The 239,945-nt window shown below is 40.0% G+C and overlaps 5 protein-coding genes and 1 pseudogene across 15 annotated transcripts in view; 4 read left to right on the top strand and 2 right to left on the bottom strand.

Moving 5' to 3' along the window:
• Positions 1 to 5,261: 5,261 nt before the first annotated feature.
• Positions 5,262 to 52,551, top strand: NADK2 (NAD kinase 2, mitochondrial). Of its 4 annotated transcripts, none has more exons than XM_029217570.1 (13): positions 5,262 to 5,675; positions 20,772 to 20,860; positions 21,768 to 21,856; positions 22,936 to 23,017; positions 28,269 to 28,352; positions 30,148 to 30,284; positions 35,163 to 35,241; positions 38,204 to 38,269; positions 39,620 to 39,715; positions 44,580 to 44,635; positions 44,765 to 44,818; positions 46,903 to 47,026; positions 49,225 to 52,551. In XM_029217570.1, the coding sequence occupies exons 1-13, from the start codon at positions 5,376 to 5,378 to the stop codon at positions 49,361 to 49,363; spliced, it is 1,395 nt and encodes a 464-aa protein (XP_029073403.1). In that variant the 5' UTR covers positions 5,262 to 5,375; the 3' UTR covers positions 49,364 to 52,551. The 4 variants fall into 4 exon arrangements, with proteins under 4 accessions (XP_029073403.1, XP_029073404.1, XP_029073405.1 ...); XM_029217572.1 differs by having other exon boundaries at positions 5,538 to 6,014; XM_029217571.1 differs by lacking the exon at positions 38,204 to 38,269 and having other exon boundaries at positions 49,225 to 49,693.
• A 5,058-nt stretch (positions 52,552 to 57,609) lies between these two features.
• Positions 57,610 to 89,714, bottom strand: SKP2 (S-phase kinase associated protein 2). Of its 2 annotated transcripts, XM_029217574.1 has the most exons (10): positions 89,537 to 89,714; positions 88,757 to 89,028; positions 78,009 to 78,120; positions 75,747 to 75,890; positions 74,646 to 74,780; positions 73,072 to 73,170; positions 71,745 to 71,875; positions 65,565 to 65,616; positions 65,285 to 65,392; positions 57,610 to 59,514 (listed from the first exon to the last, which is right to left on the bottom strand). In XM_029217574.1, exons 1-10 carry the CDS (start codon positions 89,578 to 89,580, stop codon positions 59,301 to 59,303), a joined length of 1,311 nt encoding a protein of 436 aa, XP_029073407.1. In that variant the 5' UTR covers positions 89,581 to 89,714; the 3' UTR covers positions 57,610 to 59,300. The 2 variants fall into 2 exon arrangements, with proteins under 2 accessions (XP_029073407.1, XP_029073408.1); XM_029217575.1 differs by lacking the exons at positions 78,009 to 78,120; positions 88,757 to 89,028; positions 89,537 to 89,714 and adding an exon at positions 76,900 to 76,970.
• A 259-nt stretch (positions 89,715 to 89,973) lies between these two features.
• On the top strand, positions 89,974 to 142,953 carry LMBRD2 (LMBR1 domain containing 2). Of its 3 annotated transcripts, none has more exons than XM_029218096.1 (18): positions 89,974 to 90,576; positions 99,820 to 100,056; positions 100,314 to 100,411; positions 101,921 to 102,016; positions 104,902 to 105,069; positions 105,989 to 106,199; positions 112,319 to 112,393; positions 115,043 to 115,156; positions 115,522 to 115,705; positions 118,867 to 119,048; positions 119,608 to 119,741; positions 121,119 to 121,224; positions 121,886 to 121,983; positions 124,832 to 124,935; positions 126,155 to 126,201; positions 134,619 to 134,724; positions 139,099 to 139,225; positions 140,157 to 142,953. In XM_029218096.1, the coding sequence occupies exons 2-18, from the start codon at positions 99,883 to 99,885 to the stop codon at positions 140,215 to 140,217; spliced, it is 2,085 nt and encodes a 694-aa protein (XP_029073929.1). In that variant the 5' UTR covers positions 89,974 to 90,576; positions 99,820 to 99,882; the 3' UTR covers positions 140,218 to 142,953. The 3 variants fall into 3 exon arrangements, with proteins under 3 accessions (XP_029073929.1, XP_029073927.1, XP_029073930.1); XM_029218094.1 differs by having other exon boundaries at positions 90,423 to 90,576; positions 139,096 to 139,225; positions 140,157 to 140,691; XM_029218097.1 differs by lacking the exons at positions 89,974 to 90,576; positions 100,314 to 100,411 and having other exon boundaries at positions 99,966 to 100,056; positions 139,096 to 139,225.
• Positions 142,954 to 155,878: 12,925 nt separating this feature from the next.
• LOC114892066 lies at positions 155,879 to 183,448 on the top strand (annotated as a pseudogene).
• Positions 183,449 to 189,361: 5,913 nt separating this feature from the next.
• Positions 189,362 to 212,543, top strand: CAPSL (calcyphosine like). The gene is made up of 5 exons (XM_029218896.1): positions 189,362 to 189,431; positions 204,830 to 204,966; positions 208,070 to 208,247; positions 208,537 to 208,746; positions 212,215 to 212,543. The coding sequence occupies exons 2-5, from the start codon at positions 204,860 to 204,862 to the stop codon at positions 212,314 to 212,316; spliced, it is 597 nt and encodes a 198-aa protein (XP_029074729.1). The 5' UTR covers positions 189,362 to 189,431; positions 204,830 to 204,859; the 3' UTR covers positions 212,317 to 212,543.
• A 13,252-nt stretch (positions 212,544 to 225,795) lies between these two features.
• Positions 225,796 to 239,945, bottom strand: part of IL7R (interleukin 7 receptor) — a 44,842-nt gene continuing 30,692 nt past the window's right edge. For 2 of the 5 annotated variants that reach the window (XM_029218534.1, XM_029218532.1), the window contains exons 4-8: positions 239,849 to 239,945; positions 238,676 to 238,865; positions 237,113 to 237,206; positions 236,094 to 236,169; positions 232,561 to 235,681 (exon numbers count right to left, since the gene is read on the bottom strand). The exon at positions 239,849 to 239,945 is cut by the window's right edge and continues 61 nt beyond it. In XM_029218534.1, the coding sequence (XP_029074367.1) occupies positions 235,178 to 235,681; positions 236,094 to 236,169; positions 237,113 to 237,206; positions 238,676 to 238,865; positions 239,849 to 239,945 (961 nt within the window). In that variant the 3' untranslated portion in view covers positions 232,561 to 235,177. Of the gene's footprint in view, positions 225,934 to 232,560; positions 235,682 to 236,004; positions 236,170 to 237,112; positions 237,207 to 238,675; positions 238,866 to 239,848 lie in introns of those variants that run through there. The other 3 variants (XR_003792812.1, XM_029218533.1, XM_029218535.1) reach the window with 3 other exon arrangements.

Raw genomic sequence — 239,945 nt, 5'->3', positions numbered from 1 at the left:
GGCCAGGCCTCAAACTCGTGTCCCCTGCATTGGCAGGCGGATTCTTAACCACTGTGCCACCAGGGAAGTCCCAGAAGCTGCTTTTATTAAAAGTTACTTAGATAAATATTCCCCAAATACACAAGATATATTTAGTATGATATCCGATTATATATTATGATAATCTAAACATTCTTTTCTATCAACAGTACTTTTATACCAAGTTATTCAGCTTAATTGTAAACCAGCAAAATGTTCTCTCTTAAAATATTTTACATCCATTACTGCCAAAGCCAGGAACCCTTAGTTGTCAGGGCCTAATATCCTATACAGGCCTTAGAGCACGTGCATGTCATTTTTTAAAAAGCCAGGGAGGGTGGGGCTTCCCGGTCCGGGAAGATCCCACATGCCGCGGAGCGGCTGGTCCCGTGAGCCATGGCCGTTGAGCCTGCGCGTCTGGAGCCTGTGCTCCGCAACGGGAGAGGCCACAACAGTGAGAGGCCCGCGTACCGAAAAAAAAAAAAAAAAAAAGCCAGGGGCTGGTCGTATATATCTTTCAGAATCAGAATGTACATGAAGTGAGCTGGAGGGGGTTATAGGGATTGGGAAGGATAGATCGTAACCTTTGTAAATCTTCAAGTTGTGAATATCACAGTGATATATAATTTCTTCCCCATAAAATGTTGAGAACAATTAAGCTTGCTTGAGATGTGGCTACTTGGTAGGCTTGTTCACTAGAAAAGAACACCAGCCTTGTCATAGGCGGGGTTTGAGTCTGAAATTCAATAATACTACAGATTGGGGGCTTCCCTGGTGGCGCAGTGGTTGAGAATCCGCCTGCCATTGCAGGGGACACGGGTTCGAGCCCTGGTCTGGGAAGATCCCACATGCCGCGAAGCAACTAGGCCCGTGAGCCACAACTACTGAGCCTGCGCGTCTGAAGCCTGTGCTCCGCGACAAGAGAGGCCACGACAGTGAGAGGCCCGCGCACCGCGATGAAGAGTGGCCGCTGCTTGCCACAACTAGAGAAAGCCCTCGCACAGAAACGAAGACCCAACACAGCCAAAAATAAAAATAAATATAAAATTAAAAAAATAATAATACTACAGATTATTTTAGTTGTTTGAGGGTAGTTGAAACTGATATTAAATCCATGAATGCTAACACTTTGGATTGTTTCGCAATGGCCAGATTATACCCACAGTACTAATTTTTTTTTTTTTAATTTTTATTTATTTATTTATTTATGGCTGCATTTGGTCCTCGTCGCGGTGCATGGGCTTCTCATTGCAGTGGCCTCTCTTGTTGTGGAGCACAGGCCCTAGGCGCACAGGCTTCAGTAGTTGTGGCACATGGGACTAGCCGCTCCGCGGCATGTGGGATCTTCCCGGACCAGGGCTCGAACCTGTGTCTCCTGCATTGGCAGGTGGACTCTCAACCACTGCACCACCAGGGAAGTCCCTACTGAGTAATTTTTGACATCATACTTGGAATTGACTAACTCGAATACTTGAACATAGTTGAAATTTCTAAGATGATATTTGGAAACTATGGCATTGGAGGAGTTATTGAAATAACTGGCAAATGTTTAGCCTAATAAATACTTGATGATATAATAATTTTCAAACAATTAGAGGATTACCAATATTTCTTAATTTCTGCCAATCTAGTGGATGTAAAAGACTACTTCACTATTAGCTTAATTTGTATTTTTCTGATTTCTAATAAGGTTGAGGATCTTTTAGATATGTATTCACTGCTTGTGTTTCTTCTAAGAAATTTCTGTTCATAATTTTTGCAAAGCTAACCATGTCATTCTCCTTTCAGTGGCTTCCTAGCATATATAGGATAAAAGCCAAGTTCCTAAGCATGGATATAACACTTCATGTCTTTCCCCCTGTCAACCTCTCTAGCCTCACCTCCCACTGTTGCCTGCCTCTCTCTAAATGTTCTAGGATTTCAGAACTGCTATTTTATTACTCCATATCTTTGCTCATACTGTTTCCTCTGTGGAATTCCTTTCTTACTCTTGCTGATTCTGGCTAATACCTAACTCATTCTTTAAGGTTTAGCTTGAGACATTTCCAGAAAGCTTTCCCTAGCTCCACTTAGGCTGAATGAAGATTTGTTCCTCCAAATTCCTATAGCACTCTGTGAATAATTTTATCATTGCACAGACTGTATGTTCTTCAAGGGGAGAGACTACTTATTTATTTCCCATTTTATCTCCAACACCTAGCAGGGTGCTTCGCCCACAGCAGGCAATCAAATATAATTTGATCTCCATTGACGTGTTGTATACATAAGACTCAAGAGGTGTTATCCAACAGGAAGCTAGAAATAAGGATGTAAATCTCCGGAGACAGTCTGGGCTAAAGATACTGGTAGTAGCTGAAGTCAGGGAAGGGGAAAGGGGCTAATATTTGCCAAGTGTATACTTTGTAATGGGCATGTGGCTAGGCATTTGTACATATATTTACAGCTTTACAAGTAAGCTATTACATTTTGTAAATGAAGAAGTAGGCTCAGAAAGATTAAGGGAACAGTCCAAGGTTGACAAAGGTAATAAATGGTAAAGCTGGGATTTGAACCAAGGTCTTTTTAAATCCCAAACCCAAGCTCTTTTCATTACACAAGAGTAGATAAGCTCATGCAGAAGAATGCAGAGAGAAAGAGCCAGAGAGAGAGAGAGAGCCAGAGAGAGAGACACACACAGAGAGAAAGAGAGAGAGAGAGACAGAGAGACAGAGAGAAGGGACGTCAAGGATAGGGAAGGACAGATCCCAAATATGAGCTTAGGAAGAATCCAGAAAAGGGACAGAAAGATGGGAGGACCACCATTAGGGACTGGTGTGCTGTGAACCAGAGTAAAAAATTTCAAAAGGAAATGATAACCATTTCAAATGCTGCAGGAAGACCAAGTCAGTTAAGGGCTGATAAATGTCTTCTGAGTTTACAATCACATCCTTGGTCACCATGGAAATAGCAGTAATTAGTAAAGTAGCACGGAGAAACTAGATTACAACAGGCTGACAGATGAATGGGCAGCAGGGATGTTGACCAATGATGAACCAACTACTCTTTCAAGAATCTTAGCTGTAAAGAGAAAACAAGCAATATATAAAAGCTAGGGCATAAAAGTTTTTTTTTTTTAATTTAAAGATGTCATAGACATGAGCATGTTTAAACAGTGAAGAGGAAAGTCCAATAGAGAGGGATAATTAAAGGTATATTAAAGGCGATAACCTGACGGAGCAATATTTCTGAGCAGGTGGAAGGAGATGGGATCCCAAAATAACAATGGACAAAGAGATATACCAAATGAGAAGATGTCAGTGTAGACAAGTTTGTAGCTGGAAACGGGGGAGATCCAAAAATTTGAGTACTTATCTGTGAAATGGGAAGAAAAGGGGTCTGAAATTTTGCATATGCATAACAGAATTCATAGACTTTGATCCAGAACAGGTTTTCTAAATTCATTTTTTCTGTCAAATGGATCAACTGACATTCTCCTAGTCACCAAGCTTCAAAGCTCAGTGTCATCTGTGACTTCTCCATTTTCTTCCTTCCTAGTATCTAAGGAATTATAAAGTGTTGAGCTAGTAAGACTAGAAAGGACCTTGAGGATGTTCAAAGTTACAAATGAGTAACTCACATCTCACAGAAGTTAAGAGGTGTGCTTTAGGGTGCACTACGAGTCACTGTTAGCAGCTCCTGTGAGGCAAAGTTCCTGGCCAGAAGGGGTCAGTGACCTACTAAAAGCAAACATCTATCAGACTGCACTGTGTATTTCCCAGTCTAATATACTACCTGGCACATAGTAGGGACTCAGTAAATATTCAGTGAACCCAAGAGTGAATGCTGGCGTTGGTGGCTAGCTGAAAAGTAAGTCACAGATTTGGAATCAATTTGGGCTTGGCAGAACCCTGGAATCACTCTAGTTCAACTCCCTCACTTTATAGATGAGGAATCTGAGGCCCAGAAAGATGAAGCAACCTGCCCAAAGTCCAAAAGCTAGTTATTGATAGTGCTAGGACTACAAAGAAGCAAAGAGAGTGCCAAAGCAAAAGGATCTAAAGAGCAGGAGGGATAAACATTAGGATGTGCACTGCCATTTGATTCTCCTCTTGTAACAGGAGTATTTTCTTCCATTTCCATTACTTTTACTCTAGCTTCGATCCAAGAGTAACTATTCCAACAGCGCCCAAGTCTCCCTTCCTCCTCCTGCCTCCCAATTTGTTCCACATTCGAAAACCAGATCAAGTCATCAAACATTGCTCTCAGGACTCATTTCATTCCAGTTAAAAGCCTTCAAAAGGCTAACTACTGCCTACAGGATAAGGTCCAAATTATTAACATTCTCAACCCTTCACTCTTTTCCTATCTACTTTTTCAACCATAGCTTCCCATCTAGAAATTTTCCACTTGGCCAGACTCGTCTATCCATCATCCTCTAACTTTCTCAAAGGCTAACACCTCCCCTCCACCCCAATAGTTTTTTGGAGGTTAGCAGATGTACCACCTGCGCAATCCCACAGGGTACCATGCTTAAATGAGCCCGGTGCTCGGCTTACTGCTGTCTATCCCTCTTGCAATTCTTAGCAATTTCTGAACAAAGGACTGCGTTTTCATTTTGCACTAGGCCCCGCAAATTGTGCAGCTGGTCCTGAGTCCGTCTCCTCAAACCCTGGCCCAGAGCTGGACATACCAGCCATCCAATACAAGGTGGCTGAATGAACGAACGAAGGGTCTAGTCTTATGTGCAATAATAAAAGAGTCTAGTCTTATGTGCAATAACGAAAAAAGGGACTGACCCCGAGCAAGAAGCTGCGGCCTCACGCACGTTCCCGCCAAGCCCTTAAAACCGCACTCGCAGGGCCGGCGCAGCCTCAGACCAGTTCCAGCTGGGTTTAGCTCCAACACCAAATAGAATTCCAGCCCTTCCCCCGGCCGCAGCCAATCCCTGAAGCTCCTCAGCCTCCGAAACCGCTGCGGGTTCTGATTGGCTGGAAGAGGTGGCCTGGGGGAGGGTGGAGACCGCGGGGGGAAAGGGGTGGAGCTGGAGGTCGGTCCCCGGGCGGGGGGAAGCGGCTACTGCGCAGGCGTCGATGGAAAAGGCTCCACAAACAAACAGAACCCACCACCTGGAGGCCTCCAGCTTTTCCCCGCCCACCTTTCCCTCTCGAGGGCTCTCCCGGCTCCCAATCTCCCGGCTTTCCCCGCCCCCGTCAACGTCTGGGCACGTCCCCTTTGCGGCGCCGGCCACGCACGGCTGCGCACTTAACCTCTGCCCGCCCGGCTGCAACGTAGAGGCCGGGGCGGCGCGAGCGGCGCGCACTGCTGGCGGCTGGAAGCGGAGGCGGGATCCCGGGCCTGCAGCTGCTGCCGGGCCGACGATGACTTGTTACCGAGGCTTCCTGCTGGGCAGCTGTCGTCGCGTGGCGGGCGGCCGGGCAGCGGCGCTGAGGGGGCCAGGGGCGGGAGGCCCCGCCGCGCGGCCGCGGCTCGGCGGTGACGGCGGCGGCCGGCGGCACCTGGGGCAGGGGCAGTCGCGCGAGCTGGCGGGCTGTGGCAGCCGCCCCGACGGCGGCTTCCGCCCGTCCCGGGTGGTGGTGGTGGCCAAAACCACCCGGTACGAGTTCGAGCAGCAGCGGTACCGTTACGCGGAGCTCTCTGAGGAGGACCTGAAGCAGTTGGTGGGTCCCGGCGGCCCCCGCTCTTGTGCCTCGGCGCGGCGCTGGTTCGCTCACTGGCTCGGCCGTGACTTTGGGGGTGCGGTTCTGGGAATCGCTCCGCAGGCCGCCCCGGGGGAAAGGGAGACCCTGGGCGCCGCTATGGGCAGCGGAAAAGAAGCTATGGTACCGCAGACACACCCCCTTTTAGTGGGCAGGACTGCCAGGCCTGGGCACTCCGGGGAGCCGGTCTGGTTGAGCCTTTTCCGCGCTGGAACGTGATTCTCAGACAAGGTTCCAGGAGTTTGTATCAAAAGCTCACGTGTCTCCAGTGCTGGGCAGAGCAGCGGGGAAGATTTGAATGTATGTTGTTAAGTAGCAAGGTCCAGACAAAAGGCAGGTAAACAGGGTAATTATGAAATACGGCGTCTAGATCTATATAATATAGTAGTGCCTCCACAACAGACTATATTTGGTATAGATATTTACTAATATCTTTGCAAAGTATATGAATACACCTAAGGGGGGAAAAACCCCTGAATATTATCTGCCTTCACTCTTATTCTTGGAACTTCTGATCCCATGTCCCCACCCACTTTAAGGAAACGAGTGATGATGTTACCATGAGCAGTATGTCCAGAAAAATCTCCATTGGAAATCTCTGATTGTTGACACTGCACCAAAAGGCTTTGGAATAAATTGCCTGTAACCATAATCCTGTAGAATTCTGTGCAAGAGTAGACAGCCTGTTCTGAGCTTCTGGTTCGTAATCATCAGCAATCTTCTGGTAATATTTTGTGGAGGTATCAGAATGAAGTTGTAAATCATCCTTGTTTAAGTACTGACTGTTTTCAGCATTTAACTTCTTGACTGTTTAATGAGTTAATTGAGGAGGGCCCCTGTATTCATCGGGTGGCCATGCTAGGTGCAGATTTCTCTCCTTTTCCCTAGTGTTTGAAGGTAGCAATTTATAGAAAACATTTGCATCATTTAAAGAGTAAATCAGCAAACAGTTGGAGCAGGAGGTCGGAGTAGTTGAGTTTGTGTTAGGGAGTGAAGTTGAGGGTGATGTAGGGAATAAAATTGAAGCAAGCGTTTCTGATTTGGGAAAGAGGTGTGCCATATGGGTTGTACTCCTAATTTTGCAGACCTGCTTTTTAGAAGTTGTCGGATGCCATATACCCATAAATATGTTCTTCATACAATTTTATGGAAGCCTCTCACGACAAGTAAAAATAGTATACTTGATTGGCATGTTCAGAGTGTGGGATTCGGGGTCAGGAGCTTGGAGCCAGGCCCAGGTTCTCTGTGGTTAACTTCCTTTTAACTTCCGTGGGCCTCCTTGGTGCCAGCGATACTTTTTGTGTTGTGCTGTCGTTTTCAAAGTGCTTTCACCTAGTTCAGTGTGTGAAATACTAGGATTGGACTAGGTAGCCTCCAAGGCCCTTTCTGGTATTTTAAAACTGAAGAACTTTTACAAGGCCTCAAGAATATGAGTGGCATCTGAATTAGATTAATTCTTGGACCTCTGAACTAGATTGACACTAATCAAAACTTTTTAAATGTAAGGCAAATCAAGTCTTTAAAAATCAAACCACCTAGTACACCCACTCTGAGTATCTGAAGAGAAATCTGTAATAGGTAAATATTTGCCTATTGCTAAGTATGCTGTTTGGAGTAAGAAAACTTTTGAAGTAAAACTTCTGGACTGTAGAACACAGTTTTGAAATAGTTGTTGTTGCTATCATTTCAATTAAATTTTACTGGATTTGTTTCTTACTGATTTGAGTTTTATCATTTATGTTAAGGCCAGTATTCAGAATGGCATAGTATTAGGTGGAGCCCGGACCAGAGATCAGGAACAGACCAAATAATACTAGACTGTGTGAAGTTCTAAAATAGGATTCTGTAAGAGGAATGACACGATGATTAATACTGTTTGCTGTTTTCCTAGGGTAAAAGATACTAAGGTATATGAATCATGTGAATTGGATATAAAAGAAAGTGGCCAAGTGCTTACTTGAGTCTTCTGGCACCGTGGCTGGCTATGTCTGTGGTGTCCTGGTAACCTGAAGTTTTGTACCAGAGGGTTCTCTTTTGCTGTGGTGGTGGTGATTGTTTTGTGGCAAAATAGATCTCTATTAGGTCACTTGTTAAAATGCAAATGGAAGAAGAGGGATGAAGTGCTAGTATAATTTCATACCCTGAAGCCTTGTGGTTCTCTAACTTTGTAGAAACTTAAACAATTAGAGGAAATACTTCTTAGCTGATAAAGCATGTACAGACTGGATGAAAGTTTGACTTTCATTTGCTCTTTCATATTGGTTTTACATTGGTTTATTTTTAATTCTTGCATTTCCCTTCTGCCTAACCTGTCAGTGACTTTTCTTGTGAATAGAGGATTTCTACTCAGTGATCTTACATCTACTGGCTCAAGACTTGGCAAGGGCTAATTGAACGATTATTACAATTTACTTGCATCATAAGTGATGTAGCTGTTGGTGGATGTGGAGCTTATATTAACAGAGTTGATGACACTCACAAACTAGACCTTTAGGTGAATCAAAGCTGATTGGAAAGGGTTTTGACGTCATTAAACATGCCTTATTGGCCAAAGAGAATGTTTCATTTCAAAATATTTTAATATATACCAAATAAAAAATGAGCAGTTTCCACCCTTCTCTGCCCTGACTCCAAGTCTTACAACCCCAGAAGCAACTCCCTTTAATGGTTTCCATTTTCAGTTTTTTAAAAAAAATTAATTTCCTGGGCTTCCCTGGTGGCGCAGTGGTTGGGAGTCCGCCTGCCGATGCAGGGGACATGGGTTCGTGCCCCGGTGCGGGAAGATCCCACGTGCCGCGGAGCCTGCACGTCGGGAGGCTGTGCTCCGCAATGGGAGAGGCCACAACAGTGAGAGGCCCGCGTACCACCAAAAAAAAAAAAAAAAAAAAAAATTAATTTCCTAATGGGATGGAATAATTTCATTTAGTGGTCCCTCTATTATTGGTTTACATTCTGCCTAGGTATTGTCTTCTTAGCAGATTTGGGAGTTGCTGTGCCTTGGATTTTGTTTCCATTACTCAGTTTCCTTAAAACACTGGTGTAGCTTAGGTTATAGTTCTTGGGTAGATAATATTTTTGCCACATGTGCAATGAGTGTAGCGTATGCAATATGAGTATTTATCAAATTAAAGAGCATGATCTGGAGTACTGCCAGAGAGCCTTCTAACGGAGCCTCACTCCTTTCAAATCTTCCAGACACAGGAACCAGAATGGTCTATCCAAAGTGAACATCTGGCCACTTTACTCCTCTGCTTAGAACCCCTCAGAAGCTCCCTATAACCTAGAGAGTCACCCAGGGAATTTTTTAGAATGCAGGTACCTGAACCTTATTCTCATCCCCCTCAATATAAAGATTCAGTTTGTGGAGAACTCCCAGACTCTGCCTCTTTGAACTATACCCTTAAGCTTGCTGATGCTTTGTCCAGGGCTTTGCATTTTTAACAAGCTCTCCACGTTTGCAAGTGGTCCCCAGATCAGACTTCGAGAAACATTATTGTAGGTGAACCTTTATTATCCTTAGTGTGCTAGAACAAGGCCTTTCATGAATTGACCCCTGTCCACCTCTTGAGCTTCATTTCTAATCAGTTCTTGTCTAGAACTTCATTTTCCATTGATTTCAAACTGCTTTAATTTCCATGAGATGTTGTGCTTATTCAATTAACTTATTTATGGATCATTAGCACGTTAAAATGGTTTAAAATGTAAACGATACAGAATTGTATGCAATGAAAAGTCTTTTTCTTATTCCTGTCACCGGGCACTCAGTTTTTGTCCCTGGAAGTAACCAATGCTAATCAATTTCTTGTTTTTCTTTCCAGAAATAATATATACATACAAATCAACAGAGGGAAATATTCTTTTTCTTTATCCCATCCCTTTTTACTCAATGATAACATATTATTTAAGCTATCCTTCACCTTGTTCTTTTTTTAATAGTATGTATATAGTACTTATTGTGTGCAGGTGCTTTAGTTTATTAAAATACACTGTGTAATGAATAATATTTGTGTTAATGAATCAAACACTAAAATATTAAAACTGGACTTGCTGAGTCAGGAAGTATATAGATTTGAAATTTTAATAGGTATTGCCAAATTGCTTCCCTTAGAGGCTGTGCCAGGGTATACCTTCACCAGCAATATATGAAGGTGCTTGTTTTTTCATAAACAGTTTAGCATACTTTGGAGTCTTTGCCAACCTGGTAGGTGAAAAATGGTATTTCAGGGTAGTTTGATTTGCATCCATCACTGTCTTTACCTTTGTAGCCCCTTTTGCTTTGAATGCTCCTCCATCCTTTAGCCAATTCCTGTTCTTGCTGTGAGGTGAAGCTTACACATTACTCTCACGGGAAGCCATCCTTGGTAACCTTGCTGGGCCTCTCTCTGGCCACCAAGGTTATGTTAGGTATTCTTCACTGTATTTTCATAATATGTTTTTGAGCTTTCCATTTTAGTATATTATCTGTGGTTATTTTCTTCTCTGGAGTTGAGGGCAAGGACTGTATCTTACACATCATCCTCTCTGCCTTTCCATCCCCACTAGTTAAAGGTGGTGAAATGTTTCTGAATTTAAAAAAAAAAACATTTTTAGTTCTTTCACCCTGAGGCTGCCAGTCCAGGGCCTTATTTCCAGCTGTCAGGCTTCCAAAAGATGTTAGTTGCTAAAAACTTAAGGTAGAGATTACTGATGTGAGTGCCCTGAAAGAGATTAAATATGTTTGATAAACATGAGCCTAAACAGAAGATGATTTTTATTTGACTATGAATTTTTTGGGGGGTGGTGCATAAAATGTTTTTAATTCTGTGGAACACAACTTGGAAAATAGAGGCTTAAGGTATACTCCCATAAATATTTGCAGTTAAATAGGAGACTCATAAAGATGTAAAAGGACTGAATATCACAGTAGATGGAATTAACCATTAACAGAATCATTGATCAATATGTTTTAGAGCCCTGATTTTCAGCCTGCACTATGTATCAGGCTTACCTGGGGGAGCCTGTAGCCAGCCATGAAATTGTAAATAACATGATTTATTTTTACGGTGATCACTTTTTCTATATTTTTAATTATATGGCTTAAGCTCTGAGTTAAGATATTATGCACATTAATATCTTCTCAGCTAGTAAAGTATAAGTTGACTTTATTTTAATATTGTTTTGTGTCTTTAAAAAGTTACATCAGTAATATCATATTCTTTAGAATGTGTCTATTTTTTAGAAATTTTCTTATTCACTATTGGTTTTGAAATTTATCTGTGTTGATATATGTTAATTCATTTTAACTGCTGTATAGTATTCCATTGTTTGGATAATTAGGTTGTTTCCAGTTTTTCCACTATTAAAAAAAATGCTGCAATTAAAAATACAAATAATTTTTCCATAAGCATTGAATAATTCCCTGATTCCCAGTGTTCTCATGGGCACTTGGTAGACTTTAACATTTTTGCCAATGTGATGAGGGTGAAATTGTATCTTTTAATTTTAAGATACTTAAATATTAAAGAATAAGGAAGAATTTATAGGTGAAGGAGAGAGAGAACAGTACTAGTAAGACAGTGGGAAAGGTCATCTTTTTGCCAGTAAAAAGAAGTCAAACATTGGTGACTTTAATTCACAGTCAGAAAAATCTTACATCATGATGTACTCATATTTGAAATAGAAGGTAACATGAAGCAGTTTACCCTTGTTACATGTAGTATAGTTTATTTATAATGCTGGTTGTGATCAGTGGGTTGGTATGGTACCCATTCTAAGGGCAATTTGAAAATCATTGCTCAAGAGGAAGTAATATTGAGGCTAAACAGGTAAGTGGGCCTTATAAAGTTGTTAAATGCCATGGTTTTATCTCCTAGTGGTTTTCAGTCTTTTAGCAGCAGAACACAACTCTTGCTCAGCCCTACTCTCTTCCCCACAGGAGTGGAGGGATGGGTCAGTTTTCTGAGACGTCACCATTCTGGGACTAGTATGAAAGCAGGCTTCGGGTGGGAGTGGTTAGATGACGAGGGGAATAGGAAATACTTTTTAAGGAAGAAACTCATTTAGAAATTCCAGAGGCAAGCTGTTGCATGAGACCAGATAAGAGTTGATGTTGCCCAGAACTCAAGCAGTGGCAGCATGAACGTAAAGGACAGATTGGAGAAACAGTTTACAGGTATAATTTTTGGACTTCACCACTGGCCGGCTATGGAGATTGAGTGTGAAGGGAGAATTAAAGGTGAAACCTGGGGTTTACTTTGTTGACTAGGTAAATGGAAGTATTATTAACTGTTATATGGGATTCAGAAAAGCAAATTAGAACGGGGAATATATAATCAGATTTAGATGGTTTTGGGGAGAGGTACTTGATCTACATGTGGGTGAATATAAAGGTAGGCATTTGAAAATTTGAGCCTGTAGCTCAAGAAACAACTTGCCCTAAAGTTTAATTTCATAGGTACTGGTGTATACTTGGTAGATCAAGTCCCTAGAGTGGGGAGAAAATGAAAATGAAGTGAGAACGGATAAGAGTGCCAAGGAAGGTAACTTGAGCAATCCCAACATATAAGGGAGTAAGTAAACAGAATTCAGGGGAATGCAGAAGTAGGAATAAAACAGTGGGGAAAGTAAAGGTGAGAGTCTGAGATAAAGAATAAATGGAATAGAAATGATCCAAGATAAATACCAAATATAGCTGAAGAAATATTTAGGGTTCCCTGCACCTGGCCTGATCATACTAGGTAAGTAGTTTACTTTAGCTGGCAATTAGGTACCACTAATCCTTTTAAGGCAATTTTGAATGGTGCTTCGTGTACCATTTAGTTAAGTGTATTCTTCTAAGAGTGCTTAAATTATGCCTAGTGAGTTTACATACCAAACTGTCATTGTCTCACGAGTTGGTGAGACAGTGTGTTAAATTTAAAAAGACATATTTCCTTCCCTTACTGGAGTACAAAATATTAACACTCAGCTGACTAGTAAAACAAGTTTAAAAAATTTGTAATAGATTCAGTTTGGGTCAAGTAAAAATGTCTGTGATACTTTAATAAAAGTGTTTGGGCCGTTTAGAAAATAGCCTATCACCTCTGACTTTAAGGTGTGGTGAATTTCTGTCCCTTCAGAACCCTCTTTTTTTTCCTTTCATGCTGTGTTGTGTTTTAACCTCTGAGCCGCATGGGGAGAAGTGATGTTGGCTTTTGGAGATTTTATAAGAAAATTCTTTTGCTAATACTGAGTGTGTCTGCCTGTAGAGCTTTTAGATTCACATTGCTTTTTCCAAGTATCCTAGTGAATAATCATAAAAGAAAGTTTTGTTGTTTTTTTTTTAATGCCGATGGGAACTAACAAGCTTTTGGGGAAAAAAAGGAAGAAAATATTAAGAACTTTGTTACTAATACCTAAGGTGTAGCATTGCATAATTGAGAATGTATTCTAAATTTCAGTAATTTCTCTAATCTCTTAATTGTAAGACATTTTTCATGTGTTCTTGTTTTTGTCTGATTGAAGTATGTTTTTAAATCTTTGAAGTGTTGTTATTTTCTGAGGGGGTAGCTAGAAATTCTTACTAGCCTTTGAATATTAAAAAAAAACTTTAAAAAATATGAGCCAGTTGAATAGTGATTTAAGACCTTCTAATTGATGCTTTTTATTAGTGATTTTTTAAAATGCCTCATCTCTTAGCTGCCTAGTTAGCCAGTACATGTTAATGCAGCTTACTAGCCCAACCAGCTAGATTGTTTATGAAAATAATTAAAGAACTTGTATTCTCTAAATAAATGTATCGAGCATAAGTTGTTAAATAATTAGTTCACAAGAAGAAATGTGAGTGGGAATAAGAATTTATGAAGTGACATTTCTGCTCCAATATTAAGTATTCTAATGCTAAATGAACTTTGTCTTTAGATTTGGAACTTCAGTGTTGCTAGCAAAACATATTAAAATCATGGAAAACTTAGTTTTCTATTAGTTCTCTATAATTTTTCCCCTGCAAATTCAGACCTCCTTCACCATGTCAAATTGAAGTTTCATAAAACTCAGCTGCTGAGTAATCTTAATTTTCTGGAGTTTTCTGAGAGCCAGGAAGTAAGCACCAAAGCTCCTGAACCACCAGATTAGAATTAATAGTACCGATATGTAGGATTTATGTCCTTTATTCCTGGGTATGTGTTCTATATTGTGGAAGCCAAAAATGGGAACATAAGATAAAAATCTGGACAGTGAATTGAACTCTGAAGGCCAGTTACCCTTAAGTTTTATTTATAGCAGGTTAGAAGCAGTAAATTTGATGAAAATATTTTAATAGACTTTTCTACCTTTGAATGGGTTCTCACTGAGTTTTCAGTGCTGCATTTAATGCATTTGATTGAGCTCAGCTAATGTTTAACTGAACACAGTAGTAGGCACTCACATATCTGAATGAATAAATTCAATTTTTTAAAGCTTAATTTCTAGCTATTCAGTGTTTACTCTTGAAATGGCTTCATGAGAGGTAATTATTGTAAAAAAATAATATAGCGTGGTAACTTATCTGCTAGAAAATCAGGGGCTTGATATTGAAGCAGGTTAGTTTGAGATGCCTGTTAGATATCCAGAGAAAGATGTCAGAGACTCAGTTGGGTACCTTCACCTGGAGCCCTAAAGATAGGCCAGGATTAGAGATTGCAATTAGGAGTCATCAGCATCAGCATACAAGATCTCTTTTAACGCCTTGAAACTAGAGATCCCCAGGGAGAGAGCAGAGAAGAAAATCACTGTGATCCATATTTACTGAAAGGTGGTTAGTGCAGTTTTAGTTAATCTGTGGTTGGGTAATGGAAGTAATAATCTGAATATTAATGCTATGTTCATCCATATTTAGAAATGATACTCTTAGAATAGTTTTTCAACCCTTATTTACAATGATTTGTTGATCAAAGTAAATGAACGATTATCTAATTATTACCTTGCTTGCTGCTTTCCTTTAGAGAAAATATTCTTAACATTGGTTTGCTCTGTCTAATTATAATGAGGTTTATATCTAGGCATTAAACTGTTGTACAGGCTGTCTCATTTAGTATATGCGAGTTAACATCTATGGATTAATTTTTTTTTCTGTGTGGAATTCAGTTTATTTTTATTTTCCCTTTTTAAAATTTGTATTGACGTATAGTTGATTTACAATGTGTTAATTTCAGGTGTACAGCTAAGTGATTCAGTTATATATATATACACACACATATTTATATACATATATATATAAAACATTTTTAGATTCTTTTCCATTATAGGTTATTACAAGATATTTTGAGTATAGTTCCCTGTGCTGTACAGTAGGTCCTTGTTGGTTATCTGTTTTAGATATAGTATTGTGTATATTTTAATTCCAACCTCCTAATTTATCCCTCCCCACCCCTTTCCCCTTTGGTAACTATAAGTTTGTCTTCTGTGTCTGAGAGTTATTTCTATTTCATAAATAAGTTCACTTGTATCATTTTAATTTTAGATTCCACATATAAGTGACATCATATATTTGTCTTCCTCTGTCTGACTTAGTTCACTTAGGTCCATCCATGTTGCTGCAAATGGCATTATTTCATTCCTTTTTATGGCTGAGTAATCTTCCACTGTGTATATGTACCACATCTCCCTTATCCATTCATCTGTTGATGGACACTTAGGTTGCTTCCATGTCTTGGCTGCTGTAGATAGTGCTGCTATGAACATTGGAGTGCATTTATCTTTTCAAATTATAGTTTTCTCTGCATATATGTCCAGGAGTGGAATTGCTGGTTCATATGATAACTCTATTTTTAGTTTTTTAAGGAACCTCCATACCGTTCTCTATAGTGGCTGCCCCAATTTATGTTCCCACCAACAGTGTAGGAGGATTCCCTTTTCTCCACACCGTCTCCAGCATTTATTATTTGTAGATGGACTAATTTTCAAATAGCCAAATATGTCCTCAGCTTCTCTTCTGAAAAGCATATGTTTCCCTGTAGATTATAGAGTGAGGACAACACTATTTTAAGTCTTAACCCGGGCTTCCCTGGTGGCGCAGCGGTTGAGAGTCCACCTGCTGAAGCAGGGGACACGGGTTCGTGCCCCGGTCCGGGAAGATCCCACATGCCGCGGAGCGGCTGGGCCCTTGAGCCATGGCCGCTGAGCCTGCGTGTCCGGAGCCTGTGCTCCGCAATGGGAGAGGCCACAACAGTGAGAGGCCCGCGTACCGCAAAAAAAAAAAAAAAAAAAAAAGTCTTAACCCATTATTCATAAACAAGATTGGGAAGGTAGGTATCAAAATATTAACACTAATTATCCCAAGGTAATAAGATTATATGTAGTTTAAATTTTTCATGACTGTATCTTCCATGTTGTGTTGTTTTTATAACCTTTTTAAAAAGAAAAATACATATTATTAAAATACTATCTAAAATTGGTTTTACTTTATAATTCAGTAAGTAATGATTTAAAACAAAAGAATATAAGATTGTATTTTGGACAGGTACTTGAAAAACAGATTTTGTATCATAAAGAGGCAAGGCGTAAGGGAATTTGGAAAAGGAAAGAATAACATCCTTTTTTTTTTCTTCCAGTTTTATTGAGATGTAATTAATACACAGCACTGAATAAGTTTAAGGTGTACAGCATTAATGATTTGACATACATACATCATGAAATGATTATCACAATAAGTTTAGTGAACATCTGTCATCTCATATAGACATAAAATTAAGGAAATAGAAAATTTTTTTTTCTTGTGATGAGACCTCTTAGGATTTGCTCTCTTAACAACTTTCATATATAACATAGAGCAGTGCTAATTATAATTACCATGTTGTCCATTACATTTCTAATACTTATTTATCTTAAAACTTTGTACATTTTGACTGCCTTCATCCAACTCCACGTCCCTCCATCCCCTGCTTCTAGTAACCACAAATCTTACCTCATTTTCTATGAGTGAGTTTGTTTTTGAAGTATAATTGATCTACAATGCTATGTTAGTTCCTGTTACAGAACACAGTGATTGGTATTTCTGTACATTTCAAAATGATCACCACGTGATCATTTCATACCTGTGACCCATTTATTTTGCAACTGTAAGTTTGTACCTCTTAATCTCCCTCACCTATTCTTTCCTTTCCCCACCCCTCTACCCTTTGGCAATCACCTGTTTGTTCTCTATCTATAACTGTTTCTGTTTTGTTATGTTCTTTTTTTTTTTTTTGATACCGCATATAAGTAAAATATAGTATTTGTCTTTCTCTGTCTGACTTAATTGGCTTAGCATAATAATACCCTCTAGGTTCATCCATGCTGTCGCAAATGGCAAGATTTCATTCTTTTTTTTTCAAGGCTGGGTAGTATTCCATTGTGTATATATAGGCAGCATAGATATGGGTCTTGTTTTTGTATCCATTCAGCCACTCTGTGTCTTTTGATTGGAGCATTTAGTCCACATTTAAAACAATTATGGATAGGTGTGTACTTACTGCCATTTTGTTAATTTGGGGGGGTTGTTCTGTAGTTCTTTTTTATTCTTTTCCTTTGTGATTTGATGACTATCTTTAGTATTATCTTTGGATTCCTTTCTGTTTTGTTCATGTGAATCTATTGTTGATTTTTGGTTTGTGTTTACTGTGAGGTTTATATCTTGCAATCTGTATATACATGTGACTGTTTTAAGTTCCTGATCTCTTAAGTTCAAACTCATTTTTGCTCCTTCCTCTCATGTTTACTGTTGGGCATCATGTTTTACATCGTTTTGCATATCTCTTACCTACTTATTATGGATATAGATGATTTTACTATTTTTGTCTTTTAACCTTTTTACTAGCTTTGTACGTGGTTGATTTACTACTTATACTGTATATTTGCTTTTACCAATGAGCTTTTTCCTTTTGTAATTTTCATATTTCTAGTTGTGGCCTCTTTTTTCCCCTCTGCTTTGAGAAGCCCCTTTAACATTTGTTGTAAAACTGTCTTAGAGGTGCTGGATTCTTTTAGCTTTTGCTTGTCTGTAAAACTTTTGATCTCTCCATCAAATCTGAACGAAAGCCCTCCTGTGTAGAGTATTTTTGGTTGTGGGTTTTCCCTTTCTTAACTTTAAATATATCATGCCACTCCCTTCTGGCCCACAGAGTATCTGCTGAAAAGTCAGCTGATAGCCTTATGGGAGTTCCCTTGTTCGTAACTTGTTGTTTTTCCTCTGCTGCTTTTAATATTCTCTCTTTATCTTTAATTTTTTCCATTTTAATTACTGTGTGTCTTGGTGTGGTTCTCTTTGGGTTAATCCTGTTTGGGACTCTGTGCTTCCTGGACCCGGATGTCTATCCTTTCCCATGTTAGGGAAGTTTTTAGCTGTTATGTCTACAAATATGTTCTCTGCCCCTTTCTCTCTCTTTTCTTTCTGGGACCCCTATAATGTGAATGTTAGTATGCTTGATGTTGTCCCAGAGGTCTCTTAAACTATCCTCATTTCTTTTTATTTATTTTTTCTCTTTTTCTGTTCAGCTTCAGTGATTTCCACTACTATATCTTTCATCTTTCTGATCCATTCCTTTATGTCATCTAATTTAATGTTGATTCCTTCTAGTGTATTTTTCATTTCAGTTATTGTGTTCTTCTCTGTTCGGTTCATCTTTATATTTTCTAACTCTTTGTTAAAAACTTCTGACTTCTCACCCTTTTCATTTCATCTTCTCCAGAGTTCTTTGAACAACTTTATCATTACCTTGATCTCTTTATCAGGCTTAGATTGCCTATCTCCACTTCACTTAGTTCTTCTGGGGTTTTATCTTGTTCATTAATTCGGTACATATTCCTCTGTTGCTTCGTTGGTCCTAATTTGCTGTTTTTATTTCTATGTATTTGGTAGGTTGGTTATGTTTTTCCAACCTGGGAGAAGCAGCCTTTTATAGGAGATGTCCTTTGCATGCCAGCAGCACACTCTGCTCTGGTCACCAGACTTGTGTGCTCTAGGGGTGCCCCCTGTGTGGGCTGTATGGGCCCTCCTGTGATGGGCTGACTACTGTGGGTGGTCTGGAAGGCGTGGCTTGGTCCCGGGTCTGGTTGGTTGTCAGGCCCTGCCTTGCGTGGTGGCTGCCAGCTGCTGTTGGGTGGGGCTGGGTCATGAGGCTGCTGGCTGTGGGGCCCTGGGGCTCCTTGCGTTGGTGGGCAGAGCTGGGTTCTGGAGTAGGTGGTTGCGGGGCCAAGGGCCCCGGGTCTAGTCTTGGCCTGCCGATGGGTAGGGCTGGTTCTTGACATGACTGTCTATGGGGTCGGGGGTGTCTCAAAGCTGGTGGGAGGGGCCGGATCCTGTGGCAGTTGGTTGAGAGGCCCAAGGTGCCCCAGAGCTGGTGTTGGCCCACTGGTGGGTGGGGCTGGGGTCAAGAGGATCCCCAGGCTGGTGCCTTCCCACTGGTGGCTGAGGCCAGGTCCTGGGGTTAGTGCCATCACACTGGTGGATGCAGGCGGTCCTGGAGTCTCTGGCTGCAGGGCCCTGGAGGTCTTGGAGTCGGTATTTCAGCCCACCGGTGGCCAGGGCCAGGGCCCAGGGGGTCCTGGGGCTGGTGCCTACCCACTGGTGGGTGAGGCTGGCCCCTAGACCGTTGCAGGCCCACTGGTGGGCAGAGCCAGGTCCTGGGGTCTCTGATTGCAGGGCCCCGGGGGTCCCAGGGCTAGTGTGAGCGTACTGGTGTGTGAGCTGGGTCTTGGACCCTCTGGTGGACAGGGCTGGGTCCTGGGATATCTGTGGCCTTGGGGTCTTAAGGCAGCAGACCTGTGGGTTCACATCCTGGCAGTAAAAAGCTAGAAGGAGGATTCCAAAATGGTGCTTGCCGTCGCCAGCATTCTCGTGGTAGAACGAGCTTCCCAAAATGACTGTTACCAGTGTCTGTGTCCCCAGGGTGAGCTCTAGTTGCCTCTTGTCTCTTCAGGAGCCTCTCCAGGATCAGCAGATGGGTCTGGCCGAGGCTTTTTTCAAATTACTGCTTCTGCCTTGGGTCCTGGAGCGTGTGAGATTTTGTGTGTGCCCTTTAGGAGTGGAGTCTCTATTCCTCAAAGCCCCGGCTCTCCTGAAAGTAAGCCCTGCTGGCCTTCAAAGCCAAATGTTCTGGGGACTTGTCTTCCCAATGCAGAGCCACTGAGCTGCGGAGCCAGTGTGGGGCTCCGACCCCTTGCTCCTTGGGAGGAACCTCTGCAATTGTAAATTATTTCCCCCCGTTTGTGGGTTGCCCACCCAGGGGTATGGGTATTGACTATACTGCATCTCCGAACCTCTTACCTGTCTTGTTGTGGTTCTCTTTTATATCTTCAGTTGTAGGTGATCTTTTCTGCTAGTCTTCTGGTTTTTTTCTTGAATAGTTTCTCTGTAAGTAAGTCGTTTTGTAAGTAATTTTGTTGTATGCTGAAAATAACATGCTTTTTAATTCTAGCATTCACTCTAGTGGACATATTTCCTACTTGATGATTAAATGGATGTTTCTAAACTTCTCTCTCAACATTTTACTTTACGGATTATTCAGAAGACATATACCTTAAAAGAATATTAATGATAAGATAGTGACATTATAAAATATTCTAAATGACTAGGAAAAATAATCCTTGAAGGCTATATGTCTTTATATCTAAAAGTTATCCATTCTCAAGCAGCTAACAAGCCCTTTGTTTGGATTGTGTAAATTCCAAAGAGTTCATAAATCTGAATACAAGAGAGCTGAAAATCCAAGTAGAACAAAGGTCATCTAACTGCCTTCTAGAATATTAGTTCATCTTTGGTCTTCAGTAGCCATATGCAGTATGTTAAAAATCCATTTAGGGAAAAAAAGCACTCAAGCTGTAAAACATGAGATTTTTGAGATCCTGTTGACCACATGATTCAGGAAACTTACTGCTGTGTTTGGTATTAAAACCAAGTTATGATTTTCTGGAACCAGACTTTCTAATTAAGTTTATACTTGTAGGTTTCACATATAGTCATTAAAATGTATCTTCCCCCCCAAAAAAACAAAACCCATTCTGCTTTATATAGGGCTTTTTAAAGAAATATAATATGTAATATATATTATGTAATAAGGCAAAACTTGTTTTATTTTGATATAGCTTGCATTGAAAGGCTCTAGCTACAGTGGACTGCTTGAACGACATCATATTCACACCCAAAATGTAGAGCACATTCTTGATAGTTTACGGTAAGTCTGTGGGATCAGGTCTTGAGTGGGACTTTCAATTTTTATTTTTACTAGCAGCTAATACTTAGATTTTTAGTAAAGATGGCCATTATAGAATCATTTTAAGAAAATTATATCATGGCTAATGGACCTGATGTTATAGTGTTTTTAAGGAAATTTTTATTGTACTCTGAAAACTTCACAGATTTTCAGTTATTATTTGGTCTGCCCAAGAAGTGCCTTTTCTACAAAGAGTTAATTTTGTACACAGCAGGCTTCAACTGTAGTGCAGTGTTTTATTTCTTAAACAGAATAGTGGATTATGTAGGTGTTCATTATAATAGTCTTTGAATGTCTAAAAGTTACAAGTACAGAAACTTCAGTTAATTAGGGGCTAAATGAGTCAGCAAATAAGTTTCTGTGTATGCAAGAGAATCAGTGTGGGAACACGCAAATTAGAAAGTATTTTAGTCACTTTCAGTGTCTGGCACTCAATATTCGTTGAATTTAAAATAACAGCTATTCACTTTGGTAATTAAAAAAATTGTCTCTCGAGGTGTTAGTCTTCTGGGCCGTTTTGTATTCATGAATTTTAGCATCAGAAAGAGTAGAGAAAAGGAAATGCAATTCTAATTAATCAATATTGCTATTCGTCAAGGGCTTTAAGAGATGTTTTTAAAGCACATGGCGATTTGGGATAGTCAGTTTATACATATGCTTCCAATTATTAAATGCTTCCAATTAATAGTTAATTGGTTGTTGTGGTTAAGTGAAAATGAAGCTGACCTTACAAAGCTAAACATAAATTTGTTTATAAAACAAACTTGTTTATTTATTTTAAATCTCTATTGTAATAATCTGCCTCTCAAAAAACATACTCCTTTATGTTACTAGAAATTTTATACACGCTTTACTTTTTTTATCTTAGGAATGAGGGGATTGAGGTTCGTCTCGTAAAGAGGAGAGAATATGATGAAGAAACTGTTCGATGGGCAGATGCTGTCATAGCTGCAGGAGGTAATAGTTTTGCAGAGGTAAAGGTGATGGAATATGGAAATGCTCTTTAATAATCATATTGCCAAATACCCTGTGGTCTAGCTGTGATGAAGCTTTCAGAGTCCTACCATAAGACGAATTTTTGGATTTTTAGGATCAGGTTTTAAAAGACGTGCTTCGTACAACATTTTACTTTTCTAGTGAACGATGTTACTGTAAGGTTCTGTGCATGTATTTCTGTGTGTGTATTTAACTTTAAGTATGATTCAAAGGATTATTTATAACTATTTTGGTTAAGTTATGCCAGTCTTTAAAAAAAAGTTGAGTTTAAGAGTTTAATGAGGGCTTCCCTGGTGGCGCAGTGGTTGAGAGTCCACCTGCCGATGCAGGGGACACGGGTTTGTGCCCTGGTCTGGGAAGATCCCACATGCCGCGGAGCCTGCGCGTCTGGAGCCTGTGTGTCTGGAGCCTGTGCTCCGCGACGGGAGAGGCCACAACAGTGAGAGGCCCGCGTACCGCAAAAAAAAAAAAAAAAAAAAAAAAGAGTTTAATGAGATTAGATAAATTCCATCCCTCTTTGGCCCCAGTATACTTACACTTACACTTGTTTTTTCCTGAGCTTTATTATTATGTTAGTGACTGTTTTCTATAAACCTTTACATTGTTTTTGGAGAGAAAAATCCAAATCTGGACACTTTTGTTGGATGTATCCTCATCAAAATAATTTATGAATCGGGACTGATGTTATGCGAGAGGGAAAGAGGATTGGTTAATAGAAATGATAGAGTTAGAATAGCGGTTCTCAGCTGGAGGCTACTGCTGGCATCCAGTGGGTGGCCAGGGATACTGCTCGCCACCCTACAAAGTTCAGGACAGCCCTCACAACAAAGAATTATTTGGCCTGAAGTGTTCATCTTGCCACTGTTGAGAAATTCTGGATTAGAGTGGGAGAGATAATACAGAGGGATAGTGGGTAGAAAGGAGTAGACTGTGGCAGCCAACAGGATGGGGTGCGGGTGGGATTATTGAAAGAACTAGTGTTCAAAGTGTTGTTAAAAACTAGTTTTGTAACAAGTCTGGTTATGTCTTATGTCCTTTAGGTGATGGCACAATGCTTTTGGCAGCAAGTAAAGTCTTGGACAGACTTAAACCAGTTATTGGAGTAAACACTGACCCAGAACGGTAAGGAAAAACTTTTTTGTGCTTTGCTTTGCATAGTACCTGTTTATGATAAATCTTAAATTTGGAAGCTCCTTATCCTATTGGTACAGGGTGTTTACTATGGTGCATGCTGTGTAAGTGGAAACATCACCGTTGCTGGCTATCATGAATGTTAGAACCATGTTCCAAAATCATTTCAGTGATGAAATTTAGGCATGTAGAATTGACCTCTACCTTTAGTAGATTTCTCTTCTTTGTCGTTATTTTCAAGGACATAGCTCTCTTTTTTAGCTTAGGCATGAGAAATATATACACATTTCGCTGGCGTTGGTGGTAGAAAATTATGATATGGGATGGACAAGTTCTCACATTTGACTTCCCAGGTAGTTTGGGAGTAATATCTGTGGGAGGATAGACTTGAGCCCTTGACCCAGGTGAGTACTGGTGACTTTGGTGTTGCTGAAGATGGATGAGTTAATGATGTTCCATCTTCTACCCTTCCTTCTGGCTCTCATCTACATTCCTGAATATGCCTCCACTGATTTCCTGGGTGACTTCGTTGACTTAATATATAGACCAAACCCTATTATCACTTTTTTTTCCTTTCCTTAGCTTCACTGACATTTATTCTCATTCTGTTCCAGCCACCCACAGCCATGATCATACTTGGACTTTGTCATCACCTAGAATTTCCCCACCTCTCAAATCACTCTGACCATAGCCGCCTACCTTAATAGCAGTCCTACTTCCTCAATTCTAGTAAATCTGCCCTTTGACTTTCAGTGTGTTTATCCCCTCTATTTTTTTTCCTTAATTCTCCCTTACTTCATTCACTTTCCTGACAAATTTCTTAAATATTTTGTACCATTATCTTTCTGCTCAATCATGGATGAGTCTTTTCTACTCCACTCTGTACTGTCTCCAGAATAACTGATTAACATCTGTCATTTTAACTTAGATGCTGCTGACTCCAGAATCTGTATATCCAACACTGATCTTGCTTCTACTCTTACCTTATAGTCTCTTCTCCCCACTGCAGCCACAGTGATTGTTTTATAAAAGTTTGATATATTCTGTGACCTCTGCTCAAAGTCTTACTGTGGTTCCCCATCTAACTCAGAATAAAATCTAATTTTTACTATGACTGGGGTGACCAACTCATCCTCATCCTGGTTTTCTTGGGACTTGCTCAGTTTAGCACCGGAAGTCCTATGTCCTGGGAAAATTGTCAGTCTCAGGCAAACTGGGACAGTTGATCCCCTTCACTGTGACATTCAAGACTCTACATTATCTGCCCCCTGACTGTTCTGTGTCCTTATGTCCTATTATTTTCCCTTTCTTCATGCTATTCTAGCCATACTGGCCTCCACTTGCATGTATCCGGTGGCATTAAAAATGTAACATGTCTACAGATGAACTTATCTCCTTCCCCCCACCCATACTTGATAAATGAAATCATAATGGGTGCTGAAGCTGTGATGACCCATGCCTCACCGCCTTCCCTCACTCCCTTCGTTGTATTGGTCTAGGGATTTAGTTCTAAGTTTTAGGGATCTTACCTTTGAGTCCATCTCTTGCCCTCCTCACTGTATTTAAACATAGCTTTATAGTTTGTGGTTTAAATTACTGTAGTAACTTCCAGTCTTGCTCTTTCCAACCCATTCTTTATACTTTGCCTTAATGGTCTTTCTAAAGTACAAATTTGATTGTATCCACTCCTTAATTAAAGTCTTTCAGGGTTTCCTTATGACCTTCAGGTTATATTGCAAATTCCGTAGCATAATATATATGATCTTTCACCATCTGTTGCCTATCTGCTTTTCTAGTTTCATCTACCCTCATTTACCTGTAGGCACTATACATTCTTCAGCTTAAAAAAAAAGACTGATGCCTCTCTAGGAATATTCTAGGATCCTTCCTAAAGTCTGTTCTTTGGGGGTTTTTGTTTTTGTTGTTTGTTGTTTTTTTTTTTGCGCTACGCGGGCCTGTCACTGCCGTGGCCTCTCCTGTTGCGGAGCACAGGCTCCAGACGTGCAGGCTCAGCGGCCATGGCTCACGGGCCCAGCCACTCGGCGGCATGTGGGATCTTCCCAGACCGGGGCACAAACCCGTGTCCCCTGCATCAGCAGGCGGACTCTCAACCACTGCGCCACCAGGGAAGCCCTGGGGTTTTTATTAATTGTATTTTTTTCGCAGTTTTATTGAGATATAATTGACATACAGCACTGTATAAGTTTAAGGTGTACAGCATAATGACTTGACTTACACGTGTTGTGAAATGATTACCACAATAAGTTTAGTTAACATCTGTCAACTCATATAGCTGAAAAAAAAAAAAGGAGGGGAAAGTTTTTTTCCTTATGATAAGAACTCTTAGGATCTACTCTTTTAATAACTTTCAAATATACCGTACACCAGTGTTAACGATAGCCATCATGTGGTACATTACATCCCCAGTACTTATCTTATAGATGGAACTTTATACCTTTTGACCACATTCATTCAGTCCCCTCTCCCCTAACCTCTGAAGGTTGTTCTTAAGTGCAGTGTAATGTATGAGCATCCTAACGTCATGATTGAAGGCTCACATATGGGAGTTTTTGCTCTGGTGAGGAGCTTTGTTGATATCAAGAAAGGGTTTGAAAGAGTAAGTGAAAGAGTTCTCCAGATGTCCATGTGCTTTTCATGCCTTTGTTTGTGCTTTTGCCTAGAGTGCCCTTACGACACTTACTCAACTGTGTAGTTCTTTTTCATTCAAGACTGGTACCTCTCCTGGGCTCTGACTATGATTCCTTGTACGGAGAGCACTTACCTCTTCCTATTATTTTCTGCTTGATTGTCTCTTCCATTAGACTATAAATTCCTTGAGTATAGGACTTAATTTCTCTATTGCTAGCATTTTAATTGCCTTTAGTATTCGTGCACGTGTATTTTAGAACTTTGCAATGACATATTTTTACATCATTAAAGTAGGAGATTGTTTAGTGATCATATTTTATACAGTTTGTTGAAATATATTTTCCTTTAAAAGCTGGCTTAATACTCATTAGCCTGTGGGGATTTTGAAACTGGTAAGCAACAGGTGTTGCTTCTCTAATTTCTGCCTAAAATGATGTGTTCTAGAAGTCCTCTGGTTTTTCTTTTTGCCTCCAGGCAGAAATGTATTAAGCCCCTGGTTTGTTCCATAATTCAGGTTGCCTGAATTCTTTTTCTTAAGCACAGAGGTGTCTCACAATCCTTAAATAAGCCCAGAAGTCAATGTTCAACTTAAGTTTCTTCTTTTCTGTAGTAGTTGTCAAATGCAGCATAACAGATCATCCCAAAACTTAGAGGCTTAAAACAATAATAATCATTTATTATCTCTCATGGTTTCTGTGTGTCAGGAATCCAGGAAGAGCTTGGCCAGGTGGTTTTAACTTGGGATCTCTCATGAGGTTATAGTCAGATGTCAGCTGGGGCTGCAGGCATCCGAAGGTTTGACTTGGGTTGGAGGATCTGCTTCTAAGATGGCTCACTTGTGGACTCATCTAAATTAATATACAATTTCGGTTTTCTCTTTTGTATTCTGTACTCACTCTACTGACCCCTGTAAATAATTATGACATTTAAATGCTTAATGATCAAAATGGGATAGAAGGCATGTGATAGCCAACCTCCAAGATAGCCTCCTAGTATTTACACCTTTATGTGGTTCCCTTCCCACTTCTGTATTCAATCAGGGCCGGCCTGTGGGACCAATAGAATATGGAATAACAGTGTGTGAATTCGAAGGCTAGGTCATAAGTGGTATTGCAACTTCTGCATTGGTCTCTTGGATTGCTCATTCTGGAGTAAGTTGGCCACAGTGATGTGAGGATACCAGAGCCGCCCTGTGGGGAGGCTCACATGGAGAGAGACTTGAGGCCTCTTGCCAACAGCCAGCACCAGTGAGTGAGCCACAATGAAAGTGAATCCTCCAGCTCAGGTCTAGATTCTTCTCTCTAGAGTGTTTTGGACCTGCAGTTGACCTCCATAAGTATTCTATCAAATGTTGATTATCTTTTATAATCTTAGCACTGTAGAGAAGTATTGCAGTAAATATAAAAATTTAGTCCCCTGCCTAAGTTTCTTAACCACAGTGTTGACCCTCTCAGATAAATTGATTAGTCACAACTTTGTAAAAGCCTTTTTTTCTGCTCTTCACGTTTATGTTAATTTACAGTTATTATTAAGGGTTTGTTTTGCCAGGCCTACTCTCAACCTTTCCTTCAAGATTGCAGCATCATATAAATGATGATGATTGAACTTTCTGGACACCTTTCCTCACGTTAGGTGCCATATCCTCTCATCTTCCTGTATCAACCTATAGGCAATCTTAACACTTTGTAATTTGCAATTTAAAAAAAAATTTATCTTCCACATAAAGCTGTTAACTCCTTGAAGGAGCTCATCCGTATATATATATACATAAATAAACAAAAATTAAAAAATATATATATATACACATATATATATGTGTATATATTTATTTATTTATTTTTTTGCGGTATGTGGGCCTCTCACTGTTGTGGCCTCTCCCGTTTTGGAGTACAGGCTCCGGACGCGCAGGCTCAGCAGCCATGGCTCACGGGTCCAGCCGCTCCGCGGCATGTGTGATCCTCCCGGATCGGGGCACGAACCCGTGTCCCCTGCATCGGCAGGCGGACTCTCAACCACTGCACCACCAGGGAAGCCCCTTTATATATTTTTTGAACAAATGAAGGGTTACATTAGATTAAGCTGTGAGTTCTCTTTTGGTTAAAAGAACATCTTAAATGACATTTAAAAGGGATTTATGGTTCAAAAAACTTTCACGTAAATAGTTTGATTCCTCATAATAGCCTTTTAGATTGGTGGTTTTACGGCCCTTTTAGAGATGAGGAAGCTGATGCTAAAGTGACTTGCCCAAAGTTATAGTTAAATGATTTAAAGGTAAGATGCAAACACCACTATACCATTAGATAATTTTACAGGGAAGTCAATCAGTGGCAAGTTCGCTTTTATTTTTAGTTTTACTGTAATGTGGAAACTTAAGTTGCATTATGGCATTAAACCTGGATTTAAAGTACTATTTCTATTTGGTCTTTTTTTTTTCTTCTTGTTGAAAGTATAGACAATTTGTGGCAAAATGAATTATAGAAGTAGAAATTCAAAAAATTTCATATCTGATTTTTGTAGTTTAGTGATACCTTTTGAATTAAGTACTTTTTTTTCTTCTTCCCTTTACACCACGCAAATTCCTTTTAAAATAAAGGTCTGAGGGTCATTTATGTCTTCCTGTTCGATACACGCATTCCTTCCCAGAAGCCTTACAGAAGTTCTACCGTGGTGAGTTCAGGTAGGAATTTCTTATTATTGCTCTATCATTATCTTACTAAAATATTATTATTATTATTATATAATTATATTATTAATGTGTGCCATTAAAAATGCTGTTAAACAGAACAAATTAGATAATATTTGGATTAGTCCATAGATGTAACAGTAGCCATAAAAAATAATACATTATCTGAGTCACAACCACATCTAACTTCCTTTCTTCCAGCCTGACTTGAGCTGTATGGAGAAACCCTGCCAAGTGCCACTTGGCCTGTAATGTAATTGCAAGTAGAGGTTTTTCTCCTTCAGTGAGATAGAGGCCATGTCTCTACTTTAACCTCGTTACACGTTTTTAGCAGTTTGGTAGAAAGATGATTAAAACTGTTGGTGAAAAATTAAATGTTCAAATTCTCTGAGATTTTATATTTTTTATCCTCATCTTCTCCCATCCAGAATGACTGAGGGTTAGATTTACTCTAACCATGCTGAGATTCCTGGTATCTCTGCCTTACATGTTAAGTATTTCTTAAGCAGTGGAGATGTTTTTTCATATTTCTTTCACTTAATTTGTTCAGTGGTCAGACTGCCCTGAAAAGAGAAGGGTGGAAGGAGGAGCTGAGTTGAGGTTGGCCGATTAATTAGAGCCAAGTTGGACTACTTTCTTTCCCTGACTTAGCCTAGATTTTATAGTTTGAGAAAACTTTTTTTCTCTAGGTATTTGTGAAATTGCATTAAATCTTCTTGACTTCTGGAATCATTTTTTTAAAATTTATTTATTTATCTTTGGCTGTGTTGGGTCTTCATTGCTGCGCACGGGCTTTCTCTAGTTGCAGCGAGCGGGGGCTACTCTTCGTTGTGGTGCGCGGGCTTCTCATTGCGGTGGCTTCTCTTGTTGCGGAGCACCGGCTCTAGGCATGTGGGCTTCAGTAGTTGTGGCACACGGGCTCAGTAGTTGTGACACGCGGGCTCTAGAGTGCAGGCTCAGTAGTTGCAGCGCACAGGCTTAGTTGCTCCGTGGCATGAGGAATATTCCTAGACCAGGGCTCGAACCCATGTCCCCTGCATTGGCAGGCGGATTCGTAACCACTGCACCACCAGGGAAGTCCCTGGAATCATTTTTTTTAGTAACGATTCCAGTTTCTAGTCATTTCAGAAATTTAGCACCTTCACAAATGACTAATATACTCCAAGTAGGAGTATATTTTTGTATACTTACCTAGTAGAATCTGTCCCATTGGCTTTTTTCATATGTTAGTTTTTGATTTTGACATTAAACCTGATTCTTTTTTTCTTCACTTTTATACCAAAATGTCATTTAAGTTTTAGGTTTAATCTTAAGTGTTATAATATTTGTTATTGATCTCTTATTGTAAAAAACAGAAAAACAATATTACAGAATTTTAGGGAAGGGATTTTTATCTAATCTAATCTAATCTAAACCTTAACATAATAGTGTTTTAATTTCAGAATGCTTTCTTTTTTATATATGTGTTATACCATGAGCAAAACACAGCTATTAGCTAAGTATATAGGATTTAATGAATACTTGATAAAGAGTTTGACTTTAATTCAAGTTATTTGGAAGGTTTTATACAAGTACATTAGATATTTCCATTATAATAGAAAAGAGAAATAAACATCTAAATCTGTCTTTGATCAGGAACCTGTGGGTTTTAGGTGTTTCTAGTATAATAAGTTCATGGAATAACTAGTTTTTTATTATGAATTTTTTAATTTTGAGAAATTATAATGTCTAATTCTTTGTTTAATTTATTCTATTTTAATATAATTTGCTTTTCCTTCACTCTTCTAAGATGGTTGTGGAGGCAGCGAATCAGGTTATACCTTGAAGGGACTGGCATCAACCCTGTTCCTGTGGACCTTCACGAACAGCAGCTAAGTTTGAATCAGCATAGTAGAGCCTTCAACATTGAGAGAGTTCATGATGAAAGTAGGTAGATTGGGAATTAAGTGTGTTTGGGGCAATATATAATTTATAGTTCCTTTGATCTCTAATTTCTAGAAGTAATAATTTATAATTAACTTATTTGGGGATTTCAGTGCCACTGACAACGCTTAAGGAAGTGCAATGAACTACTTGAGTTGTAAAATTTATTATGATTAGATTCTGAAATAACAAATATAGCATATTTCCATGTGAAACTTTTTCTAGAGTGGGTTTGAAAACTCATTGATTAGGGAAGGACTATAAAATGTCCAGGAGGATAGTTGATATTTAGGGAAAGATTCTTGGCCTTAATCTTTGAAATGTCAGAAAGGAAAAAGAAAGTGGTAGAAAGAAAATGAACTAATCTGTGAAAGATTTCATAATAATTATACATTTATATACTTAACATTTAATTATATTTACCATGGTTCTAGTTATTGATTAGGATCTTTTTGTTAGGAAATTTTCGCATCCCAGCTTTAAGATTTGCATTTCAAATACTTGTGTAAGATGCTAAGAGAATATTAGCATAAGCTGATACGCAGGTTTTTCGTTGTGTTAAGATGAATGCTCAGTTTTGAGCTAATTTGTGGATTATAATTTAGCAATATTTTCCCACTTTTTCCAGTAACTGTAAGACTTTTATGGTGCGAGAAGATCCCAAGAGATATCCTAAATGTCTGTGGACTGTATAAAAGGATATTTTTTCCTCCTGCATGTCATTTCTTGGCTAAACTTATCAGCAAAATCTATCTTTACATATCTGCTTTCTGTCTTTGTTTCTGTCTTGTCATGTTATCTTGATGTTTACTTATGTTTATTTTTTTTCAGAGTTTTTCATGGTGATTTATAGCTTTATAGGGTAACATGTTCCTAAACTGAGTTAATGCCATGTTTTAAAGATGCTTCTTCTTCCCTGGGAAAAAAAAATCATTTGATTTTTAGAAAGTTTTTAAGTAATTATTTTTAAAAAATCTAGACATCTAGCATATGATTTCTTATTATCATTTTTGAAAGATTGCAGTAAATATTAAGATTAAAAATTTTTTTAAGATATTAAAATCTTAGCTAGAAATTTTACTTTATACCTCACGAAAAGAAGTTATTGCTGTCTCCAAAAGATGTTCAGGATTAGTTTTTTTTTCACCAACAGCATTATAGGAAAGATGTAGCTTGGTATTTAAACATTCATTGCTCAGATTCCTATCTCAGGTTCACTGTTTTTAGTTTATAAGTTAAATTAATATATATGAAACAAAATTACACATAAACTTAGTAATATTCAGGATGTGCCTATCTCATTAGTGTTAGTTCTAGAAAAAGAACAGAAAATGTTCAAAATAAAAAATATATATATAAGAAAATTTCTCAAAACTTAGGCACCAGTTTTTGAATGTAAGGACCCACAAAGTACTTAATATAGTCAGTGGTAAGAGGTCCCACACCAAGGTATGTCAGAATACTAGGGATAAAGCAAACCTCTTGCAAGCTTCCAGAAAGGAAGTGATGGTGGTGTTGATGGTGATTGTGGTTGGAACAGGTTTTTTGATATATAAAGAATCTGGAATCACAGTAGTTTCAGATTTCTCAATAATAACCCTGGAAATTACTTTACTTATATTAATTACTAATATTGTTATTAGCAATTATATAACATTTACAATGTCTAGGCACTATTTTAGTGGGCTTGTTAGAGGGTTTTTTGGGGGGTTTTTTGATAAAAGAGCTTTATTTTCTGAGAAAAATTTAGAAGGATTTCAAGGATAATCTCATATTTGCTATTTAAATTCTCTTCAAGTTGGCAGGGAACATTTTCTAGGAAGCTGCCATTTGGGATTTTTGAATATAGGAGTAGGTTTGAGATTATAAATATACCACCATGTTTGATCCCTGATCGCTTTCTAATTTAGAACAAAAGATTACAGAGAAAAACAATCCTAGTTTTTTTTTTTTTAAACTTCAGCTTACAAAAGGGATGATTTAACTTTTAAGCAAATAAAATTTTCTATCTAGTGTTATCTATCCTTAACTAGGTTATATTTGTATACAAGTTAATGACGAAGAGTTCATTTTTATTACCTTTATAACTTCAAGGGAAGGTAGGGTTGATTTATTAGTTATTTTTTAAAAAAACTTTTAATCACATAAACTAGTAACTTTCTTATTTGAAAGCCTGGTTGTATTAATTTGGATAAGTGAATTGATTTGATAAACAGTCCCATAATCTCAGTGGCTTAACATACTGAAGATTTATTTAGAGCTCAGCTCAGTGTCCAAGGGGTGTTCAGGCAACCTCTGAACAATGGCTCTTACCATCTTCTAAGGCCTCTGAGTCTTCTGTTGGGTCCTGTGTAGCTTGTGGGGAGAAGAAGACAGTGAGAGCATGGAGGATCCTTAGGGAAGTTTTAGGAGCCAGGCCTTTTCACTACTTTTGCTCATATTCTATTGGCCATTACTAGTCCCATAGGTATACCCAATGTGAGTAGACCTGGAAGCATAGTCTAACAGTCTGACAGGGTGAGGGAATTGCACAGGGTTGCAGTCTCTGTCACTAGTATAACAATTCTATACTTAAAAATACAAATTAATAATTAATTTTGTAATGCATTCTCTTGGATAGAAAATTGTTAATTGGTGTTGAGTCCATCTTATCATGTCCTGTTGAAGCAAGTTGTAAATGAACAGTTCATGATTAGATAATGTTTGGTAGTCAATCAGCATGAAAGAAAATATAAGCAGAATTAAGATGATTAATGAGACTCGAAGCAATTTTACGTTTTCTCTTCCTTCTTTGATAAAAGATTTCAAGTGAAATTCAGCAAGCACACATAATAAAAGTGCAATACAGAAAGGAAAATTAGGATGAGGAAAAACGGGTCTAGAGGTTAAAAAGTCAAGACCATATAAAATAAAAATATATGGTTACAGTTTGATGGTGAGATTTCAGATTTATTAGTAATATTTAGTGAGTACTTACTGTTAGTTGAGCATTTGCAGAAAATCTGTGGGGAGATGTAAAACATTCCATTAGTGATTTACCCTATGCAAAGAAAAATAATTTAAACAATAAATTTTAACCTTTTACATCGGTAAAACTTGTCAGATGTGAAAATGTGAATATATCTAGTACCAAATTAAGAGTTTCAAGAGTTAGGTTTTGCAGTCTGAAGTACAATCAAATTCGATTAAACACAGCAAATTTTCTATATACCTTTTTGTGTCACATTCTTTCTACTATATTAATGAGATTTAGCTGATAATGTTAACCCATTACATAATTTAGTCAAATAAGTTTTAAAAGGTTCCTTGGTATTGTAACAACAGCTTATAATCGAAAGAATAGTTGGGCCACTTTAGGCAGTTATAATCCAAAAGATATGAGATACATGTAATTAATATTCAATAAACATAAATAGGCTACAAGTCAGAGGAAAATAATAGATTGGTGGTTGTGTTGGTGAAAAGTTTTATTAGTGTATTAAGTGTCTAATGTGTATTAGATATCTATACACATTACCCTGAAACATAGAATCTTAAAATGTAACAAATTACCCCAGAATTGAGCATCTTAAAACAAAATATTTATGATTTCACAGAGATTGTGAAGGTCAAGAATCCAAGAGTGGCTTAGCTGGTTAGTTTGAGTTTAGGGTCTCTCAGGAGGTGACAGTCAAGCTGTTGGCCGGGACAGCAGTATCTGAAGACAGGACTGTACTGGAAGATATGCGTCACAACTCATCACATGGCTGTTAGCTTCAGTTCCTCACTATGTTGGCTTCTCCATTGGACTGCTTATGAAATATCTTCCCCCAGAGCAAGTGATCTGAGAGAGAGTGACCAAGGTAGAAGCCAGGGTGTCTTTTTTAACCAAATCTCAGAAGTGACGTACCGTCACTTCTGCCATACGTTGGTCACATAGACTAATCCTGGTGTGATGTGAGAGGGAGAGTTGTACAAGAATGTGAATACCAGGAGGCAGGAATCACTGGAGACCATCTTAGAGGCTAGCTGCTGCCACAGCTGAGGTGGACTTTTAAGCTTTGACTAAGGAAAAAGATGTGGAGGAGACAGAAAAGGGAACTTGTTCCATAGTGCTTGCCCACCAGGAGATACTTGGGTGCAATGAATCTGCTATTGGTGACATTGAGAGGAACGGCCTGGCATTTCCATTTGGAGACTGGTAAAAGATAAAAAGTAAGAGAGACCATTTGAAGGTGACAATCACAAGTTTGATCCAGAAAGCAGTGGGAATTCTTTGGAGAATTTTGCATGATGGAGTGATGTTTAAGTAATCATCAAGGAAGATCACTTAATCTGTGCATACAACCTTATAGAGTAAAAAATAGATGACATTTTTTTAGGAGTCATAGGAAGAGATGTGGCTCTGTTCCTTCAGTGCTGCCATTGCTAAAAATCACTCCTGAGGTTTTCTATTTGAAAAAGTAATCTGAGTTTTAACATAACTGGTTTGGTTTCCTATATGAGCCATTCATGTAATTTGCTGCTTAAATCCAGAATGGCTCTCCTTTGGAAGTACTTGATCGTCTCTGCTTCTGAAGCTTCCAGAGTAAAACTAAGTCAAGTGTGACCACATGAATCTTATGCTATGGATAAATATATTTTATGACTCTTGAAAAATTGTTTCAAGAAGACCTAAGGTTTATTTTGGAGAGACAGGGGCTTCATTGCTTCATAATGTTTAGATGATTTTGTGGGTCTGTATTATGAATACTTTAAATATGATTTAATTTATCTGTTAATAATGTTAAGGTATAGACACTACAAAGACAAATATTAATATATTAATATTTTATAAATTTTACATGATAAAATTTCTAAAATTTAAGGAGCCGTCTTGGATTTTTCTTTCATTACCTTCAGGGTTTGAGGCTTCTGGACCCCAGCTCTTGCCAGTGAGAGCACTAAATGAAGTCTTCATTGGGGAGAGTCTGTCATCCAGGTACTTTTCAACCTGTGATCTTGAGTTTGAAATTTTAATATTTTAGTAATTTTTAAGCTATTTATTTCTACAACCTAAGATTTGTGAATGATTGATACTGTACAAGTAAGAGAAATGAATTATTTAATGAAATATTTCCAAACCTTTGTACATGTTAATACATGTTAAGAGGAAAGAAGGTGTTATTACTAAAAACGTTTGTGAAACCCTAGGTTAAACAAAGTTACTCAGATTTCTTTACTGCAGTATTTCTCAGAGCCTTTAATCTATCATAGAGGTGCTTTATAAATGTTTAAGAGAATGATATATAGGTATATATTTGCAATTGATAAAAAACATTGATCTTATAGACAGTCCATATTAAAATTGCCCTACTGACTGTCTTAATGTTTTTTAATGCTGATTTGTTTGCTTGTTTTGGTCCAGGATGCAGGTAAGGAGAACGCATTTGGCTATCATGGCCCTTTAGATTTAATCAAGAACAGTTCTTAGCCCCACCCCTGTTTTGTCATCTATGATTTTAACATTTTTGAATGGTCTAAGCCAATTGGTTTGTAGAATATTCCCTTTTTTAGATTTGTATGATTTTTTTTTCTTCTCTGCATGATAAGATTCAGAATGAGCATTTTTGGCAAGTATACTACATAGATAATAGTGATCCTTCTTAGTGCAACATCATAAAGCAAGTGTATCGACAGCTTAAGATTTGTAACCATCATTACCAAAAATTAAGGTTAGTGAAGCTCTTTACTAGGAATATAAAAATATAGTATTTTATTACTGATAAAATCTATTTTGTGAGTGTTGAATATAATTTAGGCTTAAATTGTCAGTAGAATTTTTTTGCAAAAATTTTTTTGTGTGACACCAGTTACCAGTTATAAAGTGACTGCCATAATATAAAGTTAATTTAACTCTTGGTAGTATGTTAGAACTTCCTTCTCATTTTTGTTGATGTAAGTGAATTAGGGGTGGAAGATAGAGATGAATCTATATCCTACTTTCCTGCTTCCAGAACCATGTGACCCTTTGAAGGTCACATAATTGATTCCCTAGTTTACCGAGAGTTTCATATATTCTGAAATTCTCTTTATTATAAGTCATATCCTTTTATAGGAAGTTTAATTATGATGAGAGAAATTTGTCTTAAAAAAGCCACATTTTAGCCAATACCTTAACTGAGGTAGGTAGTACTGAAGAGAGCAAAGCCTTGATTCAACAGAATGATTTGAATGATCTTTTTGAGTTGTAATTATTTTATTAATATAATTTTAAACATATGCAATAAAATACATTGTGCACCCACTAGGGATATAAAGATGAATAAGGTAAAGATAGTGGTATCTCACATAAAGGTAGTAAAATACATAATTTAAAAATTATTAAAAGTAAAATGTATTCTTCAAAGAAATCAAATAAAAATATATTACTTAAAGAACTTTAAAATATGGTAAAATGTAAAGATGTATTTAATATAGTAAGACTTATGCAGCAACAGAAAAACTTTGTATATAGCATATCAAGTTTGAAACAACATGGAAATGAGTAATGGATACGTTTGTGTCATAAGAGAGAAGGAAGAGAATGTAACTCTAATTAGTGATATAATCTAGTCATTATTGCTAAAGAGGCAGAAGAGAACAACTTCAAAATGAGATTGGAGGAGGTCTGCATTAAAATAAATAGATGACAAAGGTAAAGATGTTTCGTGAGTTTATGCTTAATTCTAGGGAAGCCATTTAATGGCTTACATTATTCTGTTTGTATATTTTAAAGGTCATAACTTCTGAGAGCTTCTACTAGTGTTGCTTTATGATTTGTACTTACTAAAAAATAACTTATAAAAGGAGGAAAATTGGGGTCAATTGATAGATTTTTTGGAAATTCAGTGAAGTCCCATTAGGAGGTTTTAGACTGAATGCTTTTATTTTTTGTGGTGGTCGTGATTTGGTTGGTTTACCCCTGATGTCTGATGCTTGTTCTTTTTGTGATCTTAGATGCCTCACCTGATATCTTTACTAAGATAAGGGCAGCAATGGGTTGGCTTCTGATGCTACTGAAAAAGATTTAACTATTGGAAATGTTAGAACTTATTTTTAAAGATTCTATGACATAGACCCTTAGGCAGAAAGGAAATGAACACTTATTGGATGCCTGCTATGTGTCAGGCACTGTGCATGTTGTGTAAGTTGTCACATGTATGCTCATAGCAGCTCTGTGAGAAAAGTAGTTGTATTGATCAGTGAAAAATTGAGCTTTGGAGAATTCAAATAACTTGCCCAAGGTCATATATTTAGTTAGTTAGCATCAGAACCATCATGTAAACCCAGAATTTCTGATTCCAGATCCTGTATTGAGTTGTCATGAAAACTTGTGAAGTGTTGCCAATTTTTGGACTGCCCCTGCCTGTACATGCCTTCCTACTGGCAGTGCTATCTAAAGGTCATCTTGTATTATTTCTTATATAGCATCTTGTTTACTGCTTAAAGCAGAAAACAGCACTCTAAATAGTTGGTAATTATTAGTTACTTTAAAATTTCTGACCTACCTACTAGAATATAAACGTCAAGAAGATCGTGTCTATTATGTTTGCCATTAAATCCCCAGTACCAACACAGTGCTTATTAAAACATAATAGGCACTTAATAATGTTTATGGAATGAATAAATATTGAGTCCTGCCAAATGTTTTCATTATCTCCATTTTATAGGGAAGTCTGTGGCTCAGAGAAGTGAAATAAATTGCCCCAAATCACACAATTAATAAATAACAGAGCCAGGGTAAGCCTGTGCTCTTCTTCAGTGTATACAATAGAACTGTGGTCTTCCTGAAAACTGAAGTGCTTTGCTTGGAAAATACGAAGTGCAGCAATATTATTCCTGCCTCATTTATAATGTTCTTAGACTTAAGAACATTTTTAAAGCCCAGTTTTTTTTCTTTTCTCCTATTTGTTCTAACCTAGAATGTCTTATTCTTGGGCTGTAGCAGTGGACAATTTAAGAAGAAGTATACCCACTCTAAAGGGACTGTGAGTTTTATTGCTGCCTTAAAAAAATAATCTCCCTGAAGCCAAAATTCTCTGAGTTGACTAATCTTGATAAACCTGCATGTGGGAATGACACTAAATTTGTTCATTGTTTTGGGCTCAACGTCTCTCACCTGACTATACTTTCCTTTCTCTTCACCTCTGCTTCTCTTCTATCCTCACTTACCTATAATATTTGGCTCTATGTGATTCTGGCATAATAGCAGCCATTCCTATGGATTCAGATGGCTTGTCTGTGTATAATAGGCTCCTAATGTACCTAAAATTCCTAATTTTCTAGGAAGATATAACAAAGCTATGAAATAGATTAAATGTGAATATTAGGCTTGCTATCTTTTATTTTTGTAGAGAATGCTGACTTTAGAGAAAAAATGACATGGAGTTATATCATGTAAAATGTTCACAAACCAAGAGCTTGGTAGGAGAAATGAAAGGGTTAGAATAAGAGCTAAATTATCCATTGAATGTTAGTATTTGCAGGCATGTCTAGTAATTGTCATTATTTTGAAAAGCTGTATTTTGTTAAGGGTTTATTTTAACTTTTTTATTTGCTGGAGAAAAGTAACCCATTGTTGACCAGTGACATCATTATTTTAAGATATAGTTCACAAAATAAGCTTTTACGTGTTTCAAAAGCTCTTTGAATAGTTGCAAATCATTTATACATTCATGCAGTTAAAGAATAGTGTCATTATTGCTGGTGGGAGAAGACTCAGTTGATTCCGTATTTATTAAATACACTAATAAATATAAATCTTTAAGAAAATTACAATTCTTGTTCCCTAGTTTCGTCCAGTGATCCAGGACTGGTTGAGATTTTTCTTTAGAACTTCATTATCTCTGCTAGCTTACTGTCAATTCAAAAGGCACATTAGTATGTAACTTAAGAAACAAGAGTTTAGCAGAAACTGTTGGTAACTTGAAGGATTAGATGCAGACTTAGATGTAACAAGGACTAGCTACCAAGAATGAAACTCTCCTAGGAATGGTATTTTCTTTTTGAATTCTGAAATAAGGTTCTGTATGTTTCCATAAAAGCAGTAGCAGCAATGCTAGGTAAAAATTTACAAGAAGCTCCTGTTTGAAATGTTAAAGTATTGATAGAAAGGAGGCGCATACAGATCAGAGAGGGATGCGGACATGCAGATATTTTAAAATTTTTTTCACTTAATTAGTATTGAAATTAGCATCATGATGTGTGTGCCGACTAAGTCAGGTATGTCTGAGTCAAGCTGGCCTACTTAGATTTCATCAGCGCTGAAAGACTATGCTTACCTTATTTACCATGAGACATAAGTTCAGCCAATCCACTTTTATATTCTCAATTCACAGGGCTTCCTACTACGAGATTTCAGTTGATGATGGTCCATGGGAAAAACAGAAGAGCTCAGGGCTCAATTTGTGTACTGGAACAGGATCAAAGGCCTGGTGAGTAACCTGAGATGTTGCTTATCAACTTTTGTGAAATACTTTAAGTAATGTAATTTAGTTGCTGTCTCATATTGGTGTATCTAAGGCCTCTAATATGCAAGAGGTAGCTAGCCTGGTGTTATTATATCGGTTGGCTCAGTTTAGCTACACTCATTGATTGGGTCCAGGAGTCCGGCTTTGACTTCTTAGATTATAGCGCAGCCTGGATCTGGTCATTCTTTAGCTTCCCATACTAGGTTTGTAAAGAGAAAAAAGAAAATGAGAAATGTTTTGAGGGACTATATATTTTTAAAAATGAACATTTCAAGTAATAGTAAAGAAATGAAAACAAAGTACAGTACCAAAAAATATGCTGGAGGTTTGTGCATTCAAGGCCTAACTGGAGATAACCCGGGACGTCCTGCAACTTGTTTATTACCCTGTGACCTCTCTCTGGGAAGTCTCTTCTACTTCTTAGTACACACATGCACATGCCTCCCAGACCTTTATCTGTAGCTGTCTTCTCTCTTGAGTATAAACTCATATTGTAAACCTACTTACTACATAGGATTTCAATAGCATTTCAAATTCAACACATTTAAAACTGAATTTATTGTCTTCAGTTGTTCTCCCCGTGTTCCCTGTCTTGCTTAATAGTATCACCCTTAACCTTGACATCATATTCTCAGGAAAACGCATTATTCCTTAAAACCTTGCTCTTATCTTTGAGTCTCCCTTTTCTCCCCTATCAGTCTCTAAATCCTGTCAGATATAATTCAGAAGCTCTAGCCCCCTTTTTCAGTTTCTATTGCTATTTCTTTGGTATAGGGCCCCATCTTTTCAGTGAATATTCTTTGTGTCTCACCCCTTATTCTTCAGGCTGTCATTCATACTACCACCACAGAGTAATATTTCTAAAATATAGGTATATCTCCCTATTTCCTTCTGTGCTTTAAAACTTTCATTGACTCCTATGTTCACATTGCTCAGACTGTCATATAAGGCCCTTTAAGTATGACCTCCTTGCCAGCCTACTCCTGCCTGACCTTAACCCATCACACTGGCGACACTGCAAGCTACTTGCAATTCTTAGCACAAGCCACGTTCTCTCTGGGCTTTTTGTTTTTGCTCAATGCACCTTCTTCCTGCATTGAATGCCTGAACACTCTCCCCTTTCCATCCACTGGCTGAAAATTCCAATCTTCAAATGCCATTTTCTGTAGGAAACCTTTACTTAAGACCTAGTTCCTTTCATAAGCCTAATTAATTGATCCCTTTTTTTGCCCTTACCCAGCACTTTTTCCTCATCACACTGTTATAGCACTTAGCACATTATTAGTTTCTGATAAGCTTATACCCAGTTAGTTTGAGCAACTTGAGGCACATGGGATGGTGACTAGTGGTTTTTTTTCCTGCTTAATTTTTTGTGTGCATAGAACAGTACTTAATACAAAGTCACTTAAATACTTTTTGAATAAATGACTACATGCTCACAAATATAGCTAAAACAGTGCTTATCAAACTGACTTTAAGTTTGGATGCTTTAAAATTGAGTTTTATTTCCCCTACCACACACTTTATAGTTGAGTCCTGTGTTGATGTTGCATTTAAATAAGTATGGCTGAGACTAGAATTTCAGTCTTCTCTGTGTTGCTTATTAAAGTCTGCTTTGTCTCCCATGCTCTAGTGTAGAACCAACTCTGTCTCTCTAACTATATCCTGTCCCTGCCACCTTGGTTAACTCAGTCCCTTTTCTTCTCTACTCAGCCCTATGTAGCTTACTTGCTTCTAACATGTTCTACTCTCCTCCCTGTCATAACTGATAACATTTCTTTTGTTACGACTGCATTGCCCATGTATCTTTTGATCCTTTTTCTCTTCAGAAAGTAGGGGGAGAAAAGAGAAGCCTAGGGGCCAGAGGGACTGAGGGAAAGTTATATGTTCTATATGTTAATTTCAACTTACTGCAGTACCATCTTTGAGCACTTTCTTTGTCCCAAGTAAGTATATTGTCTTATTTAAATTCTCAAAAATACTCTGGAATTAAGTGATTTTATTTTCATTAACAGAGTTGAAAAAGCCTCAGAAGTTGGCTGACTTGCCGAAAGCCATGTGGCTAATAAATGGTGGAGGCAGGATTTAAATTCTGGACTTAACTATAAGCTGTAAACCTCATGAGCCACAGAAGGAGGAAAAGCATGGACGGGTTCCCTGTGGGAGGTTGTGAGACATGCTTAGAAGTGTTGCCCATGATAGCCACACTTGTTCCTTTAGCTGGAGCTTAGTTACATACTATGTGGCAAGAGGGGGTGGGAAATATAGCCTAATCATGTGTCTGGGGTCGGGGGGATTAGCTATTAGTTCAGGGATTAGCTATCCCATCTTTGCATTTCCAAAAATTCTTGCACAAGACATAGGATGTAATGGTTATGTTGCATAGCAAGTGTCTCTGCATTGTTGCATTCTCATCTCGGTCCTCTTCCCAGTGTGGGATGTGATCTCTAGCACACACTAGGAGAAGTTCCACAGAGCGGGATTATTTATGTTTCCATGAGTTCTTAAGACTGTTGCCAGTCCTCCTCCATACATTCTGCCCTACCAGACTTAATTAAGGGTGAGGAGCTGTTCTTAAGAGAAAGTTTTACTAGCTGATGAAGACATGAGACTCTTTGTCTTTCAATTTGGTTGTCTTTAGTAGAAGTTATGTCCAGTTTCAAATCAGAACTCTCAGAATGGTGAAGGTTGTAGATCGAAGGAAAAAGTTGTGTGCTAGCTAACACCTGCTTTGGCATATAGTTTGTCTTTGATATAGAATGTAAACCACTCCTAAAGGTAGAGTGAATTGGCTGAGATTTAGATTACAACCACAGGAAATTAGTTTTAATTTAACCCCAATTCAGAGAACTTAGTTTGTGTTGATTTGTGGTATCTCTAATAAGTCATAGTTCTAGGAACGTTAGAGCATGTCTTACAAGACTTCCGTTCTCTTAAACTAAGTCTTAACTCCAATAAGGAGATATAAGTCATTAATATCTTTTGCCCTAAACATATTTTAATTCAGTGGCACCCTAATAAATAGCTTATTTTTATGTGACTTTTAATTTAAAGTATAATTCCAAAACAGTATCTTTCAGTAATGCGTATATTCAGAGGAATTAGAGTATAACTCATACATATTCCTTGCATTTGACATTTTCATTCAGTGTTGAGTTCTTGCTGTGAGCCAGGTAGTGCCTAAAGTGCCTTATGTCTTGTAGTGTGTGACGGTAATGCGAATGAGATAGGTTTTGTGAACCTCATAGTAAACAATAAGAAAGTCAGAACACTCGAAGTATTTTGCTTTATACCACATAATGAGTATGAGCAAAGGTACAGAGGCGAGAATGAGCCTGGGGTGTTTGGAATGTGAAATTGGAGGACAGATAATGGTGAAAAATAGGAAAGGCAAGGGCCTAGATTTTTTTAGGAATTGTGTGACTATGCAACATTGTGCCTGTTCGTGTGGATTATCTACTGAGAAGAGTGAGAAGAGTTAGAGGCAGAATTCCAAATTACCTGGAAGAGTTTTTTTTCTAAAAACCTTTCCTTAACCATCTTTTTAGACCCCAGCACAGAGCTTCTTTTAAAAGTTACTGAGGGACTTGCCTGGTGGCCAGTGGTTAAGAATCCGCCTGCCAGTGCAGGGGACACGGGTTCGAGCCCTAGTCCGGGAAGATCCCACATGACGCAGAACAACTAAGCCTGTGCGCCACAACTACTCAGCCTGTGTGCCACAACTACTGAAGCCCATGCATGTAGAGCCCATGCTTCTCAACAAAGACAAGCCACCCCAATGAGAAGCCTGCGCACCACAGTGAAGAGTAGCCCAGCTTGCCGCAACTAGAGAAAGCCCATGCACAGCAATGAAGACCCAACGCAGCCAAAAATAAATAAATTAATTAATTTTTAAAAAAGTTAGTCACGTTTGTGTTAATGTTTGTTCCTATGTGGTTAAGCAAGGCATCTTGCTAGTAAAAGATTTCTCATCTTCAGAAACTATTTTATAATTTGAAGAAATACACATTTTAAAATATGTTAAATAATACAGAGTATACAACAAAAAGTTCGTCTCTTTCACTTCATATCTCTAGTACTAATCTCCAGATATAACCACTCTGTACATGCATATATTTTTTTAATATAAGTAAAACAGGTAAGTTTTATATATATATGCACACATACATACCATATAATGCTTTTGGTTTTTTAACTTAACATATTGTTATCTTTCCATTATCAGTACATATAGTTGTATTTTAGCCTTTTTAATATCTACATAGTATTCTACTGAGTGGCTATAATATAATTTATTTACCCAGCTTCCTATGGTTTTGCTATTATGTGCTTCCCAGTTGTTTTGCTATTATAAATAATGCTTCAGTAAATATCCTTGTATTTGTCTTTGTGTATTATATGTACAAATATATTTTAGGATAAACTACTAGGTTGAAGAATATGTTCATTTTAAATCTTAATAGAGCAGAATTGCCTTCCAATTGCAGTCTCTATAATTCCATTAGTATATGAGAACACTTCTTTTCTCATACCCATGTCAATACATTGTCAGTTTTTAATCTTTAAAATCTGAGAAAAGTCTTGTTTTAATATGTATTTCCTCAAGTATGAGTAAGATTGAACATTTTTTTCATATAAACCCATGAACTATTTGCCCATATACTTTGCCCACTTTTTAAAACTGTATAAGGTGGCTGTTGTCTTTTGGTCATTTTTTTTTTTTCCTGATAATTTCTAAGAGTTTTCTGTACATTAAGTAGATTATTCCTTTTTCATTTTTTGTATGGTTTTAGAACTAAAATAAGATGTATATGGTGTTTGTTTCTAGGTCATTCAATATTAACAGGGTTGCACCTCAGGCTGTGGAAGATGTTCTAAATATTGGTGAGTACCAAATAGCTCTTATATGTTATATTATAATATGCTAAATATATTTTATTGTATGTTAGCTGTATTGTACATTGTAAAATACTTTATTTAATCAAGATATTTCCCCTTTTCCTTTTTCAATAGCAAAACGACAAGGAAATTTAAGTCTTCCATTGAACAGAGAATTTGTAGAGAAAGGTCAGTGACCAACGATCATGACTACTAACACTTTCAGTTAAGTTCTGTACATATTTTGAGGATGTTATTGTGAAGTGTACTTGTCTAATTAAGCAAAGCATAGTGCTTTTTTGACTCAAACATGCTCTTAATATAATACCCCTTAAAATATATTTTAAACAATAAAAAGTTTAAAGCTGGAATTTTATATTACGATTTTTGTCAACCATGGAAATATATCCTCTGTGTCAAAACAGTGTGACTGCAAACATGTCCTGGGGGATAGGAAAATGTAGAAAAATACACATCTGGAAATTAGGAAATGCACATCTAAACTCAGTGTGCCATTAATATCCTCTAAATGAGAAGGAATTCACTGAACTCTGATTGCTTACCTTCACATTCACTAAAATGTTCTCTTTAACCTTCTCCTATATGTCCCTGCCCAGTTATTTCAGGGTTCCTTTAAGAGAACCAGCACAGTTGGAGGAAGGATACTGATCAGCGAATTTGAAGACTAGGTTCCAATCCCAGACCAGCCAGTCACTCACTGTGAAACGATGGGCAAGACTGTTTCTTTGCTCCTCTGCTTCCTCAACTGTGGAATGAGAGAGTGGACGTAGATTGCTGGGGCATAGGAATTTTTCAAATTTATTTGTTAAATTTTATTTTTTTTTAATATTTAAATTCGTAAACTGAAAACCACATTCATTTGATTTGCATATGAAATTTTAACACACTGAAGTCTACTCATCTGCTAGGATCATTTTCAAAAGTATTTTTAGAAAAACAACAAAAAATCCAAACTTGTTTATAGTTGCATCTATTTACCTATGCTGCAACTGTCATCCATAAACATTTGAGTTTGAGAGTTATCAGAACAGACATGTTCTTACTGGTCGCTTTTGAAATGATTTAGCAATACATGATAGAGTATATTAACAGTGTGAGTTCATTTTATTTATATATTTTGGATTCTCGTAAGACTTTCTTTGTTGGGGAGATAGTTTGTCTTTAAAATATAGTTTGTAAACAGGACTAAATCTCTGCGGTTACTTTCAACTCTCTAAAATGGACTGTTTTCTGCCTCTCTCAATTTGAGACCTAAAAGATAATTTTAATCATGGCTTTGAGCTAGAATTACTGTTAAATCTGCATCAAAGAAAGGAAAATTAGGCATTTATAGTAATTGATTCTTCATTATATAATTTAACTTAAAGCATAACGTGTATAAAACAACTGAAATTTATATCAGGTATACAAATTAAGGGTATATATAAAATACAGTGATTGATTTTTCTTTTAATAAACATACTGCTTTACTGGATGAATATTATTCCTTTGAAGATTTGACTATCTTCAGAAGCAATAGTGAATGACAATGGTGCAGTAACTGTTACAGACACTTCATTTAATTCAAATGAAATTTTGGTATATAAGGTAGATTATCTAATAGTCTTGCAATGTCTTTTAATGTGGTGCTCAACTAAATGTTCTTTCAAGCCCAGTTTCTTTGTACAGTTGTTTTTAACCAGTTTGTGCTCTGCATGCCAACTCTTGTGTGCCTCTTGGTTAGAGAGAAAGCAGATCCGAAAGACTTCTAGAAATATCTTGAGTAATAGCAGTTTCATTAGAGAAAGCATATTGCCTGCCATTGTTTGAGACTGAATTTTATATCAAGACTATTAACTTACACTTATGAACTCTTTGGCGTGGTATTTTGTAAAGGAACTTATTAGCAAGAGATTATGGCAATTTAAGGTCCATTTTCGAGTGCCTCAAGCTAGTTTCTCTTTTTTTTGTTTGATTACTAGCTTTATAGGTACCCCCCGACCCCAGCCAAATGTACCTATTTCTGCTATATTGTGGGTGATGTAGGCTTCTGTGGGCTAATCTTGGAACATACTCCTCATTTATAAGCATTTTTTTGTTGGTTTCTTTTTTTAATGGAATGTGTTGTGAGTTCCAAGAAACTTGCTGCCAACCAGACCTTTGGAATAGAACTGTGCTTGTAAATTGGGGATGGCATCCATTTTCATTTTGCACTTCTCAGAAGTGACTGTCTTTCATCGAATGTGCTAATATTTGTTTTTTTTTCTTTATAGTAACAAATGAATATAATGAATCGCTGCTCTACAGTCCAGAAGAACCAAAAATACTTTTCAGTATTCGAGAACCAATAGCAAACAGAGTTTTTTCAAGCAGTCGTCAGCGTTGTTTCACCTCCAAGTAAGCTTCCAAAGTTGTCTTGTGGCTGTTTTCCTCCCTTGTAATTATAAAGCACAGTTGGCTTTAAAAGTGTTCAATTTCATTAAATTCACTCCTTCAAACTTGATCTAGCAGGGAAAGTAGAACCTGTAGAACTAAAGAGGTGTCATGCTAACCTGGCTAAAGTAATATTTTGTCTAACACTTAGGGTTCCATTTTAGAGAAACTAAAATTTAAGTTAATAGAAAGGAGAACATAGTTATTTAATTGGGTGATGTGGGCTTTGTTTACTCTAGTAAGACACAGTAAGATCAAATTATCACTTCAAAAGAAGCTGACTGGAAAGCAACTTTTTTTTCACATGCTGTGGCATAAAAGCAGGACCTGCATTCATACAAAGTCATACAAAGTCTAATATAACTTCAGAGTAGGATTCATTGCTTTCAGCTTTTCCCTGAAAGTGAATCCCCCCCTCCCCACATCTATTAAATTTGCCTTGGATTGTTTTTTGAGGGGAAGAGGATATACAGAAATGTTTGTAATTTCTTATTTTGTAAAGGTTGCCCAATTTTCCAAACTAACAAGGAAACCTACTATAATTCTGAAAAACTGTCATCTATCTCATGGCAAGCAAAGAACAGTTTAATTACAAATTGCTGCTTATAGTGTGCATATAGTTTTTTGAAAATACACAACTGAATTTTTCCAGGAAAGACACAAAAAAGGAAACTCGTCATACTTAAAAATCACTTTATCATTTGAGAGTTAATTTTGATTAATCAACGAATCTATACTCAGTTTGGGTGAAACTGTAAAGATTCATTTAAATGTTTGCTCATATAAGTAGGAGAATAGCTTTATGACTTCGGTGGTTGGAAAATATTTCTTAGCAACAAGATTGATAAATTGAACTACATTAGAGTTAAGAACTTTTGTTAATCAAGGCACCATTAAGAAAACAAAAAGGCAAGCCACAGAGTGAGATAGTCTAGCAATGGACTCATATCCAGAATATATTTTAAAAATTCCTACAAGTCAATAAGAAAAAGACAGGCAGCCCAGTAGAAAAATGGCCAAAAGTCATGGACAGGCATTTCACAAAACAGAATATCCGAATGGCTGATAAGTATATGGAAAAATATCCTTGACCTTATTATTCATCTGAGAAATATAAATTAAAACTACATAATATGATACCACACACACCAGAATAGCTAAAATACCAGTTGTTGATAAGGTGGAGCAAGTGGGACCTTTATGTACTAACATTAGGAATAGTTTGGAAACTTGTTTGGCAGTTACCTACCAAAGCTGAATACAGCGCATGCAGTGACCCAGTAATTCTGCTCCAAGATATATATCCAGCAGAAATGTATACACTGACCAGAAATGTGTGCACCAAAAGACATGCTCAAGAATATTCATAGTAGCACTGTTCCCAATAGGTAAAAACCCAAATGTCCATGAATAGTAGAAGAGATACTTAAATTTGGGTATTTTTGTACAATGCAAGTGTTTTCAGACAGCAATGAAAATGAACACACGGCTGCTACAGGTAATAACATGGATGATTTCACAAACATGCTATTGAGCAGAAGAAGCCAGACATGGGCATACCCATTGTGTTCTTCCATTTATATAAAGTTCAAGACCAGACAAAACTATTACTACTACGGTGATTGAAATTAGGGTAGTGGATATGCTTGGGAAGGAGGGGCTGGGGGTAGAGACTGGGAGATGGGAGTAAGAGCAGTGAGGGAGCTTCTGGGGAGCTGGGTAACATTCAGTTCCTAATTTGGGTGTTGATTACGCAAGTGTGTTCATTGAGCTGTACCCTAATAATTTGTGCCTTTTCTGTATGTTGTACGTAAATAAAAATTTTACATGAAAACAGTTACATTCTTGCTCACTACTTAAAATACTTGTAATGGTAATAACTCAACATTCAAAAGCCTATGAATTCCATCTGAACTTGTTCACTGATAAATGTTTGGGTGAATGGAGCTCTCCTGAACATTGAAGTTTTGAGATTTTTTTGATAATGTACCCATGTATTCACATAGTCACTAATTCTCTCATATCAAAGAGCAACTTGATTTTTAAAATCAAGGCCAAATGATCTCTCTGCCAATTTAGATGACAATAAAGTGTTGTAAAGAACCTGTAATTTAGGGTTAAGAAAAGTGTTGCTATTTAATGAGATGTTTCTTTCTGCTTAGGGTTTGTGTTCGTTCTCGTTGTTGGGATGCCTGCATGGTTGTAGATGGAGGAACTTCCTTTGAGTTTAATGACGGAGCAATTGCTTCAATGTTGATCAATAAAGAAGATGAGCTTCGAACTGTGCTTCTAGAACAGTGAAGGATTTCCTCAGATGACAATTTTGATTACTGGAAAAAATAGTTTTACTGTGGAAACAGACTGCCAGTCATAAGGCTACATTTTTTGGTTATTGTTGAGACTGGTTGGCCTTGGGCTCAAAGGTGATCAAGAAAGTGAGATTTGTATTATTCTTCTGTTGGATTCTGATGGAAAAGATATTCACTGTGTAAGAAAATGGATGGACTAAATTGATTAGAATTCGTACCAGTGAAATTTCTATATTGCTTACAGTTGGTTTCCAGGAGTGCTGATATCTTTAAATTTAGAGAGGTAGGCTCCAATAAAAGATTAAATGTTTAAGGTTTGAAATTTAACTGTACAAGCTTTTTTTCCTTCCTTTTCCTCCTAATTTTGTGGAATTGGTCAGACACATCTCATTTGATTAGTATTTTTTTATAGTACCTAAAATTCAAGATTTTTTAAAAGATTTGGTGATGGAGAATTTTGATAAATCCTGACATTGACCTAATTGAAGTAGGTAAATGTGTTTTTTATATGCTAAGAGTTTTCTAATTTCAGAACACAATGATATTGTTATGACTATTGGTTTAAAAAATTCAAACAATCATTTTTGAAATTATTTAGAGATGTTTTCATTTAACTGTCAGGTTAATTTTGACAATGCTGGGTGAAATATATCTGGACAAAATCATGACACCGTTTCAAACGTATTAATTATCCAATAACTATTTTAGGTCTTAGGTAATTTTTTTTTTAATGATTTGAGTGTCTAATAAAGTTCTTCCTTATTTACAACTATCTAACATGGATTCAAAGACTAAAAGGATGAACTAATTAGACATATTCTATTAGGAGTTTGGTAAAACCTTAAAAAGATATTTTCATCTAGTGTAGGAGTATTGTCAGAAAGAAAATGGATTATTTAATAAATATGCAAAACACTTTAGTTTTGGAATTGCCTTACTTATTATCATGGTAGTTTTCACCTAACTCATATTCCAAATTTTACACATTAGCTTTGGAGGATAAAATGTTATGGCTTTTCTTTTTTTCCCGTTATGACAGTTTCTTTACCTAATTCCTGATCTACTTACAAGTAATCCTAGAATTATCACAGAAAGTACCTCTTGCTGCATTATGAGACAATTGGTATTCTCACTCCAGTTATTCAAAGTTGTTTTTTTTTTTTTCACTTGCTGTTAAAAGCTTTTCTTCAATCACTGAAATATTTATTGAATACCCACTCAGTGCCATGTACTGTGTCAGGTGCTAGATATACATTGGTAAAGTAAACAGACTCTATCGTATAGAACTTGAGTCTAGTGAGCTCAGAAGTAAATTCTGTGAAAGCTAGGATGTATTACAATCAAATCGAGTGCTCTTAGTTCTGGCAGCATTTATCATGTTCTTGTCAAAATTTTTATATAAATGTTACTATACAAAGATAATCTAGGTTTTGTTGTATATCCAGAACAAGAATCTGGTTTTTTTTTCCTTAGTTAAGAGTATCTGCACAGACACTAATAGCAAGGAGTTTACGTGATGCATACAATAAAAATTGGTGTTTTCCCAGAGATGGATCTAATTTCTTGTTTGATTTAAAAATGATATACTTAAGATGCCACTTTAGAAAGAAGTGAAATTCCACACTATAGAAACTCACTAACAGGTTTAAAATACCTTTTTGACAAAAATGCCAACTCCATCTTTAATATCAAGGAAATCCAATTGTCCAAAATGGCACCAGAGATCTGTTTAATATGTAACATATTAATAGGTAACCTGCTATGTAAAATTGTTCATAAGCCATATTTTAAAGGTTTTAAAAATACTTAATGTGCTTCCTTTGTGATATAACTTCTAACATTTCTGCTCTGTGGTGGGGATTTATTTGTAAGAGATGATGAGAGGCAAAGGATGTTTGAATAGCAAAAATGTTTTTATGAATGAGTTAACCTTTTCATGGCAACTACATGTGAATAAAATTAAACCATTGCTATCTTTTCTTTTTTAGTTCATTTCTTTAGCTCTTATGGGTCATTATTGGAAAACCAGATTTCCCAAAAATGTTATATTTCAAGAGTTTTTTCCCCACTGCTATGTATTACTCTGTGTGCTTTGACTTCATTCACTGCTAACGTGACACAGTGCTTCCTGCTAAATGTAGACTCTTCAGACAATTTTGAGTTAATATTTTTGATGCTCCATATGTATTTATATTCATGGCCCTAGTAAATCAAATCATATTACATGAACTGCTGAACTAGAAAGAGGAATTGTTTATTTCAAATGTAGTTTATTCTTGTTAACATTAAAAATAACCATGAAGGGGCTTCCCTGGTGGCGCAGTGGTTGAGAGTCCGCCTGCCAATGCAGGGGACACGGGTTCGTGCCCCGGTCCGGGAGGATCCCACGTGCCGTGGAGCGGCTGGGCCCGTGAGCCATGGCTGCTGGGCCTGCGTGTCCAGAGCCTGTGCTCCACAACGGGAGAGGCCACAACAGTGAGAGGCCCGCGTACCGCAAAAAAAATAAATAAATAAAATAAAAATTAAAAAATAACCATGAAGGATTAGTGTACTGTAAGTCAATAAGAAGGCTTATATAAGTTTTCTACATGAAGGAAGGTATAAAGAGTATTTTTTTTTTGTCATGGGCTTTATTTTATGATAAAATTTTTGGAAAATTACTGACTAACCAAGGAGCTAAAAGGAAAAAATAGAAAAGAATGTTTTAAGTGTTAATTTGAATATTTTATAGGATAGCAAAGGCATGGCTTATAAATAATTTTGTTCTCCCGTTTTAAAAAATCAAACATCAACAGTTAAAAAAAGTTTTCAAAACTTGGGATCCTGAGAAGACTGTTGAAGAGATCTATCTGAACATTAAACAGCTTTTTACACCAGTAGATTGTGAGTTCACAGGGAGTAGGGATTATGAGTTCTGATTTGTACCTTCTCCCAATTAATACTTGAAAACTGGCATAGCCAGAGAAGAAATTGCCTATTATGATAATAAATAATGGTTTTATTCTGCTGAAACAACATTCTTAGGGAGTCTGTGTGTGTGTGTTGGGGGGTGATGTATGGATAGTTGAAGTAAGTAGGACAGTATTTGAGAAACAGGTTTTTACAAACCGTTTTTTTTTAATTTTTATTTTTTTTAATTAAAAAAAATGATTTTTGGCTGCGTTGGGTCTTCGTTGCTGTGCGTGGGCTTTCTCTAGTTGCGGTGCGCGGGCTTCTCATTGCGGTGGCTTCTCTTGTTGTGGAGCACGGGCTCTAGGCGCGCGGGCTTCAGTAGTTGTGGCTCGTGGGCTCTAGAGCGCAGGCTCAGTAGTTGTGGCGCACGGGCTTAGCTGCTCCACGGCATGTGGGATCTTCCCGGACCAGGGCTCGAACCTGTGTCCCCTGCATTGGCAGGCGGATTCTTAACTGCTGCGCCACCAGGGAAGCCCTCAAACCATTTTTTTAAATGTATCTCTCCCAACTGCAACTTTTTTCTTCCCTACTCTTATTTTCTTTAAACGATTGAAGAGAGCTTGAATGATTTGTCAGGTTTTCACCATACTAGACTGGTTCTTCTTGGCTTTCACAAGAAGATAATCTATTTAAAATACCTTTGGTAATTAAGCTTTGTTACATAGCTATTTCCTCCTGCCTCAGATCTTTTCTTCAAAACTTTTTTCAATGTCTTTTTAAAAAAATTTATTTTATTTTTGGCTGTATTGGGTCTTAGTTGCAGTGCACGGGCTTCTCATTGTGGTGGCTTCTCTTGTTGTGGAACATGGGCTCTAGGCGTGCGGGCTCAGTAGTTGTGGCTTGCAGGCTCTAGAGCTTAGGCTCAGTAGTTGTGACACACGGGCTTAGTTGCTCCACGGCATGTGGGATCTTCCTGGACCAGGGTTCGAACCTGTGTCCCCTGCATTGGCAGGTGGATTCTTAACCACTGTGCCACCAGGGAAGTCCAAAATATTACTTCTTGATGAAATGATTCTTCACAAAATCATTCTATTAGGTTGGCCAAAAAGTGCCTTCGGTTTTTAAGTAAAAATAAAAGACACATTTTTCATTTTCACCAAGAACTTTATTGAACAAGGTATTCATCCTTTTGTTCCACTACCTTCTGCCATTTTCAGGCAACTTCATAATTCCATCTTCCCGAAACTTTTTATCTTTTTGAGCAAAGAACTGTTCCAGGTGCCTTTTACAGTCTTCCAGGAATGGAAATTTTTTCCATTAAGAGAATTTTGTAAAGACTGAAATAAATGGAAATCCACAGGTGCAATGTCTGGTGAATACAGCAGGTGAATCAGAACTTCCCAGCCAAGCTGTAACAGTTTTTGCCTGGTCATCAAAGAGACATGCAGTCTTGTGTTATTCTGATGGAAGATTATGCATTTTCTTTTGACTAATTCTGGATGCTTTTCGAGTGCTGCTTTCAGTTGGTCTAATTGGGAGCAGTACTTGTTGGAATTAATCATTTGGTTTGCCGGAAGGAGCTCATCATAGAGGACTCCCTTCCAATCCCACCATTTACACATCACCTTTGGATGAAGACCGGCCTTTGGTGTGGTTGTCGGTGGTTCGTTTCCCCCACGATCTCTTCCGTTCCATATTATTGTACAGTATCCACTTTTCATCACCTGTCACAATTTGTTTTAAAAACGGAATGTTTACATTTCTGTAGAGAATTGCATGCGGAAATAGGGTCTAGAAGGTTTTTTATCACTTATGTGGAACCCAAACGTCAAAGCGATAAACATAAGCAAGCTGGTGCAAATGATTTTCAACACTTGATTCGGATATTTTGAGTATGTCAGCTATCTCTCGCGTCGTATAACATTCATTGTTTTCAATTAATGTCTTGATTTGATTGCTGTCACCTTCAACTGGTCTTGGTCTACCCGACCATGGAGCATCGTCCAGTGAGAAATCTCCAGCATGAGACTTCGCAAAACACTTTTGACACATTCGATCAGTCACAGCACCTTCTCCATACACTGTGCAAATGTTTTTTTGCGTTTCAGTTGCGTTTTTACCTTTCTTGAAACAGTAAAGCCTAATATGCCGAAAATACTGCTTTTTTTCTTCCATCTTTTTTTTGTGTGTGTGTGGTTTGAAGGGACTTTATTTATTTATTTATTTATTTTTACATCTTTATTAGAGTATAATTGCTTTACAATGGTGTTAATTTCTGCTTTATAACAATTCTTCCATCTTCAATATAAAAATGGCTACACAAAAATTCACCAATTTTGATGTCTTTTTTTAAATGCACGGCAATATAACAGCTTGCATACAATCTAACAAAATTGTTTCAAATGATGTTAAAGACAACTAAGTGCTACTAGAGCCATCTTATGGAAAAAACCAAACAAACCTTTTGGCCAGCCCAATATTAATCTTTTAAGTATTTCCACTAGTCTTTTAAATGGGTTGTGGATTATCCACTTTACATGAGTAAATAGTTTTGAGTAAAAATGCATTTTAAAAGCCAATGTAATATACACCAATATGTATAAAATAGATAACCAATAAGAACCTGCTGTATAAAAAATAAAATTTTTTAAAAAGCCAATGTAAATGACTATGGCCAGTTTTTGTTTAAAAGACAATATAAATGCATGGTAATGGTTGGGATAGGATACATCCCAGTGTGCCTATTCATTTAAAAATGTATGGCTATGGAAAAAGCCTGCCTTACTGTCTCATCAATCACAGCCCCTGCCATCTGAAGACCTTAAAATATAGTGATCTTAATGCTCAAATGTGCATGGTAGATATTTTGATATTTGGCTTAAGGAATACCAAAATATCAGCATTTTGATAGATTCACTAAAACTAAATAAATATTAAAACAAATCCATAAAATAAGTTTAGTATAGGCTTTCGGGCTTCAACCTGTATTGTAAGGAGCTAACCTCTTGGTGAAGAGAGCTTTTTGACTTCCTGGGACATTTGGCCAGGTGGGGATGGGAGAGAGAAGGTTGCCTTTTTGTTTATTCCAAGGTTAGGGTATCCAGTGGAAAGGTGTTTCTTCCCAGTTTTCCTGGACTACTTAGTGCCTTTCCTCATGCTCTGTACCTCCCCCGTCCTCTACATTGTACATCGTTAGTCAATGTTGGATTGTAATTGAGTTCACCATGATAGAAGGGACATAAGTCACGTTACCCAGAAATAAAAATTTTGCATTTGGCCAGACTTTACATAATATCTTGGGAACTTGCGGCTAGGGTATAGGAGAAAAGTCAAGGGCCATAGGCAGATGTTAATATCATAAAAAGAATGACAGCCAGATGTTATGTGCCTCTTGAAGGAAGACTAATACTACCTATCAAGTATCTCCTTGCTAAAACAAAAAGCATTGATAGGCAAAGCCTCTAGATCAGGGTCTCTCAACACTGACACTTGAGGTTTTGGATCAGATAATTCTTTATTGTGGGGAGCTGTCCTAGATATTGTAGGATGGTTAGCAGCATCCTTGGTATACAACTGCTAGATGCCAGTAGCACCTCTCTACTTGTGACAACCAAAACTGTTTTCAGATATTACCAGATGTCTCTCGGGTAGCAAAATCACTCTTGGTTAGGAGCTTTTTGCTGCTAGATCTAACTACCAGTTTATGGAAATAGGGGACAGATTAACATGTTAAACATTATTCCAGGGATTGATCACATCTGCAAAATCCAGAATGTGGAACACTGGACAAACAACCTAGTTTCTTCAGTAAATAAATTGTAAGGATAATAAAGAAGGGGAACTCTAAGATTAAGAGACTTAAGGAAATGTCAATGTCAACCAAATGCAATGTATGAACCATGTTTGGAGCCTGATCAAAACAAACCCGTGTAAGAAAACACTTGCAACAGCTAGGGAACTTTCAACACCATCTTGATATTTAATTTTTCAGAATTAATTCAGGAGGATATCTTTTAGAGGTAGATACTGAACTACTTATGAAGTCAGGGTTCTGGGTTTTGCATCAAAATAATCTGTGAGCCTGTGTGTGGTACGTGTGGGGTGGGGGGGATGATAGATGGATGAGATGATGGATGAAATGAGATTGGCCATGAGTTAACGACCTTTGAAAGTGGATAATGAGGTTCATCATCTTCTCTACCTTTTGCATTTGACATTTTTTATAATTAAAAACAAAAAAGGAAACACAGTGGGGCTTCCCTGGTGGCGCAGTGGTTGAGAGTCCGACTGCCTGCCAATGCAGGGGACGCGGGTTCGTGCCCCAGTCCGGGAAGATCCCACATGCCGTGGAGTGGCTGGGCCCGTGAGCCATGGCCGCTGAGCCTGCGCATCCGGAGCCTGTGCTCCGCAACGGGAGAGGCCACAACAGTGAGAGGCCCGCGTACCGCAAAAAAAAAAATAAATAAATAAAAGGAAACAGTACTGATAATATCAAAAAAGAAGCAAAACTGGGTAATAATTAGGAAGAATCACCGTTCTACCATTTGAATGGACGAATTCAAAAGGAATTAATTCTTAGAAGATCTCTGGGTATAGGGTGAACTATTCAAATAGTTTCCTAATGAGAGTAAAATACACAGTATAAGCTGATCAAGTCTGTATTTAAAAAGTGCCACTACCTTTTATTGATAGTACTTATCATATTTATCACTTAAATCTCAAATGTTTTATAAACATGCTAATACTTTGAGAGGCACTTTAACCATAACAAGCCTGTATATTCAGCCCCTTGTCAAAGGATTATAAACATTTTAATTTGACAACACATGAAGTAGATGGGGCAAAAAGGGACCATGTTAGGGCTTATTTTTTCTTTTTTTTTAAAAATCGGAACTCTTTTGGTTTTCTTTTTAGTTATTTGGCTGTGTTGGGTCTTCTTTGCTGTGCGCGGGCTTTCTCTAGTTGTGGCGGGCGGGGGCTACCCTTCGTTGCGGTGTGTGGGCTTCTCGTCGCGGTGGCTTCTCCTGTTGCGGAGCATGGGCTCTAGGTGCGTGGGCTCAGTAATTGCGGCTCGCGGGCTCTAGAGCACAGGCTCAGTAGTTGTGGCACACGGGCTTAGTTGCTCCGTGGCATGTGGGATCTTCCCAGACCAGGACTCGAACCTGTGTACCCTGCATTGGCAGGCAGATTCTTAACCACTCTGCCACCAGGGAAACCCTAGGGCTTGTTTTAAAGTGCCTTGTTCAGAGGGCTGAGACAAATCCCACACCATACCAAATGTTCATTTTAACCAGAGTACTTAAGAAAGAGAAAGAAAAAAGGAATACAACTTAGCTGAAGTATTCATTTTTATAAAAATGTGTTTTATTTTAAAACAAGTCTATAAAAGTAGAAATCCCATACAAAAATACAGATTACTCTGACATGTTAGCAAAGTAGCTTACGGCTGGACTTGAGTTTGGAAGTACTGTATGTTTGAGGGCATCCGGAAATCAGAGGCCAACCGGATCCTACCTCCAGCCCTTGTCACTAATCTGTAAACAATAATTTCAAGTAGTATTTAGCACTTTTTAACTACTATGGAATTGAAACCTAATCATTTCCCGTATAACACTACTTTAAAATGTTCTTCCTTAGGTCTGAGCAGATGAGGGCACTTCATACCATTGTTTCTAACATTTGAAAAATCTGATTTAGAAAAAGCAATGTTAATAGAAATGATGAGTTTGGGCTTTTTGTTCCATCTGGAACATACGGGGAGATCATCGATTTAAATAAGAAATTAGTGTTTTGTGTTTTTTAAAGTAGAATTTAATCCTTTTGCTTCCATGTATTATTAAAAAAAAATCACTGATGCCATCAAAAGGTTCAACACCTGAGCCTTAACTTTTATGCAGGTGCCAGCTGTGCTGCTAACTGCTCTGAAACTGCGTGGAACATACACGTGATTCTGCTGTGTATTGAAAGGAACATGCGGTTCTTCTTAGGGAACTCTAGGTCCAGTAACCTTATAAAATGGGTTGTTTCAATCATTGTGGAAGGCCATTAAAATAAAAAGGATAATTTAAAATACTTGATTCCAGAGTAATATAAAAATAACTTCAAGAACCTCAGTGATAAAGGAAAACAACAGGTAACCTCAGTTCAGCATTCCAACCATTTTAAGAATTAGAGACTGACTGGTTCCTACCACCTTTCTAAAACAAAGCAAGTCACTTTAAAAGCTAAAGAACCTATGTTAACATAATTTGATCATAAAGTCAGAAGTCCACAATTAAATTTCCTCAGCTAATTTAGAATGCTGGGAACACAGTACATAAAGGAGACTTCATTAATGTGCATTAGAGGATGCCCCAGGTTAACCTGTCATGGAAAACTGCCTCTTGAGCCTGTAAATTCTAACCAATTCTATACCTCTGGTTGGCCGGTTGTTTTTTTATTTAGGTTTTAAGGTGAATGACCCGGGGCTATTTGTTTCCATATACCTAACTGCAAATCTAAAGGCAAAGTTGAAATGTGTATTTTTCTTTCTATCCTCAGCAGACTGCCGCAAATCTATGATTCTCATTCTGTTCAGCTTACAATACAAATAGCTTATTATTTTTTGCAACCTACGTCTTATAAAGCAGTACTGAGAAATTAAATAGAAGAAAGTTCAGTTGCCATATAGGCTATGAAAATGATTTGCTGGTGGTGATTTTTAAGCTTGATTCTAAATAGATTTAATAAGAAGGGCACTTGGAAGAGGTGGCTCAAATTTTGCTCTTTAAGGTATCTTGAAATTATAGGCTCACTCTCCTAAAATTTCAAAAGGCATACAGCTTAGGCTCTTAAGGATATAGCAGTGATAAAAGCTTTCCTAGTCATTTTTCAAAAGCAACACTTCATAGTTTTCTCTCCAACGGTTCTCTAATATACTTGTAGAAGGAAGGCAAGAGAAAACCAAGAATAAAAATAGCTGAGCTCTCCACAATTGGGCTTCCTGCCTACTTTCCCTGTTCAAAGAAAAGAGGAGACACCATCCTGCAATAGATACTTCATAGACAACTGGGCTTCTGCAGTGTCAGTCGGCATCTGATGCCCCATATCTCTTGGTTCTTTTTGTTGCCAGTGGTTGGCCTAGCGATGGTGGTGAAAGGGGAACAATTAATTTGTAGATGAGGAAGGGCTTCCTTTAATAGTTGAAGGGTACTGTCTGGCACGATTCCAAAGACTTGTAGTGTTTTTAGTGTGGGAATTTCTCCGAGTTCACTGGAAAGGAAGAGAGAGACTTTCAGAGTAGCAGTATCTATGGTAACTGTTCCCCTAGAGTAACATGACCCACTTTTTACAATTTGTATTATATTTTATAAAATGCAAACTGAAGACATAATTTGCAATCAGTGATTTGAGAAAATTGTAAAGGTAAATCAAACCACAAAGCACAGTCCATAGCTTGGGCAACACAGCGTAAGGAAACACACAAGTGCATTTTGTTGAATTTCTAATAACTGGAAAACTCCAAGGTTTATTTGAAGTCCAACCATATTTTCTTCCTTTCTCCATTCTTGGTTTAGACTAAAAAGTGTCACTGTGTTGTGAGGAGAAGCCAGCAAGCTAGTGGTGGTAAAAGTAAATGTTTTACTGTGGCATCAGATGGAGTCACCAAAGGCTACATGCAACTTAAGGATATGGACTTGACCTTTATTTGAACTAGGCTCGCCCTCTCAAAAGGAGATGTGAGCAGAGCCGATAACTTCTAAACAATGGTTAATACTCAACAAGTCCATTACATGTGATGAAACCTAACAGTGACTTCATGACGATATTTTAAGGTTATGTGTTGGGTGCAGATAGAGACAATAGACATCTTACTTCTCTACATATTACCATTTTTTTTTTTCTGTCACATGTATCGCAGTCCTCTTCCTAGGTATTTCACATTAAGTGAAACACATCTCTGTCAAGAGTGAAATTCTGTTCCACAAAAAAGGGAGCCTGTTTTCCCAAAGTAAATACTCTTTGGTAATGATTCTTTTTTTTTAACCCAGGTCTGTGTGCTTAGAAATTCATCTCTCTGATCTGTATGTGCTCCAGGTTGGGACACACAGTACAAAGTCTCAGGAAAGGGAATATTTAGTTTGGAGTTTCAACAAAATCCCACTGCAGATCGATGAGCACATCAATAACCTAGAATTAGAAGCATCCTTTATATTTTCATATTGCCAATAATTACTTAAAAAAAATAAACCTTCCTGATAATAATTGTCACCGTGCCTCCAGTCTTTCTTCCTTTCAGCTTAGTGTATATACCAATGACCAAGGCATCTTCGTAAAGCCTAGCTCAGACTATGTCCTTCCCATGCTCAAAAATCCTTTGATACCACCCTCATGTTTTTTTTTTTTTTTTGGACGTGGGCCTCTCACTGTTGTGGCCTCTCCCGTTGCGGAGCACAGGCTCCGGACACGCAGGCTCAGTGGCCATGGCTCACGGGCCCAGCTGCTCTGCGGCATGTGGGATCTTCCCGGACCGGGGCACGAACCTGTGTCCCCTGCATCGGCAGGCGGACTCTCAACCACTGCGCCACCAGGGAAGCCCCAGCTCCCTCATGTTTACAGAACTCAAAACACTCTGTTGGCCTTAGGCCCTTCATTACTAAACCTGCTCTCCCACTCTTCCCACTCCCCCTCTAAGCGTATTTATTCTACATTCAAGAAAGTGTTTTAAACCCCATAGGTGTTTACATACATTAGCTGAAAACAAGAGGAAGGGTAATTTAGAAAATAAAAGTACTATCCAAGTAAAATAAATATGCTTGGTGTTCCTAAGGGGGCGCTAAGATCCAGAGGTCACAACAGACTGAAAAGAAAGTCAGCAAGAACAAACTGTTGTTGTTTGTAAAGTAAGCTAATCTCTGGAACAGAAACAGGAGTGCATGGGTGGCACAGTGGTGGCACAGTAGTTAGGAATCCGCCTGCCAAGGCAGGGGATGCAGGTTCGAGCCCTGGTCAGGGAAGATCCCACATGCCGCGGAGCGAGTAAGCCAGTGCACCACAACTACTGAGCCTGTGCTCTAGAGCCCATGAGCCACAACTCCTGAGCCCGTGAGCCACAACTACTGAGGTCTGTGCGCCTGGAGCCCGTGCTCTGCAACAAGAGAAGCCACCGCAATGAGAAGCCCGCGCACCGCAACGAAGAGTAGCGCCCGCTTGCCGCAACTAGAGAAAACCCACGTGCAGCAATGAAGACCCAATGCAGCCAAAAATAAAAAAGTAAACTTATTTTGAAAAAAAAGAAACAGGAGTGTAAAGAAAGGTCAGTATACATAGGTGTTTATACTTATTATCACTGAAGATGATAGCAATCCTGTCCCCAACTTAAATCCCTCTTATGTGAAATCTGAGGATGAGAACTTTGTCATAGCCATGAGAATTCGGTTTCTGCGATCTCCAGATTAGCCAAATTGTAAGACATTCTGCAGTGGATAGTATTTAAAAGAAGAAACTACAGGTGGGAGTGACGAGGAATGGCAGATGATAGAAGAGGAAATGTTCTTGCAACAGCACTTCAAAAGAGCTTGCTGAAGAAGGAAATCACACCAGACACTTAGAAGACACTCAGGTGTTTCCATGTGAGTAAGAAGTGAGCGGTGTAAGATGGGATGGTGGACGAATGATCATTCCCAAGTCGAAAAACCAGAAAGTCTCTAAAATTTTAAGGAGAACAAAAAAATAAAAACAACAACAACAACAAGCCTCTTGTATGTGTATCACCTACAACACAGCAGGACACATATGCAAGTATCTCTTTGAAACTACAAGGTAAGAGACTGAAAAGCCAACGAAGGGAGAGTAAATAGGTATGACTAGTTTAAGAGCCATGATTTCTAACTTAAGAAGTATAAAATGACACTGATGTCTTAAAGTGTCTCTAGTTAGTAAACAAAAGGTATTTATAAATCCTTTCACAGGTTCACTGCTTACCTCATCTACATAATCCCATTTTCCTTATAAAATCTTAAATTCCTCAACTACAAATTCTCCTACAGAAGTGATTATTTAGTCTCTCCTAATCTCAGATCACTTTACTATCTCCAGCTTAGATTTCTTACTTGAATGAGAAATACAGCATAATTAGAAGGACTTTTGGATATAAGGAAATCAGATCAATTAAGGAGTAAGGGAATAAATACAATGAGGGTATAGGTCCTGCAGACAAAAAAACCTACAGTTTCCCAAGTATTTTAAAGCATTATCATTACAGAAGAAACACATTCAAATTTTATTTTCCCACTTCTGAGATAAGAAATGAAAATTCTTTAGCACAAATGACTTTCTGGAAATTATTGTTGAGGATCCTAGAATTCTTACTATGCATTTCACGGACATCAGCCGCCAGAATGACTGAAATTGGAGGGCAAGACATTCTACCTGGAGAAACTTTTAAGGATAGGGTAGCAGCAAACTCATCTTAATGGATTCACAAGGTAAACCAGTATACTATCTACGTAATGTCTTAAGAAACATACTCGTTTACCTTAAAGTTCAAGGACAGCATCTTTCTTCTGTCCTCACTCTATTCTGGTGGTCTGGCTTGTCACTAAACTCCTGATGCCCCTGTTTCCCTTATTTCGAGACAATATCTAGACAAATCAGTTACAACAATGCTGTGAGGGTTCACACCTAGGTCTGTGGCTTCAGGCCCACGCTCTGAACCATCAATTCACACTGCTGCAGATATTACTATGAAAGCGTTATCATCCCACTGGATAAAAATATGTGAAGGCTCACAGCCTCCCCTTAGCCTCTGCTCAAGAGAAAGCACTTGGGTATTCTCTGCTTAGCTTCTTTCTCTCTGGAGAGAAAGAACAAAAGTAAGACACGTGGATAGATTCTCTTCAGAAAAGCAACCAAAAAAGAATGATCACTGCACTCCAGGGCGCTGCACAGGCAATGAAGCTGAAGCCTAGATGGCAAGGACGGGAAAGAATGGTTGACAGAGAAGTCTTTTTGGGTGGACACTGCAGGCTCCTAGGAGTTCTGGATGCTAGAAAATTCAAGTGGCAGGAGATTTTAATAAGAGTTCCATGCATATGAACTGAGACCCCAACATCTGAGAGCCCTGAAACTAAATACTAGCATTCCTTTTAGGCAGTGCTTTCCCAAATGAGACACCCGCTCAGACCCTGAGCCCCAAGATTAATTACAGTGATTTATTAAAAAACGTAATTACCAGATTCCCTAATTCTACTAGTTAACTCTATGTAGCTTAAGTATCTTATTCATTAATTCCTTTTTTTAAAAAAATTATTTTTTAAAAATTGAAGTACAGTTGATTTACAATGTTATATTGGTGTAGAGCAAAGTGACTCAGTTATATATATGTATACATATATTCTTTTTCAGATTCTTTTCCATTATAGGTTATTACAAGATATATAGTTCCCTGTGCTATATTCCAAGATACTGAATATAGGTCCTTGTTGTCTATCTATTTTATATATAGTGGTGTGTATCTGTTAATCCCAAACTCCTAATTTATCTCTCCCCCCTGCTGCCCTTTCCCCTTTGATAACCATAAATTTGTTTTCAATGTCTGTGAATCTATTTCTGTTCTGTAGATAAGTTCACTTGTATCTTTTTAGATTCCACATATAAGTGATATCACATGTTATTTTCCTTTTTCTGTCTGATTTACTTTACTTAGTATGATAATCTTTAGGTCTATCCATGTTGCTGCAAATGGCATTATTTCACTTATTTTTACGGCTGAGTAATATTCCATTGTATGTACATGGTATATATATATATCACATCTTCTTTATCCATTCATCTGTTGATGGACATTTAAGTTGCTTCCATGTCTTGGCTACTGTAAACATTGCTGCTATATTCATTAATTCTTGAAACTAACTTACAAGATGCAAACCAGTAACTTGAGGACTACATAAATTCTGTGCTCAAATTCACCACCTTTCTTTGGTAGGAACCAGAAGCTTGATTACCTTCATATGGATAGTGAGCTTAAATGAGGTCAGCAGCCTAATTCAGGGCATACTGGTTGGAATGCGAAAGAAGGGCACCAGGCCAAATCCAAGATACTGACTTCTTGAGGTTTTTAATAAAACTGCTATACAGTTATATTTGAACCAAGGAAGAATTTTCCAGCCCTTTGAAATATAGGAAAACTTCTTAAAACTACAGAGATGATGTTATTTCCAGGATGACTTGGATATAGCACTTCTTAAAAGGAAGATGGACCCAATTCTGTTTTTGTTGGCACTGCCTTGATTTTGTGGAAGTTGCTGAGCAGGTACAAAATTGATCCCTGTAACAGCTACTAGATTAGATACAGACTACTTTGCACGTGTCCAGGAGACCTGGAATGCAGACCCAGCTCAGCCAGTAATTCACTATTCGGCTTTGGGTAAGTTACTTTACTCTTCTGGATCTCAATCTCCCCCCTTTTCAAAGAGAGCATCAATCACTCTTACAATACTTACTACTTAAATTGTTTATTTTTTCCATTCCTTGACCATCCAGGACAGATGCCACTAGAAGATTACAGAATTTTTCCTCTAAGCCCAGATGAAGGTTTTTGGAATCAACTCTAGTAGACTTGAAAAGTTTCGGAAACACACACACACACACACACACACGCACGCACACACGCACACACGCACACACACTGGGTCTGCCTACCCCGTCATATAATCTGAGCTTCCTGGGAGTAAAGGCTATCTTCTCCCGCTTTTGTAAGTTCTCCACAAGTAGTAGTACAGTATTCTAATATTTAAACTCGCTCACAGCTAAATAAATGTTTAGTAAACTACCTCAATCCACTCAACTTTACTAGACATTTTAAGCAAAAAATTTTGCCTCGTTTTTTCTATTTGGCTAGTCTTTCCTAACCAGTGTGTGGTACACTAATTTGATGTTTAAGTAAGTTTTAAACATCTGCTGTTAATAATGGATTTTACCACCAAGGGACATCTCTTTTGGTCCCTGCCCTCTGCTTGCTTTAGAAAACAAAACTACTTACAGTAAAGTTTCAGGTATTATGTCATAGCACCGACTGAGTGATAGGTGTTGGAGGTAGTTGAGCTGGAAAAATTCCGGAAAGCAGTCACTTTTCAGCATGACACTATCGCTGTAACAGAAGGAGAAATTCAAAATCTAGCCATCAATACCAGATGGAGAAGACAGGAATAGTCTTATCGCTTAGTTCCTTCAATTCAACATATTAAGATCCTTTCTTCATTCAGTGAGCAATCATGAATTTTCATTTTAAAAAAAATCTTTTGTCTTCAATAAAAACATACCTTAAGTCTAGGTGGACAAGACTGGGACATCTTCCAACTAAGGTAGAGACATCTAGAAAACAAATGATGGTCACTATCAAATGAGGAATCAGACAAGGATCCCTGCTGTCAATACTTCATTTCACATTGTGCTGGAAATTCAGAATGGTGCAATTAGGGTCACTCACTATTAGAGACAAAAAACAAAATTATCATCTTGGCATATAAGACTTTCTACCTGGAAAATTCAAGAGAATCATCTGAAAAACTACTGGAAATACACAGTAAGAGAACTAACTGTGTAAAATGACTGGAAAACAAACTCCTTAGCTTGTCTATGTGCCAGCAATAGCTGGCTGGAAATAGGGAAAAACAAGCCCTATTCACAATAGCAAGAAGCAAAACCAAACAGCACAATATATATAAACAAACAACATATCATAAAGGTACCACTCAAAATCAGTGGGGGAGATCATGGATTATTAAAAAATAATATGGCTACCACAACTGGAAAAAATTTACTTCTCCAGCTCAAATAAAATATCCAAATAAATTCTACATGTTAAAAACTTCCAAATGCAAAAATGAATAATTATTCATTGCATCTTGGGATAGGTAAGGAGTTTCTAAACATAAAGTAAAACATAAAGGGAACACTGATAATTTACTACATAAATTTTTTAAAAATTTTTATTTATTTATTTTGGTTGTGCTGGGTCTTCATTGAGGCACGTGGGCTCCTCTAGTTGCGGCGTGCAGGCTCTACAGCACGCAGGCTCAGTAGTTGCAACACGCGGGCTTAGCTGCAGCGTGTGGGATCTTGGTTCCCTGACCAGGGATCAAACCTGGCCCCCTGCATTGGAAGCGCAGAGTCTTAACCACTGGACCACAAGGGAAGTCCCCTGCTACATACATTTTTAAAAACTCTACCATGTTAAAGCAAAACAGAACACACGCAGAATTAAAGAGGTATCAGAAAACTGAGAATAAATGTTTCCAACAGAGTTAGTGGTCTTATTATATAAAGAGTATTAAAAAAAAATGGGCAAAGAACATAAAGATACTTTCCAAAATATAGACATAATAAAAATGGAGCAAGAAATGCAAAATAAAATTATTGCTTTTCTGCCATCAAATGAAAAACAAATCCTATTATAATGCCCAGAATTGATGAACTATCAAAAAGCAGGTCCCCCCATACACTAAAAGTGGATATTTAATTTTATGCAGCCTTTCAGAAGACCTGATTTTTTTTTTGAGTGAACTGATCTTTTTAAAAAAAAAAGTGTTCAGGGTATTACACATTTAGCTCTTTGGCTCAGTAATTCCACTTTTAGAAAAATAATTAGAGATATGCATTAAGATATTCATTGTAGTGACAGTTACAAAAGCCCCTCCCCTGATTACTTTAATAGGTTAACCTTCATCCAATCTATGGAACACAATGCTAATAGCAGCTATTAAAAAGCTTTTTAATAACATTTTGTGACATGAAAAAATACTCAGGATATGTTGTATAGTGAAAACAAAACAAAATATATAAAATGCATTATAATCTCAATTTACTTAAAACACACAAACTCATATTTACACACAAACACACACAGAAAGAAAGGGGGTTGGGGGTTGGAAGGCTGGAAGAAAATAATCCAAATGTTAACTACAGTCACCAATGATGGTAGGATCAGAGATAACTTTTCAGAATTTGGAAGAAAGACACATGCAGTACTTTGTAATCAGAAAATGAATCAGTGTTATTTACTTTGAAAAATAGACAAATTTTATTGATGTTTGAGGGTTTTTGGTTTTTTTTCCCCTTCTCACAGCTACATCTTCAGCCCCATCCCCTCCCCTGAATCCTAGACTTGCATTTTCAACACAGCCAACACGCCCACTGGGCTATGTCATAAGCATCTCAAATTTATGCCTAAAACCAAACGCTTGATTTCTCCTCTCAATCTGCTCCTTCCCTAAAGTCTTCCCCATCTTAGTAAGTGGGAACTTCACCAAGCCAGTTGCTGTAGCCAAAACCCTGGGAGTCGTACTTGACTGTTTCCTCATATCCCACATCCAATCTGTTACCAAATCCTGTTAGGTCGGCTTTAAAACTGTGTCTGAAATCGGATCACTTCTTACTTCCTCAAATGTTACCACCCTAGTCTCCAGCAGCCTTTTCCCAGCACAGCACCAGAAGGAGACTTCAAAGGTGAGTCAGATCATTTCATTCCTGCTCAAAACACTCCAATGGCTTCCCATCTTACTCAGGAAAAAAAATGGAAACAGAGCTTTTGCCCTGGCTTAGAGAGCATGCCCCAGCTATCTCAGCTCCTACCACGGTCCTCCTTGCCTCCCCCCTCACTGGCTCCCAAACCGAGAGGAAAGAAAACCTCACACATTAATAAAGTTGGTCTATTTTAAAAAATAAATAACATTTATCGATTTATTTTCTGATTACAAAGTAGCATGTGTGACTTTCCTCCAAAGGCACTTGTTGGTCCTTAGTTCTAGAATGTTCTTTCCTTACATATCTACACGGCTCACTCCTTCACTCCTTCAGGTCTGTGCTCAAGTGTCACTTCCTCAGGAAGGCCTTCTCTTTGACCATTCCATCTGAAAAGAGCCCCCGACCCGCCACACTCCACCTAAGCACTCTGCTTTAAATTCTTCCTCCTCGCATTTTCACCTCCTTTTATCACATTTAATTCCTTGTTGATTGTCTGCCTTCCCCACCAGAATGGAAGCTTCACAAGGATGACTTTCTCTGTTCTGTTCAAGGCCACGCCGCCCAAGTCTGAACAGGGCTTTATGCATTATAGGGGCTCAATAAATTGGAATAAATTTGCCTCATTAGTCACTAAAAAATAAAGAAGTGCACAGCACAATTTTAAGTGACCCATCATCTCGCCAGCCAGCCAGCCACCCACAAAATCCACAACCAGATACAATCTTATTTTGCCACCACCTGGGAAAGAACGAAACCTTGGGGGATAAAACTGGTCAGTCTCTGTCTCCAGCCCTTGTTGAAGCCGCGGTCTTCCCTCGGTGGGAAGAGTTAGTAAACAGCAGTCCCTGCCAAGATTCCTCTTCACTGTCTCCTTCATTTCACTTAAGTTAGAAGGGATCTTAGAAACCACCTAATCTAACCTGTCATTTTAAAAGAGAGACAATTCTAGCTAGAGAAGTCCAAGTAAATCCAAGACCAAAAGCTAGGTCCTCCAAACCTCATTCAGTGCTCATCTGGGTAGAGAATGAAAACATCAACAGGCGGGCTTCCCTGGGGGCGCAGTGGTTGAGAGTCCGCCTGCCGATGCAGGGGACACGGGTTCGTGCCCCGGTCCGGGAAGATCCCACATGCCGCGGAGCGGCTGGGCCCGTGAGCCATGGCCGCTGAGCCTGAGCGTCCGGAGCCTGTGCTCCGCAACGGGAGAGGCCACAACAGTGAGAGGCCCGCGTACCGCAAAAAAAAAAAAAAAAAAAAAAAATCAATAGGCAACCGTTACTGATCTCTCATTATGTGCCAAGAACAATTCAACATCCTGTACACGTATTAACCCATTTATTCCTTACTCTAAGAGGTGGGTTCTGTTATCTCCATTTTATTGATGAGAAATGGAGGAACAGAAAGGTTAAGTGACTTGCTCAAGGCTCCCCAGCAAATGGCAGAGTGGGTACTTGACCCCAGGAGGTCTGGCACCAGTCTTGCAGCTAAAATACAAAATCTGTATTACCATCTAAACAATGAAATAGTGTGCGCCACTGCTAAAGACATCCATTTAAAAATCTTTGACTCCCCCTGTATAATTAAGGAAACTAACACCTCAACTTCTACTCCGCGTCTTTGTCCTTGCCCTGAATGTGTCTAGCAAGCAGGATTTTACCACCTATTATTCCTGCCAAAACTCAGTAAAAAGGCGATTTGTTCTTTTTCGGAGGAACAAAGAAAAGGGTTTTAAGCCAAACTTGGACACAGTTTACAGCAGTCTGCCTACAGCAGAGGTTCTCGACCTTGCACCCAGAACCTTGGTTCATTACGGAAAAACTCTCAATAAAGAAGTGGGAAATTCAGATATGGGCAGAAATGTACATAGGGCACTGTCTTCTCTTGGGGATGAAGAGGGAAGAACCAGGGGCGGGATTCACTGTGAAGAGGATGCTCACTGGTGGGAGTTTAAAATCCTTGGAAGGCCACTTGGCAATAACTATCCAAAACTTGAGAACGGAACCTAATCTCTGAGCTGGCAATACCACTTAGAAATGCACTCAAAGGTTCACCTCTGTCCGTACAAAGTTGCTTATAAAAGGGAAAAACTGGGCTTCCCTGGTGGAGCAGTGGTTGAGAGTCCACCTGCTGAAGCAGGGGACACGGGTTCGTGCCCCGGTCCGGGAAGATCCCACATGCCGCGGAACGGCTGGGCCTGTGAGCCATGGCTGCTGAGCCTGCGCGTCCGGAGCCTGTGCTCCGCAACGGGAGAGGCCACAGCAGTGAGAGGCCCGCGTACCGCAAAAAGAAAAAAAAAGGGAAAAACTGCAAAGATTCTAAACATTCATTACAAGGAGATCAACTGAATAAGTTATGAATGAATCAACACAAATATATTTGATGGAATATCACACAGCCACTGAAAATGACATTTGTGTAGCGACTAAAATGGGGTTACCTGAAATAAAAACGTGTTACAAAGAATTCCATACACCATGTCCCATTAAAAAAAACACTTTTTAACAGGAAAAAAGACTGGCAAAATGTTAGCGGGATTATTGATTTGTTTTTGTGTTTTTACATGCTTTGGGTATATTTGAGAATGACTATATAATACTATAACCAGACTTAAAATTGTGTTTAGAGGGAAAAAATGTAGAACAGTACATTTTTCTGTTAGACACATTCTGCAAATGTCTGGTTCAAATCTTTTTAAGTATATTAAAAACTATAATAAATAAAAACACTTATACTCAGATGAGCTGACACCACCATCAAGACACGAGGGTAGGGCTTGAGGTATGTGGCTGGCTTAACTAGGCTCTGTGCAGCCCACAGCCCGAGATCACGAAGGAACTGTTAAAATGCTAAGTGAAATAAGTCAGACAGAGAAAGATAACTACTGTATGATATCACTTATATGAGCAATCTAAAAAATACAACAAACTAGTGAATATAACAAAAAAGAGGCAGACTCACAGATACAGAGAACAAACTAGTGGTGGCCAGTGGGGAGAAGAAGGGACGAGGGGCGATACAGGGGCAGGGGATGAAGCGGTACAAACTGTTAGGTATGAAATAAGCTACAAGGATATAGTGTACAACATGGGGAATATAGCCAATATTTTATAATAACTATAAAAGTAGTATAACCTTTAAAAATTGTGAATCACTCTGTTGTATACCTGTAACTTATATAATATTATATATCAATTACACTTTAATAAAAAAAAACCTTGCCATTTGCAAAAACTTATCTTTGCAAATTAAGATTCTGTCAATATTAGACAAATAAGACAAAGCATAACTGAACGTTGAGGCTTATAAAGACTTTGTCACACATTACCCCTGATTTCAAGTCTGTGTTTGTCTAAAAAACCTCATTGCCTTCTTAGACTGAATTGAGAGGAGTTAGTTATAAATATGAAAGAGGGTTTATAAACAGGGTTTTCAACCTTGGTGCTACTGAAATTTAGGACCAGATTCTTTTTGGTGTGTTATTCTGCTGTCCTGTGGCTTGTTCACCAGCATTCCTGGCTTCTACCCACCAGATGCCAGTAACACCCCTGCAGCCGTGAGAGTCAAAAATGTCTCCAGACTTCGCCAAATGTCCCCTTGCAGGCAAAATTATCCCCAGTTGAGAACCACAGCTTAATACTGATCAAACGGTGCACTGATCGATTTTTATGTTGGGGTTTTACCTAACAATTTAGTTAATGAAAAGAACTTCTTCTGCTTAAACATAAATTGCTTTAAAGGATAAAGGTTTCCACTTTCAGATTCTGGATTCCAACCCTGCTACCCACTAGCTGTTGGCATTTACCTGACCCTTCTGATCAGCCAGCTGCTACCTCATCTGAAAAATAGGAATAGGAACACATGTGCTGGATTAAATGAGACAACTTATGGAGGACCACGCCTAGGAGATGCTCGAGAAATCAAACCTGCTGTTATTGTCGTGGCTGCTGTGGTTAAGGGGCCGACAGCCTGGCAGGTCTTACCCGATCTCTGCAGATTCTTTCGGTACCCGCTGAGATTCAGCTGGGTGACAGTCTCTGACACGTGTGCGACAGCCACCTGCACATGCTTTTCAGTGAATTCATAGCACCAGGAGAGGTTCAGTTCATCCAATCTGCACACAAGAGGGGTGATAAGGAAAGCATGAAACTGTTACCCAGAATGAGTTCTCGACGTAGCACCGCCTAAAGCTGCAAACCAAGAATATACAAAGCCATCGATTCCTTACCATTTTCTGCACAGAACCTCTGCTCCTCTAAGCAGCTACATTCGCTCACCTGAAACTGCTTCCTCCCATCTTGTTCCAGTGTGTTCCAGAAACTTGCCAGGGGATGTGAGCCAAGGGCCTAGTGAATGCTGCCCCCTTCTGGAAGAGGAAGGAAGCGCTCTCCTCTCCTGCTCAAACCTCAGTGCAGGACTAGATGGAAAAATTCTAGTCTCTATGCTTTCTTTCTCAATCACCCGGGTTATTAGCAAACAACTACACAGTATGAGCAAGCGCCCGAGATGCTTTAAAAAACTGTTGGATTGTACCGGGGATTCCTAATAAAGAGATGCCGACATTACAAAAATCCACTTTACCTTATTGGGCCTCTGCTAACTGAGCAAATGAGGGCTTCAGAGAAAGAGTCCAACCATTAAACTATACATCCCCATCCTGGCACTGCTGAGAAAATGTAGGGCTACCATTTTATCTCATTGATAACATTCTTAGCCAAAGGCAATCTACTTTCAACAGATCATTAAGTAGAAATAAGTACAATGTTATTAGCACAGAGACCAAGAGATAGTAAAAAGGACACAGACACAGACACACACACAGTACTGGGTATTCTGTGAACCATGTCCCCCCTCACTTATTAATTTCTATAACTCTGTAACCTTATTTATATACTGATATTACTACATAATATAAAAGATGTTTTTAATGGAATCACCCAAATTCATGGTGTATTTTGCAATAACAAATTTAATCCAAACTGTTAAGTTAGGTCTACAGATATTATAGGGAAAAACGCCTGACCATAAAGTCAGGTATAAACAGGTACTGTTTGTACATATTGTTAATAAACACACTACTACATTTTCTGTATTTTAATAGTCACAGAAAAAAAAGGGATCACTACACAAGCATCCTTTGGAAACTTAATCGATTTGGCTTCTGAGTTTGGATGGAAAGTTTGGAGGGCAAAAGGCATTGCATTATCCAAATCAAGAGCTTGGAGAGTTAGGTATAGCTTAAAATTTTTCCTTGATTCTATTCTGATGTGAAACAACAGTTCTATAATCAAAATCTCAAATCTCTCCTACCTGCAACAGCTGCTCAGCAAAGTCTTCAGGGCAGATTCAGAGAATCCAGAACACCCAGAAAGGTTTAATCGCACTAAATTTGTGTTCTGAGCAAGATTGCTGGAGAAAGAAGACAAAGTCATAAGAACACCAACAAGACACTCACTCAGTCAACAAGCATGAGGCTAAGTGAGACAGTTAAAAGCACACAGGCCTCTGAGTCAGAAGTGAGTTTAAATTCACATCTTACTATCTGGATGACACCAAGCAGGACGTTTTGCCTTCGTTTATTATCATCTGTGAAATGGCAAGATCAGTACCTTTTTGGTAGGGTTGTTAAAATTAAACGATATAATGTAATAAAGGCCTTAACAGTGCCTGGCACAGAGAGTCAGTCCACAACAAACGCGGATCAATGTACTTTAAAAAAAAAAACAACAAAAAAACAACCCAGCAATGAAATAAACATTTTTCCATTTCACCCACAATTGGTAAACTTCTACTTATAAAGTCACTAGGTTCTTTCAATCTTGCCCTCTCCTCTACATTCCAAAATGCCTCATGTTAGTGAAATAGTGATTAAGAGTGAGAGTTCTGGAATCATACTACATTGCCAGGTTCAAATCTTGGTTCTGCCACCTACTAACTGTGTGACTTTGGACAAGTTATTCAGCCTCTCTGTTCCTCAGTTTGCACATCTGTAAAAAGGGAACAATAAGAACATATTTCATGGGGTTGCTGTGAGGATTAAATCAGAATATCTCTAAAGAATCTAGTATCTGGCACATGGTACGTGCTCAATAGATGTTAGCTGCTATTATTATCATTATCTATTTTTTCCCATCAGGTATCATCATTTCTTACCTGAATGAATACAATAGTATCTTAACTAATTTAGTTTCTTTTATGTCTGACTGACCCTCTGAGATGCCCAGTGAGTTAATTTTCTCAAATTCAACTCTGACATGTTCCTTCCATCCTCAGAACCACTCTCCTCTCTTCACCACACTTCCCTCTTCACAGCGCACAACAGAATCCAGACTTCTTCCAGCGTGGCAGGGGCCCACTCCACTATGATCTGGTCCCTGACCACCCTCACCTGTCACCTCCCTCACTGAGCCCCACGCTCCAGCAATTCCCGACCACTTCAGAGTTTAGACCCAACCAGACTGCTTCCTTCCCCATATCATGGGGAGAACTCCTACCTATGTATTTTCAATACTCAGCTTAAGAGTCACTTCCTCTGAGAAGGCTGCCTTCTCGAAATTTAATTAGGTCTCTGTGTGTTGGCACACATTCGCCAACGCACCTAACAAACACACAGCACTGTAATTACTTGTTTCTCCCATGAATGAGGGAGGGACCATGCCTTGATTCATCCCTGTATGTCTAGAACCTAGCACGAGCCCTGGCAAAATAGTTAGCATGCAAACTTTGGTTGCCTAGGTGAGTCCTGGAAAGTTTTGCAGAAGCTGGTACACTGCACTGGATATTTTCTGAGTCCATCTGGATATGGACAGGACACCCCAGGTACACTCAGGAAACAAAATTAACAAAACAACTGCCTTTGTGACACGCTCCTGGCTGCCACTCACTTGACAATGGGATCCGAAAGCCGTAGGCCTTCTAGACTGAGATTCTGCAACTTGGAGCAGTGAGACAGAAGGCCGTGGAGGGTAGACACATCGATCACTGAGTTCGACAGGTCCATGTGCTGTACACGAAAAGGGCTGAACACAGAAGGAATAAAAAGAGGTTCCACAAGGTGGCTCACACCAGCAAATCCAGATCACATCCGACCCTTCTCCTCCCCACCTGGGCAGTCCATCACAGACAAGACCCTAAATACTCATTTCAAATATTAGCTATAGTTTTGGTCATAAAATAAGTTGCTACTAGCTAATTCCCACACTCGTTTGTTTTAAAATTCAAGAGCATTTTTGCCAAGTCCAGATGTTGTGCCAATATAGTCCCACGTAGAAAATTAATTAATGGGCACCGTGAGAAGGAGCTGGATGTGGATGACAAAAAGGTTATGCCGGGCTTCCCTGGTGGTGCAGTGGCTGAGAGTCCGCCTGCCGATGCAGGGGACACGAGTTCATGCCCCGGTCCGGGAAGATCCTACATGCCGCGGAGCGGCTGGGCCCGTGAGCCATAGCCGCTGAGCCTGCGCGTCCGGAGCCTGTGCTCCGCAGCGGGAGGGGCCACGACAGTGAGAGGCCCGCGTAACGCAAAAAAAAAAACAAACACACACACACCAAAAGAGGGCCTTTTTTTTCCGGATGCAAATTTGTCCACAGTAGGATCAGAAACTCAAGAGTAACAAAGCCTGAAAGGATGCCTCACATTTTTTCTTGATCAGAAATGGGCAGTGGGGAAATAGCTAGGCTGCCTTGCATCTGTTGGTGAGGGCTCTGCTTGGCTCCTGCCTCATGGGACTCCGGACACCCATCTACTGAGGACCCCAAGTACATCTAAGACCCTGGGAAGAGCCCAAGAGCAACCCTGCGTTAAAATGGGAATGATGTCACTGAAACCTGTGCCATGTCTCAATACAAAGGCTACGCGGCAAGATATGCAACTAACTCTCCATTATGCACAGGTGACCTGCCATAGGGCATACAGCTGAATATAGGAAAAAAGACATTTTGATCTGTTTTCCATCCCAAGATTTTCCAGGAATTTTCCTTTCTTACCTGAAACGTTCAACAAACGGTTGGTCCATAAACGATCGTGGGCAGCGGAAGGCAACCACCCCTCGAGACAGCAGCCGACCAACCACATCTGGGTGGAGGTTTCTGCCGGTGAGGTCTAAGGTCTGCCAGAGAGACTCGTCAAACCTGGGAAAGAAGAGGTGCTGTGTTTGGTAAGCCGGGACACTGGTTACTGGAGGCCCTCGACACCGTTACTAACGTGAGGACACGGCCACTAAATTGCCTTGAAGCAAATTCCGAAGGCACCTTTGTTTTTGACTACACAATTACCTATGATATTTTTAAGGCATTTTTGAATAGCTCTTGGTCCTATCACGCATAAGCTTTTATCTTCCTCTTTATATGGATTTCCAATTTAGCTGGTTCAATGCTATCAGGTGCAATGCAATGATCTAGAACCAGAGAATACAATTGCAGGATTCGAATCAATTCAATAACTTTGAAAATGATTGTTCAAATCACTCAACTGATTATCGAACGAGTAGATAGGTTCAAAATGGCCCAAATGATCCCACTTGCCATTTTTGTGAAGCATGAACAGGCTACCTCTATTACCCTAACGAACGTGTAAATGTACCTAAAAGAAGGAAAGTTTTTACAACTTTATTATGAGACATAGTTATCAGATATCTATTAGGAAAAAGTCATAGTTCAGCTCTGTTTTACAATATCTTAAAAGCTTAAAATATATATATACGCACAAAAATATAGGTATATACATATGAACTAATGGGAAGGAAAAAAGTAAAAATATTTAGATTTTAGATAGTGTTTCTGAAGCAAAAACGAGGTACCAAAATGTATGAAACACGATAAAGCTTTAATACCCAGAGATTAATTCAATTTAACAAAAACATGAGATCAAGCCCATGAGGAGACATTTTAAATACCTACAAGAATTTTACTTTTTAATACTGCTTGCAGACCACTGGCTAGAGCTTCGAAATAACTCTACACAAATTGTCAACATGTTATCCAACCTCTATTATTAAGAAGGCAGGACTGCAGTGCCTGGCATATAACGACAGTTGAAATGAAGATGAATAGACTCTGCATGGAGAAGACAGCCGGCGGAAAAAGAAAATCAAGATGGGGTCACTTGGGCGGGGATAAGTGAAAGTCAACCACCATTTACCTGCTCCAGTATTCCAGGTGTGCAGACCTCTCCGTGGCTCTTCTAAGCAGATACAGTCAGCCCTCCCTATCCACGGGTTCTGCATTCGCGGATTCAAGCAACCACACATCCCCGGATACAGAGACAGACTGTCCTACGCCATTTTATATAAGGGACTTGAGCATCTGTGGATTTTGGTATCCACAGGAGGTCCTGGAACCAATACCCAGAGGATACCAAGGGACGACTGTAGCCCACGCCTGTAAATACCTAGAGTGTCTTATTTCCAGCACACCCGTGAATGGGAAGGGTAGGGGCTCCTGCTGTCTCACAACGAGAGTCCTAGATGTGTGGAGGGAGAAGAGAGACAGATGGCCTTGAAGCACAAAGCGAAGCATGGCCAGAGGTTAATGGGTAGGAGAAAAGGTGAAGATGGAAAGGCAGTCATTTCCTCCCCGCTTCTGGCCCGTTACTGCCATCCCAGCTCACCAAGACTCACCCTGTGCAGCTCACCGTCCACACTTGAAAAGTGCTGCCCCTGAACCAACAAAAACCCCAACAACTGTCGGTTGCCACGCGCTGAACGTTTCTACGAGCTGAGCACTGCCCTGGCATCTTTATACCGCATCCTCACAGTGGCGCTGTCCTGAAGGTACCGTCACCCCCATTTAATATATGGGGGGGGACTGAAGCTCAGAAGTGTCAAGGACCTCGCTCAGGTTCCCCCAAAGCCTAAGCGGCAGAGGCTGGCTTCCCACTCAGGTCTAATGCCAGAGCCTCGAGTTCTCTCTCAGTGCACTCACTGCCCAGCCCAGCCGGCGGGTGGGCAGCAGCTATGCCTTCGCGCACGCCCATCACTCCCCTCACTGTTGGTACGTTGCCCAATAAACACGGGCTACACTGAATACACGGAAAGGAGGTTTTCAGAAATGGGGTAAGTCACTTCCGGTCGCTCCCTCTCTTCACTCTGAAATAAGACACTGATTATTAATAAAAGGGAGAAGATACCTAGTTTGCTTTGTGCTGCTATATTTTTCTTGGTTTTCAGTTTCAGCAGACCCAAATGAATAAATAAATAACCCTTCTTTTCTCCTCATCCACATATAGCAGAAGGGGTGAAAAATACTTACGCTAGATGATACCATCTCTTACAAACACTGGAGACTTTCAGAAGTTCAGGGAGGCACAGACAGGAGAAGATTCCTAAGAGCAGCTCGTCTGGAAGGGAGTCCCATGAAACACCTTTGAGGGGGAAAAAAAAAGAAAAAGTGTCTTCCCATCACCATTCTTTTGCCCTATCAAGTCTACTGAGCCTTTTCATGCACTTAAAGCATATACAACACGTAGCTTAAACAGGGGAATTTAATGCTAAATGAATTCCTCATCCTCACAAATGTTTTTCTGTTTACCCACTGTCTATGTACCCTGAAGTGGGTACCATACTTTTTCAGCAAAGGAGAAAAGAGAACATCAAGAATACTTTTCATAACATTCTTCTCTTCAGTGCCCACCAGCCAGTCTTAGGCAAGAACGATACTAACAGTGGTTCACAGCAAGTCCCACGCCGCTCAGATCTCAGACAGCAATGTCTAAGACATCACGATGCTTTTGGTTGCTAAGGAACGCCTCACTTCTCTCTGAAGTGGATTCAGTGGTGGATTTATCAAGTAGTGACCTTATTTAAAAGGCAAAACGAACCTTCCTCCCTCTTCTTTCAGGTTTACAGAAAGCACTCAGAAGTCAATTTACCTACAAGTGCAATATCAAAAAGGTGTTCTCATCTATTAATTCAACAAATATGTACTGAGCACTTAACTCTGATGCCAGGGATCATTTCAGGTGTTGGGGTGAAAGCAGAAAACAAGACAGACAGAATACTTTTTCATGGAACTTACATTCCGGCGGGAGGAAATGATCACATGATATTAGATGATATGCTAAAAATTGTTCAATATGTTAAAAAGTACATGATATGTTCAAATTGATTAGTGCTATGCAGAAAACTTACGTGGGATAGAGGACAGGATGGGGAATACGGGGGCCAGTTTTCAAAGTCTGAGCACAGTGGCCAGGGAAGACCTTACCGAGCCGGTGATCGCTGAGCAAAGGCTGAACAGAGAGGGGGCCAGCCTTGTGAGTCTCTGGGGTGTGTTCGAGGTGCAGGAACAGCATGTCTGTTTTAAGGAACAGCAAGGAGGCCAGTGTAGAACAGAGTGAGCAAGTTGTGGGAATGATGGAAGAGGTCAGAGGGGTGAGGGGGGGCCAGGTCAGGCAGGGCTTGAGGAGCCTCAGCTTTGACTCTGAAGGGGCTTCTGAGCACAGGAATGACGGCATCTCACGGAGGTTTTAAAAGGATCACTCTGGCTGCTGTGTGCAGAATAAACTGGAGGGAGAAAAAGGTGGATGCAGGAAAACCAGTTTTCTTAGTCTTATAAAAGCAAACTCTAAACAGCTATTCAACAAGTATTAAACTCTCACATATGAATGTACAGATTAACCCACAAGATCGGGTTAACATGACAATGGCCTAGAAGGAAATAAGTATGCACCGAAGAAATACTGAGTGATTTAGATTAGATTTAGAGTGGTTAGATGAGTTCAATAACTTGCCTTCTCAGTCTCTCTCTACCTCCAATCCATCTGCTACACCAATTCTAGTGCTATCCTCTCCTCTCTGTGATGGTTAATTTTAGTATCAACTTGACTGGGTCAGGGGATGCCCAGATATTTTGGTTGAACACTATTCTGGGTGTCTCTGTGAGGGTGTTTCAGGATGAGATGAACATTTGATCAATGGACTGAGAAAAGCAGATTGCCTTCCCCAGTTGTGGGCTTGCCTCATCCAATCCAAGGCCAGGTTAGACCAAAAGGCTGATGAACGGAGAACTGTCTCTCTCTCCTGTCTCTGAGCTGGGACCTGGGTCTCCTCCTGCCTTCAGACCTGGATTGAAACTTGTACCATCTGCTCTGCGGGGTCTCAGGTCTTTGGGACTGAAGATCTTGGGACTTTTCAGCTTCCAGCACTGCGCAAGCCAATCCCTTATTAATAAATCTCCCTATATCTCCTATATGTTCAGTGTCACTGGAGAACCCTAACACTCCCACCTCCCCACTTAAAAGGTGTCAGTATTTACTGAACACGGACATTACACCAGGCTCTGTGGAGAACACGATGGAGAGCTGGAGAGAGCATGGAGGAGAGTGATAAACATGGCAGTCCGACTCTTTTCTCCTATTCCTGGGCAATCTTTTGAAAACGTCCATGCCCATCCCTCAATGAGACCCTTCAGTGGTGTCCCTTGAATATTCAGCCTAAAGTCTATACTGCTTAGCATGAAATTCAAAGCTTTCTGGCAGTGCCCCACTTATTTTTCTAGGTTCACTATCTAGAAATATGCTCCAGCCATTTGGAGCTACTTGGAATTCTCAGAATGAGTCATCCTTCGTCACATCTCAATGCCTCTGTACATGCTGTGCCCGCCCCCGACTGCTATTAATTTAACATCAAGTGACCATTAATGCCCCAACTCCTATGGACGGCTTCCCATGACATCACCAAGAACAGGTGGCTTTTTAAACCACGATTTCATTATTTGCTTACTCACCTGGGTAGGCCCCCACAAGGCCATGGGTTCTTGAGAATGAGAACCCGATTTTTTTTTCTTTTTTTAAACAGTCTTTGTATTCTAAGGACACAATGCCTGATACATTCATCCATTCATATATTTATTGAACATGTACTATATGCTGAGATCTGTTCTACAGACAAAGATGAACAAGGCATGGCCTGCTCAGACTTTCAGAGACACAGATAAATAAACAGGAAATTCCAAGCAAGTATCACCATGGGCTGCGGTAGGGTTCAGGGTGCTGTGCTGCGCAGGGTATGGGGGTGGAGCAGTGGTCAGGGAAGCAGCCTCTACGGAAATATGAGGAGGAGAGATGCAGCTGCTCAATGAACCCCTGCCCCTCCCTCTCTAGAGAATAAAATAAAGGACTGACTGAGGCTCTGAAACCTAGGGACAGATGGAGGAAGGCAGATAGATCATCCATGCTGAGCCTGGACCATGTTCTGGGCAGGTAGCTCCAACAAACCTCCATCACTGCCACACAGCTCCTGGTCCAAGGTCAGTGTGGACAGAGCTTCTCCAACAGGGCTCCTGTCCTGCTCCCCAAACTGGAGAAAAGTTTTTCTTCCATTAACTCTTCTTAACTCCCTGACCTCTGCTGCTTCTCGCGTATACAGATCAGATGCTGGCATTTCATTCGGCAAAAAAATCACACACTTAGTCACTTCGAACCTAACATGTTGAGATTTTTACTATGATCTGCACAGACCATCCTGACACCACGTGCTTGACCCCCGCCACAAGTGTAAGGACTACTGGACTGAGGAAGAAGCACAGCTTCGACTGGAATTCGACTACATTGCCTCCAAGACTACGAACCTTAGGCAAGTTACTCAATCCCTCTGGGGCTCGGTTTCTTCATCTGTAGGAATGGGAATCAGAAGGTTTATCTTGCAAAGTTGTTCACTATGAAGATTAAATAACTTATGACAAGAGGTTAAGCAGCGGAGAGTCAAACTTTCTCTTTCTTGCCTCTATTCCTCTCCTTTCTCCATAAAATCTGTACATTTTCCTCTTGTAACCTTTTCTTTTCAATGCTGCTTGGAATTTTCACCTACGTGAAAACACCCACGGTGGAAGTAGGGTTTGGACAAGGGCTGCCTGGTATGATTTACTGAGACCCCCCAAACTGTCTTCTACCCAAGTTTGGGATCCCCAGAAGCAGATCCTGAGAACATGAACTAAAGTAGTTTATTTGGGAAGTGATCTCAAAAGTACTGGAAAGAGTGAGGCGAGACATGGAAGGGCAGGAAGCCAATTTGGGTATGTGAATAAGCAGATTACCGCTATGGGCAACTGGGTTTCAAATCCGCAGGGCACTCCAGGGAAGCATATGGCACCTGCCCCAGAGTGGTCCCAGCCAAGGGCACAGGTGCTGGGGCATTAATCCACCAACTGTTGTCAGTCATTGGTTGGCGGCTTCTGGGAAAGGGCAGGAATGTTGACTGCCTAGCACCTCTGCCCAGAGAAAGCCCTCAAACACAGTGTCATCTACATGGAGGAGAAAGCCTTCGGCATAAAAGGGAATGGTGACCTTCAAGGAGCTATGGATGGGGCACCAAAATGTCTACCAAAGATGGTGAGGAAAGGAAATAGGGAAGCTTGTTGTGAAGTGTAGGGCAGGAGAAATAAATAATGAACTTGATGCTTCCCATTTTATTAGAAAGACATAAGAAATCAAGAACAATTAGAATATGAGATCAGTAATTCAAATGCTAGAAGGAAAATGTGGCAAGCGATGAATGCAGATGTTTTCCGAGGACAGCAACGCCAGGCAATGAAGCCACACAAGTAAGCTAAGTCTAGAATTAGGAGGGCTTTGCACTGCAACGTCCATCTTCACCTGCCCAGCTCCTAGCCATCCTTCAGACCTCAGCTTAAGTGTCACTCTCTCAGAGGAGCATTCCCAGGTCACCACCACAGCCCCCATACCCAGATTTGCACATCTAGCACCCAGGACAATACCTGACACATAACATGCATTCACTAAATCATTGCTCAATGCGTTATACCTTTTACTCTCCCTTCACGCAAACTGTGCACGTGCTAATTCTGTATCTGTGTGACTGGTTAACCTTCCTTAACCGATTAACTGCTACACCTGGTGCCTAGGACAAACCTGGCGATGAACATTAGAAAGTACTCAACTGATATTACACAAAGGAATGACTGACACCCAAGAGAAGAATGCTGGCTTTATTTTATAGACAGGTAAGACTGTCGGCCTCTTAGGACCAGTTTCCTCATTTGTAAAATGACAAGGCTGGCCTAAGGCTCCACTTTGATATACATTCCTGGGTGACTAACTAATGCACGGGTGTGTAAGCACAGTCCCTGCCTGGTGGCCTCAGTGGGAGACAAACTAATAGACAAAAACATAACCTGGCACTTAAAACTGCCATTTACCGAGAGCCCTAAAAAGTCTCAGACATTTATTAATGCACACTGATTCTAATGTGTCCGTGTCCTAAGTCGTAGTATCCCATTTTATAGATGAGGAAACTTGTCTTAGCGGGGTTATTAATTAACCTCACCAAGGTGCTATCAACGATTAGGTGGCAGAGCTAAGAGGCCAACGTGGGTCTCTTCTGTCTGTTTCCAAACCCCACATCCTGAGGTGAAGGCACAGAGCCACAGAGGAGGATGTCTGAAGGCTGGCCAGGTGGTACGGGGCACAGTACCTGCAAAGGAATGGCACGGCCCTGTAGGTGTTTGGGGAGGATGAGGCTAAAGACAGAAACCTGGGGAAACAGGTAGTGTCCTGTCAGTCTTGGAGGTGGGGGGGAGGGGATTCACGAGAAGATGTAACTGTGACTAAAGGTACAGGTCACACAACCAGCAAATGGCAGGCTGGGAATCCAAACCCAGGTCTGACTCTAAATCCTGCCCTCTTTCTACCCTAGGATTCTCTCTCCTATTCTGAGTACTTAATTTTCTACAAGTTTTTTACAAGGTGAGAATTAAATCTGACTTGCTACAGAGAAAGGAATCTATCAGGGCTTGGGAGGGAGGGGAGAGACAAAGATGCCGAGAGCTCTCAGCGGGTCAGCGAGCAGATGGAAGGCGCGATGGCCGAGAAAATGCACAGCCTCGGTGAGCAGCCAAGTACCCAGGGCTCCATGGAGCCGATCACAGGACCACACTGACGCTGATTCTAGGGCCCCTGGTAGGGATGAAGGCCAGGAGGCGGGGCAGGGGGTGTTTCACAGCCTGAAAGTGGGTGCTGTTCCAGCAGAAGAGGCAGAGTCTGTCTTCATGTAGCTGCCCCCGGGGCTGGTATCCAGGCTTGGGATATGCTTAATCTAATTTTACTTCCCATATTTAATTCTCAAAACATCGACCATCTGTTTCCTGGATTCCTGACTACACTGCTGCCTGGTCTGTCTGCCCAGAGAGGATGAGAAAGTCCAGAGCGAGTCTTTCTTCCACTCACCTCTTCTAAACCCTCCAAGGCTGCACACCAGACCTGCACAGTAAGGAGAAGAATCAACCCCACGGACTCTAGTCTTCAACGACATGGAAGCAGTTCAACATACTTCGGAGCCATGAAAGGTGAAAACTGGCCAGATTCACAAACTTGTTGGTCACCACCCTCAGCCACCGGTATCACCACTTATTCCTCCGGTGTAAAGCCAGCTGTCCACTTCTGTAACCTCATCACCTCCCATCCTCTTGAAGTCCTCTGGAAACAGTGCTTGTTGAAGAGTTTTCGATGCATTAGGACTTTGCAGTATAGGTAACACCTTACTCAACATGTTTATTTCTTGGAACATCACCTATACTCAGATGCAAATTCAAACTCCAAAGTCATCTCAGTTTTTGATCCTCAAAGCCACCCGTCTCTTTAAGCACAGATAAACAATTATACGTGAAGGATAAGCAGGTACAGGTATTCACATCTACTGTTTTCCGGGGTTTTTGTTTGTTTGTTTGTTTGTTTTTTAAGGGTGGAGGCTCACCTCATGTTCATGCTTTTGCTAGCTTGTTTTAAGTATTAACAACTCATGCTTCCTTTCTGGGAAACTACAAACAGATTCTGCCATCCGGGATGAGGTTTCCTTCCTCTTCCTACAAGTCATTAAGAGAAACACTAGACCATGCTAGCTCTTGGTATTTTGGGTTTTTTATTTTTATTTTTTGGCTGGCTAGACAAAACTGAAAGAAGCAAAACAGGAAAAAGCTAAAACTGGGGTCCTCAATGACCCCTCTCAACCCCATATTTCTATGCTCAACCCTGGGATGTGGGAAGAGTAACTAAGAAACCATGGAAATTGGGATTTGGAGAATTAGGTACAGGGTACAAGCTCTAGGAGAGCAGGATCTTTGGTTCGTTATGTTCACTGCTGGATCCCCAATCTCTAGAACGATGCTCCATCAACATTTGCTGAATGAATGAAAGGAAGCTAGAGGGCAAAGAAAAGGTTCTTGGGAGGGTCCTGTAAAGGCTCTTTCAGAGCTGAGTTTTGGGAGCTGTGGGCTGAGATTCATTGGTGAGTCATGAAATCAATTTATTTGATGAGCATTGTTTTGAAAGAATGGAATGGAAGAGCACAGGAAATACCTTAGTAAGGAGAAATCTAGTTTTGTGAAATTTTGGTTCCAGATACACACCCAGCATTGCAATGTAAAATATATTTCTTATTGGTTATTAAAAAACAAAAAGGAAAGAAAGAAAGGGAGAGAAGGGAGGAAAAACGTTTGCCTGGGGATATTGAAAAGCAGATTCCCAGGCTCAAGGCAGGACTTCTGGGATCAGAATTTCTGGAATTTTGCACTTTGAACATGTTCCCTTGGGGATACCAGCAGGCTCTAAACTTTGGAGTCTCCAGTCTGAAAACCACTGTGGGGCTTGGAATCTGAAGCAGTTTAACAGCCACGGGAGAGCTGATCAACAAATCAGTTCAAGAGCGTTTCCATGGCTGTGCCCCGTTTGGGAGGTCGGGGGTGGAGAGATGCGGGGTGCAGAAGATGGGGGACCAGGACAGGCATTTAACAACCATGAATAAGATGCAGTTGTTCTCTTTCTGTCCATTACTGACCTCATCACTGGGCCATTTCCTCCTCCCGACTCCTTCTACACACTCACCCCAAAGGTCAATCAGACCTGTCCTGGTATGGGTTGGCCACAACGTTTTCGTCTCCCAAACTAAACAGATGAAGAGGATTTAGTCACCAGATGTGAGTCTGGCTTGGGGCCGGCAGAAAAGAAAGACTGCCGAGTGAAGAACCAAGAACAACTCACACAGCCCAGGGCCACTGTCATCAGATAGCAATGGAAAGCAGGTGTGGCCTGTTCCAGCCGAATCCTGCAGCGCTCTTAGCCACCTGTCCCGACAACTGCAGACAAAACTCGCTTGCATGATGATCCAGCACCACTGGAGGCCCAGGGGGAACCCTCTACACCAGCTGTCCCTCACCCTGCATCCTGGCTCTAACCCTCCCCCTCCACACCAATTAACCAATCTCTCCTGTGCGTAATTCCAAGCACAGACACAGCATAGAACTGGTTTCCCTCCCTGCCTCTCTCTTAGGTCACAACAAACATAAAACTCATGATTTTTTTTCTCTTACTTCAGATAAATATATATTTTTGAAGTCAATTTTAACAGTCTAGACTCAGTGACTGGACCATTTCCAGATCCTTCTCTCTTTTCTCAGAGCCTCCGCTTTGCTGAGTAGAAGGAGGAAGCGTGTCTACGTCCAGTTGGCATCATCATGGAAGCTTTGGGTCATTCTGGCACAAGGGGCTCCCTCCCTCTGGCCTCCTAGAGCATCTGCTGCCTGAACCACTCAGCAGATGCCAGTGCGTGAGCTGCCATTTTTGCTGCGAGCTTCTCTTACTATGTATTCTCTTTTCTCCTCAACTTGACTTGCAATTTCCTAGAAGACGGCAGCCATCCCTTGATCTTCTGTCTTGTTTCCATAATGCCTTGCTCTAAAAATGTCATTTGTATTTCCACCCGTGTGTGTGAATGTGGAAGGACACACAGCAATCACTCCATGTCAGAAGCTATCAGCACTAAAGTCATCAAAAGCTGCCCATCTTAGCAGGAAGTGTCTTTCACCACATTTGGTTAGTCAAGCACCAAATTGCTCGTGCTGCATTCCAGACACTAAAAATAGCAGTGACATTCAATTTTGAAGCAAAAAGATCTACGTGAACAGGGTCAGGCGAACAGGATTAAGGACGAAAGACAAGTGAAGTAGCCTCTCAACTGGGTGTCATTTTGTCCACCAAATTAACTGGATTTACTTGTTGAGTGTAATGTGCAGGCAGCATGCTAAGGGCTCTATGTATACCCTTTCATCTAATCTTCACAGTAACCCATGAAGTGGGTATTACTATTCCATTTCACAAAGAAACTAAGGAACAGATAGCTCAAACAACTTCCCAAGGTTGGTAAACAGCACAATTGGGATTCGAAGCCAGATGTGCCTGACTTCACCATGATCCTTCACTGCCTTTCTAATTAATCCAACACCAAATATAGAAAAGGTCACAAGCCAAAAAAACAGATTTTTTTTTTTTTAAAGCAAGCGAGCAACCAACCAACCCATCAACCGTCATCAAAGAAAGCCAGATGGGGGAATTCAGGAATATACTTATTTACCTTGGCTCTGCTAGACTTCATCTTTATTTCTTGACTCTGTCTCTTCTTCTCCATCATGACCCACCCAATTTCAGTTTAGACTATGATAACCTCTTCTACAGACAATTTCAAAGTCTCCTAAGTCTGTCCACTCTAACGTCAGGATCTATCCAGAAGCTGACTGCTGCTTATAGTACTCCCACACCTCTCGACAAGTCTCTAAGCTTTTACCCTCAACTCCCCAAAGTTTAGTCTCAACACATCAGTGTGTCCTTTTAAAAGGTCACATCACAACTCCGCTCAATAGCACCTCTAGCCCGCCTCCCACTACTCTCCCCTTTGCTCATCCACTCTGGGAATATGGCTTCCTTATTGTTCCTTGAACAAACATAACATTCCTCTGCCCCAGGGTCTTTGCACTAGCTGCTCCCTCTGCTTGGGGCTCTCTTCTCCAAGATACTTGCATGGCACATTCCTTCATCTCCTTTAAGCCTTTGTTTAAAGTTCACTGTCCAAGCGAGGCATTCCCTTAATACCCTACAAACCAGCTTCCCGCCCCAGGACCTCCAATCCCTCTTGGCTTGTCCTATTTTTGTTTTTAGCCATAGCACTTATTCTCATATACTACACACCAGACTTATGTTTACTCCATCCTCTCTCTAGAACAGAAGCTCCGTGAGGGTAGAAATGCTTTGTGTTGCTCACTGCTGTATCCCCAGCACCTAGAACAATGCCTAGCACACAGAATGTGCTCAGCAAATATTTGCTGAATTAATGTTTTACATGGCTTGCCAGCAAGAAAAACTGATAACCCCAGGTCAATGCACTATGTTTACCTTATGGGCTTTGAGTACTCCCGGGGCTCTGATCCACTCTGGGAGGCACTTATTCACCTGCTTGAGAAGCCTGGGAACTGGGAGCTATTAAGAGCAGAATGATGTGGTGAGTTCTACATTTTAATCAGTTCACTCTAGCTCTGGGGGATGGATCTGGGGAGGTTAAGGCTGGAATTATGAGTCCATTCCAGTAATCAGGCAAGAGATGATGAGAGCCTGAGAAATATTTAGGAGACAAGAGGGAAAGGTTCAATGATTGGTTGGATGTTGGGGGATGGTGGGAATCTGACTAACCTTCAGGTTTGGGGGTTGGGGAACTGAACAGATAACACGGTTAGTAATGAAGACAGAGCATACAGAAGAATCTCACTTGGGAATGGACCTGGGAAGATAAGTCTCCTCCCCTTAGTTCAACATTCACTTTAGCAGCCCCTTGACAAATAACTAAAGTGATTATGGCAAAAAGCTCAACCAGGGCTACAGAGCAGCAGAATATAAACAAAAAGAATCCTAGAGGATCATCGCTTTGTTCCCAGTTGTCAGTGGCAGTGAGCTGGCCTTTGACCAGGCAGAGTCCCTCCTAAAGAAAGAGTATGGAGTGTCTTTTCATGGGTTAAAAGTCGGTCGTGCCCCTTAAGAGATACACATACCAACATTTCTGTAAACTTCACAGACAATGAGTTGTCCCATTTCTTTGGAAAATAACTTCAGAATTCAGCAATTTTAAAAGGGCCCCATCCTAAAGGCCCCTGAACAAAGGTTTACCAACAAAATAGTTTAATCCACCACTTACTGGACTGATAGTTTTACCCTCATACCTTACCTGGAAAGTTCTCTCGATTTAGCTTAGGTCTGCGGACAATCACAAAGTCCTTGTCATTCCCTTTGCTCTTTAGCCGTTTTCGTGGGGGGCTCTGCGGGTGGCCCAGGTTTGAAAGCAGTTCCTGGGGGATGTTCTCACTGTCCACCTCCTCCTTCTCCAGGGCGGAGACCCCCATGCCTGAAAGCAGTTCAGAAGTCTTGCTAGAATCCCATCCCCACGTGAAGCTGGTGGTAACGTTGCTACTCTGGTCGGGAATCTCCTGGAGGTGTTTCCTGCAGAAACGCACAATAGCCCCACGTTCCTTTCAAAAACACAGCCGTAAATAATTCCAAGGTAGGCCTAAAGGAAGCTGCAAGTTACGCATTGCAGAAAACTTTCACAGCAGGTAACTAAATTGCATTTCTACGCGCCGGCGGCGAGTTCCCAAGAATAAAAGAGAAAATAACCAAACAAATCGAACACATCGAAAAGTCTTTTCGATTTACGATCATGCAGAAGGCCTCAAGAATTTCTTAAAGTGGAAGGAACAGACAAGGAAAGAGGGAGGGCAATCATACAGTGATTGAAAACAGCAGCCGGAAAGCCCAATAAGGGAAGCCAAATAAAATCGCACGCTGATCACCGCGCTAAAGCATCCACCCATCCACGTTTTCCCAAAGAAGAGGCCAAGCAACCATTCACATTACAGCATTACTAACAATATTAGCAAGTAGCAAAATTCGCGGCCTAAAAGAATTAAGACGGTCCATTCATGTCTGCCCCTTTTTGCAATCGGTTTACCTGTGCATGGCGTCCGCAGGTTCGGGAGTTTTAAATGCGTGCATTAATTGCAGAGGTACCCGCCTCCCGGATTCCCGCTTTGGCGCGCGGCGGCGCACTGCGTGCAGCTCCTGCCCCCAGCAGCTAGACCCGCGAACTCTATCAACGTTCCATCCCCGCCGCGCGCGCAGAATTCTTCTGCCCGCTCTCCGCCGCGGCCGCCGTCTGCTGCCCCGCTGCCTGCTGGGAATTGTAGTTTCTGCCCTGCCTGGTAGTGCGGCTGCCTCGCTACTACTTCGTTTCCTTATAGCTTTGCCCGCCTTCAGGATACCCACAACCCCCCGCGGCTACGGGACGGGACGGCCCACAGGGTAGGCGGGGAAGCGGAAGCGGGCGGTGCTTCGGCTGACTGGGAAATGTCAGCTGCTTGATTGGCGACGGGTTTTCCTTTCCCCGGAACCCGCAGGCCTTCAGGTGACCGCCACCGCCGTCGCCAGGGAGCGTGGGTCCCAGACCCTGGACGGCTGTGGCGGACACGGGGTTTCCCGGTCTTTCTGGACGCTGTCCGGCGAGATCGGGCGGTGAGCCTGAGGGGGAGAGCGTGAGGCACTTTGGGGTCTGGGGCGGAGCGCGGGCGGAGAGAGAGGGACCCCGGAGACCCAGAGAGGCCGCCGCCGCGGGGCCCACGTCCCCGGCCGCGCCGCCGGCCAGGTGAGAGGTTGCGGCCGCGGGCGTCAGACCTGCTCTCCCCGCTGCCCGGAGCTGCGTTCTCCACCGGGGAGAGGGCGGCCCTTAGCACTAGGTCTGTGGACAGGATCCTTTCTTCATCTGTAAAATAGGCACTGTGGCAAGCGACGCTCATTTCACAGGCTTGGAGTCGGGGTCAAATCGGATAACGCGTGTGAAAGCGCTTTGTAGACGAAAACGCGGTTCAGAAGAGAGGCGGCGGTTTAATTTTAGGGCAGCAGGAGATCACGGTGGTTCCTGTGTGCAGTGGCAACGCTGAGCATCCCCTTGCAGCCTCGAGAAGGCTCATACATGCTAACATGAGAACAAATAAGGTGAGTAATTGTTTGCAAAGGGCTTTCAGTGCAACACTAGGTGCCGCCAGCAAAGCCATTCGGTTGCTCACTCTCAACCAGCTTCTTTCTGTTTGCCTCGCCTCCTGAAAGCACGCTGCTTTTAGCCTCTATCCGCGGAGAAGAGTTTGGAGCTGGTTGGAGTAGGGAGAGTGCCATACTCCGGGTAGGATGACCGTGCGAAATGCATTATGCAAACTGTACTGTAACTGTGACCCTGGGAAAGCAGTGGAAGAGAGATAGGGGAATAGCTTCCAACCCTAATAAAAATGGAGAGGATGTATAAGGTTCAGAAGTAAGCAACCCAGCGTCATAAATATATTAGAATATTACTTAAGTATGCTGTGTAGCATGCCTTTTTATTTCTTTTTTTTTTTAAAGAAAAAGCTTCGATTTACACTGGAATTAAACCTCCCTTGCTTGGGTACGTGCTTGTTTCAGACTTGATGCTTAGCTTGAAAAATAACCACTACTTTAAAAAATTAATTGAGGGGCTTTTTAAAAAATTTCTTAAAAAAAAAAAATGCTTCGATTTACACTGGAATTAAACCTCCCTTGTTTGGGTACGTGCTTGTTTCAGGCTTGATGCTTAGCTTGAAAAATAACCACCCTTTGACAGAGGAAAGCATTCATGAACCTTTAGTTTGTTCCTGAAACTAGGTGAAATTGGTGTAAAGAAGGGATCTGTTCACAGATTGAGTCTGATTGAAACCAGGTGAAGAATACGAGGCTGAATGTTCACAATTCATTAAACTAATGTTACCTGGAAAATATTTTTAAATGCAGTTTAAATGCAGTTCTGATGTTTTACATAAAGTGACCTTTAAGCAGTTACCTTCGCTTGAAATCTACATCCTTTTCCCTTAAAATTGCAACTCAGAGGAAATATTTTTAACATAAAAAAGTTATAGTCTCCTTCAGGAAAGTGAACAAGACAGAGGGCACTTATAAGCTAATGGAGGAGAAAGAACAAACAAGAAAAAAATATTTAAAATATTTGAGAATAAACAAAGTTTTGAGGTATAAAGTAATTGGGAGAGGCCACTTTAGATAGAGATCTTATAGATAGGAAGTTCTAACAGATGGGATGATTCTAAATTTAAAGATAAGAAATATCCTCATACTAGGATTTAGCCTGAGAGCTAGGGAACATTTCTAGTTTTCAGAATACTTGGAATGTCTGAATTAGTGGGCACAAGGTCCTTTATAGGACTTCAGAGAGAGCCTGTCAACTTGGAAAATCAAAATCTTCAAATTGTAGAATAGATATTTCACTAACAATTTGCTCTGGCAGCAAAAATATTTTAGCTTACTAAAATAGGAATAATTTTTTTCTGCATTCCTTCTAATAATGGCTGTTCTCTTAATATAGTAAGTAAAAGTTTAACTTGGTGAATTGGTACTTTAATATAAGGAATTGTGTCCATTGAAGACTTGAGATTACCAGCTACATAGAGGTTGCTGTTTGGTCTTTTCAAGAACTGCATTATGATTGCTACTGATGTGGATTATTTTGTTTTCCTGATTAATTTTATTCTTTTAATCTACTCAGCACACCCCATGTCCCATTTTAGTGAGAGAGGTATACCATATTTCTAGAAGTAGAATTAGTAGATCAGTATCTAGGACAAATCAATTACATTTTTTTTTATGTCTGCAAATGACATTAGAGTGAGTAATTTCTAGTACTCTTTAGAAGTTTCAGATAGAGTACAAAGTGAGTTTGTAAATTGGGAAAATGTTTCTCATACAAGAGGCAAGAGCATAGTTAGTTACAGCATATTCAATATTAGGGCATAGGACAGGCCAAAAAGGACTAGAAATTACATTCAGCTATAAGTTATGTATATAGCTTATATGTATATATATATTCAGTAGTATATTATTGTTCCTTTTGAAAATCAAATGTGACAAAAGAGATTCTATTTAAATAGAAGTGTGATGTGCTTCTTCCTTAGTTCCATCATAGCATGAAGTAAATCTTAAGATTTGTTAGTGTTTTTTTATGTTATTTAGCTTAGGTGAACAAAAGACTAAGAACAGTTACATAGCAAGAAGTTTTTGTCTGCTAATCAAGTTTCAAAAGATTCCTTTTCCCTCAATTAATTTTATTTTTATTTATTTATTTTTAATTTATTTAGTTAGTTTTGGCTGCATTGGGTCTTTGTTGCTGCACGTGGGCTTTCTCTAGTTGCGGCGAGCCGGGGCTACTCTTTGTTGCGGTGCGTGGGCTTTTCCTTGCGGTGGCTTCTCTTGTTGCAGAGCACAAGCTCTAGGTGCACAGGCTTCAGTAGTTGTGATGCGTGGGCTCAGTAGTTGTGGCACATGGGCTTAGTTGCTCTGCGGCATGTGAGACCTTCCCGGACCAGGGATCGAACCCGTGTCCCCTGCATTGGCAGGCAGATTCTTAACCACTGCGCCACCAGGGAAGCCCCTCAATTAATTTTAAAGCAGATCTAAAAGATCTACTTTTTAAAGTAGTTCTCTGCAGTTTAATACTCTCTATAATGGGCAGATTGGGGCAAGAACAGAAGGGCTCTTTCCCAATTCTGATATGCTCTGTTTTCTTTTTTACTTTCCCCATGTAGATTAGAGTCATATATTATACTTAAGTTATGGCAGCCTTAAAACTGCAAAGTTAAAAAGACTTAGTTAAATTCTATATTAAACATGACTTTATTAGCACTGTCTTTATATATATAAAGAAATAACTAATAGGAGAACGTTTCTACTTTGTTCATTGAAATGAAATGAACAAATGAAAACTGAGCAAAAGAAATGATTTAAACAGTCTAAATTGCATTGAGAAAGTATGTCTGGACTGGAGCAGAGACTCTGGTATCCTAATTGTGAGCCTGGCTCTGTAGTCAGGATGCCTCTGAATCCCACTTCTTACCCTCTCTGTGCCATTTTCTCCTCTACTAAACAAGGATACTAACCTTTCTTACGGGGCTGTGAAGTGTAATTTGATACAGCATGTTAAGCGCTAGCACAATGCTTGGAATCTAGTAAACTGACACAAAATATTAACTACTAGTTTTTTAAAAAAACTATTTTGTTACTAGGAAGGATTCTAAAGATTATTTTCTAATTACCAAAGTAAGTCTTATAATCTCTTTACCTAAAATCTTTAAGGATCCGTTACAATTCCAGTTGTTTTCTTCTTGCCTACTTACTGGTTGCTACCTCTCTCATGCCTTGCCAAAGGTGGAACAGTTTGTATATGTCCATCTTTCTTCAAAAGGCTTGTTGCTCTTTGGAATTCACTTCAACTGGTTGGTTTGCCAACTCAGCTCATTTTTTAAGATGGCTTCAAAAGATATTATGCCTTTTTTGCATTTTTAGAGTGGGAGTTACATTCTTTCGTGGTATTCTATCTGTATCCTAAGCTGAATTCTCCTTATACCTGAAATCGTTAAACATGGGATTAATGATTATCTTTGGAAGGTTTAAATTTTGATTGGTGGTAAAGAATTGTTGACTTCCATTATTTACATCTAGTTCTGATTCTTTTGATTTTTCATTATTTGGATCTTGAGTTGTCTCCTAGTTTTTATTCACATGTCTGAGTAAAGATACATATTTAAGTTAACACAATCTGTCTGATGAATCATTAGGTTCTAGTTGGAAATTTTTAATTCAGTTCAGAATCTTAGGTTTTGGCAAAATTTTTGTCCTGTTCTCTTGTTCAATTGATCTTTCAATTCAATCTTTCCTTCCTGTCTTTTTCTTTTCTTCCCCCACCCCCATTTTTTTTTTTGAAAATATTTGGGATGTTTCAGATTCCAAAATGATCTTAACCCCTAAATTTTCTACTTAAAGTGTGTTTAGCCTGAAAAACTATCATCAACCATAAAATACTCAGGAATTAGTACTCCAAGTCAGTAACATTAGCAAACTCATGAAAGGCATTTGAAGGTAGTATTGTATAATGTCTTGATGATTGGTAAAAGACTGAATTGGATTTTAAATGTTTAAAACTTTCAGAACTGATATTTTGAAAGGTAGACTGTACCTGCATATTAGGTACTAAAATATGAGTGAATGAATTGGCATTTTGATTTTAAGTAAAATCTACTTTTGCTGCTGTGGCGTTAATGCCCACCTATGATAGCTTTATGCCTCTTTTTCATTTCTAATCACATGGAACTAAATTTGGATTTGCCTCCAAATTTTAGCATTTTCTTGTTTTATTTTTGCCTTTTAGCCTAAACACATTATTTTGATAAAGAATATCATTAGAAGGACCATTGTTGTGGTCAAAGGAATATTTGCCCTTTTGCCCCCAAGTATATTTTTGCATAGCTGCACATCGTTACAGTTCAGCAAATGATCCATTTTGCTTCACCTCCATTTTGATCATTTGCCTAGAAGAATGGCATTGTCTTTCTATATGATGTTGGTGTGTCAAGTGTACCTTCTTGACATGACTTTGAGATGTGTTCTATCTCTTCACCATGGACAGAACACAAAGGACAGATGAAGGGGTGTTTGGGCTATCTTACAGACCTAGAGAGGTAACCCCACTTAGTCAGGTGAGGCAAGGGGAGCAATTTCTGTGAACATAAACATCATTTTTTGTTTTATAGGAATGAGTGTGGGTCCAAGCTGCGGTAACCACAGAGAATGAGAAACAAAAAGCATTTGGTATCCATCCATTCATGGTTTTTGGGGGGTTGGGGGGGAAGACCATTTAGGGTAAAGCTATACTTTGAGACCATTGAGGCAACTAGTTATCTTCTGGAAGCACACGGTATGAAGGAGGTGGAGATTAGCAACTAGCATTTATTGAAGATCTACTCTGGAACTCCTATTGGTGTTTTACTTTTATAACTCACTTGATCTTCATAGCAACCTGTGTGAGGTGATCATATATCCTCATTCAACAGCTTAAATTGCATACAATTACACAATTATTAAATAGAGTTGGGATTTGGAACCCAGGTTTACCGTAATATAATAAAACATTTGTGTTTTAAAATAGTTGTAATTCTAGGCACTTGGTAACACTACAGCAAAATTTTTCATTGTCTCGTTGCTATGTGTTTTACTTTCATATTACTACACTGATTTTTAAATAGTATTAAAATTACAAAAAAATACACTTATCATTTGAAATTAAAAGCACACACATACAAAGAAAGAGCAAGAAAGAAAATAGAAGTCATCTCTTTACTATGTTGTGGCACCACTGTTAGCATTTTGATGTATATTTGTCCATACATATATGTGCGTTTCTTATGTATACTCCCTAAGATCCCACCCATGCCCCTTTTTACATCTCTAAAGTGTCCCTCTGGTTCTCACCTTTCTTCTGGGCTGGAGGAATCTGGTGGGCCCCTTTAATCATTGTCTGTAATGGAGTCTTTCTGTTAGGTGGTCCTTGACTCAGACACAGATCCCTGCTCCCATAGGTCATGGCCAGGTAGGCGGGATTAGTGATTTATGAAACCCTTGGCTGCTTTTGTCAAAAAGGTAATGGACAACAATGAGACTGGTGGACATTTTTAAGACTTGGTGAACTATTTAGTACAAACATTTAAGTTGTTTCTATGTTTTTATGTTTAAATAATGCTGCTGTGAAAAATAATATTGTAGATAAATCTTTGTTCCCATTTTGGTTTTTCTCTAAGTTATTTGAAGAAGTGTTGCTAGGGCCACAAGGATATATACCTTTTTTAAGTTCTTCGATACCTAGTGCCAAATTGCTGTCCACCCTGGCAATGAGTTTTTTTTTTAATACACCAAACTTGAGTTGTCCAATCTTTATTTTTATTCGATTTTAATTGATAATTATTTTATGAATTTAATATACAAATAACTAAATCAGATGGAGAATACAGCACCCCTAGCTTTGAACTGAAAATTATTCAGTTGAAACAACTAAAACAGGCTATAGGAATTCGTAAGGAACCTTGGAAACTACTATCATTCTGCACCGTAAAAAAAAATTCCTTATTTGAAATTAGGTACAAGGTCAAAGATATGTACTTTAAAACTATTATTTTCTCATCTCACGTTAGGGAAATCCCAACTTTCATTTCTAGTTTCATGGGACCCCCTAGGCATAACCTTGTGTCATAACAAGGCAACAAGTGTTCAGTTTGAACTGAAATAAATGGTGTGATGAACAGAATAATAGACCCCCAAGGATATCTATGCCTTAATCCCTGTGGAACCAGTAAATATGACTAGATTATCCAGGTGGGCCCAGTGAGATCAGATGAACCCTTAAAAGCAGAGCTTTCTTCAAGCAAAGGGCAGAAGAGAAAGTTAGCAGTTTCAAGCGTGCAGAGGATTTGACAAGCCATTTCTGGCTCTGAGGTATATAGGGCTGCATGCAAAGACCAGAAAGAAGCCTCTAGAACTAAGGGCAAATGCTAGCTGACAGCCAGCAAGGAAATGAGGATATCAGTCCTATAACCATAACAAACTGAATTTTACCAACAGCCTGAAGGAACTATGGATTCTTCCCCAGAGTCTCCAGAAAGGAGCCCCTGCTGACACCTTGATTTCAATATTGAGAACTCAGTTGAGCCACACTGTGCCTAGACATGTGACCCACAGAAACTGAAATATCTAGCCTTCAGAAGCTATGACACGTGGGTGTTGTTTGAAGACACTAAGTTTACAGTAATTCTTTACAACAGCAATAGGAGACGAATACACTGAGTATGGGAAGAGATGTAACCAAATCATTTCTTTATACTAGAATAAAGGATCCATAATTCTTTTTATTCACTATAACATTTAAAAGTACTATGAATCAGACTGAAAAACTGACAGCTGTTGTAAAAAAGATAGTAACTAGCAGCAAGTTTATAACTGATTGTTTTATAACTGATTGTGTTGTTTGCTTATACCCATAATCTTATTACGTAACTATTATCGATGTTTCCACATATTTCATTGTTGTTCATTCATTCTTATTTTTATGCATGTTATGTAAAAATCTGTGAATCTAGTTTTTCAGTTAATGTTATGGTAGTTTTCTAATGTTATTGAATAATCTTAACAAATATCCTTTCTTATACTTCAGTAATAGTCCATCAATGGTTCTGCCATGCCTTAGCATTTCCTTGCTAATCTCTGATATCCATTCTTTTTTCTATGGTTGTCATACTCCTTGCACTGGACAATTTCAGGCAAAATAAATATCGAGGTCCAACCATAAAGGGATTTTCATATGATAATTATATTAAATTCACATTGAGTGATTTTTTTCTTTAAAAAGCTGTATCTTAAAGATGGTAACAGCTTTCATCAGCACATTCTACATTGAGCTGTCACCTAACCACTTAATCTATTTTTTTTTTTTTTTTTTTTGTGGTACACGGGCCTCTGACTGTTGTGGCCTCTCCCGTTGCGGAGCACAGGCTCCGGACGCGCAGGCTCAGCAGCCATGGCTCACGGGCCCAGCCGCTCCGCGGCATGTGGGATCTTCCCGGACCGGGGCACGAACCCGTGTCCCCTGCGTCAGCAGGCGGACTCTCAGCCACTGAGCCACCAGGGAAGCCCTATTCTTGACTTAAAAATAAGATTTAACTCACTGTTATTGTGATGGTACAAGTTGTTTCTTTGAAAATGAAATTTGAAATTTTGAGTAGTAGTAATGAGCAGAGTTCTAAGCCTTTTGAATTGTAATAAGTATTTGTAAAATTAGTTTTGGGGACAATAACAAGAGTTTTACATTGACTTTGAAGTCAGCAGTAATAAAAAATAGTGTATATACTAAAGGATACAGTAATGTTTTTTATTCATTGGCTTATTCATTCAAGAGATATTTTTTGAATACTGACTGTATGCCAGACACTATTAGAGACATGGGGGACAGTACTGAATAAAATAGTCAAGTCTCTGCTCTCATGGAGTCTGTGTGTGTGTGTGTGTGTGTGTGTGTGTGTGTGTTGGGGGGTGTTTTCAGGGAGACAGTAAAGAATATACATTATATCAGGTGGATAAGTGCTTTGAAGAAAAATATAGCAGGATATGGTGATAGAGAGTGACAAATGGGGTTCAGTTTTAGATATTTAAGAATGAAAATATTGGTTGAAATCCACAGAGGAATGGAAAGAAACTACTTCAATAATATAAAGAAATAATGAAGTAGTTTATTAAATGTGATTTTTATTTGTGATATTCCATATAGAAGTATTTCTTATGTAAATTTAAATTTAGACTGTTAAAGTACCCAAATTTCTTTATTCTTTTAATAACTAGTTTTGGTTGGAGATCTTTGTTAATTTGACATATTTTATTGATTCTACCTTATTTTATTTTGGTGGGTTGCATCATAATCTTGATTCTCTGTGTTAAGATGTTGATTCATTCCTTGGGATACTGTAGTTAATTCATAGACAAAGAAAAATGCCTGACATTGATTTTATAGAGGTGAAAAGCACATATATTTTCTTCAGTTAGTGAAGGTAAATTATTTTATAAGAGTAGAGAGACATCAAATAAACCATATTCTGCTATCTGTATCATCAACATTTATAATTAAAAATATTTTCAAATGTATGACTTTATTCAGTAATCATTGATAAATTTTTCTGCCTATAAAATAGATGAAGTAACTTTAAAGAAAATAAGATTTGTATAGATAGATGGAAAGTGGCGAGTATATTGAGTTTATTTTGTGGAGCAGTAAATGAATAAGAATTTCAGGTCCCAAAAGTTAGACAAGATTAGGACGAAAGAAAGAAAAATACTGTTTCAAACAAAGGAAACATTACTTTCAAATGGTCTCTCTCTTTCTGGCTCTCCCTCCCTCTCTTTTAGAAAATTTAAGTAGTGACTATCGATACTTAGAAAACTTTACTTTACGAAATATCTAATTTCCTAGAATCCAGTCACTAGTGTATTTAATAGAAAATATTCTGTTAGGGCTTATAATATTAAGGAAGAAACTTCAAGTGATGCTGTATTGAAACTGTTCATATCTAGTATTCTTACTTTGTAGTATTTTTGGAACTAGTGTGGTTTTTGCTAAAATAGTTTTTTTTTCCTGAAGATACAATTTATGTGAAATTTTCAACATATGATTTAAAAAATAAGACTAAGTACTTGAGAGTAGGAATTATCCTTTTCATCTTACTTATAGTCCAATGTAAAGCCTGACAGTTTTCTAAAGAATCTATTAGTACATTAATAAAAAAATAATTAGGAGATTTCCAAGTGGTCATTTTCTATGTTAACACTTTTTTTTTTTTTTTTTTTTTTCAGTTTACAGATATGATCCAAGCCTGTATGTGAATTACTTTGGTTAATCAGAGCAAACATTGAATAATGAGTGGTGCAGCTTTGGGACTCGAGATTGTTTTTGTCTTTTTTCTGGCATTATTCCTACTTCATCGATATGGAGACTTTAAGAAACAACATAGACTTGTAATTGTTGGAACACTGCTAGCTTGGTATCTCTGCTTTCTAATTGTCTTCATACTGCCTCTGGATGTTAGTACGGTAAGAGGTGAAACTGATTTTCACAATTTAAAAGGCAGTTGTAGTCATACAGCATGTTTGAGATATGTTTTTAAGACAACCAAGTCATGTAACAGTTAACTTATATTTTAAACTTAAGATTTACTCTATGAATTTGATTACTAAAAAGCATAGCCAGGAAGGTACTTTTGGGTAGATAGGTTGATACACTTCAGTATCCCTTAAGTACTTGGTAACTTTTTGGTTTTCATTTTTAAACCATACCTTCATTGCTTTAGACAATATACAACCGGTGCAAACATGCTGCTGCAAACTCGAGCCCTACTGAGAGTAGCAACATTACAGGACTGTATGCAGCTGCTACCCCGGTTCCAAGGTACTTTCTTCTTCTTTTTTTTTTTTTTTTTTTTTTAATATTGTACGGGGCAATTTGTTTAAAACTTGTCGGTTTTTACCATCTGGATTTTATATTTGTAAAAGTTTATCCTCGTTCTCTATTCACCTCCCTTCTTCATCCTTTGCTAATAGACTTTTAATTACCTTGTGTCTTATTTAAGTTTAAATCTTTTTTTTCTTTTTTTTTTTTTTTTTTGCTGTACGCGGGCCTCTCACTGTTGTGGCCTCTCCCGTTGCGGAGCGCAGGCTCAGCCGCCATGGCTCACGGGCCCAGCCGCTCTGCGGCATGTGGGATCTTCCCGGACCAGGGCATGAACCCGTGTCCCCTGCATCGGCAGGCGGACTCTCAACTGCTACGCCACCCGAGAAGCCCCTTAAGTTTAAATCTTAAATAAACTTTAGATATTTATTGGTAACCAAGGCCTTTCAGTAGACGCTAATGAGAAGCTTGGAGAAGACCTGATTTTTTTTAGTCCCTTACTAAGAAAGTAACTTCCAAAAGCTGTTTTTCCTCTCAGCCTCTCCCCGATCCAAAAAAAATGGGGCATGCATTTTCTCATTTGCCTTAATTTACAAGGTTGTAATAAAGGGCGAGGAGATTATTCTGTATGTAGGATATTCCTTTCATATTGCACATCCTTTGATATCATTATAGTTTTAGATTGAGAATAAAGTTCAAATTATCAAAAGGTTATATTGAATTCATATCAAACTTCCAAGTAAAAAACTAACAAATATTGGTTATAGCTTTTACCAATGCTTTAAGTGGTGTTTGCATGCTTCTTTATGCAGCTTTTATTATTATTTTTTTTAATCAAAGCTGGATAAGGGTAAATTTTAAATGTAGTTGTTATTCCCTTTTGAAGAACCATTGTGGATTGTTGGAAGCCCTTGGACTAAAGGATAGCCTTACAGTGTAGGCAGGCTATTACTGGAAGAATCTATGGGCAGATACACATATATTCAGAAACTTCAAACAGAATTATGTATAGATGCTGACATCTATCTCCATAGGAGATATGCTATATGACTGATGAGTTAGGGTTCCAGTTTCTAGGAATTAATCACCTAACGTCTTTCTCTCCTTCCTGCCATAACCAGCCCCACAAATGGGGTGAGTGTGTATCTTAAAGGTAATCATCAACCCTAAAGGTAACCAAATCAGAGATTTGATTTCATGATGCATTTGCTTTTAAAGACTGTCACTTTATTAGTCTATTAGAACATTCTGTCCTCTTTTTACTCAATGACTAAAAAAAACACTGAAAGTTGAAAATTTAAATGCATTCCTCTTTAAAACAGTTTTATTCCCTTTTTGTATGTTTTTTCAACAGTCAGCTTTGAATTTTAAGTTTTCTATGAAATTTTACAAATTAGAATCAATAATTTAAAATCTGAATGTAAGTGTACTTTGCCACACACAAATTAATTGTGCAATTCATGTAAGTAATCATTTATGATTAATTGGCTTTAAATTGTTATTAAATAGCCAACATCCGTGTTTCAAGCCATGGAGTTATATTCCTGATGGAATCATGCCAATTTTCTGGAGGGTAGTATATTGGACATCACAATTTTTAACATGGTAAGTGGTAGTGAAGGATAAAATTTTTGATATTTTGGCTAAATTTTTAAAAGTGAATATTTTTCCAGTGAACTTTCATATTTTAGAATTTATTCAAGTGTCACTTTTTTTCCCTTAAATCTGTATCCTGTCTCTTTCTGCTCATTCGGGTCTCTCACATCTTAAAAGGAATGAAAAGAAAAAAAGAAGAAATAGAGAACAGAAACAAAAAATTCTCCTCGTCACCATTCCCTTTTAGTAATTGCCTTCTCTCTGGACATTCTTCAATTCAGTTTGCTTCAAGTCCCATTGTTATGTGAAAATGCTCTCTTGCTAAGGTCATCATTATCCCCTGGTTTTCTTTCTATGTGCTTCGCCCAACCTTCTGAATTTCCTTTATGGGCTCCATTTCTGTGGCGCATTTCCTAAAGGTTGGTGTTCCCTAGGGTCCCATCTTTGGTCATCTTGTTATCTGACTCTCCCTGAACAACTTTAATTATAGCCATGGTTTCATTAATCTGTGATGCATTCCAGATCTTTCTTTCTACCCGATATAGCTTTGTCTTTCTGCTGTGCTCCAGACTCATACTTTTTCCACTGCCTACTGAGCATTTTAGATATTATGCGGGTAACTAAGCTCTAAAACTGGAGGTGGTGAACATTGCAAAAGAAAAATCACATAGCAGAGTGTAGTGCCCCTGTAGCATGTTCACTGAACTTGACTAGGCCCTCAACATTGCCAGACTTTCATCTTTTGTTTCTCTCGTCTGCTTGCTCTTCATTCTCCACGACAAATCTTTCCAATCACTACAAACCTCAGCTCTTCCCTTTGTGACTCTCTCTCACATCCTAGAAACAGTCGCCTTTCTCATTGCAGATGACTTTACTTCCTGCCTCCCAGTGAAAAAATAAGTCATCAGATGGCAGCTCTTTTCAGCTTCTCACCAACAAACCTACCTACCTACCCATCCTTTCTTTCTTTCCCTCCAAGAATGGAAGAGTCCCTCTTCCTGAAGTATGGACCCATCCCCTTCAGCTCTCGTTACTTTTACTTCTAGCTTCCAGTTTCAACCAAGCATGTACAATTCTCTCATCTTTAAAAACAAAACAAAACTGTCTCAAATCAGAACCCTTTCCAGTTTTCTATCTTCCCCCTCAATGATCTACTCATCACAGCTGAATTTTTTAGGAGACTTTTTTTGAGTATGAATTAGTATAGTAAATTGCACAGATAGTGTTTAGTTTGACTTTTTTCAAAGTGAATACACCCATGTAATCAGCACCCAGATCACGATATAGAACATTAACAATATCCCCCAAAACTTCCCTCATACTTCTCTCCCAGTCATTATGCTCCCCAAAGGTAACCATGATTCTGACTTTGATCACCATAGATTAGTTTTGCCTGCTTTTCAACTTTATAAATATGGAGTTATATAGTATGTACTTTTTTGCCTCCCTCTTTTTGCGCACATATTTGGAAGATTCTTCTATGTTGTATGTCTCAGTATTCTTTTCTTTTTCATTTCTGTAAAACATTCCATTTTGTGAGTATACCATAGTTTATCCTACCCAGCCAAACTTCTTGAATTGTCTGCATCAGTGTCTCCATTTGCTCACTGCTTACCCTTTCCGCAACCCATTGAACCGTATTTTCTACCCTCCCTTCTCCACTCACACATACAGGCTCTTAATTTACTTGACCTCTTGGCAGCATTTGATTCTATTGTTTTCTCTCTCCCTTTCAAATACTTTCTTCTGGTTTCTGCTCCATATACTCCTTAGTTTTCTTCTGTAACTCTTGACTGCTCTCTCAGTTTCCTTTGCTGGTCTCTCCTTCTGTTTGTCGGCCTTTCCTTTAAAAGTTGATATTTCTCAGGGGTCCATCTCATATCTTTCCTTATCATTCATTCTAAATCAGTTTCTGTTTTTTAAAATTTATTTATTTTAAATTTATTTTATTTTTGGCTGCGTTGGGTCTTCATTGCTGTGCACGGGCTTTCTCTAGTTGCAGCGAGTGGGGGCTACTCTTCGTTGCGGTGCGCGAGCTTCTCATTGCGGTGGCTTCTCTTGCTGCGGAGCATGGGCTCTAGGCGCGCGGGCTTCAGTAGTTGTGGCTTCTGGGCCCTAGAGTGCAGGCTCAGTAGTTTTGGCACATGGGCTTAGTTGCTCTGTGCATGTGGGATCTTTCCAGACCAGGGCTTGAACCTGTGTCCCCTGCATTGGCGGGCGGATTCTTAACCACTGCACCACCAGGGAAGCCCCTCATTCATTCTATATACTCACCCTTCCAGCTTTCATCTACTGATGTTGTTTCACTACCATTGATATGGTGATGACTCTAAAAGCTACTTCCTGTGCATCTCCTTTGGGATGTGTCCTAGCTACTTCAACATCAGTATACTCTCTCCTGCTTCCCAGCACAGCACCACCCCTTACCCTCTCTAAATAGTTCCAATTTTGTTCCATTTAAGTACATTCTCCATGTTGAAGCTTTATCAGTCCTTAGAAAACTAAAATTTGATCATGTCTCCTTTCCGTTAAAGAAAATGATTCCTCGTTATTCTTTGGATGCAATCTAAATTATTCATAAAAGCATTGAAGGCCTTTTTTTAGATTCATTTTAAGTCACGCATACTGTTGTACTCTCTCTTGGTCATCGTGGCCTCCTTTTGCTCCCAGGAATGTGCTTTGCTCTCCCCAAAATTTAATACTAGGAAAATATTCAGCTATCTATTATAGTTTGGTTCAGTATTAATTATTACTGAATTATTCAGTATTAAATAAAATCATATTTATTCATGAAAAGAACCGCACATTAAAATTGAGATTCACATATTTTCAGTATTTTGAGATTATACAGACATGTCAAGTGTTTTTTAATCATATTTTTTCTTATCATCCAGGATCCTGTTACCTTTTATGCAGTCATATGCAAGATCAGGAGGGTTTTCCATTACTGGAAAGATCAAAACTGCACTGATTGAGAATGCAATCTATTATGGCACCTACTTGCTGATTTTTGGAGCGTTTTTAATTTATGTAGCTGTAAACCCACACTTGCACTTAGAATGGTAAGAAAAACCATGTTCTTAACATTGTTTCTGTATACATTTGCATTTTTGAAAATTAATTTTTATCTCATATGCAGGTAAACAAACATTTCTTTGAGAAACCTACCATTATATGTTTTATAGATTCCCCCAGAAGAATATCATAATAATATATATTACTAAGAAGGAAAATATGGAATAACATCTTTGAATATACATGTTGGACAAGGGACTTATGCTTTGTCTAAGAGCTATATGTTAAAAGTATTAACTCCCATGATTTTTTGATAGACTTTCAAATTTTGTGTATGACTAAATACCTAGATTTCTTTCTCATTGGAACTTGTGAATACTTTTCTTTTGTTCTGACTATAATTTGAGGGCATATTTCTCTTTAACTTTGAATTTATCATTGCAATAAAATTGAAATCTGTATTATACTTGTGGTCTATTATAATATACGTGAAGAGTCAGAGCTGAGAAGTTTAGGAATGGAGTGGCAATGATAATCCTTACTGTTGCATTCTTGAGGTTTGCGTGCATCTGCCTTAAAACAAGTTAAAATTTTTTCAGGCTTAAAATTTTTTTCAGGCTTCTCTTGGTTAATATTAAATAAGAAAGCACCTAATGAAAAATATATTTTCTTCAGGATAATTCTTGCCATGAATTTTCCTAGATTCTAATTTTAACTATAATAGAAGCTGTGTTTCCTGTGTTAGTCTATTTCTGCAGTCACACTGCAGAACGTGTTTTCATTAAAACACGTTATCTGCTGTTACTAAAAGAGTAGCTGAGGATTTGAAGGTTGAATTTTTTCATATAAAATTGGAACCATCTTGTAGGGCAGTTTTCTGAAAAAACATTTAACACTAGTTCCATTTAACATTTTTGTTGCAAAAATTTATCTATCACAGCTATCTGCTTATGTTTTCTTCCTTAGGAACCAGCTTCAGACAATTGGGATAGCTGCTGCAAATACATGGGGTCTTTTTCTTCTGGTGTTGTTGTTGGGGTATGGCTTGGTAGAAATCCCTCGCTCATACTGGAATGGAGCAAAAAGAGGTTATCTACTTATGAAAACTTATTTTAAGGCAGCCAAATTGATGACGGAGAAAGCAGATGCAGAAGAGACTTTAGAAGATGTCATGGAGGTAAGTAACTTTAAACCGTGGAGTCAACAGTCATCAAGTTGTGTGTATCTCCTTTTGGATATACTGTTGGTTTTGTTGTTGGCACACTGATGGGCTTTAGAATAAAAATTTGGTGATATACAGTAATTAAGGATGTCTCATCCATTTGAATGACTTCTTATTGGCAGTTCAGCTTCATGAGATATCACCTCCATCTTCTAACCGACAGAGATGCAGGGAGAATATATTCAACAGTGCAGTGTTACGCTTGTTGTCTTGGGGTGACTTTTATTTTTATTTTATTTATTTTTTTGGCCACGCCAGGTCTTAGTTGCAGTACGCGGGGTCTTCGTTGAGGCATGAAGGATCTTTCGTTGTGCTGCGCGGACTCTTCGTTGTGGTGCACGGGCTTCTCTAGTTGTGATGTGCGGGTTTGCTCTCTCTTGTTGTGGTGTGCAGGCTCCAGGGCACGTGGGCTCTGTAGTTGTGGCATGTGGACTCTGTAATTTGCGGCACGGGGGCTCTAGTTGAGGCACGCGAGCTCAGTAGTTGTGGTGTGCGGGCTTAGTTGCCCCGCAGCAGGTGGGATCTTAGTTCCCTGACCAGGGATCAAACCCATGTACCCTGCATTGCAAGGTGGATTCTTTAGCACTGGACCACCAGGTAAGTCCCCTGGGTTAACTTTTAATAGTTCAAAGTTAAGACTCAAAAGTTTCCCAGATTAGATGATAAGTTATATGGTTACCGTGACATAGTAGAAGTGAAAATAGAAATTAAAGGACGCATCTTCCTGAAAATTTGACCCAAAGTAATCCCACCAAGTCTGGAAACCTCTTTAGAGACCAATATACATGGGAATTTGTGTCCCTAAGTTTTGTTTCCTGTCTGTCATCTTAATAAGGCACTTCATTTTACTCACTTGTAAAATTCATATGACTTGAACCAACTTCACAAAGTTATTGAAAGTATTAAATTTCAATAATATACACAAAAAATACAACAAATTATAAAATTTTGCTGTTTAATAATTTCATTGTTGATTTTAAAAAAGGTTGTAGTCACCTCAGATTTTGCTCTTCTGCGCAAATATGCTATTCCAATAATGTTATTCTTCAGCATAAAACCTTATGTTGAAGGCTTTCGTTCACTTTAGAGTAAAGCAAAATGCTGTAATGTGGCCTACCAAAACATGATTTGGCCCACGTCTAGCTCTCTCTTATCTCTCTGTCTTCCCCATGCTGGTCAACTTTGGTTCCTCAAACTTAATAATGGTGATGATAATAGCAAACAAGTATGTAGGCAAACAAGTATATAGAGTCACATATTTGCCTATGACTTTCTAAGCACTTTCTATATATTAATAAATTTAATTCTCAAAACAACCTTATAAGGGAGAATTTTTTGCCCTTGTTTAATAAATGAAAATGAGACACAGAGAGGGTGAGTTTGCCATGTTCACGTGGCTACTGAGTGATAGAGCCACTGTGACTCTAGTTCATGCTTTAACAGGGATTGGCAAGCTTTCGGTAAAGGGCCAGATAGTAAATATTTTAGGCTTTCTGTGCCATATGGTCTCTGTTGCAACTACTCCATCACTGTAGCATGAAAGCAGCCATAGACAGTATATCAATGAATGAGGAATGGATGTGTTCAAACAAGAACAGATGGTGGGCCTGATTGGATCTGGTTTGCCGACCCCTGCTCTTAACCATTACATTTGTTGGCACTCTATTCTGTCTTTGAGTATGCTATTCCCAAACTCTTGGAATGCTCATTTCTCCAGTCTCTTTAGCTAATTCCTACTTCATTTTCAGGTCTCAACACAAGTGAGAATTCTTCAGTGGAGGCTTCTGTGTTAGTTTCCTGGGGCTGCCATAACAAAGTACCATGAACTATGGTTTAAACAACAGAAATCTATTGTTTCAGAGCTCTGGGGGTTGAAAATCCAAGATCAAGGTGTCAGCAGGGTTGGTTCCTTTTGAGGGCTATAGGGAAATTTGTACCATACCTCTCTTCTATCTTCTGGTAGTTAACTGACAATCTTTGGTGTTCCTTGGCTTGTATTATAGATCTCTGTCTTCATATTCACATGATGTTCTCCCTGTGTGCCTGTGTCCAAATTTCCTCTTTTTATAAGGACACCAGACAGATTATGGGCCCACCCCATTCCAGTATGACCTTATCATAATTTAACCAATTATATCTGCAACAGCCCTATTTCCAGACAAGATTACATTCTAAGGTACTGGGGCTTGAGACATCAACATATGATTTTGGGGGGAGCACTGTTCAACCCAAAACACCTTCTTTGGTCCTCCAGATTCTTAGATACTCAGCAGCCGTTTTTAAGTGAATGAATAAATGAACAAAAGAATGAATACTGATTCTTTAATTGTGGTTGAAAATTTTTATGTTGACTTCTTGCATTTATTTATAAAATGTTAAGAACTGTAGCAGAAGACATTGATTCAAAATATAGGAGTAAATCTATAAATAATACTCTATTACATTTCCTTAAGCATGTGATGGATATTATTACATTTTTCAAAGGAAGTTAATTTGGTATTTTTTATATTTGATATATTTGAAATTTTGAATTTTGAAAAAATATTTGAAAATTTATATTTGATAATAAAATAATTAAAAGGAGATCATTTAAATTTGATAATGTTCCCCTCAAAAGTTGGTATTAAATTCAGTTGTTTCAGATTTAAGGAATATGGATTTCACCAGTTCATTCAAACTTCCTTGACCAAGTATAAATTAAATGCAGTTTATTTTAGATCTGGATTTTGCTAGGAGGAATCTTCAGTGAATAAAGATAGATTTTGTTGTTGTTGTTAAATGGGAGTCCTCTACTTAGAAATAGGATGTGGAAAATTAAGGATTGGAATTGATGCCTTCTTTGCTATTTTAGTGTAGGTTTAAGGTGTGAGGGATTTAAAAAAATTTAGATAAGAGAAATTTTTCCATGTAAATAAGAAACCACTCTTTTTATTGAATATATCTGACATAAAACATTGTGTAAATTTAAGGTGTATAAAATGTTAATTTGATCCATTTTTATATGGTAAGAAACTACTCTTTTCTTAATGGATCTTTTGAAAATAGCAGGAAGTCCACATACATAGCAGGAGAACTCTAGCCCTTTTTTGCCCCCTCAAAAAATGCATGATTTAGCAGGTATGAATTTCTTTGTCCATATGTTTAAAGGGAATTTGGGATCCTTCCTGTTTTTCTGAATGTCTGAAAATTTATAAACTTGTGGAGAAATTTTTTTCATCATTTTTTAAATACCTAGTGTCTTCCTGCCATGTTAAGTGCTATGTGGAACTGGCCATTAGGATACTAACCGTCTAGAGTAGAAAATTGTACAGTCCCTCACAGTATATGATAAATGCACTGTAAATGATACATGCTCTAGTGTAGAGAAATTTCGCTTAGAGGAAGAGGTGAAATGGAGGAAGTGAAATATGACCTGGGCCTTGAAGAATGGGTAGAATTTTCATAGCTGACAGCATTCTGGTCAGGTATCAGGAGGTTTTAAAACCAAATTAATTATGCATAAGATAAAAGATAAAGTTTACAAGGTTTGAAAGATAGATAGCCAGATAGCACGGCCTTGAATGTCGGACTCAAAAGTTCAGTGTATTTTGAAATCAGTGAGGAATCATTGACACCTTGCATGCAGGGAAGAGACATGATCCTGTATGTGATTTAGGATAATCAGTCTGATGGAGGTGCGCAGAATAAAGCATGGACAAGAATACTGATAACTTAGTTTGAGAGAAAACTTTTAAAATCCACTGGTTTTGAATACATCTTTTAAGAGATCACAATCACCTTTTTTTTTTTTCTGGTAATTACTAATTATATTTTTCATCTATCCATAAAATCTTCCAAATGCAGTTTTATAAAAACCAGTTTAGTGTTTTATGATATGTTTTCTATGGAGTGAATGTATACATCTGTGTGTCTGTTACTTTTCTTTGAAGCATTAATAAAACTTATAAGCCATGTCAAACCATTCAAAAGGAATTTTTGCTAGATGGCCAGAGGTCACCTCTACCTGCTGTCATTTTTCAAGGTAGAGGATTTGGAGAGGGACAAATAGCTACTTATTCCACTGAAAATTGCCTTTTAGTCTGACTTGATATATTTTGTCTGGTAAAGAATTGATTGGGCACAATAATGACAGAGTTCAAAGTTATGTTATTTGATATGAAGAAAATAAGCTATTATTCAAATACATTCCACACTTTATAAAAATTATGAACCTTGAAGGAAACTTAAATTTATAAGATATAGCAAATATCAATGTTCCAGTACTTGCTTTTGTTTAATATGCTAAAGAATTTAGAGGAAAAATATGATTTTCATATATATAATCAGACTGTATAGTTTGTATTCAAAGTTATGCTAACTAGTCAACAAAACTTTAAGGTAGCTTAGAAATGGAAGAGTGTAATGTAGTGATGCTTCAAGCACCTTTTAAAAACCCAAGTCCTGTCATTCCGGTTTTAGGCCTTACTCATTGACCTCAAAATGAAATGTTATTAAGGCCTTCTGGAATACTTTGCTCTTACTCTACAGCCTGATCAAGCACAGCGCATACCCTTGCTCTCCTTTCCCGTTAGTCACTGGAATTTCTTTTCCTGAAACCCCTTGTTCACTTCTGCTTGGAGGCCTTGGTACATGCTGTCCCTCTGTCTGGAATATTCTTGCTCCTCCCTTTGATCAGCTGACTCCTATCCTCAGTTTAGCTTTTTATCTCAGTTTAAGTAATCGGTTCATCAGAAAGTCTTCCACACTAGATTATACAGCAGTTTTCACACCATTTCTATTTGAATAATGTCTGTTTTCTTCACTAAGCTAAGCTCTTTGACAGGAGCAGTGTCTGTTGGTACAGATTATTCATGGGGTCTGCATATTTTAAATTTTGATGGATATTGCTAAATTATCTTCCAAATAGATTATATCACATTTTACTGTGTATAGGGAGGCCTTTTCCCCCGCAATCTTACCTCATTATATAAGAGCAGTTTTTTATAATTTTACAAGAAAACTGTCTTCATTTTAAAAAGTTGTAGTTTTTTTTAGTGGGATTGAACATCTTTTCAGATATTTATTGGCCAATTGCATTTCTTCTGTATCTTCCCATTTTTCTTTTGATTTTTAAGAGCTCTCCATATATTAAGGATAGTGATTTTTTTTCCATATACGTTATACTTTTTCACAACTTTTTCTATATGCCCTATGGTTTCCCTGCCCCCCAGTTTTACATCTCTTAAGGCCATCCTCTGCCCTATAATCAGAATGTTATTTTTAATATCCTGGTTGGTTCACTCTTGCCTCCCAGCCTTTGAATATGCTGTTTCTTCTTCCTAGAACAGTGGTTCCAACTTCTCAAAAATTTCATTTATATTATAGAATGTCGTGATTCTTTTAGAACTACTGATTCTAAAGATTCCCTTCTCTAACCCCTTTATTTCTTTCATATGCATTACATTGTTGATTTAATTATCTCATCACCACACTGCAATCTTCGTGAAAGACTTATAACACCATGTCTTCCCACTCCACCCTCCAGTATGGATTGTGGTGACCTTACACCTAGCACAGTGCTGGCACATAGTGAACTCTTAATTTTAAAAATGTGGGATGAATCATTAGTTGTGACTGCTGTAAAGTACTCTCTCATTGGAAAGGAGCAGGTGCTTTGTGACATTTTTAGCCTGTTCTGCTTCCTCTGGTTTCTCTGCTGTATTTTAGGTAATGAGATAATTGAGCTTGAGGAGCAAGATGGAGAAACACAGTCCTGTTCTTTCAGAATCTCAGTTTGCCTGATCCTTCATGACTTTTTATAATGTTTATTCATCTCTGTGTACCAAGTAAGCAAATGGTAAGGCAGTAAATCTAGAAAGTTATAAAAAGTGTGAGGGTATAGGTATAGCTGTTCCATAATTTTGTGTTTTGTGTTCTTAAGAGTTTTTATTCAGAGAATAGAACTTCATTATATGCTGAGTAATTTGGGTTGGAACTAAACTTGTGAGAATATATATAGTACCTAGAGCATCCTGATTTGAAACATCTAATCTACAGAAATGGAAATATTTTTATTTCTCTTACTGTTTTCATAGGAAGTTCGTAAAGTGAATGAGAGCATCAAGTATAACCACCCACTGAGAAAATGTGTTGACACAATACTTAAAAAGGTAATTAAATAATATTCTCATCTATTTTCTTTTGAAATGTAAATTTACGTACTATATTATAATAAAAGCATCAGAAAAGTATGCAAACAGCCTATGATTGAAGTCTTCCAACTCCTTTCCATTTTCATGACAATATTAACCATAAACCCATAGTAATTTGTACATAGAATTTGTTCTTTTGTTACTATAGGTTTAACATTATTTATTGGCAGTATTTTCCATTGAAATGTGGCTATAGAGGTTATGTTAAATAATGTAAAATGATTGCCGTGACACAGTGATGGAGATGGACCTTTATAGGTTGTAAAAGTGTCATTAAGGACTTCCCCGGTGGCGCAGTGGTTGAGAGTCCGCCTGCTGATGCAGGGGACACAGGTTCGTGCCCCGGTCCGGGAAGATCCCACATGCCGCGGAGCGGCTGGGCCCGTGAGCCATGGCTGCTGAGCCTGCGTGTCCGGAGCCTGTGCTCTGCAATGGGAGAGGCCACAACAGTGAGAGGCCCGCGTACCAGAAAAAAAAAAAGTGTCATGAAATGTGGTCACTAAAAGCGTATTTCCTATAAGAAAATAAATTAGGTCCTCAATAATCACATTTAATCAGCTTTGTACATGGTATTTTACAATATATTTCATAAAATGAATGACATTATGAGATATTTAATACAGATATTTAATAAGAAACCATACAATTAAGGTTTTGATGCATTAGTATTGAATTAGAGGTATTCATATACTTCCGAAAATGATTATTCCAGAAATGAGTTCCCCAATTGTCTTCTCTGCAACCACAGAACTATTCCTTTTCTTGTATTTAGTTTACTTTATTTTTAAAGACTTGTATGTAAGCCTTTATTTTTTTATTGAGGTAACATTGATTTATAACATTATATGAGTTTTGTGTGTACATTATATTTCTACTTCTAGATACCCTATACCATCCTTAACACCAAAAATTTATTTTCCATCAGTCGCCATACAGTGGATCCCCTTTACCCATTTCACCCTAACCCCCACTACTACCCTGTTCTCTGTATCTACATGTTTGTTTTTATTTGGTTTGGTTTATTCATTTATTTTCTTTTTGTTTGTTTATCAGCTTTTTATATTCCCCATATGAGTTAAATCCTATGGTATTTGTCTTCATCTGACTTATTTCAGTTAGCATAATACCCTCAAGGTCCATCCGTGTTGTTACAGATGGCAAGATTTTATCTTTTTTTTAATAGCTGAGTAGTATTCCCCTGTATGTATATGTGTGTGTGTGTGTGTGTATCACATCTTCTTTATCCATTCATTCACTGATGGGCACTTAGATTGTTTATCTTGGCTATTGTAAATAATGCTGCAGTGAACATGGGGGTGCAGATATCCTTTAGGATTAGTATTTTCATATTCTTTGGATAAATTCCCAGAGGCGGGATAGCTAGATCATACAGTAATTGTAGACTTTTTTTTTTTTTTTTTTGCGGTACACGGGCCTCTCACTGTTGTGGCCTCTCCCGTTGCGGAGCACAGGCTCCAGATGCGCAGGCTCAGTGGCCATGGCTCACGGACCCAGCCGCTCCGCGGCATGTGGGATCTTCCCGGACCGGGGCATGAACCCATGTCCCCTGCATCGGCAGGCGGACTCTCAACCACTGCGCCACCGGGGAAGCCCCGTAGTCTTAATTTTTTGAGGACTCTCCATACTGTTTTCCATAGCGGCTGCACCAATTTACATTCCCACCAATAGTGTATGAGGGTTCTGTGTTCTCCACATCTTCACCAACACTTGTTATTTCTTGTCGTTTTGATGATAGCCATTCTGACAGGTATGAGGTGATAATCTCATTGTGGTTTTGATTTGCATTTCTTGAATAATTAGTGATGTTGAACATCTTTTCATGCACTTGTTGGCCACCTGTATGTCTTCTTTGGAAACTATCTCTTCGGCTCCCCTGCCCATTTTTCAATCAAGTTGTTTGTTCATTGTTGAGTTGTATGAGTTCTTTACATATTTTGGATGTTAACCTCCTATTGGATATATCATTTGTAAGTATATCCTCTCATTTGGTAGGTTGTCTTTTCATTTTATTGATGGTTTCCTTTGCTGTGCAGAAGCTTTTTAGTTTGATATAATCACATTTGTCTATTTTTGCTTTTGCTTCCCTTGCCTGAGGAGACATATCTAGAAAGATATTGCTAAGACCAATGTCAGAGAGCATCCTGCCTATATTTTCTTCTGGGATTTTTATGGTTTCATGTCTTACAGTCAAGTCTTTAATCCATTTTGGGTTGATTTTTATGTATGGTATGCAATAGTGGTCTAGTTTCCTTTTTTTGCATATGGCTGTCCATTTCTTTTCCTATATTTTAAATCTGTTATACTAATTATTAGCTAGTGCTCCTTTTGGTTAAGATGATAGTCATGAGAATCAATTCTCTACATTTCTCTTATATTTGCTACCTTTTGAGATCTATTCAGGGAGGTTAACCAACTTGCCCAAGTTCATAGAGGTAATAAATGACTAATAGTGGCGTAGACGACTTCAAATCTGGAAGATGTTTGCAAGAAAATTAGATATGCTCAAGAATGAAAGATTTTTAATAAAAATAAAATTTTTATCTTTTTTGCAAATAAAATTTCTAAAAATCTACTCGTTCCTTTTAGTGCCCTATAGAGTATCAGGAAAAAATGGGTAGGAACATGGATGATTATGAAGATTTTGATGAAAAACATAATACCTATCCAAGTGAAAAGAGTCTGGTAAAACTACATAAACAGGTAACTTTATATAGCCTTTTTACCTTCTGATGATTTTAGTTAGATTTGTAATTACTGCCCACAAAAAAAGAAGTTTGAGTGAATGTGTATCAGAAACTTCCTTTGATCCTGTCCTTATCATTATTCTTTGAAGTGTTTTAACTTTGTTTTTCTCGACATGATTACTGTTGGAATTTGGGGAGGGAGAACTATTCACTAAGCATAAGTGTTATATGTATTATAGAATATTAACATCCTTGTCTCCACCCAGTAAATGCCACGACCCCTTTCCTATTGTTGTGACAACCAAAACATGCTCCTTAGTGGGGAGTTGAATCACTGTTGGATCAGAACACTGACAGGTGTACCCCCGCTCTCTTTGTTAGGTGATTTATTCAGTTCAGAGACACCGTCGAACTCAAGTACAATGGCAGATTCTTTTGGAACAAGCATTTTATCTAGAAGATGTAGCAAAAAATGAAACTAGTGCTACTTGTCAGTTTGTTCATACCCTTCAATCGCCGGAGCCAGAAAATAGATTTATTCAATATTTTTATAATCCTACAGTTGGTATGTAATTTGATGTACATTTCAAAGTTTAATGCTGATAATTTTTCTGATGAAAAGTGTATATTTTCACCAATGCAAAGTTAAATTATAATTGTGTTATTTGACTTATGCCATATGGTAATACTATGTATTTGATAAACCTCCCCCAAAAAACTATTTTACTTGTCATATAACATATAAACTATTAGCTTCCACTCTTTCTTCACAGATAACCAAAATTCTATGCAAAAATATATGCAATACATCAAGCATATCTTGTATACATAATATATACTTAAAACAGTTAGAATTTTAAGCAGCTTTATATCACAAGTGTGGATCTCTTCTTTAGTCTTGACATACTACTAAAATGTTCCCCTAAGATGTCCTCTTTGATTACTTACATTTATTAGTCTATATACAAAACCTACATTCAATAGTCAGAATATCTTATTCATTCAATAGGAGAATATTTTATTCTCCTTTATGATTATTTATGACACTTTTATTCTCCTTTATGATTATTTATGACACTTTCTTCAAATGTTATCAAATTTAGTATGAAGAACTTAATGAAAATATCAGAGTGTCACAGTATTAGAACTTCTGTTTACCTTATTTATTCAAATAAACTGTTAAGTTCACTTGATTTTATTTTACATGTTTGGTCTTGAGTATGAAAACATAATGGCCATAACAAATGTCTCAATGAGGATCTTTTTTTTAATTAAATAAAGGAATGATGTGATACTTGTTTTCATTCATTCAACAAACATTTGAGCCTATATATGCTGTGAATTGTTGGGTGCTTGGTATATATCAGTGAACAAAAATGACAAAAATTCCTGCCCTTGCAGAGTGAGAAAAACAGGCAGTGTATACATAAAGGTATGAACAGGATGCTGAGTAGGTAGTTGGCTGTAGATATTGGAGTTCAAGGAAGAAGTCTGCTCTGCAAATATAAATTAGTGTGTCATTAATGTATAGGTGGGCCATGGGTTAGGATAAAGTCAGTGAAGAAGTAATGGGATAGAGAAGAGAGAAAATCTGAGGACCAAGCCTGAGGTACTGCCAATTTAGACATCAAGTTGATGCGGAGGAACCAGCAGAAAAGACTAGAAAAAGAATGGCCGGTGAGATAGGAGGAAAACCAGGAGAGTGAAATGTTTTGAGAAAAAGATTGTATAAAGTACCTTTTCAAATGTTTCAGATAGGTAGATTATTATGAATATTAAGACTTGACAATGGGATTTCAGAGAAATGAAGTGGGGGGAAGGGTAAAAAAGCCTGATCGAAATTTGAAAGAAAAACGAGGGAAAGCAGTTAGAGACACAATAGAAAACTCTCAAAATGTTTTCTTTATAAAAGGGAATAAAGAGGGAGTAGCTGAAGGAGAGTGGTAGGGTCAAGAGAAATTATTGCATGTAATTTGCAAATGACACCTTCGAGGAAATATGTTGAGACAGCAGAGAATGGCTGGGACAATGTACATTTATAGGCGGGATGAAAAGGGAAATAGTGAATAGTGAGGAGAAAGGCCTTAGTTTAGGAGGTAAAGCACAAATATACTTGAGCAGGTGTGAAAAGATGTAGTGGCGGGCACTTGGGGAGGTTCTGTTCTTCCAGCTTCTGTTTTCTCAGTGAAATGCTGAGAGTAATTATAGGGCAAGAGATTTTGGAAATTTGAGGAAAGAGGGCGCAAAATAGTTGCTTAGGGAGAGTAGGCATGGGAGAAGATTGGTGAATTATAGTACGCTAGCCAGGCAGTGCTCAGGGTCCACTTGAAGCTATTGATTAAGAATTTAAAGTGAGATGAGTCAGAAGAGTTGCGTGTCTTACTCTTGCAATGTGCAGTTCCATGGGTGCAGGCTCAGGGTAGCCAAGGAGTTGAATCTAACCAGAGCGTGGTTTAGCTTAGCAAGTACAGGGAAGCAAGAGAGGCCACGAGAATTGGGATATTGGAGAGTGATTATCCTTAAAGACTATGGAATCTGAGCTGGGTAAAGAAAGTAATAAGGACATCAGGTTAAGTGGCAAGAAAAAGGTAGTAGAATAAATGGACTGTCGGTCAGGGTAAAGTCAGTCAGTGGAGCTGGAATAGTAGATGAAGGTGTTGTTTGGGGACAGGGATCCTATTCTTTAATGAGATTATAAGGGTTGGAGTTATCGGTAATAAAAGATTTAAAGGATGAGTAGTTGAGGTAAGTTGGAGGACAGACTCATTGGAGGAGAGTAGGTCGAGGAAGTGAAAGACCAGGGTATTGAAAGGAGGATCACATGTGTGGATATTGAAATCACCAGGAACTATCCTGTGAGTAGGGTTGAAAAGATTTAGAGTGAGCCAGGAGCTCAACTCTTCAATGAATGAAGTATAACCTTTTCAATTTTGTGAGTTTTCTTCTTTTTTTATTCTTTAACTTTTTTTTTTTTTTGCCTAAAGTCAGACTTAACAAAAAGTTGCCAGAATAATACAAAGAATTCCCATATGCCCTTCACCCAGATTCCTTAAATGTTAACATTTTACCTTATTCATTTGCTTTATCTTTATCTGTATACGTATTTTTCCTTTATCTTTTCAGAGTTAAATCCAGACATGATAACCTCTTTACCTCTCAACGTTTCAGTGTGTATTTTCTAAGAATAAAGACGTTTTTGTACATAACCAAGTACAATGTGATCAAAATAAAGAAATTAGCATTGATACAGTACAGTTATCTACAGACCTTGTTCAGATTTTGCTAATTGTCTCAATAATATTCTTTGTAAAAAAATCCCAGATCGTGCATTGCATTCAGTTGTCATGTCTCCTTAGTCTCCTTTAATCTGGAACGATTTCTGGGTCTCTGTTATTATTTTATGACATTAATGTTTTGGAGAGTACAGGTCAGTTTTTTATTGAATGTCCCTGAATTTGAGTTTGATGTTTCCTCATAATCAGATGCAGGTTCTGCATTTTTGGCAGGAATACCTCAGCAATGATGTGTTCTTATCAGAGCATGAGGCACATAATATCAGTTTGTCCCATTACTGCTGATCATTTGCTTAGGATGGTGTCTGCCTGGTTCTACCACTGTTTTTCTCTTTGCAATTACGTATCTTGTATTGGAGGTATTTTGAAACACTGTAAATACGCTGTTACTCCTTTATGGTTTTCCTAATCATTTTTTTCTTTTATCTTCCAGAGTGGTACTGGGAATGTCTTTTGCGACCGTGGTTTTATAGGGTACTTGCTGTGGTGTTGTCCATCTTCTCCGTGATTGTTGTGTGGTCAGAGTGCACATTCTTTAGCACCACACCTGTCTTATCCCTCTTTGCAGTCTTCATACAGCTGGCCGAAAAAACATACAATTATATTTATATTGAGGTCAGTTTATTTTATATGGGTCGTAAATAAATGTCAGCCATAGTATAATCCTTAACTGTTGTATCTTTTCTCCATATATTTCTTCTAGTAATAATGAAAGCAGTGAAGTTTCCCACAGTGTTATTATTCACACTTCCAAAAATGAGCTTCATCATTTTACCCAGAATATAAAAACTAAGAACTGTATTTGAGGAGAGATGAAAAGATGCAAAATAGTGCAAAGTACTTCTATGAGAATGCTTTGATCCTCTTTATGCCAGTGAAGCTACATAACTTATAGTCTTCATGTGAAGAGTTGCCAAGGGAATGGGAGAACAGGCTCACTTCAGGAGGTAGCTTTGAAACTTATGGATAGGATGTGGGACTGATTAAGATGTAGATTTTTTTTCATAATTTCATTTTATGAAAAAATGAAATTAGGCGGTTAAAAATTTATACTGTTACTGTGTATAAATTTTAGAATGTCAATAAATGTTAGCTGGAATTCAAAGATAATGCTTATGATAGTATATAAGTATTGAAGTCTGTTAGTCTGAAACTGGGTTCTTTGTTTTCTTAGATTGCTTGCTTCCTCTCCATCTTCTTCCTCAGTATCTGTGTTTATTCTACTGTGTTCAGGATTCGTGTATTTAACTATTATTACCTGGCTTCACATCACCAGACTGATGCTTACAGCCTTCTTTTCAGTGGCATGTAAGTAGATTGTGTGTAGAAACAAGGGAAATGTCTCCATTACATGTATTCTTATGGATCTCTTTTATTTCTTTTTGTTTATGGGTCTTCACTAACACCTGTATTTCTATGAGCTAATTGATTAGGTTTAAGTATTAATTAGGTGCTTGTTGATGGCTAGCTAAATCCTCCTTGAAGTTTAGGGTTAAAATGGGTATGCTAGATTAGGAAGGAAAAGAAAGACATAGTGAGCCTGGATTTACCAATTAGAGGGTCAATAAATAGGTTAGTAATAAGAAGAATATTTGAGAGTTTAGAGACTAAGTCAGACCTAGAAAGTGTTCTGAGGTTCAGTGGCCTCAAACTGAATTGTGGAGGACCAAGAACACCAAAAGAATAATTCTTGCTGAGAGATTTAGTAGAAGTTTACAGAGATGGTTCCAGCTTGGGCTAGGTTGCACAATCTACTATTTGTCCGTATTGTTAACTTAGTTACATTAGGTTTTTAGGGCTGGACTTTGGGAACTTCAAGAGGAATCAATATCTGAGGCATCTCTAAGACTTTTTTTTACCTTTTTTTCCCCAATAGTTATAGACTCAAAGGGAGTTGCAAATATAATACAAAGAGTCCTAGTAACCTTCACCCAGCTTCCCCCAGTGGAGACATTTTATATTGCTGTTGTACAAACACAGACACACTACTGTTAACTAGACCACAGACCTTATTAATTTTCAGTATTTTTTGTCCTTTATTCGTGTGTGTGTGTGTGTGTGTGTGTAGATTCCGTAACCACCACCACAATCAAGATACAGAACTATTCTATCACCACAGAAGAACTCATATTACCTCTTTCTATTCACACCCTCTCTTCATTTTTGTCTCCTTCTACTCTCCAACTCTGTAGTTCTGTAAGATTCTCTTTTTATCTGGTCAAAACTGAGCTCCAACTATTATTTATACCTGTAATTGTCAGAGTTGACATACTTTGATAAAACTTCAGATCTTTTACGTACTGAGTACAATTCACCTGAGGATGTTACTGTCCTCGTCATGCTATTGAGACAGATTTAGATTACACAGATGGTAGGCGTGGAAGAGGCACATACAGAGGCACTCTACAAATTCTTGGGATAAAGCAGTGGCAAACACCACCGAAGGAGATAACCTGAGGCTGGAGTTTTGCCTTGTAGGTGTTGATGTTTTTAAGGAAGATGTGATTAATAGGATTTTCAGAATGTCTCAAAAGTAAGGGCAGTTTGTATTAAGAATTAAAAATACAAATGGATGAGAATAATAGTTACAATGATCTGAAATGTTCTTAATGTATTTCAACATAATATATAATGTATCTTGCTGCTTTAATTTTTATATATTGTGTTTATTAATGCTTACTGCAGGTTATTTTGCCGTTTGACTCCTCCTTTATGTCTTAATTTCTTGGGTTTGACCCATATGGATTCATCCATCTCTCACCAGAATACACAGCCAACTGCTTATACATCTGTAAGTATTGTCAAAAAAGAGTTCTTTAGATTCATTATCTATATAGGGTGCTATTATTGTGAAATTTCTTTTTACTGCTGGCGGAAAAGTTCTGTTGCATTATTAGGATCTTTTTAAAAATTACTAAAGCTTTCTTTTACAGATTGTATATGTAATTACTAATGACTGAATAAAAGTGATATTGCTATATCTTATTATAAAAAATTAATTTTTGGTTCATATAGGTTGTCCAGCTGAGCAATATCAATAGACCTGACTTATAATAATATTAACCTTTATGTTTATGGTCTTAATGTATTTGATGATTTTCAGTAGTATTTATAAAATATTAATATTTGGTGGAGAAAAATCTTAATAAATAAGCAAATTAAGATATATAGACATATAACATTGTATTAGTTTATGGTGTACAACATAATTGGTATATGTATGTATTGTGAAATAATTATCATAATAAGTTTAGTTAACATTCATCACCTCACAGTTACAATTTCTTTCCTCTTGTGATGAGAACTTAAAAATCAGTCTATTTAGTGCTTCATTTCTACTTTTTTGAAAACTCCGAATTAATTGATATAAATGGTTATGGGTGAATTTTCTAATAATGAAAAAGAACGAAAGGTATAGAACTGTACTGATTTAATTTTTTCTTGCTCCTCAGATTATGGGTTCCATGAAAGTTTTATCCTTTATTGCAGATGGGTTCTATATATATTATCCTATGTTGGTGGTAATTCTCTGCATTGCTACTTATTTTAGGTAAGAAACAACATTGCTTATTTTCCACATATGCTTAGCCTGATCTGGATAACTTTTCTCCTTAAAGCTCTTTTAAATATTCACTGATTGGGTTCTGGTTGTTTGTTTTATTGTGACTTTGTGGGTGCTGGGCATAGTTTAAAGGGGTTGCTTGAGTGCCTGGGTCAGGTTCTCCCTCCAAAGATATTTTCAAGAAAAGAGAGAGAGTTATTCTGTTACACATATTTAGTCTACAGAGTGATAGGATTAATTACAGAATGTTAACTCTGAGTCCTGGCCTGTGATACTGGCAGCCAGTGTAGCTTATAAAGCACCCCCATACCCAGCTTGTATCCAGAAACATATATTAGTCTTAGGGCTTTCCCCACAATCATTTTTGGGTTTCTAGATATTTCAGATCATAGCCAGAACAGAGGGTCAGGTGAGGAACAGTTGAAATCAGACAGTACGTGTAAGGCAGGAAAGTACATGGGCTGCTCTTTTTATAGGATCAGAAAAAGTGGTAGAACCTTGGCAGAGATCAGACTCAAAAGGAGTTAAAAGACAAGTGTGCTTGGCTTCTAGCCCCCTGTCTTCCCTACTTCCACGTGTTAGGTGCCCACATCCTGTACTCTGCCTACCCTCTTCACTGCTTAAGTGCTCCATGACACACCAAAAATGCCACTTAAAAAAAAAATTTTATTGATAATAAGTTTCATCCAACCACTTTTCATTTAAATCTTTCAGTACCATTATATAGTTATTGTTAATAATGTACATTATTGTACTGATATTCTAACACTAGGATATTGAGTAAACAGAAAAGTTTTGTTTGAAATAAATTCTCTATTGAATTTTGTAAAACATATATATTTTACCTTCTCATAAGTAAAGGAACTAAAGGATTATAATTTAAAATAAAACGGTTAATTTGAACTGACAAAAAAATCTAATATTTTCAATTTTTTTCCATAAGGTAGAAAAGACAGAGGTTTATACTATGAAAATGATGTATTAAAGGAAGAGACCAATCATCCTTTGGATATCCAAAATTAAATTTTTATTATATGCTTATTCATTTTAACAGTTTATAAACTACAAATGGAACATTAAGAGCTTGTGATGTATAAATCATATCTTCTCATGTTAGTATTTATGTTGGTAAGATTAGCATCTCTTCTTATCTTATTAGATTGTTATACTGATCGAGGGATAGATGGGTGGGATAATGCCTTGTCAACTATAAAATCTTAAACAAATGTAAGGAACTATGTCTAAAAGGAAAATTGTTGAACTTAAAAATAATTCCTTAAAAGTGTTGTTTTAGAGTTAATTAAGATAAATTTTGAGTGCCCGTTTGTCTTTAAGAAAAAAAATGGTCATATTCCTCGATTTTCAAATTATAAAAATACTCTGTTATAGGAGTATATGAAGCAATGCCTTGCTGACATTTCAACGGTAACTTGACTTTATAGGTCAATTTTCTTTTGAAATGCTGCTATAATTAGTCTAATTCCCATATTCCTAGCACACAGCCATACCCAGAGCTAATATTCAGACTTAACTGCCTAGAGAATATAAAGCTGTTTCCTGACACTTTAGACAAAGCTAAGACCTTCCCAGAGACAATGATCTCATCCTGGAGTATAGTATTCCCACAAGAACATGAAGATGTAAGGGAATATTTAAAGTCACGGAATTAGCATGACCATCTACCTGAAACCCTAGTTTTACTTACCGTTAAGTCATACAGAGCATTCCTTATATATTAAAACAGGCAGATAATTTATGAATTAGCCAGATTTTTACACATCACTAATGTAAAATGGGAGATCTTCACTTTTTTTAAATTGCTCCGCTGTTTTCTCTTCCTCCTAACATACACACACACGTACTTCTTCTCCCTTTCTCCATGTATGGTGTTGAGGGCATATGTGAGGGCATTAGCCTGCTGTGCCCCCCTTTGCCTGGCAAAGCAATAAAGCTATTCTCTACCTCAAAAGAAAAAAAAGGAAATCAATGAAAACGTTTGAGAACTAAGGTAATAAAAAGAGCTTGGTCTTTGTTTTGTCTTGGATTTAAATCCTCAGGCCTAAAATTTATTAGTTGATCTTCAGCAAGGTTTTTAACCCCTTGTACCTCTGTTTCCTTATCTGTAAAGTGTTATTTATCTCTTAGAATTATAATAAGAATGAAATAAGAATATCTGTAAATTGTCTGATGCATAATAGGAGTTTAACAAATATTAATCCTTCCTTCCTTGCGTGCCATATTTTCAGAGTATTTCTGTCCTGTACAACAGTGAGGTTTAAAGTAAATAGTAAATAAGATATAAAATGATAACCCCCAGATAAGCTATAGTAATGAATTCTGAGTTTCTAGTAACACCTATTTAAATAGAATTGAGTAGTTCTCAGGATAAAAAAAACATGAAAATCAATTTGCATAACTAAGACTTTCTAAGCCAGAATATTCTGCACTTGTAAATACTGGTTGTGTATGTGTATTTTCAGTATTAATATTGCTGTTTGAATATAAGAAAAGAATAAATTGCTTTTGTATTATAGCCATTGTTTAGCATCCTGCTATAGTAATCTTCTGAAGGTATGCTAATGGCCTAACTTAATTTGTGTCTGTAAGAAATATGGCTTTGGTGCATACCCTAGTCAGTGGAGTACTGGGCATATAAGCTTCTAAGAAAGGGAAATAAGTACTTCTTAAAGACAAATGTAGCTCTAGGTAACTTGACATGATAACTAGTAATAAACCATAGGCTTCTGTGGGGTGCAGATACTAAAGAACAATTAACTTATCTAAACGTTTACAGTGTGAAATAATGCTTATCTTTTTGAAAATCGATTTTTATTAGCTTGGGAACTCGTTGTTTGAATCTACTTGGTTTCCAGCAGTTCATGGGAGATAATGATATGACATCAGACTTAGTTGATGAAGGAAAAGAATTAATCAGACGAGGTAAGATTTGTCTTTTAAAATGAATGAAGGGAAAGTGCTAAGACTGAGAATACAAAATTAATGTTTGTATGATTTGAAATTTTTAATCTATCTTAAGAAATTACAAATTAATATGTTTTAGCTAAAATTCTACAGAAAACTTTCATAGCAAAAATAATTCAAAAACATAAATGATTGTTTCATCTGTCTTTAAGAAATTCTGCAGAGGATTTAATAATTAATATGTCTGCAACTAAATAACGCCCTTGTTTGGTGTTGGAGTCATTTTCCTGTTTGCTTTGAAATAGATTTGCCAAGTTAAATACAGTTAGAAAACTCATTAATTTAAAGAATCATCATTAAAAACAAGGTAAAGAATCATCATTAGTTTAATGCTGCATAGGAAATCATTCAAGCCAAGGCTGGTTTTTAGAATGTGGTAATCATTAACAACCTGTTAGAATACATGGCACTCTGTTAGAATCTAATCTCAAAACTGAGTGTATCAAATTTCCTGATGTTCAAATGATGGTAGAATAAGGGGAAAAAGAAAAACAAAACTTGAGTTTTGGGACATGGGTTCTTAGACATTCTCCCTACTTGGGTCTGGGGTTTTTGTGTGATCTTATTTAAATGTAAGCCAAAATGTACTGTGGCTCTAAAATAGGCCAGCGTAGCCTTCACATGCTCTCATAGGAAGGTGGTATCTAGTTAATGTAATAGTTCTGCTGCTTTTTGCATTAATTAGACTTCATCTGGAGTATCATATCCAGTCCTGGGTAATATTTTCAAGAGTAAGACTGATAAGTCAGAAGGAATCTAGGACAGCCAGAATGAGTCTGTAGGGCATATCTTATGGAAAAGAACCACTGAGTATATAGCCAGAAGAGAGTAATGGAAAAGACTCTTATGCAGAAAGAAGTATGAACTTAATTTAGAAGACAAGACATAAAGAAAAAGAGAAGTTGCAGAGAAACAAGTTTCAAGTCACCATGGGGAAGAAGTTCTTCCCCACTAAAGCTATTTAGGCAGAGCCTAAAGGGCCATCTCCAACAAGAGTAGAGAAAGTATTCTCTGTGGAGTTAGGTGAACTCTCGGGTTCTTTCCAACAATAACCTATTACCTTTGACTTTGTAGTAATTTAAAGGAAATTGGTCATAGCCTGATACCTTTACTTCAGTTACTCTACATCTAATTAAACCATGTTATACCAAATTTGAGACCACTTTTCTGTCTCTAGAGAAGAGAAAAAGGCAACGGCAAGAAGAAGGTGAAAGTCGACGAAGAGTAAGTACCGTACTTATTAAATTTCTGTAACCTAAAGATTAATGTGAAATATCATAAGAATCTTATTGATTTAGAATAATTGGCTAAAAACAGTGGGAAAAAGACACAGGATATACTTTTACAGAAAAGCAGTTTTAATAGTTTCAGATGTACATGTAGGTATCCTGTCAGACCTGTTCTAAAAAGTCATTAGTAATAAATTACTTCATGTCCAACATCTAGCAGTTTCTTGCCTAGAGTAGGTGCTTAGTAAATATTTATTGGATAAGTGAATAAATTCATGCAATCTTGCTATTAAAGTGATTTTGATTGCTTGAAAATTATGCTTTTTTTGTAATATGACATTAATTTTATTCCTCTTTAATTTTTCCTTAGTCCTTCGTTTCCTGAGGCAAACTAACTTCCTAGAGAATTGAAAAGGCAAAAACTGAGAAAAATCTAGTCACAGTTACCACAGGTTTTCAACATCTGAGTGTGTCCATTACCAGAGAAGTGAAGACTCAGGAGACATGATAGTTGTCTTCGTGTATTTTAGTGTATGTTATGTAAAGGGAGACTTGGTCTTTATTTCAGAAGGCATAACTAGAACAAAAGAGCAGAAGTGACTGGAAATAGAGTTCACCTTTTTGTGAAAACTTCCACAGTTTACCAAAATTGCAGTGAGATCATCACACATAGAAATTTCCATGTCTTCTAGTAAGAGGGCCAAATGGTATCTGGCATGGTTATTTTAAAATGAAACCCTGCACTGCATGGGAGGCTTAATTAGGACCTCTAAAGTTCCTTTCAATTCTACGAATTTAATGAGTGGAATCCCAGTTAATAAGGTTTTAGTGCAGTTAAGACACAATGCCACATGAGTCATTACCTAATTATGTTTGTATACAACTCTAATTTTACTATTAGAAATGACTTTTCAGGTCTCTATGATTTGTACTTTATTTGGGTGAGAGAAAATTTTATTAACATCTCATCAATTACTATGAGTTATCATAACTCTTACATGGTCAAGGTAACCTTATTGTAGTTGTAAAATTATTTGGATATTTCAGATAGAATTCAATAACTTAAAAGAATCATAGCAAAAATGTCTATAAATACCTTCATTCAAGTTAAGTTTGGCAACTATTAAAAGCATTTAGAGATAAGAAAAGTAGTTATCTATACTTTCCTTTTTTTTTTTTACATCTTTATTGGATTATAATTGCTTTACAATGGTGTGTTAGTTTCTGCTTTATAACAAAGTGAATCAGTTATACATATACATATGTTCCCATATCTCTTCCCTCTTGCGTCTCCCTCCCTCCCACCCTCCCTATCCCACCCCTCCAGGCAGTCACAAAGCACCCAGCTGATCTCCCTGTGCTATGCGGCTGCTTCCCACTTGCTAGCTATTTTACGTTTGGTAGTGTATATATGTCCATGCCACTCTCTCACTTTGTCACAGCTTACCCTTCCCCCTCCCCATATCCTCAAGTCCATTCTCTAGTAGGTCTGTGTCTTTATTCCTGTCTTACCCCTAGGTTCTTCATGACATTTTTTTTCCTTAGATTCAATATATATGTGTTAGCATACAGTATTTGTCTTGCTCTTTCTGACTTACTTCACTCTGTATGACAGACTCTAGGTCCATCCACCTCATTACAAATAGCTCAATTTCATTTCTTTTTATGGCTGAGTAATATTCCATTGTATATATGTGCCACATCTTCTTTATCCATTCATCCGATGATGGACACTTAGGTTGCTTCCATCTCCTGGCTATTGTAAATAGAGCTGCAATGAACATTTTGGTACATGACTTTTTGAATTATGGTTTTCTCAGGGTATATGCCCAGTAGTGGGATTGCTGGGTCATATGGTAGTTCTATGTGTAGTTTTTTAAGGAACCTCCATACTGTTCTCCATAGTGGCTGTACCAATTCACATTCCCACCAGCAGTGCAAGAGTGTTCCCTTTTCTCCACACTCTCTCCAGCATTTATTGTTTCTAGATTTTTTGATGATGGCCATTCTGACTGGTGTGAAATGATATCTCATTATAGTTTTGATTTGCATTTCTCTAATGATTAATGATGTTGAGCATTCTTTCATGTGTTTGTTGGCAGTCTGTATATCTTCTTTGGAGAAATGTCTATTTAGGTCTTCTGCCCATTTTTGGATTGGGTTGTTTGTTTTTTTGTTATTGAGCTGCATGAGCTGCTTGTAAATTTTGGAGATTAATCCTTTGTCAGTTGCTTCATTTGCAAATATTTTCTCCCATTCTGAGGGTTGTCTTTTGGTCTTGTTTGTGGTTTCCTTTGCCGTGCAAAAGCTTTGCAGTTTCATTAGGTCCCATTTGTTTATTTTTGTTTTTATTTCCATTTCTCTAGGAGGTGGGTCAAAAAGGATCTTGCTGTGATTTATGTCATAGAGTGTTCTGCCTATGTTTTCCTCTAAGATTTTGATAGTTTCTGGCCTTACATTTAGGTCTTTAATCCATTTTGAGCTTATTTTTGTGTATGGTGTTAGGGAGTGATCTAATCTCCTACTTTTACATGTACCTGTCCAGTTTTCCCAGCACCACTTATTGAAGAAGCTGTCCTTTCTCCACTGTACATTCCTGCCTCCTTTATCAAAGATAAGGTGACCATATGTGCGTGGGTTTATCTCTGGGATTTCTATCCTGTTTCATTGATCTATATTTCTGTTTTTGTGCCAGTACCATACTGTCTTGACTACTGTAGTATAGTCTGAAGTCAGGGAGCCTGATTCCTCCAGCCCCGTTTTTCGTTCTCAAGATTGCTTTGGCTATTCAGGGTCTTTTGTGTTTCCATACAAATTGTGAAATTTTTTGTTCTAGTTCTGTGAAAAATGCCAGTGGTAGTGTGATAGGGATTGCATTGAATCTGTAGATTGCGTTGGGTAGTAGAGTCATCTTCACAATGTTGATTCTTCCAATCCAAGAACATGGTATATCTCTCCATCTATTTGTATCATCTTTAATTTCTTTCATCAGTGTCTTATAATTTTCTGCATACAGGTCTTTTGTCTCTTTAGGTAGGTTTATTCCTAGATATTTTATTCTTTTCGTTGCAATGGTAAATGGGAGTGTTTTCTTGATTTCACTTTCAGATTTTTCATCATTAGTGTATAGGAATGCCAGAGATTTCTGTGCATTAATTTTGTATCTTGCTACTTTACCAAATTCATTGATTAGCTCTAGTAGTTTTCTGGTAGCATCTTTAGGATTCTCTATGTATAGTATTATGTCATCTGCAAACAGTGACAGCTTTACTTCTTCTCTTCCGATTTGGATTCCTTTTATTTCCTTTTCTTCTCTGCTTGCTGTGGCTAGGACTTCCAAAACTATGTTGAATAAGAGTGGTGAGAGTGGGCAACCTTGTTTTGTTCCTGATCTTAGTGGAAATGCTTTCAGTTTTTTACCATTGAGGACGATGTTGGCTGTGGGATTGTCATATATCGCCTTTATTATGTTGAGGAAACTTCCCTCTATGCCTACTTTCTGGAGGGTTTTTATCATAAATGGGTGTTGAATTTTGTCGAAAGCTTTCTCTGCATCTATTGAGATGACCATATGGTTTTTCTCCTTCAATTTGTTTATATGGTGTATCACTTTGATTGATTTGCGTATATTGAAGAATCCTTGCATTCCTGGAATAAACCCCACTTGATCATGGTGTGTGATCCTTTCAATGTGCTGTTGTATTCTGTTTGCTAGTATTTTGTTGAGGATTTTTGCATCTATGTTCATCAGTGATATTGGCCTGTAGTTTTCTTTCTTTGTGACATCCTTGTCTGGTTTTGGTATCAGGGTGATGGTGGCCGCGTAGAATGAGTTTGGCACTGTTCCTCCCTCTGCTATATTTTGGAAGAATTTGAGAAGGATAGGTGTTAGCTCTTTTCTAAATGTTTGATAGAATTCGCCTGGGAAGCCATCTGGTCCTAGGGTTTTGTTCGTTGGAAGATTTTTAATCACAGTTTCAATTTCAGTGCTTCTGATTGGTCTGTTCATATTATCTATTTCTTCCTTATTCAGTCTTGGCACGTTGTGCATTTCTAAGAATTTGTCCATTTCTTCCAAGTTGTCCATTTTATTGGCATATAGTTGCTCGTAGTAATCTCTCATGATCTTTTGTATTTCTGCAGTGTCAGTTGTTACTTCTCCTTTTTCATTTCTAATTCTATTGATTTGAGTCTTCTCCCTTTTTTTCTTGATGAGTCTGGCTAATGGTTTATCAATTTTGTTTATCTTCTCACAGAACCAGCTTTTAGTTTTATTAATCTTTGCTATCCTTTCCTTCATTTCTTTTTCATTTATTTCTGATCTGATGTTTATGATTTCTTTCCTTCTGCTAACTTTGGGGTTTTTTTGTTCTTCTTTCTCTAATTGCTTTAGGTGCAAGGTTAGGTTGTTTATTCGAGATGTTTCCTGTTTCTTAAGGTAGGATTGTAATGCTATAAACTTCCCTCTTAGAACTGCTTTTGCTGCATCCCATAGGTTTTGGGTCATCGTGTCTCCATTGTCATTTGTTTCTGGGTGTTTTTTGATTTCCTCTTTGATTTCTTCAGTGATCACTTCGTTATTAAGTAGTGTATTGTTTAGCCTCCATGTGTTTGTATTTTTTACAGATCTTTTCCTGTAATTGATATCTAGTCTCATAGCATTGTGGTCAGAAAAGATACTTGATACAATTTCAATTTTCTTAAATTTACCAAGGCTTGATTTGTGACCCAAGATATGATCTATCCTGGAGAATGTTCCATGAGCACTTGAGAAAAATGTGTATTCTGTTGTTTTTGGATGGAATGTCCTATAAATATCAATTACGTCCATCTTGTTTAATGTATCATTTAAAGCTTGTGTTTCCTTATTTATTTTCATTTTGGATGATCTGTCCATGGGTGAAAGTGGGGTGTTAAAGTCCCCTACTATGAATGTGTTACTGTCGATTTCCCCTATTATGGCTGTTAGTATTTGCCTTATGTATTGAGGTGCTCCTATGTTAGGTGCATAAATACTTACAATTGTTATATCTTCTTGGATCGATCCCTTGATCATTATGTAGTGTCCTTCTTTGTCTCTTCTAATAGTCTTTATTTTAAAGTCTATTTTGTCTGATATGAGTATTGCTACTCCAGCTTTCTTTTGGTTTCCATTTGCATGGAATATCTTTTTCCATCCCCTCACTTTTAGTCTGCATGTGTCTCTAGGTCTGAAGTGGGTCTCTTGTAGACAGCATATATATGGGTCTTGTTTTTGTATCCATTCAGCCAGTCTGTGTCTTTTGGTGGGTGCATTTAATCCATTTACATTTAAGGTAATTATCGATCTGTATGTTCCTATTCCCATTTTCTTAATTGTTTTGGGTTTATTATTGTAGGTCTTTTCCTTCTCTTGTGTTTCTTGCCTAGAGAAGGTCCTTTAGCCTTTGTTGTAAAGCTGGTTTGGTGGTGCTGAATTCTCTCAGCTTTTGCTTGTCTGTAAAGGTTTTAATTTCTCCATCAAATCTGAATGAGATCCTTGCTGGGTAGAGTAATCTTGGTTGTAGGTTTTTCTCCTTCATCACTTTAAATATGTCCTGCCAGTCCCTTTTGGCTTGCAGTTTCTGCTGAAAGATCAGCTGTTAACCTTATGAGGATTCCCTTGTGTGTTATTTGTTGTTTTTCCCTTGCTGCTTTTAATATGCTTTCTTTGTATTTAACTTTTGACAATTTGATTAATATGTGTCTTGGCGTGTTTCTCCTTGGATTTACGCTGTATGGGACTCTCTGTGCTTCCTGGACTTGATTAACTATTTCCTTTCCCATATTAGGGAAGTTTTCAACTATAATCTCTTCAAATATTTTCTCAGTCCCTTTCTTTTTCTCTTCTTCTTCTGGAACCCCTATGATTCGAATGTTGGTGCATTTAATGTTGTCCCAGAGGTCTCTGAGACTGTCCTCAGTTCATTCTTTTTTCTTTATTCTGCTCTGCAGTAGTTATTTCCACTATTTTCTCTTCCAGGTCACTTATCCGTTCTTCTGCCTCAGTTATTCTGCTATTGATCCCATCTAGAGTATTTTTAATTTCATTTATTGTGTTGTTCATCGTTGCTTGTTTCATCTTTAGTTCTTCTAGGTCCTTGTTAAATGTTTGTTGCATTTTCTCTTCTATTTTCAAGATTTTGGATCATCTTTACTATCATTATTCTGAATTCTTTTTCAGGTAGACTGCCTATTTCCTCTTCATTCGTTAGGTCTGGTGCATTTTTATCTTGCTCCTTCACCTGCTGTGTGTTTTTCTGTCTTCTCATTCTGCTTATCTTACTGTGTTTGGGGTCTCCTTTTTGCAGGCTGCAGGTTCGTAGTTACTGTTGTTTTTGGTGTCTGTCCCCAGTGGCTAAGGTTGGTTCAGTGGGTTGTGTAGGCTTCCTGGTGGAGGGGACTAGTGCGTGTGTTCTGGTGGATGAGGCTGTATCTTGTCTTTCTGGTGGGCAGGTCCACGTCTGGTGGTGTGTGTTGGGGTGTCTGGACTTATGATTTTAGGCAGCCTCTCTGCTAATGGGTGGGTTTGTGTTCCTGTCTTGCTAGTTGTTTGGCATAGGATGTCCAGCACTGTAGCTTGCTGGTCGTTGAGTGAAGCTGGGTGTTGGTTTTGAGATGGAGATCTCTCGGAGATTTTCGCTGTTTGATATTACATGGAGCTGGGAGGTCTCTTGTGGACCAGTGTCCTGAAGTTGGCTCTCCCACCGCAGAGGCACAGCACTGACACCTGGCTGCAGCACCAAGAGCCTTTATCCACACGGCTCAGAATAAAAGGGAGAAAAAGTAGAAAGAAAGAAAGAAAGAAAGAGGATAAAAGAAAATAAAGTAAGGTAAAATAAAATAAAGTTATGAAAATAAAAAAATTTTTAAGAAAAACAATTTTTTTAAAGTAAAAAAAAAACGGACGTATAGAACCCTAGGACAAGTGGTGAAAGCAAAGCTATACAGACAAAATCTCACACGGAAGCATACACATACACACAAAAAGAGGAAAAGGGGAAAAAAATAAATCTTGCTCTCAAAGTCCACCTCCTCAATTTGGGATGATTTGTTGTCTATTCAGGTATTCCACAGATGCAGGGTACATCAGGTTGATTGTGGAGATTTAATCCGCTGCTCCTGAGGCTGCTGGCCTTTTTTCATCTTTGTTCTCTCCCGGGGTTCAGTTTTGGATTTGGCCCCGCCTCTGCGTGTAGGTAGCTGGAGGGCGTCTGTTCTTCGCTCAGACAGGATGGGGTTAAAGGAGCCGCTGACTCGGGGGCTCTGGCTCACTCAGGCCGGAGGGGAGGGTGGGGTACGGAGTGCGGGTCGAGCCTGCGGCGGCAGAGGCCAGCGTGACGTTGCACCAGCCTGAGGCGCGCCGTGCGTTCTTCCGGGGAAGTTGTCCCTGGATCCCGGGACCCTGGCAGTGGCGGCCTGCACAGGCTCCCCGAAAGGGGGATGTGGAGAGTGACCTGTGCTCGCACACAGGCTTCTTGGTGGCGGCAGCGCAGCCTTAGCGTCTCACGCCCGTCTCTGGGGTCCGCGCTTTTTGCCGCGGCTCGTGCCCGTCTGTGGAGCTCCTTTAAGCAGCGCTCTTAATCCCCTCGCCTCGCGCACCAGGAAACAAAGAGGGAAGAAAAAGTCTCTTGCCTCTTCGGCAGGTCCAGACTTTTCCCCGGACTCCCTCCCGGCTAGCTGTGGCGCACTAACCCGCTGCAGGCTGTGTTCACGCCGCCAACCCCAGTCCTCTCCCAGCGCTCCGACCAAAGCCCGAGCCTCAGCTCCCAGCCCCGCCCGCCCCGGCGGGTGAGCAGACAAGCTCAGGCTGGTGAGTGCCGGTCGGCACCGATCCTCTGTGCGGGAATCTCTCAGCTTTGCCCTCTGCACCCCTGTTGCTGTGCTGTCCTCCGCGGCCCTGAAGCTCCCTGCCTCCACCACACACAGTCTCCGCCCGTGAAGGGGCTTCCTAGTGTGTGGAAACTTTTCCTCCTTCACAGCTCCCTCCCACTGGTGCAGGTCCCGTCCCTATTCTTTTGTCTCTGTTTATTCTTTTTTCTTTTGCCCTACCCAGGTAGCTGGGGAGTTTCTTGCCTTTTGGGAGGTCTGAGGTCTTCTGCCAGCATTCAGTAGGTGTTCTGTAGGAGTTGTTCCACATGTAGATGTATTTCTGATGTATCTGTGGGGAGGAAGGTGATCTCTGCATCTTACTCTTCCGCCATCTTCCCCCTCTCTCCCTATCTATGATTTCTAAAGGCACTGTGCTAATTATAGTGATTATCTGATGAATTCCTTATGAAAAAGAATTAGATTATATTACTCTGCATATGTAATCTAAATCTGTTATCACTGATGAATTATTTTCTGACTGTATGTTCTTGTGTTATATAATCGTTTGTTTTTCTTTCCTAGGAATGGAAAGAACGTTATGGACACAGTAGAGAAGATTCCACTAGAAACAGAAATGTTCATATTGACCCAAAAGAATCAAACTTCTCAGATATTAGTACCAACCGATGTAAGTAGTTTATTGTCTAGTTTTCTAAGAAATTTTTTTCTTATGCTTGCTTGCATAGAGACTGAGGATTAGTTACCCATCCAGAAATGCCTTTAGAGAACTATAAATGTGGTTCTGCAGTGACTTTACTTTTTTCATCCCTCAGTGTATGAGAGGAAGGAGAAACTCAAATACACATTCTGGTAGGAGAAGGAGACATCTGGGACATCAAGTGATTAGTTGTAATTACACTACCTAAATAATAGTACTTATCCCAGGCACATTGTAGGCAGGTACTGATTTCTGTTTACCTAGATGTTTTTCAGGCTGTTCAGTCATTTTTATAATAAGTTACTGATTGACCCATATATATCAGGTACTTTCCCAGGAATACAGGAAGACAAAGAAGATAACTTCCATCCTTGGTTTGCCTATAATTTAGTGAGGGACTGATATCAGGCAGAAGACATTGGTCAGTCGGTTGGGTTAGGAAACCTCCCCACATCCTTGACCCTGCCATCTGCTTCTGGGAATGCGAATTCCCAGGATCCAGCACTGAGTAGAAGGCAGAGGTTGTTTGTCTTTGGGGGAGATGCAGGGATGCTGAGAGAGTGTAAGGGTGCATGCCTGATGCTGAGAGAACTCAGCTCAGAGGACGGAAAAGAATTCTCTATTGGGAACAGATTTCTGTTATAAAGAAGTACTGTTTAGGAATAAGTAGTACTTAGCCAGGTGAAGGGGTTTTAGGCAGAAGGAAGAATGAGTGACATGAGAGAACCTTTGGGGAAATGTAGGCCTTTCTCTATGACTAGAGCCTAAAGTATGAAAAGCCTGATGAGAGGCGAGGCTGCAGAGATAGTTGGGAAACAGGTATTATCATGCTTAGAAGTTTAGATTTTATGCCAAAGATAAGATTTCAATATGGAAAGAAGCATGCTCAGATTTTTGGTTTAGGAAGATGAATTTGACATCTGTATAAAGCATGATTTCCAGGGAAGTGAGACAGAAACCAGTTTAGCGTCTGTTTTAGTAATGCAGTCAAAAAATGATGAGGGCTCCCTCTGCATTCATTCTTGTTTCCCTCTCAAATCTATTCATTCACCCAAGGGAAACTAGAATGCTCTTCTATACCAATAAATCTGATCATATCACTTCTCTGCTTAAAACTGTACAGTGACTTTCCATTCTTACAGAAAGCCCTTCTGCGTGTGAGGCTGGATCTTTCCCCATGCTCCCCCGGCCCTCTCTGCTCCAAGCACACCTTGCCTTCTGCTCCCTCAAGCAAACAGCATTCCTTCTCCTGTGCTGTTTCTCTGCCTGAAATGCTCTTCCTGCCCTTCTTCACCGCATTAGCTCCTGGTCACCTTGCAGATCTCACCCCCAGAGCTTCCTCAGAAAACCTTCCCCAGACCTCTCTGACTAGGCCAGATCACCATCGTGGTTACTAACAGGTGACACTCAAACACACATCAGAGTTACCATTTTACATTTGTGTCGTTATTTGATCATGGTTCATCTCCCTCACTAGATTGTTAAGTTCCGTAAGAACAGGGACCATACCTGGTTTTGCTCACCGTGGTATCACTAGAGCCCAGCCCAAAGCCTGGCATACGGTACCTGCTCAGTGGAGACTTGTAGAATTGAACAAAGACAACCATATCTGTAGTATATTCTATTTTATGAAAGTATATCCTCAGTCACCCTGGTTTACAGTTTTCACAGATATCCACTAGTTGTTTGTTTTTTTTGTTGAAGTATGGTTGATTTACAAGGTTGTAATTTCTGCTGTACAGCAAAGTGATCCAGCTATACATATATGTATATACATTCTTTTTTATATTCTTTTCCATTATGGTTTATCACAGCATATTGAATGTAGTTCCCTGTGCTACACAGTAGGACCTTGTTGTTTATCCATTCTATATATAATAGTTTGCATCTGCTAACCCCAAACTCCCAACCCATCCCTCCCTCCCTGCCTCGGCAACCACAAGTCTGTTCTTTACAGATCTCCACTCTTTTTTTTTTTTTTTTTTTACATCTTTATTGGAGTATAATTGCTTTACAATGGTGTGTTGGTTTCTGCTCCATAACAAAAGCGAATCAGCCATACATGTACACATGTTCCCATGTCTCTTCCCTCTTGCGTCTCCCTCCCTCCCGCCCTCCCTGTCCCACCCCTCCAGGCGGTCGCGGGGCACCGAGCTGATCTCCCTGTGCTGTGCGGCTGCTTCCCACTAGCTGTCTACCTTGCGTTTGGTGGTGTGTATATGTCCATGCCTCTCTCTCGCTTTGTCACAGCTTACCCTTCCCCCTCCCCATATCCTCAGGTCCTTTCTCTAGTGGGTCTGTGTCTTTGTTCCTGTCTTGCCCCTAGGTTCTTCATGACATTTTTTTTTCTTAAATTCCATATATATGTGTTGGCATGCAGTGTTTGTCTTTCTCTTTCTGGCTTGCTTCACTCTGTATGACAGACTCTGGGTCTGTCCACCTCATTGCAAATAGCTCAATTTCGTTTCTTTTTATGGCTGAGTGATATTCCATTGTATATATGTGCCACATCTTCTTTATCCATTCATCCGATGATGGACACTTAGGTTGTTTCCATCTCTGGGCTATTGTAAATAGAGCTGCAATGCTACACTGCAGACTACAAAACAAATATACAAAGGAAGAAAGATCTCAACAGAGTGATAATTATGTGAATTAGGTGTCACTGTAAGTGTCCATCATCGGATGAATGGATAAAGAAGATGTGGCACATATATACAATGGAATATCGCTCAGCCATGAAAGGAAACGAAATTGAGCTGTTTGTAGTGAGGTGGATAGACCTGGAGTCTGTCATGCAGAGTGAAGTAGGTCAGAGGGAGAGAGACAGATACCGTGTGCTGACACGTGTATGTGGAATTTGGGAAAGAAAAGATGTCATGAAGAACCTAGGGGTAGAGCAGGAATAAAGACACAGACTTACTGGAGAATGGACTTGAGGATATGGGGAGGGGGAGGGGTGGGCTGTGACAAAGCGGGAGAGGGGCATGGACATATGTGCACTACCAAGCGTGGGGTGGATGGCTGGTGGGGGGCGGCCGCATGGCACGGGGAGATCAGCTCGGTGCTTTGTGACCGCCTGGAGGGGTGGGATGGGGGGGTGGGAGGTAGGGAGATGCAAGCGGGAGGAGATATGGGAACATGTGTGTATATATAACTGATTCATTTTGTTGTGAAGCAGAAACTAAAAAAAAAAAAAAATGATGAGGGCATGAAATAAGCACCCTTGAGATGACCCTGGAGATAAAGAAGAAAGGATGTGTTTGGATGAGATTTAGTGTAGAAGAAATAGGAGAAAACTAAAGTTTCAGTTAAAGCTAGAAAATAGAGGGAGGATTCTACAAAGAGATTTGGAAGTTTATCATGGATTTGGAGTTAACAGAATGCAGAGATCTGGGAGTATGGAGAATGGTTAAGAGAAGAGGAAACACAAAGCCTTAGGATGATGAGTTAGAAACTGGCATGTGGTAGGCAACCAATATTTGCTGAATGAATGAGAGAAACGGTAAAGGGCAGAGTCCAAGATGACAAAAATATGAGAGAATTGGCTTGCCTTAAATTTTCAAAAAGTCCTATATTATAGATTTTTGAAGCTGTTGAGCTGCTCAAAATAACATTGTGAAAATTTAGGTTGTTTATGAAGTAAACCCCATTCACGTAGAGAAGGGATTAGTTCTCTAGATCTGTGCTGACCAGGATGGTAACCATTAGCCACATATGGCTGTTGAGCATTTGCAGTGTAGCTGGTGCCCCATATTGAAATGATAATATTTTGTATATACTGAGGTAAATTAAATATATTAAGATTAATTTCACCTATTTCTTTTTACTTTTTTAATGTATCTACTAGTAAAAAGTAAATACGGGGCTTGGAATTTATTTCTGTTGGACATTACTGCCCTAAACTATTGCTTCATGGGAAAAAGACTCAGACCTTATTTGAAGAGTTTGAGTTGATTACACCTTAAAATCCTAGCCGAGAAGTGAGATGTAGCACCCCCTGTATTCAGTGTGCAACCAGCTGAAGCTTAATTTGATTATGAACAATTTCACTGTTATGATACCATAGTTAAATACTAATTCTGATTCATATTGAGTCTTTGCACTATAGCTGCTTCTGAGCTTAGACTACATACAAGGGAGAACTTTTCCTTGTTATTTTCTATCATACTATCAATCATTTTAATCTAATTTTAAGATAACTACATAGTTATCTTTTCTTAATATTGTCTTTACAATCAAAATTCACATCCTTTATAAACTTGACTTTTCTCTCCGTGAGTCCATAGACTGTGACCCATATAGACAATAGAAAGTGGACATTTTTTTCTTCTTTTGCAGCAGCATCCAAATATACCAGGGCTAATAATAGGACTGAAAGGGACCGAATAGAACTCCTCCAAGATGCAGAACCTTTGGATTTTAATGCAGAAACATTCACTGATGATCCTCTTGAATCTGAATCAGGAAGGTAAGTTCCAGCTTATCATTTTGGCTCCAGCATTCCTCTGAAATTTTAATAACATTCTGACTTGACGAGATAAACATAAGGAAAGTATTCATCTTTACTACTAATAAAAAGCATATTAAGCAACCTTTGAAACCTTTTAACACCTTCTAATGCTTTTGTATTTAAAAAATTATAGCATCTAGTGGTGGTGATTGAAATTAGTATCTTCGCAAACTACTACTAGTATGATAAATAACAAAAAAGAATTGAAATCATTTGGTAGAATCTTAACAATTTATATGCCTATTTCTGACAATCCCGTTTATGAAATGTATCGTATTTTGCAATAGTTTACATAGGTGTAACTGGGTGGCACACTATTCTAAGCACTTTAACAACAGTAATTGTATTTTATGGTTGTAAGTCCAATTGAATTTGCATCCAGAGAGGCTCAGTAACTTACCCAGGATCACACGGCTTGTAAATGACAAAGTCAGGCATTTAAACCCCAGGACTCTGGCTACAGAGTCTGTGCTTTTAGCTACTATACTATGTAGAAATAATTAAACAAAAGCAAATCATCATATGCATGAAGATATTTGCTATAGTATTGCCTATAAATAGCAAAAAGAATATTCTATTTATATTCAACAATCTAGTTATTAAATCTGTTAAGTTCCATGATGTATTTTACATCTCCCCACTCCTTTCTTTTTACATCTCTCACCCCGCCATATGTGTCATATGTCATAGGCTCTAAAACCGTCATTGGTTGATTTATAATTAGGTAAATCCCTTTGGGATAACATTCTTGGCAAAGTCCCTGATTTCAGCTACTGAATAGATTTTACAGTTCTTACAAATTATGTTGCCACTTCCTTTTAATGTGTCCTTGTTTTTCTCTCCTTCTTTATTTTTGATGCCTTGGATCATTTCTTTATCCACCTTTCAGGTATCAGCCTGGTGGACGATACCTCTCAATGTCTCGCAGCCGAATATTTGATGATGTTTAAAATCTGTAAGAATATATGGAATAACTAACCAAGATCAACACATAAGTTCAGTCTTTATGAACATCTGTATGCCCTAGAATTTACACTGAACTCTTAGTGAAAAGTGTCAGGATAAAAAAGGCACTAAAAATTAATGGGATCTTAGTAATAATAGTTTATTGTTCATTGAATAGAGTATCATCTTTTCTAATAAGGTTTGTTACATACCATTCTTGAAGTGTCTGCCTTAGAAGTACAGTTACAGTGGAAGGATTTAATTCATGATTAAGATCAGTATATGTTGAAAACATGTAGTTCAGTTTGTTTCAGATAAATTTTTTTCAGGAAAGTTGTTTCAAAGGTCCAAGGAAGCCATAGTTATAACTGAATAATATTATACAGTTTTATTATTGTGACTTACATATTTTCTGTTTCTAAAGAGTATGTTGACCCTTTATTTCTCAAAGAGATGGACACCTCAATAACAACCATATTTACAAAACCCATGTCTTAAAACATGGCTTACTTACCAGACATAACTGAATGTAGAAAGCTTTTTTTCAATACTGTATGCAAATTAGTTAGGTTTTTGCATGTATAATTAAGATTATCCTTCAACTGATAGTGTTTGTATCTTCAGCATGTGTACTATAATCAGGTGGTGTATTCTTTCAGTCTTTGGTGGTAACTGGAAATTGTCTTATGCTTTTGGTATTGTTTTGTAAAATTTTCATTTCAGGGAGAGGTGTTCACCTTTGTCATTTAGCATATTGATTTGAGTTGATTATTCCATTCAAGGAGAATCGTAATTATTAATGGTAAATAGTGGGGGGTTTTAATAACCAAAGAGTCCCACAAAATTCTCTGCTTTTGAAAGGTGCCTGTTTATTCCTTTTGTAAAACAATATCTGGTTATTCAAAGGTAAAAAGTCAATCCATTTACTGTTATTACTAACAGTTAAATTATGATTTATAGAAAACAGAAAACTAGTTGAGAATGGAGATGTGTAGTAACTTGTTGGTTAAACATGTTATTATTTAAAATTGAATTTTTTAAACTTTGTGTTTAAGCCAAAGTTAGGTATTATATTTTAAATCCTCAGTGTTTTATTTCACAGTGACTATAGTTGAGCACAACATGTTTGCAGAGAGTTATGTCCCTGAAATATTTGCAACTCTGAGAATCCATACCTTGGATTCACCCCAGTGGTGACTGTACTTGAGCTTGCCCATGGCTGTCTTAGTTTAACACCTATTATCCCGCGTAACTTTTAGTAGTGACCCAGTTTGAAGATGAATTATATAGTCAAATTTGATTATATGTTTCTTGAGGGTAGTTTTTCCCTGAATCATATTTAAATGTTTTATTTTCCTCTTTTCGTAATGTTATCATTTAAATTTTTTAAAAGCCACAGTTTTACGCAGATACTGAGAAGAATAGTGTGTCATCCTAATTATCTGATTTTCTTAAATTTTTATGAACTTTGAGATTAGATCCCTTTTAAAATATCAATGGATAGATTTTACTCTCAATCGAAGATTATATAGACTGCTTATTTAAGAACACACACACACAGCCTTTTATTGTGAAGCATGGTTAGAGAGCAGTAGGCCAGGAGCAGAGATAATTTAACACTGTTTGAAATTTCATGATTGACCATTGAAACCTTGGGCAAATCATGTAACCATTCAGTGCCTCAATTTCTTCATTTTCAAAATGAAGAGGACTCTTGCTATTTACCTACTGATCTACCTCACAAAGCTATTGTGAGGGTATTGAGTTGATGTTTATATGGTGGCGTTTAAAAAGACAGAATAAGTTGTTAGCTGTGCTGGTTTTGTTATTTGAAAATAGTGGATGGGAAAAGGATCACCCCAGGAAGGGGTCCAGTTTCTTATTATTACAGAGAAGCTTACAAGTTCCCAGAGCAAAAGCTCTTTTGGGAATAATTAATCAAAATCCTTTGAAAATAATATTGTTTTATTATTCAGTCTTTGGGTTTATTTTGGAATATTTTCCTTAATTATAATGTTGTTTCTCATCAGGTTTTATCATGAAACTCAGATGCTATTGTAGAAATAGAAGCAGAAAAAGAGAAGAAATGATCCAGTTACTTTTATAACTTATAATACCCTAAGATATATTGATAGAAATAAGTAAAGGAATGTACTACTTTATTGTTAAATTTTTTATGATTATAATAACTTTTGAGTTATTTCCAAAATAATTTTTGGTTGTTTAAGTGATCCAGAGTATTCAACTTTTTAAGCAGAATTTATCTTACAGGATTTCAAATATGATCATATAGGAAGGTTACCTAGCTAGGTAAATTTGTGTTTAGAAGGTAATGATTTAACCCCTGAGGACTAAGAGTTCATTGCTGGGGAAATGAGTTATTGTTCATTAAGCCACCTTGTAAAAAACTGTAATAAGAACAAAAGTTTTCTGTTTTGAGAAGCTTATTAAAATATAATGATATCTACTGCAAAACGTTACTACTAAATTCATAACACTACATGCAAAGTACATTTCTTGAAGAATTACTTCTGGCAATTACCTTTTGAGGTGTTTCTTACATAATAATAGATATCTGGTTAAATTTTCTAAATTATTTTTCTAAATAATGTTAGGTAAGGATATTCTAAGCCAGTAGTTCAAAATAACCATTGCAGAAAATAACAATTAATAATATATTAATTTCATGAATCTATAAGTTGCTAATTAACTTTTGTTACTACATCAATAATTTCTTATTATCAATAGAGCACTTTTGTAAAAATCATTATTAAAATAAACCTAATTATTAGAATTTGTTCTCTTACCAAATGAACGCAGGGGCTTTGGAATAATTTCATCACGCAAGAGGCCCTCATTTCACAAGAGTGGTAAGGGCTAAATCAGAACATTCAAGGGTTTTTCATTTATAAAGAATAGATCAGAGAGTTTGACAATCGAAACTTTCTTTAAAAAAATGCTGCCAGTTGATTTGGTTTTGGACACTACTATTTGATTAGATTATCAGTTCTTAAATTTATGCTGGTTGTGTGCCCAAATGAAATTAAATGTGGATAGGAAAGTCAGTGTGAGTGTTTTTTAAGTATATTTTAGAATATCAATGAAGGGATTCATTGATGTACAATAGCAAACCTCATTTTTTTATACCTTTAGTAGATTTAGAGAATGTTCTTGATTTTTGTGTTGATTACTATTTTAAAGGAAAAATAAACTCTCCATAATTATAATTCACACTGTTCAGTAATGTGAGTTTTATACTTGTGATTTGTGTGGGCAATGCCTGAAAAATCACAGGGATAAATATGTTTGCACTAAGAGGCAAAACATGTCCCTGAAAAATCTTAACATACTTGAATCTCCAAAATACAATGAATTGTATTGTATTAAATTCTAAATGTTGAGAAGTAAATGAATTTAGAGTTTTATCTTTCATTTCTTTTCTTCCTTCTTCCCTTCATTCCTTTTATACCTTCCTTCCTATCTGAAGCCTCTCTGTATAGTATGACTTCTAATGTGCTGACAGATTTTTTTTCCGTTTGTTCTTTGTGTACAGTTGTTTTTGATGATCAGTGCACTCAGAAGGTTCTTACTACAGATCCCACTACTTGAATAGCAGTATTGCACTTAAAGTAGTGAAACAGATTTTGCTAGACAACTAAGCAACATCTGAATGTAAATGTGATGGATGCTAGCTCAGTGTGTTGTCTTTTTCGCCACTAAGTAGGACACTTCAGTAAAATGAATTCTCAGTGTAAATGTTTTAGCGTAAAATTAGACTTCCAAAACCAGTAATTGTTAAAAACAAAACAAGGAAACAAACCCAAAACATTAAGAACCTTGAGGCCTCTTTTTATGAAAAGGAGTTCGTAAATAATATACATCATTGTCAAAGTTTTCATTAAAGAGAGGTTGGAACAATATGAGAGGGTTACAGGAAGCCTTCTGAATTGTGAATTCCCTTTGTGTGGGGTACTTCTTTCCAACTCAGTGACTTTTTTCCTGCTCAGAGACCTGGAAGACTAGGCAGTATTATCCCCTGTACTAACTCCTGGAGACCAGGTCCTGTGAGCCGTCTCCACCATCAGAGCAGCCACTAGCCCTGCCCCATCCCCAGTCCCATTGCAATGGGAACATACCCTCACCCCTAATTCCTTTCATGTTCAGCCTGGTTTTCCTAACATTTTATTTTCACTTTCAAAAGATTTGTCCATTGAGGTTGATCACAATTTTAAATTTGTTAATAAAGCAAGAATATTGGCATGTTCCTCTTCTCATAGATATCCTAAAAGACTTTGGTTTTTAACACACTTCCTGGTGAGAATTAACCTTTTTTCCTGTGAAAATCTTTTCTTTTGTGATTATCCTGATCTCACAATATTTTGCAAAAGGAGATTTTTACTGTACTTAGTGCAAAAGGGTAGAAAGAATGGTTTACTGCGGCAGACATAGGGAGAATAAAGTCATAATTTGTTCATCTGACTGTACAACACCATTTTGAGTTGATATTATTGACATAAATCTTATCAACCTAATCACTTAGAGCTGTATTTCTCAAAAGAATGCTGGCTAGCATCTTCCCTACTTAGTACACCAAATTGTAGGGGAGAGACTTTTTTTTTTTTTTTTAAAGCAATCCAATGGATTTGCTTTGTCCATATTTTGAACACAACTTGAAGGATTTTTCTCATTTAGAAGATAGAGAACATGTGGAACTGTCTTTTAAATTACTGTAATCTCATATATATGTTTATAAATTATAGCATTGAAAAAAGAGCTCTAATATCGATGTTGTTACCTTCTGATATTTAATTTTTATAAAATGTATTTGTAAGTAACTAATTGTAGTATTGCTTTTAAGTAGTTTAAAAATCTTTCTCAAATAAGTTCTGCCCAGAACCTATTTCCTTAGGGCAATACTCTAAAGTTCAGTAGTCCAGTGTGAGTTTGAAATACTCCTACATCTCTTCAGTATCTTTTTATATATACCAGTACCCAAGCAAAGTATACCAAATGCCTAATTTCTGTGTTGCATTAATAAAGTACTTGTTATTTATCTAATTCAGTGGATTAGGTGAATAGAAGATAAGTCTTTCAAATGTGCATCTGATCATAATTTTCAAAATGTTCATTATGTTCATTTTTGGTGCATGATGCCAATTTATCTTTAATCAGCTACTACTACCTGGTATGTAATGGCAGATGTTTTCCTTTCTGACTAATGGGTTGTAGATGTAGCTATTTTTCTCTGCAGATTCTCACTAAATATGTATTTGAACAAACCTGCAAAGTGCTACCTATAAGTAAGTTAGCATCTTTGGCCTTATCTATGCATAATGTTCTCTTAGTTTGGTTTTGACAAACTCATGGACTTGGAATTGCTTTGTAGTATTTTAATTTATTGCGATGTAATGAATTTTTTGAAATGTTTATTTGATTAGCTGTTAAAATATAGGAAATTATGTAGCTTTGCATGAAATAAAGTACATTTCTACAAGTTACTAAGAATTTTGCTGATTATGTGTTTTACTTCATACTACCTTTGAGATTAAACTCTTTTCAGTAGACTAAGGCATTTTTTGTTCCTTACAAATTTATTAACAGGTATCACAAAAGAAATGTTTTAAGGTAAATAATTCAATACTGTAGGTTCCACATTATCTTGTGTTTATAATTAAAATAAATAATTGTTATAAAACAAATATCATATATTAATGCATATACGTAGAATCTAGAAAAATAGTACAAATGAACCTATTTGCAGGGCAGGAATAGAAACGCAGATGTAGGGAATAGATGTGTGGACACGGGGAGGGGGGAGGGGAGGGTGGGATGAACTGGGAGATTAGGTTTGACATAATTACACTACCATGTGTAAAACAGATAGCTAGTGGGAACCTGCTGTATAGCACAGGGAGCTCAGTTCGGTGCTCCGTGATGACCTAGGTGGGTGGGATGGGGGGTGGGGAGGGAGGTCCAAGAGGGAGGGGATATATGTATACATATAGCTGATTCACTTCACTGTACAGCAGAAACTAACACAACATTGTAAAGCAATTATACTCCAATTAAAAAAAAAAAACACTAGAGCAGAAATCAATGAAGTTGAAAACAGGATAACAATAAAGAAAATCAGTAAAACCAAAAACTGAGTGTATGAAAAGATCAATAAAACTGATGAAACCCTAGCCGGGCTGACAAAGGAAATAGAGAGTTGCTTACCCATATACCAAAAAGAACAATGGAAATTTGAAATTAAAAACACAACACCATTTACATTCATCCTAGCTAATACAATAAGACAAGAAAAGGAAATAAAAGATATACAGGTTTGGAAGGAAGAAATAAAACCGTATTTGTTTGCAGATGATATGATAATCTATGTAGCAAACTGAAAGAATTGACCACAAAAAAAAAAACTTCCTGGAATAAGTCATTATAGCAAGTTTGCAGGATATAAGATTAATACGCAAAAGTGAATCACTCTCCCTTTTACCAACAATGGAGAAGTAGAATTTGAAATTAAAAATACCATTTACATTAGCACCCCCCAAAATGAAATACTTAGGTATAAATCTAATAAAATATATCTAAGATCTATGTGAAGAAAACTACAAACCTCTGTTGAAAGAAATCAAAGAATAAATGGAGAGAGATTCCATGTTCATGGATGGGGAAGACCCACTATTACTGGGATGTCAGTTCTTCCCAAATTGATCTATAGATTCAATGCAATTCCAGTTAAAGCCCCAATAAGTTATTTTGTGGATATTGACAAACTGATTCTAAAGTTTATATGGAGAGCCAAAAGACCCAGAAGAGCCAACACAATACTGAAGGAGAGCAAAATCGGAGTACTGACACTACCCAACTTCAAGACTTACTATAAATCTACAATTATCAAGACATTGTGGGATTGGTAAAAAAAATAGACAAATAGACAAATGGAACAGAACAGAGAGCCCAGAATTACACCCACATAAATATAGTCAATTGTTTGACAAAGGAACAAAGGCAATTCAATAGAGAAAGGGTAGTCTTTTTAACAAATGATGCTGGAACACTGGATAACCATGTGTAAAAAAAAAAGTCTAGACACTAACTTTACACTTTTCACAAAAATTAACTCAAAATGGTTCATGAACCTAAAACTATAACACAAAACTTCTAGAAGGTAACATAGGAGGAAATGTATGGGCTTGGCGACCAGTATATATATCACACAAAAATGTGTGTGTATGTGTACCCAGAGACATGTACAAGGATGTTCATTGTGCTACTCACAGTTACTTCAACCATAAATAATTCAATCAACAGAATGAGTTTATTTATTCAACATGATGGATATATGCATGAATAAGTAGAAATGATTAATTACAGCTATGTAACAACATGGATGAAACAGATAATGTAGATCCAAAGGATTCAGATGTGAAAAAATAATATAGTGTGATTCTGTTTATATAAAGTTCAAAAAAGATAAAATTAAATTGTAGACTTAAAAGATGAATGCTTTGTAGTAAAATCATAAAGAAAAAAGAAACAAGGAAAGATTACCATACGTGTCATGCTGTTGCTTACCTTTGAGGAGGAGAAAGGGATTAGTGATTGCAATAGAGCACAAGAGAAGTTTCTGGATTGCTGCCTGTGTTCTCTTTCTTGGGTGGGTGGTTTTACAGGTGTTCACTTGGTAATGAATCACTGAATAGTACGTGCTTTTATGTGTGCTTTGCTATATGTACCTTTTATTTCATAATAAACTTAAAAATATAGAAATTTAAATTACATAACTTATACCATATAAGTTGGGAGTGGAGCAAACTGCATTATAGTGTTCTAAGGGAGGAGTAAAGAGGTTGCTTAAGCCAGATTTTCAGTTGAGGATGCATGCTACAATAATCATTAAAAGAACAGAACTAGGATATAGATACAAATAAAGGAAAAATGGAATGATAAAAAGTTCAAATCAAAACAGCAAAAGAACAAAAATAACCCTAAAACTAGACTTTATTGTTTCAAAATGCATACATAGTTGAGAAAACTATAAAGAAAGTCATGTGAAGTGATTTACTATATAAGTCAGTATGCTTCTGATAGGGATGGGACATTCAAAGGTATCACTCAGAGAGGCTCTCAGTTACTAAGGGCAATGTTTTTTTCTTATACTTGGGCATTTTTTACAAGCATTTTTCTATTTACACTTATTTACTATACATTTATATTTTATGCACTTTTCTGAATGTGTCTATATTTCAAAATGTAAAAGGTTTCTAGAAAGAAAAATCAGTTTCTGTAAATCACATTAATAGTTGAAAGAGTAAAAGTTCTATTTTTTAAAAAACATTTTTTTCTGATGAAGAATGGATATCTGCACGCATATGTATAGACATGTATATGTATAAATAAGAACCCCAAACTACTGCAAAACAGTCTTGAGAAAGAAGAACAGAGATGGAGGAATCACACTCCCTGACTTCAGACTTTGCTACAAAGATACATAATCAAAACAGTATGGTACTGGCACAAAAACAGATACCTAGATCAATGGAAAAGAATAGAGACCCCAGAAATAAACCCATATACTTATAGTCAATCTATGACAAAGGAGGCAAGAATATACAACAGTCTCTTCAATAAGTGGTGCTAGGAAAACTGGACAGCTACGTGTAAAAGAATGAAATTAGAATATTCTCTAACACCATATACAAAAATAAACTCAAGAGGTATTAAAGACCTAAATGTAAGACTGGAGACCATAAAACTCCTAGAAGAAATCATAGGGAGAACACTCTGACATAAATTGTAGCAATATTTTTTTGGATCTGTCTCCTAAAGCAAAGGAAATAAAAGCAAAAATAAAGAAATGGGACCTAATTAAACTTAAAAGCTTATGCACAGCAAAGGAAACCATAAGCAAAACAAAAAGACAACCTACAGATTGGGAGAAAATATTTGCAAATGATACTACTGACAAGGGATTAATTTCCAAAATATACAAGCAGCTCATATAACTCAACATCAAAAAAACAAACAACCCAATTTAAAAAATGGGCAGGGACTTCCCTGGTGGTGCAGTGGTTAAGAATCTGCCTGCCAATGCAGGGGACACGGGTTCAATCCCTGGTCCAGGAAGATCCCACATGCTGTGGAGCAACTAAGCCTGTGAACCACAACTACTGAGTCTGTGCTCTAGAGCCCGTGAACCACAACTACTGAAGCCCGCACACCTAGAGCCCACGCTCCTCAATAAGAGAAGCCACGGCAATGAGAAGACCATGCACCGCAACAAAGAATAGCCCCTGCTCGCTGTAACTAGAGAAAGCCCACGTGCAGCAACGAAGACCCAGTGCAGCCAAAATAAATAAATAAATAATTTTAAAAATGGGCAGAAGACCTGAATAGACATTTTCCCAAAGAAGGTATATAGATGGCCAACAGACACGTGAAAAGATGTTCAACATCACTAATCATCAGGGAAATGCAAATCAAAGTCACTATCAGCTATCACCTCATGCCTGTCAGAATGGCTAGGATGTGGAGAAAAGGGAGCTCTTGTACACTGTTGGTGGGGATGTAAATTGATGCAGCCACTGTGGAAAGCAGTATGGAGGTTTCTCAGAAAACTAAAAATAGAGCTACCACATGACCCAACAGTTTTACTCCTGGGTATATATCCAAAAAAACACAAAAACACTAATTTGAAAAGATAACATGCACCCCAATTTTCATAGCAGCATTATTTACAATTCCCAAGATATGGAACCAAACCTAAGTGTCCATCAACAGATGAATGCATAAAGATGATGTGGTATATATACATACAATGGAATACTAGTTAGCCATTAAGAAGAATGAAATTTTGCCATTTGCAATGATATGGATGGACTTGGAGGGTATTATGCTAAGTGAAATAAGTCAAAGGTAAATACTGTATGATATCACTTATATTTGGAATCTAAAAAATACAACAAACTAGTGAATGTAACAGCAAAAACAACAAAAACAGACTCACAGATATAAAGAACAAACTAGTCGTCACCAGTGGGGAAAGGGAAAGGGGGAGGGGCAATATAAGGGTATGGGATGAAGAGGTACACACTATTATGTATAAAATAAGCTACAAGGATATATTGTACAATAGAATATAGCCAGTATTTTATAATAACTATAAATGGAGTATAACCTTAACAAATTGTGAATCACTATGTTGTACACCTGTAACATATATTGTACATCAACTGTATTTCAATTAAAAAATAATAAATGAAAAAAGACAACAATGAAAATATAAGCATTCTTTTCTTTTCTGATAAAGGATGCATATCTACATGCATATATATATAGACATATATATGTATAAACATGAATGCAAAACTACTGCAACTGTCATCCTTAATGCTATAATCTTTACCTTTAAGACCCAGAGCAAGCCACTTCTATTCAGCATTGTATGTTCCATAATCATAAGAAGAGAGAAATAAAAGGCCTAAGAATGAAAAAAGAAGAAACAAACTTTTATTTACTCTGACATGATTATGTATGTGGAAGATCCAAAAATACACAAATTATTAGTATTGAAAAGAAAGTGGCATCTCTTAAGGTGGTGTTTGGAGCCTCTGAACCCTGGTTAAGTCACAGACCTCCAGTAAACCCAAACCTCAGTCTCATATTTGTTTTAAAAAAGGGGGAGTGGTGAGTGGATGGCTTATAATGCAATGCTTATCAGTGTGGCTGTGAGGATTATAATCAAATAATGTACTTGGAAGTCTCTGGCAAAATGTTACCCCACAGTAGATATTCATTGATTAAGAAACACCAATCATCTGTGTGGTTAAGCGCTTCCTCTTCCTTCAGGCTCTTATCTGGAAGTCATTTCTGAGGGAGCATCCCTGCTTAATTTTTTCTTCCTAGCACTTAACTTAGCACTATCTAACGTAATATGTGCTATTTCTCATCTCTCTTCTCAGACATAAGCTCCAAGAGGAATTATTTTTGTTTGCAGAACCACCTGTGCCTGACCCATAATAAATGCTCGATAAATTTGTGTTGAATCAGTAGATAGATGGGTTAATTTACGCAGTCACCATCCTGCCCTGATCTGAGCTACTGCATTATAGTAGGTAATGGGGAGTATTTCCTAGTATACTAAATGGGAGGGGCCTTGGGACACCTTTTAAACCTCACCACCTGTCAGTCTCTTCCCTGTGGAGAGAGGGGAGGGTTGGAGATTAGATGTGTGACTATCAGAATTAGTAAGAAGGGTAATGGAGCGCACAAAATTTGGGAGAGAGATCCAGAAAAGGAGACGTGGGATACTGAAGGCAGACTCCGGGTATCCTGAGTTGGCATTCTGGGCCAGTGCTGCTCAAAGTGTCACTTGTCCACCTTGAAGAGGAACTTTTCTTTTCTCTACATAAAGACTTGCTTTTTGTAGAGACTCTCCAGCCCTGGATTTCTAGGCAGGATTTCTCAAAACTGTCCCACGTGTTTTTAACTGTTTTTTGTTTTGTTTTGGTTTTTTGCGGTACGCGGGCCTCCCACCGCCGAGGCCTCTCCCACCGCGGAGCACAGGCTCCGGACGCGCAGGCCCAGCGGCCACGGCTCACGGGCCCAGCCGTTCCGCGGCACGCGGGATCCCCCCGGACCGGGGCATGAACCCGCGCCCCCCCGCATCGGCAGGCGGACTCCCAACCACTGCGCCACCAGGGAAGCCCCTTAACTTTTTTTTTAAGCATAATTAAAGTCTCCCAACTGATTTACATGAAATAAGTAGTAGCATACAGACAGAATCACTATACTAACTGCTAATTAGATTGTGACTACACTTTCATAATGCCTAGTTCTTTTCTTTGAAACCCTTAACATACTGATTATTGTTTAATCTGTTATTTTTAATGATTTGCTCAACATCTCTTTCCCAGTAAAACTGTAAGCTCCATGAGGACAAAGGTCATGTTTGCCTTGCTTACTACCAGGTCCACAGAATGTATCATAGTGTACAGCACATAGTAGGCAGATGGTAAACATTGACTGCACTATCTAAAGATTGAGATTTATAGACATATTAGACCAAAGTGTAAATCACATCTTTCTTGACTAGGATTTTGCAGTTAATGAAACCTTTGCTACTGTTCCAGGTATAACTTGGAAAATTATTCTCATTCAGTCACTGAATTCAAGAAGACTCCTTACACTATCTCTTTCTGGCCTTAAGCTAACTGTCTGCTTTGAACTTTGAAAGCATACTTATGTCTGGGTCCCATTTCAGAATGTCTTATGTAAATGATTTATGGTGAAGTCCAGGCATAGATGTAATTGTAAAGGCCCCCAGGAATTATAGCCCACAAAGTAGAGACTCTACCCTCCACAAGCCATGTCTCTAATCTTCCCCAACATCTCTTACCAAAGAGCACAGGGCAGGGCTGTCTCCTCAGGGTTTTCTCTAAATGTCGGGCCTTCTCTTTAGCAAAAGTGGTCATAGTTGATTGCTGATCATCCAGTTCATCAGTTGACTGCCTGATTCCTGGGCTTGGGAAGTGAGAATCTCACTTTTCAGCCAATTTGCTGCGTCCTGAGATCATTAGTGTAGAACCCCTTAGGTGGGGCATTTGTCAAATGCTCTATAAACTAGCAAATGTTTAAACATTATTAAAAGAAAAGAAAATGAAGCCCCAATAAAGTAAAACCTCAAGTAAAAGCTGACACAGAATATTAATCGTCAGCAGGATTTTCAGAATCTGCATCACAGAAGAGGCCCTTAGGGACGAAGAAAAATATAAAGTCCTCATTCACTGCCTCTTAAACAGGAGCCCCAGGCAACAGTGACTTTTCTGAAGGATTTGCTGCCGATGGAATGTGAAGATGTCTGTTGGCCCAATAGTTGAAAGCAAGAGACTGGCAGATGTCACTGGCACACAGCTTTTAGAGTCGTTTATCAAAAAAAAAAAAAATTGCTGTTCCTTCACTTGTGTTCATGAGACCGTGTAACATCTCCCAGAGCAGGAAGACCATTAAATTGATGGGTACAGTTTAGATGAGGGGAAGAAGGAAGAAAGCATAATGGCAGAAGGAAGAAAGCAGGAACACTCTAAGCACCAGAGAGAATTGTAGCAAAGACAAAAACAAGGAAATGGGTAAATGCGGGTTTATCACTTAAGGAAATTGCTGAATAGTTCTCCTACCTTTGGCCATGTACACATCCTTACCAACATTTGGTGTTGTCAGTCTTTTTAATTTTAACCATTCTGGTGAGGGTGAAATGGTACCTCTAGTTTCAGTTTTCATTTCCTTCATCTCCAATGATGTTAAACATTTTTTCAGGTGTTAATAGCTGTTTTTATATCTTCCTTTTTGAAATGTCTGTCCATCTTTAGCCCCCTCCCTGTTTTTTTTGAGTTCTCTCAGATCCTACTCAGGTCCACACACTCAGCTCCAGAAACCTCTATCAAAGAGGAAGTCATGTCAGTCCACCTCTTTCCTTCCCCTTTGCCTTATAAAACAAAAACAAACCAACAAAACAAACAAAATAGCCCAGTTTTTAGTTAGGTTGTTTGTCTTTTTATTTTAGTTTTGTAGAAGTTCTTTTTATGTTATGGATAGAGATCTTCCATGGATTGCCTGTTTTTTTTCTTACTAGTCTTTTGATGAACAGAAGCATTTATGTTCGATGAACCCTGGTTTATCAGTTTTTTTGTTTATTAAGAAATCTTTGCTATCTCCAGATCAGAAGGGTATTCTCCTATGCTTTCTTTTTCTATAGGTTTTATCGTTTTATATTTTACATTTAGGCCCATGATCCATCTTGAATTAAAGTTTGTGCATAGTTGTTTTAGAGGATTATGATCTTTTTAAATATATAAATATTTAGTTCTTTTGTCTTCAAAGCAGCTTGCTGGGATTGTGTGTGTGTGTGTGTGTGTGTGTGTGTGTGTGTGTGTGTGTGTGTTGGATTTATAGACCAGTTTTGGGAGAACAGAGATCGTAACAGTTTTGAGCTTTCAGAGCCATTAACAGTGTACATCTTTTGATTTCGGTAATGCTTTGTAGAGTGTAGAGGTCATGGACTTTTTTTTGGCTAGATTTAATCTTAGGCATGTAAAGTTTTTTATCTTTCAATTTCCATTAGTTTTTGCTATTAGATAGAAATACAACTGATTTTTATATATAAACCTTGAGTCCTGCAATTTTGATGAACTGACTTATTCTATTGGGACTTTTTGTAGCTTCCATAAGGGTTTTCTGTGTACACAATAGTGTCTCTGACAATATCAATTTTCTTCTTCCTTCCCGATTATTTAATTAATTCATTCATTTATTTACGAACTGGCTAGAGTTTCTACCATGTTGTTGAATAAAAATAGTAAGAACAGGCATTTCTGCTTTGTTCCTATCTTAGATGGAAAAAGTTCAATGTTTCACAATTAAGTATGATTATAGACCAAGATTTTAAAAAATATAGGCCTTTTATCACATTGAAGAAATTACTTTCTATTGCTAGTTATGCTGAGAGTTTCTATCATAAAAGGGTATTGAGTTTTGTCCAGAAAACAAAGACTTTTTTCTGCATCTATTGAGATCATATGGTACTTCATTTTTACTCTGTTATCGTGGTGAGTTATGATTCACTTTGTTGATGGTTTCCTTTGCTATGCAAAAGACTGTAAGTTTGATTAGGTTTATTTTTGCTTTTGTTGCTTTTCTTTGGGTGTCAAATCCAAAAAAATCATCACCAAGACCTATGTCAAGGAGCTTACTGCCTATGTTTTCTTCTAGGAATTTTCTTGTTTCCGGTCATTGAGATCTTTTTCTGCCTGTTTCAGAGTTGCACTAAAACCCCGCACCGAAGCCAGTCTTGTTTTGAGGATAGAAAATGCAAAGATGACTTCTGGGATTTGCATGCCCTGTCCTTCCCAGGGTTAACATTATAAGGTGGCAGAATTACAAGATGGCCTCAACTTGTACCTAGGGAGACTGTGGAAAGATCCCTAGTCCTATTTTATGAGGCTCATTCAGGATTAGAGTCTCAGCTTTAGAGGTCCGGTCCTCCGGGTGAAGACTTGGACTTCAGAGTTAGGCCTCTAGCACCTCTTCATGAATAAATTACCTCCTTTTAAAAGGCCATCAGAGCTATAATCCAGAAGTTCCCTTGGGGATTTGCTTAGGGAGGTCTTGAGTTTGCTACACTAGCAGAGATTTTAAGCAGGTACCTGGGGAAGTGGAACGTGGATACAGCAGTATGAAGTGTTAGAGCGGTTAGGTGGAGTACCATAAGTTTGGGGAAGGGTCCATAAAACTGAGATGGGTCCAAGTCACCTGGAGGTAGAGTTGTCATCCACGTGATTTCTAAACGTCTCTACCATTCCTGGTTCAGAGTTATCTCCCAGGCAGGGAGGGCGGAGATTATGTGAACAGCACTGGATCAGCTGACTAACCCCTCCTTTCTGCTGCCAAGGTTAGGGAGGGTGAGGAGAGACTGTCTAATGGTTTCCTCACAGAGGGAGGAGGGGCCCAAGGGCGAGAGGGGACAAACAGAACGGAAGATGGGCAGAACCACTCTCTTATTTCTCCCCAAGCCCCCAGCCAGATCCTTTCCTTCGCTGCCTGCGCATCAGGTCCCCTGTGCGGGGGCAGGGCAGGGGTCTCGGCCCCGCAGCTTCTACAGGAGCAAGGATGGCGGGGCAGCAGGCGCTGCTTCTAGTCAGATTCCTACTGCCTGGCCTCCTGCTCTCAGAGGCTGCCAAAATCCTAACTCTGTCCCTGGTGGGTAAGTGTTTGGCCAAAGATCCAGAGACAGGCAAACGGCACGTGGTGAGAGAGTCGTGTGTTTTTCCAGTCTGGAGCAGGTTTGTTACCTTGACCGGCGGATGAAAAGCGGGGAGCCATTTGTGCGGGTAGGAACGGGGCTGGGGCCAGAAGTTTGAGATCCAGCCCAGTGCAGGAGGCCCCCGGCCGCCTCCTCCAGGGCGCGGGCTGGACATTCAGAGGCTCACCCTAAACTTCTGGAGGGCGCACAGCAGTTGCCAGTAAAGACTGGGGCTAACTAGCGGTTTGCAGTTCTCGGAGGCCAAGGAAAGGTGCTCCTGGAGGCAGCAGTAATAATTTTCTGAGGGTGCCCAGGAGCCAAGGTGGAAGGGCGCAGTGGTTGAGAGTCCGCCTGCCAATGCAGGGGACACGGGTTCGCGCCCCGGTCCGGGAAGATCCCACATGCCGCGGAGCGGCTGGGCCCATGAGCCATGGCCGCTGAGCCTGCGCGTCCGGAGCCTGTGCTCCGCAACGGGAGAGGCCACAACAGTGAGAGGCCCGCGTACAGCAAAAAAAAAAAAAAAAAAATTAAGAAGTAGCTGCACACTTTTTCTCCTGCACCACCTGGAGCAGGTTTGTTACCCTGGCGGGCGGACGAAGAGGGAGGAGCAATTTGTGCGGGTCGGTGGGGGGCAGGGTAGGTACTCCATCCCTCTAACCCCAGTCTCCAAACCCTTGCCATTTGCCATTAATTTCTCTCCTGATTTAGCTTTCTCTGCTGCTGAGACCCTTAGATTCAAGCAAAGTGCCTGTGTTGGTGCGGGTTCGAAGAGGAGACCTTAGTGAGTTGGAGCTTGCCCCTCTCCCAAGGATTGAGCTTATGTTTCCTTAGGATCCCAGGATTGTCCTCGGATAGACGATGTCCCAGCCACTCATGCATATAGGATCCTGCAGGCCCATCCCATGGACCCCACAGTTATCCTGCAAGTCTATCCCCAAGTCTTAATGGATGTGAAACATTCAGGCCCCAACTGAGAAACTTCCTGCCAAATATATTTGAACTGCAAGCATTTTGGCTCCAACTGATAGCTCCACGTCCTTCTGCTGCAATGGTTGCTTCTTGGACTTATTCAAGCACCCATATTTCTGGCTCCTACTCTTGCATACTTTCCAAAGAGAAGGATCCCAGAAGTAGCTCTGATTGCTTGTCCATTAGGATCCCTTCACACTCACATGCACGGCACCATGCCACAATTTCCACCAGTGCAGTTATTTCTTTAGGACATGGTGTCTCCATAAGTCCCCGGCTGAAATGCAGTATGTACCTTAGGATCAGGAACTCCTTAGGGCCTAAGCCCCGAGAAGCTTATCACACTGACATGGAGGCCAGAGTTACAAGAGGAAGTCTTTGATGGAGGTTTGCCACTTGTCAAGGAGCTGGGCCAGCAGGCTCTGGGTGAGTGGGCTAGGGCTTACTGAGAATGCGATGGAGAGACTGACTGATGACGCTCATTTCCTCTACTCCCTGGCAACTTCCTGCTTCCCTACCCCTCCTCTCCTGGATTTGTCAGCCCATCAGTCTTAGAATCTCTACTCTCATCATTACAAAAATGAAGTTGTGCACTGTTCCTAGGTGGAAGCCATTTTCTACTGATGAATCGGGTGTCTCAGATTCTTCAAGATCATGGTCGTAATGTCACCATGCCTCTCCAGAGAGGAAATTTATTGCCACCAGGTATCTTCCCCACTAATTCTTGATTGGGTGTATTCCAGGCAAGGAACAGCAATAGCAATGCCTTTTGCATAGAGGGTCTTTTCAAAGAGTTTCTTCAAATGTAACTGGACTGAAAGAATGAAAAGGGCGAGTGTGTGCATGTGTGTGTTTGTGTGTGTGTCTATGTAAGGTGTAGGAAAACTTCCTGGCTCTTTCCACCAGGACTCCATGCTCTGTAGTTCTATGTTCTCCTCCTGTACCTGACTTCCAGTCCATCTCAAGCAACCCTCCACACATTATCACAGACCATTTTGGTAATGCTACTTTATAACTTGGCTTGAAAACCTGTTGAACAGATGTGTTATCCATGTATAAGATTTCTAATAGGTAAGGATCACTTTTTTCTATGGCATAGATGACTTCTCCTCTTATGGTATCTGAAATTTAAGGAAGTTTTCTCAGGAGGTCCCTTATTTACGCAACTAAGATCAGAATCTACCATTGAGACGATCTTGTTTTCTTGAAAATTAGTGACTGCCTGTGAGTTTGTGCATACTGATGTAGGAAGTGCCTAAATCCAAAGAGTTTAGCTAGAATGAGCTCCTAAATCTTAGTAACTCCTCTCTATTGACAGAAAAGGAAACAGCAGCCCTAAGAACTTGAACAATTTACTCAGGGTCACACGGCAGGTTAATAAGTGTGTTGGGTGGGTTTAGGACTTTAAGCTCTGGATTGCTCATTCTGAAGTGTTGCTCAGGCTTTGATTTAAGAAAAAAAATGCAGTATTAAGCGGACTCTTTGAAGAATAAAATTGTGAGAAATTATAAAACTTTGAAGGTGACTTCAGGCTTTGTAATTGTTCAGATTGTTTTAAAATCTTTTTCTGTCGAAATTTCTTTTATGTTTTTTATTGTGATAAAATATACATTACATGAAATTGACCACTGTAACCATTTTTGTATAGAGTTTAGTGACTTTAAGTACATTCACACAGTTGTGCAACTATCTCTGCCATCCACCTCCAGAACTTTTTTATCATTACAAACTAGAACTCTGTACCCATTAAAAATAACTGCTCATTACCCATTGCCCCAGCCCCTGGTAAACACTATTCTACATTACTTCTCTAGTAATTTGACTGTTCTATATACCTTATATAGGTGGAATCATACAATATTTGTCTTTTGTATCTTGCACATTTCACTTAGCATAATATCTTTTAGGCTCATTCATGTTGGAGTATGTATCAGAATTTTCTTCCTTTTTAAGGCTGAATAACATTTTATTGAATGTATATACCATATTTTATTTGTCTATTCATTTGTTGATGGACATTTCTGTTGTTTCCACCTTTTGGATATGTTAGTAATGCTGCCATGAACATTGGTGTACAAATATCTGTTTGAGTCCCTACTTAAAACCATTCTAATCACCTTCTAGATTAAGTTCTATATGCTTCACTGAGCATCTTTTATATGCGTATCCTTTTGCACTTTCCTTGATAGCAGATCTGATGAAATAGCTGTAGTGTATTAAGATCTAATTTTTAAAATTGTAATTTAATCTAATGAAAATTTTAAATTAAATTAATTTAAATTAAAATTTTAGATTAAAAAATACATTTGGCATGAACTTTGAGAAACTACTGAACTTCTACCCCTTTAACAAATGTATGTACATCAAAATCTATAAACAATTCAGGGAGGTTTTAGATCCATTTAGTCTTATTCTTAGGTTCCAGGTTTAAGTGTCTAGGGTTTCTTTCAATATTCCCTAATCATGGGCATTCCTGAGGCTTTGAAACAGCATATTCATTCTTTTTTTTTTTTTTTTTTTTTTTTTGCTGTACGCGGGCCTCTCACTGTTGTGGCCTCTCCCGTTGCGGAGCACAGGCTCCGGACGCGCAGGCTCAGCGGCCATGGCTCACGGGCCCAGCCGCTCCGTGGCATGTGGGATCTTCCCGGACCGGGGCACGAACCCGTGTCCCCTGCATCAGCAGGCGGACCCTCAACCAGTGTGCCACCAGGGAAGCCCCAGCATATTCATTCTTTACTTCATTAGAAGAGCTAGGCTAGGTGTCTGCAAATCTGGAAAATACATGAATAGGTTATTATTTCTGACCTGATGCTCATTTCAGTGTATGGAATATTTGAACCATTTATTAACTATTAATTTGAACACACCCATCTTGCTTATTTATTAACAACTTTAGTTGAAGAAATAACCTCAGTGGCACTGAAGAAACAAAGATCTCTAATAATCATACTTGTGGATTCATAAGCTCCAATCGTTATGTGGAATCACAATTGGGTTATTGATAGAGGCTGAAAGGATATTGAGGACATGATAGAAAAAGCCTAGATTGCCTTGAACACACTGTTAGTGGAAATGCAGACGTTAAAACTCTGCAAATGAGGACTGCCTCCAAGGGCAATGGCTGCCCTTGCCCTGTTCAGATGCAGGGCTGTGTCTGAGCCGCTTCGTTCCCCCGAAGTGCACACTCTCCTCGGCAACAGCAGCCTTCACTCTAGTGGGGACCGCACTGGAGCAGGAGCCTAGTGCTGGCCTGGTGTGCACTGGGCTGGTCCCGGGAAACCGGCCAGATCCCCAAGAGTTTCAACCTGCTTCCTCTGCTTTGTTCCTGGGAGTGAGCAGGCGTGTATACACACTCTTCACAAGTGAAGCCTTGGTTTCTTACAGCCCTCTGGTAAGTCCCACTGGTTTTCAAACCAGCTAAGGGGATTCATCTTCCCCGTGTGGGACCCCAGGGCATGATAACTTTTATGGAGAACAAAGAAGAACTCTGAGGATGAAGCAGTAAGCCCAGAGGCTAGAGCTTCAATCTCACAGGGCTGAGTTTCAAATCACAGAGGATTGTTTCCAGTCCTTAATAAGAAATTTTGACATCCAAATGGGCCAACAATATTAGTTGGCCCATTTGGATGTCAGAATTTCTTACGACCAGTGACTGATGTTTTCCTTCCACTTTGTTGCATTTAGATTAATAAAATCAGTAACCAGTGTCTTATACCTGCCCCACTATTGTTTCTTGGAAGTAGAAAACTTGTTTCCTGATTTCATAGGTCCACAGATGGAGAGAAATTTTGCCTCTGGGTTGATCATACCCAGACTCTCAGACTACCCAGACTAAATTATTTGGATGTTATAATTTGGGACATTTGAGCCAATGGTATTTAGATGAGATTTTGAACTATGAGTTGGTAGTGTAAAAGTTTGAGACCTTTTGGGATGTTGAGATGGGGTGAATGCATTTTGCATGTGGGATGTACGTGAGTGTTTGAGGTGCAGAGAGCAGAACATAATAATAGGCAGATGATGCCCCCCCACCCCCAGCCCAGAGATATCCATGTTCTAATTCTTGGAACCAGTGAATGTTCTACCTTACAAGGCAAAGGGACTTTGCAGATGTGATTGATATAAGGATCTTGAGATGGGGAGATTATCCTGGATTATCCAGGTGGAGTCAGTGTAATTACAAGAGTTCTTCTAAATGAAGGAAGATAACAGGAGAGTAACAGAAGGAATGTGATGGTGGAAGGAAAAGTCAGAGTGTGACTGCCAATTGGAAGGAGGCTATAAGCCAAGGAATGCAGGCAGTCACTAAAAGCTGGAAGAGGCAAGGAAACGATTGTCCCCTTGAGTCTCCAGAAGGAATGCAGGCCAGCCCACATCTTGCTTTTACTCACATAGGACCCATTTTGGACTTCTGATATCCAGAACTGTAAGATAATAAGCTTGTGGGTTTTTTGCCACTAAGTTTACAGTAAATCTTTGCAGCAACAATAGGAAACCCATGCAGCCATCATAGGTGGTCAGGTCACTCCAGGAGGCAGGAGAGCAGGTTGCTAAAGGCAATTTTGAGGGGTACTAATTACAGTACCTACTATATTGTGATTTGGACAAATTCTAGATGTTTTGTTATTTGGGACCGTATCCAAAGTGGGCTGATTTTCAAGCAATGAGCATACATGGACTTAAGTAAAACGTATAAGTGAGAAATATGTTGTCTCCAGAATGCAAAAGAACTAAAAGATGTTGGACCCGTTGAAATATTATGGTGTCAATAGTTGTTTCTTGACAATGTCAGTGATAGAAAAACAGACTGACCAAATCTTTCCCAGGAATTTCGCTTAGGTACTGGGTCTTGAGCTTTGTGTGGGGACAATGGCACATCCCTTCATGTGAACTACTTTGAGAATGTTTCTGCCTTGAGTGAGTGTGTGAAATGAATCTCCTTGGAGGAGGATGTCCTTAATGTAATTAATACCTATGCTCCTGGAGAAAGTTGGATGTGGTTAATATTTTGCCAACAAAGATTGTGGCCAATGGTAGAGCTGTTGAAATGTCCCATTGGCAACCAGTTAGAGGTATACTGTGCCTCTTCCAAGGTGAAGGCAAACTGCAGTTGAGAGCCTGGTAAAATAGGTACTGAACAGAACATATTAGCCAAATCTATGACTGCCAAGTATTTTTTAGTAGATCCTTGGATAGAGTCAGTCATTTCACTGAGGTTGGATATGGGAGCTGTAATGTGTGGGACCATGCAATGATCTGTTCCCAGTCACTGTGCACAATTTGGTTGGACGTCATGACTGATGTAGGCACAAATGCATTAAGAAGAGTATGGAAGGTTTATTACTCAAATAACAAGGACTTTTTGAAAGAACAGGACAGGTTCCCAAGCCCCTGAAAAATGGCTATCGAGAGTAGGGAGGGATGACTAGCTTGAATTTTTATTGTGGGCAGGGGGTTGGGATGTGGTGAGGGTTCCGCCTCATGGGCCTGACTTGCATGGTTTGAAACTCCCACTTAGGGCCACAAGAGGGAGCATGCAGGCTTTCTTACCAGTTTGCCCAGGTAATGCACAGAAGAGGGAATGGGAGATAGGGCTTGAAGCCTGCTAGCGGTCAAACATCAGCATCAAACAGCAAACTCATGGGTAATCGAGGAGAAGCCAAGTTGGTACGTAGAGGTGCAGAAGATTACTATTTTAATTAAGCCATTCAGTACTTCCTACTGAATCACAAACTATTTGGATATATCACTTTAAATAATGAAGTTGAATTTTTCTAAAACAAAAAGAGCAGAGGCTCTGGAATCAACCTTGACAAATTATCTTAAACTAATTAACTTTATTTTCTCAGCAATAAAATGAGACAAATAGCTATACATTCAATTAAGGCTTTAAATGGAAGTTTCCATAATTTAAACTAAAAAGCATTCCTGAATCATTGTAAGGCTCTCAAGAAATACTTTCACATACAAGATTGAATAAGAAAGCAACCAAATGGAACAAAAACAATTCAAAAGACACAATCGAATGTCGGTATCATCATTCTAATGTTAATCCATGTTGTGTGACACATTTAACATTTAACCCATTGGTGTTTCTTAGGTTTTACAGAGGAGGAGAAATCATACAAAGTTATTAACTGGTTTCTACCTGAAGATGATAACAAAGAATTTAAGAAGTCTTTTCATTTCTTTATGGAAGAAACTTTTGAGGGCAGGTAATTTTTTAAATTATTTGAACTGAAGAGTCACAGTTTTGGTAATATAAGTGAATGGGTGGATGCTTGGACTGAGGATGTGATAAAGGGATGGTTGGATCGATGGAGAGGGGGAGGGAGAGAGGGGTGAATGATGATAATAGTTGGGTAAACAAGTATTTCACACCAAATCCTCCATTCCAGCCATTGGAGGCTTTCCCTTGCTCTGTCCTTCCTCTCTTCTACTATAAGCATGAAGGTATTCCTGTAGCAGCTGGGAGGTAGTTTCTTCTGGGACTTCCTTGCAACACTTCACTTACAATCTTTGTCTATAATCTCCCCAACACAGAAGCATAGGTGCCTCAACCTCTCACTGTTGGTAGGGAAATCAAAGACACCTTTCCATTTATTTTTTTCCTTTCTCCTCACATGTATTTATTAATGGAGGAGACTTTTAAACAATGATTTTGTAGAAGTTGAGCTTCTGGCCATGTAAAGTCCTTTTAAAATGCAATCAACCTCGTGCAAAATAAGACATGAAGCTGACTCCTTTTGCTTCATCTGGAATGGAAAGGAACACATAACTCCTTACTCATAGACATAGAAGTGAAAAGACAGAAATCCATGCCTATCTGGATTAATTACAGAGGACTAGTCCCCTCTTTTCTTCCTGAAAATCTATTTACTAATAAAGGTACTGCTTAAATCTGACTATTTCCATAAAACCTCCTTTCCTCACTCAAACTGGAAGACCATAGTCCCTCTGGGATAGGTCTGACCTAACCTACTCATCTGATACTTAGTCTGTATCGTCTTGCGACGTTATTTATACATTTTAAGTATATGCTTTGACTGTTCTCCCCTAATTTCATATTTTTGAGGACAGATATAGGTAACCATGCATTCTTGATATTTTTCTATTTGTTAGCTTAACTTTAACTATGATTAGCAAATTATATGCTAGGAATTTTTACAACATTACTGAAGTTATCCAAAAGTTTTAGTAACCACTCCTTTGTTACGTGAAATCTTTAAAACACAGCAGGGGATGATTTGAGCCAATCACTTTCATTGCGTGACTTGAAGTTAACCCTGAAGATCAGGCAGAGATATGTATATTGCTAATGACTTCTCAGCCTCTGTGCAATCTCTACCTGGGGCACAATGGTGCAATGGTGGAAAATTATAACTATGCCAGGGTACCGATTCTCTTGGTCCTCCATGCAGCCAGGAGGGCTCTGATGTCTCGAGTCCTTGCACTTATTACCTCTAGTATCTTAGAGTGCAGATGGGTATCCTATTTCCCCATATGTTGTACAAACAGGAAACAGGGTCATAATCTATATAGGCAGTGATGGGAAAGCGTTGCAAGAAGATAGGTTCCTGGAATAATCCCATAGGCAATGTCTTAATTACATGTCAGAAAGCTTTGCCATTATCTTCTCTGCATACCTTAGCCTGCACTGAAGTGGAAAGGCTAATCATATGTTTCAGATCCAGGTTTTTTTTTCCTTTGTTTAACCTCTGGGCTAGCTGAGATTTTGTTCTAATATGATCAAATAATCCCTTGGGTGAGGAAATCTGTCATATGTGAATACACAGTAATTTTTAAAAAATAGCCTACATTGTCAATATTTATGGGATTGTGTCATCAAGTGCCTTGCACTGTTTTGCTAAGTAAACAAGAAAACCACTCATAAAAGTTCAGTATGTAAGTGAAGTTTAAGGAAAGTGTCGCAGAATTTATCAAGTAGAAAGAGATCTGTGAGGTCTGCTGTGGTCAAAGAAGCCTCCCAGAGCAGAAGCCCCATTGATGGCAGTTCATTTTCAGTTAACATAATGCATCTGTGCCCATGGATTTCAGGAATGGAGAGTTCAAAGATATATTTTCTAAGAACTGGCATAGAGAGTGCTGGGGATTTGAAGCAGTGAGGAAAGGGAGGGGGGACGAAGGGAACACTCTCAAGAGCAGAACATCTGCCCAGAGTGACTAAGGTACATATTTATGGACAGTGGTAGAATAGGATGGCTGCTGTTGGGTGTGGTCTTACCTACCTGGAATATTTTCTTTGTATCCCAAGATTCTTTTTTTTAAATTGACGTATAGTTGATGTACAGTGTTTGAGGTATTCAGCAAAGTGATTCAGTTCAGTTATGCATATATATGTGTATATATATATATATATATATATATTATTTTTCAGATTCTTTTCCATTATAGGTTATTACAAGATATTGAACATAGTTTCCTGTGCTACACAGTAGACCTCTGTTATCTATTTTATATATAGTAACATGTATCTGTTAATCCCAAATTTCCAATTTATCCCTTCCCCTGCGTTCCCCTTTGGTAACCATAAGTTTGTTTTCTATGTCTGTGAGTCTATTTCTGTTCATCTGTATTATTTTTTAAGATTCCACATATAACTGATATCATGATATTTGTCTTTGTCTGACTTACTTCACTTAGTATGATAATCTCAATGTCCATCCATGTTGCTGCAAATGACATTATTTCATTCTTTTTTATGGTGGAATAATAGTCCATTGTATACGTATAACACATCTTCTTTATCCATTCATCTGTCAGTGGACCAAGATTCTTTTATGTATTGTGATATTAACACTTCCAATGAATATTTATCATTTATTTATTTTTCTTACAGAAGCACATTTGAACACGTTTTAGCTATTTTGGAGCAACTAGGGCTTCCGTGCAGTCATTTGCTAAGGAGAAATGATACTATGAATTCTTTAAAGAATGAGAACTTTTGGGCTTCCCTGGTGGCGCAGTGGTTGAGAGTCCGCCTGCCGATGCAGGGGACACAGGGTCGTGCCCTGGTCCGTGAGAGTCCCACATGCCGCGGAGTGGCTGGGCCCGTGAGCCTGCGCATCCAGAGCCTGTGCTCCGCAACGGGAGAGGCCACAACAGTGAGAGGCCCGCGTACCGCAAAAAAAAAAAAAAAGAATGAGAACTTTGACCTGGTGATAGTGGAAATTTTTGACTACTGGCCTTTCTTGGTTGCTGAGAAGCTTGGAAAGCCAGCCCCCTGTCTTATGTGCCAGTATTCTATTCCTTGTTAACTGACCACATGGACTAATGGGGCTGAGTAAAGAATTCCCTGATGTTCTTTGATGTTCCTGATGTTCTTTTGCCCTTCATTCTTTTCTATCCCAGGCCTAATGTCTGTAGCCATCAAAGTCACAGTGACCTACTGCTTTTGGTCTTGAACAAGGTCACCACAAAATAATCCTAAACAATCTGTGAGCTCTGAGAACGCATACCAGGGGGCACATTGCCACTGTATTCAGTGGCTTTATGTGCACATGTTCACCCATGTTCCCTTACACACTCACGTACACACAGACACACACACATATCTTCCTTAGCTACTAAGGTGTGAGCAACTCACACATTCACGATACTGATGCCAATGTACCTGAGTGCCAAGCTGAGCAACCTCCTGGCCAGTTATTTGGCACACTGAGTCTCTGATACCAGAGAATTTTCTCACCCACAACAGGTTATCTCTGTGCCTAGTGCTGCTTCTTAGAGACCCCTCACTGCCATAGCCACTGACTGGATCAGAGGCTCATAACCAAGATTATGACAAAATAATCTGTAGAATTTTAAAAACATTCCTGTTTCCACGTCTGCAAATGTATTTCTTTAAGTCTTGGACATGGGATATGATTCTCATTTCAAAGAAGAAACAAGGAGGTTCTCATGCACATCCCAGTTGGCCAGCACAGGCTGAGATGAACTCTTCATTATCAACAATCACCTTAGTTAGCTCTAAGTAAGCAAAGGCTAGCAAATACTGATGTGCAGAGTCCAGTCTTTGCTTTCAAGTGGCTTCTCATTTATTTAAAGAGAACAACACATACAGTGTAAGTTTTAGAGTGCTACATGAGTTGTGATGTCAATGAATGTGTCGGGAATTCAGAGAAGAGGGATATTATTTGGTGGGTGAGAAAAGTTTGCTCAAGGAAAGGAAGAGACAGAGAGAGACAGAGACAGACATAGGGAAACACAAAGAGAAAACAGATGAGAGAAGCAAAGAGACATGAGGGGATAGAGAGAAGGAATGGAATGATGGAATGGATAGATGGAATGATGGATGGATGGATGGATGGATGGATGGAGATATCTGCCTTGCTTAGCACTATTCTCCACAGAATTCCCTGGGTTCTGGCTGAGTCAAGGAGTCTCTATACAAAGGCAAGGCTTGGAATCCTTGGGTGTGTAGCAAGCAAAGTCATCTTCACAATGGCTCCAGCACACTTTAAGTCCCATTGGTATTTTCTTCTGCCTTTTCTGCTTTCCTTGTTCTGAAACTTTTCATCCTGAAGTGTTCTGCTGCCTTTGTTATTTGCAACAGGGCACCCTCACGTCCACCTTTTTGTCACCCATGGTGGGATAAATAGTGTCATGGAGGCCATCCAACATGGCCTGCTCATGGTGGAGATTCCCCTCTTTGGAGACCAGCCTGAAAACCTGCTCTGAGTAGATGCCAAAAATTTTGGTGTCTCCATCCAGTTAAAGCAGATCAAGGCTGAGACATTGGCTCTGAACATGAAGCAGGTCATAGAGGACAAGAGGTGTGCAGCTCTCTGGGCTTGTGGTTACTCACACTGAATGAAGATGTAAACCACAACGGGCACCGTGTGGGTCTTTTTTGCAATAAAACTGAAATTTCCAGGACGTGAAATAATATGTGTGTGATGCTAACAGCTGACTTATTTCCTATGAGAGGACGACTAGAGCAGTTTAGGTTAGATGATGAGAATGATTTTATGCCTTCTAGTTGTGAGGAACCCGAACTACTGACACAGGGTGTCTTTGAGAGGTCTTCTACTTTGGAGGTGCTTATAGTAGAATTCCAACTGAGGCAGGAAGTTGCCTTTCTGTTCCCAATATCCCACACTGCTCCCCACCTCAGCCGTTTTGACTGTGCTGCTCCCTAGAAAACACATTCCCTTCTCTTCACAGGGTTGGCTCCTTCATGACATCGAGGCCTCATCCCAATGCCACCTGCTCAGAGAGACTGTCTTTCTCTGATAGTCCCAAAGCCTTCTCTCCTATCCACCCCAATTATAGCATATTATTTTTTTCTTAGCACGTCACAGGATCTGTAATTGCCCATTTCTTTATGTTTTAATATATTGGCTGTCCCCCACACTAGAAAGTAGAGAGTAAGCTCACCCAGGACAACAGCGCATGTCTCCTCTTTTCTGCTATGTTTCCAGGGTTCAGCACAGGGCTTGCCACAAAGTAAGTTTGAATGGATTCCTGTTAAGTGAGTAAATACAAAGGGGCCCATTGACCTCTTAAGAAATTTTCCAACCAGCGCAGTAATCTCATATGAAGAGGAAAAATATATTTTCTTTCTTATAATGAAGAAGGACTAAAAAACTTAGAGCTTCAAGGGCGCAAACCCGAATCATATCTCAAGACTTAGCATTACTGCACAACGTTATGGCACATAGGAGACCTGCAAGTAATTCCTGTTAGGTGACTGAATAATAACCACATTGCATGTGACTCCTAACCCCAGAAAAGTTGTTAAGCTCTGGGGATCAGATAACCCAGAAACTTTATGCATATTTGGTATCTCACGTGTTTAAAATATTCATTTTCTGATGAATGGCTTCGTAACTTTCACTGGATTTTCAAAGACCTAAACCCCAAATGTGCATGATCCACTGGCCCTGTGAAGGAGTCATCTGGGCTGGGATGGTCCACAGACATTGGTCATCAGGGCTGGCTACATAATTCATGTGCCCTTATGTGAAATGTGGAGACCCTTGTCATAAAGTTTAAGGATTTCAAGAGGGTGACAGCAGAGAATTAAATCAAGCACAGGCCCATTTAAGGGTGGGGCCCTGTGCAAATATGCAGGCTCATAGCCTATGAAGCCAGTGCTGGTCAACATGATGCTTTGAAGGAGCAGGAAAGCGCAGATGTCTTCCTGGGCTACAGTCCCCAGAGTCACATTTGTTATCTAGCCCAGACACCAGCTCAAAGTAGATGCTCAATAAATATAATGGTTTCCTGTAGCATATCTTAAGCCTCCTTGGGGTAGAGATTAGTCCTTACAGACTTAGTCACTGTTTTTATAGTTTAGCACTCCCAGCACCAAGCATGGATCTTTGCATGCAAATATCAGTTTGAACTTTATTTTTTTTAATTTCTTATTTATTTATTTATTTTTGCTGTGTTGGGTCTTCGTTTCTGTGCGAGGGCTTTCTCTAGTTGTGGCAAGCGGGGGCCACTCTTCATCGCGGTGCACGGGCCTCTCACTATCGCGGCCTCTCTTGTTGCGGAGCACAGGCTCCAGACGCGCAGGCTCAGTAGTTGTGGCTCACGGGCCTAGTTGCTCCGCGGCATGTGGGATCCTCCCAGACCAGGGTTCGAACCCGTGTCCCCTGCATTAGCAGGCAGATTCTCAACCACTGCACCACCAGGGAAGCCCAGTTTGGACTTTTTAAAGGGACCCAACTAGACCATAGCAAGGCCAAGCCAACAACTTTTCCTTGAAAGGGAATCTTTTGTGCATAATTTGGAAAATGTGTGTGTGTGTGTGTGTGTGTGTGTGTGTGTGTGTGAGATGCAAGGTCTCTAAGACTTCTGAGACCACTTGAGTAACACCTCCATCTGTCTCTGCCAATAAGCAGAAATCTGCCATGGTCGACACCAGCATCATGAAGCGCTCGCACCCCCTGACCCCCAGCCAGCGGCTGGTGGGCTGAATCAACCACATCTTGCAGACAGCGGGTGCGGCTCACCTCAAGCCCCACACCTTCCAGCAGCCGTGGTGGCATGAGCAGTACCTGCTGGACCTCTTCTCGTTCCTGCTGGCGGTCACCCTGGGCACCACGTGGCTGTGTGGGCAGCTGCTGGGCCTGGTGGCCAGGTGCTGTGTGGGACCAGGAAGCTAAAGAAGGCCTGAGGCCAAGTGGAGCCTTCGAAGGTGGTGTGTTTGGGCAGAGTCAGCATTTCTTGGCATCTCCCACCAGTTTTGTCAACCCTCATTCTCCACATCCTATCCACGTGCTATTTTGCTACAAATTCCTGCTCACTGGCTTCTTCCCATTGTTGACTTAAAAAAAATATATGCACAATGTGAGAGTTGCGAGTTAAGTTTTATTTGGGGCAAAATGAGGACTGTATCCTGGGAGACAGCATTTCAGATAACTCTGAGAAACTGCTCCGAGGCAGCAAGGGGAGGTGCCAGGATATTTAGGAGTTTTGCAACAAAGAGCAGGTAATTGGGAACATCAAAAGATTGTTGTTAAATAAAGAAAACCGGATATCTCAAGTTAAGGAATTTAGCACTTTTTCTATGTATGGGAAGACGCAAGAGTCTGGGCTCACCGAAATTATTCCTTTGATAATGCACCTTAGCTGTCTGGGGCCTGTATTTTTACATCCTGAGTTTCCTCAGGGCTCACTGCAGGGAGTGGCTGCAGTCTGAGGACTGCTAGATGGCAGGTATTTTCAGTCCTGAGTTTCCTCAGGGCTCACCAGCTCACCTTGGAGGGCTGCAATCATTGGTGACTGTGACATCCTTTGTTTATTGATATGGCAGGAAATATTCCATTTATAAATACTCCATTCCATTTATAAATAGTCCATTTATCACCATGATTAGAATACTTTACTGAGCCCTTGTGGCCTTCTTTATTTTCAGTCAGCAAAGGCTGTTCTGTGATTCTGTCCCTGGATAATTTGGACCAGTGCCCCTCAGATCTGAAGCTTTGAAGCCACCTTCCTTATCACGCCCTTCTTCACGGCACTGAGCCTAAACCATTCCAGCCTCCATGCCCAGCATCTTCTCAGCCTCCTTCCCTCACTCCACTCCACCATTTATCATGGAATAACCCCTAAGGCAGGCACTTTGCTGATTCTTTTGTTTTCTATTTGCTTCTCCTGCAAACTCTTGTCAAAGCTCAGGAAGCATGTCCTGGGCGGGCATTCAGTGCCAGACACACCCTTGCCTGTGTCCATGGTCTCTGCCTTGGTTTCTGCTGAGCATTCCTTCTTTGCAGATCGGGTGTGGAGACTGCAGGTTGGTCATGGGCTGAAATGTCCCTGGTCTCCACTTTTCATAGCTGTGAGCTGTCTTCTCAATATTCCTATTAAAAAAAATGAAGTCATGAGAAAGAAGATAATTTCTTCTTTAAACTAAGAAGAGCCTCTCCATAGCTGATCCTTTCTGTACTTGACATACTGTTGGGAATCGCATTCACCTGATAGTAACAGAAACCAGAAAAAAGGGACGGGAACAGCTTAGGGTTTTCTTTTCTTTTCTTTCTTCTTTTTCTCATGTAAAAGAAATGTGTATTGGAATTCCATGGTGGTCCAGTGGTTAGGACTCTGTGCTTTCACTGCTGAGGTCACGGGTTCAATCCCTGGTCAGGGAACTAAGATCCCACAAGCCATGCAGCATGGCCAAAAAAAAAAAAAAAAAGTGTAGGCAGGGCATCCAGGGCTGATGTGGCAGCTACATGATGTAATCAATAGTCCGGATGTCTCATGTGGTTGATCTGCCTGCCTTAGTGGGTGGCTTCATCCTCAAGGTCACCCTGATTTTCAAGGTGGTCATTTTAGATCCAGTCAGCACATTGGAATTTCAGGCAAGAAAAGGGAAACTTAAGGAAAGGGCGTAAAGCAGGTTCATACCAGCTGAGTTAGCTTCTTTGAAGAGGTTTCCCAGACACCGCAGCTACCCAAAGACTTCCAGTGAAATCTCATAGACAGACCTGAGTCACGTGACCATTCCTAGTTGCATAAAATGTCTAAGAAGTGTCCTCCAGCCCCGACTTCCCTGCTGGGTACATTACTACTCCAAGTAATTGGGGGGTGGGGGAGGTGGCGAAGAGGTGTTAGAAAGAAAAAAAAGGACAGTGGATAATGGGAGGAAAGTAGAGCCTCGGTCACATGTGGAAGGCAGCAGGGAGGGGCTGGATTGGATGTTACATTTCACCTGTGACCTGGTGACTCAGTGACCTCAGGGACAGTCTTATACCCACTGTAACTGCCTGTGGGTGGAAAGCAGACCTTTCTGAGTAGTGAACATTCAAAATAAGAACAGAAATCTTTTACCAATGTGACATGTGCTATGCTTTCCAAGTCCTTTCATCTCCTTTCTGCCATTTAACGGGATACATGTGTCTAATCCATTCAACCAGAAAGAAGCAGGTACCACCAGGGCAACCACAGAGAGAGAGGAGAGCCATTGTGGAAATTAAGACAACAGCAATAAAACTTGTCCCCATGATGGATGCCTCCTCCCGCCAGAGCACAGGGCTTGGAGAGTGGATGGGCTGATTTTAGCCCCACTGGCCCCTCTTGTGAGCACCTCTTTGCCATGAATAATCTGCCCTACCACAGGGTGGTCCTGGCTGCTGTATCCCTCCCACCCAGGATGATTCCATGCACATGCATGCAGAAGGCACTTGGATCCGCTAAGGAATTCTCTTGGGAAATTTTATGGGGTTTTGGTTTTTTTTCTTTTTGCCCCTAAGATCCAGGAAGGCTCCTTTATCCATGCTGGGCTTTAAATTAGTTAATCATTTATTTTTTATTTTTTATAAGTCCTTAAATGAAATGTTCCAAATTTAGAGACATCTGTCAGAGTGGATTTTAAACAAATTTCATCTCAAGGTAACAGTAAGTAATAATCAGATAACACTTGCACTGGTGATTCAGTCCCTCGGGTTTTATTTTTTTCCTGATTTAAAAATCCAAGATGGTACAGATGAACCGGTTTGCAGGGCAGAAATAGAGAACAAACACATGGACACCAAGGGGGAAAGTGGCGGGGAGGGGTGGTGGTGGTGTGATGAATTGGGAGATTGGGATTGACATGTCTATACATATGTTATACACATATGTATAAAGTAGATTACTAATAAGAACCTGCTGTATAAAAAAATAAATTAAATTAAATTAAAACAAAAAAATCCGAGGTGAATTTCAAGAGATCTTTTTGTGTTCTAACAAACAAGGGCTGTGGACACCTCCTGGTGGCGGGACCACCTCCCTTGACTGTAGATGAGACCCTCGAGAGCAATGGCACCTGGTGACAACTCTTCCTTTCTCACTTGTGTTATTGAGAGCTGAGCTGCGTCTGTCCTCTAACTGATTTTACAAATGAGTAAGCCTACAAAACATAGCAGAAAAGTGTGCCAGAGCTTAAGACCAAGTAATAGTTCATTTCATTTCACTCCTTCCCCTTTTTAAAATTTATCTCATGGAATTTTATTGAGCTAAGGCTTACTATTCCATCTTCCTTTAGTGACCATTTATGAGCTTCATATCATCTCAGATGAGAGTTACTATTACTAGAAAGTCAACTGCAAGCAGTCGCAGAAAGCCTCAATAGAGCAGCTTAAGCCAGTAGCCTTCAAGCTGGGCTACCTTCACCATAATGTGTACATGAAGATTTCCCAAGGGCTACATGACACAGAGTTTGGAAGTGGTAAATTTCCACCTTTGTTGACTCTAGTTTCCTAAAACTGGTCTGCCTGACAAGGTGTTGTGTTTGGTTGGCAGATCCTCTGTCCTGCCACACTTTTCACAATTCCCTGACTCTTATTTTACAGAAGAAATGGACACCCTTCACCCACCCCCATTCTCCGCATGGTACATTGCCCCAGGGTGGAAAAGTAGGGGTACCAAATGAACAATTCAAAATCTAATGACTGAGCCAGAAAGTGTTTATAATTCAGATGATTTGTAATTCTTTGTTTTTAACAAAATCCAAAGATGAATTGTGATTTTTCAGCTGACAGACCTTTAAAAGTAACTTTTGATGGTAGACTGCTGTGAGAATAGCATATTCACGTGGCATGTTATTCTGAAGGTGTTCAAAGAATGAAGGTACATCATTTTCAAGGTGGTTCATAACAAAACTCTTAGTGCTCCTGCTACTTATTTATGTGAATAGTTTTTCAGTGTTTATGTAACTAAGAGATATTCATCCAAAACTGTCTCATTTCAGAAGTAGATAATGTTTATCTACAGACATATAAATTAATTTTAAAAGAATTGAAAAAACAGCCCCTCATCTCATTGTGAGATATGTCTCCAATAAAATTTTATAGTTTGTGTTAGGTGACTAAATGTTTTGAAATATGAAATATGTTTATGTAGCTTTGACCAATTTAATGCAAGTATTAAAACAAAGAGTGATAATTTAGTACAAATATTGGGCTCTTAGAGGCTTATTGTTTTAGGAATTATAAATATTAATTTGAACATGTATTTTTGATGCCTAAGGCTATGAGAGAATACTGTATACAATTCTTTTAAGCATAAAGATACATAGACTAGAAATAAATTCTCTGGGGAAAGTGGAAAATAAATAAAAATTCAAGAAGAAAATGGAATGATGCAAAATTTCCCAGTGAAAATGAGCAGTTCATTATCTATGTTAAGAATGAATAAAAAAAAAGAATGAATGATGGTATCAAACTGCTGAGGTGTTTACAGCCCACTGCATACATTTAACAGAGTGATGCAACTGTTTATTTTTAAATCATATAATTGCAAGGACTTGAAATGACATCCTATTTAATTATGAAAACTTATGATGAGACATTTTAGATTTCAATTAAAAAATTTATTCTTACAATGTATTCTGTTAGGTATAGTTGAGAAGATCTCATTTTTTTGTCATTGGCTTACACAAAAAGAGGGTTATTTTTCCTACATGAGAAGTAGATGGGAAGGAAGTAGACAACTGATGGCATTGGTTCAATAGCTCTACAATGTCAGGAAAAGCATGTTTATAATTCTCCCTTTTTAACTCATGGTTGCAGGATGGCTGCCCAGCTCCAGATATCATGTCCATGTCCCAAGGAGGACAAAAAAGGAGAAGGGGCAATATGAGCTAGCAAATGTTTTCACAGAATTATCTTTCCTCCTCCCCTCGCCAAGAGGCTTCTTTCCTCTTGCCTAGAATTCTTTCACTGGACGACTCAAGGCTGTAAGAGGAGCCGTGAAAAATCTCTGCATTGGCAGCTGGTGAGGACTAAAAGACCTGTAAGCGTGTTGGGTTCACCAACCTGTAGTGTTTGATGCACATGGCAAAGGGCCAAAAAACCCTCCACAATGCTTGACTCATCGAAGAAGAATTTTCTGTGCTTTGATATTTTGTCCTGGTCTGTATTTATACAGCAAAGCATCCAACAGTCTTGGGCATAATGACAATAATAACTTTCATCTCTTGGTTACAGTTTCTGACTGGACCTGAGGAACCATCTGGCTCAGAGTTGACCTCAGTGACTTTCTAAATGTGATCGGGACCACGGCAGGGAGAGGCAGAGGACGGTTTCCGTCACAGAGCCCCAGACTCGATCTCTGTGCAGGTGAAAAGAGGAAATGGAATTGTGACTGTTGATTCCAACGACAGTACAGAGAGGAAGGTGTGTGCTGTCCATCAAGGGACTATTGCCACAAACGAGTGGGAACGAAGCTTTAGTGGTTTTAGAAGGGTGAAAGTTACCTTCTTTAGAGTTCTGTAGAAAACGTGATTTGCAAATGGATTCTCTCTTCAGTCAGCATGGCTCTGAAAACTGTGCAGAAGACTTTGTACTAGTGACTGGGGTAAGTATTAATAACAGAATGTCCTCACATGTGCAGGAGAATGGGGACTTTAGACTCATCAATAGGTTCCAGACTTAACCTGAGCAACCTCATTAAGCCTGCCCCACTCTTTGCTAATCTCCTCCCCTTTGCCTGGCATTAAGGTTTGTAAAATGCTGGAGTAGGTATCAGGATTGAGGAGATAGAGCATGCCACAGGGACTTTTCTCCTGGCTTTGCCCTCCACAGTCTACAGGGAATCCCATGCCATTTACACTAGAAAGCAGTTCAACCAACAAGAGCAAATAAAACCCACACTGTCCCGTAAGTGGCAAACTAAACGTCAAGTTTTAGCAGCGCTGTCTCCTGAACTCCTGCTACAAAGCTTTGTGGAGGGCTAGTGAGTCCAGAAGAATAGGACAGAAAAGAAAACAGGGACACCGAAGGCCCAAGGATGAGGTAAAACTGCGCTCAGAAGGAGGAAAATCTACATTCTGCATAATAATCCTGAAAAAGAGCTTTGGTAGATCAAAGCTATGACAACAGGAAAGGGGCACGAAAGCATGAGGGACCTAAGGTAACAGTCTTGGAAATGCTTCATTTCTGAGGGAGGAGAGGGTAAAAGGGAAGGGAGGCCCTCTTTGGATATTGGGTAAAAAAAAAAACAACAACCAGGGAAAATGTGAGTCCTGAAGGACAGCAGGAAGCTTGAAGCTTGGACAATACAAATCCCTAAGCCCATCACCAAGAAACAAAAGCCATACATTAATGAGACTGTAGTTGCAGATTATTTGCTATAGAATCCTGCATATCCTTAAATATCTACATCTGTCTGTCACTGGATCACTTTATCATTCACCGTGTTATGAACAGGAATATGAATGAAATACTGTAGTGACTTTTTCCACAATTAAAAAATTTAATTAAATATATAGGTACAGTATATGTAAAGACTCACATGTCTGACATGTTTCATACCTATCAAAAATGAGCACATTTAGAATATTTTGCCTGATAATTTATTTTTGATCAAATGTGAAATGGCATGTTGAAGTTGTGGTAAATGGCTCCATTAATTGGTCCCCAAATGGATTGGGATATGGAAACTAAGAAACTATGGAAATTGACTACTTAGAACGTTTCCTAGGACCAATTATCAGCCAAAGATCTCTTTTTTTCTCTTGATAATCTTATCTATTCAACAGTTTGAAAATATAAAAATGCGCTTGAACTTTCTATCATGTTCAAATCAAATACAGTCATGAAAACTACATTTTCAAGACAATGAAATGGAAATAACAGACAGTTATTTTCTAACACAACTATGCTACCAGAAGTGAGTCTGCTTGATTTCCGGTTCCAGAAACGGCAGGCCAGGTAGGCCAGTTATGAGGTTTCTCAACTTTGAACCCACCTTTCTTTGCCCTGCTTTGTGATGCTGCACTCTGCCAAATGCATCCCCAGCTCTCTCCCTCTCGGACTCTGCTAACAGGGGACACCAGAGGTAGACTAGAAGGCTGCAGGGACAGGTGGGGATTTGGGCCATCCTGCTTGCTCCCTGCTCCTGCCAGCAGCACCACAGCTATGGTTTTTCATGGTGGCAGTGATGGTTTTAGAATCAGAAGTGGTTTTCTGTTTGTAGCTCTTCCGAATTACTGGAGTTAGCCTCATTGGGCCCCTCACAGATATTAGGACTAGCAGGATGTGACTGCCCCTTCCAGGTCTGGGTTTCAGCTCTGTGGATTTCCCTTCTGAGTTCCTAAAGCATCGACACCAGATAAGAAAGACCCTCCTTCCCTCTCCTTCTAAGCTTTTCACAACTTCCATCTTCAAGACTCTAAATTTTAGTAATTCTCACTCTTTGTTTCCTTAGCACAAGAGGTGGTGGCTGTTTTCCGTAGCTACTAACTCTGTAATGCCTCAATATCTCTCATTTGGTTACAGAGTTCTCCAAAATCTGGTGGAAAGTCTTTATTTTAAATTCTCTCTGTTAAAATAACTGAAGAGGTGAACAATGGCCTGGGCTTTTCTCTTCATACTGGATTCTGACTGATACACTAGGTCATTCAGACTATCCTTCCAGTAGAAAACAAATTGAAGAAGCTGGATAAAATATAAAAAAACAATCTTCAGAGCATCAAAGGACTAATAGGATAATAAGGAATCAGGCCAAATTCCAAATGCAAGCTGGAGCTCTGGGAGACAGGGAGAGGAAAGCAGTTTGCCCTAAGGGGATTTGTTGATCCCATCAAATGTGGATTGAGGGTTTGGCAGACTGACTGGCGGAGATTGGCAAGAGCAAAGACCTTGGAACTGAAAAGGTCCTATCCTTACATTAAGGGTGAACCCGAGATAATTCTGCCCCTGCCCTGCCACCTGCATAGGTCTGTGTGTGGCAAGTTGCCTTGATGCTGAATAGAGCAGGGGTAATATGAAAAGAAAAGATTAAAAAAAAGATTTATCCCTGGGAAGCTGTCATCATAGGCTAGCCCCTGTTTGGGAGGAGAGAGAAAATAGGGAAGGATTATGTGGAGAAATAATGAGAAAGTTTTTGAGAATTTCCTAGAGCTGACAAAAAACATCAATTTACAAATTCAAGAGGCCAAAGTGAGAGACACATTATAGAAAAAGTGTAGAATTCTAATGACAGAGAAAATCTTTAAAGCTGCCATGGGAAAAAATAAATTAATGTTCCTGAAGCCCCAGTTACTCCCACCTTATTTCTCACGTTAAACAAAAGTGGAGACTAGAAGATGATGGAATGTTATCTTCAATGTGCTGAAAGTAAGTAATAATCAATTTAGCTTTTTTATGGGGGGGATTTTTTATTATTACTGATTCAACTTCATTACTGGTAATTGGTCTGTTCATATTTTCTATTTCTTCCTGGTTCAGTCTTGGGAGATTGTACATTTCTAGGAATTTGTCTATTTCTTCTAGGTTGTCTATTTTATTGGTGTATAATTATTCATAGTAATCTCTTATGATCCTTAGTATTTCTGTGGTGTCAGTTATAACTTCTCCTTTTTCACTTCTGGTTTTATTGATTTGGGCCCTTTCTCTCTTTTTCTTGATGAATCTGGCTAAAGATTTATCAATTTTGTTTATTTTTTCAAAGAACCAGCTCTTAGTTTCATTGATCTTTTTAATTTTTTTATTCCCTCTTTCATTTATTTCTGCTCTGATGTTTATGATTTCTTTCCTTCTACTAACTTTGGGTTTTTACTTTTTTTAGTTCCTCTAGATGTAAGGTTAGGTTGTTTATCTGAGGTTTTTCTTTTTACCTGAGGTAAGATTGTATGGTTAGAAACTTCCCTCTTAGAGCTGCTTTTGTTCCATCCCATAGATTTTGGATTGTTGTGTTTTCATTTTCATTTGTCTCTAGGTATTTTTTGATTTCCTCAGTAATTTATTAGTTTTTTAGCATATTGTTTAGCCTCCACATTTTTGTGTTTTTTGCCTTATTTTTTTTTCTTATACTTGATTTCTAGTCTCATAGAATTGTGGTTGGAAAAGATGCTTGATATGATTTCAGTCTTCTTAAATTTACTGAGACTTGTTTTGTGGCCTAGCATGTGATCTATCCTGAAGAATGTTCTATGTGCACTTGAAGAGAATATGTATTCTGCTGCTTTGGGATGGAATGTTCTATATACATTTATTAAGCCCATCTGGACTAATGTGTAATTTAAGGCCAGTTTTCCTTGTTGATTTTCTGTCTGGATTACCTGTCCATTGGTGTAAATATGGTGTTAAAATCCCCTACTATTACTGTGTTACTGTATCTCCCTTTATGTTGGTTAATATTCGTTTTATGTATATAGATGCTTTTATGTTGGGTCCATATATATTTATAATTGTTATATCTTCTTGGATTGATCCCCTTATCATTATGTAATGTCCTTCTTTGTCTCCTGTTGCAGTCTTTGTTTTAAAGTCTATTTTGTCTAATCTAAGTGTTGCTACTCCAGCTTTCTTTTTATTGTATGGAATACCTTTTCCCATCCCCTCAGTTTCAGTGTGTGTGTATCTTTAGATCTAAAGTTAGTATCTTGTAGATATAAGACATATGTGTATATATATATATATATGTGTGTGTGTGTGTGTGTGTGTGTCTTAGTTAGCCACTCTATGCCTTTTGATTGGAGCACTTAGTCCATTTAATTTTAATGTAATTATTAATAGATATGTATTGATTACTATTTTGTTAATTGTTTTGAAGCTGTTTTTGTAGTTCATTTTTGTTCCTTTCTTCTTTGTTTGCTCTCTTCCCTTGTAATATGATGATTATCTTTAGTGTTACATTTGGATTCCTTCCTCTCTCTCTCTTTTTTTTTTTTTTGTGCGTGTATCTATTATATATTTTTCGTTTGTGGTTACCATCAGGTTTATAGATAGCAATCTGCATATATGGGGTACTGGGGTCAGTGCAGTCTTGCTGGCGGATGGGCTTGGTCCTGACATAGTCAGCTGCAGGACTACAGTGGTTCTGGGGCTGTTGTTGGCTAATTGGTAGGTGGGGCTGAAGCCCAGGGGATCCTGGAGCTAGTGCCAGCCCACTGGTAGGCAGAGCTGAATCCTGGGGGCTCTGGCTGTGGGGTCTTGGGGGTCTCAGATTTGGTATGTTAGCCTGCTGGTGGGTGGGGCTGGAATCCAGGGGGTCCTGGGGTTGATGTCTTCCCACTAGTAGATGAGGCTTGTTCCAGGGCTAGTGCTGGCCCCGTGGTGGGTGGAGCCAGGTCCCAGAGTTTCTGACTGCAGGGCCCTGGGGATCCTGGAGTTGGTGTCAACCCACTAGTGGGTGGGGCCGGTTCCCATTGGCTGGCTTCAGGGTCCAGGGAGTCCCGGGGCTAGTGCTGGTGCACTGATGGGTGTATCCAGGTCTCCTGGGTCCTCTGGTGGGTAGGGCTGGGTCCCAGAGTGGCTGTAGGCTCAGAGGGTCTTATGGCAGCCTGCCTGCTGGTGGGCAGGTCTGTGTTCCACAGGCTAGCTGCTTGGCCTGAGACATCCAGTACCCCTGATGGGCTGGTGAGCAGGGCTGGGTCCTGGAGCTAATAAACTAGAAGGAGGATTCCAAACTGGTGCTTATCAGCACCGGTGTCCTTGTTGTAGAATGAGTTCCCCAAAATGACTTGCTGCCAGTACCTATGTCCTCAGGCTGAGCTCCAGTTGCCTCCTGCATCTCTGGGAGGCTCTCTAAGATCAGCAGATAGGTCTGACTTAGGATCCTTTCAAATTACTGCTTCTGCCCTGGGTCCTGAAGTGTGTGAGATTGTATGTGCACACCTTTTAAGAGTGGAGTATCTATTTCCCACAGCCTTCTGGCTCTCTCAAAAGTAGGCCCTGCTGGCCTTTAAAGTCAAACATTCTGGGGGCTCATCTTCTCAGTGCAGAACCCTGAGCTGGGGAAGCTTGATGTGGGGCTCAGACCCCTTGCTCCTTGGGGAGAACCTCTGCAGTTGCAATGATCCTCCTGTTTATGGGTTGTCCACCCGGGCATATGGGTCTTGACCATATTGTATCTCCACCACTCCTCTCTGTCTTGCTGTGGTTCTTTCTTTATATATTTAGTTGTAGAAGGACTTTCTGCTTGTCTTCCTGTCTTTCTCATCAATAGTTGTTCTGTAAATATTTGTAATTTTGGTGTACCTGTGGGAGAAGGTGAGCTCAGGGTCTTTCTACTCTGCCATCTGGCCACTCCCCTGTCAGTTTATCTTTTAATAATGAGGGTGAAATCAAACCACTGCCAGAGGCAAAAGGAGAGAATTCTTACCAGCTGATTCTTGATAAAGGAAATACTATAGGATATACTTTAGGAAGAAGTGATCCCATAAGGAAGGTCAGAGATGTAAGAAAAAAAGAACAAAGAGAAAGTATATGAGCAAATCTAAGCAAGCATTGATAGACATAACATTTAAATATTAATAATTTTATAATTAAATTATGTATAATTCATATAATATACTTGAAGTAAAAAATATTGTTTTCTGAGGTTAAAAATACAGACTCAAAATGTGTAACAAAAATAGCATGTAAGTCAGGAGGGGGTAAATGGAACTTCTAGGGTTCTTGTCTTGCCCAGAAGTAGATAAAGATATGGATTAATTTTTGACCTTGACAGGTTGTAAAGGCATGCTGTGAATCTGGGATAATTTATTTCAAGAAAAGAGATAAGATGGAAATCATTAGAGGGGGAAAATGAAATGACCGAATATATTCCAAGCTCTAAAGGAAGACAAAATAGAGAGGAAAGAAAGAATAAGAGGGAGTAATAGAAACATGGTAGATATAAACCTATATACTCCAGTTCAAATACAAAGATTGACAGACTTGATTAGCAACATCAAGCTGATTGCCATTTGAAGAGGTACATCTAAAACATGAGGATACAGGAGGGTTGATTATAAAAGGACAGAAAAAGACAGGTCATGTAACACTAATGGAAAGTAAGACCTGAATAATTAGGAATAATATCAGACCAACAGACTTGAGGTGAAAAGCTTTACCAGAGACAAAATTGTACTTTTGTAATGAAGGTTAGTTATTTCACTGGGAATGTGTGGTACCTGAAACTATAACTGTAAATGGATATGTATCTAATGATGTGACCTCAAAAACTGAAACAACAAGAAAAATTAGAATCATAGTGGGAGATTTTAAAAACGTTTTTAAAGACAAATTTCTAATATTTGTAAAAGCAGAACTTCCCCATGCCCAACACTTAGCTTCAATGATTATAAACTCCTGGCAAATTTTCTTTCTTTTATATTCCCACCCACTTTCAACTTTGCCTCTGTCCCCTGCCCCAGGCAAATCCAAAACATCATAATACTTCATTTGTGTCCCAGAATGTATCTGAAGAGCCAAGGTATCTCTTTTTAAAGAACCATAATAACATTGTGATGCTTCTCCAAATGAATAGTAACTATTTAATATCGTCAAATATTTCTCTGATATTCATAAATTTTTAGAGTTCGTTTGAATCATGTCATCTAAAATTTTAACACTCCTGATATCTGGCCCTCACATCTCCTTCCTTGTGTGATTTTCTTAGCAGCATTTACCATTAACATACTATATATTTTAGTTATTACTGTGTTTAGCATTTGTCTGCCTAGCAGAAGACTACCTGAAATAAAATTGGTTAGCAATATAATTGTTGAATACAAATAAGATTGGAGTTAGACAAAAAAAATTATTTTGCTGATACATTATGAGAGGTACCAGATAACATTTGGGCTGGAGACCTGTAATGCCTATAAGGTCCCCTTCTCTCTCTCCTTCATCACAATGGCCGTGGTTGTGTAAAGGATGCACCATCAGGTGCTCCCACCCCCTGACCCCTGCCCAGCACCTGGGTGCCATCCTCCAGACAGGGGATGCAGCACACCTCAAGCTCCACACCTTCCAGTAGCCATGTTGTGAGCAGTACCTGCTGGACGTCTTGTTGTTCCTGCTAGTGGTCACCCTGGGCACCTCGTGGCTCTGTGGGCAGCTGCTGGGCCTGGTGGCCGGGCGGCTGTGTGGGACCAGGAAGCTGAAGAAGGCCTGAGGCCAAGTGGAGCCTTGGAGAGGGTGTGCTGGGGAGCCACTGGTTCTTTGAAGGCTTCCCGCAGCACTGTACGCCACTGGCATCCTCCCCTTCACTTTCTCTTGATAGGACACACCTTCCTCCTATTTTCTGCCTCTTTAGAAATCTTTATGAAGAACTCTTGGGTTTCTATTTTAAAATATTGTGGTAAAATATGCACCACATGAAATTACCGTTTAAGGGAGGGTATGGGGAGACAAGGGAGGGGCGGTGAAGAAACAATAGTATAGCCTTGGGGGCAGGGTCCTGATTCCCCCTCAAGAGATATACAGTAAGTCCCCTACATAAGAACCTTCAAGTTGCGAATTTTGAAAGATGCAAACATGCGTTCCATCAACGTCAGGTGTGAGTGAAATGGCAGCTTGCCCTCCGTCCCCTATTGCTGACGATCCTTCAGCTCTACCATCTCCCACCTCCTCTCCCTCCTCCAGTCAGTAACTCTTCTTGCCTGTTCACTCGATGCCAGCCCCTGGATGCCAGCTGTTGTACAGTACTACTGTACTTTTCAAGGCACTATACTGTAAGATTAAAAATGTTTTCTTTATTTTTTGTGTTTGTTTGTTTTTCATCTATTATTTGTGTGAAAAGTATTATAAACCTATTACAGTACAGTTCTAGCTGATTGTGTTAGTTGGGTACCTAGGCTGACTTTGTTGGACTTACAAACAAATTGGACTTATGAATACGCTCTCGGAACGGAACTAGTTCGTATGTAGGGGACTTACCATGCATAACGTCATCTGTGAGCTCCTCTGCAGAGCTAAAACCCCCACCAAATGGAAGACCTGATGAAGCACTCTTCGTTCCAGAGAAGGTCACAGTTCGCCCATCATCGCCTGACGCCAGATGATCTCTGGCTTGAAGGAATGCGGGCCCTGCACACACCCTGATCCTTATCAGCAGCCCCGCCCCTGGACTGTAAGGCTCTCTCAGGCACCCCCCACCCCTGGGTCAGGACACACAGTTTTGAGGGCATTAGCTCACTGTGGCCCCCTTTGCCTGGCAAAGCAATAAAGCTATTCTCTTCTACTTCACCACCCCCTCCCCCCAGATATTGTGGTAAAATATACAGCACATAAAATCACCATTTAACCATTGAGTGTACAGTTCAGTGGCATTAAGTACATTCACATTGTTGTGCAAATGTCACCACCATCCAATTCCAGAACGTTTTTCACCTTTCCACACTAAAACTCCACACGGGTTTAAGGATAGCTCCCCACTTCCCATCCCCCTTAACCCCGCCAAGCTTCTAAGCAGCCCATGATCTACTTTTGTGTCTCTGAATCTGAACTTGAGCTTCTGGATCACCCCCGACCAACGGACACTTCTACTCAGACCAGCCTGCTTCAGCCTCTCTGTCCAGGAGGCTTCTCAGGCTCTTTCCCAATTTCTCCTTCTTTCACTTTTCATAGAACTCACATGAGCTATTTGTCTGATTCTTCCATGCGGGCCTTCTTCTTGCATCTCCTTTTCATCTCGCCTCACAGCCCGGGAAGCCTGGTCTCCGTCCTGCAGGTCAGCAGGGACACCCCTCCCAGGACCCCGTCTTTGGTCTCTGCCCGAGTCCCCTCCTGCGCAGAGCACCTCCTTTGCTGTCAGTCCTGGAGCCTTTGGTCCACAGCTGATGCTGCTTGCTTCCCACTGTTCACAGTTGCCTCCTCAGGATCCCCACTCGAATAAATGGGGTCCCGGAAACCTAAGTGGAGAAATGGAACTTACATGTAAGGCTTGGGACCTCAGGTCCAAGAACCATGGCCGTGCCCAAGCCTCTTGATTTAGGAAACATTCCATCTGCCACCTCATGGAGCAGAGAACATCCCTATGTGTGGTAAACCCTTAAGGATGACATTCAGTTCCTAGTAACAGAAACAAGAAAAAAAACACTCTGGAGTTTTTGGTTATTTTTTCTTCCCTGGACACAACCTGGAGATGGGACGTGGAAGGCTGGTGTGGTGACTCATCCTGCTGTCCACAGGTTTTTTCTTTTTTTTGGACTTTTGACCTCCTGTCTTATACTCTTCTCCAAGTTGCCTCTCGGGTTTGTTGCTCTCATGAAATATTTTACCTTCAATTATCATGTCCTCCTATTTGCTTTTGCATTCTGAAATGGAATTAAATTCCTCCTTAAAAGTTCTAGTGTATGGTATCTAGTAGATTACAACATGGTGAAGAAAATATTAGAAACAAGGGATGGCCCTGGAAACTGCAGTTCTGGATTGCTTAATTCTGGGTTGTGAAACACATCTTGGAATAATTCAAATGAAAACGTGAAACAGTTACTACAAATGCTCCCTGCAGAAATAGGAAAATGCCCACACCTGCCAGTGACGGGATGGGATTTGCCTGGTGGTATGGACAGCTGGGTGCCTGCTCCCCACCCATTTCTGTGAGTTCTCATGCTGCAAGTGTGTCCCACACAGGAGCATGTCACATGCAGAAGTGTGTGTGTGTATGTGTGTGTGTGTGTGTGTGTGTATGTGAGCTAAGGCTTTATTTCCACAATTCTTATAAAATCTGTTAAACTGGTCTTTGGCATAAGTTCCTTGAGGGACAGATATGCAGCCCTCTCTGTGTTGTCATTGGAATGAATGGCCAGAATTGTATTCCCCTCGTAAGCAACACGGGGACCTAGGGATGAGGCTCCCTGGCTTGTAACTCCCTCTCTCCTGCTCTCACTACAAAATCCTTCCTGATCATCTGGTATCAGTGAGGCCAACTCTTTCTGGTGCTTTCTAGGCCCCGCCCCAATCCATGAAATCTGATCAAGAGCAGCCAATGAGCCAGAACGATGCCTCCAGTTTGTTTCCGCCAAGCATCCTACACAGGGCTGGCTGCCAGCATAGCCTTGATGACCTGGAAATCCAATCTCATCACTCCGTGATTAAAATCCTTTGTTGGCTCCCACTGCAGGGAATACAAGGCCTCTGTGATGTCTCTCTGGCTACCACAGCAGGCACGTCTCGAAAATTCTGAAATAGACCCCCAAATATGTTCAGTTGATTTTTAACAAAGGTGCAAAGACAGTTCAATGGAAAAAGAAAAATCTTTTCAGCAAACTGCACTGGGTTGGCCAAAAAGTTCGTAGTTACCACAACACACCTACTAGAATGGCTCAAATTTAAAAGGCTGACAATGCCAATAGTTGGCAAGGACATAGAGCTACTGGAATCCGTACGTTCCACTGCTGATGGGAACGTAAAATGGTACAGCCACTTAGGAAAATCGCCATACAGTTTCCCCAAAAGAGTTGAGCATCTATGTGCCAAATGACTAAGCCATTCCAATTCTAGGTATTTACTCAAGTTAAATGAAAATATGTGTCCACCTGAAAACTCGTACACAGATATTCATAACAGCTTTATTTGTAACAGCCTTAGCCTAAGAAAAAACGAAATGCCCATAAACAGGCGAATGGATAAACAAGTTGTGGTATAAGCATAAAAAGGACTATTGCTCAGCAGTAAAAAGGAACATGCTACTGATGTACACAACCATATACATGGATCTCAAAGTGATCCTGCTGAGCGAAAGAAGCCGGACTCAAAGAAGTGCCTCCTGCATGATTCACTTATATAAAATTCAAGAAAATGTAAACTAATCTCTACTGACAAAAAGGAGACTAATGGTTGCATGAGGCTGTGGGCTGTGGGAGGGTGCACTGTGAATGGGGTGATGGAAATCTTTGCAGTGGTGGCTTTGTAGGTGTATATATCTATCAAAACTAAGTGGATGCAGTTTGTTGTACACAAGTTAGACCTTAAAATTGATTTGAAAATCTCTATGGGTGAGATATGCTTTTAAGTGTTTTTCTATTTGCGTACCTTAAATTTTAGTATTTGGGAATTATTGTTCCATTTGAATATAACTGAAAATGCAAATACATTATAATTTCCAAAACAGTAGAGCTGGTACAGTTTTGAAAAGGGAGGAGATATGTGAGAACAAGAAGTAAGGTCATTTCCTGGAGAATCAGAGGGACTAATGGTAAAAGCCTAGGATTAGGGGTCAAGTTCACATACTCAGACCTAATGCATGTTTATTTTATGAGTGGAACCTGGAGTCTTCCATAATTATAACACACAATTACACATTTGAAAAATTATAAGCACAGGTAAGACATTTAATTTTTGAGCTTTAATGGACATTAAACATGATATAAACTAAGGATTTAGGTATAAAATACCTATTTTGGGGGTTGCATTTTAAGATTCTGAAAGGAAGTTCAAGGTGCCATTTATATTTCCTTTCATTGTTCTGCTTATCTGTTTCTACATTACCACCATCTCATATTGATTCTTTGTGTACCTGTCTACCCCGATGCTCTGTAGATGTGGTTTTACCTCATGTCAATCTTTCGTTGTTTTGTTTATCACATCCTAATTGCAGGCTATTAAGAGATGGTTATGTTATTTATTTAAATGTCAAAAAATTATTCATGTAAAAGGAAGTAAATGAAATGTCTATGGTCCTACACAAACTTCTACTTAGTACAAGGACTTAAATACTTCTGAAAAGCAGACTTTGTATTTTAAATGTCCCTCATATAAAGACATTTTATCCAGTTCAAAAATTTGATTCAACCAACAATGACTGATTTCATATCTGTACATGGTACTGGGCATTTTGGAAGATGCAAAGATGAACCAGACTCTTTCCCAGTCCTCTAAGAGCTCTCAGTTGGCTTTCCATTGTCTTACTGATTAATTAAAAGGCAGATTTATCTGTCATTGGTAGTTCATCTTGTCTAAGTGATTGCTCCTTAATAGCTTATTAGTTTAGCTTAATAATTTCACTTAGTGAAAGTCAAATGAACGGCTTGATACCATGAGGTCAGCTGCAGCAAGAAGGGGTATTTTGGGATGAAATGGCTAATGGTGTGTGGAGAAGAAATTCAGAACTACCCTGGGGTGGCAGTGGGGAGCACATCTAATCCATGTCAGTGTCAGCACCATCTTAGTGCTTGGTAGTGGTCATGGGCCATAGGCAGGAACCCTCTGGAAACAGTATCTAACCCCCAAAGAGAGAAAAGGACACATTTTTGAATGAGTGGCTTTTTATTTGCACCTCAAATCACACCCTGTTGGAAATCCCCTCAACCAAGACAAATCTTCATTAAAATTCATAGAGAACATCACCCCCTTGACCTCCAGGGCAAGTCTGAGAAGTTGACAAGGCAGACATAGAGTCTATTCTAGAGACTGTAGAAGTCAATGACCACACTTGCCTGAGAAGACATGTAATGTGAGAACAGATCTTCATAGTTCTAGTCTCCCGTTCTTTGCATGACTTCATGATGGAAGCAAGAGAAGTGGTGGAAATGATGAAGGTAGGAGAGATGTCATCGGTACCAATTAGAGAGAGCATGGTTAAGGTGTTTTTTTTCCTAAACAGGGCCACTTCTCATCTGGCAAACTTGTTGTTAGGGAACAAGTGTAAAAAAAGACGAGAAGTGAAAAAAAAGAGGAGAAAGGTGAAAAGAAGACACCAAGGATGGGAAGAGTGGGAAATGAATCCTATCAGTGTGTGGCTGTGGAGAAGGAGGGAGGACTTTGAATCACCTGTAATTATACCTGCCTGCTCCCGTGTATTGTGGTTTTAAGTCTTACCTGATAATTAGACGCCATCTGGAGACAACAGAAGGGCAGGGAAGAGTTGCCTAAAGAAGTAAGAGAATTTGCTGGACATTATCTTATACAACCTAGGAGGCAAGTTTTGTGTCCTTCTAGAAACCAAACAACTGCCAGCCAACTCCCTGTTGGCTTCTCTCCTAAGGCCAACAGCTTGGGTTTTCACAGTCACTGGATTCCCTAGGCAACAGAAGTGTAAACTTGAGAAGAGGCAGGGCCGGGATAGGGATTGACAATGAGCTGAGCCAATGAGGCTGTAAGTTTGCAGCAGTGATTCCTAGACATCCAATTGGCAGGAAGAGGGTGGACCAGGAGGTGTGAGGACAGAAGGTAAGAGGGAGGAGGCAAAGGGGGATGGGAGGGGACTGGTCCTCCCAGATGCAAAAGGGAGCGTCCATAGTTTCAGTTCAAAGCAACTGTTGGCAACAGGTTACCATTCAAGGTAAATCAAAGTTTTAATCTATTATACTGATTTGATCACTTTTGTTTCATTTTAGCTAAAGAAGAAAGAAGACAGTAGATGTTACCTTCTAAAAAGAAAATCAAAAAGTTGATGAGCCTTCTTGGCTGTCTGTCTAGGGAGGAAATAACTTGGTACTGGGAGAAGCCTTTGTCATCTTTGCATAGAGGTACTCAGATAAAAATGTACAAAAATAAATTTCTTTCAGTAAAGGGGAAGGAAATAACCATCACTGAGCAGTCACTATGTACGGGGTACTTAAGTGTGAAGTGTCTGGGTGAATTACTATAAGTAGCCTGTAAGACCATTGATAAAAGTGAGCTTCAAGAAGGTTAAATGTCTCCAAGTCAAAAAACAATGAAAAAATCGAGCTTTGGTTCAGACTTTGGTTTACCTAACATTCTAAGTTGTGCTATTTCTGGGGAACCCTGCCTGCTGAACTGACCACTTAGAATTAGATAAGAATCAGAATTCTTATTAAACTGACACAGCATGTTAAAAATTATATTAGAGAGTTGCTTGGATTGATCATGAAGTTGAGAAGGACCTTAGGAAACTGCAATACCATTTATCACGGTGTCCACCTCACTTACCTCCAGTCTGGGGCATAGTTAAACCATACTAAGAAAATGGAATTCTTTCTTATTTTATAAAGTTCTTATTTTTTCCTCAAAATCTTACAACTACAGAAATCTTTTAAATTTGTAACTGTGCATTTTAAATAGTGAGGTTTAAATTGTGAACGTTCATTTGTATTTATATTCAAATAGTAATTATCTAATAACAATAGCAATTATTCATTCCAGTAAGTAGCAGTCTGCTAGTATTCTGTTAAGTGCTGAAGGAGACACAAAGCATACAGCCTGTGTCTTTAAGGACCCTTTAGTCTAGTAGGAGAGGCAGTCCTGAAAGCAAAGAGTTATGTCATAGTGCAATGTGGATGTATGTGAGCTCTGCACAGATTATACAAAGGAAGATGCAAGCTGTTTTACTCTGGAGAGAGAGGTTATAGGAGGCTTAACCATAGTGATTCTACAGGGAAGAGTAGGACTTCCCTAAACCGACAAGGGAGGGAGGGTGTTCCTGAAAATTAGACTCCCTGTACAAAGGCACAGAGATACAGAACAACATGGTGTGTTTGGGGAATGTGAGTGCGTCTAGATGCAGAATAGATTTTGGAGGGGTGGAGATTAGTTGAAACGGCTGGAGAGATAGGCAGGGCCAATGTATACATCAAATGCTAAGACATTTGCTCTTTACCTGTATACAACCAGGAGCCACCAAGGGGTCTTAGAGCATGAAGTTTGGATTTCCATCTTATAAAGATCACTCTGCTAGTCACCTGGAGGCTAGATTGGAGGCAGGGAACCAGCTAAGGGGTAATTTCAGTAATGGAAATGGGAGAGGACCAGGTCCTGGATTAAGGTGGTATCCATGGCAAAGGAGGCAGGGGAAGGAACAGATTCAGGAGGCATCAAGATGGTAAAAATTTACAGGAATTGGCTGGTAATTCAAGGCAGAGGGTGAAAAGGAGTCTAGGATAATGTTCAGTTAATGACTTGGGAAAATGGTGCTGCCATTTCCTGAGGCAAGGAATAAGGAGGAAAAGATGATGAATCTGGTTCCGGAACATTAAACCTGAAGTGTCTGCAGGTCATTAAAGTGTACGTTTTGTGTGGAAATTTGAAATATGGCTCTGAAGCTTAGGAGACTGGATGAGTTGGAATAAACATTTGGGATGAGTTGTGATAAACGGTGGATAAGGCTGAGATTGCTACGGGATTTATGAGAGTGAGAAGAGGATAAATAACTGAATCCTAGGAAACAGTAACATTTCAAAAGGCAGGCAGAAGACAAGGGAGAGACCAAATAGGTCAGATCTGAGAGGAAGGGAGATAGGAAGTTAGATTCATAGACATTGAGGGAAAAGAGTTTCAAGAAGGAGGAATGAATTATCATAAGAGTCAACTGCTGGGCAAAGTGAAATAGGGGTTAAGAGTGACTGTTGAAGTTGGCAATCAGGTTGGCAATGATGTCCTGAGAGTATGTTCTTTGGAGTGACAGAGTGGAGACCAGACTGCAGTGGACTGAAGTATGAATGGGACATGAGAAAGTAAAAAACTGAGACTCTTTCAAGTAGTTTGGCTTTGAAGGGTGATAGCTAGAAGGAGTCTAGGGTTGAGGAACCACTGCAGATTCATGAACTAAAGGGAGGAGCTGGTTATAGATATAGATGTGGGAGGAGAAATATAGGGATGGGGGAGTGAGAGGTACAAACTATTAGGTGTAAGATAGGATACAAGGATGTATTGTACAACGCAGGGCATATAGTCAGTATTTTATAACTGTAAATGGAGTGTAATCTTTACAGTTGTGTAAAAAATTAAAGGTTTTTAAACATAATAATTATAAAATAAAATCCACTGCAAGTACAGAAATAAATAAAGGGGGGAATTGGTGGAGAGGAGGAAAGGCATACCTGATGGCTGAGGGTCCAGGAGAGGTTGGGATCTATGCTGTAGGTGAGGTGATTATCCTTCAATGGGAGGAAATTCAGCACTCCCTCAGGGAGAGGGAGGACAAAGTCGAGTCTCAGAGACAAACACCTTTGTAGACTTGGAGGAGAGTGGTATGAGTGATTCATATCTGGTGGATCCATTTTTACTAAGAATTTCAAGATAAGGTGTGGAGGAGAGTAGCAAAGGTTTGAATTAGCCTCTGGAAAGATTGGAAGAAGAAGCTAATCAATGTCATGTAAGAGTAGAGCTGCATGTTTCTGAAGGCACCTGTTCACCCTGGCATGTGGGTTTGTTCAGACGCACTTTATAGCCTGCCTTTAAGGAGAGGACATGTAGACAAATTGAGCCAAGTTAGGCATTCCTAAGGCAGTGTGGGAGATTGACAAGGGAGGGCTGAGAAAGAAGGCGCAGGTTAGAAATGGTCAGAATGCTGTATTAAGGTGTCTACAATGGAGAGGGAAGGAAATGGGTCCGGAAAGGAAAACAAGGTAGGAAATGGCTGCGGAGAAAATGCAGGGTCAGGAGTCTAGAGGTCTTGTAAGGTCACATGTATCTATGGCTGGAAGAATGAAACTGAAAGGTGGAAAGAAAGTAGGTGTTGAATTTTGAACTTCGAGAAGAGACTAGCATTGACTGGTGACAGAATGTAGGAGAGGATCTTCGGAAGCCATATGAAAAGAGTGAGCAGATGAAGTTGGTAGAAGTCAAGGACCTCCAGGAACCTCATGGCTGCATGTTGGGTGGGCTGTCTAGATAAGCTCTGAGGTTTCCCAGATTGATGGGGCTACTTGGGTTAGAGAGGAAGTCTGTGAGGCAGGACGCAGAGTTTCAGTGATTTAGGAAGTGACAGAGCCAAAGAGGGACAAAGGGAGGATGTCAAGCTGGGCTGTGCTTCAAAGATGGATGTGAGGATGGTCATGATGTAGAGGTGGAGGGATGCATCCTTAGTACTTAGCATTTGGGGTGAGAAGTATCTTCCTATGAGAAGATTGCTGGATTAGAGGTCCTTATACAAATTCAGGTACCAGTCACACTCTTGGCAGGAAATGGACGGCTCAGTCAGAAAAGTTTAATGAAGGACAATTTACAAAAATGTGGATGGGGCTCAGGGACTTAGATAAGTGATGAGGAAATGCCCCAGGGCTGCCACAGTGAGGAGGGTGAATCGTCCTTGGACCTGGGGTGGCAGGAGGAGGAACAGTTATCTGATCTCAACAAGAGCTGCCTTTGGTGGAAGATTGCAGTCACTGACAACTGTGGCTTGGCAGAGAGAAGACCACGCTTTCTCCTCTTGCCCTCTGATCTCCTGCTGGTGCCTCCCATGGTTGGAATCCAGCTGGAAGCCTGAAAACAAAGAAATCAGGTTTATGCAGTTCATAGAGGTCAACCTCCTGTAGCACAGATGTGGCTGGAGAACGGGTCAGGGGAGGGGCTGGGCAAACAGAATATTGAGCTCAGCAGTGAAGATAATTCAGAGACTGAGGAGAATTAGGAAATTTATAGAGGAATAAGGGATTGAGGAAAGACTGTGTGTCTCTGCATGGCAGGAGCTCTTGGTCTTGAGGGCCATGCCTTGCCTGGTAACTTGTGGTGGTGATGGGTGCACAGGTGCAAGGAGGGGGGCGTTTAGTTCCTGGTTTCAGCTATTGCTTTCATCTCTTTAATTGATAAATTCAATAGACTTTACCCTACTGAATTTTCCTTGTAAAATTTTGGTTTTTATTCTGGTCTCAGACAGTATTGTATATTAAAAAAAAAATCAAGGCTCATAGAAGCAGTTTTCTATATTTTAGAAACAAACAAGCTGGCATTTGGGAGAAGATAGTATTACAGGATGATTACCGTGTTAGAGGAAGGACCATAGCTGCCTTGTCCTGACACCCTAATGTCCATGAACATTTTCAACGTTCATGATATTCTTTGGAGCAGATTTTCTTATACATCTCTAGCCATAATTCCATTGTCATCCGGGATCTTGTTTTCCCTCCAGTGTCCCTACATCTTTTCAAAACCTGAAGTCAAATAGAAACAAGGTTTTCCAGATACTTCAATGTAGAACATCATTTGAGTAAGCAGGGCTGTCCTTGGTTGAGAGGTGGATTAAAGATGCCCTCACTTTCTTTGGAAACTCTTCTTTTTGTGTATCACCTCTATCATTGACTTTGACCTCAAAAAGAGCTCTTCACATAGAAGAAAGCCATAGGCAAACGCTCTCCAGTAACTTACAATGTCAGTTGTTCTTACTAAGTGTGCTTTGGCTGCAATATTGCTAATAAGCTTGTCTCAGTTTTTATATATGAATGACTTGTGGTGACTACATGGTTCCTTGTGTAAAAAAATGAATATTTCTTGAAATGTTGTGGGTGATTTACAAAAGCCCCTTGGAGAAGTGGCAGGCACAGAAGATGCCACTCAGAACTTTGGTTCTGCTCCTTACGTCTGAACTGGGACAACCCCTCAATCTCTTTGTACCTCGGTTTCCTTATTTTGTGAAATAGGAAGAGTTCCCTTTAATGCATGTAAAAGCACTTTGTAAGCTATCAGAATTATTATCAAAAGTTACCTTGCACCAGACACATTTTCTGTTCTAAACAAACTGATAGTGGATAATTTGTAAAACACAGGCTACATCTTTAGCGGAGAGCCTGACAGAGCCCGTGCCCGATAACTGTCCCCTCTTGCAGTTGATGATATCTTTGGGTGGTCCCAGGGGGCTGCACGCTGTTTCTGTACAGGACCAGATACTAAATAGTTCAGGCTTCGTGGACCAGAAGGACTCTGTTGCAACTATTCAGCTTGGCAGTTGCAGGGTGAAAGCAGCCACAGGTAACACGTAAGCAAACATGTGTGGCTGTTTTCTACTAAAACTTTATTTCTAAAACTAAGTGAAGGGGCATATTCAGCCTATGGGCTGTGGTTTGATGTCCCCAGGTCTGGTTCATTTTAGATTATGTTTGCCTAAACTCCGGGTGTCCTTGATAACTGGCTGTGTTAAGGTGATCTTATTCATTTTGGAAGAACAGAGGTTGAGGAGTGAGAAATCGCCAAGGTGCTAACGTCTGCTCCTAGGACTTGGTTTAGTCTTCTCCCCCAGGGTGGTCTGGCGGCTCCAAATGCCTCCAAAACTCTCAGGCTCCAGATGATGTTGTGGAATAAGCTGATCTAGAAGTGCTCACACAGTTACTTTCTGGAAGGACTCTATTTTTTTCTGCCAGGCTGTTCCTCTTTGTAAACGAAACCTGGAGGATGGCAAAGTCTCCAGCCTAAAATTAGGTTTCCCAGCTGTCTTAGATCATCTGGGCTGCTGTAACAAAGTACTGCAGACTGGGTAGCTTATGACCCACAGACAGTTATTTCTCACAGTCTTGGAGGCTGGAAAGTCCAAGATCAGGCCCCCAGCGTGGTCAGGTCAGGGCCCTCTTCCTGGTACAATGATGGCTTCTTGCTGTGTCCTCGCGTGGTGGAAAGGGTGAGGGGTCTCTCTGGAGCTTCTCTTGTAAGGCACTAATCCCATGTATGAGGGCTCTGCCTTCGTAACCTAAGCACCTCCGAAAGGCCCCAACTCCTAAAACTACCATCTTTGGGACTTAGGATTTCATTGTACAAATTTTGGGGAACACAAACATTGAGACCATAGAACCAGCCTCCTTTGCAGGAGTGGCCAGTGAGATTTAAGTGAAAGGAGTTGGGTGGAGTCTTCTGGGAACCATTTTACAAAAGGCTGACTTAGCTGGGAAGTGCATTCTTCTTGCCCTCACACCTTTCTCTTTTCTGCTGCCTGGAGTGTAGATGTAATGGCTAGAGCTGCTGTAGTTATTTTGTAACTTTAGGCAACTTTGAGGGGAAAAAAAAAACCATGGTAAGGTAAAAAAAAAATAGTATTTTCTTGAGATGTTGATGACTACCTGAACTGTCTCCAGACTTCTTTTATATGAAAGTATACCTCTACCACTTTTAGAGAAAATTATTCTGTTTCTGTTATGAGTAGCTGGACACAATCCCTACACTGATGTTGGCATTCTGACATTGAATTTTTATCCATTAACACTTCTTGGTTTTCTGGAAGTATCAATTAAGACCATGCAGGTTGCAAATAATTAACTGGGTTTTTAAGTGTTTCTAAATAAACATTAAATAGACAAATGATTCCAAAAGGAACATTTTAAGTGACTGTAAAATAATTATTAAGTAGGTGATTTTGATGACTAATGTTGCAAGATGGCAAATGGTAGTCAGAGCTGAGGCTTTACTCCCATCTAAAAGTGGACGAAGATGTACACTTGGGGTTTGTCTTTGTAGTGGGTTCGAAATCACTGAGGTCAAGACCTCATGGCACCTGAAAAATGGGATATTTGGAAGTTACATGGCTGGTTCTAAGAGTGTAATCATAGAAACTAGGGAGTTTGGAAGAAAAGTTTATTTATTTATTTATTTGCATTTTGTACACAAATCCAGCCAAAGCTTTGCTTACCTTTGTGTAGTTTAGTTATTTTCTTACTCTGCTTCTTTAAGATCTGGCAGGCTGCCCGACTCAGAATAGATTGCAAGTAATTTCCTGGTAAAACCCCCAGAGACTCAAGGCAGAGCAGAGGGGAAGAGCGAGATGGAGAAAGAGACAGCAAGGAGAGTGCTGTTAAGACAGCTTCTACCTCCAGGTATTCCCAGGGGATGCTCATTCTGACAAGGACCCCTTAACCCTGGCGCCTCTGTGTTTATCTAACCTGGGCTTGTATCACACTGTGTTGGTTACATGGGTCCTTGAATATCATGCTAGGCAGTTTTCCCCACGTGCTTTCATAGCCCAAAATGCAGCAGGAGCTGCTAAATGTTGATGAAATTCTCCTGAGAGAAGAATTTTACTTCACCTTTTCTCCCAGTTCTCAGGGGAAGCTGAGACTCTCCTCACACTGGATTGCTAGTTATTTTACCCAGGTAAAGGTAGAGATCTAGGGTCAACCCAAACACTGCAGGAATAAGCTTTTGCCAGTTATACCAGTTAGGAATACTTTCGGCTGCAAGTAACAGAGGACCTGACCAACGATGTATTAAGCCAATAAGGGCTTATGTTTCTCACATGACAGGAGTGTGGAGTCAGGTAGTTGGTTATATCTGTTCAGTAGTTCAGTGATGTTAGGGCTGTAAGTTGATATCTCTGTGATTCCCTTGGCCCTTTCCTCACAATTGCAGAAAGCCTGTCACAGCTCCTGGCGCCACATTCTTGTTTAAGGCAGGAAGAGGCAAAAGAGATGGGAGAGCTCTCCCAGAGCCCTGAACACTTTTGGTTAAGTCTCTTTGGCCGGAGAGACATGGCCACCCAACTGAAAGTGGAATATAGCAGAGAAAAAAGATTGGAATCAGCCAGTTGGCAATTCTGGAAAATCAACTGTAATTCAAATTCAACAAAGCTAAAACTACCCTGAGGAATGTGAACTCCTGGAAGGGACCTTGGTTGTCTCACTCATTGCTGTTGTGTGGCACACAATAGATGTTCAATAAATATTAAATATATGTTGAATTCAAGACCAGAACTAGGGTGAGGCAAGGTAGGTCCCTGGGGCAAAATATTTAAGGAGACACTCTCAGCCTTGAGCAAGTACAAGGTTGATGTCTGTACAATCCTGAGATTTGAGGGTCACCTTAAACATTGTGCCCCAGCCATGTACCTTACCTAGCCCTAATCTCAATCCTGGTTGGATGATTATAAAATGAAATTTCAAGAAGATGTGTGAATTAAACACTTTATAATGATAATATTTATGAAATATTATTCTTAAATTGTGCCATATCATAAACATTAAATAAGGAATTAATTCACATTCCAAAGGTTGGAAGAAAGAATAAAAGACTATGATTTATCAGACATGGGCTCTAGGGAAACCTGCATATAGACAACAGCTGAAGCATGAGTTTTAAACATCTTGAGAAAATGTATTTCTGTGCAGAGAAAATTTGGTAAGATGCCAGACTTCAATGACATCTTATCTCCACAGTGTACTTACGTCATTAAAGGAGAGATTAAATACTGTCATATTTTAAATCTTATGCAGAGGTTGGCAATCCAAACAAAAAGCAGATTTTTCATATATTCATACATTGCAAAAATAATTTTAAAAATAATTTGTGGGGAAGAAAACCACCTCACACATCACTTAAAACAAGCAAACAATCAAGTAAACACTACAGCTCTAAAAGGAAAGGACTAAGTGAAATTGTTCATCTCTACCAGAGGGAATTTACACTGAGCCTTACAAGCAAGGACCCCGAGGTGAGACAGAGGGGTCCTGTTTAGGACCCATGAGTGCCCTGCTTTGCTCTGCACTGCTGTCCCCTGTCCTCCTCTGCCATGAAATCCTTTCAGCTCTCCAAGGGATCTCTTCCTTGAAGCCCTGTCTCTTCTTCATCTCATTTCGTAGTCCTTCTCTGAATTCCCAAAGCAATTTCTCAGCCCCTTGCCGTAGCTCTTGAACATGGCGGCTTTGACAGAAGTGGAGATCAGTCTTGACTCTGCCACTGTCTCACGGTACATTTTCAGGCAAGGGACTTCTATTCAATAAGACCCTCCATGTGAGTTGGCGTGCTGATGTGTGCAAAGCATGGAGCGAGGGCTTGGTCCCTGGCATGGTTATAATGGTCATTCCTGTCCTCTGTTCATGCCTGCTTCTTACCCTGTGCTATGCTATAACCTTTTCTCTAGCCTTTCCCCTCAAGGTCTTGCTACTGCCACTCGAGGGTGACTTGGTGTCTCTTACAGCTGAGGTTTTCAGGCTTTGGTGTGCGTTAGTTAAGACCATCTGGAAACGTGAAAGTGCAGATCCCCAGCACTCACACCTAGAGATGCTAATTTGCTGTGTTTGGGGTGGAGGGTGGGCATCTTTATTTTTCAATGCTGGTCTCAGCACCCCTGCTGGTCCCAGGTCTTTCTCTACAGCAGGGCTTCACCTGAGCATGACTGACATTTTGGACTGGAGAATTCTTCAATGTCAAGGGCTCTCCTCACATGTTTAGTAGCATCTCTGGCCTCTACTCACTAGATGCCTGTAGCGTCCCTCACCCCTGTTGTGACAACCAAAAATGTTTCCAAACATTGTCAAATGTCCCCTAGCAGGCAAGATCATACCTATTTGGAACCACAGCTCTATAATATCACCTGAAGAATTAGCACAGTCCCTCGCATAGCCAGAGGTGCTAAGGGTCTCTTTAGTTGAATACAGTTCAGCTGGGTTCAGTGAGGGAACTCTCACGATGTCAACAACATGGACACACACGTGTCATTATACTTTTCCTGGGGTTTCCCAGTCTCCACTGCAGAAACCACGTCTCTCTTCAAACCGTCTAAATCTTTCATTTCAGTCTCAGGCTACTCTGAGCACTGGGATCTAATATTTATTCCAGAGAGGCACTTTCTAAGGGGAAACGTCCTGAGGAGCCACTTTTTTTGTTTGTCTGTTTGTTTTTTGCCATCTACCACATAGTAATAACCAGTTTATTGAATGGATTGGAGTCAGTAGAGATGGTTTAATTTTCTCAATCATTGCCTTCAAACATGCTCTGTTGTAACTAAGATCCACCTCTGTGTTGCTGGTTGTTGGTTGTACACTCGACCCACCATGAGAGGGGGAGAGGGGATGGGAGGGAAAGAGGGAGAGAGGGGGAGAGAGAGAGGAGGGAAGGAGAGAAGGAGGGAGGATGTAATTCAGCGTATTACCACTAGAGGTCACCAAAGAAAACCCAAAAAAGTGCTGCCTGGGGCTTGAGAGTTTCTCTCTTCCCCAAAGATTCCGCTAAAAATTTTCTCTGAATTCAAGCAAGAGAAGTTCCATGAACCTCGCCGAGAATCATGAACAGACAGACCTCCATGCACGTTCAGCTTTCCATAACCCATTCCACACGATTCTCGAAAACCAGGCAGAGAGCTTTGGCAGCGGCAGGCAGCTGCGCGCCAGGACAGTGGGATGAAGGAGCCTTAACCCGGTCCAAAGCAAGGAGGCCTGGTGCCCATTGCCGCAAAGTCTCCTTTGACTTTGCTGCCGGCGGCTCCACTCGGCATGTGCCCCCAAATCTCCAGGTCTCTGCCTCACGGGGGTGGGTATGGGGAGCGGTAAGCAAGAGCTCTGTGTGGACCCCTGGGACCTCTCTCCCTTCGCTGCCCGGGCAGTTACTCTGCATCTCGGATCTCTTTATCTTCTCTGTCCCCACCGCCAATACCTTCTTCGAGGCAGCATGACCTCTCACCTCGTTGTCACGAGCGTGGTTTCACCTCCCACTGGTCAGCCTGTCCCACCCTCCTGTTCATTTTCCACACTTTATCCAGAGGGGTCTTTTACAGTACAAATTGTCGCCCTCTTACTTAAAACCCTTTGTGGTCTCCTGCTGCTTTCAGTACAGAATCCAGACTCGCTACCATGATGTCTCAGCATCTTGAGGATCTGATGCCTGCTGACCTACCTGCCCAGTTTCACGTTTCTCCGAATTTCCACTTTCCAAATTTCCTCCCAGCCTCCACGGCTCTATCTTACCCCCGCCCCTACATACACCCCTATTCTTCAGTCAGACTAAAATACTTGCGTTTCTCTCGTTATACTCCTTTCTCTCTCACTTTGGCCTTAGCAGTTGGGAAATCGTGCTCTCCCTTCTCCTATCCCCGCGACCCTCACCTGGACGACCTCCACCTCCTTTAGGATTAAAGGTTAGACATCAGCTCCTCCTCAGACAAACCTTGAGGAAGCTGCTTAGCCGCCTCTCCTGAGCTGCCGCGGCTCAGCTGTGGGATTGCTGTAAGCGTTGTCTGTCTTTCTCCCTCTTCCCCCGACTCCTAGCACAGCGCCCCGCACTGATTAGACGTCTGTTGAAGGAATGGACCGAACTGGTGCCTGACCCAGGGACCTGCGCAGACGCGGTGCCAACACGAGGTGGCGCTGCAGCCACGTGCATCGGAGGGCAGCCGCCTTCCTGCTTTGCGCAGGCCCGCCTGGATGAGCTCTGATGTCACCACGCGGGCTCCTCCGTGCTCAGAGAGGGTCTTCTGGAATCAGGGACGGTTGTTCAGTGCTGTGATACCTGTGACATATGTTTGGGAACAGGCTCTTTCCCTGGTGCCCTCGTGCAAACTTCAGAAACTCTGACTATGGCCTTTCTTCACCAAAACCCTACCCCATCCTTCCTTCTTCCAAAGCCCCCAGTTCTTAGCAAATTTTATGTTTCCTGCCTTGCTTAACTAGGGGACTTAAGTACTCAAGTTTACGATTCTAAGCTATTCATTCAAGGGCTTGCTTCTTGGAGTAATCTGCTCCAACTGGTGCCTTGAAAATATCACATGATAACTATTAGCTATTTGTTGATGAACTGGGTCATTAAATGATTAAAAAGGGTAGTTAACATGGGCATTTCAAGTACCATGATAGGCTGGGTGGCAGGAGAGAATGTAATTTTTTCCTGGATATATCAGATTAGACTCCAGAGGTAACTGCTGCATGGTCACTGGGTAGGGTCGGCTGCAGAGATGGGTCAGGTGGGGTGTTTTCCAGGACTCCACCCTGCTCTCCTCTGCGTGGGTGCCATCACATTGTGCTTTGAGATGCTTCTGTAGTATTTCACAAAGGTGGTGGAGTACAAAGAGCCCTGCTTGGTCTGAAGCCCTGAGTTTCACTGTTGGCCAGGATCTGGGGGCAAGTTCCTTGACCAACACAAGCCCTGGTTTTCAAGTCGCCAGAGGCAGGGGTGGCACTCGATGACCTTTCAGGGTCCTACAGTCCTAATGGTGTGTGAATTTCTGTGAGCCACACTGACCGTGGGACCTGGACAAATCGCCTGATTCTTGTGCTTGTCAATTTCTTTACCTGTGAACTATGGATCATAGGAGTAATTAGCTCATAGCGTTTTTAAGAATTGAGATGAAATTCACATATGATAAGATCAGCCATTAAAAAGTGTACCGTTCAGTCATTCTGTTGTGCAACCACCAGCTATACGGTGCCATCGCTCCAAAAGGAAAGCCTGTCCCCATTGAACAGTCACTCCCCATTGCCCCCTCCTCCTAGGCCTCGGCAGCAACCCATCTGTGCTCTGTCTCTGAATTTGCCTCTTCTGGAGAGCTCATATACAGTAAGTCCCCTACATATGAACCTTCAAGTTGCGAACTTTCAAAGATGTGAACGTGCGTGCCAGCCCCTGTATGCCGCCCGTTGTTTGTACTACTGTACTTTTCAAGGTACTGTACTGTAAGATTAAAAAAGTTTTATTTTTAGTGTTTGTTTTTTATGTATGGATTATTTGTGTGAAGAGTATTGTAAACCTATTACGGTGCAGTACTATATAGCCAATAGTACTAACTAGTATACAGTGCAGTACTAACTATAGTACCGCTAGTTGGGTACCTAGGCTAGCTTTGTTGGACTTATGAACAAATTGGACTTACGAAGCGCTCTTGGAACAGAACTTGTTCGGATGTAGGGGACTTAGTGGAATCATACAATATGTGACGTTTTATGTCTGGCTTCTTTCACTGAGCATCACGTTTTTGAGGTTCATCCACTATCAGTACTTCCTTCCTTTTCGTGGCTGAATAATATTTCTCTGTAGGGACGCACGGCATTCTGTTCATCCATTTGTCCACGGGTGGACATTTGTGTTGTTTCCACCCTTTGGCTCTTGTGAATGGTGCTGCTGTGAACAGAGTCCCTATTTTCAATTCAGCTCAGAGGGTTTTTGTGAGGATTGGATGTGTGCTTACCACACAGTGGGAGCAGACAAATGTTAGCGATTGAAGTTGTTAACATTATCCTGAAGGCTTTCAAAGAGGGCTTCTTTCTCTGGCCCTGTCTCTCGGATCCGGGAGGCAGACCTCACTTTCTTCCACCCTCTCCACTCCCTTTCTGCTGCTGTGGCTGGTGTGGGAAATCAGGGCAGGTAGAGGAGGGTGGGAAAGGCAGGGGAGAGGCAGCGGAAACAAGGATGTGGAGGAGAGTGGCTGGGACAACGAGTGAGCAAGTGGCGCTGAGAAAGGGGAGGGGCAGGAAAGACACAAGGTCCCCGGTGTATTTAGAGGATGAGCAGGGCACGTGAGGGCTGCGTCCCTAGTTGCTGCTCTTACAGTGGGAGGGGAGGGCCGGGGCTGGTTGCCGAAGAGGGCCAGGACCAGGGATGCCTCAGGCCAGGACCACGAGGGCGGGAGTGGAAGATGGCCGGACAGCGAACCGGTGGCCTCGCGCGTGAATCCTGAGCACAGGATTCTGGGTGCAGCTGAGGGATTCTGTGGGGTGGAGTCAGGGCTGGAAGCTGGGGACAAGCTCTGGGAATTGTCACCTTGAGATCAGGTGACAAAGCAGTAACAGGCGAACTCAGGTTTTAAGGAAGTTAGTGCTGCCGGAAAGGCAACCCATCTCTGGAATTCCGGGAACCTCTGCTTTCAGGGCTGGAGGAAGCAAAGAACGGTTCACGTAACTTCAGGCGGAGCAATTTTTTCCCGATGTGGAGCAAAGCGCTGGGGCCTAGACAGGCAAAGCCCTCTTCTCGGCCTGGCGTCCGAGAGCCCTGAGAAGAGCCGCTCCCCTTTTCATCCCTGTGAAAGGCAAGGAGGAGGGAACTGCCGGGTGGCTGTGCTTCCCCGAACCATCTGCTCTGGCCTCGGCTTTCAGTCTGAGATTCCCTCTCTCTAAATAACGAGAACTTTGTGGGGAGACCTTATGGATTGTACTGGAGGCAGCAGCCTTCGAGCGTGTGAGGGTTGCCATCGCTGATGGATGAAGAGCCAGCACGTGGGGGGCTGGGGGGAGAGGGGAGCCTCGGAGTCAGTGGCAGAAGCCTTCTAACACCAGTTCTTTCTGCACCCCGAATGCTGCTCTTTTGCACATCCGTCAAGCTCTCTTGCTCCTCTCATTCACAGCTCACCCTAAAAAAGAAATTTCTAGAATCCCCCATTTACTGGGTCAGTGGGCTCATAAGAAGATTAGTGTTCCTGGAGCAGGGCTGGAATTTAAAGGTCATTTAATCCAATCCTTTCATTTAACAGAGGAGGAATCGGAAGCCCTGAGATTTGTTCCGACCTCACCGGGAGTGCGTTGCCGTCAGGCCTAGATCCCGGGTCTCTAGGCTCCCAGCGTGTGGCTTTTCCACCGTTGTGCGTGTTCTCAGAGCCCCAGCCCGGCTGCAGGGTCAGTACAGTTCGTTGCGTTGCTCAAGAGACCTCGCAGGGGGTGCTGCTTCCCTGCATCTATCCTCTCACTTATTTCTGAATATTTAAAACACAAAAGCCAAACTGTAGAAAAATGATATACCTATTCTTCACGAGAGAGAGTCTACTTACCTTTTTTCTGTGCTGAGAACCTAGTTAGGTGTTAATGGGCACTAACCAATTAATACAAGAAAACATACTAATTACTGGTAGGAACCATCAAGGCCCAATACTGAGAATCTCAGTGAAGACAGAAGCAACAAAAATTAATCTTTAGACCAAAAAAGGAGAATATTAAACCTGGAGTCAAAGGGAATATGGAAAATTCTAAATAAAAGAATGAAGCATATAAGATTGGCTCAAAAAGAGTTTGGTGAAATGAGACTTATTTTTTATGGCGGGAGGAGTGCTTCTGAAAGATGAAAGTGTATCGGGGATGGCTGTATGTTTAAAACTATTGTCCAGGCCAGAGATCAGAGGTTCTCAGGACTAGACAAGCAAGGAATAAATATGACAGGACATAGTTGGTGTAGCTGAAAGTTGGAAATTCTGGGAGGTTTGAGAAGGTTCTCGTGAAGTGGATGAGAGAGCGTGCTGTGAATCTCCTTCTCAGCGAGACTGTGGTCACCCTGCCCTGTCAGAGGCAGGCGAGGAGGCCTGAGCCCCGCTGACTCGAATGGATTCCCTCTCAGATGGCGGGGACGGCACGCCACGACTGAGAGATGGCGATCCAGGCCAAGCAGAAACTCACCACGGCCACTGACCCCATCGAAAGGCTCCGCCTGCAGTGCCTAGCCAGGGGCTCCGCGGGCATCAAAGAACTTGGCAGGTAGGACCTGGCCTGTGGGTGGTGGGAAGATGGAGGAGGAAAGCAGGGTGCAGCCAGATGAGGCGAATTCTGGCTGTGTGGCCTCGGGCACTCACTCACTTCCTCCTGGGTTCTCAGCTCCTTGTTTGTAAAATGCAGAGTTTGGAAGCACTCATCTCTGAGGTCCCCTGTGACAATTTTTGGTTCTTAAGTGCAGCTACTGGGACAACTCGAGGTGAAGGTAGAAGCGTGTCTAGGTATTAGAGACACCTAGCAGGGCAATGAGAGAAACACTCCCTAAAACTGTGGCAATAGGGGCCAAATAATCCCAGGAGATTGGAAATAGTTCTCTATGTTATACACTAGGACCTTGTTGTTTATCCATTCTACATGTAATAGTTTGCACCTACTAACCCCAAACTCCCAGCAGGGTTCAGGAGAGGCTGAGAAATGCCTTCTGCATGCCCAGAAAAGGAAATGGATATGCTATAGAAGTGTTCACTGAGCTTAGGGTCAGAGGTTTGGTGTGAATAAATATGGAAAGTTCTCTAATCTTAAAGAAATTAGGGGCCGAATTAGAAGAAGGAGGAAGGAATACTGATTTAGATGCAGTTGCAGGTTTTGGAGTTCCACTTGCAGCAGTGGTGTCTCCATCACTTCCAGGGGCTTCGGAATTGCCTGTCAGATAATCAACAGCTCACTGCCCATGGGATTCCCCCAGCTCCATAGGAGAACAGCTTCTGTTCCCGGCTCTCTGAGAGTGGGAGTAGACCTCAGGACTGAGAAACCCGAGTGGAAAGAGATTGTAAGCCTCCCGAGGGCAGGTCCTGAGCATTATCTCTTTCCAACAGACTAAATCCAGTGCCTGCCATGTGCCAGGCATCGTGACATCTTGGGGGATTCATGGGTGAACAAGGCTTCCGCTGGACTCATGGAGGACTTGGACTCAGGACACTGAGAGCCACAAAAATGGGAATCCTCCTGGTGTGAGAGTTATATGTTAGGGAAATGCAGGATGCCATGCCAGGGGCCTCCAACCTCCCTTCTGGAGGCTGCGGCAGGCTTCACTTCTACTGAGCTCTGGAATGTCACTTTCCACAGTCCCCCAAATCTCAGACCAAGCTGAGCTCTGTCAGAAGCCCAGGCTGTAGCCAGGCTGTCACAGTCCAACTGGAAGACCAGTCCACTTCCCTTTAATATTGTATCACTCCACCCTCTACCTCTTTCATCCTGGGGCCACATTCTTGTCCTCGGTGCAAACCCTTCATGACCACCACCCACGGTCCACTTCCTGGCCCATTCAACTGAATGCCTCCTGCCATCTATGCCATCTCCACCCCACACCCTTACCAGCCCTCCCACCGTGAACCAGTTTATCGTGAACAGACACCGTCTCATCCTTGGCCGTTTGCTGGAACGTGCCCTCTGCCACCTCGCCTTTACTGGCCTTGCGCTTTCCTAAATTTCTCCTCAACTCAAGGGTTGGCTGCCCCTTCCCCCTTTTTTTCTTATTATTAGACTGGGATTTTGTTTCTTTGAGGACCACAGAAGTAGAGTGCCATTTTCATCATGTCACATCACGGATGCATGCGTACTATCAACATGGCTTATCCCTACTGAAGTTGACCTTGGTCACCTGGCTGAGGCAGTGCCTGTCTGGCTTCTCCCGTGTAGAGTTACTCTCCCCGCTGCCTTTCCATGTTGCACTCTTTAAAGGGAAGTCTCTATGCAGAGTCCTACTTAGGGTGTGGGGAGTAGGCTTTGCTCCTTCAGGACAGGGAATGAACATAATTTATTTGAAATTCTTCTGCAGGAGAAACGTCTCTCCTCTCACATGTATTTATTCAATCATTTACTTAAACCAATATTAACTCATGGATATTCATTTTATACTTTGGTTTATAATTGAACACTACTTATTGCTCAAATTGTTCCAGTTTTGGCCTTGGGAGCTCTTCAGTTGGCTTCTGTGTCCCTTTGATGTATCCCCATCAGTGTAGAGTTTTTTCCCCCTTACTTTCTGGTATAAGGTGCTCCAGTCTCATCTTGCATACTTCCTGCCCCAATTCTAGAATCAGAGATTTCTCCAAGAAAGTCAGATACTTTTACTGGAGAATTGTATTAGAAACCAAGATCTAGGCTCTAGATGTGCTGGTTCTTACTGGGTTGTTACTTCCAGGTCCTCTTAGCTAGAACAAGGAAATATATGTGTTTATACTAACCCATGTATGTATGTATATGTATATATGTATGTAATCATGTATACATTATATATTAATCATCTATGTTTATAACATGAGTTCATACTGATGTCTCCAACTCAATCCTCTACCACATGGATCAGATCCTTCTAGCTTACTGCCCTAGCTTAGCTATAAATCCCCATTCCAACAGTGAGAAGCCAGGCTCCCACCATCCACCAGCCATTCATTTAATTGTTCAGTGCTATGGTACCCGTATAGCAATATGATAATTGTTAACTCATATCTCCACAGGAAATACCTTTGTCAACTAGAGTACAGAGGTTAAGTGCAGTTCTTTTCGTCTTTAGTCTTACAAACTCTACTCGCTTCCAGAGTTACTTAAGTCGGCATCTTCATCTCCCCATCCCCCTTCAGTGAGATTGCCTCAAACTTTTAAACAACAGTTAGATTCTCTTGTCACGGTCTGCATTCCTTCCTGGGATCCCCTGAACTCCTAACTAATTTTAATGTACACATTAAAGTGCACTCTTTGTACTGTGAGGTTCTATGGGCTTTAGCAAATGCATGTCCTGTATCTCCCTTTATAGTATCATACAGAGTAGTTTCACTGCCCTCAAAATCCCCTGTGCTTCACCTAATCTTTCTCCCCTTCCCTTCGTCTTTTTACCACCTTTATAAGTTTTGCCTTTTTCAGAATGTCATATAATTAGAATCATACAGTATATTTTTAAAGGTTTGTTTTCTTTTCTGAGAGACTGGGAAGAGGCTCACCAAATTTGGGAGGAGGGTACAGAGAAGAGTCTAAGACTTGTCTTTTACTTCAGAAAAACCTTGAGAGTGGTTTTCTTCTGAAATCTTTATTCTTACACCTTGTTCTCTGTGTTTTTTCTTCTTCTTTTGTATGTGTGTTTTATCTTCAGAGTGTTTCGAATTATGGATGACAATAACAACAGAACCCTTGATTTCAAAGAATTTGTGAAAGGGTTAAATGATTATGCTGTGGTCATGGAAAAGGAAGAGGCAGAAGAGCTTTTCCAGAGGTTTGATAAAGATGGAAATGGAACAATAGACTTTAATGAACTTCTTCTCGCATTAAGAGTAAGTGGTCCCATGAATCACCGTATCTACTGGGTTTGGCTTTCGAGTGGTTTGGGTTGGCTGTTGTGAGGCTTGGTTTTCAGAAGCTGTTAGCACACCATGGGGGAGGCTGGCAGGAGACCGAGTGCAGGCTCAGGGATCTTTTGGAGCAGTCATAATGCACAGCCTTTAGCAGCACACAAACAATTGCACGTCACTGAAAGGAATAAAATATTTCATCACAGATGACACAGGAAAAGCTCATCTGCTTGTGTATGTCTGTATATGTGTTTTTTTCCTACGTATCTAGCCTCCAATGTCCAGAGCCAGAAAAGAGGTAATTATGCAAGCTTTTAGAAAGTTAGACAAGACTGGAGATGGCGTGATAACAATTGAAGACCTTCGTGAGGTGTACAGTGCAAAACACCACCCGAAGTACCAAAACGGAGAATGGACAGAGGAGCAAGTGTTCCGGAAATTTCTGGATAACTTTGACTCACCCTATGACAAAGATGGAGTGGTGAGTGAAAGAGCTTAATCTAGTGAAATTTCTTCTATCCGATCTGTAAGTGTAAATGGGAAACAGGCCCAAAACCTTAAAAATACTTATACCATATTTTTTATAAATAGAAGTAAAATGTTTCCTTGGTGACTATCTAGAAAGCTGAGAACAAAAGTAGTAAAAATGTGTGTGTGTGTGTGTGTGTGTGTGTGTGCGCACATATATTGGTAGGGGAACCACATACAGCTAAATACCCATCACCTGAAGACTGTGGTATTTTGGTTAAATGTTCTATTTCATGGTTGCCGTATGTACCATACACAGCTAGCCTAATTCCAGGGAATTTGATGATAATAACATACATTTAACTTCAAAATGAGACCATAATTCAATGTTAGAGAACATGATTCACAGAGCATTTCAGGATGCTGCATGCCTTTTTCATACACCCTTACGAGCATCATTTGTCATCACACTTTGCTACATGGAAATGCCATTTCAGGGAAGTGTTCAGTAAAGGGAATGCCAGATAACAGAATTCACTTTGATTTAATCTTTGGTGGGCTTTGAGATGAACTCACATTTCTAAACTCCAGTGAACTTAAGGACAAAAGCAACCACGCATCTCCAATAACTGGTGTCTTCAAGTTACAAATGTGTCACTTGGTAGGGTAAGGAATTATTCCTCCATAACTGTGTCTAGGCTCAGATGGAAATGTCCTCTGTCTTTTATCAACAGCCAGAAATGGGATTTTTTTTTTTTTTTGCGGTACGCGGGCCTCTCACTGTTGTGGCCTCTCCCGTTGCGGAGCACAGGCTCCGGACGCGCAGGCTCAGCGGCCATGGCTCACGGGCCCAGCCGCTCCGCGGCATGTGGGATCTTCCCGGACCGGGGCACGAACCCGTGTCCCCTGCATCGGCAGGCGGACTCTCAACCACTGCGCCACCAGGGAAGCCCAGGAATGGGATTTTTAACCCAAGATCAGTTCTGCCCTGAGGTGTCCTGAAGGTTATGGTTATGGGGAAGGGAGTTCTCTGCGTGGCTGAGGCAGATCCCTGGGGAGGGTTACTCCTGACCCCTTGGCCACACAGGAAGGACTTAGTGGGACAGTGAGCTGGAAGCAGAGATGGTAGAAAGAAACAAGCCTTCTCATCCTGAAGGGAATTTCCCCCAATTTTTTTTTTCCATGAAACTTTGTGGTGAGTCCTATGAGTGAGGGGAGAAGAGGGTAGGAAGGAGATCTTTCTGTCCTTTCTGCTGACATTTTCCTGCCAGGGACAGAGAAATACCCTTCATTTTAGCCTGAAGTGATTGCAGAGGTGGATAAAAAAGGAGCCTAGATTCTGTTGGGCAGCCAAACGCGTAGGGACAGAAACAGCAGAACCGTATGTTTTCTTCCCATATGGCTGCCCTTTGATCTCTGAGATGGCAGTGGAAAAAGAGTCAACTGCCATTTCCCCAAATTAGCCCAACTCTACATGGGATCCCAGGGTGTATTTACCTCTTTTCTGCAGGTGGTTCCTCCTCGTTGCTGGGGAAACCTCAGCTGCCCTTTTCTCTAACCCAAGTCAAAGTAGCCAGTTGTTGTGATTCAGTTGATTTAAAGCTCTCACCCCATTTCTTTTGACATTTACCTTCGCAAGCCACATTAGGTTCTCAAATACTTGTAAGGGTTACTGGGGTTTTTAGCAGTTACAGCATTTGATGTCACCTGAATTTCACAGACCCTGGATAAATCCCCAGCTCTGTGCATGCTCACCATCTGGGGAATGGATTCATAATGCAGGTTGCTGGCTACCCTGAAGAACTGCAGAGTCTGATTTTTTTTGGCTGGGCGTGGGAGGAACGGTTGAAGCTCAAGGATTTACAGTTTTAATAAGTATCCCAAATGACTCTTATTCACATTTGTATTTGAGATCCTTGCCTCTAAAAGATCCAGAAGTGCCTGATTTATTATGCACAGGAACCTCACTTAGCATAATTATGAATCTAAGGGATATTTATTGAGTGCTTACTGTCTCCCAGCCATTGTGCCAAGGACTTTACAGGGATATTCCATTTAATAGACATAATGAAAATGTTTCTGAAAAGTGATATGCGATTCACACTTTTCCACGTTGAATCATTTTAAGTGCACAAGGAACTGTCAGTATAAAGGAACTCCAGATGGAGCTTAAGGTTGGATAACCGGGGAATGCAAAGGAGGACAGAAATAAAGAAATGCAAGAAAAGAGACATTAATGGTATTCTAATTTTTACCAAAGCTATGTACATATATTATTTAATTCTACTTCCAGACACTGATAAGCGCAGCTCAATTAGTAGCTCCATTCAACGCCTATCTTCCTACTACTTTTTGCTATTTTGGGGGGACAGACAGGTGGAAGAGGTCAGTACAGGGAGGGAACTGTGGATCCTGAGACTTTTTTCTCTGTTCACTTATAATTTCAGCAAAAAAAGTAAGTGGGTCGTTCAGCTTATGTGATTCTTGGAAGAGATAGCTGTGTTCCCAAAGACTCGGTGGGAGAGGAGTTTGCTGTTATGGACTAGAAAGGGGTTTTGAATTGTTTACGGATTTCACTTTTTGTGATGATGTTTTCAATCTCTCACGACACTGAAATTTGAGGGCTAACTAGAAAAACAATAAATTTCCAAAACAGCCATCATTATTGTGTCTGCATTCTCCCACATAAGCAAGTCTATACTTGGGGCTACATTCACTGGTTATAGAGATCAAACCAGAGGACAATTATTTCCCTCAATCAACCAATTGTGTTAGCCAATATGGTTGAATTAGAGTGTACGTTTCACCTCCACCTCTTAAAGAATAAATTGGTAACAGTTTTTTCTTTTTTCTGGAAGGAAAGTAAAGTAAAATCCTAGCACAGATAAAAATATTAGTTGAAACAGGCATGGGAGAAGAGAGAACCCAAGGGGGCATGGAGCAGGGGGTATCTTTTTAACTTCCTCTGTGCCTAGAATGAGTAATATGTATCTTAAAAAAGCATGAAGCCAAGGAGTGTTTAACAAGAAATCTGTTTCCTTACCCATAAGACCGAGCTCCATTTTTTGAAAGGTAAAACATTTCTTGTCTTGACACAAGGACACGAGGTGATGTTTCTGACGTGTCACAGAAAGACGGTATTCACTGTGGTTAAAGAAAAGTTGTTTCTTATTCTGAGTTTCAGCCTTGCTTACGTGAACAGATGGGCTTCTGCTCTTAAAGGAAGACAAGACCTGTATCTCACTTTCCATTTAGGTTGGTTTGGAAATTTTCAAGACTTTCTTCCCCTCTCCCCCTCGGCCACCCCCTCACTCCATCGTCAACCTCACTTTTTCTCTTGTTCTAGATCTGTTCCTCAGCTGTGTCCCTAAAAAGCCTCCTTGACTGAAATTTCCCTCCCATTTACAGGTCCTGGAGATGGGCCTCCACTGAAATGGTGAGAAGCAAAGTTTTGTTTTCGTTTCTTACTTTTCCACTGTAGGTGACCCCCGAGGAGTTTATGAACTACTATGCTGGGGTGAGCGCTTCCACTGACACCGATGTGTATTTCATCATCATGATGAGAACTGCCTGGAAGCTCTAAATGTATGACCTGGGCACCAGGGATTTGAGTGCTGCCATGTGGCTCCAAATGATTAAACATCAGCTCAAAACCAGGATCATAGCTGAGTTCACGTTCACCCCAGGGTTTCTTCCGTGCTCACGTACAATGCATTTTCTAGGGCAGAAATGAAGAAACTAAGTATTTAACTGTGACTTCTCTGAGGCTGCTTCTTTAGCTCTAAAATAGGAATTAGTTAAAATAAGTTCTGAAAATCTCCTAGAGCCAGGCTGATATATTCAGGTATCTAATAAACATTAGATTTCTTCCTTGGCCATTAATAAAAGTTTAAGTATTATCCCACCCATGCACCCAGAGTGTTTGTCCATATCCTATTAGATGGTCCATTTCTAGGTGGAAGAATTCACCTATTTTTATGAATGACTGTAAATCTTCGTGTGTCTCAGTCCCAGTTTGGGGACCAGAAGGAGACCTCACGTTAGCCTCTATTTCTATAACTGAATGTTGAGTTTCTCTGCCTGTGGTTTCGGGAAGCCTCTGTTTGGTGAATAGATTTAAAATGACTTTTTTGGGTCATTTTAAAGGCTGGTGTGAGACTGGAGACCATTTCCTTGAGCAGTAGAGCCAGGACTGTTTCTGTGGTTAAATTCTGAGGCTGGGCTGTGCTCTCAGAATTTATGTGGGACATCTCAGCTGTGAGTGGGCAGATCATATCAGTGGTCTGCTGGAGTATTCATCTCTCCCCTCCCTGCTGTTGGCCCATCACGCTGAAGTCCCCACCAGCACAAGGAGGTGGGGCATGGCATAGACTAGGATCACAGGCATACTCCAAAGCAGCTTTTCCATCCTGACACTTCGTGTCTCAATGCCTTCTCCTCCAGGTCTAAGCTTTGGCCTCATATTGTTGATGTGTGAGCAACTCCCCAGGAAAGGCTTCTAAGCGAAGGTAGCCCCTGCTGCTGGAAAGTAGATACTGAAACTGCAGCTCTCTCTTTGTGTGTCCTGTTTCTGGGCCAGAGATAAAAACATGGTGACTAACCCTCTGGCTATGGTGCCGGAGGGAATGACCTTGTTACTCAGGGACAGTCCTTTTTGTCACTCTGTCCCTGGCTGCACTCATTCCCTGGTTCGGGGACATAGGTTGGGGTAATTGTTCCCTTTATGATCTTATGTATTTAAGTGGCTCTGGATTTAGTGTCGGAACACACTTGCCATTTTTTGTATCAATTCATTTGTTTACTTTTTACTTCACAGATTTGGAAGTTGGGATCAGGATATACATTGGTTTAAGAATTGTGAAAACAGATGTTTCCAGATGATAATGGTAGCAATCATCAAAGAGGACGCCTTGCTTTGTTTGTTGTTGAGAAGCTAAACTCTCAGTTCCCCTGGTGACAGGCTAGAAAAGAGACCTTTTTCTTGAGGATGAGAGCATCCCCATATCATGGGAAACTAGCTTTTGTTTTGCAAATTAATGGCACAAGTCTGGTTTTCCATTGGATTTATTATGTAGGCTTATGTAGATGGTGCGTGTCCAAAAGATGCCAAGTATTATGAAGAAATATGTAGGAATGATGTAGAAAGCCAGAAGAAACTATGAAGAAATGGACAGGGAAAATATCCATGTCTTCTGCATCCTATACCTTGCAGATTGTGACTAAGGAGAGGCCCCCGGTTATCTGCGCATGGTGAGTTTCAAGCCTGCTGCTCTAGATAATTTGTGTCTTTGATTCTGGGAATGACTCATGCCTCTGCTTAACTGGGGCCATAGAATTAGCATGTGATTCTGAAGAAGGACTAGGTTGCAGCTATCAGCTTCATCTTCCCCAGTAGTACTTAGCTTCCTGTCTAATTGGGGCACAGGACACTGCTATCAGATTTCTGATAATCCATGCCTCACATGGATTATTGGGTCACATTAAGTCACCTCCCTTCTAGCAGGTTAGGTTCTGGACTGCAGCGAGGATTCCACCACGGCCCCCCCACCCTCCGGAAACCAGATCTAATAACCTGATGGTCAAGGATCACTCCACTCCTGTTCTCAGTCTTAACCTGTGATTTCTGGCCTAATTGACAGTCACTCATTATTTAAATCTATTCCTTCTGGTAGCAGTGGGAGGAACAGAGAAGGGTCATTAAAAAAATTATTTGCTAAAATTTTTTCTGTGTATATATATATTTTTTAACATGTACATTTAAAACATCACTCCCTTTGTAATTAAAAAAAAATAGATAAACTGACCACTTAGGTCAGGGATAAAATAGATAAACTGACCACTTAGGTCAAGAGGATAAAACACAAAAAGTGTCTCCAAAAGAACCCTTGGGAGCGCTTCAACTGTTAGGCCTCGGCCGCAGATAGAAAATTACACAAATAAGCCAAAGAGCAGAGGATGAAATTGGCAGTTTTTCATGAAACAGGAACAATGAGAATTCTGAGAATCAGGATTGGTCAGAACAAGCTACCAGTATTGGTACTGAATCTGGGTTTCTAACTCCCCGCAAGGCAAACCCAGGGAAGAATGGAGGAGCCCTGACTCAGTCGCTGTCAAGAGCTGGAGCACATCCTGCCTGAATTCCAGTTAGAGGGCAAACGAGAAACCCAAGATGCATGAGTTGAATTGTAGACTGAGGCAGAATTCTTCCAGCCAGTCTGTGGCGCTGATTTTCAGTCATTTAAACCTTGATAGGATTTCTTTCCAGACCCAGATGGCCCTCTGGAGGACAATGTATGGTTCTTTGTGGTTTGGTGGCAAGCATGGAGTCACGTTTCATACCGTAATAGCAGCTTTTAAGGCAGAGCTGGGCCTCCTCCAAGTAGGCTGCATACATCATGGTTTTAGGGTGAAAAGACATCCTGTCAAAAAATACTTATTGAGCCACTGCCATGTGCCATGTTCTTTTCTAGGCTGTGGGGATAAGCAATGTGCTAGAATAAATGCAAACAAAACTACTGGCTTTGGGGCCAATCTAACTGTCCACAGTCTTTAAGAGATCAAAGAGGAAGGGAAGCGTGGGCACTGAAGTTCCCCTCTCTGAGTCTCATCTGGCTTCTGAATCAGGGAGGTTGGGACCCTTCACATGGTGGTGTGTGGAAGAACTATGTAGTGGATCTGATGGGTGTAGACAGTCAAGGAAAATACCCTTCTATTCTTGGAGGTAGGTCACTGGCCCTTCACTTCTCTTGGCCGGTATGGAACGCCTCACTGAATCACAGGAGTACAAGCAGGTCATGATCCAACCCTCGTCAGGCTCCCTACAGATGCAATTTATTCTACTGATGTTTAATCAAGTGGAGGCTAAATTAACCAGATGTATTCTAGGATGGTGTGTGGGTGCCTTTCTACCCTTCTCTCATGAAATTCTACTAACACGCTCTGAGCAGTGTACCTTTTTGGATTTACACGTATCTCTTTGGGGCATAGAATAAAAAACAACTTCACAACTTCCAGTTTTTCAGATTAGTCAGCAAACTTGCTTTCCTGGAAATTATATAGGCTGTTCTTTTAAATGAAGGGCTTGTTGAAAGACGCAACAAAGTTTTAAATTTTAGAAATTCTTATGATTGAAGGGAAAACAAAGGTGCCGAGGGTCTGATAGATTGTTATATAATGTTATTTTCATGTAATTGATCCTTTGAAAGCCGTATTTCTAAGCATAGTTTTACTCCTCCAAGTTGCTTGTATGAAAATGACATAAACCTTGATAGAGATAGCTAGTTATTTGTTGTAATAATAAAAAAAAAACTACTAAATGAATCCCCTAAAATTAAGTGTTCTAAAACAGATGATGGGCAAAATCTGTTGAAAGAAACATAAACAAGTGATTGCTGGGGGTTTTGAGAACAGCACTGTGTGAGAAGGGATCTTTTTGCCATCTCAGTTGGTGTGGTGAGGGGTTGTGGTGAAACAGCTCTTCCTCTCTGAGAATAGCACGAGTTTTTTGTTTCATTCTCACACCTGCTTCTCCAGAGCCAGTATTTCCCCTCATAAAATGGAGTGGAAGGTGCTCCTCAGGAGAGAACCCCCTTGAAAATACGAGCAACCAACCAGTAGCTGAGGTTGGACCTCGCCACCACCAGAAATGTAGACAGCATCAGGGAGGGAACATCTCAAAATGTAATGGTCTATTTTCTTTTGTTCTGGGTTCTTCTCCCTCTTCTTCATAAATGGAATATATTTTTATTGCTCTGGAGTATCATAAATGTCCTAATAGCCACTGAATGCTGTGGATGCATTTTCTGTTTCACCAAAGGTCCTGTGAGTACCATGGGTTTCCGGCTCCCCCTTTGCTCCCAACAGTGGACCTGTAGCAAGCAGCTCAGATGCAGGAAGGGTCACACCCAGCTTTACGTCACGCTGGCTGCACAACCATCATTCATCTCCAATTTCATCCTGCTCTAGACCTCATAATAAATTTACAAAGGACCCGGCGACTCAGAGCTCAAGCACTTGAAATTTTTTTTTTTTTTTTTTTTTTGCGGTACGCAGGCTTCTCACTGTTGTGGCCTCTCCCGTTGCGGAGCACAGGCTCCAGACGCGCAGGCTCAGCGGCCATGGCTCACGGGCCCAGCCGCTCCGCGGCATGTGGGATCTTCCCGGACCGGGGCACGAACCCGTATCCCCTGCATCGGCAGGCGAACTCTCAACCACTGCGCCACCAGGGAAGCCCCAAGCACTTGAAATTTGAAGCAAGCCTTGAGCCTGTAGTTTGTAATCCTGTCATTGAAGACTTGGGTACCTATTTCTTTACTCGTCTTAACGCTTGGCGTTCACGGATTGGTACTGATCCTGGGAACATCTTGATCTTAAACTTGAAAGGTTTGAGTTGCTGGTCTCCTAGGAACGCTCAGACCACATGCAGAACTGGAGACAATCAGTGCTCCAAGGGAGGCTTAGAACAGGATGCGGACCTGCAGTTGAGAGAAAATGATGGATGCCGAGTGGCCTGCTCCTTCCACAGTGCTTGCACCTTGATGGGATAAAGTGGGGCACGAATGCAGGGTATTAGCAAACGTCAGGCATTACCTCAGAAAACCCAGATCATTCCTTTAGTTTCCAAGGAAACTGGGAAACTAAATACCATTCTACAAATTTCATACTTAGTCGTGCCTAAAATCTCATTTAGCAATATCATTCAACACCCATTTACTTCAGGTTATCTTTGAAGCTGCAAAGTGAATATAGTAAATCACCATTAATTTAGACTCCAATAATTGAGCTCATTTAGGTAGGGTTTGTGTGACAATTTCCTTTTGTTTCATCTATACTAAAAAAAAACGGGGCTGCGAAGCAAATCGCTAACGTAAAGAAGGTTATAAAGGCTGTGCCTACTTAGGCTCGTGTATGTTTGGCGGCTACTTGGAGATATCTGTTTGCATACAAGTATAATTATTATGCTAGGCATAAAACGTTCCCACATATAAAACAATATCAGGCCAACAGTTGACAAGACTTTATTTGCATAACTGGAAAACAGGCTATTTTCTAGATAATGAGCTGTTCCTATATGTAAATCCTGTCTTGATAGGATTTTCAAATAGAAATTGAATAGAAATTATGCTCAAAAACAATGTTTTATCAAGCAGATTTCACTAGATATCTATGACGTAAAAGTTTAAATATTTTGTTGCAAAAGCTGTGCATGGTAAGCTAGGTATGCCCTGAAAGCAATAACTTGTCTTCAATGGTAATAGTTAGTACATCATTTCTAGGAACCAGAGATTGAGAAGTCTTTGAGCTGCAAGGTTAGACATGGTTTAATTGATGATACCAGCCTTGTCATTTTGTCCCATTATCAGGCTGTGCCTTGCCATTAACATGATTCTGATCTAGTAGGATTTCTGCAATTTTAAGGCTTGAAACATTAACTACTCTTATAATAAAATAGTTCATCTATCTTTTCTATTTCCATTTTAAAGTGTTTCCAAAATATATTTCTTCTTATTAACTAACATGTTACACACCCTGCTTCTTTAAAAGTTTACTTCCCTGATGGTGCTTTCAAATCATTTAAAAATTTACCTGTGTGATGTTCCAGTTACAGGTGATGAAATTTCTTTGAAAATGACGAGGCTCTGTTCAGATTGTACTCTCTTGTGCTTTTAAAAGAACAAAACGTAATTACCCATAGAAACCATTATTTTGACAGCCAAGAATGAGAGTTTGAAAATTTGATGTTAATGCTCCTTTTTCTACAGGGTTGGACTACTGCCTAACGGGCCAAGCAAGTTCCCAGAATGCTCGGCCTCTGAGTGATGACTCCAAGAGTACGGGGAATATTATTACTCTCTGGGCTACATCAAGGAGCAGGGCAGGTTAAGAGGGACGGGAGAGAGATGGAACCTAGAGGTTGATTGTGCTCTTTGTGTCTCTGCTCTTAACTCTATTGTCTGTTATTGGAAGTACAGGGACAAGCATGAAACACTAACACATATCCTGGCCAAATTGGGCGGTTGCGTGAGTTTGCCTTTAGCACCTCTCCTATGGCTACTCCCCTGCTCTGTGCTATGGAACCCCAGGCATCATGTACTCCTGGGTGCCCAAGGATCCCGGGAGGTTCCCCCCTCTCTAGTTTTATCCCTCCCTCTGTGTTTGTTTGGTCTAGACTCCCCTTCACTAAAGGGCTTTTTATCTATTCATTTATGCTGTAAACTTCTCTAAAGTATTAATAATAACCACAAGTATCATGATACAAAGTATGCTCTAGAGCAGCATTGTCACATAGAACTTCCTGTGATGATGGCAGTGTCCTATATTGTGTTCTCCAAGATGTCAGCCACTAGCCACAGGGGGTAGTGTGAATGAGGAACTGAACTTTTTATTATGTTTAATTTTAATTCAGTTAAATTAAAAAAGCCACGTGTGACTAGTGGCTACTGTATTGGATAGCACAACTCTAGAGATTTTTATCTTATTGCAAGAAATGATGGCTGTGGGAAAACTGTAGCTGGCCAGTGGGCAGACAGGTCTTTGGCGGCCCTTGCAAATGCCCCATCTCAGAGTCAGAGGGAAAAGTCAAGCCAGGCTCCCCCGCTGACTCGCCTGACCCTGCCTGATGTCCAGTGGCAAAACAAACTCAATAGAAAAGATTTCAGGGAGAACGTAAACCGCTAAACAATGACACACATGTTTTGACACCATTTCCTTCTTTTCCCCTTGCCCTTTATCCCCCTCAGGTTTCAAAAGAAGACTTTTTGAACTATTATGCTGGTGTTAGCGCTTCCATTAACGCCGATGCCTATTTCATTTTAATGATGAGAGAATCCTGGAGATTATGACTTTTGTCTGTTAATTCTTTTGCAAACCAGGGACTCTCAGAGAATGGAATGAGTTTGAAAGAAGTCCGATGCTGTAGATTTTGATGAACTAAAGTTTCTGGAAGATCTGGAATTTCAAAAGCAATAGATCTTCAATCATCTTATTTTATTACCTGGAACATGTTCATTTCCTTAAATGCCTGAGAATATATTTTCAAATCAGAAAGAAAGGAAGGAAAGAAGGAAGAAAGAAAATCATAAAGTGAGACTGGGAGGTGTTCCTTAGGTGAAATAATGCACTTGCTATAGTTGTGCCTCTTGCAGGTGTAAATGTAGCTGTTTCTCCACACCTTCACTTTATCTGCTGTCTTTGGAGTCTGTAGCAGGAGGTGATAATAAAAGAATTGGAGGGACATCCATCTGTGTAAAATTTCCTGAGCTTACTTATTTTAGTTTCTCTTGGTGAATACTTCACAAGTAAAATTTATTTTATTCTGAAATTCAATGACTTTTGGGGGGCCTGTTTTTATATTTTGATCTGGGGATTAAAACCCAGGAAATTACCACACTTGCGTGAACAGGGGACTTAAGTTTCTCCTGTGACGAAAGGAAGGTGAGCTGAGCTAGCCCACCTGGCTGAAGGCTGGGCTTCCTTGGAGTGACTCACTTCCTGGATCAGCCTATTAGGGTGAGAGAGATGCACAAGGAAAGAGAAGTGCCTGTTAGAAGCCCTGGAGACTTTCTGGGGCTTTGGGGTAAACTGGCGAGGGGGACTTTGATTTTGGAATTCATCTTTTGAACCCACACTTCCAGGCTGCTCCCCAAGGCTCATGATGTCACATTTCCTGACCCATTCTCTTCCTCTAGTGACTGTCTCTCGGGGAACAAAAATGGCTGGACATAACCAAAGGCCCTTCATCCTGGAAAAGAAGAAGTGAGGGTGGGAGTAGAGATGGAAGGCTAAAAGCTGGGATTCTCCAACTTTGATGAGCACACACATCCCATGGGGATCTTGTTAATATGCTAATTTGGATTCAGAAATCTGGGGCAAGGACTGAACTTCAGCCTTTCTAACAAGCTTCCCTGTGATGTTGATGCCTCTGGTCTCTGGGTAACATTTCAAGTAGTGAGGGGTAAAGAGATACCAGCGTGGATATTTCCAGTGCACTTGACTTATTATTTGCCCACCTTTGGTTGAACATACTAATTTATGATTTTTGACTGCTGGGCCATCCTCTCTTTGTCTTTAAAGTCGCGAAAGTCTGAAGGAAGTACCGTAGAAAATGTGTGCTTCCCGGGCACATGAAGGAGAGAAGCAGTACTTGTGTGATGGTATTTCAATTGGAGAATTTCTCACTGTCCAGGACCGAGTCCTGCAGCCTTCCAGCCTCAAAGACCTGAGGGTGGCAGCCCACTGAGGGTAGGTTTTATCTCTTGAGACCTCCATTGAACAAGCTCATAGCAACTGATACTAAAACTGGAATCCAAACCATTCGTCTACTATGGAGAATGCAATTCTCAAGTTTGCTGAGACCAGATCAGAGGACCTCGTCTAGGTTTGAGGATGAGAGAATGACAGCTTAGCACTTAGTTCAAGGTTGCTTTTAGCAGTTTATTCTCAGATATGACTAAGCAGTGCAAGAGGATATACCTGTGGTATGTTAGGGTAACACTAACTGCTGTAGCAAATAAACCTGCACATTTACAAACGCTCAAACACAAAATATATTTATTTTTCATTCATGAAACAGTATTCTGTATCTGCTATTCATGGTCGGTGACCAGCTTTTCTCTGTGCAGTGAGTTCAGGTTGCAGGACTAATCTGTGTTGTGGCTCTGCTGTTCTCTAGGGCTTCATCATCAATGACATCCGCATGGCTAAAGGGTAAAGAGGTATAGAGAAGGCTGAAGAGCTTTCTGAAAAGCTCTGGTCTGGAAATGACACACATCAATCCTGCTTGCACTCCATTTGATGATAAATAGTCACACGATTACATCTAAATGCAAAGGAGTCTGGGAAGTGCAGTCCCGGGCAGGAAATATTCCCGCCAGTGAAAATCTATCTAATGACAGGAGAGTACAAATTTTGGTGGACAACTAGCTTTTTAAAAAAAAAAAAAAATTCATTTATTTATTTATTTTTGGCTGTGTTGGGTCTTCGTTGCTGCGCGCGGGCTTTCTCTAGTTGTGGCGAGCGGGGGTTACTCTTCATTGCAGTGCACGGGCTTCTCATTGCAGTGGCTTCTCTTGTTGTGGAGCACGGGCTGTAGGTGCACGGGCTTCAGTAGTTGTGGCTCGCAGGCTGTAGAGCACAGGCTCAGTAGTTGTGGTGCACGGGCTTAGTTTCTCTGAGGCATGTGGGATCTTCCCAGACCAGGGCTTGAACCCGTGTCCCCTGAATTGGCAGGCAGATTCTTAACCACTGCGCTACCAGGGAAGTCCCAACTTGCTTTTTGAATAACTTTTGAAATAGCAGTCCCATTGCCTTCCATTTTCTTAAAGAAGCATACTTCAAACCAACATGGAGTGAGGTATTTGCCAGGTTAGAGGTAGAACTGAGGTCTCTCTAGCTTTAGCCACATTGGCAGCAAAGAAAACAACTTCTACAGCCATATAAGGTAACTATTTTCTAATCAGCAAGTCCTGTCATTTGGGTCTCATAGTTCTATTCCAGGCCTTGATATTCATGCTGCCATAATACTGAGGCAACTCATCCTTTATCTGCCCCTATGACACAAGACCTAGGAATTTTCCATCTATATCTATGCAGGGGATTTCTGTGGGGAGGTGTAGCTATGTCCTATTGCACATACTGGAACCAAGTTATTCATGTTGGTAAATGAGAAATGTTTTGCCCTAGAGACAGATCTCCTTTTGGAAACTTAATTATTATTATGAAGTTATTTGGTCATTGGAATCAGAAGAAAGGGCATGTAGATTAAAATATTTATTGAAATTAGTCTGACAGTTTATAACATTCATTTTGCTGTGAGACCATAATCTTTTCCCAACCGTTCCTGGAGGGGACAATCAAAGATGCCCTCTCTGACCTGTCTCGTTTTCAATGCGTCATGGCTGACTAACAGCCCATAAGGAGGGACACACACTTCACTTTAGACGCGTTAATTAGGCGTGTCCAGTGAAATCACTCAGGATCTGGTCTGCCTTGCCTGCTTGCAGTTGATGTTTGTCTCTTTAGGGTACTTTTATATACCTCTGTTCTAATTCATTGTGTATAAAATATCACAGCCATTTTATTGTTGCTCTGAGGGCTATCGCATTTCCCTGTTATTTGGAGTGCACCTTATTGTAGCCCCAGGGAACTGACAACAGAAATCAGGTGCATTCTTGTTTCATCTTAGAGGGAAAAATTAAATAGAAGAGAATTATCTTATCTGGAGATAGTTCATCAGAATAACCAAACAACATGGTTCAATACGTCATGGGGAGAAGGTGACACAGGGTGAGGACCTAGATATTTTCAGGATGGGGGCTGGTCACCAGAAAAACTAACCACATAATTAGAGAGTGGAAAGTTTGGGCCATCCCAGCTTCTGAGGAGGGGAGAGGTTCTGGAGATTGAGTTCAGTCCTGTGGACAGTGTTTTGATCAAGCATGCCTAACCAATGAGACCCAATAAAAACTTTTGAACACTGAGGCTCAGTAGCACTTCCTGGTTGGTGAGCAAATTGATATGCAGGAAGGGTGACACACTTTGATTCCAGGAGAAGAGCAAGGCATAGCCTGCCTTCTCTGTCAAACTTCACCTACGTATCTTCGTCTGGCTGGTGCTCCTGATTTGTATCGTTAATAATACAACTGTAATTGTAGGTAGAGTGCTTTCCTGAGTTCTGTGAGTCATTCTAGGGAATTTACAAACGTGTGGGTGTTGTAGGAACCTGCATTTCTAAGCAAATGGCTATAAATTCAAGACTGTAATATGGAAACCCTGCCTGAGGTTCTGGCTGGCCTGGCCTGCTCTGTAGAATTCAGACTCAAGATGCAACACCAACTCTTACCAGATGCTAGCTCGCCAGCTTGCCCTAAGGTGTTGGAAGTGCCAGTCCTCACAATCATGTAAACCAATTACCAATTTCCTTTTCTTGGCTGCGGGGTATGTGGGATCCAGTTCCCTGACCAGGGATAGAACCCGCACCCCCTGCATTGAAAGCATGGAGTCTTAACCACTGGACCGCCAGGGAAGTCCCTGAACCAATTTCTTAAAATAAGTCCTTTTTCTCTGCACACACACACACACACACACACACACACACACACACACACACACACACTTGGTTCTGTTTCTCTGGAGAACCCTGACTAATGCAGAAGTATAAGTAGCCTGGGGAGCCCAGAAATAAGCAGAAAATGTCTGAAAGAAGAGCATTCTTGTTGGGGGTTGTGCCCATTAATTTCTGGGGCCTGCCTTAACTCTGGGTAGTTAGTGTCAGAGTGGATTGCACTACACCTAGTTGGGGTTGCAACAGCAACAAGCTAAGTCATTATTTGCTAAACTGGCTCATATTTCAAAGTTCAATTCAAAAGTTAAAAGGTTTTACAGAGATTTCCTCAATCTTCTAGCAAGATTGACTTGCTCTTTCATTTTCTATGCTGCTTTTGTTGAGGATATATGTATCTTTATATCATAGTCTACTAGTCAGATGTATAAGAAATATTATTTTCTCTAGTAGACATTCATTCAAACTTGGAGCACTGCTCCATTCAAGCTGTCTGGCAGAAAATGTAGCTTAAGTCTTTCTTGGGATTCCCACTGAAGGCTGTGCTATGGTTCTTAAATTTGGCAAGCAGGGGAAGGGGAAGGGTGTAACTTCAGATCACACATGTTATCCCTGAGATGTCTGCTGCCTCTCTTACACCCACTGAATCTCGGCAGCTTTTCTACCATACTTGGGAAATGACAAATTTGAGAGCTGCCAATGGGGTAAATGAGGAGCTCACTTTTGAGAAAGCTATGGATATTTAAGGAAGAAATACAACAGGCATTTGGACATTCATTCATTCAGCCAATAAATATTTACTTAGAAAATATTTACTTAGCAAATATTACTACTCTAGGTACTGGAGATTTAGCCTTGAACAAAAGAAATATGATTTATTTACTCATGAGAGTTCAGTATAGAAGACACAATTCTAAAGTTCAAGGTGTAGGTCCGGACAGATAGGAAAATCTGGAAGGTGAAGAGCCAATGAACGTAATGAAAAACAGCAAAGGTACAGGAGAGACTGGATGACAGAAGGAGCAAGATTCTGGAGAAGGAGGAAGGACTGTGGTAAAGGACATTAACGGTTGACATTGTCCTCTACTGAGGGAGGGGAAGCTCATCCTTTGCCTAGGGGAAGAGTTGGTAGAGGTTTATGGGGGTTTGGGAGTGTGTGGATGGTGATAGTAAATAGAGAGGAAACATGAGTTTTGACTCAGTTTTCTCAAAGTGAAGGTAAAATCACTTGCTGGGAATGAGAAGAACTGAGATTCAATGAGGATTTGGAGTAGGAGGTGGAGGTTTGGCTAGTGATGGAGTGCATTGGGAGAGGATGCTGCCAAGTATGAATAAAGAAAAGCACAAATTTGTAAGGACCCCATTTGGCAACATTGTGAAATTTTCACCAGGACCACCCAGCAGATAGGGAGAGATGCGAATTGTAGGGACGTGTCATATCATCTTGTTCCATAACATCTATCACTGCCATTTGCATACAAGAGGTGCTCAATTAATGGGTGGAATTAAAAAATTATTTAAAAGATGGGAAGATGGGGAATCTTGAAATTCACTGTTGTACCACCCATATCACAAGGAAGAAATCGGACAATGACTCTAGAACAGCAAATTCTCATTTTTTATCAAAGTAGGCAGTATCAAGATTATTCTAGAAAAAAAAAGAAAATTTTAATTCCAAGTAATAATTATACTGAGAAACATTTTGGTCTTTTAATTATTTTATTACAATAATAAAACATACACACTTTCTCCCAAAAGAAAAAGAAGACAAATGTAGTAAATGGAAAGTCTTCTGCTTTCATGTACTCATTTACCATTTCATTCTTCTCCCCCTTAATAACCACTGAAAACTCTTTGGAGCATTGCCTTCCAGACTGTTTTATAAGCATATTCTTAATTCTGGTATTCTGTCTATCTTTATATATAATTTTGAAAAGGTTCTTTTTTAGTAGACTCTTTTGTTTGCTTCTCTAACATCCTTTATTTCCTTCTTTCTTTGTCACCCCTGTTTTGGCCAGGTGTCCATCTCATCCTCAGGTCCAGAGATGGTGAGCCATTTCCAAGTCAACCAGTACATGGCATTCTCTTAGTGACTGTTATTGATCCAAGGATGTGCACATTACTTCAGTTGTGTCAATCATACTGAAGGGAAAAAGTAAATTTCATGTTTAAGAGAGAATTTTTTCCCCACTTAATTTATGTAAGAAATGGTTACATTTTTTTGCTATTAGACTAAAGGATCTATAAATATTGAAATCCTTCCATGGCCCAACCACTTTTCTTTCCCAAAATGTTCTCAGGAAATTTATAGATTAAAGGCATTTCATTAAGTAATGGAGAGAAGGTGACAGTGAGCCTGCTGCTGTATCGACGAAATAGGAAGGGCTTCCTTAGGTACAGGCAACATTTGCGTCCTCCTGTAAATGTGGTGTCATAACTCTCCTCATATCTGACTGGCGTAATTTGCATTAACTGCTGATTCTTTACTCCTTTCCTCATCCATACTCTTTACCTTATGATTTGGAGTTCCCATACAAGAAGGAGTATATTTCTTTACTCCTTGATTCTGAATTTGGCCATGTGACTTCTTTGGCCAATAGGGTAATGTGACCGGTGTGCCAGTTCTGAATGTAAGCCTCAGAAGGTCTTTGTGTTTCTGCTTGTCCCCTAGTACCTCTACTGTGAAATAAGAAGAAGTATGGGTAGACTATTAGTCTCAGGAAAAAGAGAGGGAACTCATGGAACGGTGGTATTCCCAGAGGGACTCAGCCTAAATCAGCTGACTTCCATCTAGGTGCAGATGACTATGTCATCCCCGTCGATACCAGTAGAACTACCCAGAAGAACCTAACTTAGATCAGTCAACTCCCACATAATGGGCAATTTGTGAGAATAAATGATGTTGTTTGAAGCCACTGAGCTTTAACATGGTTTGTTACCGAGCATTAGTGTAGCGATAGCTAAGACACACTGCTGAATCTGGTATTTTCTCCTCATGGGAATGATCGGGAAGAGAGGTGGAGACCTCTGCAGAGTTTCTTCCTAGAAAAATGGCATAGACATTTTTCCCTATTATGGTATATGAAGCTCTGCCCTATTTCTTTTAATGGTTTTGCTAATTTTCCATAGTATGGATATAGCATATTTTATTTAGAATATTAATTTTTTTTCTCTATTACAAGCAATGTTTCATCGATATTTCTTGTACGTATATTTTTGACTCCTTCTGTGATTTCTTCTGTAGCGAATTCTTAAAAGTGAAATTTCAGGGTATTCACCTTTGAATTTTTGCTCTTTTTTCCAAATTGCCCTCTTAAAATTTGTACTAATTTGTATTCCTACCTACAGTATATGAGAAAGCCTCTTTTCCCATGCCCTTGGCAAGCACTGAAGTTTAGCAAGCTTGTAAATTTTCCCAGTTTAATAGGCAAAAAAATCTATCTCATTCACTTTATTTGCATGTTTTGATTCTGAATGAGATTGAGCACATTTTCGTATTTTTATAGTCAATTTCATTTCTTTTGTGAACCCTCTGTTAGTATGCTTTGTCTATTTCCCTCTTGGATTGTTCATATTTTGCTTATTGACATAAAAGATTCTTTGGATGTTAAGATATTAGCACTTTGCCTGTCATACTGTTACTATATTTTTCCAGTGTTTTTTTTTTTTTTTTTTTTTTTTTAGCGGTACGCGGGCCTCTCACTCTTGTGGCCTCTCCCGTTGCGGAGCACAGGTTCCAGACGCGCAGGCTCAGCGGCCATGGCTCATGGGCCCAGCCGCTCCGCGGCATGTGGGATCTTCCCGGACCTGGGCACGAACCCATATCCCCTGCATCGGCAGGTGGGCTCTCAACCACTGCGCCACCAGGGAAGCCCTTACAGTTTGTTTTTATCTTTTCTTTTTGTTGTGGATTTTAAAAATGCAATAAAAATTTATCAATATTCTAAATTTTTTTGTAGTCAAATGTATCAATCTTTATGGCTTTTGGGTTTTATGTCTTATGTAGAAATGCATTCCACATCCAAAATGTATAAAATGATTCACCTATGTCTTCTGGCATATTTGTTTTCCTTTTTTACATTATTTACATCTTTGATCTATGTGGGATTTACTTTGGTGTAAGAAGTTGGTCAGCACATTCCTTTTTATCCACAAATGGCTGGTGTGTTGTTCCAATCTCTCTCTTCCTCTCTTTTAAATAATCCACCTTTACTACATTAATTAGAAATAATGAATTTTTTTGTAAGTACATGGATCTGGACACAGGTTCTCTATTATTGGGCTGGCCAAAAAATTCTTTCTGGTTTTTCTGTAACGTCTTACAGAAAAACCCGAAAGAACATTTTGGCCAACCAAATATATTCCATTGATTGTTCTGTCACAAAATAAAAGAAAAAGAAGAAAATATAACTAAGGATATCTGTAATTTTGTCACTTATAAATGTATAATGATAGTAATTTATATTGCCATTAAAAATGTGAATAGGGCTTCCCTGGTGGCGCAGTTGTTGAGAGTCCGCCTGCCGATGCAGGGGACATGGGTTCGTGCCCCGGTCCGGGAGGATCCCACATGCCGCGGAGTAGCTGGGCCTGTGAGCCATGGCTGCTGAGCCTGTGCGTCCGGAGCCTGTGCTCCGCAACGGGAGAGGCCTCAACAGTGAGAGGCTCGTGTACCGCAAAAAAAAAAAAAAAAAAAAAAAAGAGTAAAATTTAAAAATCCTTTGTGTAGTTAGTTTCTTCTCATTTTTTTCCTCTCCAGAGTCATTCAAGCTCTTCTTGAACATGTATTTTCCCACATAGTATCTGGAATAACAGCATATGTATATATGCACATGATGTGGAAGGCTACACATCAATTAATAAATGTCATTATTTCGGAGGAGTGGGATTGGCGAGCAAAGTCTTTTACTTGTTACACTGTATATGTCTATGTTTCTTGAATTTTGGGGAAGAGGCATGTATTATTTTAGTAATAAACATCAATCAAGATTTAAAGAAATGACTCAACATATGAAAATATTGTAATCAAAGACCTGAATGAAGTCTTTGTGCCTTTTAGTGTATTTTTAAAATTTGATCCGCTTGTGTTTTCAAGATGTGCCATCATTTCATCTGCCAGTAATGATCATTTGGTTTCCTCCCGTTTAATATTTATGCTTCTTACTTTTCTCCTTGTATGCTTGCATTTCCTAGATTTCTAGGCCAATGTTAAATGTGATGGCAATGGAATTTCTTTTGTGTTATCTGTAAATTTAATGGAGTATAACCTTTAATACTTCATCATTGAGCATGATTCTGGTTTATGTCCTATTCTTATTTTACTAAAGCTTTTTATTTAAAAAAAATCCTAAGCACCACTCAAATCTACGTTGGCAACTTCATACTACGATTCATAAAAGTTTATTAATGTGCAAAAAAGGGAGTTTACAGTGACGCGTATTCATCAGTATCCTGCTGAAGCATTTATTGAAACTCTAATTAAACTATCTCATAGGATATAACAGCAGTATTTCATTGTTATCAGTGAATAGCAGTGTCTTTAGCTTCATAGTAAAATGTTTTCTGATTATTTTGCATTTTCTCTAATGACTCGTGCAGTTTGCACTTTGCAGTGACTAATTTGTTATAAAAAAGGAAAAAGTCCTTCTCAGTCTCTGCAAGTTCTTTTCTACTCCTTGATGAGAGATCTTTACCCAGAGTAGAAAGGAATTCGCCCTCATGATTTATGGTTGAGGGATCCACCAGATTAACTCAAGTGTTAAGCACTGAAACTTTATTTTTCAAATCTCAGGGACTTTGTGTGTTGTTTGCTTCACAGCTGGTTTTCACTAGTGTCCTGAGCAGTGTTAACGTATCCCTCGGACCCACCAGGTTTTACGTGACACACTTTGTTTGTCTGAACAGCTGCCTCATTTCAAGCTGTACACAAATTCCATACAAATGCCACAAGCTATTAAAATTCAGAAGCTGGGTTAGCCTTCAAATGTGGATCTAAAATATACTAAATAAATGAACAAACAGAATTAAATGCAGGTACTCATCAAAGAAAGGAAGCTTTGGAAAATTCTTCCCCACACCACCTCGCCCTATTGTTTCTCCACTTCTGTGGTTATGGTGGTTAAGAGTGCAGCTGTGGAGGTAACTGTGGATGGAGGAGGCAACTGACACCTTGCACGTGGCTGCCCGGATGAGCTATTCTCTCAGGGATGCTGTGCCTGCCTCTGCCTGAACCTGGCATTCTTCTATCTCGAATGGCAATGAGGAATTATCTTGACTAATAAAATGTCATTCACTAATATATTGATTCATTCATTCTATGTTTTGAAATCATTTAATTACTTATTTATTTATACCATGTTTATTGGAGTATAATTGCTTTCCTTCTAGATTTTACGTGCTGTGTTTAGCAGCAGACGTAAACCCCAATAAGTCATAATCCTCTCCGCCAGAGCGCTCAGAAGCCCCCAGGGACATCAGACCAATTAGACAATTCCAAATCAGTGTGGTGACAATAGGGGTAAGTACACACGTGAAAGTTATTATGCCACACCCCTGATTAAAACCCTGTTAAGCACCCTCTTCCACCACAGACTAAATCAAAATTTCGTAGGCTGGCATGTCAAATGCCACTGGCCCCACCAATTCTGCCAAGTGCCATCTCAGCCAAGGATGCTAAGCTGAGTAGATGCCCATAGACAGCTTCCATGGAAGCACCTGCTGAATGAACCTGCACACTCCATTGTCTCTCTGAGATACATTGACACCTACATCGGGATTTGGCGGCTGGCAGGTTTATCTCTAGTGCCCAGCAAGTAAGGTATAAACTCACCCAGGTCGGTTGTGTGTGTTCCCAAACTCATTTAGTCCAGTCGGACTTGTTACTGTAATTACATGATGCAAGCTGGCAAAATGTGAGTGTGCAAAGAAAGACTGCTGCTGATCTAGGAGCACTACTGAAATGGTTTGAAGAGACTTGATAAAGGCATATTGAGAGAATATTGCTAGCAAACAGGGTGGGAAAAGTGATGGTAAGAGACTGGAGTGGGGATATAAAGCTAGGCATCTACATTTAGATATCTTCTAAAGTGTTTGAAAGTTCTTTTCCATCTTAAAGAAAGCAAAACTAGAAGGAGTAGATGAAGTGTTCCTGGTGTGTATTACTTAAGAAAGACAACATGGAACTACAATCAATGACCCCAGAGAAACAGCCTTGGCCTTGTAATAAAAGAGGGATGAATGGGCATCCACTCATATGTTTTAAATTCAAATAAGATGTTCAAGGTAGACACATATTGTTTTTTGATCAAAGTGTCCTGTGTCTGACTCTCAGCAGTAACCACCAACACCCTACTGTTCGCAACTGAGACAGATAAGAAGACATTACCTACTGTATTTGTAACTCCCCAGATGGTCCAGGCTCTCTCTAAGCTCCATCACTTTGAACATGCTGTTTCCTCTGCCGGGAAATGCCCTCTCTCTACTCCAGGCTCTGTTAGCTGGCACTCTCCTATTTACTCTGCACTTCCTTCACGCCACCTCTTCTTCGTGCTTCTTCCCTAACACATCCTTGGCTGTCCTTGTTTCCTCACCCAGCAGTAGAAGGTCCTTCCTACATTTGAGGAGCTCCCGGCTCTGTGAAGCAGAGCCTGCCTCTCACTGCAGAATAGGCAAATACCAGCTATTCTCTGCCCCGACTCCCACTGCTGGCGCCCAGACACAGGACGAGGCATAGCTGCTTTCAGCCACAGGCTCCTGCTCTGCCTTTAAACCAGAGCTGGTGATGTGCAGCTCTGGGACCCTGCTGTCGAGTCTGCTCTGGAGCGGGTGGTGGCAGTGAAGGGCTGTTTCCTATTGCTGGAGATGCCAGTGGTTGAGATGCGGGATGGCTCTGTGGCCTCCGTGTGTTTGGTTTTTTGGCCCTCCCAGGTATTCTGGGAGCCCCCTGATAGCCTTTCATAAATTCCTTTCCTGCTCAAATTAGCTAAAGCTGTTTCCTATTTGCCTAAAGCTAAGATTCATGGCTGATATTTTGACTCATCACCCCCATATGACATTGTCGACTGTTCCAATGTGTCTTTGTCCCCGTGTGATTGCAAGCTGGTGACATCCCACCTCATCTCCATCACCCCAGTGCCCAGCCTAGTGCAAAGTAATGCAGAGCAGATCCTCAACGAATTGCTAATTCGTTAATTTGCAAATGAATTACTTAATCGATGAAAAAAGTTTCCTCTGAAAATCTCAGTCCATAAAGTAACAGCAGATGACATCGGGATGTTTCCAGTGGCTGAGGAGAAGCATGGCCCATTTTGGTTATCCTTTTATTCGTATTTCTCATAGAAGACAAGTGCAGTCACAGAGAGTTCCATAGTGTTTAATTAAATATATGACTGTAACACACATCGGATACTTATAATACACTTAGCAGCACTGCAAAATGTTTGTAATGCATGTGGAAGTACACAGTCAAATCAGAGACTTTCGGTGTAGTGAACAATGGATATTTTAAAGAATAACCCTGAAGAGAAACAACGGGACTGGCAGAAATGCCATCTGATCTCCATCATTCCAGCTGTCTGATCACATATGCTCACTGCCTTCCTGACCAAGTCTAAGTCTTGTAGCCTCTCTACAAATGCTCTGAAAACACAAGCATGCACATCTGAAACAGCCCACACTTGGCTTTTCTGAAGCAAATTCCCCTGGAAATGAGAATGAAGGGAGAGGCAAAGGCTGGTAGAAAGTCAGTCGAATAAGCCAGGGTGCCCTAGATTCAGACATGGTTGTTTAATTGACCAAATTACTTAACAGTTTTCTTTTCATTTCACGCCATATAGAACTAGCAGTTTACATCTCTGATTTATGCCCTGTCTCTGACCAGGAGTTTTTCTTCCTTAATGAAATCCCAAAGTGGGCTGGTCAGAACAAATTTGTAATCTTACATTATACAGTATATAATCAAGCGTTAGCAGCAGTTATGATTATAAGAGTATGATACATAGATTTTACATACCTCCGGTAACAGACAGACATTCACACACTGAATTCAAATGAGAATCTATGCTAACAGGATTTTAAAGCTGGAGGGACCTTGATCTTCCTTGAGACCTATCCCCTCCTTTCTTTGAGAGATTGTTTATTTATATGAGGGATACAAACTTACAGCTTCCAATCCTGACTTAACATGTAAGGTTGAGTAACTTACCTGTCCTGTCTGTGTCCCCATTTTCACACAAGGCAAAGATAATAATGGTAAGTACTTCATAGGACCTCTGTGAATAAGATGCAAGAGAGCTAGGCTGGGCGTGAGGTTTCCTGTGATGACCTCTTCCTGGAGACTTGGCTCACGTTTCTACAGAAGGTAAATAACCCACCTCTGCCTGGTGGAAGATGTCTTCTGCTCACACGCCAGGCAGATTCTGCTTTTCTTCCACAAAGATGTGTACCACTCTTGTGGCATTTTCCCTGCCTGTCTTCCAGCAGGGAGCTTTGAACATGCCTCCATGACCGCATTTTGTGTTATAATGATTTGTTTGCAAGCTACCTTTCATTAGATTTTTCACTTTGTGAGGGCAGGGTCCCAACCTTGTTTGTCTTAGACCTCCCAGCCTACCACTGTGGTTGGCACAGAGCAAGCTTTCCATAAATACTTGTCAAGGAAACGGAATGGGTAATGCTTACAGAGGTGCTTTGAAAAATCACAGAAGTGCTGAGCAAATCTAAGGGATTATGGGACTATAGTCATTGCTAGTGATTCAGAGAAAAGCAGTGGAAGGTACAACACTGAACTAGTCTGATTATCATTAGGTCTCTAAGCCAACAGATAAGGTCTATTAGTCCACTATTTAAAACTCACTTCACAGACATCACAAAATAAAACCAAAAAGAAAATTTTAAAAATTAAAAGCACTTAATCTCCTGCCAAACAAACTAAAAACACCACAAAGAAAAAAGGCAAAGCATAAATGACAACAATGAGGACAAACTCCCAAACAACAATATCAATCCTGGACAGATGTCCTTCTTGATCTGTGTACACCCGGAGTGGCGATGGGGATGGTATGGGGGCCTGTGTAGAGGCATCAGCTGCACTGCCCTGAGCTGAGACTGCTTCGCTGCCTTGATTTGGCTTGAGACAGCCTTTAAAAATTTATCTGGACCAAGAAATGCAAGAGGACCCATGTCAGATGTTCTCTATATCTTCGGGAAAATGGCCACAGTCAGCTCGCTCACTGCATGGGCTTGTAATTCCTTCTCCCTGAAGTTTTGTGGCAACATTCATGGTGATAGAAATCAGGATGGTGGATGGATTTGGGTTGGGAAGTCTCTACACATATAGAAACATTATTTCCTGGCTCACGGCTCGAACGCACCAGTGTCCTGAGTCAGTAACAGGTTCTTCCAGCATCAATGGATGCCCCTGGGTGGGAGGAGCAAGTGGATCATGCTCTTGATAACTAAAAATAGAAATTCCAGGCTTCTAGTTGATTCTCTCTTGAGCACTTTTTCAGAAAAATGGAATAAAATGGTCTTTGTGGCTTCGTCTTACCTTCTCCACTTTTTGTAGACATGGCTGGCCATGGTGCCTCATATGTCATGAGGCCATTCCTCCCGCCCCCTGTCTTCCTTGTAGCCTTTTCAGTTCGGGTGACCATAGGTCCCCATTTGCCTGGGACTGTCCCGGTTTACGCTTGTTGTCCTGGAGTGATTATTTATAACTTCCCCTTTCACTTGCAAAAGTGACCCAGTTTGGACAATACACTATACAGTCACCCTGTTCTAAGTGAGGTTTGGCGCTCGAGAGTGGGACAGTCCCTAGTTAAGAGGAAGGCACATGACTTGGAGGAGATGCAGTTAGACTCCTGGGCAGCAAATCTTGATTCTATCCCTTGCTGAGTGGGGAGCATGGATAAGCTAATTTAAGCTACAGTTTCACCATCTGTAACATAGAGGATGATACTAATCGCACCCACCTCCCAGGATTATTGTGAGGACGCAGTGCGAAGATGTGTAGAGCATGTAGAATAGCACTGTGTACATAGTGATTCCTGATAATGGTATCTCTTATTCTAATTCTCCTCTCCTTCTTTCTTCCGTTGCTCCCTTTTGCCCTCCCCACCCTTCCATCTTTTCCTCCACCCTTTCTTTCACGCTTTTCTGCTCTTTTTCCTTTCTGAAATAAATGAATCATTGCATTGCCTGAAGCAGAATGCCCCTGCCCCCTGTCTCTTGCCACTGAAGCAGGGAGGTGTGGTCGAAACACTGTTTCAGAATCCTGTGGACCATGTCGAGGGGCTGCTTTCATTTTGTCTTCTTTGTGCTGTGAGCGAGAGTGGGACTCGGTTATCTTTGTTCATCATGATGGTTCTGGCCATCGATTTCTTGCAATTCACTGGTTTTGGTAGAAGCTGGACATGGTGACATAGGCTTCTTCTTGACTTGATCCCAAGGAAGTGAGGATGGACTGCCCCTGGGCAGCAGGGTTCAATGTCAGGGTTCCGGGTTGGAATGGAAACAGAGGGGGCAGGGTGCTGTTTGTAGTTCCAGGGCCAAGCAGCAGGTCTTGGTACAGGAGAGGCCCATTCTTGCCACCTTCCTTGCAATCTGGGGATCTGGAGAAGGGGAGCCCAGGGGCATCACACACACTGATGTTCCCAGCCAGGCACCTGAATGACGACTCTCCTCTGAAAGATTTTGGGCTGATGCCTACATGCTCGGAGGGCCAGTTGGGGCCCTGCATACCCCCTCCGAGCCTCTGCTTCCCAGACTCCTCTAGCTGTGGAGGAAGAGGATCTTGCAGAAAGCCTTCTGCTTCGTCTCTAGCTTGAATGCCATCCACCTTATGAATCTGGCAGTCCAGGAAACTTTCAGGATTGAAACTCACATTCAAATTCTGCACCAAAAAAAAAAAAAAAAAAAAAGAGAGAGAGAGGCATTAAGACTGCACCAGAGAGACACATCAGCAAATGTTCTGTTCAGGAAAAGAGCTCAAGAACTTTCCAACAGGGGTTTACCAGGGTATGTCAGAGAATTACCCACATGTTCTGGTTGACTCTTTGCCTCTGGAGGTGCTGTGATACTTCAGGGTCTGAAGTATCCCTGGGGAAGTCTGGGAAATTCTGAGACTTGTATTTCATTTTAGTTTCCCACCTCCAGGAACCTGCAGCTGGAATCTTATGAGGGACCCTAGTTATGTGATACACGAAAGACCGACACCTGAGGTTCAGCCATTCCTCATCCTGCAACATCATTCTTGGCTGCTGGGATGCCTCTGACATCGTGATGGAAGCACCAGACGCACTCACTTTTTTTGGTTTCTTGCACAGTTGTTCCAGAGTCTTCTTATGATCAGGGAGACTGGGCCATATGATAGGCTTGATTCTGAAATAAAAGGACATTGAAGATGTAATGAATGGTGGAGGGAGCAGGCACAGTAGACCTTCCCACTTACTCTGAGCCAGGAGCCAGAAAAGCAGATTTCTAGCCTTGGCTCTGCCACAACTAGGTGGGTGATCTTGGACAAGTGACTTGCTTTCTCTGGGCCTCAGAATCCCACCAGTCCATGGAGGGGTTGGACCAGAGACCACTGTCACTGACCTACTCTGTGAACCAGACAACAATGATACACCCCTGGCCAAGAGCCCTGGAGAAAAGGAACAATAAGTCTTGGCAATGATGTAGCTATGAAACTAAAATCTGATCTGTTCATCTACTCCCCAAAATAGGCTTTGTCATCTTTCTTTTCTCATCATTGGCAGCAACTCCTCTGCTCTGATTTTGGTGGAAGTGAGACATACTTTCAAAGTTACACAGGGAAATTGCTTTAGGGTGGTACTTTAGAAACTGGAGTATCTTGCGGGGCGGCGGGTATGTGACCCTGTGTTGAGGGCATCTTCCTAAAACATTAATAACTCTACTGAAGTGTGTCTAAATGATGAAACAAGCGTGGCCCTATCATGGGGTAGAATGCAAAAGTCTCATGAATTTGTGTGCTGAAAGCTAAGACCTCAGAAACATTCTGCATTTCCCATGGGTCCCTCCAGCTGCCCAGGCATTCTGGGAGGATGGCTCTTACCCACTGAGGACACTTGGGAGGAAAGGTTTGAGGGGAAGGATTTGCCCTATGTTCAGTTTATATATTTTTACCTCTTGTGAAATTAACTATGGAAATTCATCAGTGCCTGAGTATGAAGAGGGATATAGGGCCCTGCGATTCCTGAAATGCCTATTCCCCTTTGCAGTTTTCTCATCATTAAACAGGACTAGAGCTCTGACTGTCTGGAATCCCACATAAACACTCTCTTGATTAGTTAAAGAAATTCACCTTTTTTCCCACAACACACAGGCCAGAACGACCATCAGAGCCACAGAGAAGAAACTCAGAATGATGATAATTAGTAAAACAGGATCCATCTCCCCTGGAAGGCAAGGATAGATCTTGGTTAGCAATCATGAAGCGTGCCGTGGGGGAGACTTTCAGGATGCTTTGAGTTTATTTAGTAACTTGGGCCCATTTATTATTTCGTGAAAGTTGCTTTTCAGTAAACAGGATGATGTACTAGCTTTTATGGGGGAATTTGGGCTTCAGTAAGTGACAGTGTTGCTGAAACAGCTTCTGTTCACTGGTGCTGAATAGAAACGTGGAGACAGAGTTTTGGGTGAAATAGAAAAGAGTAGCTTTTATTGCTTTGCCAAGCAAATGGGGCCACAGCGGGCTCATGCCCTCAAGACTACGTGACCCACCCTGGAGGGGGTAGTGAGGAGTCTTATAGCGTTCAAGGAGCAGGGCGTGGCCAGCTTGTGGACCTTCTTCTGATTGGTTGGTGGGGAGGAAATGGGGAGTCAGCATCATTAACCTTCTGGTTCAAAACAGTCTAGGGTCTACGTTCTTGTGGTCAGCAGTTTTCATCTGGTAGGGGTGTGCTTCCTGTTAAAAACAACTTAGGAATGTGTGTCAGGCCTTTATCTGTATCTCTCAGGGAACCACGAATTCGGTGGCAGATGTGGCGGATTTATAATCTATAAATTGTTACCAGTTCCCCAGCCCAATAGCTATTCTTTGTTTCTACACCTTCACATTTCTCAATCATTAACTCTTGAGTCAGCCTTCCACTTCAAAAGACAAGGACACAGGAGCTTGTACACGGTTTCAGCACCGACTTAGGTGACCAGGTCCAGAACATCTGTCACTTGGAATTTAAAAGTGACCTAACATTAAAGACAGCAGCACCCCCTGCCTAACTTCCACCACCGAGAGAGAAGCTGAGCAGAGGAACGACGAGAGATGCTCTACCCTGCAGTCTCAGCAATTCCTAGGGTAAGGACGGGAGGCTGGTGCAGCAGAGCTGTTCCGTGCATCCCCCAAAGGGAAGGTATATGTGCGGTGCTCTGGGTCCCCAGTGGTCTGCCTGAGCTATGCCCCTTGGTTCTTCTGGCTGTTCTCAGTTCCTAGACCCCCAGGATATCTTCATTATTCTAGAAAAGGAGACATGGGGAAGCCACACCAGCCTACCCATCTGCCACTCTCTATGGTATTCCCTAGAGGGACTTGGCGGGACTGGCCATTGGGATCACAGTCTGAATTGGTAAACTAGAGGTAGTGGGTGGGAATTTTGTTCAAAACTAGTGGCTCCCAGGAGTGCCCAGGACAGTAAAGTCCAGACAGCCTACATCAGCTGATCAGTGACTAAGAGCCCTACTCCCACCCCTTCTTCGTTCTTCACAAAAGGGGCAAAGATGGCAGGTCATTTTTCAAAGAAAGTGTAAGAATGCCCTCTGGGGAGTCCTAACTTGTGGGTTTGTTTCATCTCTCTGGCTCTCACTGTCTCTCACAGACTTTGACATGCAAAGCACTACGGGGGGGGAACAGACTCCAGTCACTTCTCACCTGGGCCATTGGTCTCTGGAGTTCTGAAGTGGAAACTTGGACTCCATTCACTCCAGAAGCCTTCAAAATAGTTGGTGTTAGGGATGGACCGAACTTTAATCTCATACATTGCATTGGGTTGTAGCTTTCTCTGTAGGAGCATCAGCTTTGTACTGGATAAATTCATGTGCTGAAGAGCAAAAAAAGGCCACTACATTTTTAAGGTGGAAAAAGAGGCGGTGCTCACATCTCCCAAATCATTTCAAGTTGAGTGTCTTTAGTCATGTGGGCACTCTCTGGAGGTTCTCTCATATTTGTTAGAAAAAGGAGCTCTGACGTGGAGGGGTTGGAAGCAGAATTGGGGCAGAGTGTGTGAGCTCACAAACAATGCTGCAAGTGGTCAAGGAGGGCAGTGATAAAATGGGTCTTTTTCTTTATTCATGTGAGTTGGGCTCTCCCAGTCAGGGAGGGTATAAATCACTCCCAGGCTCCCGCCTTCCTTTCCACACTCTAATCTCTTCTTTTTCTTTCCCTCCCATTTCACATCCCATGGAGAGATGAAAGGGAATGGTAAGGTTAGTGAGCAAGAATCATTTTCCTCTGGAAAGATATAATTCTACATCGTGAATAGCAATATAGAGACAGAGTCTCTCCAATAATGTGTGTCATCCTTAGGAGGAAAAAGTACTCTATCAATTTGATGGGTAAAAAGTAATACCTATGGTTATGTACATTTAGATTTATTTGATTATTAGTTTTTTATACTTATTGAAATTATATATTTTGTGAGACATTTCCAACTTTCTTGCTAATTTTTCTATTGTCATATTTGTCCTTTTCTTAATGATTCATAAGACCTTTTTATATTTTAAGAATATTAACCATCTGTCAGTTGTATGTGTGGTAATTTAAGCCTAATTTCCTTTTTTTTTTTTTGCGGTACGTGGGCCTCTCACTGTTGTGGCCTCTCCCGTTGCGGAGCGCAGGCTCCGGACGCGCAGGCTCAGCGGCCATGGCTCATGGGCCCAGCCACTCCGCGGCATGTGGGATCTTCCCGGACCGGGGCACGAGCCCGTGTCCCCTGCATCGGCAGACAGACTCTCAACCACTGCGCCACCAGGGAAGCCCTATTAAGATATTTTTATATACATCTTCATAAATTTTATAACGTATAAATGTAGTTGACCTACATACCATCCAATCATTTTCACTTTTTTCCTGACGGTAGGCTACCTCATGCATTAATTCTTTCACATACTTCTTTTGTAAGTGCGATGTATTAAATGTCACC

This window comes from Monodon monoceros, unplaced genomic scaffold (assembly GCF_005190385.1).
Source record: "Monodon monoceros isolate NGI ecotype Baffin Bay Population unplaced genomic scaffold, NGI_Narwhal_1 Super_Scaffold_12, whole genome shotgun sequence".
NCBI lineage: Eukaryota > Metazoa > Chordata > Mammalia > Artiodactyla > Monodontidae > Monodon > Monodon monoceros.
This window is presented reverse-complemented; position numbering and strand designations above follow the sequence as displayed.

Coding starts and splice junctions, on each gene's coding strand:
- CAPSL (XM_029218896.1), top strand. CDS start 204,860: ATGGCGATCCAGGCCAAGCAGAAACTCACCACGGCCACTGACCCCATC. Junction 208,248..208,536: donor AACTTCTTCTCGCATTAAGA/GTAAGTGGTCCC, acceptor CTACGTATCTAG/CCTCCAATGTCCAGAGCCAG. Junction 208,747..212,214: donor CCTATGACAAAGATGGAGTG/GTGAGTGAAAGA, acceptor TTTCCACTGTAG/GTGACCCCCGAGGAGTTTAT.
- NADK2 (XM_029217570.1), top strand. CDS start 5,376: ATGACTTGTTACCGAGGCTTCCTGCTGGGCAGCTGTCGTCGCGTGGCG. Junction 23,018..28,268: donor GTAAACACTGACCCAGAACG/GTAAGGAAAAAC, acceptor TTTAAAATAAAG/GTCTGAGGGTCATTTATGTC. Junction 30,285..35,162: donor TGAGAGAGTTCATGATGAAA/GTAGGTAGATTG, acceptor CATTACCTTCAG/GGTTTGAGGCTTCTGGACCC.
- SKP2 (XM_029217574.1), bottom strand. CDS start 89,580: ATGCACGCATTTAAAACTCCCGAACCTGCGGACGCCATGCACAG. Junction 89,029..89,536: donor CCTGCGGACGCCATGCACAG/GTAAACCGATTG, acceptor GCGTTTCTGCAG/GAAACACCTCCAGGAGATTC. Junction 75,891..78,008: donor AAGAGATGGTATCATCTAGC/GTAAGTATTTTT, acceptor CTTCTTTCCCAG/GTTTGACGAGTCTCTCTGGC.
- LMBRD2 (XM_029218094.1), top strand. CDS start 99,883: ATGAGTGGTGCAGCTTTGGGACTCGAGATTGTTTTTGTCTTTTTTCTG. Junction 124,936..126,154: donor AAAAGAATTAATCAGACGAG/GTAAGATTTGTC, acceptor TTCTGTCTCTAG/AGAAGAGAAAAAGGCAACGG. Junction 126,202..134,618: donor AAGGTGAAAGTCGACGAAGA/GTAAGTACCGTA, acceptor TTTCTTTCCTAG/GAATGGAAAGAACGTTATGG.